We start from the raw sequence: 288,358 nt of genomic DNA, 5'->3' as shown, positions 1-288,358 counted from the left end.
ACTTGTAGATTTAGAAAAAGATATTTCACTGTGTAAATCATGACATCCTCCTAGATAAACGGAGGTTTTACGGTATTTAAGGTACAGTAAACCAGAGGATAATGTTATATCTAACCAAACAATGCACAAAGTTTTACTTAACTGTTCAGCCATTGTAGTCAGGAGAGATGCATTTGACTGGACAGGAATCGCTTATGGGATGCCACGAAGTTTTATCTTACGTCCAGTATTGTTGTTCACACACGTAACGAACATTCATCTAATACAAAACAAGTAGAATCAGTCATTTTTGCAGATAACACTGTATTGCAATTAATCCAGATACAAGCACTGCAACAGAAGAAATGGTAAATAATGTTCTTAAAAGTGTAATTGAGTAAAGGGAAGTACAGCATGAGTGAATGGGAGACAGCGAAGGGCAGGTTCCCCAGCCTAATTGGAAAGGTTTTTCCTATCCATCAGCCCCACAGGCGTCTTTACTTCGCTAAGTAGGAGAGCTATGTGCTTAAGTGTAGGTGACTGTAATGGATGTGTGTGGGATGTAGTGTCATGCTCGTGCTGGACATGATGAGAGAATGGAGAAGGTGAAACCCAGTGCCAGCATGTAGCCTACTCCACTCGAAGAGTACCAAGGGGCTCGCCGAGCATAACGTTTCCATCCGAAGGACGGATGACCATCAACAGTATCAAATGCGTCATGAGACACTGGGAGAGACTGGATTTAATCCTGGGAATCGGTGCAAAGACTGGTGAGTAGGGACTTCACGTCAACACCCCTCCTGTTTCCTCCGCCATAAAGGTGAAAGTAAAATATGAACAGTATGCGGTGAACCCGGACGGTCACCCATCTAAGTAGTAGCCAGGTCTGAGTTGTTTTCAATAATTTTCTGCAACTGTGAATTCATGTTGGTAGGTACTCAGAGAGCGCACAGGATAAAGTTACGATTGTGGATGGGGCCGTAAACAGTTACTGTGAGTTGCACAATCAAATACACAACCTTATTTTTTTAAGAACCACTCATTTTCACATTGCTTTAAAAGATCACTATTAAACAATACGGCTGAAGGCCTAGTTAACGAACGTGAGATGCTTTCTGAGCTGAAGGACCAAAACCCCACCAAAAACAGGAACGGCTGAAGGCCTCTCTTAGAAATCAAAAGCAATTAAAAATAGAAGGTAAAATTTTTTCTTTAAAAAACATGCAACTGAAAACAATTAGCGGCTGAAGGCCTACACTACACGTCTGAAGGACAACTATAATTAAAAGACATTAATTTTTCCAACCAAGAAATTTCCCTCCATCCGACCAATGATGGAAAATATCGGCTGAGGATGAGGATATGAACAGCACTACATCTTCAGAAATTTGCGTTTAAAAACAGCAAAGGGAACAATAACCACTCTAAGCAAATATGAACCAAACTACTTAAAAGGCTGCCGAACTACACACCGTACCGGACAGCATCAACACGACGAGGAAAGGCACGCTGCCGGAAAAGTAAGACCATGGCAGGTAACTGGGGCGTTAACGGCCATAGGGCAGAAAATACCGCTGGTAAGTAACAGCCAATTTAATAATTAATCACAATATAGGAAGATGGCTGCAAGATTTCACCGTCCCCAACACGTCATACATTGCTGCAAGCCCAAACGGCCCAGGGAGCAACAACTCACAAATGAACAAAGGGATGTCACAACAGTTGAGGCTCCATAGCAGGTTAACTGATCACTAAATTTCAGCGTCCGGGTTCGGTGGGCAACGAACTTTGTCGCTCTCGCAGCTACCACCTCACGATCTGACAGTGCATGCACTCCGCCAGCAGTCCCGGCCTGGCCTCGCGCCGTGGAGAGTTTCTCGCTGCTCCATCCCAACCGACCGACTACCACACACACCGCTACCACCACCCGGAAATACTAGCGGTCACACCAAAGACAGTACAACAGTACTAGTATCGATAAGCGCTGCTGCTGCCACTCAGGGAGGCAAGCCTGCAACTTCATTACACCGGTAAGTAAGGAAGAAACAAGACGCCACTCGATGTGACAAAATGCCATAGAACGAGCTGCATGAACGCAAGCCGCACACGGCTCAAACTAGATTCCCTCTCTTTCCTTTTAAGTACGGGCAACTTACTAATTCCTGAAGATCTAAATATACTGTACCAAAGACAAATGGTGAGGAAACAAGAACTGGGGTACAGACTTTAAAAATTTTGGGCGTTCCTATGGCTGAGAATTTTAACTGAAAAGAAAAACACATTCTGAACTCTTAAAACAACACCGGTCAGCTTCACTAACACGGAAGACAAACATGCATACTGGTCATTTGAAATGCTAAGGTCCATGCCTACAACACGTAGTGTCTGGCCTTGGCTTTTGTTAACATAGAATGTCAAGGAACAGTGGACATGGAAAGCAAAATAATAAGGAATAAGCGATACTTTGGCTATGAAATCTCGCTCACCAACGACACTCCCGTCAAAATTTCCGCTTCTATGACGTTACGTTGAAGAGCCAGTGATTTTATGCGTCTGTGAGTGAAGGGTTCTGAGGAAAGAGATAATTCGCGATGCTCTCGATCTGAAATACGTTCCAACTTGCTTTTGGAAGGAGTTTCCAAAGAGCGAGTTAAGGCCTCATATTCACGATCTGCAGCAAGTCTCGCCTCACGATCTTCATTGGATTCTTGCTACTGCATAGTCGTCAGTCTTTTAGCTGGTATGCTCAGAAAGACTCAACTATTTTCTAGGCATTTTTATTCATAAACAAAACGAAATCAAAATGAAATGAGTAGACACCCAAATCACAGAGCAAACGTAATAAATTCATTTTTCTAGCAAATAATATAAAGTAAACCTATGGAAAGAAGCAAAGCAATGTCCTTAAGTCTTTAATACACAAAGCGAAATCAGTACGGCTGCACAACCCAGACAAGTAAATTCATGTCCGAAGGAACATAGGAACGTCCTTCTTTAACAACACAGGCACTGTAATATTGCATTTATCTGGCAGTACCAGGCTGCGACTTCCAATCAAAATTTCCCCCCTCTATGGAAATTACATAGTGTGTACGAGGCCAGGTTGTGACGCATGAACAACGACCAGCGGAAGTTTGAGTCATGCCGTGCGTGCGTCGACCATTCACATAAAGTGCAAAGTCTGGATTCTAGTCCCAGTCCGGCAGATATTTTCATCTTCATCATTCCATTATACAACTGATGGTTGTCAGTATTCACATCTGCGAATACATTTCATCTATAAAGTGTATCTTAGAAATACGTTAACTGACAGGCTATTTCAGAGAATCATAGGCAACACCACTAATGACAGGAAGACCCTCAACAATGTATATTGCAAATTTGCCAGCTACTCAGTTCACCAAATTTGGTTATGCTGGTGACTGGGTGACAGCAAGACAGTAAAAACAAATGGATGCCACCGAAGATATATTAACAGAAGACCTAAGTACAATGCGAGGATACTTTCGCAAATGGAGGACTTCAACCGAACCCAAATGAAACTGAATCCACTTGCTTTCATCTGAGTAACCGAGAATTGGACATATTTTGCGAGGATAATCACCTGGCCAGTAACAAAATCCACGGTAGCTCCTGGTTGTACTTGACAGATCACCGTCACTTAAACAGAATCTAATAAATACTGCAGCTAAAATACGGTCAAGAAAGAATATTCTTCGAAAATTATGTGGTACAATGTGCGGTTCTGAAGCCTCGACCTTACGATCATCTGCACTTGGCCTTTCTATTCAGTGGCAGATTACTGCAGCCCTATATGGATCATCTGCGCTTGGCCTTTCTATTCAGTGGGAGATTACTGCAGCCCTATATGGATGAAAAATAGCCAGCCAAAGCTGTTCGAGATGCAACCAAATCAAACCTTGCTCCTCGTTACTGGCACATCAAGTCCACTCCAATGCTCTGGCTACCTGCCTCGAACTGCATTCCACAGCCTAACCTGAGAAGAAAGGCCGGCCGGAGTGGCCGAGCGGTTCTAGGCGCTTCAGTCTGGAACCGCGCGACCGCTACGGTCGCAGGTTCGAATCCTGCCTCGGGCATGGATGTGTGTGATGTCCTTAGGTTAGTTAGGTTTAAGTAGTTCTAAATTCTAGAGGACTGATGACCTCAGCTGCTAAGTCCCATAGTGCTCACAGCCATTTGAACCTGAGAAGAAAGGTTCATCTTCTGAAGGAACAACTAGCAGCTGCCAATATCTGCTACCCGAATCAAGACGCTCCACTCTACAAATCCCCCACTAAAATCAGCTAGCAAGCTGGTGGACCATGACTGCAGTCTCCAAGAAGCTTGGGCGTAACACTCCACCATAGCTCCACATTTCTCCAAGCTAACAACAAATCATGCCCTGGAGTGCATGAAGTACACTCAACAGAGTCGAAACCATCTGTGGGAGGCGCAATGACTTACAGTAAAGTTGGGGGGGGGGGGGGGGGAGGGGGAAGGCAACCACTGTGACGTGCAACTGTGCCTCTCCCTGACAGACTGTGAAACTCATTGTTAAAGCTTGCCCTCAAAATTCATATCCTGGAAACCCGTGAGACACCTTCGACACTACTGCACATGTGATAAATTATATAAATAATGTGTCTATAAATGTATGAATTATTTACATATTTTATTTGTATTTCTAAAGTGATGAGTAATTGCCATAGAGTTAAAAATCATAATTACCAGCAAACAGAAGCATCGTTTTCCAATACTTATTTACAATGATCACATACTGCATTGAATTTTTACAGAACTCAGATTGTATGTAATACTCACATCATTTGATATTGTTAGTATCATATACAATATGTAATCAAAAGTATCCGGGCACCCCCAAAAACATACGTTTTTCATATTAGGTGCATTGTGCTGCCACCTACTGCCAGGTACACCATATCAGCGACCTTAGTAGTCATTAGACATCGTGAGGGAGCAGAATGGGGCGCTCCGCGGAACTTACGGACTTCGAACGTGGTCAGGTGATTGGGTGACACTTTTGTCATACGTCTGTAAGCGAGATTTTTCACACTCCTAAATATCCCTAGGTCCACTGTTTCCGAAGCTGTACGTGTCGCTTCACGTTTGTATTTCACTGCCACATCGGAAACAGTGGACCTAGGGATATTTAGGAGTATGGAAATCTCATAAGCCGACCGTTCAGAATGGTTCAAGCACGATGAGACTTAACATTTGAGGTCATCAGTCCCCTAGACTTCGAACTACTTAAACCTAACTAACTTAAGGACATCACACACATCCATGCCCGAGGAAGGATCCGAACTTGCGACCGTTGCAGCAGCGTGGTTCCGGACTGAAGCGCCTAGAACCGCTAGGCCACAGCGGCCGGCCCGCCGACAGTTGAAGGGGGTCGTAATGTGTAATTGGAGGACATCTATCCAGATCATCACACAGGAATTCAAAATTGCATCAGCATCCACTGCAAGTTCTGCGACAGTTAGGCGGGAGGTGAGGAAACTTGGATTTCATGGTCGAGCGATGCTCATAAACCACACATCAAGGCTGTATATGCCAAACGACGCCTCGCTTGGTGTAAGGAGCATAAACATTGGACGACTGAACAGTGGTAAAACGTTGTGTGGAGTGACGAATTACGGTACACAATGTGGCGATGGGATGGTAGGGTGCGGGTATGGTTCAAATGGTTGAAATGGCTCTGAGCACTATGGGACTTAACATCTTAGGTCATCAGTCCCCTAGAACTTAGAACTACTTAAACCTAACTGACCTATGGACATCACACACATCCATGCCCGAGGCAGGATTCGAACCTGCGACCGTAGCAGTCCCGCGGTTCCGGACTGCAGCGCCTAGAACCGCACGCCCACCGCGGCCGGCTGTGGGTATGGCGAATGCCCGGTGAACGTCATCTACCAGCGTGTGTAGTGCAAACAGCAAAATTCGGAGGCGGTGGTGTCGTGGTGTGGTCACGTTTTACGTGGAGGGGGCTTGCATCCCTTGTTGTTTTGCGTGGCACTATCACAGCAGGGGCCTACAATGATGTTTTAAGCACCTTCTTGCTTCCCATTGTTGAAATGCAATTTGGGGATGTCGATTGCATCTTTCAACACGAAAGACTTCCTGTTCATAACGCACTGCCCGTGGCAGAGTGGTTATACGGCAATAACGTCCCTGTAATGGACTGGCCTACACAGTCTTGACTTGAATGCTATAGAACGCCTTTGGGTTGTTTTGAAACACTGACTTCGTGCCAAGCCTCAGTGACCGCCTTCGATACTTCTCCTCAGTGTAGCACTCCGTGAAGAATGGGCTGCCATTCCCCAAGAAACCTTCCAGTACCTGACTGAACGTACGCCTGCGACAGTGGAAGCTGTCATCAACGCCAAGGGTGGACCAACACCACATTGAATTCCAGCATTACGATGGAGGGTGAGACGAACTTGTAAATCATTTTGAGCCAGGTATCCGGATACTTTTGATCACTTAGCGTATATGCACACCATGTGTGTGTGTGCTGTCTTAAAAAGTAAAAAAAAGAGCTTGCTTCTACTAAGAAATTCATCAAGGTAGTAGAAAAAATTGGCCACCCATAAATCCTTTACACTTCTCTTATACTGAACGCTATTAGTAAACGTTTCATGGCTGCTGGTAAGTTATTGAAAGTATGTGTTACTGAATAATGGACATCTACCTGGATAAAAGTAAGTGACTGTGAAGATAATTCTTGTTCTTAGAATTTATTCCATGAATCGAGCTTTAAAAAGGGATATATTTTTAATGACAATGTCCATTAATGAATAAATATATCGTGAAAAACTAGTTAATATCGGTAATTCCCTAAATAGGTCTATGCAGGATGTTCTTCAGCTCGCACCACAAATAATTCTTACTACACGTTTTTCGACTTAGCTTCACTTGATGAGTAAACCTAACAAATAATCCCGTATGAAATTATGGAATAAAAGTAAGCGTAGTACACCAGCTTTTTTTGTATGAACTATTTCTGACATCATTCACATTACAAATAAGTTTTGTTTAAACACTTCAGCAGTTCTGTGGAATGTTCCTCTAAGTAGAATTTATTATCAAGCTGTAATGCCAAGAATTTAACACTTCTTTTATCTGCTTACTGTCATATTTTAGGCACTACTGGCAGGAAAAATATTACAAGCTCTACACTGATATACTGTGTTTTCGCAAAATTCAGTGACAAAGAATTTCGTGTCCATGAAAATTTCATTAACCACTCTTTCTTAGACTATACTTGATTTGCTTTTTGTTTCAAAGTCTGTATCACGTGCAAACAAAACAAACTTGGCGTCTGGTAGTGTTACAGATGAAAGGTCATTGAAATACACTAGAATAAGTAAAGGTTCTAAGATGGAATCAGATGGAAAGCTACATGCAGTAAGTTCCCTACAGATGGTTTCTGACAGCTTAGTACACATCTCTTTCCCATTGATACCCTTTGTTTCTTGTGAGAGATACATGATTTGAGCCATCGTGCAGCATATCCTGTTACACCGCAACATTCTAATTTGTTTAAAAGACTGCTGTGATTTATGCAGTCAGATGCCTTTGACAGATCACAAAGTATAATAGTTGCCTGCAATTTATTGTCAAATGAAATAATTACATTCTCACTGTGTGTTAGACAGCCTTCTCAATTGGGAACCCTCTAGGAATCCGAATTGTGACTTTGACAACATATTATTTGTTGACATAGTTTTAAAAAGCGAAGTGTATAAAGCGTTTCTAAAATTTTCGAGGATGATGGCAAGACTGAAATTAGCCTAAAAATTTAAATGTTTTGAAACAAAGGCTTGACTTGAGCATATTTCAATCAGTCATTAACTGTTCCACTTATAAATCACTGATTACGCAAATAGCTTAATATGTTACTAAGCTAAGAAGCACATTCTTTGCTTAACTTTGTTGATCTTTTATCATAACCACTAGAATTTCTTTTTAATTTCAAATATTTTATGGTGCACATTACTGACACGTGTAGTGAGGAAGGTTCATATTGCTGAACATATTTGTAATGATTGATCTGAGATATTTCATGGAAGGATGTACTGAGCCTCGCAACCACATCTTTTTAATGAAAGTATGATAGTGAACAAGCTTTGCGACACTGTGCACGTCTGTTATCAATACATGATTTACTCTTAATGCTGTCTGCTCTTCATGTCTGGCTTTATCAGTCTCCTCCTTCACCATACCCCACATTATCTTTGCTTTGTTATCTGACGTGATTGCCGGCCGATGTGGCCGAGCGGTTCTAGGCGCTTCAGTCTGGAACCGCGCGACCGCTACGGTCGCAGGCTCGAATCCTGCCTCGGGCATGGATATGTGTGATGTCCTTAGGTTAGTTAGGTTTAAGTAGTTCTAAGTTCTAGGGGACTGATGACCTCAGCAGTTAAGTCCCATAGTGCTCAGAGGCATTTGAACCATCTGACGTGATTATCTTTTTCTCATAATAGATTTGCTTTGATGTCAGTATTACTATGTTTAATATTTTGCGGTATGTCCTGAAATGAGCTGTATCATCAACATCAGAACTATTTCTGACTGATCAATACAGTTTCCTTCTCATTTTACAAGATACGTTTATTCCTTGAGTATTCCATGACTTCTTTCTAGACTTTGGTCTAATATGGGTTAGTTTTGGGGGAAAACAGTATTCAAATAAGGTAAGGACTTCATTATTAAAAGTGCTGTAGTTTTCACTCATGCCATCCGCACTGCATACGTACATCAGTCCAGTTCATTTCTTTGAGGAGTACTCGACTCTGTGTAAAGTTAATTACTCAATGGTATCTTCACACATCTTCCACTAATCTGTTCCTTCTTCTGGTAAGTATTTTTTCGTGGGCATCTTTCCTCAGTTTATTTTTCTTTCTTTTAAGACGTCTTATTTCGCACTGTACTCACCGATTGTCTAACACCCTTCGGTATTTCAGACGCTTCCAAATTGTTCTTTACGTTTTACTTCAATGCAGTACCGATCTACAGATTTACAGACTTTTTTCTCAATTCCAGGCCAATGTTTAATACCAGTAGATTCATGTTCTTGGAGAAGAGTGCTCCTCCAGTCTCAATATGACCCCAAAGTTTTTATTCTGCTGGTGAAATTGGATATTCTCATGTCTCAGATGTCAGGTTTCTTCCACTTCTTTGAATTTATTTTTCTATTTACCGAGTATTCTTTCTGTCTTTTGAAACTTCTGCTATCATTCCGTTTATCTGCAGTTTTATCCTAAGTAGCCGGAATTCCGTTTAATAAGTCTCTAGCCTTTCTTCCCTTCTGCTAGGACTATGCCAACTTTCTCGTGTTCTCAAATTTTTAGTTAATTCATTTATTTCTTCTTCGACACACAAATTAAACACTAGTGAACATAAGCAACAGTTTTGGCGTGCATGTTCAAACAGCTTATGGAAGTGCTGTGGGGTGACGTCTTCGACGTGACCACCGCGTCATTTTCGAGACACAATGCGACGAGACAGCGCTGTGCAAGTTCGGCAGGCGGGGCTTTATTTATAAGGTCATTTGCCAATTTAAACTCAACTGCTTCCTAATAACAATATTTTTGTCTTACACAGGAAGCATTTCCGACAGGATTTGTCATATTCTGCGGAAACACGGCGTGAAGTGTGTTTTTCGATCACCATCTAGGAATAAGGCACTTTTGGGGTCTGTAAAAGATATTCAGGGAAAATCAGGAATACACAAGTACAAGTCACCTAGGAATGATAAACACAGGAAGTTCAGGGAAGCTAAGCCGAAATGGTTGCATGAAAAAAGTGAAGAAATGGAAAAAGAAATGACTGTCGGAAAGACTGGGTCACCATATAGAAAAGTCAAAACAACCTTCGGTGAAATTAGAAGCGAGGGTGATAACATTAGCAGTGCGATGGGAATTCTACTGTTAAATGGAGAGGAGAGAGCGGATAGGGGAAAGAATACATTGAAGGCTTATATGCGGATGCCGACTTGTCTGATGACGTGACGGAAGATGAAACAGAAAGAAGAGGTTGGGAAAGAGATAGGAGATCCAGCATCAGAATCAGAATTTAAAAGAGTTTTGAATAAAGATTAAATAAGGCAGAAAGGGACACATGACATTCCCTCGGAATTTCTAAAATCATTGGGCGAAGTGGCAACAAAACGACTACTCACGTTGCTGCGTAGAATGTCGGAAACTGGCAATGTAACATCAGGCTTTCTGGAGTACATCTACATAATTCCGAAGATAGTAAGGGTCGACTACTGCGAGAATTATGGCTCAACCAGTTTAACAGCTCATGCATCCAACTTGCTGACAAGAACAACACACACAAGAATGGAAAAGAAAATTGAGGATCTGTTACTAGATGAAGACCAGTTTGGGTTTCGGAGAGGTAAAAGCACAAGAGAGACTGTTGTGACGTTGCGGTTGATAACGGGAGCAAAACTGAAAAAAAAATCAAGATACGTTCATAGGATTTGTCTATCTGAAAACAGTTTTCGACAGTGTAAAATGGTGCAAGATGTTCGAAATTCTGAGCAAGGATGGGATTAGGTACGGGGAAAGGCGGGTAATAAACAATATGTACCAGAGTCAAGAGAGAACAATAACTCTGGAAGACCAAGAACGAAGTACTCGCATTAAGAAGGGCGTAAGTCAGGGATGTAGGCTTTCGCTCCTGTTGATCAGTCTATACATTGAAAGAGCAATGACAGAAATAAAAGAACAGTTCAAGAGCGGGATTAAAAATCAAGGTGAAAGGATACCTATGATAAGATACACTGATGACAATGCTATCCTTAGTGGAGAAAATTACAGGGTGTGCTGAGTGGAATGAACAGTCTAAAGGGAACAGAGTACGGAGTGACAGTAAATCTAAAAATACTAGAGCAATTGAAATATCAGAATTGAGAACAGCAAGAAATTTAACATCAGAATTAGTGATCACAAAGCAGATGAAGTTAAGGAATTCTCCTGTCTAGGTAGCAAAATAGCCCATGATGGACGAAGCAAGTAGCAAACTAGCACTGGCAAAAAGGGCATTCCTGATCAAGAGAAGTCTACCAATATGTGACATAGGCCTTAATTTGAGGTAGAAATTTCTGAGAATGTGTGCTTGGAGCACGGCATTATACAGTAGTGGCACCTGGACAGCGGGAAAACCGGACCAGAAGAGCATCGAAGCGTTTAACATCTGGTGCCACAAATGATTCTTGAAAATTAGGTGGGCTGGTAAGATAAGGAATGAGGAGGTGCTCCGCAGAATTGGCGAGGAAAGGAATATGTGGAAAACACCGACAAGAAGAAGGGACAGGATGACAGGACATCTGTTAAGACATCAGGGAACTGTAGAAGTAGACAGACTGGAATACATCGAGCAAATAATTGAGAACGTAGGTTGCAAGTGCCATTCTGAGATGAAAAGTTTGACACAGGAGAGGAAATCGTGGTGGGTCGTATGAAACCCGTCACAATACTGATGATACAAAGAAAAAAAATAAAGAAAAGGAAAAGAATAAACTTGGTTTGCATTAGGGGTATGTCTACCGCTTCACCTGAAATTTTGTCACGTCGTACATGCGTCTAATAACCAGGGCCGAGGAGATCCTGTGTGCAGAGCACAAGCGTCACACACGTTTACAACAGACGAGCAAATCTGCTACTACAGAACGCTCCTTTGGTACAGGCCATCCAATGGAATATCCGACACAGAGATTGCGGCGTGCACTTCCAGCTATTCAGATACTGTGGTTTGCAAGCAGTTCAGATTCAAATAGCAAGTACGCTTAGGAATAAAGACAGACAGAGTTTTGCTTAAATTCTGCTTTCAGTCCTGCTCCCTACTTGGTCATGCAACAGAGTGACAGAGTTAATGCTATTCACTATCGATAACTTCTGACTCTGGTTATCTTCGGTTGCTGCATTCCCGTAAATTGTTCGAACACTTTATTCGCCGGGAGAAACTCGAGAGTGTCTTACTCGCTTTTAACACTAGGATTTTAATTTTCGATATTATTCATCTCATTTTGTTGATGTGAATATTGTAGATAGATCGTCAGTCATATCTATTCATCTCAGTACAATGAACATAAACTTGTTTTGATAAAAGTTTTCTCTGGATCCACGAATGGTATGAAATTATAATCTTCCTCCCATCATAAAGCTTCGAATCAAAATTGTTCTTTGACTCTTCAATCTTTTATAACGTAATACGACTTTCGTTCACCCCCTCTTTGACCATTCATTCTTTTTTTATTTGTTAAATTTGCGAATGATTTATAAATGTTAGACTTCAGGGAGATAGTACAAACGACCTTACGTTGGTGTACTGATGCCTTCTTCGGTAATATCACGAAGCATTTTTGGATATTTGATATTTCGTTCCTGTATTACAGATCAGTCGACATCAAATCATATAAGATATTTTCTATAGTTTTCTTTCATCGACCTTTGCTACCTTTTTTTAAGTTCGGACCATTAACTGCTTCGACAGCGAAAATTCATGCCGGTCCGGGACTCGACCTCGGATTTGCCTCTTTACGCGAGTCGTCGCTTTAGCCGCCTTGACTATTCTGCACGACTCGTGGGTCGACTCAAACTTCCATGTCTCGCCTTTCCTGCGTCACAATCTGTACTCGTACACGCGTTATCTAATTCCCTTACAGGAGAGGACATTTTAACTGAAAATCGCTGCCCGGTATCGGCTGATAAATACAGTATTGCAGTGCCTGCATTGTTAAGAAGAACCATGCAATGTTTCTTCGGACATGCAAATCTCGGTTATGAGAGTAGACTTTTCCTCGTTCCAGTCCCTCCACGAAGCCTCAAAAATGTTCCCTGGTGGCGAAAGGTCGCCAGGGCGATGGGTCCGCCATCCTCCCCTGCAAGTGCCCCAACGAAGGCCTTCGCTCTACCTGCATTTGGCCAGAAGCTTGGTAACTTTACATTATTTGCTACAGAATTCCAACAGAGGTATGTGCTGTTAAGTAAAAGAAAGGGAAGATCAGTGGTGATAGTGAAACATCACCGAAACATAAATGGGTCAAGAAACAAGACATTTCGTTTCGCTCAAAGCATAATCCGCCTAATATACGAGGGCAGTTCAATAAGTAATGCAACACATTTTTTTTCTGAAACAGGGGTTGTTTTATTCAGCATTGAAATACACCAGGTTATTCCCCAATCTTTTAGCTACACAACACTATTTTTCAACGTAATCTCCATTCAATGCTACGGCCTTACGCCACCTTGAAATGAGGGCCTGTATGCCTGCACGGTTCCATTCCACTGGTCGATGTCGGAGCCAACGTCGTACTGCATCAATAACTTCTTCATCATCCACGTAGTGCCTCCCACGGATTGCGTCCTTCATTGGGCCAAACATATGGAAATCCGACGGTGCGAGTTCTACATCTACATTGCATCTACATTGATACTCCGCAAGCCACCCAACGGTGTGTGGCGGAGGGCACTTTACGTGCCACTGTCATTACCTCCCTTTCCTGTTCCAGTCGCGTATGGTTCGCGGGAAGAACGACTGTCTGAAAGCCTCCGTGCGCGCTCTAATCTCTCTAATTTTACATTCGTGATCTCCTCGGGAGGTATAAGTAGGGGGAAGCAATATATTCGATACCTCATCCAGAAACGCACCCTCTCGAAACCTGGCGAGCAAGCTACACCGCGATGCAGAGCGCCTCTCTTGCAGAGTCTGCCACTTGAGTTTATTAAACATCTCCGTAACGCTATCACGGTTACCAAATCACCCTGTGACGAAACGCGCCGCTCTTCTTTGGATCTTCTCTATCTCCTCCGTCAGACCGATCTGGTACGGATCCCACACTGATGAGCAATACTCAAGTATAGGTAGAACGAGTGTTTTGTAAGCCACCTCCTTTGTTGATGGACTACATTTTCTAAGCACTCTCCCAATGAATCTCAACCTGGTTCCCCCCTTACCAACAATTAATTTTATATGATCATTCCACTTCAAATCGTTCCGCACGCATACTCCCAGATATTTTACAGAAGTAACTGCTACCAGTGTTTGTTCCGCTATCATAAAATCATACAATAAAGGATCCTTCTTTCTATGTATTCGCAATACATTACATTTGTCTATGTTAAGGGTCAGTTGCCACTCCCTGCACCAAGTGCCTATCCGCTGCAGATCTTCCTGCATTTCGCTACAATTTTCTAATGCTGCAACTTCTCTGTATACTACAGCATCATCCGCGAAAAGCCGCATGGAACTTCCGACACTATCTACTAAGTCATTTATATATATTGTGAAAAGCAATGGTCCCATAACACTCCCCTGTGGCACGCCAGAGGTTAATTTAACGTCTGTAGACGTCTCTCCATTGATAACAACATGCTGTGTTCTGTTTGCTAAAAACTCTTCAATCCAGCCACACAGCTGGTCTGATATTCCGTAGGCTCTTACTTTGTTTATCAGGCGACAGTGCGGAACTGTATCGAACGCCTTCCGGAAGTCAAGAAAAATAGCATCTACCTGGGAGCCTGTATCTAATATTTTCTGGGTCTCATGAACAAATAAGGCGAGTTGGGTCTCACACGATCGCTGTTTCCGGAATCCATGTTGATTCCTACATAGTAGATTCTGGGTTTCCAGAAATGACATGATACGCGAGCAAAAAACATGTTCTAAAATTCTACAAGAGATCGACGTAAGAGATATAGGTCTATAGTTTTGCGCATCTGCTCGACGACCCTTCTTGAAGACTGGGACTATCTGTGCTCTTTTCCAATCATTTGGTACCCTCCGTTCCTCTAGAGACTTGCGGTACACGGCTGTTAGAAGGGGGGCAAGTTCTTTCGCGTACTCTGTGTAGAATCGAATTGGTATCCCGTCAGGTCCAGTGGACTTTCCTCTATTGAGTGATTCCAGTTGCTTTTCTATTCCTTGGACACTTATTTCGATGTCAGCCATTTTTTCGTTTGTGCGAGGATTTAGAGAAGGAACTGCAGTGCGGTCTTCCTCTGTGAAACAGCTTTGCAAAAAGGTGTTTAGTATTTCAGCTTTACGCGTGTCATCCTCTGTTTCAATGCCATCATCATCCCGTAGTGTCTGGATATGCTGTTTCGAGCCACTTACTGATTTAACGTAAGACCAGAACTTCCTAGGATTTTCTGTCAAGTCGGTACATAGAATTTCACTTTCGAATTCAATGAACGCTTCACGCATAGCCCTCCTTACGCTAACTTTGACATCGTTTAGCTTCTGTTTGTCTGAAAGGTTTTGGCTGCGTTTAAACTTGGAGTGGAGCTCTCTTTGCTTTCGCAGTAGTTTCCTAACTTTGTTGTTGTACCACGGTGGGTTTTTCCCGTCCCTCACAGTTTTACTCGGCACGTACCTGTCTAAAACGCATTTTACGATTGCCTTGAACTTTTTCCATAAACACTCAACATTGTCAGTGGCGGAACAGAAATTTTCGTTTTGATCTGTTAGGTAGTCTGAAATCTGCCTTCTATTACTCTTGCTAAACAGATAAACCTTCCTCCCTTTTTTTATATTCCTATTAACTTCCATATTCAGGGATGCTGCAACGGCCTTATGATCACTGATTCCCTGTTCTGTATATACAGAGTCGAAAAGTTCGGGTCTGTTTGTTATCAGTAGGTCCAAGATGTTATCTCCACGAGTCGGTTCTCTGTTTAATTTCTCGAGGTAATTTTCGGATAGTGCACTCAGTATAATGTCACTCGATGCTCTGTCCCTACCACCCGTCCTAAACATCTGAGTGTCCCAGTCTATATCTGGTAAATTGAAATCTCCACCTAAGACTATAACATGCTGAGAAAATTTATGTGAAATGTATTCCAAATTTTCTCTCAGTTGTTCTGCCACTAATGCTGCTGAGTCGGGAGGTCGGTAAAAGGAGCCAATTATTAACCTAGTTCGGTTGTTTAGTGTAACCTCCACCCATAATAATTCACAGGAACTGTCCACTTCTACTTCACTACAGGATAAACTACTACTAACAGCGACGAACACTCCACCACCGGTTGCATGCAATCTATCCTTTCTAAACACCGTCTGTACCTTTGTAAAAATTTCGGCAGAATTTATCTCTGGCTTAAGCCAGCTTTCTGTACCTATAACGATTTCAGCTTCGGTGCTTTCTATCAGCGCTTGAAGTTCCGGTACTTTACCAACGCAGCTTCGACAGTTGACAATTACAATACCGATTGCTGCTTGGTCCCCGCATGTCCTGACTTTGCCCCGCACCCGTTGAGGCTGTTGCCCTTTCTGTACTTGCCCAAGGCCATCTAACCTAAAAAACCGCCCAGCCCACGCCACACAACCCCTGCTACCCGTGTAGCCGCATGTTGCGTGTAGTGGACTCCTGACCTATCCAGCGGAACCCGAAACCCCACCACCCTATGGCGCAAGTCGAGGAATCTGCAGCCCACACGGTCGCAGAACCGTCTCAGCCTCTGATTCAGACCCTCCACTCGGCTCTGTACCAAAGGTCCGCAGTCAGTCCTGTCGACGATGCTGCAGATGGTGAGCTCTGCTTTCATCCCTCTAGCGAGACTGGCAGTCTTCACCAAATCAGATAGCCGCCGGAAGCCAGAGAGGATTTCCTCCGATCCATAGCGACACACATCATTGGTGCTGACATGAGCGACCACCTGCAGATGGGTGCACCCTGTACCCTTCATGGCATCCGGAGGGACCCTTTCCACATCTGGAATGACTCCCCCCGGTATGCACACGGAGTGCACATTGGTTTTCTTACCCTCTCTTGCTGCCATTTCCCTAAGGGGCCCCATTACGCGCCTGACGTTGGAGCTCCCAACTACCAGTAAGCCCACCCTCTGAAACTGCCCGGATCTTGCAGACTGAGGGGCAACCTCTGGAACAGGACAAGCAGCCATGTCAGGCCGAAGATCAGTATCAGCCTGAGACAGAGCCTGAAACCGGTTCGTCAGACAAACTGGAGAGGCTTTCCGTTCAGCCCTCCGGAATGTCTTTCGCCCCCTGCCACACCTTTAAACGACCTCCCACTCTACCACAGGTGAGGGATCAGCCTCAATGCGGGCAGTATCCCGGGCAACCACAGTCGTAGTCCGATCAGGGGATGCGTGGGACGAGCTGGCCATCCCCGACAAACCCCCATCCGGACCCCCACAGTGATGCCCATTGGCAACAGCCTCAAGCTGTGTGACCGAAGCCAACACTGCCTGAAGCTGGGAGCGAAGGGATGCCAACTCAGCCTGCATCCGAACACAGCAGTTGCAGTCCCTATCCATGCTAAAAACTGTTTTGCAAAGAACGTCTGAACTAATCTACAGAGAGCGCAAACAAATCGACAAAATTTAAACGGTTATTAAAATACAAGATTGCCTAGTAAATGCAGTAATGCTGCTACTTGCGCACTGCTGACACTGCTCGGCGGCGGAAGGAGACTAAGCGAAATTACACTATTCAGGTACTAAAACGCGATGCTACACTCTCAAATACTATAATACGCCCGAAATTTATGAATTAAACAATGCAAGTACCAAAAACACGCAAAGAAATTAAGAATTAAACTATGTAACAAATGAGTGAGCTAGGAGTATACGACTTGCTGCTCAGCTGCTTATCCAACGACGGCAGGGAGCACACTCGGGGCTGTAGGGTGCATGAGGAAGAACAGTCCACTGAAGTTTTGTGAGCTCGTCTCAGGTACGAAGACTTGTGTGAGCTCTTGCGTTGTCATGAAGAAGGAGAAGTTGGTTCAGATTTTTGTGCCTACGATCACGCTGAAGTCGTTTCTTCAATTTCTGAAGAGTAGCACAATACACTTCAGAGTTGATCGTTTGACCATGGGGAAGGACATCGAACAGAATAACCCCTTCAGCGTCCCAGAAGACTGTAACCATGACTTTACTGGCTGAGGGTATGGCTTTAAACTTTTTCTTGGTAGGGGAGTGGGTGTGGCGCCACTCCATTGATTGCCATTTTGTTTCAGGTTCGAAGTGATGAACCCATGTTTCATCGCCTGTAACAATCTTTGGCAAAAAATTGTCACCCTCAGCCACATGACGAGCAAGCAATTCCGCACAGATGGTTCTCCTTTGCTCTTTATGGTGTTCGGTTAGACAACGAGGGACCCAGCGGGAACAAACCTTTGAATATCCCAACTGGTGAACAATTGTGACAGCACTACCAACAGAGATGTCAAGTTGAGCACTGAGTTGTTTGATGGTGATCCGTCGATCATCTCGAAAGAGTGTGTTCGCACGCTCCGCCATTGCAGGAGTCACAGCTGTTCACGGCCAGCCCGCACGCGGGAGATCAGACAGTCTTGCTTGACCTTGCGGCGATGATGACACACGCTTTGCCCAACGACTCACCGTGCTTTTGTCCACTGCCAGATCACCGTAGACATTCTGCAAGCGCCTATGAATATCTGAGGTGCCCTGGTTTTCCGCCAAAAGAAACTCGATCACTGCCCGTTGTTTGCAACGCACATCCGTTACAGACGCCATTTTAACAGTTCCGTACAGCGCTGCCACCTGTTGGAAGTCAATGAAACTATACGAGACGAAGCGGGAATGTTTGAAAATATTCCACAAGAAATTTCCGGTTTTTTCAACCAAAATTGGCCGAGAAAAAAAATGTGTTGCATTACTTATTGAACTGCCCTCGTATTTATTACGAGCTCCAGTACGGCGAGCAGTGGGGGACTGACTGAGAAAACTCATCGCAGAGCGGTGCACGGCTGACGAGAAAGGTTCGCCAAAGAAGCCCCAGTTAACAACCGATGTGGCTACTGTAGTTTGGTGTTGTGACGTGTTCTTGTTGCAGTGTTGCTCTTCTTCATTAATCATCGTAGTTTTCATCCATCACTCCATATTTACGTATTCCATGGTGTAACAGCTAACGGTTGCAATGTCATAATGTCGTGTCTACGTATCCTCTCACATTCTTCTATGATGCTTCAGTCCTTGTCGATTGCTTTCCCGTTTATTTGAATTCCAGCTATTTTCGTAACATATATTCCCAAGAACCGCTCAAATGTGATATAATTTCACTTCTTCAGTTCGGATGAATTATTCCGTAAGACTACAAAAAAAAAACTGACCGAGCAAATTGAAGGTAAAGATTTCACTTTTAAAGGTGGAGGGGGGGGGGGGGGGGGGAGAGGAGTTGGGGAAACTGTCACGCCACTGCAGTTTTCCTTCGGAATCAACAAAAGTAAAATGATTTTCACTATTACGATAACAGAAGTTCCACGCATCAAGAATTAAGACCAAAGAAAATGAAGCAAATGCACCAAATATATTCATATCTTAACTTTGACAACATTTTGAACAATCTACACCCTAACTTCCTCACAAGTGACAAGAAGATCTCTTGGTACAATATTGTCAGTGAGAGAATTACACCAAAATAAAAGCTAAACAGAATGCATTTGACGCTCCGTAATCAATATCGAACTTGTAAAGCGGTATATAGCCTGGCACATAAATTTTTAATGTGGACAAAACTTGAAGAACTGCTTTTGCACTTAAAATAAATATCAGTAACGCAAAAATAGATTCTCCCAATTTTCAGACACAGACGGTGTTAAAACCAAAAGACAAGTTTTATCGTAGCAGCTAAAGTGATGAAATAAAGTGACTGAAAGCAAATACTGTGCATTTCGCAACTATAAAAGGCAAATAAATAATCATCAAAGACTTCCCAACCTACATCAAACAGAAACTCAAAAGACTGCGACGGTGAGAAATTACTACATAAAATTCAACAACCATCTGGGTGTTTTTAACCCTATGGGCCTTATTGAAACACCGTGACTGTTGATTAATTGTTACATTCATGCTTACAACGTGAAACAGGACACAAGCATGAAAATGTAACTTTTGCACGTCTCATCTGAATGTTAGAAAGCGCTAGAAAGCTATTTTTTGAAAATGAGCAAATACTTCATAAGAGAGTGGTCACAGTTACCTGTACGTATAGCCTGTAACTAGCCGTTCTTCGTTTTGGAGAACAAAAATAGCAGAGTGAAGGAAAGTGGTAGAATCTCTCCTTTGAATGCATAAGGTCTTGTGCTCATAAGCGAATTGTATAACAAACATAAACTGTCCTCCAACAATTTCCGTATTGGAGTGTGAATGTCTTATTAGGTACACAATTATTTGTAAATTGACTTTTGTTTTTGTTATTGTGACGAAACTGTACAGAACTTGTTAAATGAAATTTTGTGCGTCAGCTGCTTTACGAAATGAACTTGCTATCGCAGCTGCAAGAAAGTTTTGGTTTTCACGTGAGAGTTAACATGTACATTGCAGATATGAGCACAATATTTGGCATCGACGGTTACACTGCACTTGACAGTCATAAGCATGTTCAGTAAGCTGGTTCAAAAAATGGGTTGTTGGTAGCTCTCGGCAAAAAATTACAAGGATGAATATGACCAAAAAGTATAAAGTGCCAGAAACATAGTTGCTTATCACAGTAGGAGCACTTCATGAATGCCTGCATGATGCAGTCTTCCGAGTAACCCTGCATTTGAACAACAAAAATACGTTAGAGCGGTATTCGAAACCTCTCTGGTCTGAAGTTATCATATCCAGCTATAGTCCAGGAGTATCAAAGTCTGCGAAGACTGGAGTACGGGGCTTACGGTGTGGAATACACATTAGCAACAAAATTGAATTCATTGTCGATGGTATGAACCGATAGTAGTTATGGCTACTGTGATCTTCACTCTGCCTCAGCACCGCCTTGAACTGTCGTTATAACAGCACATCAGGCAGCTGAATGTAAGGTATGCACCCAGCAGGGATGATCTTTACTGTATACACAATGTTTTGTTATTGGATAGCATCGATATGAGTCCTGCAATACACCCCGCGTGAATCAACTAGGAAAGGGACTCCTTCGCTGCATAGGGGAAAGTAGATATCTTGCGTCACGGTTTGTTTCGTGATTAGGCCGGATTTCATGGCAACTTGGATCACATTTTTGCGGTTTCAGCATGTGTTTCACAACTCGCACTCCAAACTGACCCCTGCGTTCCTGATAAATTACCAGCATCTTTGGAAACACGTACCCACTTTCCAACGAAACGGATTGGATGGTGTAAAAATGAGTTGTTGCTCTATCACTCCTCACTGAACTTCTTACCGACGTCTCTCCCTTGAAATGCAGAGTTCGCGATGAGTGAAGTTCTTTCCGTATACCACTTTGATCGGTATTATAATTCTGTACACGTTCCAACGTGTTCATTAAGGACATTACCTCCTTGCGAAACTCGTCTCATCTTTCATTCACGTCACCATAGGTATTCCAGATTATAGTGGTTACACATTTTGTTATTGTCCGTGATCCAAGATGGTATCTCCGTTTAAACCTTGTAACCCATCCATAGATAGATCTAGTGAATCGAGTCATTAAGGACATTACCTCCTTGAGAAACTTGTCACATCTTTCATTCACGTCACCATCGGTATTCCAGGTTATAGTGGTTACACATTTTGTTATTGTCCGTGGTCCAATATGGTATCTCCGTTTAAACCTTGTAACCCATCCATAGATAGATCTAGTGAATCGAATCAGTCCTATTTCTCGGGCCTTTTCCGTCTCTGATGTTGTAGATCTAGCTTAAACATAATCTACAAAATCTTGCTCGACTAAACGCTCTGTCCTGTCAGATTAATGTAATCACTTGTCAAAAGCCTGAATAAACAAATTTTACAGCGCGTACCGCTGCAAGATGTGGAGAGAGAGAATCAATGAGATTCCGGAATGCACCAACGGGGATCCAGAGCCATGCTGACTCAAGTGCTGCGGCCATCTTAGCTAGGTATCTCGGTTGAGGATTCAGGCGCATACAGCCCATCGAGGTGGTTCCATTGACTCTAGATTGCGTTTAAATTCAGGCAGTTTGGAGGCTGGTAAGTATGGTTAACTCATCCTTATGCTCTTCGAACCACGCACATACACTGCAAGCTGTGTGACACTTTGCATTGTTCTGCAGGTAGATGCCATCGTGCAGGGGAAAAACAAACTGCATGTATGACTGTACATGGTCCCCAAGAATAGATGTATACTGCCGGTGTGGCCGAGCGGTTCTAGGCACTACAGTCTGGAATCGCGCGACCGCTACGGTCGCAGGTTCGAAGCCTGCCTCGGGCATGGATGTGTGTGATGTCCATAGTTAGGTTTAAGTAGTTCTAAGTTCTAGAGGACTGATGCCCTCAGAAGTTAAGACCCATAGTGCTCAGAGCCATTTGAACCATTTATTCTTGTGTTGACCCATTGTGCCTTCCACAATGACGAGATCACCCAGGGAATGCCATGAAAACATTCCCTAGACCATAACGCTTCCTCTGTGGCGTAACAAGCCCTGTATCATTGCGGGAGAGACAAGTCGAATGAATGTGCCGGGATTTAATCCACTTTATTACTACCAGCGCTACAACATTATAACTCGTCTGTGCTTACCGTACAAAGGATTCCCCGTAATCTAAGAGTGAAATTAAAAAGTAAAATAACTTTTCCAAACTTTGTCAGTGTATGCTTCAGTATATTAATGCTAAAATTGTAAATACTCAGAATGATATAATGAATATGTTTTGGTAAATATATTATTTTAAGAAAAAATAATTCGCGCTAAATAATGAAGCGAGAAAGCTAAAAATTGTTTAGAATGTGTAAATGTATGTCACAATCAAAAGTTACAAGTCTCAACTTGATTGGGCAATAGTTTGGAAGAAGTCGGCATTTTTAAGAATATTTAAAGGGCTTACATATAAGAATCAAAAATCTGAAAATTCGTATGGATCCTCAGTTTCATAAAAACAGTAACTATTTGACTCCATTAAGCTACCTCTGTTAGTTCTCAAGTTGTTTATTAGAAATCAAATTTGGAGCGAAAACGTACTTATTCATAATAGATTAATTATCAGTTATCACTATTATAGAAAGTTCTAATTTCAGCACTTCATTACTTTCATTAAATAATACAGCTGTGACAAGTTTCAAGACTTTATTACAAATAACAATCATTACAAGGAATCTTAAAGAGGGAGTTAAAAAGTCATGTTCTATTATCAGTTCCATTCTGAAAATTCTAGCCCCAAAAGTTTGGATGCTGTCGAGCTAAGGTTTCTTCAGTGACTAAAGCAAACTTAACTCTTTTTACATAAAAAATTAAGAAGATTGTAAATTATTAAATGACAGATATACTAATTAATACGTTTTCGAGAAAGGGGCCATTTAGACGTTGCTACCTGTGCCTAGAGTGTTTGGTAGCAGATATTCCGTTCGATGATCCGCAGCGCCGCCCATATATGAATACAGTCAGTGAGGGAGTGGAAAGAGACACTTCGCACCGAGATATCAATCTGTCCACATCAGTCAAACACCTGTGTGCGCTGTGCCTTGGATGACATCACAGCCAGACAGCCACCAAAAGCGATTTCGGTAAAAGTAGGAAGTGAACTGACTAGGGCAGTACGCCATCCTGGATCGCTTACGTTTCACAGAAGTAACTATGTGCTACCCATTACGTTGACAAAACGGCATAGCAAGTGGCGAGATTATTTTCCACTTTCAAGGCGGCCAGTTGACTTCGGCCATTACAAGTCAGGTTGATAGACAATTTTATCTGACGGCCGGTGTGGCTGAGCGGTTCTAGGCGCTTCGGTCTGGAACCGCGCGACCGCTACGGCCGCAGGTTCGAATCCTGCTTCGGAGATGGATGTGTGTGATGTCCTTAGGTTAGTTAGGTTTAATTAGTTCTAAGTTCTAGGGGACTGATGACCTCAGATGTTAACTCCCATAGTGCTCAGAGCCATTTGAACCATTTGAACCATTTTGAACCATTTGAACAATTTTACCTGGACTTCCCATAGAGGTCGCCTCTGAACTGTTAATACTGCTGTTTCTGATAGGGATATTATCATTATCATTAGAGATATTATCATATATATTTTGTGTGTAGACTTTTACTCAGTCAGTTAAAACTCCAAATTTTTATTTATAGTGATAGCGTCCTGATCCTGCTGAGTAAATAGCAAGTAGGTACAATGTCTTTCCGTGAACACAATAAATAATGTGGACTTGTAGAGTGGAAATAACGCCGCCCGGGGTAGCCGAGTGGTCTTGGGCACCTTGTGACGGTTCGCGCGGCTCCCCCCGTCGGAGGTTCGAGTCCTCTCTCTGGCATGGGTGGTGTGTGTTGTCCTTATGGTAAGTTAGTTTAAGTTAGATTAAGTAGTGCGTAAGCTTAGGGACCGATGACCCCAGCAGTTTGGTCCCAGAAGACATTACCACAAATTTCCAAACTGGAAATTATGGTCAATATATTCACCATCGCTTTCTGACTGACCGCAAAATTTACGCGCCAGCCCACATCTTCTCCTGGCTAGACCCTTCTAACGACTGTTGCACGATGTTTGCTTTCAGACGTTTCATGCTGTACACGCCAACAGACATCTGGTGGAGCATGAAAGGCCGCCTGTCGTCACTCAGCGGATGTCCAGTTACGGTACCGGTGTGCAAATTCCAGCCTTCGTCACCGACGAAGAGCAGTCAGAGTGGGTGGATAAACCAACCAGGAGCCTGCTGCAGAGGACTGTATGCAGTAACATTCACTGGACAGTCTTTGAGAAGACGCTGTTGGTAGCCCCTTGATTCATCTGGGTGGTCAGTTGTTCAACAGTTGCGCATCTTTTCGTGGTCTCGCGGTCGCGTTCTCGCTTCCCGAGCACGGGGTCCCGGGTTCGATTCCCGGCGGGGTCAGGGATTTACACCTGCCTCGAGATGACTGTGTGTTTGTGCTGACCTCATCATTTCATCATCATTCATGCTCATGGCGAGACTGGACTGAGCAAAGGGTGCCAATTTGTACGGGCGCTGATAACCGTGCAGTTGAGCGCCCCACAAATCAAACATCATCATCATATTCCCCCATACACATCTCTGTAGCCGTCGCTCATCGCCGTCATCTCTGGCCAGTGGTGCACCACATTCGCCTTGGCGCCAGTTTCGGATAGCGCACAGAATACTTTGACCACAGTGGCATGGGAAGAGTTTACAAACTTTTCCATTTCGGAAATGCTTTCGCCCTTGACCCAAGAGCTAATAATCATGCCATTTTGAACGTCGGATAAATCACTCGGTTTCCATGTTATGACAATGACTGCACTGTTTTCGTCATCCCCAACTCGCTTTTATAGCCTTCATTGCAAACGATGTCACCTGCCACCTGTGAGTGGTTACTGCAGGTTGACGTCGAACATAGGTGGTGGTCACATTATTGCAACTGGACCTATATTAGCCCCCTTCTAAAAGAGCACTCTGATCGCTTTGGAGCAATGTAGATGGTACAGAACTAGTACATGGCCCTCCACAGAAGAGGCAAATCATGGCAGCGAAGTGAAATGTTTTTATCAGTTAGTGTTATTGTATCAGTGCAGCTAGTTTGCTTGACGAGGAGACGTTATAGAATGGCCAGTAGGCTATTGTGTTCGGGTGTGTCCAGGAGCACACCACGTAAGAAGTTGTCTGATCTGTTAGTGTATTAACACGGAATTCCCAGTATGTCGACATGGAACTGCGTACTATCGGGAGCTGTATAACACAACGTAAAAAAGATCCTAATCAACAGTGAAAGGTGACGTCATGTCTTGTCAATGACCGTCGACTTCACATCCGACAGCATCTACTACTGTCAGTGAACGAGTTTCCAGGCAAACACTGTGAAGAAACGAAATATTATATAAAACAGTCTTGACCCCATAAAAAGAATTTTATTGAAAAGTAGTCACTAGTTACGAGCTGTCCGCCCCCAGTAGCTGAGTGGTCAGCGTGACAGAGTGTCAATCCTCAGGGCCCGGGTTCGATTCCCGGCTTCCCGGCTGGGTTGGAGATTTTCTCCTCTCAGGGACTGGGTGTTGTGTTGTCCTAATCATCATCATTTCATCCCCATCGACGCGCAAGTCGCCGAAGTGGCGTCAAATCGAAAGACTTGCATCCGGCGAACGGTCTACCCGACGGAAGGCCCTAGTGTCACACGAAAAAAAAAAAAAAAAAAAAGAAAAGGAAAAAGACTAGTTGCGAGCTGATGTGGATCATCTTAGAACCATGCTCCGTAATTTAGAGTACAAGAGAATAGAAGGAAACATTTAATATAATAAACACTATTTTAAAAATAAATTATATAGCGCTATACTCAGTGATGACATGTGGAGTTGATGTCACAGAAAAGAAACTGTGCATATAACCCACTGATATTGACTGCTGACTGTGTAGCGGTGTCATAGAGTTAAATAGAAGATTATTACGTGCTTTCCTGTATTCTGTTGTCTCCCATTACGACACAAACAGGTTTGAAAGTTGTATCAACAGCGCCTACAACTTTCCTCTCCAATGGTGGCATGACCCCCTGTGACATCACCCTTGGGCTTGGTGAGGGGGAGGTGGGTCATTGAGATGTCCGTGATAAAATGGCAAACGGTTCCTTTAAGCCCCAGCTCCCCCCACCCCCCTCACAATTCGGCAACACCGCCGATGTCATCCAAGCACCTTTGTGGAGCACTTTAAAATTTTAAAAATTTGGTTCCAACAGCACAAAAAGTGGGCCACCCCTGAATTCAACATGTAGACCACACCTGACTGTATACAACCAACATGGCATAGCTGTGTCATAGGTCCTCTAAACCCTCTGCAGTGCAGTTTGAGCATACACAATGGATACGACAGAAGACTGCTAGAAATGGTTCAAATGGCTGTGAGCACTATGGGACTTAACATCTAAGGTCATCAGTCCCCTAGAACTTAGAACTACTTAAACCTAACTAACCTAAGGACATCACACACATCTATGCCCGAGGCAGGATTCGAACATGCGACCGTAGTGGTCGCGCGGTTCCAGACTGAAGCGCCTAGAACCGCTCGGCCACACTGGCCGGCGACTGCTACAGAAGACCGCTCTTTATGCCAGTCAGTCCAGATGTAAATCAGAACTGTCATACAACAAATATTAGAAAACATGTTACTAAAGATAAGACATTCCTTAATAGTCGTAAATTAAACTTCATTACAATAAGTGACACTTCACAAGTCATATCACTCGTTAGATGACATGACAAGCTGTTGTTTGCAATCCAGTCTGAGCCCACAGTTAACCAAAGAGTATCGTATTACAACTCCCAATGTCCGAAACATAAAATAAATGACGATATGCTTAGCACTGCACCAGGAACCCCATGTAGCTTATATTGCCCCTGAGAAGTAACCACAAAAGGTATGAAACAAAAAGTAATGCTCAGATGTAAAACTCCATGAAGTAAATTTGTGGTAATGAGCAGAGTAGAATCCAATAACTACATGAATTGTTATCTAACCACAATCACATGTCAGATATTAAATATGTTCACCCATAGCGTGGTACTCGAATCCGAAATAACAATACAAATGATTTTTGCCTGGCAGCGATTCTACAAGCTACCATTGGCTATTGTCTTACAGCTACTGATAGAAATGAATTATTTATTGTTTCTTCACCAGTACAGACACGTGCACATGTTCAGCTAGAGGTAACGCAACGAATAGTTCTGTGCTGCCAACCCCGCGCGTATCATCGTTGTTGATCCCACACGAAGAGGTGTAAATTATCAAATTTGCTTTCACTAGTACCTAGGATCGCAGAGAATTGTGGGAGTTCGGCATCATATAGAAGCAACGAAATGATGGGACAGTATCACCTCTAAGTGTTCAAATCCAGAGAAAAATGGAATCGGAGCTCGAATCCAAGTCCAGTGCAAATAGTTTCATAATCTCAACGTAAGGCTCTATGACCTTACATGACGACTGGTTTGTGAACTAAAATAACATTACTAGTGTAAGAATGCTTACTAGAGACAGAGTTTCTCCAAGCATCGACTTTCGCCTCTGACAACATAAACTAATCCAACTCTGTTCCAGTCAGTAGCGAATGGACATGTTTAATATTGATTTGGACCTACGGCACAGCCCTGCGTTCTTTACTTGGCGTTACTGGAGGTGTATAGGTTGTGTCTATGTCTGTTAAAAACTGATACCCCCAGCGGAACTCGAAGTCACATCTTAGTCATCACAAGCTAGCCTCAGTCCAACCAACCATCGAATTTGACATGCGTTAGCATAATGTTTTTTGTGATAATGGGGTATGCGGCACACGGTACGAGAAATGTTGACTTCCAGTTGAGCAGGTGTTGTGAATAACCTATTCATACAGTGCGAACGTGTTGTGAATAACCTATTCATACAGTGCGAAGGCAAAGTCGTGATATCAAACCCATCCTCTTCCCTCTTTTAAGCCATATTCCCGCCGTCTGCTAAGAGCATCAGTCTGACGGGTCAGAGACAGTTTCGTTCATTTTCTAACCAGCCAGTAACTGAAAATTCTTGCGGAAACATGTTTGTGGAAGAGCTCGTAGGTGTCTGTCATGGTAAGACCAATTTCAGCGCCGTCCACCAGTGGCTGCTTGACACAGACCGGCGTCCGCCCAAGTGATCGTGACGCATTGGGCATAGAGCCTATAACCTCCAGCGGACTTTTCTGCGCTCGAATTAACGAGTATTACATGATGTGATGTTGCGTATGGAATAATACTACATTTCAGCGTGTTCCGTGGCGATTTTGCATGGCATGTTGCTATATGCGTATGTAGCTATGGTCTTGTTTTGTTCACGTTTGTGGTGTTACTCGTGCCATGACAATTTCAATATTTCTCATTTTTGACTTTATGAGGCGCGTTGTTTATCTATTAGAAAACGGAGTCTAAAACATAGTAAAGACTAACATTTGTCACACTGTGTTCTGTTTGTGTTTAATAAAAGGGTGAAATCAGTAGAGGCAAATCGAAACACCTGTGCCACGTATGGAATGACTGCTAACGAGAAAGTCAAGGTATATCATTTCAAGTACGATCGTTTTGAGATAAATTAATCACCACATTCAGGAAGATAAACAGGCGAAATAGCGTTGATGAAGCATGTTTCTGTGATTTACTACTATGGTCAATGACAGTATATCTGATAACTGGCAAGTGTGACAAAAGGTTAGCCTTCGTGTGACTCTTGCCTTCAGTATGCTGAGGTTTAAAAAAAAAAAAGGAAGGGCTATGGTACAATGTCCCGTCGAAAACGAGATTAGACGTGGAGCAGAATCTCATACTGGGAAGGATGGGGAAGGAAGTCGTCTGTGCCCTTTCAAAGAATTGATGCTGGCATTTGCCATAATACTTTTAAGGCGGTCACTGTAAAGTATCGTTCAACACTTTCCGGACATTTTCATGCCTCCCCCCCCCCCCCCCTCCCTCCCCGGTTATGGTATCGGACATAGTTTCTGGGCTGTTTGTACGTGTAAAGCCGCTATTTTCCTCTGTTGCTCTGGATCAACGGGAGTCGCATTTTACACGTTCTCAAGTCTCACGGCCGATGAAACCGAATCTGTTTGATCACATCATAGAATATACGAGGGTCGCCCACAAAGTAAGTTCCGTTTCTATTTCTATCCGCAGCAGCGCTACGATCGCGGTTCCGAGCATGCGCGGCAGTTACTCTTACTCAAGGAGAAGACATGTACGCCATTTTCAGATCGCTGCTGCCGACGTGTGCTTTGTAATGCTTCTTTATAATGTCAGCCTCAATTGAAAATGCCACCACGCGTGAAAACAGATCTTTGATTCGTTTTATAAATGCAAAGAAAGTTGAACCAAAAGAAATTCATCGGCAAATCGGCGAGGAGCCGGCCGGAGTGGCCGTGCGGTTCTAGGCGCTACAGTCTGGAACCACGCGACCGCTACGGTCGCAGGTTCAAACCCTGCCTCGGGCACTGATGTGTGTGATGTCCTTAGGTTAGTTAGATTTAATTAGTTCTAAGTTCTAGGCGACTGATGACTTCAGAAGTTAAGTCGCATAGTGCTCAGAGCCAGAGCCAAATCGGCGAGGATTTCGGACAAAATGCTATGAGTGATTCAGTGGTTATAAGATGAGTCAGACTGTTCAATGAAGGACCGTGATCAAGTGCTCGATGAAGAACGAAGTGGACGCCCGTCTGTGGTTACTGATGAACTGATTCACACAGTTGAGCAGAAGATTAAGCACAACTGTAATTTTACACTTAGTGCCCTTGCTATGGAAGTTCCGCAAATCTCACGATCTGTCCTCGGTGGTCAACATTTCAACGATGATGACAAGCTGAAAAAACATGTTACCACATGGTTGAATACACAGGCGGCAACCTTCTATGAAGAAGGCATACAAAAGCTTGTGCCACGCTATGACAAGTGCCCACAAAGTTTCGGAAGCTATATGGAGAAGTAGTTTAACAGTCGTAGATTTTTCTACAATAAATATTTTTTTTGTTTCTCACACGTTTGTTTTATATAACCAAACAGAACTTACTTTGTGGGCGACCCTCGTATATCAGGCACCACATAGTTAAGCAACAAACTGTTGCTAACAACTTACGTTACTATTATGAAATTTACGTCTAAGCAGCAAGACAAACTCTTCGAGCAAATAGAAAGCATATACCGACTGTGCTTGCAGCCATATAACTTAAAAAGGGAGAAACCAGAGCTTTCCAAATAGGCGAAGTCAGTGTCCTAAAATGGCAAGACAAAAAAATTAGCGCTCTGAGCATTATACCAACCTGTAGTCGCTTGTAACTGAAACAAAAACGGTCGAGGAAAAAAGTAAACCTCAAGTAATATTCGAATAAAATGATACAATGCGGGCGTTGGCTGAATTGATCTAGAACTTCTTACTATGAGACCACACGAAAATGGCAAAAGAAATATTACAAGAAAATACTTCGACCTCTTATTGGTCAATGTCCATTCAACGCATTCATTATATTCCAAAAATTCGAACAACACCAAGAAAACACGTTTGGAATTTTGACTGGAAGTAATTGAAGCGATTTTCGAGGAATAAGAACATGCGTTACCTCGACATGTACAAGCATATTCAACTAACACACAACTCACAGAAAATAACACACCTCCGAATCCAATTAAAAAAGGAACCTTGCAGAAATTATGTTGTTCCAGAAGACAGGCTAAAAGGAAAACAATACGGAAAGAAACAAGAGCCTGGTGCGGAAATTGCAACGTGGGTTTGTGTATGGAACCCTACTGAAGGCATTACCGCTTCAAAAACATTTTTAATGCGTTTCTCCGGTACTTACAATGTTGACCGCTGTTTTCTCGTTTACCGTTCATGTTACATTCCTTTAATACTATCCTTACAACTATTGGAATCATCAAAAATATCCGCGATTTTGGACAGAAAAATCGGAAAATCGCCCGAGGTTGGAGGGATAATGTTCTATCAAGGGCGTCGTTAGAGAGGAGAATAAGGTCGCTTTGAGGGAAGACAAAAAGGAAATGAACTCTGTCCTTCAAAGGAGCTATCGTAACATTCGATTTAGGGAAATTCCAGAAAACCCAAATGAGGGTGTCCGGATGGATTCTAACCACCGTCCTTCAGTGTACGAGTCTAATGCCTAATAAGGCGCCAACTCACTTTGCGACTGAGTTTTAAATGGCTACTTCGAGGTTTATGGGAAACACTTACCAGCAGGACAACGCGATTGTTTTAAGCAGCAACGAGCTGGGCTGACGTAAGTAGATAATCTCTTACAGGATATAGATAGTTATATTGTCAAATTGGATAACATCGACGTACTGCAGCTGGACACTGAATGGGCGGGAAGTCGGCGTCCGTTACACGAGTGTTACGTGAGGAGCGGTTAATGCATACATCTGTAATGAAATCCTGTGATTCCAAGTTTTCTACTGTAGGCATCGTATAGAAGGCAGCGGCACACTTGTGTGAAGGACTAATGGCTTCCAGGAAGAAAGTGGGACCACTTGGCAGTGCAGAGGCGGCTCAGCACTCAGCAGCTGGAGCCAAGGCGGCGTGTCGCATTTGAAAGCTGGCCAGCCCTTTTTTCCCCTTTTTACACGCCGCGGGCCAGCCAGCTTGGCCACGGCCCGCGTCCTTGCTGGTTACGGGACCCCCGCCCCGCTCTCGGCTTGCTTCCAGGGATCAAGTGGGGACCACTTGCTGCTGCCACGCCCCTCCGTAACCCGGGGAGCGTCCGTTCTACATATTTACGCCGCAGTCTACTTTATGGTGTGTTGTGGAGGGTACTTTTCGTACCATTGCCTTTTTAATGTTCCAACCGCGAGATGATGAAATCGTGTATTGCAATAATCAAATGGTTCAAATGGCTCTGAGCACTATGGGACTTAATTTCGGATGTCATCAGTCCCCTAGAACTACTTAAGCCTAATTAACCTAAGGACATCACACACATCCATGCCCGAGGCAGGATTCGAACCTGCGACCGTAGCGGTCGCGCGGTTCCAGGCTGTAGCGCCTACACTGTATCCTGAGGCACTCGGGTGGAAGGGTTTGGTTTGACGAAAGCCTCGAGCATGTCTCCTGCCATCATGTGCAGCGTCAAGAGCGAAGTACGGAGGAGGTGGTGTCATAGTATCAAAAATGGTTCAAATGGCTCTGAGCACTATGGGACTCAACTGCTGTGATCATCAGTCCCCTAGAACTTAGAACTACTTAAATCTAACTAACCTAAGGACATCACACACATCCATGCCCGAGGCAGGATTCGAACCTGCGACCGTAGCAGTCACGCGGTTCCAGACTGTAGCGCCTAGAACCGCTCGGCCACTCCGAACGGCGGTGTCATAGTATCGATGTGGTCTTCGTGGTTACGGCGTGGTCCACTTACTGCGTTTAAGAAATCGCTAAATGCGGAAAGATACATTTTACAGAATTCTGTGCTGCGTACAGTGTGAGAAATTTCGGAGACGATGACTGTTTGTCTCAACATGATATGCACCCTGTCATGAAGCATCAGCTGTGGAATAATAGTTTGTGTACAGTTACATTCACGAAATACACTGGCCTGCACGGCGTCCCGACTTGAATCCAGTGGAACACTTCGGTGTGTGCTGGAAACTCGACACCTCTCGAGAACCCAGAGTCCAACTACGCTATTTCCTCTGGTGTCAGCTTTTCGGGAAGAACGGGGTGCCATTCATCATTCTCACTGAATGTGTTCCCAGGAGAGCCGTCATAAGGGCGATGGGTGGATACTCTCCGTACTAGTGCTACTAATAGGTGTCCAGATGCTTTTACTCGCGTAGCATGTGCATTATAGGGAAAAAATCTTTAAAGTAAATTGGAATAAGAGAACAGGAAAGTAACTGTGGAGCGTTAATCGTTGAGAGGCCAAAAGTCGAGGGAAGGCACTGGACGTAATGACGGTAGTCGGCTGATGAAGCCTGCGCGCTACTCGATGTGATCAAAGTATCCGGTCACCCCCAAAAACATACGTTTCTCATACTAGGTGTATTGTGCTACCTCCTACTGCCAGGTATTCCATATCAGCGACCTCAGTAGTCATCAGACATCGTGAGAGAGCAGAATGGGGCGCTCCGCGGAGCTCAAGGTCTTCGAACGTGATCAGGTGATTGGGTGTCACTTCTGTCATACGTCTGTACGCGAGATTTCCACACTCCTAAACATCCCTAGGTCCGATGTGACAGTGAAGTGGAAACGTGAAGGGACACGTACGACACAAAAGCATATAGGTCGACCTCATCTGTTTGGCAGAGAACTCCGACAGTTGAAGAGGTTTGTAATGTGTAATAGGCAGACATCTATCCAGGCCATCACAAAGGAATTCCAAACTGCATCAAATCCACTGCAAGTACTACGACAGTTAGGTGGGAGGTGAGGAAACTTGGATTTCGTGGTCGAGCGGCTGCTCGTAAGCCACACATCACGCCGGTAAATGCCAAACGACGCATCGCTTGATGAGAGAAGTGGACGGTTGAACAGTGGGAAAACGTTGTGTAGAGTGACGAATCACGGTACACAATGTGGTGATCCGATGGTAGGGTGTGAGTAGCGAATGCCCGTTGAACATCATCTGCCGGCGTGTGTAGTGCCGACAGTAAAATTCGGAGGCGGTGGTGTCGAGGTGTGGTCGTGTTTTTCATGGAGGGGGCTTGCACCCCTTGTTGTTTTAGGTGTCACAGGCCTGCACTGATGTTTTAAGCACCTTCTTGCTTCCAATTGTTGAAAAGTAATTCGGAGATATCAATTGCATCTTTCAACACGATCGAGCACCTGTTCATAACGCAGTGTTGTGGTGGAGTGGTTACACGACAATAACATCCCTGTAATGGACTGGCCTACACAGAGTCCTGACCATGGATGTTTTGAAACGCCGACTTCACGCCAGGCCTCACCGACAGATATCGATACCTGTCCTCAGTGCAGCACTCCGTGAAGAATGGGCTGTCATTCCCCAAGAAACCTTTCAGCACCTGATTGAACGTATGCCTGCGAGAGTGGAAGCTCTCATCAAGGCTGGGGTTGAGTCAACACCATACTAAATTCCAGCATTACCGATGGAGGGCACCACGAACTTATAAGTCATTTTAGCCGGATGTCTGGATACTATTGATCACATAGTATATGTTCGTCTCCTTACAGTCCTGATAGAAATGTGTTTTTAGGCCACACATTCAAGTGGCGTTCGTATTAGATAGTCGATCGCTCTGTCCAGGCAGCGTGGCGTCCATTCATCACACACTGAGACAGTCTTGTGTGGCGCCTTAAGCGTGTGGGGTACTGTCTCTGGGATACTGGAGAGCCACAGTAGACACTATCGACCTCGAAAACCGGAATTCTTGTGTAATATACGATACGCTGTTTCCATGCGACTTGCGCTGATGATCATTGTGCTCTCACGTAGGGTAATAGGTGATGTGCTGCATGTTCAGTACCCACCTATATGTAAGAGACATCATAGATATTGTGGCTTAAAGCCCGTGTCTAGCCACAATATTCTTATATCATAAACGGCATGTAACACAATGGATAGCAGGCTAGACTAGCCTTCGACAGGACGATGGTTCAACCCCCACCCAGCCGTACAAATTTAGGTTTTCCCCCTTATTTTCGTAAATTGCTTATGTCAGATTCTGGGATTGTTCCTTGAAAAGGGCACGCCTGAGTTCCTTCCCCATTCTTCCTGAATCTGAACCTGTGCTTTGTATCTCATTAACGTACTGTCAGCGGTAAGTTAAACCATAATGTTCATCCATTGCTTCATAAGGCGTAACCTGTGCTGTGGATTTTGGCCGATCACTTTATAACAGACTGCGTAACAGACCATGTAATCAGAATTTGACAATAGCGCGTCGTGCAGCTCGCCTTTCCAATGTCGGGGTTTAGTCATATTGAACTAAGTGTTACATGTGAGCGCACTGAAGCGAATCTATACTTTGTGATGCCTGTCCAGTAGTGGATGACGATATAGCTGTGTCACATGAACCTCCCGACATCTTTCTCATTCTAACGCTTATTTTTGTATTGAAAAATTTATTTTCTCTGTGTGAGTTTAATTAAATTTTTCGTATTATATTTTTTCCACTATATTTTGAAAATCCAATTCTTCATATTTTCGCCTTTTTCCGTAAGACTTGAATTATGCTTTGTTATCAGCCTTGCTTTCTATACTAGCGATCAGCGGATAAACTTATTCGTGGCAAACACAAAGTATTAAAAATCCATGATAAAAGCTACATTTAAATGTTAACGCACAATTTATATTTTACAAAATGTACTTGCACTAGAATAATATTTTCTACATAACAGTTATTGTAGTTGGACGCTATCGATATCATTAACACACTGCGCACTCTTGAAATGTAATATCTTTGTTTTACTTTGTGTTATTCTGAGGTGTAAGATGAGAGAGAGTCGTATGAAGCCTTGATGGTGCACAGACGTGGGGAGGTAAGTGTGGGTATTGTCTCCGTTACAATTACGTAATATGAAAGTGTAATAAGTCAACGATACATGGAAAGTGTTTATATTCAGTAATGTTTTGATTTTGAGTGTGGTGAAATACAAAAAGTGTGAAGTTTAAAACATGTTTTATTAAAGAATATTATTTACTTATTCAAAAAAATGGCTCTGAGCACTATGGGACTCAACATCTGAGGTCATCAACTTAGAACTACTTAAACCTAACTAACCTAAGGACATCACACACATCCATGCCCGAGGCAGGATTCGAACCTGCGGCCGTAGCGGTCGCGCGGTTCCAGACTGAAGCACCTAGAACAGCTCGGCCACACCGGCCGGCTTACTTATTCAGGCACATTGTTATGAAAGTGAACAGAACACAGTTATCGACTGTATTATGGCATGAAGGCGTTATATCAAATCATCAGTTTCAGAAAAGGATTTGTTTTTTGTGAAACGTGTGACTACCTTGACCTCTTGCAGATAACATATCCCTTTGAGACAACTTCTACGAAATCTATAAAATTAAGAGTACGATTTTTTTTCTTTTATTTCCCACTTCAACAGTCAACAAAGACGTTGCCTATCATGTCATTTTTCTAGACAGAAATGTCGATGAAATAATGTTTTGTTAGTTAGTTATCAGTTTTAATCAGGCTATAGCAGTGGTTCCCAACAGGTGGTCCGCTGACCCCCAGGGGTCCGCGAGCTATGCCAGAGGGGTCCACAAGATGCTATTAGAATAAAAAATGTATTAAATATATTTCGTATTTTTTGTTTTGGCCGCTTCCTGCATGAGCAGAGCTTTAGCGAACGCTAACTTCTGAGTCTAGCGTCTTGCTAGAGCCAGCTGCCGGCCGGAGTGGCCGAGCGGTTCTAGGCGCAACAGTCTGGAGCCGCGCGACCGCTACGGCCGCAGGTTCAAATCTTGCCTCGGGCATAGATGTGTGTGATGTCCTTAGGTTAGTTAGGTTTAAGTAGTTCTAAGTTCTAGGGGACTGATGACCTCAGAAGTTAAGTCCCATAGTGCTCAGAGCCATTTGAACCATTTTTAGAGCCAGCTGACACTAGCACACTCTAGCGCAAAACTAGAATTAGATAGACTCTTAATTTGGCTTTTTTAGGTACTTGATACTGTGATATGACAAGGTACCAATCATGCTCGACGAGGGGGCCTCGAGACAATTTTGTTGGGAACCCCTGGGCTGTAGGATTCACATATTTAGAGTTTGCATTCAGCTTGCAGGGTCAGGAGTCTTCGTGTGGCAAGAATCTCCAACGACAATGGCCATTGCTAAGGAAGTATGCCGTGTCGGCAGTTTTCAGGGCGACCACCTCTGGAGAGTACCCCGGGGCAGAAAGCGTTGACCCCGGCTCTCAGCCTCTGCAATTCGCCCCGTTAGAGCACATCACAAAACACGGCGCCTCCGACTACACAGTGCAGAAATCACCCACGCTACGATGGAATGTTCCGTCTTTCCACCAGCTCCGCATTGGCTTGGAATGCTCCTTTCTTCCGCTTGATCGAAGGCTAGTTGTCACTATCCACGTGCTACAGGCTACGTACGACAAGTTCGAATTCCTATTCGATACAATTACGCCATCGTTGGTAAAGGGAACATTAGTCTGCGGATCCGGATCAAGTTCCTACATTCCGGTACTTGTGGAATGGGTTTCCCAGCTGTAGCAAGTCTCATATTGACTAGCGAGATGAACTGAAGTAGTTACAACTCACCCACCACTAACATCACTTCCGTAATATCCTGTTTCTCAGAAAACCGACCACATTGCAGAAAGGTAAAAGGCGGCTGTCTCCACTTAGCCGTCTATTAGTTTTCACCAGTTTGCCTCGAAACTATGGGAAAACCATCTGTAGAGAGCAGTTAAAGAGCATCTGCACAACAAGCAGACATTTGATGTTTGTCGGAGGGCAAGTAGTCTAAAAATGGTTCAAATGGCTCTGAGCACTATGGGACTCAACATCTTAGGTCATAAGTCCCCTAGAACATAGAACTACTTAAACCTAACTAACCTAAGGACATCACACACACCCAGGCCCGAGGCAGGATTCGAACCTGCGACCGTAGCAGTCCTGCGGTTCCGGACTGCAGCGCCACAACCGCTAGACCACCGCGGCCGGCGGCAAGTAGTCTACTGTAGCCAGTTTCCCCCCACCTCTCTTCTATTCTAAGACAGTTCGCTGGAAGAAATACTGACGACACTTCGCTGTAAGAGCTCTAATCTCTCTAATTATACCATCGCAGTCATTACGCGAGGTATGTATTAGACGCAGTACTGTGCACGACGCCATTCTTATACAGGGTGTGTGACAAGTCACTCCCTATTTTTAAACAGGTATTATTTCTTTATGTATGAAGCAATTTTCTTAGAACTACTTTTGTTAGAAACAGTGCTCCTTGAGGTTCTGTTTGACGTCATTTTAAACGTCCTCATAAACTCATAAATTCTCCGCGACGTTTGTCTTACACGAACAGCCATATGCGATACTGCATGTTAGGTGGAACATAGGGTAACACATCAGTCAATACTTCTACCAGTTCATACAAGTTCCATAGTTTTCTATCGTAAACCTACTCGTTACCCCACCCCACAGAATAAAATGGCAGGGCTGCGGGCAGACCATTCTTGTGCACCACGTCTGCCAATACAACGGCCTGGGAAATGATGATGCACCATTCGCGGACATCACTTGCAAAACGTGCAGTTGGTCCGGCCTGCATGAAGTGAAGTTGTGGTTTGTTCCATTGCGAAATTACTGGACATACGCCGCGATCTTGCAGGATTTTCAGCTATCTTTCACCATTCATCGTGTTCCTCAGAGTCAAAGGACCAACATCTTGGGATGACGTGATACCGCACCATACTATCGCCTCGGACGCCCCTGTGCTTTTTCACCATATTCGTGTGGGTTTTCGGCTGTCCAGTATTGGCAGTTACGCCTATTTTGGACCATTCTTCCACAGTCAACGCAGGCGGCATTTTCCAGCTGAAACAAGGAGAGTTATTTCTAAGAAAGGTAGTACTGACCCTACGACTTATCTTAGAAGAAAGATTAAGGAAAGGCAAACCTACGTTTCTAGCATTTGTAGACTTAGAGAAAGCTTTTGACAATGTTGACTGGAATACTCTCTTTCAAATTCTGAAGGTGGCAGGGGTAAAATACAGGGAACGAAATGCTATTTACAATTTGTAAAGAAAGCAGATGGCAGTTATAAGAGTCGAGGGACATGAAAGGGAAGCAGTGGTTAGGAAGGGAATGAGACAGGGTTGTAGCCTCTCCCCGATGCTATTCAATCTGTATGTTGAGCAAGCAGTAAAGGAAACAAAAGAAAAGTTCGGAGTTGCTATTAAAATCCAAGGAGAAGAAATAAAAAGTTTGAGACTTCCTGGCAGATTAAAGCTGTGTGCCGGACCGAGACTCGAACTCGGGACCTTTGCCTTTCGCGGGCAAGCGCTTCATTCCAGAAAAAGTTTGAGGTTCGCCGATGACATTGTAATTCTGTCAGAGACAGCAAAGGACTTGGAAGAGCAGCTGAATGGAATGGACAGTGTCTTGAAAGGAGGGTACAAGATGAACATCAACAAAAGCAAAACGAGGATAATGGCATGTAGTCGAATTAAGTCGGGTGATGCTGAGGGAATTAGATTAGGAAATGAGACACTTAAAGTAGTAAAGGAGTTTTGCTATTTGGGGAGCAAAATAACTGATGATGGTCGAAGTAGAGAGGATATAAAATGTAGACTGGCAATGGCGAGGAAAGCGTTTCTGAAGAAGAGAAATTTGTTAATATCGAGTATTGAATTAAGTGTCAGGAAGTCGTTTCTGAAAGTATTTGTATGGAGTGTAGCCATGTATGGAAGTGAAACATGGACGATAAATAGTTTAGACAAGAAGAGAATAGAAGGTTTCGAAATGTGGTGCTACAGAACAATGTTGAAGATTAGATGGGTAGATCACATAACTAATGATGAGGTATTGAATAGAATTGGGGAGAAGAGGAGTTTGTGGCACAACTTGACTAGAAGAAGGGATCAGTTGGTAGGACATGTTCTGAGGCATCAAGGGGTCACCAATTTAGTACTGGAGGGCAGCGTGGAGGGTAAAAATCGTAGAGGGAGACCAAGAGGTGAATACACTAAGCAGATTCAGAAGGATGTAGGCTGCAGTAGGTACTGGGAGATGAAGAAGCTTGCACAGGATAGAGTAGCATGGAGAGCTGCATCAAACCAGTCTCAGGACTGAAGACCACAGCAGCAACAACATAACTGCTTAAAAATAAGGAGTGACTTATCAGGCACCATGTAGTCTCCCACTTCAGTTACACTCAACAGTGAGTAAATGAAGCCTTGACGAAGCGTAAAGCTCTTCTTGTAATCTCTATCTTTTCCGACAATTCAACTCAGAAGCTGAATGTGCAACTTTTCTAGTTAGTAATTAAACATTGTTAGGATTCTTACAAAAAATTACTCACTAGATTTACGCAGTAGTGTTATCTTAAATCACTCAAGACAGATACTTGACGGTCTTGACCCATTCTAGCGACTTGTCGACGATGGCGTGACATCAGATCTATTTTACGTGCACTAAATCTTGTTTACGTCGAAGATCAATCTTTGCGCCAGATGTCGATATTCTGCATTTTTTAACAATTTGGCAACTATGTCACCTCGTTGTAGGCAGACGTTATCTGTCCAGACTTTCGTTGTTGTTATGGTCTTTAGTCCGTAGAACAGTCGGACTCAGAGATCCATAGTAGTCTACACCGTCCAAGACGCTCATCTCTGTATAATTACTGCAGCCTACGTCTGCACCAACATCAATATTCCGCAAGCAACCTGACGGTGTGTGGCGGGGACTACTTGTGATACTACTAACTGATTGCACTTCCCCTGTTCCACTCGCGAATGGCGTGGCGGTAATCCTCTGTACTAGCTTCATGTCTCGAATTTTCTCGTCACGGTCATTTCGCGAGATGTACGTGGAAAGAAGTAATATGCATCAGCCTCTTCTCGGAAAGTACCCTCGCGTAATGTCAATAGTAAATATCTCCGTGATGCACAACACGTCTCTTGCCGCTACCTCTGGAGTTTCTTGACCATGTCTGCAATGCCGTAGCGCCGACTAACCGATCCTGTGACGAAAAGCGCCGTTCTTCTTTGGGTATCCACTATCTCTTCTATCACTCTTTAGTGGTGAGCGTCCCAGACTGATGAACAACTAGATAACAGGTCTACCCAACGTCCGGGAAACTATTTCTTTTGTGGGTGTTTGCATTTCCTTAAGATTCTTCCTATGAATCTCAGTCCGCAGTCTGCTTTCCCTACTTTTTGTTTCGTAGAAAATGTGTGTGTAACGACTAGATCGAAAGCAATAAGCGAGTTAGCTCACCACAAACAATGTAAAAACACCACCTACATCAAAAACTATGATAAGTTGTAGATTGCGTAGTATACCTAAAACTGCTAACATAAACATCCACATCCCGTGAGAAGGAAAATAAACAAATAAACCCACTGAAGATAACACAAAAATGCCTGAAACAACATCCGGGTGAAAACAAAACTACGAAGGTGTCTTCCATATAGCGGGATTCGTCTCCGGTTTTCTTCGCAAGAACGGGTTTTGGAAGATCTGCAACATTCACGAGATGATTATATCTGCTAACTATCTTAAACGGGACCGGACGGAAATCTCGTTTGTATACTGCAGCATGACTTATTATGGAATGCTCTAAATTATTTTGACGTCACCAAGAAGAGATTTCGAGAGCAAACTGTACGAAGAGCCACCGCTGCGTAATACTGTCCAGCGTCACATCCACAGCAGTTCAGCTCTTTAGCACTTCGAGGCAATGTAAATAACTTTAGAATTCTAGTAATGCGCGAATCAGTGGTTTTATTGCATTTGTTTAAGAGATCTGGGGACCTAATTTAAATGCATTAGTAGAATAATATTTACCTATGTCACTTTACCTATGTTAGCGTCCTGCTTCTAATCCACGAATATTTCGGAGCGATCACAAAAGTGGAAATAGGTATTTGAACAGTTAATTACATTAATAGGTTAAATTTTCAAATCTTTGACTGAAATTATTCTTTAAATCTGAGTGCTTCTGCAGTATTTAAATTATTCTATGTGTATGAAAGTTAAACCACTGCAGATAGAAATTGGTTTAAATTTGAATACTTTTGCTTAACTACTTGCTGCAAAGTGTACTTTGTGTGCTATACAATTTTGGGTCTGAAAAGTACTTTAAAAATGTGTTGCATGCCATAACAATTTTAGGGTCCCAATTTCCAGACATTGTGTACGTCAGTAATTAACCAGCTTCCATTCAAAAGTATTGTGTGTACAGTTTGCATGATAGTGAGTAGGAAAAGTGCTTATAAAATTATAGTTTGAGCGTCATAATCGTTTTACGGTCCAGACACTCTGCTGCCCAATAGTCAATTAATTCTCGTTTAAAAAAAAAACACTGTATGTACTAAACTAGTCGGCTAGTAAACGTCATTGCGTAGGAAGCTTGTTGCTTTATTCGTTATTGATGACAGACAACTTTATGCAAGCAGTAAATGATTGACATTGCCCAAGCATCTTCTCGTCTGTTTTCATTTTTATTTTGCATTCTGAAAGTTAAAATTATAGATTCCATATCTGAAGTCTGAAAATTATAAATTATTATTCTTAAATTACTTGTCCGATTTGGACTGGCGACCTTTATCATTTACTTTGCTACATACTGTTACCATTACCTGAGGAACCTTGGTTCGAATCCCATTATTGCTTCACTTTTTTAACACAAGGCTGTGTCAGGAACAGAACTTTTCAGTCCGACTGCACTGACGCTTTAGATACGCGATCAATGTTAGTTAAGCATGAAAAATGAATAACACTCACTTATTTTGCGTGTAGTAAACAATAGCAGTATGTTCATACAATGTAGGCTTTCACGGCCGGTGTTGTCTTCAGTTAAAACTTCCGGGCTGAGAGGCCGTGGTCGATGTATAAAATTGGTGCCCTCTATGCGCTCTATAAATGCGAGAGTACCTGGAGCCTCAGTGGCAGTAGCCGGACGACCTCAGAAGATGTCTCCGACAGATGGAGACGAAACGTTAGGTGGAAATTTTATACAGAGCATGTTTTTCGAGATGGGAACCACGAAATTAAATTTAATGAGACAAGCGTTTTAGCACGAACATCCTATTATCATGCGCGCATGTATACAGACGCAATAGGGATTCACAAACACCATAATAATTTTAATAGAAAAGAGGAAGTTTTAAAGTTGGACAAAATATGGATGTCGACGTTGCGCCAGCAGAATGACAAGCGATTACTCTTAATCGAGAATGATGAACCCTTCCAAAGATAGCCATACCGTCGGCATCACGTGACGAATGGTGGTGCCCTCTATGCGGTCTATAAATGCGAGAGTACCTGGAGCCTCAATGGCAGTAGCCGGACGACCTCAGAAGATGTCTCTCGCAGATGGAGACGAAACGTTAGGTGGAAATTTTATACGTCGATCACGGCCTCTCAGCCCGCAAGTTTTAACTGAAGAAAATAGCAGTATGTGATTTACAGATCTCCTGCGTGTTTTGATACAGTAACTAGAGTTACAGTGTTATAAATACAAACTCCTGCGAACCCGAAACCGACCAAATAACGCGCCTCTCACTCCCAATTCTTACTTTCAACTTCTCCTCTCACACTTTGCCTTCCGTCCCATGGCCACAAAATACAACTTCCCTTCCACAAAACGCAACTAATTTCTCTGCTAACAAACTGTCATGTCCTTTCTGTCCATATTTCTTCTTCCGACTCTCGCTGTCTCCCTCCTCGACAAAATTACGGCGGCAGTTTTTAAGCTATCAGGCCATGTCACTTTCTACTATATTGATATTACATAGATTTTACATCTGAATTTACATGGAGCACAAAAATATTATACTAGCAGGTAATGTTTTCTGTTTTAGGATTTGTACATGTAAAAAATAAAATACATCTTAAATTTCAACCTGCATTGAAATCATAAATCATGAATAAAAGATACAAAACGAATTTAAATGGCGAAAAATCTCCGTCAGAGTACATCCTCATTGATTATCAGATCTCCCTGCCTCATCTGCGGTATTCTTTCGTAGCACTGCACTTTAAAACGTTCTATCATCATTGTGTCTGTACTGTTTGTCATTCGCGTTTCACTTCCGTACAAGACTTCACTCCTGACAAACATATTCATAAATAACATCTTAACACTTAAATTTGTATTCGATATTAACAACTTTCTCTTTTTCAGAAGTGCTTCGCTTGCTATTGCCAAGCTGCATTTTAAGTCCTCTCCACCTTGTCAGTTATTTTGCTGCCCAACGGCTAAACTCATGTGCTACTTTCAGCGTCTTATTTCCTCATCTAATTTATTCAGCATCACATGATTTAATTCGACTACATTCCGTTATGTTTGTTTTACTTTTGTTGATGTTCATCTTACAAACTCTTTTCAACACATTCCAATTTCGTTCAACTGCTCTTCCTAGTCTTTAAGTCTCTGACAGAATTGCAATGTCCTCGGCAAACCTCAAAGTTTTTTCTCATTTTCTTTCAACTTTTATTCCTATCCAAATTTCTCCTTGGCTTCCTTGCTGAATGTACAGACTGAATAACTTCGGAGATAGGCAACAAAACTGTCAATCTCCCTTTTCAACATCTGCTTCCCATCCTGCCCTGGGACTGCTAGAACTGCAGTGCGTTCCTGTACAAGTTGTAAATAACCTTTAATTTCCTGTTCTGCATCCTTACTACCTTCAACATTTCAAAGATTGTATTCCACTCAACACTCTCTGAAGTTTTCTCTGTATCTACAAATTCTGTAATTGTAGGTCTGCCTTTCTTAGTTGATATGCAGATATTTTGTGCGCGAAAAGTGGAAAAAACCCACGTTGGACAGCGATGGTCACAATATCTCCATTCATGATTCGTGTTCACCACTTATTAATAAAAGAAACAAACTATTTTAGCGTACTTTGAGGGTAAAAAAAATTCTGCACAATAAAACTGCTAACACACGCTCTACATGAAGAAGAAATCTGGAAACGTTGATACTTCGTGAAAATTATTACAAAATCTGAATGGCCGAGCGGTTCTAGGCGCTACAGTCTGGAACCGCGTGACCGCTACGGTCGCAGATTCGAATCCTGCCTCGGGCTGGATGTGTGTGATGTCCTTAGGTTAGCTAGGTTTAAGTAGTTCTAAGTTCTAGGGGACTGATGACCACAGCAGTTAAGTCCCATAGTGCTCAGAGCCATTTGAACCATTTGAACAAAATCTGAAGAAAATTAATGCAGATCACCTTGTAAGTGATAAGAGACCACTGACTGATCAAAGCAGGTGAGTATATTTAAGTGTATATCTCTAAGAACCAAATTCTACCTTCTAGTATGGCTACCTCATGTCGTGTGTCCAGTCAGTTACATCATTACCACGATGGTATAGCTTAAATCTTAGCGTGGCAGCTTACAAGCAGTTGCGTCATGTCTGGATAAAATCTCAGCGTCGAGTTAACGACTTGTTTTTAGCTGTTTCTCACCTTCGTTTAGATAAATGCCTGGTTGATTCCAAATCTTTACACCGAAAAACACGAAACATCAACAGTTAGAAACAACAACATAAAAAATTTATCGATTCTCGGACAGAAGGCCCGTACGACTTTCCACTCTTAGATAGCTGTCGACAGTGGGCGATTTTGCCACACAAATTTAAAACAAAAACAATTTTCAGGTGATTAACTAGAGTGAACACCGAGACCAGAAGTACAACTTCAGGAAGAAGAGAAAGAATTTCCATTGGCAATATTTTGTGAACTTCAGTGAGGAAACCGCACCTCAGCACGGCTCTCTACCAAACTGTAAGGTTCAAATGGCTCTGAGCACTATGGGACTCAACTGCTGAGGTCATTAGTCCCCTAGAACTTAGAACTAGTTAAACCTAACTAACCTAAGGACATCACACACATCCATGCCCGAGGCAGGATTCGAACCTGCGACCGTAGCGGTCTTGCGGTTCCAGACTGCAGCGCCTTTAACCGCACGGCCACTTCGGCCGGCAAACTGTAAGGCAATTTACACGGAGCCCAACATCCAAGAGCTGGCGCTCAAGGAATCTTTGATAGGGCATTAGCTGCGGATAATTCCACGTGCTTCCCTGGTGTTACTACGGAAGTGAGTCACGGCTGACACCTCCGGCAGCCATCGAGGGCCTTCCAAAAGAGCAGTTGTCCAGCGCATTCTCAACTGTTGCGCGAGTTCGGCAGGTCAGCGGGAAATATGGCGCTGACCTCAGAGGCTCCTCTGCCCGCGGGGGAACGTTGGAGGGGGTCGTTTTGTCAGGCGGCTCATCTGTGGCTGTGTTGAATTGCAAAACACCGCGGAAAACATTAGCGCCAAGAACTGCCAAGCATCTTGAGGCACGTCGAGAATGCTGTTTAAACACAAAGAGACTAATGGAAAGTCAAAGTGGAATGACAGCATTGCGGCATCGTCTTACGTTTCGTTACCGTACGAAACCTAAAGCATGTTACTTTAAATATCCACTCCAGCCTCCGCTGTGTAACATTATTTGTGATGTATGTAGTAAAACCGAACTTCGCGGAAAAACATTCAGCGATACAGTGGTTCACTTTCTCTAACGTGTTCTCAATAGTAGATCTGTTCTTACAGAAGACAGCTAACTCAGAAACAGATTTAGTTTCGGTTTCTTTTTCAATACCCCCTAAACATATTCAAGTGTGAAATGGTAGAGTGTCTGGATATGGAAATGGCAAGATGCTGGGGTGTACCAAATACAAACATTTTGTACCTTTTTTGTCAACTTTCGGTAGATATTAAATGTCACACAAGTTTAAGGCCTTGCCCCAGAGACACTCAGATGACTATTGACAGTAATTCGGAATAATGTTTTAAAATAACCACCATCAGAAACACAGTTAAGGAAGATTCAACATTCCGAATCCAATTAACACAATGTTTTAACAAGCGTAATCGGTAAGAAAATTAATGTTTAAAACGATAATTTACAAAAGAGGTAAAAACAGATGCGCTGTTTAACAGTTTTGAAACAGAATTACGAGGAGCTGAGAATGAAAGCATAAGCCAATGCATCACACAATTGCGTGGTGCTGCTCGGGTTCTAAAACACACAGAATACACATTAAAATTATACAGTAGCAAGAAACTGTTCATTCCTCGGGTTTGATTCGTCTGGATTTGCAATGAATCCACCAACTTCAGTGTGGATGCACAGTTACATCCGACCTCCTGTTGACTCCTAAAAAAGAAAAAAAAGGGCGTATTATACTGGTAATGACACCAGCTGCAAAGGTGTTTGTTAATTTGCCTGTTTTACGTTCAAGATATTTCATGCTTTGCACGCCTGTGTCTCCCATACTAATTTACAATTACTCCAGTAGGGTTTCGCCCTCTTATGACATTTGAATGTAAATTTTCTTGCCCTGACTTAGTAGCTAGTTCTTAGGAAAATTGTTTAATGTACTGTACCATAGGCAGGCATTTGTCCATTTGCAGGACTGTTTCTTGTCACATTTTGTTTACAATTTATGTAGCGCTAAGTAATTTTGAGACACCTTGTCTGTAGCGCTTGCGCATGCGCTTGGCCGCTGGCCGAGACTCGCCGTTGAACTACTCCCGACGCCTAGTTTCCTTGTTGCTTACGTGTGACTCTTATTCCTGGCCCGGCGTAGCTCCGTCTGCGTGTTTCTGATTGTTTTTAGTACTGACAGACATAATCTTATGATTATGCGTCTTTATTCTGCATTAGTTTTATTCCGTAACATGGCCAACGTTTGGCCCTCAAAATAATTTAATTTTTGTTAGTATCACGATTGTCCTTATTATGAAATCAATCGATTGTTGACGTATTTCAATGTTTAATATATGTCCGTATGGGTTAATTTATCGGTTCTGAAGAAGATACCATTATTGGCATCGAAACCTAGGTAAACTGAAAAAATTTTACCTTGCAACTGAAGGCTGAATTTCTTATTGTCTAAACAATTCAAATGTTCAAATCTGTGTGAAATCTTATGGGACTTAACTGCTAAGGTCATCAGTCCCTGAGCTTACACACTACTTAACCTAAATTATCCTAAGGACAAACACACACACCCATGCCCGAGGGAGGACTCGAACCTCCGCCGGGACCAGCCGCACAATCCATGACTGCAGCGCCTTCAGACCGGTCGGCTAATCCCGCACGGCTGTCTGAACAATTCACGGTTACTGAAGCGCTGCATTATGTTAAAGATTTGACAAATGATTTAAAACACTTTTATCGCCTGATCATTCAGAAACAACGCACATACAATTTTAAAGAATCAACAGACGAGTGCTTCAAATAAAAAAGATTTTTATAAAATTTGCCGATTCAGTTGGATATGAATATGCAAACTAGATATTTTTTTAGATATTCCATGCGGTTCATTTTTCGTACCATTAACTAGTTTTCAAGCCACTGCAGGCTCACCATTATTGAAACTTTCAGTGTTTACGTCCTGCGAAGAAATGGAAAACCAAGTGTATGTGTGCGTGTCACCCGAAAACGTACATTGTGGGGACTGATTTGTCACGGTATCAAGAGCCAGTGCACTCACCACGATCACAGCGTCTGGCTGCATATGGGTCAAGGACATAATGTTCCTGTGACACCTCCATACGATGACCCTGCAGTGGCTCGAAAACTAGTCAATGGTAGGAAAATTAATCTTGTCAAAAACTCAAGAAAAGTCTGGTTGCATGTTTATACCTAAATAAATCGCCCATTTAAAATACAGTTACAGTTCGACACCTATAATGGATATACTGATGTTATGGAAGTGTGAACACCGGAGGATTCAAATTAAGACACATACAGTTTTAGAGAATCAACTTCTGTCGTTAATCAGGTGATAACATAACTAGAAGCGGCCAAAATGTATGCCCTTTTACAACTGTCTTAAGAATAGCTAGGACATGTTCCGATTACCAGGGATACTGAGACACATTAAAAACACAGGCCTTAAATAACGCCGACCTGTGAAAACTAGACAAAGCTAAAAGTGAGAGCCGCGCGGGTTAGCCGTGCGGTCTCAGGCGTCTTGCCACAGCTGGCGCGGCTTCCTGCGTCGGAGGTTGGAGTCCTCCCTCGGGCCTGTGTGTGGGTGTTGTCCTTAGCGTAAGTTAGATTAAGTAGGGCGTAAGCTCAGGGACCGATGACTTCAGTAGTTTGTTCCCATAGTCCTTATCACAAATTAAAATTTTATTTAAAGATGAGAATCCAAAGCCGGCCAGGGTGGCCGAGCGGTTCTTGGCGCTACAGTCTGGAACCGCGCGACCACTACGGTCGCAGGTTCGAATCCTGCCTCGGGCACGGATGTGTGTGACACCCGTAGGTTAGCTAGGTTTAAGTAGTTCTCAGCTATAGGGGGCTGATGACCTCAGCAGTTAAGTCCCACAGTGCTCAGAGCCATTTGAACCATTTTTGAGAACCCAAAACAAATTTCAGTGACAAGCGTTCATCAAAAGAGCGCGGGTTTTCGCGAATTACATCCGACAATAATGCACAGAGCAAAGCGCTCACCATTTATTTCTATGCAGGAACTCGATGGACTAAAGGAATGCTGATGGGACCACATCCACCAACGAAGGTTGCAAGAAAGGGGTCTTCGTTAACTCAGAAGAAGCAATCCGTTGGCCATGACGGTAGCGGTTAGCAGTTACTCTTCAAATGGCATAGGCACGCACTCTACGGCAAATGATCGCCAAAAACAACACGGCAACTGGGAGTCCGTGCTCAGCGAGTGACCTGTGTTAGTATCTGGAACAGCCACCGAGACGAGACCCAGCAGGGGGTCGTGCGTACGATTAAATGCCTTCAAAGAGCCGCAGCGCTGCCCCTTGCGGGATATTAGGGAAGGTGTCGCTAAGAAACGAAAACCAGAGAAGTTCTACGAGGAGTCAGAATCGATATCAGCACACACGTGCCTCAAAGTTATTTCTGCTAATGGAAGCCTATATTTCAATAAAATCGATGTTACATTTTACTGAATGGAGCTGTTTCTTCTTCGTCTCCTTGGCCTTATCATGTGCTTCACAAGACCGGCATGCTGATCTGAATTTGTTGGCGATGTTAATGGTAGAAGGTGGCGGCATACGCCTCCCGTCGACAACACGTGTGGTTAACTGTGCGGGTATTCAACGGGGCTAATTAACATATCTTACTCCTGTCACTGATAACTTCTATCAGTCCATCCAGGAAAGCAATCGACAATAATTATTTTAGAAAAAGAAACAGTACCTACGCAGGGTCGTGGAGCTCGTCCTCTCGACGTCTTTCGCCAGCGCGGCATAATATCATCGTCTATTAAAGCAAAGCGTAACCAAATTACACAATCGCTGTGGTTGCGACAGTGCATTAAGTACAGGGTGTTTCAAAAATGACCGGTATATTTGAAACGGCAATAAAAACTAAACGAGCAGCGATAGAAATACATCGTTTGTTGCAATATGCTTGGGACAACAGTACATTTTCAGGCAGACAAACTTTCGAAATTACAGTAGTTACAATTTTCAACAACAGATGGCGCTGCAAGTGATGTGAAAGATACAGAAGACAACGCAGTCTGTGGGTGCGCCATTCTGTACGTCGTCTTTCTGCTGTAAGCGTGTGCTGTTCACAACGTGCAAGTGTGCTGTAGACAACATGGTTTATTCCTTAGAACAGAGGATTTTTCTGGTGTTGGAATTCCACCGCCTAGAACACAGTGTTGTTGCAACAAGACGCAGTTTTCAACGGAGGTTTAATGTAACCAAAGGACCGAAAAGCGATACAATAAAGGATCTGTTTGAAAAACTTCGACGGACTGGGAACGTGACGGATGAACGTGCTGGAAAGGTAGGGCGACCGCGTACGGCAACCACAGAGGGCAACGCGCAGCTAGTGCAACAAGTGATCCAACAGCGGCCTCGGGTTTCCGATCGCCGTGTTGCAGCTGCGGTCCAAATGACGCCAACGTCCACGTATCGTCTCATGCGCCAGAGTTTACACCTCTATCCATACAAAATTCAATCGCGGCAACCCCTCAGCGCCACTACCATTGCTGCACGAGAGACATTCGCTAACGATATAGTGCACAGGATTGATGACGGCGATATGCATGTGGGCAGCATTTGGTTTACTGACGAAGCTTATTTTTACCTGGACGGCTTCGTCAATAAACAGAACTGGCGCATATGGGGAACCGAAAAGCCCCATGTTGCAGTCCCATCGTCCCTGCAGCCTCAAAAAGTACTGGTCTGGGCCGCCATTTTTTCCAAAGGAATCATTGGCCCATTTTTCAGATCCGAAACGATTACTGCATCACGCTATCTGGACATTTTTCGTGAATTTGTGGCGGTACAAACTGCCTTAGACGACACTGCGAACACCTCGTGGTTTATGCAAGATGGTGCCCGGCCACATCGCACGGCCGACGTCTTTAATTTCCTGAATGAATATTTCGATGATCGTGTGATTGCTTTGGGCTATCTGAAACATACAGGAGGCGGCGTGGATTGGCCTCCCTATTCGCCAGACATGAACCCCTGTGACTTCTTTCTGTGGGGACACTTGAAAGACCAGGTGTACCGCCAGAATCCAGAAACAATTGAACAGCTGAAGCAGTACATCTCATCTGCATGTGAGCCATTCCGCCAGACACGTTGTCTAAGGTTTCGGGTAATTTCATTCAGAGACTACGCCATATTATTGCTACGCATGGTGGATATGTGGAAAATATCATACTATAGAGTTTCCCAGACCGCAGCGCCATCTGCTGTTGAAAATTGTAACTACTGTAATTTCGAAAGTTTGTCTGCCTGAAAATGTACTGTTGTCCCAAGCATATTGCAACAAACGGTGTATTTCTATCGCTGCTCGTTTAGTTTTTATTGCCGTTTCAAATATACCGGTCATTTTTGAAACACGCTGTATGAACGCTAGTGTTAACAGTTTTCTCACACTAGAAAGACCGTTCACTGGCATTTTGTATTTTAGTATAAGGGACCTATTGTTTCCTGTACTTCACTACAGAGTACTATACCGAGGTGACAGAAATAATGAGATAGCGATATAAACATATAAAAATGGCCGTAGTATCGCGTGCACAAGGCATAAAGAGTACAGTGCATTGTTAGAGCTGTATTTGCACTCAGGTGATTTATGTGAAAAGGTTTCCGACGTGATTATGGCCGCACGACTGGAAGTAACAGATTTTGAACGCGGAATGGTAGTTCGAGCTAGACGAATCGGACACTCCACTTCGGAAATCATTAGGACATTCAATATTCCGACATTCACACTGTCAAGACTGTCCTGAGAATGTCAGCTTTCAGAGATTATCTCTCACCACGAACAACGCAGTGACTGACGGTTTCACTTAACGACCGAAAGCAGCACCATCTGGATAGAGTTGCCACTGCTAACAGACAAGCAATATTGTATGAAATAACAGCAGAAATCAGTGTGAGGCGTACGACGAACGTATCCGTTAGGACAGTGCGGCGAAATTTGGCGTTAATGGGCTATGGCAGCATACGACAGACGCGAATTCCCTATCTAACAGCTGTAAGTAGGCAGTTTAGGTTTTTATGTTGGTAACGCCATGTAGCGCTCTGTATGAAAATCACTGACTGTGCTGTGTGCAGTCTGTGGCTGGTTTGCATTGTTGGAATATTCGCTTGTGTAGTGTTGGGCGGTTGGATGTGAACAGCGCGTAGCGTTGTGCAATTGGAGGTGAGCCGCCAGGAGTGGTGGATATGGGGAGAGAGATGCCAGAGTTTTGAGCGGACGATCTGGATGAATGTCCGCCAGAAAAAGGAAATGTGTAAAGATCGATGTCATGAGTATATATGATGACTTTTGAACATTATTAAGGTAAATACATTGTTTGTTCTCTATCAAAATCTTTCATTTGCTAACTATGCCTGTCGCTAGTTAGTGCCTTCAGTAGTTAGAATCTTTTATTTAGCTGGAAGTATTGGCGCTCGCTGTATTGTAATAGTTCGAGTAACGAATATTTTTGTGAGGTCAGTGATTCCTTATTGTTAGTCAGTACCATTCCTTTGTAGGGATTATTGAAAGTCAGATTGCGTTGCGCTAAAACATATTGTGTGTCAGTTTAGTGATGATCAGAATACGTAAAGAGAGAACTGAGTACGTTCAGTTTTATTCAGCTGTCTTTGGATAACGTAGAAGTTTACTAGCACAGTCTTTCATAATTTTTCTAAGGGGAAATTTAACAGCGTATCAGCTACAACGACTCTCCTGGCTTCGTGGTCATATCGGTCGGACCCTATACCACTTGAAAACCGTGGCCTGGTCAGACGAGTGCCGATTTCAGTTGTAAGAGCTGATTGTACGGTTTGAGTGTGGCGCAGACCCCCATGAAGTCACGGACCCAAGTTATCAACAAGCCACATGGCAAGCTGATAGTGGCTCCATAATAGTGTGGTCTGTGTTTACACGGAATGGACAGAATCCTCTGGTGGAAATGATTATGTTCGGCTACTAGCAGACGATTTGCAGCAATTTATAGACTTCACGCTCCAAAACAACAAAATTTTTATGGATGACAGTGCACCGTGCCACAATTGCTCGCGATCGGTTTGAAGAACATTCCGGACGATTCGAGAGAATGATCTGGCCACCTAGATCGCCCGACATGAGTCCCATTCAACATTTACGGGATATAATCGAGAGGTCAGTTCGTGCACAAAATCTTGCTCTGGCAACACTTTCGTAATTATAGATGCCTATTGAGGCAGCACGGCTCAACATTTCGGCAAGGGACTTCCAGCGACTGGTTGAGTCCATGCTATATCGAGCTGCTACACTTCGCCGGGAAAATGGACGCCCTACACGATGTTATGAGGTATTCCATGACTTTTGTCACGTCAGAGTACAGTAGTCTCTTAAAACAAAGCACAATTAGATTACATGTTTCCTGTGGTAGTGCCAGTGAATGGAGTATGAACGCTAATGTTAACAATTTTGTGACAGTGCAGAGGTCTTTCATTGGAAATTTTACGAGTACTTTGGTGTAACGGGGCATGTGGTCTCCCTTAGTTCGCTACAGGTTAATAATGTACGAGGATTGGAACTTTAATAGTGGCAACTATTTATTTACAGCTCGTACAAAATAGATACATGTTTCAAGGTTTTACTGACATTCAAAGTAGTCACCGGCATTGTGTATAACTCGTTGCCAGCGATGTGGAAGTCGTAGGATACTCTTAGCAGTGCCAGTTGTGTTGAAAATTCGAGCGGCGCGGTCTATTGCCCGACGAATTTGTAGCAGTTCTGAAGCGATTGCCATGAAGTGTTTCCTTCAGTTTAGAAATCGAGTTGAACTCACGATGGCTTAAGTTAGGGGAGTTCAGTAGGTGGTATAGCACTTAGCAGCCCCATCAGTCAAAGAAATCAGTAACAGCTTGCACTGTACGTGCTTGAGCATTGTCCTGCAAAATGATGGTCAGGTCCTGCAGAAAGTGTCATCACTTCTGTCTCTGAGCTGGTCATAGGTTGTGTTCCAAAAATGCACAGCATAGAGACAGAAGTGATGACACTTTCTGCAGGACCTGACCGTCATTTTGCAGGACAGTGCTCAAGCACGTGAGTTCAACACGATTTCTAAACTGAAGGAAACACTTCACGGCAATTGCTTCAGAACTGCTACAAATTCGTCGGGCAATAGACCGCGCCGCTCGGACTGTCAACACAACCGGCAATGCTAAGAGTATCCTACGACTTCCACGTCGCTGGCACCGGGTTATACAAAATGCTGGTGACTATTTTGAAGATCAGTAAACTTTGAAACATGTATCTATTTTGTACGGGCCTTAAATAAATACACTCCTGGAAATTGAAATAAGAACACCGTGAATTCATTGTCCCAGGAAGGGGAAACTTTATTGACACATTCCTGGGGTCAGATACATCACATGATCACACTGACAGAACCACAGGCACATAGACACAGGCAACAGAGCATGCACAATGTCGGCACTACTACAGTGTATATCCACCTTTCGCAGCAATGCAGGCTGCTATTCTCCCATGGAGACGATCGTAGAGATGCTGGATGTGGTCCGGTGGAACGGGTTGCCATGCCATTTCCACCTGGCGCCTCAGTTGGACCAGCGTTCGTGCTGGACGTGCAGACCGCGTGAGACGACGCTTCATCCAGTCCCAAACATGCTCAATGGGGGACAGATCCGGAGATCTTGCTGGCCAGGGTAGTTGACTTACACCTTCTAGAGCACGTTGGGTGGCACGGGATACATGCGGACGTGCATTGTCCTGTTGGAACAGCAAGTTCCCTTGCCGGTCTAGGAATGGTAGAACGATGGGTCCGATGACGGTTTGGATGTACCGTGCACTATTCAGTGTCCCCTCGACGATCACCAGTGGTGTACGGCCAGTGTAGGAGATCGCTCCCCACACCATGATGCCGGGTGTTGGCCCTGTGTGCCTCGGTCGTATGCAGTCCTGATTGTGGCGCTCACCTGCACGGCGCCAAACACGCATACGACCATCATTGGCACCAAGGCAGAAGCGACTCTCATCGCTGAAGACGACACGTCTCCATTCGTCCCTCCATTCACGCCTGTCGCGACACCACTGGAGGCGGGCTGCACGATGTTGGGGCGTGAGCGGAAGACGGCCTAACGGTGTGCGGGACCGTAGCCCAGCTTCATGGAGACGGTTGCGAATGGTCTTCGCCGATACCCCAGGAGTAACAGTGTCCCTAATTTGCTGGGAAGTGGCGGTGCGGTCCCCTACGGCACTGCGTAGGATCCTACGGTCTTGGCGTGCATCCGTGCGTCGCTGCGGTCCGGTCCCAGGTCGACGGGCACGTGCACCTTCCGCCGACCACTGGCGACAACATCGATGTACTGTGGAGACCTCACGCCCCACGTGTTGAGCAATTCGGCGGTACGTCCACCCGGCCTCTCGCATGCCCACTATACGCCCTCTCTCAAAGTCCGTCAACTGCACATACGGTTCACGTCCACGCTGTCGCGGCATGCTACCAGTGTTAAAGACTGCGATGGAGCTCCGTATGTCACGGCAAACTGGCTGACACTGACGGCGGCGGTGCACAAATGCTGCGCAGCTAGCGCCATTCGACGGCCAACACCGCGGTTACTGGTGTGTCCGCTGTGCCGTGCGTGTGATCATTGCTTGTACAGCCCTCTCGCAGTGTCCGGAGCAAGTATGGTGGGTCTGACACACCGGTGTCAATGTGTTCTTTTTTTCATTTCCAGGAGTGTAGTTTCCACTATTAAACATCCAACCCTAGTATTTATGAGTTAGTCAGTCTGTCATCCCAGTTACCTATGTTCTGAAGGTGTTTCCAGATTAAAAGTGATAAAGCTTGTAATATACATTCAGCCAAATGTACAACATTTTCGGTTTCTCGTAGGCACCAATCTACTGATACCAAGGAACTGTGGTGCGGTTGTCGTCATCGTGCTGCTCTTCCATTGCTGACACTAGTCGCACATCGGGCAACTGCAAACCTACCCATGCTGCTGGGTCCCACTGTTACCTTACAAATTACACTGTGGGAATAACAAACCCAAACGGGAACATAGTAGTATAATGAGTGTAAGTCTGAGGGTGACGAGTAAAGTAGGTATTATAACTGTCAACAAAAAGTACCGTGTCAACTCTCCAATGTCCGTCCTACGTGGTATATTTTACTATTGTTGAGTCAGCCATAGTACCGCTCTGATCAATGCATGGGCAGTTTTTTCACGTGCGCTATAGACTGTATTTGTCACACTTAAGGCACGGATGGTTTTAAAATGGACACAGGTGTCCGATACTAGTCGCCATCAAGGAATAAAAAGAAGATACTTCTCAGTGCAATTTATGACGGAGCTACAACAATTTATTTCAAAGAAAGTACCGTGACCGAATAGAACAAGTTTGTTTCGAAACAAGACACATGGCGCATATAGTCAACGTACATTGACCTAAGAAGTCTAATGAAATGTACGAGGGTCGTTCCGAAAGCAACGCCTCCTATTTTTATTCATAGAAACTACAGGAGATACATAAATGAAAACAGTACAACTAAATAAAGCAATATTTCAGCTACATATTGTCATTTTCCCACGTTCAAAATGTTCAAATGTGAGTGAATTTCTAAGGGACCAGACTGCTGAGGTTATCGGTCTCTAGACTTACACACTACTTAAACTAACTTGTGCTAAGAACAACACACACACCCATGCCCGAGGGAGGACTCGAACCTCTGGTGAGAGGGGCCGCTCAATCTGTGACATGATGCCTAAAACCTCGCGGTCACTCCACGCTGCTTTCCCACATTCGTTATGCACTTTTGCCAACGATGAACCAGAGCCTGCATGCCGCGGTTGTAAAAAATCAGAAACAGCTGAGGCTAATCACTTTCTTACAGCTTTGACAACAGCATCCGAGTCTTAAAAACGTTCGCCACGTAGTCCATCATTCAGAGGCCCAAAGAGATGGAAGTCTGAAGGTCTAAATCGGGACTGTACGGTGGATCAGGTAAAACAGTCCAGCCGAATTTTGCAGTGAGTTGTGTGGTCGCAAAATTTGTGTGAAGGCTGGCGTTATGATGTTGCAGGTAAAAGGTGGTCTTCTTCTCTGGACTTACCCTGGAAATTCGGGCTTTCAGCTTAGTCAGTGTCGTTTTGTAGTGTATTGAACTGACTGTTTCTCCAGGCTCCAGGATATCCAAAAGAATCACATCCTGGCTATTCCAGAAGACTGTACACATCACTTTGCCTGCAGATGGCTGTGTCTTGAATTTCTCCTTCGACGGAGAATTCGCATGTCGGCATTCCATGGACTATCTTTTGGATTCCGGCACGTAGTGGTTACAACAAGTCTCATCTCCGCTGACGATGCTATTCAGAAACTTGTCTCCTTCAGCTTCAAATTGGTCCAGCATGTCCCGACGAATTTGCATTCTACGAGTTTTTTGTTCTTCAGTGAGCATCCGCGGGACACATCTCGCACAGACTTTGCGATAACCAAGATATTCCAAATAGTACAGCCGACATTCAGCTTTTCGTTATCCGCCAATCACCACGGATGAGTTGACCAAGACGCTCTTCATTGCGAGAGATGACAGCTGTGTAGGGTCGACCGGGCCGTAGTTTGTCATGCACGCCCTTTTCACGACGTTGAAAATGCCGTACCCATCGTCTCACATTGCTCACGTCTATTGTATCGTCTCCATACACCTTATTCTGTTTGATAGCCGGCCGAAGTGGCCGTGCGGTTAAAGGCGCTGCAGTCTGGAACCGCAAGACCGCTAGGGTCGCAGGTTCGAATCCTGCCTCGGGCATGGATGTTTGTGATGTCCTTAGGTTAGTTAGGTTTAACTAGTTCTAAGTTCTAGGGGACTAATGACCTCAGCAGTTGAGTCCCATAGTGCTCAGAGCCATTTGAACCATTTTTTTTCTGTTTGATATCCCCTTGCAATGAGCTGCTCTGAAGTGTATTGTTCTATCCTAAGAAAATTCACGAAGAGTTCCTCTTGTGGGGCAGCTGCAACTGTACTAGTCCATTTTGAAAACAAAGAACACTGCAGGTCAGTTGTTTAATCCACAAACTTTTATTAGGTACACGGCATATTTCGAAACAGATGCAGGTCCATCGTCTGGTGTAAAAAATTGAAGAAACGACTTGAACGTGTTCGTCGTCACTAAAATGCAAACGAACTGCTCTTTCTGCATGACAGTGCAAGGCCTCACGTAAGTCTGCGCACCCGAGAGGAGGTCGCAGAATTTCATTTGACTGTCGTTCCTCATCCGCCCTAAAGCCCGGATTCGCATATTCCGACTTCCGTTTATTTGACCCAATGAAGGACGCACTCCGTGGGAGGCAGTGCGTGAATGATGAGGAGTTGATTCATGCAGAAGGAGGTTGGCTTCGACTTGGACCAGTTGAGTGGTACCATCCGGTCACACAGGCCCAACCTGAAAGATGGCGTAAGACCGTCGCATTGAACGGAAATTTTGTTGAAAAATAGAGTTTCATAGCCAAATAATAGTAATATAATGTCTAACATTCTGCGTGGTGTCTGTTGTTCTAAGTCGTGTCTCCCTACCACTTTCGAGCAACGACGCTCTGAGCGTGATTTTTTAGGGAATTCAAAAAATGGTTCAAATGGCTCTGAGCACTATGGGACTCAACTGCTGAGGTCATTAGTCCCCTAGAACTTAGAACTAGTTAAACCTAACTAACCTAAGGACATCACAAACATCCATGCCCGAGGCAGGATTCGAACCTGCGACCGTAGCGGTCTTGCGGTTCCAGACTCCAGCGCCTTTAACCGCACGGCCACTTCGGCCGGCTTTAGGGAATTGACTAGTTTGAACCTGGGACCTGTTGCTGGTAAGGAGACGCCAGACCACACATGACATGTAGAGTTCAGAAGAGTTCAGTGAGATTAGCGATGATATAACCAAATACTTAATGATTTCAGCGTCAGCTCCACTGCACTCCCTGTAAAAGAATCATAATACTAACTAAATTTAGTGGAAGGGGTTCAAGGCTTTCCTATTTTTAGTTAGCTGGTAAAATAACGTCGAAAAAGCAGTTAAGTTTACCATTGGAAATTTTATTCTACTCACAAAACATTGTTTATAAATTGCACTATTGACAAAAGAAAATGTTTTAATACAGGATGATAAAAACCAACTGCGTTCAACAAATAAGTGAACGAATATTCCCTGAATGGGTTTCCAAGTTCTACAATGGATCGAAGGATGACCTATGCCATATCACATCTATAATCTAGGTTTAAATTAAGTTTCACAAAAGAGAAAACTATCAAAATGGTCTACAGTGACCCTCAATTATCTTTAATTACTTATCTAACTTGTCGTAAATTACAGTGGCTGATGTGGCTTCTCAATAATTATATAACAGAAAATCAATGCGTTTCAGATTTTAACTTACGTAGCAAATGTGAATACCATGAGCTTTAATTGACGATCGACACTAGTATTACGCAAAACGGGGGTGTAACAGATGAAACTTCTGCAGTTCTGAGTGAAGCTTTATGCGCTGTTATGCGGCATCGCGTGCGTTCATTACCTTGTCGCTGGTTAGGCAGCTTCAGTGGGGCAGCGGGCGGCGCAGCTCCACATTCGCCGTCTCGGAAGCAACTCTGTCCTAACTTCTCCTTACTACAATTTACCGAAGTTGGTTTGAAAAAAAAAAAACTATCTGGCTGTGTTTTCATCTGACCAATCAGGGTCTCAATGTTAACTTGAAGCTCCGCCTACAAAAATTCTCTCTATCCAATGAGAAACGTTATACTTTTTGTGGTGGAGCAATGTTTTTTAAAGTTTGCAACGTAACAGAGACGCGAAAAAGTCTCACGCTAAAACTTGCGGCTGGTGTGGCCCTTTTAGTGTTATCGTAAGATCTATACTGTTCTTCTGGAGGGCTCTAGCTTTTAACATGGGCTGGGGGGTGGTCCTGTCAGTTAGCTGGCGACGTGGGTGTCCGTCCCTTATCGTAGGGCCTTCTAGCTTAACACGGTTCTCCTCTCGGCTTCTGTTCTCGTTTCTCCCCTCGGAACTGCGTCTGTCTCACGGTGGGAAGGTATGACATGCATTTAGGCATTCTTGCGTTAGTCTGTGGTATTCCATTTGCTCACTCGTTACTCGTATGACTTTCGTTAATTTAATGTCACGATTTATTCTGAGCTATGTGACACACTATAGGATTTGCTTATCATGTCAGGGTTTTCATGGAAGGTGTTGGATTTGCCTGACACCTTACAAATGGGGAATAATTGGTGTACTGGAGTGCTAAATAAAACGAACCTGCTTACAGAAAAAATGTGTTGCATTACTTAATGAACAGCCCTTGTAAGTCACGCCGAGGGAGCACACTGAGGTCTGACGACACTGTGGCAGCTGCTTCCGCTGATCACGTACCTCATTACAGCTCTGGGCTCCATCTTCTGCTACAAGTTCTGCTATATCCCCTAAAAAGTAAACTGAAAGCTGCGCCACCTATCCACTGTGTTATATGATGGTGAATGTTTGCTGTGCACTTCCACCAACTATTGCTGAGTTTTTCTCCTTAAAATTCAGAAAACGAAATATCTCATAATGCTCCACGTCATCTATGGACCGCGGAATTAAGCTTTGGCGTGTCTAGTGTGGCACAGGGATCTCAGTGAGTACCAGGACTGATGGCATGGTCCTGGAAATTAAAAAAAATTAATTGCGTAACTTTTTTTTCGAGGTAACGTCTAAAACTTTTTGACTATCCATCGTAGATGTTTGTTTCATCCATGCAACTACGCAGCGTGGAATGCAAGAAGGATCTTACTCAGAGTCTATCGTCTCGGAGGAAAACCGGGTCTTATTTGGCTAGAGAAGTTTGTCTCTCTGCTGTAACCATTCGCTTCTCCTCTTATATACAGCACGATGCCGTGAAGGTATTTTTGCCGCAGATCTGCGAGCTTCAAGCTTCCGCAAGACACGCGATCCTACTATGTGACGTATTTGTATTGCTGGCGATGTATTTGCATCACAATCACTGAAGGACTAATTAACAGGGAAACCTGTATCAACTTTATATGCTGCTATATTAGTGAAATGGTTTTTGATACAAGTCACCAGTCTCGATATAAGCGGCGTGTCAAGGTTATAGAGTCACAATTATGACTCTATCTGACTGTGGTAACCTGATGCGCTTAAATACATTACTAGATCCGGCCACTGTGCTCGAACCACGCAACTGGTTCTTTCCAGTGTCCTCGGTTATCTTAGCAAAGAAGCATAGTCTTGTAATAACAGCTCAAAGATGCCGAGGTCCCCAAGTCACACTAAGAATGAACAGTCGAGTTTCTTTGCGTTTTATTACAATTTAAGAAATCTTGCCAATTCCGCATCTTCGAGAAAAACCTCCTCCAACTAGTGGCTCCCTGATTTAACACAAAACTGCATTCGAATAATAACACCTGCTTGGGCTAAATCATCGTATATTCGACTTTGAAAGTCACACTAGAGCAAAGACCCCGACTTGACATCACACTCCCCTGCTATAAAATGACTGAATCCGTCTACGGAACTCGGAACTTCCCATAATTCTCAGCGTGCGGGTCCCCCTTTCCTGCCCTCTTCCCTCCACAAACATCCGCGATTGACTGACTCTCAGTTTTCATGAGTACGGAACAACTCTAGAAATTTGTAAAACAGATTTCATAGCCAATGTGCGCTGTACCTGAATGATGCTTGGCTTTCTTCACATCCGTATCATTCACTTTGATTAACCTCGTTCGCTGGAGCTGGCACCAATACCACACTCTTAATCATATCTAGCACACTAAAGACCCGATAATTTTTTCATGAAGAAGGTGTGCAAACTGAAACCGAACTCCACCGGAAAAATTTCGTCGCTTGTTCAGTGATATTTTCTGAACCGTTTTGTGTGGCGGAGCCGTGGTCTCCGGTGGCTCGTTACAGAATAATTTCGAGGGTCGTTGCGAAAGTAACGTCTCATATTCTTTTGTGGTGACTTTGGATGTCCGCGCCGGAGGCCGTTGGTGTAGCGCTAATGGTTGAACTTTCCTCTTTCATTTTCATTTTCAATTGGCACCAGCAGAGAAGTGTTCCAAAGTGGAGTCTGATATGGACGTGCGTTTAAAACAACGATGTGTGACTGAATCCCTCACTGCTGAAGAAATTGTGCCAACTGAAATCCATCGCCATGACTTAATTGGCTTCGGAGGAGAGGAAACCTGGCTGAATTGCCTTTTTTTTTTTTTTTCAAATTCGACGCGATGAACCCATGGTTCACCGCCAATGACGAGGTTCGACAAAAAATTGTCAAGATCAGCCTCGCAGCGCGCAAGCCATTCCGGACGGATGGTCCTTCGTTGTATGTTGTTAGGCGGCGAGGAACCCAGTGAGCCCACACATTTGACCACACCAGCTGGTGATCGAGTGTGTCAGCCCTACCAACAGAGATGTCCAGTTGTGCAGTGAGATGTTTGTGTTCAATCGATCACCTCGAATGACAGTGTCAGCACGTTCAACAGAGCCGGAATCACAGCTGTGTGGAGCAGTCTGCCACATGGGAGATCGGACAGGTTTCTGTGAGCTTGTTGCGATGATGACAGACAGGCCCAACGACTCACGGTGCCTTTTTTTTCACTGCCAAGTCTCCGTAGATCTTCTGTAAGCTCCTAGGAATATCTGAGGCGGTCTGGTTCTTTTGCCGAAAGAAACCCAATGACAGGTCTCTGCTTGGAACGCACTTTCCGCTACAGACGCCGTTTCGAAGCTACGCACAGTGCCACCACCTACCGGAACTTCCAGAAACTATTGGAAGTGAAGTAGGAATATTCCAAGATGTCCCACAGCAAATTACATATCTTTTCAACCGAAATCGGCCGAGAAAAAAAATATTTCACTACTTATTGAACGCACCTCGTACAACGGCAGGCAGTAACGCGAAGTGAGAGGGAAGCAGCAGCATTTGAGCCTTCCCGAACCAGGCCGTCTGGTAGCTGCGGCCAGCCTGCATCAAGCCGCAGCCTTGATCAAAGTTATCAGGACATCTGGCTGAAAACGACTTGCAAGTTCGTGGTGCCCTCCATCAAATGGTTCAAATGCCTCTGAGCTCTATGGGACTTAACATCTGTGGTCATCAGTCCCCTAGAACTTAGAACTACTTAAACCTAACTAACCTAAGGACATCACACATCCATGCCCGAGGCAGGATTCGAACCTGCGACCGTAGCGGTCACGCGGTTTCAGACTGAAGCGCCTAGAACCGCCCGGCCACTGACCTCCATCGGTTATGCTGGAACTCAGTATGGTGTTGGCCAACCCTTAGCCTTGATGACAGCTTCCACTCTCGCACGCATACTTTCAATCAGGTGCTGGAAGGTTTCTTGGGGAGTGGCAGCCCATTCTTCACGGAGTGCTGCACTGAGGAGGGATATCGATGTCGGTCGGTGAGACCTAGCACGAAGTCGGCGTTCCAAAACATCCCAAAATTGTTCTCTAGGATTCAGGTCAGGACTCTGTGCAGGCCAGTCCATTAAAGGTATATTATTGTTGTTGTGGCGTAGCAAGACAGCCACGCCACGGAAGTAGCCGGAAGGCACGCGCTTAGCTCACGCAGGCAAGAGATAGGTCTGTAACAGGATACGTAATGAATGCTATAAAGAAAAGTACGTAGCTGCTGGAATACTTAACTTTAATCCATCCTTGTGGTACATCGCTCTTGATGAGACAAGTGAGACTCTTTAGATACACGCTATGTATGGCTACTGGCGCCTTGCTAGGTCGTAGCCATTGACTTATCTGAAGGTTATTCTAACTATCTGCTCTGCAAATGAGCGAGGCTTCGTCAGTGTGCATCGCTAGCTACGTCGTCCGTACAACTGGGGCGAGTGCTAGTACGTATCTCGAGACCTGCCTTGTGGTGGCGCTCGGTCTGCAATCACACAGTGGCGACACGCGGGTCCGACATGTACTAATGGACCGCGGCCTATTTAAAACTACCCCCTAGCAAGTGTGGTGTCTGGCGGTGACACCACAATTGTCGTGTAACCACTCCGCCACGTGCATTATGAACAGGTTCTTGATCGTGTTGAAAGATGCAATCGCCATCCCCGAATTGCTCTTCAGATGTGGGAAGCAAGAAGGTGCTTCAAACATCAATGTAGGCCTGTGATGTGATAGTGCCACGCAAAACAATAAGGGGTACAAGCCCCCTCCATGAAAAACACGACTACACCATAAATCCACCGCCTCTGAATTTCACTGTTGGCACTACACACGCTGGCAGATGACGTTTACCGGGCATTCGCCATACTCACACCTTGCCACATTGTGAACCGTGATTCGTCACTCCACACAACGTTTTTCCACTGTTCAATCGTCCAATGTTTACGCTCCTTGCACCAAGCGAGGCGTCGTTTGGCATTTACCAGCGTGATGTGTGGCTTATGAGCAGCCGCTCGAACATGATATTCAAGTTTTCTCACCTCCCGCCTAACTGTCATAGTAGTTGCAGTGGAAAAAAATGGTTCAAATGGCTCTGAGCACTATGGGACGTAACATCTGTGGTCATCAGTCCCCTAGAACTTAGAACTACTTAAACCTAACTAACCTAAGGACATCACACACATCCATGCCCGAGGCAGGATTTGAACCTGCGACCGTAGCAGTCGCGCGGTTCCGGACTGAGCGCCTAGAACCGCATGGCCACCGCGGCCGGCAGTTGCAGTGGATTCTGATGCAGTTTGGAATTCTTGTGTAGTCTGGAAGGATGTCTGCCTATTACACATTACGATCCTCATCAACTGTCGGCGGTGTGTGTCAGTCAACAGACGAGGTCGGCCTTTACGCTTTTGGACTCTACCTGTCCCTTCAGTTTTCCAGTTCACTATCACATCGGAAACAGTGGACCTAGGGGTATTAGTGTGGAAATGTCGCGAACAGACGTATGACACAAGTGACACCCAATCACCTGACCACGTTCAAAGTCTGTGAGTTCCGCGGAACACCCCATTCTGCTCTTTCAAGATGTACACTCCTGGAAATTGAAATAAGAACACCGTGAATTCATTGTCCCAGGAAGGGGAAACTTTATTGACACATTCCTGGGGTCAGATACATCACATGATCACACTGACAGAACCACAGGCACATAGACACAGGCAACAGAGCATGCACAATGTCGGCACTAGTACAGTGTATATCCACCTTTCGCAGCAATGCAGGCTGCTATTCTCCCATGGAGACGATCGTAGAGATGCTGGATGTAGTCCTGTGGAACGGTTTGCCATGCCATTTCCACCTGGCGCCTCAGTTGGACCAGCGTTCGTGCTGGACGTGCAGACCGCGTGAGACGACGCTTCATCCAGTCCCAAACATGCTCAATGGGGGACAGATCCGGAGATCTTGCTGGCCAGGGTAGTTGACTTACACCTTCTAGAGCACGTTGGGTGGCACGGGATACATGCGGACGTGCATTGTCCTGTTGGAACAGCAAGTTCCCTTGCCGGTCTAGGAATGGTAGAACGATGGGTTCGATGACGGTTTGGATGTACCGTGCACTATTCAGTGTCCCCTCGACGATCACCAGTGGTGTACGGCCAGTGTAGGAGATCGCTCCCCACACCATGATGCCGGGTGTTGGCCCTGTGTGCCTCGGTCGTATGCAGTCCTGATTGTGGCGCTCACCTGCACGGCGCCAAACACGCATACGACCATCATTGGCACCAAGGCAGAAGCGACTCTCATCGCTGAAGACGACACGTCTCCATTCGTCGCTCCATTCACGCCTGTCGCGACACCATGGAGGCGGGCTGCACGATGTTGGGGCGTGAGCGGAAGACGGCCTAACGGTGTGCAGGACCGTAGCCCAGCTCCATGGAGACGGTTGCGAATGGTCCTCGCCGATACCCCAGGAGCAACAGTGTCCCTAATTTGCTGGGAAGTGGCGGTGCGGTCCCCTACGGCACTGCGTAGGATCCTACGGTCTTGGCGTGCATCCGTGCGTCGCTGCGGTCCGGTCCCAGGTCGACGGGCACGTGCACCTTCCGCCGACCACTGGCGACAACATCGATGTACTGTGGAGACCTCACGCCCCACGTGTTGAGCAATTCGGCGGTACGTCCACCCGGCCTCCCGCATGCCCACTATACGCCCTCGCTCAAAGTCCGTCAACTGCACATACGGTTCACGTCCACGCTGTCGCGGCATGCTACCAGTGTTAAAGACTGCGATGGAGCTCCGTATGCCACGGCAAACTGGCTGACACTGACGGCGGCGGTGCACAAATACTGCGCAGCTAGCGCCATTCGACGGCCAACACCGCGGTTCCTGGTGTGTCCGCTGTGCCGTGCGTGTGATCATTGCTTGTACAGCCCTCTCGCAGTGTCCGGAGCAAGTATGGTGGGTCTGACACACCGGTGTCAGTGTGTTCCTTTTTCCATTTCCAGGAGTGTATAATGACTACTGAGGTCGCTGATATGGAGTACCTGGCAGTAAGTGGCAGCACAATGCACCTAATATGAAAGACTTATGTTTTTGGGGGTGTCCGGGTACTTTTGATCACATAGTGTATGTCGCCGCTGGGCAGCGATCTACGGGCCTGTGACCGACTGGCCATTCCCTGGTAGCCAGCACTCTGTCCACGCCTCTGCCAGACCACTCGCCAACGACGTAGTCCGCTACCCGGCCGGTCCCGCTCTTCAGCCGTCGGTTCAGAGTTCGATTATGGGCAGCGCCGCGATCTGCCGCAATGGAGAAGACACTGCTGGCCGGCCCGTGTCCGTAGCGAGGCCGCGTGCTGCCATGGCCACTGCTGTCGTCCCGGCTCGCCGTGGCTTCGACGGCAACTAAGCTTGCTGAAGAGATGGGAGAAACCAACTGGTTAAAATCGATACCGGTATTTTAGTTCTGAATAACCAGTATTTTTCGAGATTTGTTCCGTCTCGGTTATAACAGGTTTTCTTCATTCTTTACTAATAACTGGGTAAAAAACTGGCATGTCAGTTTTCCGCGGTTGTAGTGCTAACTTTTTTGTTTCTAAATAAAACTTCTTTTAAAAACGAGTAATATTTATTCGTAGAATTTCCATTGCTTTCAAATATTGGGTTATTATAGAATTGGGAAAAGCGATCGGCACTATTTTTATACAATCGCCTACAGTCAGAAACTAGCAGCAAAGACATGACATAAGAATCGGTTCAGCATTGTAGAGACAACAATGTACCTGTTGCCGCGTGGCGTCGTCTATTGGACGGTACGCCTGCACCTCCGTTGTAAGACTTGCCCCCACCCGGTCTGTATGGTAGTTTCTTGCTGTCGTCTTCAGACACCGGCTGCGTTGCAGGACGGCACCGTCCCTAGTATTGTACGGAGCGGGATAGCAACGAAGTAAAACCCTCCATTTGCTTTAAAAGATAAAAAAACGGGAGGAGGCACAACAAATTTGCGATATCATATAATGAGCTAGCATCCACAGTGTTCCTTGGAAGAGAAGGTAAATTTGACTGATATTCCTATAATTTTATTGACGTGCCATAAGCTTGACATAATAGCTGAACCCTTAATTTTGTGGTTGCTTCAGTGTGGGAAAATTGATATCATCCAAAAAGTGATGCAGGTAAGTCACCAACTTCTGACCTTTGGCTCACGCCGTCGACCGCACGCGTCTCCTTCACCTTCACCATCTTCGCTGGAGACTATGTGACCGATTTCTGCCACAGCCTCAGTCCCATATCGATCGTCGTGTCCTGGTGCTTCACCTTCAAGGGAATTTTTCAATCTCCGTTCGATGTCTACGATTATTAGCAATAAAAAAATCGAAAATCGGTTATTTCGGAAACCGATTGTTTCGGACGGTTTTAACTGTCAGGTTAAACTGCATACGAAAAGAACCGGTGTAACGCCGAAAACCAGTTGTTTCGGCGATAGCCGCTATCCCTGGTGCGCTCCCTACAGAGCCGCACGTGGCCATCTCACGTTCTGAGCTGCCTCGCCCGCCACTACAAGTTGTAATTTCACGAGCCGACGCTAATCCACCTCAAAGATGAGGATGCATCGTTTTTTAGTGTCCAAGCTAAATAAATTAATAAAGAACAGTTTTAAGTTCAACGCTTGTTTTTCTGCAGCTTCCCCACATCATACCTGTCTCCTAAAGCATCTACAAACTCCACAACAGCCAAGGAAGACTAGGGCACGTCCTGAGAAGCAAGAATTGTTTGTGTTTCATTCTTTTTTCTCGCCATCTACTTGGGCGCGCTACATTTTAGTACCCAATGTGGGGCATTTGCTGCTGCACCGTTACAACTCAGAAAGTGTGAGTCATGAAGGACGGAGTGACAGAACATCTCAGTACGAGGAACCGGAGATTGGAATAGAAGAGGCGGCCGGGATATTACGCTGCAGACGATAGTGGAAAAAACGAGAAATACTCATGAATCAAATTAAACAATATGGTTCCAGAGATCTTTTCAAGTCCCACCCATCTACGACGTATATATGCAATACAGTTGCAGAGCCTCTAGTCGGCCGGAGTGACCGAGCGGTTCTAGGCGCTTCAGTCTGGAACCGCGCGACCGCTACGGTCGCAGGTTCGGACCCTGCCTCGGGCAGCGAATATATATCACCCCTGGAACAGTTTCTAACATTAGTTTCTAATATTTTGTGCGATATTTTGAACCCGCTGGTTTCCGCCACTTCTCCCTCCCATTCAAAAAACTTGCCTGACTGAGGCAGCAGCGGAAATGTTGCAGTAGTGTCAGGCGAATTCACATGACTTATTTAGCCGCCTAATCACCAGTGCTCGTTATGAAATCGCCGCCGAAAAAGGCATCATCGAGCACGGTGATGTGTTGTTTTGGAACAGCCGTGATGCAAGGCTGATATACACTGATAAGGCAAAACATTATGACCATTGCCCACCGCGATCTTGGATGCCACATGGTGGCGTTGCGGGTTCGTGACGCAGAAACAAAACTATTTAAGCGGAGCAGACACGGACGGAGGATCACCTTAGCGAAAATATGGGATGCAAATGGGGAAATCCATTTAGAAAAGCGACTTTGACAAAGGACATATTATTATCACGCAGAACCTATGAACGAGTATCTCGTAAACGGCGAAGCTGGTCGAAGAAGTACTACTGCCGCTAGGATCTACGGATAGAGATAGGACAGTGAAACTGCCACTAGGCACTAAATGTTTGGACGTCCGCGACTCTTCACATAACGTGGGATTCGGAGGCTTGTCTGCTCTGTAAAGTATGATAGATGGTAATCTGTGGCATGTCTACCAAAAGAGCATAATGCTAGTGCGCGCACAAGTGTTTCGAGGCACACCATTCATCATACATTGTTGAACACGGAGCTCCGCAGTAGACCACCCCTACGTGTTCACTTGTTGACCCAACGATATCGCCATTTACGACTGCAGTGGGCACGGGACCATCGGGATTTGACCTTCGATCAAAGGAAACGTGTCGATCCTTCGGGTGAATCACACTTTTGGTACACTATATCGATGGTCGTCTCCACAAACGCCATCATCGAGGTGAACGGCGGCTCGAAACGTGCAGCGCGCCACAAATGCAGACTGGTGGGAGCAGTATATTATGGTATGGGAGGCTTTCTGCTGCGCTTCTGCATCTACATCTACATTTATACTCCGCAAGCTACCCAACGGTGTGTGGCGGAGGGCACTTTACGTGCCACTGTCATTACCTCCCTTTCCTGTTCCAGTCGCGTATGGTCGCGGGAAGAACGACTGCCGGAAAGCCTCCGTGCGCTCTCGAATCTCTCTAATTTTACATTCGTGATCTCCTCGGGAGATATAAGTAGGGGAAAGCTATATGTTCGATACCTCATTCAGAAACGCACCCCCTCTCGATACCTGGACAGCAAGCTACACCGCGATGCAGAGCGCCTCTCTTGCAGAGTCTGCCACTTGAGTTTGGTAAACATCTCCGTAAGACTATCACGGTTACCAAATAGCTCTGTGACTAAACGCGCCGCTCTTCTTTGGATCTTCTCTATCTCCTCCGTCAACAAAATAACCATGAGACTTGTGGTAGTAATCGCAGACACGCTGACAGCTGTGAACAACCTACATCTCTTTATGCTTGATGTCTTTCCCGACAGCGATGTCACCTTTCAGCACTATGGTTGTCCGTGACTTGGAGCCAGAATCGTGTTACACTCGTTTGAGAAGCATTACAGTGAACTCATGTTAATGTCTCGGCGACCAAATTCGCCTGATGTAAATGCTATGGAAACCATGTGCGTCGCTATCGGGCCCCATCACTGCGTACGCACATCAGCGGTCCGTTATTTACGCGACTTACACGACCTGTGCGTAGACATCTAATGCCACATGCCGTCACAAACGTACCAACAAACTGTCGGATTCCTGATACGCAGAACCAGTGACGTATTTCTTTCCAAAAACGCCCAAACAATATATTAGCAGGTGGTCATAATGTTTTGGCTTATCAGTGTATTATGCCTTGAAGGAGCAAACAGCCACTGGTGAAAACTACCGACATTTTTAAAGAGTTAAGGCGGACTGTCAATACGAATCAAAGCGTGAAAGTCGTTTGTTTTTTTTTGGTCCACGACGACACTCCACCTCATTCTGCACATAACACAGTAAACATTGTACTTGTATTCTCGTGACGCCGTAGTCTTTCCGCAGATGAAGGAGCCGTTTCGTGGAAGGTATTTCCACAACGACGACGCGGTGATTTCTAGGTAGATCTTTTCCTTAACAAACGAATATACACTTTTACACCCAAGAACTACGCCAAGTAATACATCGTTAGGGGAGGGGAACAGTTAACACAAAGTTTCATGGTGGCAGCTTCATTTTTTTAGGTGAAAATTCGATCTTCATGACTTCTCGTAGTAATGTAACAAACGACATCTATACACATCGTAGTATGTAAATTGCATTTTTTCACATAATTCATACGTCACAGACTCTAAAAGTTGTGGCTACGATGTTGTGGAGCGATGTTTACTTAAAACTCGCAACAGTCGTCGGAAGATTCCAGGCAGGAAGAATGTTCAAAATGTTAAAATGTGTGTGAAATCTTATGGGACTTAACTGCTAAGGTCATCATCCGTAGGCTTACACACTACTTAACCTAAATTATCCTAAGGACAAACATACACATCCATGCCCGAGGGAGGACTCGAACCTCCGCCGGGACCAGCCGCACAGTGCATGACTGCAGCGCCCTAGATCGCTCGGCTAATCCCGCGCGGCCCGCGCAGGAAGAGGGAGCTTTATTGTGTGGCGAATGTTTTCGTGGTGTCCCCTTGCACATCTCGTCATGTTGGAAGGCACAACAAGTTGGCACGAATATGCATCTATCCTTGGGGACCATATCCAGTCCTACATACAGTTTGCTTTTCTTTGGCATGATGGCATCTACCGGCAGGACAATACAACGTGTCACACAGCTCACAGTGTATGTGGGTGGTTCGAAGAGCATCAGGATGACTTGCCGTACTCCTCTGGTCACCAGACTCCCCGGTTTCAAACCCAATCGAGAATCTGTGGAACCACCTCGACCTGGCTCTTCGCGTAATGGATCCTCAACCGAGAAACCTGGGGTAGATGGCCGAGGGGACTGGAGTTGGCACGGCTTCACATCCCTGTCGGTCCCTTCCAGAACCTCATTTGAAACTCTTCCTGTAAGGTAGTCGCATTAACGTCATTGGACAGTGTAACGAGGCCCACGAGAAAGACAGGCCGCGGTGCGTACGTCACGAAGGTAGGCCGAGCTCGCTCAACCCAGCAGCCAAACTGCGCTTCTACACCTGTTAACCCGTAACTAGAAGTGTCTGTACAAACGAGAACTGCATCATTCTACTGGAAGCCACTCTCATGGAGTCTTACTGTTATTAGTCCTACAATGATAGGAAGTCCACAAAGCTACTGATAACTTATTACGGCTGTACTGGGGTATAATAAAATTAAAATCATGCCAAAATGATTATCTGTTGCATAAGGTGCCACATCTTATATGACATGAGGACTGTTAGCCAGAAGAGACTAAATGCTATAAACAAGCAATTTTACCATTTATGTCGAAAATTGACCTTAAATTTTGTTATACGACTAGTAATCAGTAAGATCTCATAATAGCAGACTCCAGTAGAAGATATAGTTCTCGTTAGAGCGTACACACCCAGTTGCGAGTTAACAGGTTTAAATACGCATTTTGTCTGCTGAGATGAGCGAGCGAACGAGCGAGCTCAGGTCTACCTTCGTGACGTAAGCGCCGCAGCCTGTCTTTCTCGTGGGCATCGCAGTGTAAATAAGTTGCTTTCTCATACTTCATACGCCACAGACATTCAAAGATACTACAAACTGTAGCTACGTTGTACTGTCAGCTATGTTTACGTGAAGTCTGCAATATTCATGACAGCTGACATGCCGTAGTAAATGGAGAAGAGCTGCTAGTAGAACAAGAGCAGAAATAAAGCGTGCGACTGCTATTTATGACATGAGCTGTCTTTTCACTGCGCTAGTAAACCGTTTGGAGCCTTTTCGAGACTTCAACAAACGACCTTCAATATAGCGCTAAAGACGAACAGGAATGGAGATACAGTTAGAAAGAAGACTTGGTACACTTCTGTGCTCTCTATAGCGGGGCGCTGTCAGGTGAGGCGTCCCTACTCTTCCTTACGACGACGCAGCCAGCGGCCGCTCCCGTAACGTGTGTGCTGGCCTACGCTCTTCCGGCCTCGCCAGCACAGCTCTGGATGCTCGCCAATCTAGATTCGCTTCTCTGCCTCTCCGAGAAACTTTTAAGAGACCTTGAATTCCACAGGCGCTTGCTGCCAAGTCCTGGCAGGAGAGGGAACCGCGTATCAACTTCAAAACGTTCCGTCCTGTTACCTGTCCTTAATTTAAGATAATCACCAGAATTGCCTGCGCAAGTATAGGGTATCTGTAAATTAGTTTTACAGGTTTGGACTTTAATAACTTTAAAACCATACTAGATAAAAACAACTGGTTTTCAACATGTGACAAGATAACTCATATATACACACATCAAAAAAGGTTTTGAATCACATCGGTTCCGAGAGTTTCGGAACCTGTACAGAAAATTGGAATAGAGATCAACTTAAACATCATATCTGCCCTTTTTATTGTTCATGAAAACCACACATTGCATGTTGTACCACCATACACCGACACCTTCTGTGGTGGTGGTCCAAACTGCTGTACACACTGGTACCTCTAAAACCCAGTAGCACTTCCTCTTGCACTGATGCATGGCTGTATTCGTCGTGGCATACTGTCCACAAGTTCATCAAGGCGCTGTTGGTCCAGATTGTCCCACTCCTCAACGGCGATTCGTCGTAGATTCCTCAGAGTGGTTGGTGAGTCACGTCTTCCATAAACACCCCTTTTCAATCTATCCCAGGCATGTACGATAGGGTTCATGCCTCGAAAACATGCTGGCCACTCTAGTCGAGCGATTTCCTTATCCTGAAGGAAGTCATTCACAAGATGTGTACGATGGGGGCGTGAATTGTCGTCCATGAAGACGAGTGCCTCGGCAATATGCTGCCGATATAGTTGCACTATTGGTCGGAGGATGGGATTCACGTACCGTACACCCATTACGGTGCCTTCCACGGCCAACAGCGGCGTACGTCGGCCTCACATAATGCCACCCCAAAACAGCAGGGAACCTCCACCTTGCTGCAGACACTGGACAGTGTGTTTAAGGAGTTCAGCTTGACTGGGTTGCCTCCAAACACGTCTCTGACGATCGTCTGATTGAAGGCATATGCGACACTCATCGGTGAAAAGAACGTAGTGCCAATCCTGAGCTGTCCATTTGGCATGTTGTTGGGCCCATCTCTACCGCTCTGCATGGTATTGTGATTGCAAAGATGGACCTCACCATGGACGTGGTGAGTGAAGTTGCGCATGATGCAGCCTAGCCGGCAGTTGTGGCCGAGCGGTTTTAGGCGCTTCAGTCCGAAACCGCGCTGCTGCTATGGTCTCAGGTTCGAATCCAGCCTCGGGCATGGATGTGTGTGATGTCCTTAGATTAGTGAGGTTTAAGTAGTTCTAAGTCTAGGGGACTGATGACCTCAGATGTTAAATCCCATAGTGCTCAGAGCCATTTGAACCATTTTTTTTTTATGCAGCCTATTGCGCATAGTTTTTGTCGTAACAAGACGTCCTGTGGCTGCACGAAAAGCATTATTCAACACGGTGGCGTTGCTGTCAGGGATCCTCCTAGCCATAATCCGTAGGTAGCGGAAATCTGCAGTAGTAGCCCCTGGGCGGCCTAAGCGAGGCATGTCATCGACAGTTCCGGTCTCTCTCTATCTCCTCCATGTCCGAACAACATCGCTTTGGTTCACTCCGAGACGCGTGGACACTTCCCTTGTTGAGGGCGCTTCCTGGCACAAAGTAACAATGTGGACGCGATCGAAGCGCAGTATTGACTGTCTATGCAAGGTTGAACTACAGACAACACAAGCCCTGTTCCTCCTTCCTGGTGGAATGACTGGAACTGATCGGCTGTCGTACCCCCTCCAATAGGCGCTGCTCATGCATGGTTGTTTACATTTTCGGGCGGCTTTCATAAAATGGTTCAATTAACTCTGAGCACTATAGGAGTTAACATCTGAGGTAATCAGTGCCCTAGAACTTAGAACTACTTAAACCTAACTAACCTAAGGACATCACACAAAACCATGCCCGAGGCAGGATTCCAACCTGAGATCGTAGCGGTCGCGCGGTTCCAGACTGAAGCGCCTAGAACCGCTCGGCCACACCGGCCGCTCGGGCGGCTTTAGTGACATCTCTGAACAGTCAAAGGGCCTGTGTCTGTAACGCAATACCCACAGGCAACGTGTATCTCCAGAAGTTCTGGGAACTGGGGTGATGCAAAACTTTTTTTAATGTCTGTATATATGTCTGATTTTCCAGGAGCCGCGGGAAACATAGACGTCACAGAAGGAATGTCGTTGATTACCGTGGTCCATAGTAGCGAAATTTATACCTGAGAGCAACGAAACTTTCGAGCACAGTATGGCAGGGAACAACTGTCGCTAGCATCTATTCGAGCTCAACACATGTCATTTATGGAAACAGGTAGTGTCCTCCATAAAAAGGGGGCGGGTCACCCATCTGGCAAAGATAACGTATGGCTGGCGGCTGCAAGATATGCGACCAGATTAGTGCGTACGACAAAGAGAGAATTGACATGGCCACGATCAACAGTGCACGAAGTTTCGAACAAGAAGTTACGCCTTTACGCCTGGAAGGTGCACCTGCGTCAGACTAAAGTCAGCGGAGAAACCTCAGCGCTAAGAGTTTGCAGGAGATATACTAGCCAAGACTAAAATTTTTAAAAGATTTGTTTTTTTTTTCGATGAGTCAGCTTTTCATTACGTTCATAAACTTCGTGTGTTGCGATCAGGGTGTCCTCATGTTAAACGTGGAATGCAGAGGTATGGTGTGGACTTAGGCACAGTTGCATCATAGATCCATTCCCTTTTAACGAGTGTACGATCAACAGTGTACATGTTACACGAGTTTGCTGTGCCGCAGTTGCAACAAGTGCACACTGTCGTCTTATTACAGTGATTAGATCCCCAAATGTCTATCAATTCCTGTACGAAAAATTTCTGGGAGATGTATTAAACGAGATGGTCCGATTCTGTGGGCTCCACAATCACTTGGTTTCACTTGTGTTCCTCTTGTGGCGGTTTGTAAAGGAAAGCAAAGTTACAAACCTACAGGCTTTGAAGACACTCATTCTCAATGTTTCTAAAGATGTCGTGACGTTGCTGTAACGCGCATGGAGGGAAAATGAATACCGACTTGACGTCTTTCGTGCCACTAAGGGGTGAACACATTGATGTGTATGAATGAAGAAACAACATATTACGAGTTTTCAAAATCATTTGTTAGTTATTATCTAATATAGTTTTATTAAAGTCGAAAAGTATATAGAAAATTTATGAATGTCCTGTGTATTTGTAGAAATCTGCGCTGAGAGAAGTCACGTAGTTAAATGAAATGTGTTATTTATTTTCCCATAATTCACACGTATCCTACTCACAGCTATACTACTGTGACGTGTTAATAGACGTCTCATCTTGATCTGTGATGTTGACGGAGAGCAGACATTACATGTATACCAGAAACCTCAAAGCAAAATGAATGGATTTAGTTAATAATTTGTGGTTGTGTTTGTTTAGTAACAACTTTTACTGTCTTGTGCTACATGTTCCAGGAGCTAGTCATCATCAGGTACTCTTACAGAGGATTATAGTTTATCGTCCCAACGACGAAGTCATTAGAACCGCAGTACGGGCTCGAATTTGGAAGGATGGGGAAATAAATTGTCCCCACCCTTTTCGAAGGAAAACATCTCAGCATTCTCCTTAAGCAATTCAGGTAAAAATTACGAAATATCTAGCTGTGGACACTCGGATTTGTGCCCGAATGGAAATGAAATGAGCATTTGGCGTTATTGGCTGGGAGGCCCCTTGCAGGGCAGGTCCGGCCGCCTTGGTGCAGGTCTTATTACATTCGACGCCACATTGGGCGACCTGCGCGCCGGATGAGGGTGGAACGAAGATGAAGGCAGATCAACACCCAGTCCCTGAGCGGAGAAAATCCCCGACCCAGCCAGGAATCGTACCTGGGCCCGTAGGACGGCAATCCGTCACGCTGACCACTCAGCTATCTCTTTTTTTATCTCATTTTGTTCGTTTTCGTTCGTTTTATCTACTCGGTGCGGACGTCACAAGACACCCGTTTCAGTTCGTCGTTAATTGATTAACTCAGTTTTTTTTTATTACAGAGGGCAGCGAACCCTCTCAGCGAACACCCTGAGTTACCGTGCCGGCTTTCATTTTGTTCGCTTTCCTTCGGTGCATCTGCTCGGGGCGGACGTCGTAAGACACCCGTTTAAGTTCGTCGTTGATCAAGTAACTCAGTTTTTTTTTTGTTACAAAGGGCATCTAACCCTCTGACCAAACATCTATCGGGGCGAACTGTGCCCGAATGCTAGTCCAGTGTTGAATAGTTCCACGTTCCATCGGTTCGCCACACGATACAGCGTGACTGATCACTGCAAACCACTGTGCCCCAGTCATCCACTGGCCGGCGACTTCTTCCTTTACACCACTTCAAATGTCGCTTAGCACTGAGTACAGAAATTTGTGGCTCGTGAGGAACTGATCGACCTCTCTACCCCATCCTTTTAATCTCTGCACACAGTTATTAAGCTACCTGGACTGCTAGTAACACTCTGGAACTCGCAATTTATTGCTTCCACTGAATTTACACGATTTTTAGGACCACCCCCCGCAGTGCTCGACGGTCCCCGTCTGCCAGAACGCGAGGTCTTCCTGCCCTCGGTATGGCCGTGGTTGTTCCTTCAAGTTTCCTCTTCACAATTACATTGCCAGCTGTCGACTTGGGAAACTATCGAAGGGCTGAAATACAATACTGGCCATTAAAATTTCTACACCAAGAAGAAATGCAGATGATAAACGGGTATTCATTGGACGAATATATTATACTAGAACTGGGATGTGATTACATTTTCATGCAAGTTGGGTGTACAGATCCTGAGAAATCAGTACCAAGAACAACCACCTCTGGCCGTAATATCGGCCTTGATACGCCTGTCCTTGAGTCAAACAGAGCTTGGATGGCGTGTACAGGCAGAGCTGCCCATGCACCTTCAACACGATACCACAGTTCATCAAGAGTAGTGACTGGCTTATTGTGACGAGCCAGCTGCTCGGCCACCATTGACCAGACGTTTTCAGTTGGAGAGAGATCTGGAGAATGTGCTGGCCAGGGCAGCAGTCGAACATTTTCTGTATCCAGAAAGGCCCGTACAGGACCTGCAACATGCGGTCGTGCATTATCCTGCTGAAATGTAGGGTTTCGCAGGGATCGAACACATCTGCAATGCAACGTCCACTGTTCACAGTGCCGTCAATGCGAACAAGATGTGACCGAGACGTGTAACCAATGGCACCCCATACCATCACGCCGGGTGATACGCCAGTATGGCGATGAAGAATACACGCTTCCAATGTGCGTTCATGGCGATGTCGTCAAAGACGGATGCGACCATCATGATGCTGTCAACAGAAGCTGGATTCATCCGAAAAAATGACGTTTTTCCATTCGTGCACCCAGGTTCGTCGTTGAGTACACCATCGCATCATGTCTGTGATGCAGCGTCAAGGGAACCGCAGCCAGGGTCTCCGCGCTGATAGTCCATGCTGCTGCAAACGTCGTCGAACTGTTCGTGCAGGTGGTTGTCGTCTTGCAAACGTCCCCATCTGTTGACTCAGGGATCGAGACGTAGCTGCACGATCCGTTACAGCCATGCGGATAAGATGCCTGTCATCTCGACTGCTAGTGATACGAGGCCGTTGGGATCCAGCACGGCGTTCCGTATTACCCTCCTCAGCCCACCGATTCCATATTCTGGTAATAGTCATTGGATGTCGACCAACGCGAGCAGCAATGTCGCGATACGATAATCCGCAATCGCGATAGGGTACAATCCTATTTTTATCAATGTCGGAAACGTGATGGTACGCATTTCTCCTCCTGACACGAGGCATCACAACAACGTTTCACCAGGCAACGCCGGTCAACTGCTGTTTGTGTATGAGAAATCGATTGGAAACTTTCCTCATGTCAGCACGTTGCAGGTGTCGCCACCGGCGTCAACCTTGTGTGAATGCTCTGAAAAGGTATTCATTTGCAGATTGCAGCATCTTCTTCCTGTCGGTTAAATTTCGCGTCTGTAGCACGTCGTCTTCATGTTGTAGCAATTTTAATGGTCAGTAGTGTATTTCTGGTGGATTTGTTACTCAGATAACATCCAATAACAAGTCCGCGTTTGAAGTCGCTGAGCTCTCCCGAGCGACCCATTCTGCTGTTATCGCTTCTCTGCAGACAACGCAGTACTCCCGCCTCGTTTTTATAAACGGGTTCGCATCCCGTGACATCTAACGTTCAGTAACATGTAGCGTCGTTCTCTACGGTGTATGTAAAGTTTTAGTACCTAACGTTCCTCTGTTAGAACATGTATGCTTGCTGCCAAAATATACACCGAAGAGCCGACGAAACTGGCACACCTGCCTAATATCGTGTACTATCCCCGCGAGCGTGCGGAAATACCGCAACACGACGTGGCATACCCTGACTAATGTCTGAAGTAGTGCTGGAGGGAATCGACACCATGAATACTGCAGGGCTGTCCATAAATCCGTAAGAGAAAGAGCAAGTGGAGATATCTTTTGAATAGCACGTTGCAAGGCATTCCAGATATGCTCAATAATGTTCATGTGCAGGGTGACCCGTGGTCTAGGAGCGAGTGCGGCTCTCGCAGCCGAGCGAAGCAGACGTGCGGTGTGTGCTCTCCGCTGTCAGAGAGAGCCCGCGCGCCTTGTTTACTTTCTTCGGCCGACTCTAACGTGACGCCGTAGCGCTACAAGACCATGGCAAACCAATACAGAAGATCAACCTTGAAATTCACATTTCGGAACGACTTTACCCGACCAAAGGCGCTCGAAGTCGAACTCTTTTTAAAAGAGGAAGCCAAGATCCCGGCTGCCGACATTGTCGGCATTCACTTTTCGATCGTCAGTAGCACGGTCTATGTAAAGCTCATAAACGAAACTACATGCGACAAGGTGCTTCGTGAGATGAAACAAGAACTCCGCTTCTGCCACGCAGATGGCAATGTTGGCAACGTCGAGGTTGGCCATGCCGCAATGGGACTGCGGACTATCCGCATATTCGAACTTCCATTTGAACTCCCGGCGGCAGAAGTTGTAGCGGCGCTCCGCCCCTACGGCACGGTACACGAACACGTGGCTGAAAAATGGACACAGTTTAAGACGTATCCCGTACTCAATGGAGTACGCCAAGTGCGCATCGATCTCCAACGACACGTGCCATCCTATCTACAGATAGGAGGATGCCGGGCCATAGTTATTTATGACGGCCAGCCGAAGACGTGTTCCGGATGCGGCAAAGAAGGACACCTTCGTTCCGAGTGCCTCCAGCGTCGGATCACACAACTCCCACCGAAGGACGTTGCAACACCAGCGGCGAAGACTGTTCTACCCGTGACTTACGCGGCGGCGCTCACGACGTTCTCCACACAACAGACACGGCCGACCGCTTCAGCGGTACAAGAATCACTTTCCACGGACAAAAACCTGGATGATCCGCCGACCTGACCAGTGGTGGAAAATAGTACTACGACTCTGGAGCTACCGAACGCGACAGACATTGACGCCGGCAAGATGGCAATTGATTCCCTTATTGTACCGACCGAAGCGTTTGTTCCGGCAGAGCGTGAGTCAGTGCCGTCTTCTGACAATGAAGGCCATGTACGGAAACAGCGATCACCGAAACGCCGAAAGCGCCGTCGTCGGACCGTGTCGGAACACAGCGGTTCGCATTCGGCCGGGGAAGAACAACTGACCCCTCAAGAAGCCAGCCGCGAAGCTGGGGCTGTTTCCACTGACTTCAACCTTGCAGAACAGACAGAAAAACATGCAGCTTTCGAACATCAGCCCATTGACAGAAACAGTGAGCAGCGGGAAGGTACCAGTGCAGGCAGCGAAGTCGCCCGGTCCCTTACTACCAAACATTCCGAGGCTATGGAACATGAACAGACATCCGCGCCCGCTTCGTGGGCCGAGGACGTCGAGACACAAGATCCCGACCCGCGGCCAGCTGAGGCGCCGCCGGATCATGCAGCATAAGCAGCACAGGGAGGACCGCGTTTGGCGGGGAGTGACATTACTTCCGATGTTCGCTTCTCTCCAACTTCACCATGGATAACCTCGCCCAAACAACGCGTTGCCAGGCTTACCGCCTGGCGACAATGAATATCAACATGATCAGTTCTCCTGTCAAGATCCAACTTTTGAAAGAAACCATACGAGCCATGGGAGTTGACTTTGCTTTCCTACAAGAAGTGAAAACGACTGCACTCCCGCACTTTTACGGTTACGCCACACATGTGACGCCCGGTAGCCCTGCAGACACCGGAGTGGAGATATTAGTGCGTGAAGGTATTGAAGTTACCGACGTCACGTTTCTTCCCTCCGCGCGAGGAATAGCATTTACGGCACTCAACACCCGATTCATTAATGTTTACGCGCCGTCGGGTACCACAAGACGTCACGACCGCGCCAGATACTACTCCACAGATGTCGCTCCCCTTTTCCTTGGACGATACGACCACAGCGTCTTCGCCGGCGATTTTAATTGCGTACTTCACCCCAAGGACCAAATCCCACATTACATGCCTTGTCCGGAACTGGGTGCGATGATCCAAGAACTTCACTTGTGCGACACGTGGGAAAAAGTCCACGGTAACCGCTCTGGCCACACTCATCTTACCAGTCATTCGGCCAGGCGACTTGACCGCATATATGTGTCACAAGATCTCACACAAGGTGTGGTGGACGCCGAATTATGGCCTCAAGCCTATTCCGATCACAGTGCCTATATCTGCACTATACACCTACGCCCCCAACAAGTCTGGCGCAGCAATGGCTTTTGGGAGCTCAACATAACTCATCTCCAGGACCTGGATTGCCGTCGGCAAGTTGCAGCAACGTGGACTGACTGTGAACGCCGCCACCCACGATACACCTCGACCCTGGAGTGGTGGCTCCTCTGTGCCAAACCAGCAATCCGTAGGACACTTATGCGATATGGCAAGGACGTGACTGCGTGGCATCGACAGACCCTCGATTTTTACTACGCGGCACTCAGGGACCTCGACGCCTTACCCCCTTCCCCGGAGAGACAACATGACCAAATCAGAATCAAGGCTCACATACTATCATTGACGAAGCGACGACTAGAAGGTGCAGTAGTCCGCTCGCGACGGCACGACCGAACGGTTGCAGAGGAACCCACTATGCACCACGTTGTGGCGGATAAGCGCCGACAACGTCAACATTTAATCACACAACTCAGGACACACGACGGTCGCTTATGTACGACCCAAGCAACCATAGTAAAGGCGGTGGAGGATCATTTTCGTCATCTTTACAAGGAAAGAACCGTCATTGACGAGGCCACTACTGAAGTGTTACAGCAGATAACACGTACTATCGACGAGGCTACCGTGAATGCACTAACAGAGGAAATCTCACTCGAAGAAGTCGAAGACGCCGTGGACAAAGGTGCGGCCAATAAATCTCCTGGACCTGATGGATTGCCCATCGAATTCTACCGGACTTTCCGTGACACATGATGCCTCGCTGGGTTATAATGTTCCGCGAACTTATGTCTCCAGACTGTGTTGTGCCGCCAGCGTTTGTAGAAGGTCTCCTCATACCAGTACACAAGCCAGGTGGAGGGCTATCGATTAACGACTATCGGCCGCTTACAATGTTGAACGCCGATTACAAGATTTTCACCAGGATTATGGCGAGCCGTATTAAGACGACTTGGCCGATGATCCTCGCTCCAGAACAGACGTCGCAGGGGGGAGAAGCCAACATACACATGGCCACCGGTGACTGCAGGGACTTAATAGCGATCGCTTCTGCGTGCCGTCTGAGAGCGGCGATCGTCTCCGTCGATTTCAACCGCGCCTTTGATAGAGTGCACCAAAACTTCCTCCTACGAGTGATGGACTGTATGGGATTCCCCCCGGGCCTCATCGACACCCTACGGCGTCTTTGGGCCGCAGCCAGCTCACACGTCCAGGTCAATGGAAGGACGGTAGGACCAGTACCCATTAAGAGGTCTCTACGACAGGGTTGTCCCCTTTCTACCTACCTTTATGCAATCGCACTCGAGCCACTCCTAGGGGGCCTTAACCACCGCCTATCTGGTATCACGCTGCGGGACGTCACCTTTCGCTATAGGACATACGCTGACGACCTGCTACTGCTGGTTCGTTCCAATGACGAAGTTCAAAGCGTACTAACCTGGATTGAGCGATACGGACAGGCCGCAGGCAGTCTTCTGAACATCAACAAGTCGGCGGCGTTGGACATTGGGCGTGGTCTCGGACCGGAAGCCCTCGCTCCCCTCCCACCAGTTTCTGATCTGCGATATTTGGGCATCACGTTCAAGAAAGATGTACGTAAAACAGCTGCAGCAAACTACCGACGGTTATTACAGATCATACGCGCAATGGTGCGACAGAACCTGCTCCGGGACTTGAATCAGCTACACCGTGTTGAATACTTGAACCTCCACGTAGCATCCAAACTCAACCACGTGGCACAGGTCCTCCCGCTACCGCTGCAGATAGGTCGCCGGCTTCAGGCGGCCTTCAGTTACTACGTTTCCGCAGGTCATATCTTTAAAGTCCGATACGACACTCTTACCCTCCCAGTGCACAAAGGAGGGCTGGGATTGGTCAACGTCAGGACGAGAGCAGCTGCCCTTTACATGAGCAACATGAGGAAACAATGGAAAAGTCAACACACCTCTCTCACGGGTCGTTTACTACAGGTTCTGATGCCAGCCTCTAACGTCCCGCCGGTGTCGGTTGCGCACGTCGCACCACAGCTCTCCCATGTGTCGACCTTCATTCTTGATTACAGCTATGTCAGCTTGAACCTCTCCGCCACACGTCCACCGAAGGAGAAAGATTTTTATACCAACCTTCTGCGGGCTGTTCACCATAACGTGGTGGAAAACAAGTACCCTACGGTTCACTGGCCAAGAGTGTGGAAAACGATACACCACCACTTTCTGTCATCCACGGTGCGTTCGAAGTGGTATCAGATCGCCAACAAAAAATATGCCACACGCCAGCGACTTCACACTATTGGACTGGCAGACTCCCCTTATTGCCCAGGTTGTCACCTTTTGGATACCGATGAACATCGTTTTACTTGCGCATCATCGTCAGGAGTTTGGCGACTAACACAGAAGATACTGGCTTGTTACCTCCGGGTCACACCTGATATGATTGACCCGCAGACCCTACTCTGTCCCGATGAAACTTACTTTCCGGCTGCAAAATATCATGCGCTTACATGGTTCAAGGGACTTACCGTCGCCTACATCTTTAGCGACGGAGAGAAAGAGCAGCTTGATTACTGGTGGTTCCTACAAAATGCTCACAATGCCCTCGAACGCACACCGAAATACCGTACGCTCTTCGAAAATTATTTACGCAGCGTTTTCGTTAACCCCCCACTCAGCTGGGGAGTGCCAGGCTGTGGTTAATGTGCTGTGCTGCATCACACTAACGGCTCAACGTTCTGCCTTGTCAGCCATGACCAAAGGAAGAGACAAGCTGCTGCAAGGACACTGTTTTCCTTGAGGCACTAGCGAAGCAGAATGCCGCCGTTGCAGATGCCCTTCAAAGGCGCTATTGGAGATTTCAGATAACGATGGCAAGGCTCCAAGTGGAACCAGTTACATTATTGAAGAACCTTTTAGTTAGAATTACATTAGTGGTTTATATTTTTATTTTTTTGATTACTGTTTTATGCCACCTTTGTTGTTGTAACACTTACTTGTAACACTTAGTTACTAGAATTCTCATTTGTACACGCTCCCTAAATGTAATCATATAAAAAAATAAGAAAAAGTGGCAAGGAATAGCCCTAACCTTGATTCCCATACTTCCCCTGGTCTATAGGCAGCTCTCTGGGGTGGGTTTACTCAGGAGCCAACGCCTGAAGTGGATCAGATTTTTTTTGTTATAGGATGACAAGTGGCGGTGGCACTTAGGTTTTTTTTTCTTTTTATTTATTTATTTTTTTAGTTCCATTTTCCTAAGGGGCTTTTTAAGGGAAAAAGTGGTCCAAAATGGGGGTAGCGTCTAAAAAAAACAAAAAAAAACAAAAAAAAAAGAAAAAAAGAAAAAATATTATAGTAAGAAAAAAAACGAAGAAAGAAACGTAAAAAACAAAAAAAAGGAGTAGCGTCTTTGATTCATAATCAAAACGTCTTCCGTCCTGGGTTCGATCCCCGCCACTGCCTAAATTTTGATAAATAATCAGCATTGGCGGCCGAAGACTTCCGGCATAAGAAGTCAGCCTCATTCTGTCAACGGCCTTGTCAAAGAGGGCGGAGGAGCGGATAGAGGTTCAGAGCACTCTCTTGTCCCAGGGGTGGGAAAATTGCCCCTAAAGGCCGAAGAATCAGCAATTATCAACGACATGAGGATGCAGAAGGCAATGGAAACCACTGCATTAAAGACACGTAACGTGTATCCACAGGACATGTGGCCTGTAATTGAAGTGTCATGATGATCTCTCCATTGGCAAAAGATTCCCGAATAGTTCCCCATTCGGATCTCCGGGAGGGGACTGCCAAGGGGGAGGTTACCATGAGAAAAAGATTGAATACTCTACGAAAGGATGACGTTCTACGAGTCGGGGCGTGGAATGTCAGAAGCTTGGACGTGGTAGGGAAACTAGAAAATCTGAAAAGGGAAATGCAAAGGCTCAATCTAGATACAGTAGGGGTCAGTGCAGTGAAGTGAAGTGGAAGGAAGACAAGGATTTCTGGTCAGATGAGTATCGGGTAATATCAAAAGCAGCAGAAAATGGTATAATAGGTGTAGGATTCGTTATGAATAGGAAGGTAGGGCAGAGGGTGTGTTACTGTGAACCGTTCAGTGACCGGGTTGTTCTTATCAGAATCGACAGCAGACCAACACCGACAACGATAGTTCAGGTATACATGCCGACGTCGCAAGCTGAAGATGAACAGATAGAGAAAGTGTATCAGCATATTGAAAGGATAATGCAGTATGTAAAGGGGGACGAAAATCTAATAGTCATGGGCGACTGGAATGCAGTTGTAGGGGAAGGAGTAGAAGAAAAGGTTACAGGAGAATATGGGCTTGGGACAAGGAATGAAAGAGGAGAGACTAATTGAGTTCTGTAACAAGTTTCAGCTAGTAATAGCGAATACCCTGTTCAAGAATCACAAGAGGAGGAGGTATACTTGGAAAAGGCCGGAAGATACGGGAAGATTTCAATTAGATTACATCATGATCAGACAGAGATTCCGAAATCAGATACTGGATTGTAAGGCGTACCCAGGAGCAGATATAGACTCAGATCACAATATAGTAGTGATGAAGAGTAGGCTGAAGTTCAAGACATTAGTCAGGAAGAATCAATACGCAAAGAAGTGGGATACGGAAGTACTAAGGAATGACGAGATACGTTTGAAGTTCTCTAACGCTATAGATACAGCAATAAGGAATAGCGCAGTAGGCAGTACAGTTGAAGAGGGATGGGCATCTCTAAAAAGGGCCATCACAGAAGTTGGGAAGGAAAACATAGGTACAAAGAACGTAGCTGCAAGGAAATCATGGGTAACAGAAGAAATACTTCAGTTGATTGATGAAAGGAGGAAGTACAAACATGTTCCGAGAAAATCAGGAATACAGAAATACAAGTCGCTGAGGAATGAAATAAATAGGAAGTGCAGGGAAGCTAAGACGAAATGGCTGCAGGAAAAATGTGAAGACATCGAAAAAGATATGATTGTCGGAAGTACAGACTCAGCATACAGGAAAGTCAAAACAATCTTTGGTGACATCAAAAGCAACGGTGGTAACATTAAGAGTGCAACGGGAATTCCACTGTTAAATGCAGAGGAGAGAGCAGATAGGTGGAAAGAATACATTGAAAGCCTTTATGAGGGTGAAGATTTGTCTGATGTGATAGAGAAAGGAGTCGATTTAGAAGAGATAGGGGATCCAGTATTAGAATCGGAATTTAAAAGAGCTTTGGAGGTCTTACGGTCAAATAAGGCAGAAGGGATAGATAACATTCCATCAGAATTTCTAAAATCATTGGGGGAAGTGGCAACAAAACGACTATTCACGTTGGTGTGTAGGATATATGAGTCTGGCGATATACCATCTGACTTTCGGAAAAGCATCATCCACACAATTCCGAAGACGGCAAGAGCTGAAAAGTGCGAGAATTATCGCACAATCAGCTTAACAGCTCATGCATCGAAGCTGCTTACAAGAATCATATACAGAAGAATGGAAAAGAAAATTGAGAATGCGCTAGGTGACGATCAGTTTGGGTTTAGGAAAAGTAAAGGGACGAGAGAGGCAATTCTGACGTTACGGCTAATAAAGGAAGCAAGGCTAAAGAAAAATCAAGACACTTTCATAGGATTTGTCCACCTAGAAAAAGCGTTTGACAATATAAAATGGTGCAAGCTGTTCGAGATTCTGAAAAAAGTGGGGGTAAGCTATAGGGAGAGACGGGTCATATACAATATGTACGACAACCAAGAGGGAATAATAAGAGTGGACGATCAAGAACGAAGTGCTCGTATTAAGAAGGGTGTAAGACAAGGCTGCAGCCTTTCGCCCCTACTCTTCAATCTGTACATCGGGGAACAATGATGGAAATAAAAGAAAGGTTCTGGAGTGGAATTAAAACACAAGGTGAAAGGATATCAATGATACGATTCGCTGATGACATTGCTATCCTGAGAGAAGGTGAAGAAGAATTAAATGATCTGCTGAACGGAATGAACAGTCTAATGAGTACACAGTATGGTTTGAGAGTAAATCGGAGAAAGACGAAGGTAATGGGAAGTAGTAGAAATGAGAACAGCGAGAAACTTAACATCAGGATTGATGGTCGCGAAGTCAATGAAGTTAAGGAATTCTGCTACCTAGGCAGTAAAATAACCAATGACGGACGGAGCAAGGAGGACATCAAAAGCAGGCTCGCTATGGCAAAAAAGGCATTGCTGGCCAAGAGAAGTCTACTAATATCAAATACCGGCCTTAATTTGAGGAAGAAATTTCTGAGGATGTACGTCTGGAGTACAGCATTGTATGGTAGTGAAACATGGACTGTGGGAAAACCGGAACAGAAGAAAATCGAAGCAGTTGAGATGTGGTGCTATAGACGAATGTTGAAAATTAGGTGGACTGATAAGGTAAGGAATGAGGAGGTTCTACGCAGAATCGGAGAGGAAAGGAATATGTAGAAAACACTGATAAGGAGAAGGGACAGGATGATAGGACATCTGCTAAGACATGAGGGAATGACTTCCATGGTACTAGAGGGAGCTGTAGAGGGCAAAAACTGTAGAGGAAGACAGAGATTGGAATACGTCAAGCAAATAACTGAGGACGTAGGTTGCAAGTGCTACTCAGAGATGAAGAGATTAGCACAGGAAAAGAATTCGTGGGGGGCCGCATCAAACCAGTCAGTAGACTGATGACCGAAAAAAAAAGGGGAGGACCGTGGGTAGCGGAAGTATTTAAACTCAGAACAGTGTTCCCGAAGCCACTCTGTAGCAATTTTGGTCGTGTGGGGTGTCGCATTGTCCTGCTGGAGTTGGCCAAATCCGTCGAAATGCACAATGGAAATGAATGGATGCAGATGATCAGACAGGATGCTTACGTACGCGTCATCTGTCAGCGTCGTATCTAGACATATCGGGATCCCATATCACTCCAACTGCACCCACTCCCCTCCACCATTACAGAGCCTCGATCAACTTGAACAGTCCCCTGTCGACCTGTCGACACGTAGGGTCCATGGATTCATGAGGTAGTCTCCATACCAGTACACATTTATCGGCTGGATACAATTTGAAACGAACTCGTCCCACCAGGGAACATGTTTCTAGTCATCAACAGACCAATGTCGGTGTTGACGGGCCCAGGAGAGGCGTAAAGCTTTGTGTCGCGCAGTCATCAAGGGTACACGAGTGGGTCTTCGACTCCGAAAGTCCTTGTCGATGATGTTTCGTTGAATGGCTCGCACGCTGACACTTGTTGAGGGTCCAGCATCGAAATCTGCAGCATTTTGGGGAAGGGTTGCACTTCTTTCACGTTGAATGATTCTCTTCAGTCGTCGTTGGTCCCGTTCTTGCAGGATCTTTCGCCGGCCGCAGCGATGTCGGAGATTTGATGTTTTACGTCATTCCTGATATTTACAGTACACTGGTGAAACGGTCGTACGGGAGAATCCCCATTTCGTCACTACCTTGGAGATGCTGTGTCTCGTCGCTCGTGCGCCGACTATAACACCACCTTCAAACTCCCTTAAATCTTGATAACCTGACATTATAGCAGCAGTAACCGATCTAACAACTGCACCAGACACTTGTCTTTCGTAGGCGCTGCCGACCGCAGCATCGTATTCTGCCTGTTCACATACCTCTGTATTTGAATTCGCATGCGTATACCAGTTTCTTTGGCGCTTATAACCTGACCGCTATCGCACGAATGTTTTGTTACTGCGTACAGCAATGACCGAAATGCAGAAAATGGTAATAAATTGAAGTTTCACTGCAGATAATTGTAATTTTGAATGCCACAATTTAGATTGCAGAATGAGATGGTTGCCAGCTCCGAAATGACCAAAAATTTAGATTTAGTAGTTGACTGTAATGGCTTTGAAACCACACGAATATCGAGTGACAAAGACAAAGCACAACTTGACAAAATGCGCACTTTCTAGCTTGCATGTAAAAGTCACGTGTACAATGAACACAAAAGCCGTTAATCTGCAATGCAATGATGTTAGTTACCATAATGATCATTAATAATAAGCAATGACTAGTAACACTTCATGGAAACTGTTCTGTATTGCGTAACTCATGCTAATGATATCTGTTTGCAAATCTGCTTAATAGTGACAAAAACGGATTATTACCTTTTACTTATTACTCTGCAACTGATTGTTTTTCAAATACGAGCAGTAAAAACTTTCGTTCATTGTAACAGTTATTTTTCGGGACTAATGTCAGATGAAAGCCAGTACGCTTTTGTCATAGAACATTAATTTCACATTAAATCATTTTTAATTTGAACTGATTGTCTGCAGCAGTATTGTAATACTATGAGAGCATCTAAAGTTACTACTGCCTTTTATTGCAATAATCATGCAATGGGAAATGAACTGTAAATTTAGTTAGACTTGTCTTATTTTGACCATTTCTTTCACTTGTGACTTCCTCGGAATCGATGATGAAAGGATAGGACCCTGCTGATGGTTAACTACTCGAGTCAATGAATTCTCTTCTTTGACTAAGTACGCTGTAATGTTTAAAAATTTAGTAAGACACTCACATGCCTATTCCAAAGCTAAAAAAAAAAAAAATACTGGCCGTATCTTACTTTGCAAGGCGTTGCTTGTGGTGTAAAGAAGTTCTTGTTATGAGATCCGTTATTGGCAAGACGCCCATCTTGATTAGCGAGCGGTTTGCAAACATTTGGGCCACACAGTATTCATCATTACTTCCTAAATCTTTTTGCGGCGATATAATGTACCCACATACTGGTTCGCTCATTTATACGAAGGCTGTTCGGAAAGTAAGATCCGATCGCTTGCGAAATTAAAACTACTGTGGCAACCAAAAATGTTTTATATGCAAGAGTTAGCTACATATTCCACCTACTTCTCTACATAGTTGCCGCTCCGACTTAAACATATGTCGTAGCGTTGAACAAACTTTCCAAATCCACGTCTCAGAAGGCAGCAGCCTGAGCTTTCCCCCAATTCTCTACGCTGGTCTACAGCTCCTTGAATGAGATTTTCACTCTGCAGCGGAGTGTGCGGTGATATGAAACTTCCTGGCAGATTAAAACTGTGTGCCGGACCGAGACTCGAGCTCGGGACCTTTGCCTTTCACGGGCAAGCGCTCTACCAACTGAGCTACCCAAGCACGACTCACGGCCCGTCCTCACAGCTTCACTTCTGCCAGTACTTCGTCTCCTACCTTCCAAACTTTACAGAAGCTCTCCTGCGAACCTTGCAGAATTTCATATCAGCGCACACTCCGCTGCAGAGTGAAAATCTCATTCTGGAAACATCCCCCAGGCTGTGGCTAAGCCATGTCTCCGCAATATCCTTTCTTTCAGGAGTGCTAGTTCTGCAAGGTTCGCAGGAGAGCTTCTGTAAAGTTTGGAAGGTAAGAGTCGAGGTACTGGCAGAAGTGAAGCTGTGAGGACAGGGCGTGAGTCGTGCTTGGGTAGCTCAGTTGGTACAGCACTTGCCCGCGAAAGGCAAAGGTCCCGAGTTCGAGTCTCGGTCCGGCACACAGTTTTAATCTACAGCTCCTTGTCTGTGCCAAAATATTGCCTTCATAGCGGTTCATGTGAGTAGAGATGAAACTCGGGGAGAGCCAATTACGGGCCGTATTGTGGGTGATCAAACACTTCCCATCGAAAAAGTTTCAGGAGCGCCTTTTTTGCCCCTGTAGAATGTGGCCGCGAAATGTCATGAAGAAGGAAATGCAAACAGTTATGTTACATGGGCTGCATGGCATCAGGCAGAATCTCTCACTAGGCCCTCATTCTTGGCGGGAGACACTATTTTTATGCATCTTTACCTTCTCACTGTGCGCTCAGAACTGAAATGGGCGACGTGACGCGATCGACGGGAATACTAGAGACACTATCCAACGCATCTACGCAAAGCTTCATCGGATTTTCACTGTGGTTTGCATTTCTTGCCCTATCGGACCACACTCCGTATGTTGTTGTTGTTGTGGTCTCCAGTCCTGAGACTGGTTTGATGCAGCTCTCCACGCTACTCTATCCTGTACAAGCTTCTTCATCTCCCAGTACCTACTGCAACCTATATCCTTCTGAATCTGCTTAGTGTATTGCATGGGGGCTTAATTAAATATAATGCAAATAATTTTAATTTCTAGATTTAGTAGCTGTCTGTTCGGTTACGCTGTCTCGTAACCGGTTGGCCCTGACTAGTAAAAGTACGCAATCTGACTGCATAGAATAACAACAAAGAATGAAAGGGAATTTCCGTTACCACAATTAATTAATTAAGTCCCCAGCAACTATAAAAGCTACGAAACAAAAACTACGAACAACAAAGCACAAGTGTAATTGTTCTGTGTGTGGAAGTGTGATTCAACGTACACATCTGGCACGGTTCTTCCTCAATAAGACAAGATATTTTAAATACCATTTACACTGAATTAATTAAATAAAACTGAAATACTATAACTGCACATAGAAACCCGAATTACAGTCTAATACATGAACACAAGCCAGATGCTTTGTTGACTGAACCTGTGACCAAGAGGCATTGTTAGTTAGCAAATTTAAAAAAAAATTAAAAAAATGTTTTTACCTTCATATATATTGACTAAAAATACACTCCGATCATTACAACATCTCCATTCCAACAAAATCTGCTGTCTAGCTCATCAAAACAACTGCACACGACATGGCCTCAAATAGTACAGCTATCAACATCCTCTCAGCAAAGCACTAACCACCACAACTTCTGAACAAGCACTGCCAGTGGAGGCGGCGGAATAAAACTCTTTGGCGCAATCTCTGGCGCTGTGACTCAGTGTAGCCACCTTTCAGTATTCATCTCACGGTCTCCTTCTACGATTTTTACCCGCCACGTTGCCTTCTAATACTAAATTGGTGAGCCCTTGATGCCTCAGAACATGGCCTACCAACCGAGCCCTTCTTGTTGTCATGTCGTGCCACAAACTGCTCTTCTCCCCATTCCTATTCAATACCTCCTCATTAGTTATGTGATCTACCAATCAGCATTCTTCTGTAACACCACATTTCCAAAGTTTCTATTCTCTTCTTGTCCAAACTATTTATTGTCCACGTTTCACTTCCTTACATGGCTACGCTCCATACAAATACTTTCAGAAACGACATCCTGACACTTAAATCTATACTCGATGTTAACAAATTTCTCTTCTTCAGAAACGCTTTCCTTGCCATTGCCGGTCTACGTTTTATATCCTCTCTGCTTCGACCATCATCAGTTATTTTGCTCCCCAAATAGCAAAACTCCTTTACTACTTTAAGTGTCTCATTTCCTAATCTAATTCCCTCAGCATCACCCGACTTAATTCGACTACATTCCATTATCCTTGTTTTGCTTTTGTTGATGTTCATCTTATATCCTCCTTTCAGGACCCTGTCCATTCCGTTCAGCTGCTCTTTCAAGTCCTTTGCCGTCTCTGACAGAATTACAATGACATCGGCCAACCTCAAAGTTTTTATTTCTTCTCCATGGATTTTAATACCTACTTCGAATTTTTCTTTTGTTTCCTTTACTGCTTGCTCAATACACAGATTGAATAACATCGGGGAGAGGCTACAACCCTGTCTCACTCCCTTCCCAACCACTGCTTCCCTTTCATGTCCCTCGACTCTTATAACTGCCATCTGGTTTATGTACAATTTGTAAATAGCCTTTCGCTCCCTGTATTTTATCCCTGACACCTTCAGAATTTGAAGAAGGGTATTCCAGTCAACATTGTCAAAAGCTTTCCCTAAGTCTACAAATGCTAGAAATGTAGGTTTGCCTTTCCTTGGAAAGAGTTCGTGTTAGTATTTTGCAGCTGTGACTTATTAAACTGATAGTTCGGTAATTTTCACATCTGTCAACACCTACTTTCTTTGGGATTGGAATTATAATATTCTTCTTCAAGTCTGAGGGTATTTCGCCTGTCTCATACATCTTGTTCACCATATGGTAGAGTTTTCTCAGGGCTGGCTCTCCCAAGGCTGTCAGTAGTTAGCCGGAAGGAGTGGCCGTGCGGTTCTAGGCGCTACAGTCCGGAGCCGAGCGGCCGCTACGGTCGCAGGTTCGAAGCCTGCCTCGGGCATGGATGTGTGTGATGTCCTTAGCTTAGTTAGGTTTAATTAGTTCTAAGTTCTAGGCGACTGATGACCTCAGAAGTTAAGTCGCATAGTGCTCAGAGCCATTTGAACCATTTTTGTCAGTAGTTGTAATGGAATGTTGTCTACTCCCGGGGCCTTGTTTCGACTCAGGTCTTTCAGTACTCTGTCAAACTCTTCACGCAGTATCATATCTCCCATTTCATCTTCGTCTACATCCTCTTCACTGTCCATAATATTGTCCTCAAGTACATCGCCCTTGTATAGACAATCTATATACTTCTTCCACATTTCTGCTTTCCCTTCTTTGCTTAGAACTGGGTTTCCATCTGAGCTCTTGATATTCATACAACTGGTTCTCTTTTCTGTATAATTTTCCTGTACGCAGTATCTATCTCACCCCTAGTGAGATAAGCCGCATAAGCCTTTCCGTATAGCCCTCGTAATTTGGCTGGCCACATACCATAAAACATTTTCGCGGCAAAACACTCTGACTCTTGAGCGCCAACTCTAACGTCTGTCCCACACCACGGATGCTTCGCAACTACTTCCCTACCTGCACATCGAGGACTTGACGCACGCGCGCCAGCGATGTTACTGTTATACGAAAGATATTCTCTGTGCTTTATATAGTGAAGACTTTCCTAACGTGACAACGTATTGGCTACGATTTCACATAAATGAGTGTTATTTACCCTATCAATATACATTACGTTTTCATAAACACTAATTATTGACGAAGTTCATTAATAGAAATGTTTACAAAAAATGAATACAAATTGAGAAATCAAATGAGGCAATGGGTTGTAGCATTATAAATTACGCACTGCGTGGTTGGGTCTGGGTGCTTTCACCTATTGTCTGGGACTGTGCAGCAACTCGATATGGCATGGTCTCAACAAGTTGATGGAAGACCCCTGCAGAAATACTAAACCATTTTGTCTTATGTTGTTGTTGTGGTCTTCAGTCCAGAGACTGCTTTGATGCAGCTCTCCCTGCAACTTTATCCTGTGCAAGCTTCTTCATCTCCCACTAGCTACTGCAACCTACATCCTTCTGAATCTGCTTAGTGTATTCATCTCTTGGTCCCCCTTCAAGATTTTTACCCTCCGCGCTTCCCTCCAATACTAAATTGGTGATCCCTTGATGCCTCAGAATATGTTATACCAACCGATCCCTTGTTCTAGTCAAGTAGTGCCACAAATTTCTCTACTCCCCAATTCTATTCAATACCTCATCATTAGTTATGTGATCTACCCACCTAATCTTCATCATTCTTCTGTAGCACCACATTTCGAAAGCTTCTATTCTCTTCTTGTCTAAACTATTTATCGTCCACGTTTCACTTCCATACATGGCTACACTACATACAATACTTTTAGAAAATACTTCCTGACACTTAAATATATACTCGATGTTAACAAATTTCTCTTCTTCAGAAACGCTTTCCTTGCCATTGACAGTCTACATTTTATATCCTCTCTACTTCGACCATCATTAGTTATTTTACTCCCCAAATAGCAAAACTCATTTACTACTTTAAGCGTCTCATTTCCTAATCTAATACCCTCAGCATCACCAGGTTTAATTCTGCTACATTCCCTTATCCTCGTTTTGCTTTTGTTGATGTTCCTCTTATATCCTCCTTTCAAGACACTGTCCATTCCGTTCAGCTGCTCTTCCAGGTTCTTTGCTCTCTCTAACAGAATTACAATGTCATCGGCGAACCTCAAAGTTTTTATTTCTTCTCCATCGGTTTTAATTCCTGCTCCGAATGTTTCTTTTGTTTCTTTTACTGCTTGCTCAATATAGAGATTGAATAACATCGAGGATAGGCTGCAACCCTGTCTCACTCCCTTCCCAACCACTGCTTCCCTTTCATGTCCTCGACTCTTATAACTGCCATCTGGTTTCTGTACAAATTGTAGATAGCATTTCGCTCCCTGTATATATCCCCTGCCACCTTCTAATTTGAAAGAGACTATTCCAATCAATATTGTCAAAAGTGAGGCAATACTGACCCTACGACTTATCTTAGAAAATTGGTTAAGGATAGGTAAACCTACGAGTGAGGCAATACTGACCCTACGACTTATCTTAGAAAATAGGTTAAGGATAGGTAAACCTACGTTTCTTGCATTTGTATACTTAGAGAAGGCTTTTGCCTAATAGCTGTCCATAATTGCGAAATTGTTGCCGGTGCAGGATTTTGTGCACAAACTGATCTCTCGATTATGTACCTTAAATGTTCGATGGCGTACATGTCGGGCGATCTAAGTAGTCATGTCTTTCGCCCGAACTGCCCAGAATCTCCTTGAAACTAGTTGAGGCCTGCCGGCGTGGCGCGTTGTCATCTACAAAAACTTCGCCCTTGAATGGCTCCAAATAGTCTCCAAATAGATGAACATAACCATTTCCAACCAATGACAGGTTCAGTTCGACTATAGCGCATCCCACATCATTATGGAACCACCACCAGCTTGCACAGTGCCTCGTTGACAACTTGGGTCCATAGTTTCGGGGGGTCTGCACCGCACACGCACCCTACCATCAGCTCTTGGCAACTGAAGCCGGGACTCATATGCCCAGGTCACGGTTCTCCAGTCGTCTACGGTCCATCCAACATGGTCAAGAGCCCAAGAGAGGCGTAGCCGATGTCGTGTTGTTAGCAAATGCACTCGCGTCGATCGTCAGCTGCCGTGCTATTAACGCCAAATTTCGCCCCACTGTCCTAGCGGACACGTTCGTCGTACGTCCCACAGAAATTGCTGCTGTTATTTTACGCAGTGTTCCTCGCCTGTTAGCGCTGACAACTCTACGCAGACACCTCTGCTCTCGGTCGTTAAGTGAGGGCTGTCGGCCTGTGCGTTGCCCGAGGTGAGAGGCAATGCCTGAAATGTGGTATTCTCGGCACACTCTTGACAGTGCGGATCTTGAAATATTGAATTCCCTAACGATTTTCGAAATGCAGTATCCTATGCGTTTAGCTCCAACTACCACTCCGCCTTCAAAGTCTGTTAAATCCCTTCGTGCTTCCACAGTCACAGCGGAAATCTTTTCACAGAAGTCACATGAGTACATATAACAGCTCCGAAAATGCGCTGCCATTTTATATCTACATCTATGTAGATGATCTGCAGTCCACCTTACGGCGTGTTGCAGAAGGTACTCCGTACAACTGCAAGTAATTTCTTTTCCTTCCACTCGCAAACAGAGTGAGGGAAAAACGATAGTCTATATTCCTCCGTGCGAGCCCTAATTTGTCGCATCTTATCTTCGTGGTCCTTAGGCGAAGCGTATATTGCAGGCAGTAAAACAGTTCTACCGTCGGCCTCAAATGGCCGTTCTGTAAATTTTCTCGATAGTGTTCCTCGAAAAGAATGTCGAATTCACTCCTGTGATTCAAGTTTGTGTTTTCGAAGAATGTCCCTAACACCTCAGTATCGCTCGAACCAACCAATAACAAATCTAGCAGCCCGCTTCCGAATTGCTTCGCTGTCTTCCTTTAATCCAACCGGTACGGATACCAAACACTCGAGAAGTACTCAAGAATACGCGTTAGAATCCTACACTGCAGCGCCAAAGAAACTGGTGTCGGCATGCATATTCAAATACAGTGGTATATAAACAGGCAGTATACTGAGCTCCGGTCGGCAACGCCCATATAACACAGGTGTCTGGCGCAGTTGTTAGATCGATCACTCTGCTACAATAGCAGGTTGTCAAGATACTAGTGAGTTTGAACGTAGTGTTATAGTCGGCGCACGAGCGATGGGACACAGCATCTCCGAGGTAGCGATGCAGTGGGGATTTTCCTGCATGACCATTTCATGAGTGGCTACAGGGCAATGTTCAACGTTACTGTGTTATAAATAGCGTATATGCACCGATAAGTGGTGTGAAAACGGTCGCAGATTTAATAAAAATCATTCATACAGCCAGTGCGGAATTTTCTTTGGCCGGCCGGAGTGGCCGAGCGGTTCTAGGCGCTACAGTCTGGAACCGCACGACCGCTACGGTCGCAGGTTCGAATGCTGCTTCGGGCATAGATCTTTGTGATGTCCTTAGGTTAATTAGGTTTAAGTAGTTCTAAGTCTAGGGGACTGATGACCACAGCAGTTAAGTCCCATAGTGTCAAAAACAAAAACAAAAATTTCTTTGAAAAAATGTCGAAGTTTGGCTGTGGTTGCCCGCCCTACAAAACAGTATTTCATGAGCGTACCGTGAATATGAGGAATACATTGAAACATCATATCTCCGACATCGCTGCGTCCGGAAAAAGATGCAACCCTTCCGCAGACTGCCGCAGATTTGAATGCTGGGCAGTCAACGAAGCATCACTGATATGGGCTTTCGGAGCCAAAGGCCCAGTTATGTATCTGTGATGACTGGGCGACACAAAGCTTTATACTTGTATCGAGCGGATGAACGTATACGGACATGGAGACAACCTCATTAATCCATGAACCCTGCATGTCAGCAGGGGTTCAAATGGCTCCGAACTCTATGGGACTTAACATCTGAGGTCATCAGTCCAAAAGAATGGTTCAAATGACTCTGAGCACGATGGGACTTAACATCTTAGGTCACCAGTCCCCTAGAACTTAGAACTACTTAAACCTAACAAACCTAAGGACATCACGGACACATCCATGCCTGAGGCAGGATTCGAACCTGCGACCGTAGCGGTCGCGCGGTTCCAGACTGACGCGCCTAGAACCACTCGGCCACACCAGCAGGGGACTGTTCAAGCTGGTGGAGCCTCTGTAATGGTTTGGAGCGTGCGCAGTTGGACTAATATGGAACCCCAGATACGTCTAGATATGACTCTGACAGATGTACGTGAGCATCCAGTCTAATCACCCGCATACATTCAACTCCATTGTGCATTCCGGGTAATTCAAGAAGGACAATGCGCCATCTCACACGTCCAGAACTACTACAAAGTGGCTCCAGGAACACTCTTCTGAGTTTAGACACTTCCGCTGGCCACCAGACTCCCCGGAAATAAACATTATTGAACATATCTGGGATGCCTTGCAACGTGCTGTTCAGAAGAGATCTCCACTCCTCTCGTACTCTTACGGATTTATGGACAGCTCTGCACGATAAATGGTGTGAATTCCGTCCAGCAATACTTCAGAGGCCGGCCGCTGTGGCCGAGCGTTTCTAGGCGCTTCAGTCCGGGATCGCGCGACAGCTGCGGTCGCAGGTTCGAATCCTGTCTCGGGCATGGATGTGTGCGATGTCCTTAGGTTGGTTAGGTTTAAGTAGTTCTAAGTTCTAGGGGAGTGATGACCTCAGATGTTAAGTCCCACAGTGAACAGCGCCATTTTGAACTACTTCAGACATTAATTGAGTCTATGACACGTCGTGTTGCAGCATTTCTGCGTGCTCGCGGGGGCCCTGCACGATATTAGGCAGGTGTAACAGTTTGTTTGGCTATTTAGTGTATATGAGATCTCCTTTACAGATGAACCACACTGTCCTAGATTTCTCCCAATAAACCGAAGTCGATCACTCGCATTCCCTGCCAGAACCCGGAAAGCGTTTGACTCGGTGCCCCACTACAGACTGCTAACTAAGGTACGACCATATGGGATTGGTTCCCAAGTATGTGAGAGGCTCGAAGACTTCTTAAGTAATAGAACCTAGTACGTTATCCTCGTTGGTGAGTGTTCATCGGAGGTGAGGGTATCATCTGGAGTGCCCTAGGGAAGTGTGGTAGGTCCGCTGTTGTTTTCTATCTACATAAATGATCTTTTGGATAGGGTGGATAGCAATGTGCGACTGTTTGCTGATGATGCTGTGGTGTACGGGAAGGTGTCGTTGTTTAGTGACTGTTGGAGGATACGAGATGAGTTGGACAGGATTTGTGATTGGTGTAAGGAAATGCAGACAACTCTAAATACAAATAAATGTAAATTGATGCAGATGAATAGGAAAAAGAATCCCGTAATGTCTGAATACTCCATTAGTAGTGTAGCGCTTGACACAGTCACGTCGATTAAAAATTTGGGCGTAGCATCGCAGAGTGATATGAAGTGGGACAAGCATGTAATGGCAGTTGTGGGGAAGGCGGATAGTCGTCTTTGGTTCGCTGGTAGAATTTTTGGAAGATGTGGTTCATCTGTAAAGGAGACCGCTTATAAAACACTAATACGACCTATTCTTGAGTACTGCTCGAGCGTTTGTGATCCCTATCAGGTCTGATTGAGGGAGGAAATAGAAGCAATTCAGAGGCGGGCTGCCAGATTTGTTACTGGTAGTTTTGATCATCACACAAGTGTTACGGAAATGCTTCAGGAAATCGGGTGGGAGTCTCTAGAGGAAAGGAGGCGTTCTTTTCGTGAATCGCTACCGAGGAAGTTTAGAGAACCAGCGTTTGAGGCTGACTGCAGTACAATTTTACTGCCGCCAACTTTCATTTCGCGGAAAGACCACAAAGATAACATAAGAGAGACTAGGGCTCGTACAAAGGCATATAGGCAGTCATTTTTCCCTCGTTCTGTTTGGGAGTGGAACAGAGAGAGAAGGTGCTAGTTGTGGTACGAGGTACCCTCCGCCACGCACCGTATGATGGATTGCGGAGTATGTATGTAGATATACAGGGTGTTACAAAAAGGTACGGCCAAACTTTCAGGAAACATTCCTCACACACAAAGAAAGAAAATACGTTATGTGGACATGTGTCCAGAAACGCTTACTTTCCATGTTCGAGCTCATTTTATTACTTCTCTTCAAATCACATTAGTCATGGAATGGAAACACACAGCAACAGAACGTACCAGCGTGACTTCAAACATTTTGTTACAGGAAATGTGCAAAATGTCCTCCGTTAGTGAGGATACATGCATCCACCCTCCGTCGCATGGAATCCCTGATGCGCTGATGCAGCCCTGGAGAATGGCGTATTGTATCACAGCCGTCCACAATACGAGCACGAAGAGTCTCTACATTTGGTACCGGTGTTGCGTAGACAAGAGCTTTCAAATGCCCCCATAAATGAAAGTCAAGAGGGTTGAGGTCAGGAGAGCGCGGAGGCCATGGAATTGGTCCGCCTCTACCAATCCATTGGTCACCGAATCTGTTGTTGAGAAGCGAACGAACACTTCGACTGAAATTTGCAGGAGCTCCATCGTGCATGAACCACATGTTGTGTCGAACTTGTAAAGGCACATGTTCTAGTAGCACAGGTAGAGTATCCCGTATGAAATCATGATAACGTGCTCCATTGAGCGTAGGTGGAAGAACATGGGGCCCAATCAAGACATTACCAACAATGCCTGCCCAAACGTTCACAGAAAATCTGTGTTGACGACGTGATTGCACAATTGCGTGCGGATTCTCGTCAGCCCACACATGTTGATTGTGAAAATTTACAATTTGATCACGTTGGAATGAAGCCTCATGCGTAAAGAGAACATTTGCACTGAAATGAGGATTGACACATTGTTGGATGAACCATTCGCAGAAGTGTACCCGTGGAGGCCAATCAGCTGCTAATAGTGCCTGCACGCGCAGTACGTGGTAGGGAAACAACTGGTTCTCCCGTAGCACTCTCCATACAGTGACGTGGTCAACGTTACCTTGTACAGCAGCAACTTCTCTGACGCTGACATTAGGGTTATCGTCAACTGCACGAAGAATTGTCTCGTCCTTTACAGGTGTCCTCGTCGTTCTAGGTCTTCCCCAGTCGCGAGTCATAGGCTGGAATGTTCCGTGCTCACTAAGACGCCGATCAATTGCTTCGAACGTCTTCCTGTCGAGACACCTTCGTTCTGGAAATCTGTCTCGATACAAACGTACCGCGCCACGGCTATTGCCCCGTGCTAATCCATACACCAAATGGGTATCTGCCAACTCTGCATTTGTAAACATTGCACTGACTGCAAAACAACGTTCGTGATGAACACTAACCTGTTGATGCTACGTACTGATGTGCTTGATGCTAGTACTGTAGAGCAATGAGTCGCTTGTCAACACAAGCACCGAAGACAACATTACGTTCCTTCAATTGGGCCAACTGGCGGTGAATCGAGGAAGTACGGTACATACTGACGAAACTAAAATGAGCTCTAACATGGCAATTAAGCATTTCCGGACACATGACCACATAACGTCTTTTCTTTATTTGTGTGTGAGGAATGTTTCCTGAAAGTTTGGCCGTACCTGTTTGTAACACCCTGTAGATGTAGATGTAGAACCCTTGTGTACGCGATACTACTGCTGTATGTGTATGTGCATATCGCTGTCCCGTGACTTTTGTCACGTCAGTGTACGAATCAGTATGTGGTCTACTCAGCTGTTGCGGACGTGTTGTGCTGGTTATTATTTCTCGCTACTTGTTTCTGCGGGTGTGAAGACGGTCGATTGTGCGTCGTTCCCAGGCGACAGACCACTCCCCAGCCATTGCTGCAGGGCCGGGCGGTGGGCGTGGCTGACCTTGCGGCGCGGGGGCGGCGGCGACGGCTGCCCCTCAAGGCGGGCCGCGTTGAGGCCGCCTCCCGGGCCTGGGCCACGCCAGGCCGATCTGCGCCACGAGTCTGCCGGCTACTGACCCCCGGCCGCGCGCCGCGTCCGGCCTACCTCGTCCTGCCCTGCCCTGCCCTGGCCAGGCCGGTGCTTCTCATGTCGCCGCCGCCGTGTCGCCAACCAGCGCTTGGGGAACGGAGAGGCACACCACACCTCACTGGCCCACTCACGGGCGTCTCTATGCTGCAAAGCAGCAGCAGTCTTCGTCACTCCCCTGTACTCGTCTAGCCTGAAGGGGGAAACCAGATGGCGCTATGGTTGGCCCGCTAGATGGCGCTGCCATAGGTCAAACGGATATCAACTGCCTTTTTTTAAATAGGAACCCCCATTTTTTATTACAAATGGCTCTGAGCACTATGGGACTCAACTGCTGAGGTCATAAGTCCCCTAGAACTTAGAAGTACTTAAACCTAACTAACCCAAGGACAACACACACATCCATGCCCGAGGCAGGATTCGAACCTGCGACCGTAGCGGTAGCGCGGTTCCCGACTGTAGCGCGAGGACCGCTCGGCCACCAGCGGCCGGCTTTTATTACATATTCGCGTAGAACGTAAAGAAACATGAATGTTTTAGTTGGACCACTCTTTTCGCTTTGTGATAGATGGCGCTGTAATAGTCACAAACGTATAAGTACGTAACATTTCGCCAGTGCGGACGGTATTCGCTTCGTGACACATTAACCATGTTAAAAAGGATCCTTTACCAATTGCGGAAATGCTCGATATCGTGTTGATGTAAGGCTATTGTGATCAAAATGCCCAACGGGCGTGTGCTATGTATGCTGCTCGGTATCCTGGACGACATCATCCAAGTATCCGGACCGTTCGCCAGATAGTTACGTTATTTAAGGAAACAGAAAGTGTTCAGCCAAATGTGAAACGTCAACCAGGACCTGCAACAAATGATGATGCCCAAGTAGGTGTTTTAGCTGCTGTCGCGGCTAATCTGCACATCAGTAGCAGACAAATTGCACGAGAATCGGGAATCTCAAAAATGTCGGTGCTGAGAATGCTAGATCAACATCGATTGCACCCGTACCATATTTCTATGCACCAGGAATTGCAAAAAAATGGTTCAAATGGCTCTGAGCACTATGGGACTCAACTTCTGAGGTCATCAGTCCCCTAGAACTTAGAACTACTTAAACCTAACTAACCTAAGGACATCACACACATCCATGCCCGAGGCAGGATTCGAACCTGCGACCGTAGCGGTATCGCGGTTCCAGACTGTAGCGCCTAGAACCGCACGGCCACTCCGGCCGGCAGGAATTGCATGGCGACGACTTTGAACGTCGTGTACAGTTCTGCCACTGGACACAAGAGAAATTACGGGAAGATGACAGATTTTTTACACGCTTTCTACTTAGCGACGAAGCGTTATTCACCAACAGCGGTAACGTAAACCGGCAAAATATGCACTACTGGGCAACGGAAAATCCACGATGGCTGCAACAATTGGAACATCAGCGACCTTGGCGTATTAATGTATGGTGCGGCATTATGGGAGGAAGGATAATTGGCCGCCATTTTATCGATGGCAATCTAAATGGTGCTATGTATGCTGATTTCCTACGTAACGTTCTACCGATGTTACTACAAGATGTTTCACTGCATGACAGAATGGCGATGTACTTACAACATGATGGATGTCCGGCACATAGCTCGCGGAAATAAGTCCACAAAGGTACATGTATCACATTGGAACAACCGAAATAAAATGTTCAAACGTACCTATGTTCTGTATTTTAATTTATAAAACTCACATGTTACCAACTGTTCGTCTAAAATTGTGAGCCATATATTTATGACTATTACAGCGCCATCTATCACAAAGCGGATGAAGTGGTCCAGCTAAAACAGTCATGTTTCTTTACGTAATAGATGAATTTGTAATTAAAAAATAGGGGTTCCTATTTAAAAAAGCGCAGTTGATATCGGTTTGACCTATGGCAGCGCCATCTAGCGGGCCAATCATAGCGCCATCTGGTTTCCCCCTTCAAGTTAGACAGGTTTCGTTCTTTGTAGTTTTTTCGTTTGACGCTTATTTCGTGAGATATTTGGCCCGATCACGGTCAATGGACCACCCTGTACAGTTAAAGTACTTCTTTTCACACATTTGCCCTCAAGTGACTTGCCAAATACCACTCCACAACACTTCCTCCTAACAAAATTTCGTAAATCGTTCTATGAACTGTCTTTGTCTTCTCTCGTGTTTAAGGGGGAAGGACAAGCTGACGGACCAAAATATTTCTCAAATTCAGGAATTTTTTCTCCGTTCTGGAATGTGGTGGACGAATGGGGTATACTGTAATGAATAAAGTGTCAATTGAAGTTTTCATTGGTATTTTTTATTGAAAAATATTAATATCTCAAACGCGTAACTGGGATTTTCCCGAGGCAGCTCTGGAAGGAAGTAGATCGACGGTTGTCGCTGTAAATCCAGTTGTGGTTCAAGACACTTAAAATACCGCTACAGTTGTAAGGTTCCTTTATTCAGTACACGACCAGTTTCGGGCTCTCATACGCCCATCATCAGGTGTTATAAGTTCGTGCTGTGACTCCGAGCGCCGCGGTGGACGAATTCAGGACGCGGTGTATTACCGGTGAGCGCAGACCACGAAGCTCATTTTTGTCCTCAAAGTCCTTTTCGTCACTGGGCGTATCGCCACTGGCGCCTCTGTCTTCACAGAATAGGCGCATTTCATCGCCGATTTTGATTTGAAGGTCATTTGCGACGTGCATTAATGCAGTGTGGCCTACATCGAATAGACATACGGCAATATTTGAAGTAATGTTGGCAATTTAGCCTCGGCTGTATGTTAGTTTTGGAGCGTATCTATAAATGAGACTATTTAAACTTTCGTTCACATTTTGTTTAAAACCGCCAAAACAACGCTCCAGAAAATCAGATCTACTCAAATCAGTAAATTTGGAGAGGATATGGAGGCCAACAGGAACAGGAAACAACTCTTGGATTTCTGTGCCAGTATGGGCTTAGTAATCACAAACTCCTTTTTTAAACATAAGAACATTCACCGGTATACTTGGGAAGGCAGGGGAACCAGATCTGTCATTGACTATATAATAACAGATCAGGAATTCAGGAAGGCTGTGAGGGACACACGTGTATTCAGGGGATTGTTTGATGACACTGCTCATTATTTAATCTGCAGTGAAATTGGGATTGCGAGGCCGAAAGTGCAGGAGGTCAGGTCCATATGTAGGCGGATAAGAGTGGAGAAACTTCAGGATAAGGAAATCAGGCACAAGTACATAACAGTGATCTCAGGAAGGTACCAGTTAGTTGAATGTAGTCAATTACAGTCATTGGAAAAGGAATGGACAAGGTACAGGGATACAGTACTAGAAGTGGCTAAAGAATGTCTTGGAACAGTAATGTGTAAAAGTAGGATGAAGCAAACAGCTTGGTGGAATGACACAGTCAAGGCAGCCTGTAAAAGGAAAAAGAAGGCGTATCAAAAATGGCTACATACTAGAACTCAGGTAGACAGATAAAGTTATGTTGAAGAAAGAAACAAAGCCAAACAGATAATTGCAGCATCCAAGAAGAAATCTTGGGAAGACTTTGGAAACAGGTTGGAGACTTTGGGTCAAGCTGCTGGAAAACCATTCTGGAGTGTAATTAGCAGTCTTCGAAAGGGAGGTAAGAAGGAAATGACAAGTATTTTGGACAGGTCAGGAAAACTGCTGGTGAATCCTGTGGATTCCTTGGGCAGATGGAGGGAATATTTTGAAGAGTTGCTCAATCTAGGTGAAAATACGATCAGTAATGTTTCAGATTTCGAAGTACAATGGGATAGGAATGACGATGGAAATAGGATCACATTTGAGGAAGTGGAGAAAATAGTCAAGAGATTGCAGTGCAATAAAGCAGCTGGGCTGGATGACATTAAGTCGGAACTCATCAAATATAGTGGAATGTCAGGTCTTAAATGGCTATGCAGGATAATTGAAATGGACTGGGAGTCGGGACAGGTTCCATCAGACTGCAGAAAAGCAGTAATCACACCAATCTTTAAACATGGAAACAGAAAAGATTGTAACAACGACAGAGGTATCTCTTTAATCAGCGTTGTGTGTAAAATCTACTCAGGTATTGTTGAAAGGAAAGTGCGAGTATTAGTTGAGGACCAATTGGATGAAAATCAGTGTGGGTTTAGGCCTCTTAGAGGTTGTCGGGACTAGATCTTTAGCTTTCGGCAAATGATGGGGAGGTGTTATGAGTGGAACAGGGAATAGTATCTATGCATTATAGATCTAGAAAAACGCATATGACCGGGTTCCTAGGAGGAAGTTATTGTCTGTTCTACGAGATTATGGAATAGGAGGCAAACTTTTGCATGCAATTAAAGGTCTTTACATGGATAGTCAGGCAGCAGTTAGAGTTGACGGTAAATTGAGTTCATGGTTTAGAGTAGTTTCAGGGGTAAGACAAGGCTGCAACCTGTCTCCACAATTGTTCATATTATTTATGGATCATATGTTGAAAACAACAGACTGGCTGGGTGAGATTAAGATATGTGAACACAAAATAAGCAGTTTTCCATATGCGGATGACTTAGTTGTGATGGCAGATTCGATTGAAAGTTTGCAAAGTAATATTTCAGCGCTAGATCAGAAATGTAAGGACTATGGTATGAAGATTAGCATCTCCAAAACGAAAGTAATGTTGAAAGGTCTCTGTTGGATTCCTTTCATGTTAATTTCTTAAATCTGTTGTCATTTATGGCATAAATTCCTCTTCTAAATTTACTGTGGCGTTTCTGACTATCTGGGAGGAGACTGAGTAGTGGAACGTGTTACTTTCACACATAAACAAGAACGATCTGTCACACTACTACACTTTAAAACACAGTTTATATGTAATTCATGTCACACAGTCTCATACGGAACCTACATCCGCTTTCTTTTATATACTGTATATGATAAGATACTGTCAACCCCCTTCCCTTCTGTGTGAGAGGATGAATGAGCAAATGTATTTCTAGTTGCATGCTTGAGGGTAGCAGAGAAGCCTGTCTGCTAGAGAACAGTAGGACCAACGTCGGGGCAGGTAGCCACGGTTTCTAAAAGCAAAGGGGTTTCTATCCTGAGTATGGTCCTGTCCGTCTCTTGTCATGTTGGTATAGGAAGCTGCCCCTCTGGCCCCTTCCGTTTGTATTCGTGAGCCACCCTCAGAAAGGGACCAGGGCAGTCTGTCCGTGGCGAGCGTCTGAAGTGGTAAGATCTCCGGCTAAGCGCATGTCTGCTAAGTTCTTAAGTTCAGCCTAACTGAAAATTTAATCACCTTTATTTCAGGTTTAGCTCTAAAATATCTAATGTTATCTTAAATTGCAGCGCAGTGTAATTCTCGTGTGAAGTTCAGAATATATTCTGGTAGTTGCTGTGTCACTACTTTGTGAGTGAAGTGGAACCACGTGTTGATCAGTAACTCTAACTAAGTTCATCAATCTTAAATGCGAATGTGCGTGAGATTATAACGTCTCGTCTTGACAGTATTTTTCAATATAGCAACTTTTCTTGATGTTCAACCCACGTGGGGTGTACTTTGTGAGACCACTATCACGTGCTTATACACTCCTGGAAATTGAAATAAGAACACCGTGAATTCATTGTCCCAGGAAGGGGAAACTTTATTGACACATTCCTGGGGTCAGATACATCACATGATCACACTGACAGAACCACAGGCACATAGACACAGGCAACAGAGCATGCACAATGTCGGCACTAGTACAGTGAATATCCGCCTTTCGCAGCAATGCAGGCTGCTATTCTCCCATGGAGACGATCGTAGAGATGCTGGATGTAGTCCTGTGGAACGGTTTGCCATGCCATTTCCACCTGGCACCTCAGTTGGACCAGCGTTCGTGCTGGAAGTGCAGACCGCGTGAGACGACGCTTCATCCAGTCCCAAACATGCTCAATGGGGGACAGATCCGGAGATCTTGCTGGCCAGGGTAGTTGACTTACACCTTCTAGAGCACGTTGGGTGGCACGGGATACATGCGGACGTGCATTGTCCTGTTGGAACAGCAAGTTCCCTTGCCGGTCTAGGAATGGTAGAACGATGGGTTCGATGACGGTATGGATGTACCGTGCACTATTCAATGTCCCCTCAACGATCACCAGTGGTGTACGGCCAGTGGAGGAGATCGCTCCCCACACCATGATGCCGGGTGTTGGCCCTGTGTGCCTCGGTCGTATGCAGTCTTGATTGTGGTGCTCACCTGCACGGCGCCAAACACGCATACGACCATCATTGGCACCAAGTCAGAAGCGACTCTCATCGCTGAAGACGACACGTCTCCATTCGTCCCTCCATTCACGCCTGTCGCGACTCCACTGGAGGCGGGCTGCACGATGTTGGGGCGTGAGCGGAAGACGGCCTAACGGTGTGCGGGACCGTAGCCCAGCTTCATGGAGACGGTTGCGAATGGTCCTCGCCGATACCCCAGGAGCAACAGTGTCCCTAATTTGCTGGGAAGTGGCGGTGCGGTCCCCTACGGCACTGCGTAGGATCCTACGGTCTTGGCGTGCATCCATGCGTCGCTGCGGTCCGGTCCCAGGTCGACGGGCACGTGCACCTTCCGCCGACCACTGGTGACAACATCGATGTACTGTGGAGACCTCACGCCCCACGTGTTGAGCAATTTGGCGGTACGTCCACCCGGCCTCCCGCATGCCCACTATACGCCCTCGCTCAAAGTCCGTCAACTGCACATACGGTTCACGTCCACGCTGTCGCGGCATGCTACCAGTGTTAAAGACTGCGATGGAGCTCCGTATGCCACGGCAAACTGGCTGACACTGACGGCGGCGGTGCACAAATGCTGCGCAGCTAGCGCCATTCGACGGCCAACACCACGGTTCCTGGTGTGTCCGCTGTGCCGTGCGTGTGATCATTGCTTGTACAGCCCTCTCGCAGTGTCCAGAGCAAGTATGGTGGGTCTGGCACACCGGTGTCAATGTGTTCTGTTTTCCATTTCCAGGAGTGTATAATTGTTTCACCCATCAGGTTAAGTGTAAGACGATAGTAACCAGTTCGAGGTTTTTCTTTTGTAAATTGCTTTTCGATCTAATTTATTTTAGTTATCAAAATTATTGTGGAGTTACACTCTTTGTGTAAACCAAGTTGACCACGTGAAGCATGTGGTGTAATCATCAAAGTAGCCCTCAGCTATTCTTTTCGCGAAGATTTCACAAAGAGTTAATATGAATTTAGTATACCAGTGTGTGGTAATTACATGACGGACAGGATTGTGCTTCGAACTTAACTTCTTTGGGTGAAAATTGAATCGGTTGGTAGTGGTTAACTTTCTCTTGCATATGTTTCAACGTTCTTCGTGTGTTATTATATGAATGCAGTGTTGTATGCAGTCTCCCAATTTTGGCTCCATATTTGATGTGTTCCGTAAGATTACAATCTCACATTTTCACAATCCTAAATAAGGCACCAGTTTAGTTAGGAATCAAGTTTAATGTGCTGAAATTTCAATGATCAATGTTAAAATAAATTTCCAAATATAAACTGATTTATTTCATTTTTTTTAAATTCTCTTTTATATATATATATATCACTGGTTGTCGTATGACTATTAAAAGATTATAATTAATGTTAGTCTGGTTAGCAATTTGGTAAGCTACATTGGATACCTGGTGAAACAGTTGCTCAATAATGCAAGGTTAACTTCCCCAGACAGCTCACAGCTTTTAACCCGCTTTTATTGTCAATCAGCACCGCTTTCATAGCAAATTAAAGTAACAACCTTACACATAGCGACCCTGTTTTGTGATCCCGTTAGACTCTGGAATCTCTGAAACGTTAGATTGCAAGCGTTGTATAACCTTAATTTTTTTTCCCTACAGCGCTCAAACAACTTCTGCGTTGTTTCTGAGGAGACTTTCAAAAGATTCACTGCGTTGTTGAGCGGCGTTGTGTTGTTTGTCTTGTTTTGTTTTCTATATTTGTGTGTTTTATATGTGTGTGTGTGTTCTTTTTCTCGCTTGTAAATTACACTGCTTCGATCAAAGTTAAAAATTTTTTTTGGTGTGAAAAAGTGCATACTAGGTTGTGTACATTTCGTGTAACTGTCGTAATTTTTGGGGGATACATTTATTGTGATTAGTGTGTTGTGTACCGGGTATAAATTGAACTAATGCAGACACGTAACCAAGCTAAAAGTAGGAGGTCCAACAACTTAAGCAACATGGACCAAGGGGGTAATTTGATTTCGAATATTAACGCGACAGACGGTTCCGAATTTGCATTGGGGAATACTTCAGAGGAAATGCAAAACAGGACGAATGGGCTCACATCAGAGCCAGAAATTAATTTGCCTCCAACTAACCAAATTGATTTGGCAGAACTCATGAAAGCCTTATTGCAACAAAATAAAGAAAACGCAGAGAAATCAGAAAAATCGTTCCGAGAACAAAAAGAATCATCCGAAAAATCGATCCGAGAGCTAGGCGAACAAATGATGCAGAAATCTGAAACATCGATCCGCGAGCTAGGCGAACAAATGACGCAGAAATCAGAAAAATCGATCCGAGAGTTAGACGAACAAATAGACGAAAAACTAATCCAGCAGACAAATAAAGTTGACAAGTCGATGCAGAGAGTGTCCGATGATATCTCACAAAGAATAAACAATCTGACAAGTGAAATAAAAAGTGATATTATGAAAGAATTACGTCGTACATTTGAACAAGTCGATGATCGTCTGCAAGCCTTAGAACAGGGCAAGCGGAGTCGCGATGTGGAATCGAAAGAGCGCAAAGAACAGTTACTTAGGAATTTCCAAGCGCTAAGAGAAGAATGCCAAAGGGAACGCCAGCAGGTACTCTCGAGGGTCCAAGAGGCGAAACGCATTGTCCCAAGTCCGTTAGCAACACAGTAGCGGACAACAGTCTAACGATTCACGTGCTGGAACAACAAGTAGAACAATTGAAGCAGACTGGGGCGGAGGACAACAGGCAAATACATGATAAGATTGCGGCATTAGCGGACATCGTAGGCACGATGAAGGTGACGGAAATCGAGAACAATAGTACACCGGTAGCGGCCGCAGGGACCAAAGAAGTGCGTTTGCTTCTTAGATTTCAGAAGGGACAGTTCGAAGTGAACAGGCGGCAAAAAGCTGCAACAGGCAAATTACAAGAACGCGTGGCGCATCTGGAAAACCGCATGGCGTGTGATTACGAACTCGCCAATAGCACTAAAAATAGCTGTACGAACAGTGCAGAGAGGGACTCTGGCCACGAGGGAGATTTTGACGACAATTTCAAACAGAAAAAAGCACACGATCTTTGACACCTATTTAAAAGATAGTGTAGACCTAATTCGGTCAGCAAGTAAAAACAATGGTTCCTGTGTCATTAATATGAAAACAATTTCTGCTTGTTACCCTTATGGAGTTCACCAGTATTTGCTCATTGCAAGAGCCAACTGATCACAGGAAAATTTGTGACTGTTTATTAACAAGCAAAATATATGAAAATAGCAAAGGTGCCATGGCAATTAAAAAAAGAACATGAAATAACATCAGTATTATAAAGCAGAATATTACAATGCATAATCCGCAAAAGCAAATAAATGATAAGAGAAAAAACATGTTTTACAAAGTGGTTATCGCAAAAAATTCTATATCTTATAAAACTAATAATTTGTAGAATTAAAATAACTTTGTGGCACTAATTTAATCACTCTACTATATTTCAGTTAGTTAGCAAACAATGACCACTGTGTCATTATACTGAAACTACAATTAATTAAGTGATTGTTACCCTTATGGGGTTCCTCACTATAAATATGCTCCATGCAAAAGCTAATCGATCACAGTCCAATGAGAATGAATAGCTATCTGATAAATGATGCAATGCCACAGGAATGAATTTATGAAACAAAATATCACAAATCTAATACATCACACAAGAACGAACATTGATCAATAAAACAGCTCTGAAAGTACAATAGTCAACATCTAAAAAAAACACCAATAAATAAAACACCTGCAAAATACAAGTCAAAGTCTTAAAAAAACAATAAATAGAACACCTGCAAAATACAAGAGTCAGTCAATAAACACCAATAAATCGAACCTCTGCAAAACACATGAGTCAAAGTTTCTGTGACAGAAACACACGTATATGCACTGGACTAAGAACCGTATAATCACTGTTCACTGACACACTCAGTACTTCCACTGTTTCGAGGCACAATGTAAGGGGGGGGGGGGGTTTCGTTGCCGCAGCTGTCAGTAGGGAATTTTGTCCATCTGTTGCGTGCAATCCCACCGTCTCTGCCCTCTCATGACGTTTCTCTTGGTGGCCCGTCTCACGTACACTCGATTTGGTTCCATGTTTGTGTTGTCAAATTCGTGCGGTATCCTCGTTTGACACGCCAGGTTGATATTCCTGGGCAAGGATGACACTTAATGGCTCTTCTTTGTGCCACCGTTAGCGACCAGAGAACATCGAACCATGATTTACTGTCGCTTGACAGTGGGCATCCGTCAGGAAATGTTGATAGGTGTCGTTGAAGTCTGCCAATTTCTTTGGACAGTATGTATCAAAAAGGCTCCACGCCCCTTTCTCCCCTGTCTTCTGTCGTTTCACCGCGGCCGTCTCGTCACGGTCGCGTGCGTGTGGTGCGTTGCCAGCAGATGGATTTCCGCTCGGTGGACCGCTCGCCCATCTCAGGTCATCGCCTCCAGGAAGGGTCGCATGGGGCAGCCGCCCATTAGCTCCAGGTGCGAGGGAAAGTGTTTGCCGCGTACCATTCTTTTGTTGTCGGCCGCGCTCCCGAAGTGGCCCGGTTGACAGCGTGTCCTGCTGGGAAACCCGCTAGTTTACAACTAGCCCTCCTCCTCGCTGCTCCCGCTGTCTCGTAAGAGTTTAGCCGGTTCGCTTTCACGTTCTCAACTGCATTCACAGAAATTGATCATCATACTTACACTCCTGGAAATGGAAAAAAGGACACATTGACAACGGTGTGTCAGACCCACCATACTTGCTCCGGACACTGCGAGAGCAAGCAATGATCACACGCACGGCACAGCGGACACACCAGGAACTGCGGTGTTGGCCGTCGAATGGCGCTAGCTGCGCAGCATTTGTGCACCGCCGCCGTCAGTGTCAGCCAGTTTGCCGTGGCATACGGAGCTCCATCGCAGTCTTTAACACTGGTAGCATGCCGCGACAGCGTGGACGTGAACCGTATGTGCAGTTGACGGACTTTGAGCGAGGGCGTATAGTGGGCATGCGGGAGGCCGGGTGGACGTACCGCCGAATTGCTCAACACGTGGGGCGTGAGGTCTCCACAGTACATCGATGTTGTCGCCAGTGGTCGGCAGAAGGTGCACGTGCCCGTCGACCTGGGACCGGACCGCAGCGACGCACGGATGCACGCCAAGACCGTAGGATCCTACGCAGTGCCGTAGGGGACCGCACCGCCACTTCCCAGCAAATTAGGGACACTGTTGCTCCTGGGGTATCGGCGAGGACCATTCGCAACCGTCTCCATGAAGCTGGGCTACGGTCCCGCACACCGTTAGGCCGTCTTCCGCTCACGCCCCAACATCGTGCAGCCCGCCTCCAGTGGTGTCGCGACAGGCGTGAATGGAGGGACGAATGGAGACGTGTCGTCTTCAGCGATGAGAGTCGTTTCTGCCTTGGTGCCAATGATGGTCGTATGCGTGTTTGGTGCCGTGCAGGTGAGCGCCACAATCAGGACTGCATACGACCGAGGCACACAGGGCCAACACCCGGCATCATGGTGTGGGGAGCGATCTCCTACACTGGCCGTACACCACTGGTGATCGTCGAGGGGACACTGAATAGCGCACGGTACATCCAAACCGTCATCAAACCCATCGTTCTACCATTCCTAGACCGGCAAGGGAACTTGCTGTTCCAACAGGACAATGCACGTCCGCATGTATCCCGTGCCACCCAACGTGCTCTAGAAGGTGTAAGTCAACTACCCTGGCCAGCAAGATCTCCGGATCTATCCCCCATTGAGCATGTTTGGGACTGGATGAAGCGTCGTCTCACGCGGTCTGCACGTCCAGCACGAACGCTGGTCCAACTGAGGCGCCAGGTGGAAATGGCATGGCAAGCCGTTCCACAGGACTACATCCAGCATCTCTACGATCGTCTCCATGGGAGAATAGCAGCCTGCATTGCTGCGAAAGGTGGATATACACTGTACTAGTGCCGACATTGTGCATGCTCTGTTGCCTGTGTCTATGTGCCTGTGGTTCTGTCAGTGTGATCATGTGATGTATCTGACCCCAGGAATGTGTCAATATAGTTTCCCCTTCCTGGGACAATGAATTCACGGTGTTCTTATTTCAATTTCCAGGAGTGTATGTCATTACCAAATGTCATACATAATACCGCTTAGTATTGTCTTTCACAATTTTTTAAGAACAAAAGTGAGACTTATTCTTTTTATAAAAAAAATAAAAAAATTACATGAATCGACAATATAAAAAATAAAAGTTAAATGACTTGACAATATTAAAAAATAAAAGTAAAATGACTTGACAGTATAAAAATTAAATTTAAATGAACTGACATATAATATTTAAATCCACATCACTAATGTGGTTCACTTACGTTTTAATAAATCAAATGCTACTTATTAATTCACTAAAATGAATAGGATTATGCCTTGTCCAAGTATAGGTCAGGACAGCATCGGGTTCACATGTTATTTACAGACACACACACATGCACACCTGTTGTCTGTTCTACAAACTAACTACCCATAAACATGCATTACTCAAAATTTTACTTCAATCCACTACTAGTTAAGCCAACAAGCTACTTCAATGCTATTTCAACACCGTGTATATACCACTACAACATTGTTCTAATTCGTCCTCTTCTTGACGCTTGCGGCATACGTCTTGTCACATGATAAACATGGAGAAACGTTCCTTAAACATACATAGTAGAAAGAACAATGGTTATTTGCAAATCAAAACATTTATACCAGTTCACACAACTGATAAGAGACTCGCAGTTATACATTAATCATACTCATTTGTTTATACATACAACAGTAAGACAATTTCATCTAAAATTACGTTATCACAAGAATTAATCACGCAGATGACTCTGAGAAGGGTAAAAAAAAATTTTTTATCCTACAGGTTAGATTACATTTTCTTACCCATTTCGTTCCTTCTTTAAGTTACCTTTCGCTTCCAAATCAGTTATTTCGCCTGTGGTGGTTATTCTGGATTCATTTCTCATGAATGGCAAAATTGTGGTCTCCTCTACTCTGTAAAACAGTTTCATCTTAACATATTGAACTTACAACAGACACAAAAGATCCGAATCCTCCTGTAGTTTAAATGACAAATGTTTTGCTTCATCCTTATTACCTTAAACCAAGCTTTCCTTCGGTCCCATAATCAAAATTATTTAATCTTCCTCTACATTCAAGAGGGAAATTTCCTCAGTACAAATCATATAGGCTGCAGTGTATCCCGCACCAGCGAAAACAGTAAGCTGTAATGCTCACAGCATCAGCAAAACACATAAACGTCGCTTTTCTAGGACAAGTATTAACGCAGAATAATTTTTTTTTTTTTTAGGCTTTGTCTCAACATCAAGACTATAAAAAGGATCCATATTTCTGTTCCATTCTCCATTTGCTGAAAAACTGCTCGTATTTGACTACCACAATAATATTTCAGGGCCACGTAAATTGCACAAACCACAATTCTTCTTTCACCGTGAAGGGAATCAATATACTGACGAAAATCCACAGACAGCACTTTACATACTCAGCTATAAAGAACAAAAAAGACATATATCATCAATATCAACATATCATCGCATATTGGGAAGCCATTGGTTAAACAATCGTATTATCGCATCCTGTTTTCAAGATTCCAAACTTACTCATTCCTTTCTCAGAGTTCTCCTGTCTTAAAATATTCATACAGCACGCATACTATAGTAAGAGATCCTCATTTATACTGACAGATATAGAATAGTACTAGATAGATAGCAGCACTGAAAGCAGAAAATCGGAAACAAGGCTACTAACAGCTGCGGACCTGGGTTTGCCAGACCCATAATACCCACAGATCGGATATTCCCCAGAGTTTTGCATTAGTTCAACACAGATCTTGCTTCTCTCAGGAGCGACTCGTTTCAATTTACACAAAAAAAACGTAAACAGCATTTCACTCGTTCACAAAGAAACCTTTTATCTTCACATTTGAACCAACCTAAATCCTAATTGCACAAGCAAAGAAAAAAATTTAAAAACATCACTTCAATCAATCACATAGAAAAATCTTTATCATTATTTTTACCAACATATTATTCAAAATGCATACGTCACAAATTTAAACTAATCAATTCTTTCTCCTCACCGTCCTCTCTACTTCTCACTGTCCTTTCTACTCATTTGCCATGTCGCTCATTTGTTTCGATTGGGCGCCTTCTGTGCTGATCGTTTGTCATTGCCGGTTTTGTTCATTTCCATTTGCTGGATTATGTCTAGGGTTAGCCGGCCGAATTTCAACATCATGATGTGCTCCACCTACAGTCCTATTCCCACCATATTCATCGTAGTATCGATTCTGGTTGCCGTACCTGTAGCGTTCACGATCTTGTCCACGTCCTCGATAATTTCTGTTGTTCCACCTGTGTTCGCGACTGTCACCCCAGTTTCTATACGGCCGGTCCCGATTATTGTTCCGTTCGCTTCGCGACGACCAGTCACGCCGTTGATTAGTAATACGGCCACGACTGTGGTCGCGCTGCTGTGCCCCGTAATAACTTTGTGCCTGATTAGGCGGGCATTCTCCTGTATTGTATTCCAACTCTTGGAGAAGTGTCTTAAACGTTTCCACGTCCTCTTTGCATCGTCCCGCAAGAATGACGTGGCGCAAGTGCATCGGCAATTTGGTGATGCGTATCCTAATTAGTTCCGCAGGCCCGTATGGATCGTATAAAAAATGATTTGCCTGCAGCATGTGGTCGAATAGGCATGCTGGGCTGCCGAAACCAGACTGGTTCAAATTTGGCAGCATAATTATGCCATGTTTGACCCTATCTTGTGCCACTTCCGACCAATAGGCGGACAGAAAGGCTTGTCAAAACTCCCGAGTGGAGTTGCAGTGACGCGCTGCCGACCTCATGCGAATCGCCGGTTCGCCTTCCAAATAGCCACACATATATTCTATCTTACGTAAACTTGCCCAGTCGGGGGGAAGACAAAACTCAAATTGCTCGAGCCATGCTCGTGGATGTATTCCTTTTTGCGAATTTCGAAATATCTCAAACATTCTCACCGTAAGGAAATGTTTGAAATCAAATCCCCGCATTTCCTTCCAACGAGGCCCTTGTATGTTTCTATTCGTCTCATGTCTGCCCCTCAAAATACATTCTTCCCTGTCGTCAAAATCTCCCCCGTGGCCAGAGTCCCCCTCTACACTGTTCGTACAGCTATTTTTAGTGCTAATGGCGAGTTCGTAATCACACGCCATGTGGTTTTCCAGATGCGCCATGCGTTCTTGTAATTTGCCTGTTACAGCTTTGTGCCGCCTGTTCACTTCAAACTGTCCCTTCTGAAATCTAAGAAGCAAACGCACTTCTTCGGTCTCTGCGGCCGCTACCAGTGTACTATTGCTCTCGCTTTCCGTCACCTTCATCGTGCCTACGATGTCCGCTAATGCCGCAATCTTATCATGTATTTGTCTGTTGTCCTCCGCCCCAGTCTGCTTCAATTGTTCTACTTGCTGTTCCAGCGCGTGAATCGCTAGACTGTTGTCTGCTACTGTGTTGCTAACGGACTTGGGACAATGCGTTTCGCCTCTTGGACCCTCGAGAATACCTGCTGGCGTTCCCTTTGGCATTCTTCTCTCAGCACTGGGAAATTCCTAAGTAGCTGTTCTTCGCGCTCTTTTGATTCCGCATTGCGACTCCGCTTGCCCTGTTCTAAGGCTTGCAGACGATCATCGATTTGTTCAAATGTACGACCTAATTCTTTCATAATATCACTTTTTATTTCACTTGTCAGATTGTTTATTCTTTGTGAGATATCATCGGACACTCTCTGCATCGACTTGTCAACTTTATTTGTCTGCTGGATTAGTTTTTCGTCTATTTGTTCGCCTAGCTCTCGGATCGATTTTTCAGATTTCTGTGTTATTTTTTCGCCTAGCTCTCGGATCGATTTTTCGGATGATTCTTTTTGTTCTCGGAACGATTTTTTTTGATTTCTCTGCGTTTTCTTTATTTTGTTGCAATAAGGCTTTCATGAGTTCTGCCAAATCAATTTGGTTAGTTGGAGGCAAATTAATTTCTGGCTCTGATGTGAGCCCATTCGTCCTGTTTTGCATTTCCTCTGAAGTATTCCCCAATGCAATTTCGGAACTGACTGACGCGTTAATATTCGAAATCAAATTACCCCCTTGGTCCATGTTGCTTAAGTTGTTGGACCTCCTACTTTTAGCTTGGTTACGTGTCTGCATTAGTTCAATTTATACCCGGTACGCAACACACTAATCACAATAAATGTATCCCCCAAAAATTACGACAGTTACACGAAATGTACCCAACCCAGTACGCACTTTTTCACACGGAAAACAAATTTTTAACTTTGATCGAAGCAGTGCAATTTACAAGCGAGAAAAAGAACACACACACATATTATACACACAAATATAGAAAACAAAACAAAACAAACAACACAACGCCGCTCAACAACGCAGTGAATCTTTTGAAAGTGTCCTCAGAAACAACGCAGAAGTTGTTTGAGCGCTGTAGGGAAAAAAAATTAAGATTATACAACGCTTGCAATCTAACGTTTCAGAGATTCCAGAGTCTAGCGGGACCACAGAACAGGGTCGCCATGTGTAAGGTTGTTACTTTAATTTGCTATGTAATTTGCTAAGTACACCCCACGTGGGTTGAACATCAAGAAAAGTTGCTATATTGAAAAATACTGTCAAGACGAGACGTTATAATCTCACGCACATTCGCATTTAAGATTGATGAACTTAGTTAGAGTTACTGATCAACACGTGGTTCCACTTTACTCACAAAGTAGTGACAAAGCAAATACCGGAATATATTCTGAACTTCACACGAGAATTACACTGCGCTGCAATTTAAGATAACATTAGATATTTTAGAGCTAAACCTGAAATAAAGGTGATTAAATTTTCAGTTAGGCTGAACTTAAGAAATCCATTGTCCTGCGGACTTAGCAGACACGCGCTTAGCCGGAGATCTTACCACTTCAGACGCTCGCCACGGGCAGACTGCCCCGGTCCCTTTCTGAGGGTGGCTCACGAATACAAACGGAAGCGGCCAGAGGGGGAGCTTCCTATACCAACATGACAAGAGACGGACAGGACCATACTAAGGATAGAAACCTCTTTGCTTTTAGAAAGCGTAGCTACCTGTTCCGACGTTGGTCCTATTGTTCTCTAGCAGACAGGCTTCTCTGCTACCCTCAAGCATGCAACTAGAAATACATTTGCTCATTCATCCTCTCACACAGAAGGGAAGGGGGTTGACAGTATCTTATCATATACAGTATATAAAAGAAAGCGGATGTAGGTTCCGTATGAGACTGTGTGGCATGAATTACATATAAACTGTGTTTTAAAGTGTAGTAGTGTGACAGATCGTTCTTGTTTATGTGTGAAAGTAACACGTTCCATTACTCAGTCTCCTCCCAGGTAGTCAGAAACGCCACAGTAAATTTAGAAGAGGAATTTATGCCGTAAATGACAACAGATTTAAGAGATTAACATGAAAGGAATCCAACAGAGACCTTTCAACATTACTTTCGTTTTGGAGATGCTAATCTTCATACCATAGTCCTTACATTTCTGGTATCTCTGAAATATTACTTTGCAAACTTTCAATCGAATCTGCCATCACAACTAAGTCATCCGCATATGGAAAACTGCTTATTTTGTGTTCACATATCTTAATCTCACCCAGCCAGTCTATTGTTTTCAACATATGATCCATAAATAATATGATCAATAGTGGAGACAGGTTGCAGCCTTGTCTTACCCCTGAAACTACTCTAAACCATGAACTCAATTTACCGTCAACTCTAACTGCTGCCTGACTATCCATGTAAAGACCTTTAATTGCTTGCAAAAGTTTGCCTCCTATTCCATAATCTCGTAGAACAGACAATAACTTCCTCCTAGGAACCCGGTCATATGCGTTTTTCTAAATCTATAAAGCATAGATACAATTCCCTGTTCCACTCATAACACTTCTCCATCATTTGCCGTAAGCTAAAGATTTGGTCCCGACAACCTCTAAGAGGCCGAAACCCACACTGATTTTCATCCAATTGGTCCTCAACTAATACTCGCACTTTCCTTTCAACAATACCTGAGAAGATTTTACTCACAACGCTGATTAAAGAGATACCTCTGTAGTTGTTACAATCTTTTCTGTTTCCATGTTTAAAGATTGGTGGATTACTGCTTTTCTGCAGTCTGATGGAACCTGTCCCGACTCCCAGTCCATTTCAATTATCCTGCGTAGCCATTTAAGACCTGACATTACACTGTATTTGATGAGTTCCGACTTAATATCATCCACCCCAGCTGCTTTATTGCACTGCAATCTATTGACCATTTTCTCCACTTCCTCAAATGTGATCCTATTTCCATCGTCATTCCTATCCCATTGTACTTCGAAATCTGAAACATTACTGATCGTATTTTCACCTAGATTGAGCAACTCTTCAAAATATTCCCTCCATCTGCCCAAGGAATCCACAGGATTCACCAGCAGTTTTCCTGACCTGTCCAAAATACTTGTCATTTCCTTCTTACCTCCCTTTCGAAGACTGCTAATTACACTCCAGAATGGTTTTCCAGCAGCTTGACCCAAAGTCTCCAACCTGTTTCCAAAGTCTTCCCAAGATTTCTTCTTGGATGCTGCAATTATCTGTTTGGCTTTGTTTCTTTCTTCAACATAACTTTATCTGTCTACCTGAGTTCTAGTATGTAGCCATTTTTGATACGCCTTCTTTTTCCTTTTACAGGCTGCCTTGACTGTGTCATTCCACCAATCTGTTTGCTTCATCCTACTTTTACACATTACTGTTCCAAGACATTCTTTAGCCACTTCTAGTACTGTGTCCCTGTACCTTGTCCATTCCTTTTCCAATGACTGTAATTGACTACATTCAACTAACTGGTACCTTCCTGAGATCACTGTTATGTACTTGTGCCTGATTTCCTTATCCTGAAGTTTCTCCACTCTTATCCGCCTACATATGGACCTGACCTCCTGCATCACTGCAGATTAAATAATGAGCAGTGTCATCAAACAATCCCCTGAATACACGTGTGTCCCTCACAGCCTTCCTGAATTCCTGATCTGTTATTATATAGTCAATGACAGATCTGGTTCCCCTGCCTTCCCAAGTATACCGGTGAATGTTCTTATGTTTAAAAAAGGAGTTTGTGATTACTAAGCCCATACTGGCACAGAAATCCAAGAGTTGTTTCCTGTTCCTGTTGGCCTCCATATCCTCTCCAAATTTACTGATTTGAGTAAACCTGATTTTCTGGAGCGTTGTTTTGGCGGTTTTAATCAAAATGTGGACGAAAGCTTATATAGTCTCATTTATAGATACGCTCCAAAACTAACATACAGCCGAGGCTAAATTGCCAACATTACTTCAAATATTGCCGTATGTCTATTCGATGTAGGCCACACTGCATTAATGCACGTCGCAAATGACCTTCAAATCAAAATCGGCGATGAAATGCGCCTATTCTGTGAAGACAGAGGCGCCAGTGGCGATACGCCCAGCGACGAAAAGGACTTTGAGGACAAAAATGAGCTTCGTGGTCTGCGCTCACCGGTAATACACCGCGTCCTGAATTCGTCCACCGCGGCGCTCGGAGTCACAGCACGAACTTATAACACCTGATGATGGGCGTATGAGAGCCCGAAACTGGTCGTGTACTGAATAAAGGAACCTTACAACTGTAGCGGTATTTTAAGTGTCTTGAACCACAACTGGATTTACAGCGACAACCGTCGATCTACTTCCTTCCAGAGCTGCCTCGGGAAAATCCCAGTTACGCGTTTGAGATATTAATATTTTTCAATAAAAAATACCAATGAAAACTTCAATTGACACTTTATTCATTACAGTATACCCCATTCGTCCACCACATTCCAGAACGGAGAAAAAATTCCTGAATTTGAGAAATATTTTGGTCCGTCAGCTTGTCCTTCCCCCTTAAACACGAGAGAAGACAAAGACAGTTCATAGAACGATTTACGAAATTTTGTTAGGAGGAAGTGTTGTGGAGTGGTATTTGGGAAGTCACTTGAGGGCAAATGTGTGAAAAGAAGTACTTTAACTGTACAGGGTGGTCCATTGACCGTGATCGGGCCAAATATCTCACGAAATAAGCGTCAAACGAAAAAACTACAAAGAACGAAACCTGTCTAACTTGAAGGGGGAAACCAGATGGCGCTATGATTGGCCCGCTAGATGGCGCTGCCATAGGTCAAACCGATATCAACTGCGCTTTTTTAAATAGGAACCCCTATTTTTCAATTACATATTCATGTATTACGTAAAGAGACATAACTGTTTTAGCTGGACCACTTTATCCGCTTTGTGATAGATGGCGCTGTAATAGTCATAAATATATGGCTCACAATTTTAGACGAACAGTTGGTAATAGGTGTGTTTTATAAATTAAAATACAGAACATAGGTACGTATGAACGTTTTATTTCGGTTGTTCCAATGTGACACATGTACCTTTGTGGACTTATTTCCGCGAACGCATGCTGTTACAGGGTGATTACCTGTAAATACCACATTAATGCAATAAATGCTCAAAATTATGTCCATCAACCTCAATGCATTTGGCATTACGTGTAACGACATTCCTCTCAACAGCGAGTAGTTCGCCTTCCGTAATATTCGCACATGCATTGACAATGCGCTGACGCATGTTGTCAGGCGTTGTCGGTGGATCACGATAGCAAATATCCTTCAACTTTCCCCACAGAAAGAAATCCTGGTACGTCAGATCCGGTGAACGTGGGTCCATGGTATGGTGCTTCGACGACCAATCCACCAGTCATGAAATATGCTATTCAATACCGCTTCAACCGCACGCGAGCTATGTGCCGGACATCCATCATGTTGTAAGTACATCGCCATTCTGTCATGCAGTGAAACATCTTGTAGTAACATCGGTAGAACGTTACGTAGGAAATCAGCATACATTGCACCATTTAGATTGCCATCGATAAAATGGCGGCCAATTATCCTTCCTCCCATAATGCCGCACCATACATTAATACGCCAATGTCGCTGATGTTCCAATTGTTGCAGCCATCGTGGATTTTCCGTTGCCCAGTAGTGCATATTTTGCCGGTTTACGTTACCGCTGTTGGTGAATAACGCTTCGTCGCTAAGTAGAAAGCGTGTAAAAAATCTGTCATCTTCCCGTAATTTCTCTTGTGTCCAGTGGCAGAACTGTACACGACGTTCAAAGTCGTCGCCATGCAATTCCTGCCGGCCGGAGTGGCCGTGCGGTTCTAGGCGCTACAGTCTGGAACCGCGATACCGCTACGGTCGCAGGTTCGAATCCTGCCTCGGGCATGGATGTGTGTGATGTCCTTAGGTTAGTTAGGTTTAAGTAGTTCTAAGTTCTAGGGGACTGATGACCTCAGAAGTTGAGTCCCATTGTGCTCAGAGCCATTTGAACCATTTTTTTGCAATTCCTGGTGCATAGAAATATGGTACGGGTGCAATCGATGTTGATCTAGCATTCTCAGCACCGACGTTTTTGAGATTCCCGATTCTCGTGCAATTTGTCTGCTACTGATGTGCGGATTAGCCGTGACAGCAGCTAAAACACCTACTTGGGCATCATCGTTTGTTGCAGGTCCTGGTTGACGTTTCACATTTGGCTGAACACTTTCTGTTTCCTTAAATAACGTAACTATCCAGCGAACGGTCCGGATACTTGGATGATGTCGTCCAGGATACATAGCACACGCCCGTTGGGCGTTTTGATCACAATAGCCATACATCAACACGATATCGAGCTTTTCAGCAATTGGTAAACAATCCTTTTTAACATGGTTAATGTATCACGAAGCGAATACCGTCCGCACTGGCGGAATGTTACGTACTTATACGTTTGTGAGTATTACAGCGCCATCTATCACAAAGCGAAAAAAGTGGTCCAACTAAAACATTCATGTTTCTTTACATACTACACGAATATGTAGTAAAAAATGGGGGTTCCTATTTAAAAAAAGGCAGTTGATATCCGTTTGACCTATGGCAGTGCCATCTACCGGGCCAACCATAGCGCCATCTGGTTTCCCCTTCAAGCTAGACGAGTGACGAAGACCGCTGCTGCTTTGCGGCGTAGAGACGCCTGTGAGTGGGCCAGTGAGGTGTGGTGTGCCTCTCCGTTCCCCAAGCGCTGGTTGGCGACACGGCGGCGGCGAGATGAGAAGCGCCGGCCTGGCCAGGGCAGGGCAGGGCAGGGCAGGACGAGGTAGGCCGGACGCGGCGCGCGGCCAGGGGTCAGTAGCCCGCAGCTCGTGGCGCAGGCCCGGGAGGCGGCCTCAACGCGGGCCGCCCTGAGGGGCAGCCGCCGCCGCCGCCCCCGCGCCCCATGGCCAGCCACGCCCACCGCCCGGCCCTGCAGCAAGGGCCGGGTAGTGGTCTGTCGCCTGGGAACGACGCACAATCGTCCGTCTTCACACCCGCAGAAACAAGTAGCGAGAAATAATAACCGGCACAACACGTCCACAACAGCTGAGTAGACCACATACTGATTCGTACACTGACGTGACAAAAGTCACGGGACAGCGATATGCACATACACATACAGCGGTAGTATCGCGTACACAAGGGTTCTACATCTACATCTACAGGGTGTTACAAAAAGGTACTGCCAAACTTTCAGGAAACATTCCTCACACACAAATAAAGAAAAGATGTTATGTGGACATGTGTCCGGAAACGCTTAATTGCCATGTTAGAGCTCATTTTAGTTTCGTCAGTATGTACTGTACTTTCTCGATTCACCGCCAGTTGGCCCAATTGAAGGAAGGTAATGTTCACTTCGGTGCTTGTGTTGACATGCGACTCATTGCTCTACAGTACTAGTATCAAGCACATCAGTACGTAGCATCAACAGGTTAGTGTTCACCACGAACGTTGTTTTGCAGTCAGTGCAATGTTTACAAATGCGGAGTTGGCAGATGCCCATTTGATGTATGGATTAGCACGGGGCAATAGCCGTGGCGCGGTACGTTTGTATCGAGACAGATTTCCAGAACGAAGGTGTCTCGACAGGAAGACGTTCGAAGCAATTGATCAGCGTCTTAGGGAGCACGGAACATTCCAGCCTATGACTCGCGACTGGGGAAGACCTAGAACGACGAGGACACCTGCAATGGACGAGGTAATTCTTCGTGCAGTTGACGATAACCCTAATGTCAGCGTCAGAGAAGTTGCTGCTGTACAAGGTAACGTTGACCACGTCACTGTATGGAGAGTGCTACGGGAGAACCAGTTGTTTCCCTACCACCCACAGCGCGTGCAGGCACTATCAGCAGCTGATTGGCCTCCACAGGTACACTTCTGCGAATGGTTCATCCAACAATGTGTCAATCCTCATTTCAGTGCAAATGTTCTCTTTACGGATGAGGCTTCATTCCGAAGTGATCAAATTGTAAATTTTCACAATCAACATGTGTGGGCTGACGAGAATCCGCACGCAATTGTGCAATCACGTCATCAACACAGATTTTCTGTGAACGTTTGGGCAGGCATTGTTGGTAATGTCTTGATTGGGCCCCATGTTCTTCCACCTACGCTCAATGGAGCACGTTATCATGGTTTCATACGGGATACTCTACCTGTGCTACTAGAACATGTGCCTTTACAAGTTCGACACGACATATGGTTCGTGCACGATGGAGCTCCTGCACATTTCAGTCGAAGTGTTCGTACGCGTCTCAACAACAGATTCGGTGACCAATGTATTGGTAGAGGCGGACCAATTCCATGGCCTCCACGCTCTCCTGACCTCAACCCTCTTGACTTTCATTTATGGGGGCATTTGAAAGCTCTTGTCTACGCAACCCCGGTACCAAATGTAGAGACTCTTCGTGCTCGTATTGTGGACGGCTGAGATACAATACGCCATTCTCCAGGGCAGCATTAGCGCATCAGGGATTCCATGCGACGGAGGGTGGATGCATGTATCCTCGATACCGGAGGTCATTTTGAACATTTCCTGTAACAAAATGTTTGAAGTCACGCTGGTACGTTCTGTTGTTGGGTGTTTCCATTCCATGATTAATGTGATTTGTAGAGAAGTAATAAAATGAGCTCTAACATGGAAAGTAAGCGTTTCCGGACACATGTCCACATAACATATTTTCTTTCTTTGTGTGTGAGGAATGCTTACTGAAAGTTTGGCCGTACCTTTTTGTAACACCCTGTATATCTACATACATACTCCGCAATCCATCATACGGTGCGTGGCGGAGGGTACCTCGTACCACAACTAGCATCTTCTCTCCCTGTTCCACTCCCAAATTGAACGAGGGAAAAATGACTGCCTATATGCCTCTGTACGAGCCCTAGTCTCTCTTATGTTATCTTTGTGGTCTTTCCGCGAAATGAAAGTTGGCGGCAGTAAAATTGTACTGCAGTCAGCCTCAAACGCTGGTTCTCTAAACTTCCTCGGTAGCGATTCACGAAAAGAACGCCTCCTTTCCTCTAGAGACTCCCACCCGATTTCCTGAACCATTTCCATAACACTCGCGGGATGATCAAACCTACCAGTAACAAATCTAGCAGCCCGCCTCTGAATTGCTTCTATATCCTCCCTCAATCCGACCTGATAGGGATCACAAACGGTCGAGCAGTACTCAAGAATAGGTCGTATTAGTGTTTTATAAGCGGTCTCCTTTACAGATGAACCACATCTTCCAAAAATTCTACCAATGAACCAAAGACGACTATCCGCCTTCCCCGCAACTGCCATTACATGCTTGTCCCACTTCATATCGCTCTGCAATGCTACGCCCAAATATTTAATCGACGTGACTGTGTCAAGCGCTACACTACTAATGGAGTATTCAGACATTACGGGATTCTTTTTCCTATTCATCTGCATCAATTTACATTTATCTGAATTTAGAGTTATCTGCATTTCCTTACACCAAATCCTGTCCAACTCACCTTGTATCCTCCCACAGTCACTCAACGACGACACATTCCCGTACACCACAGCATCATCAGCAAACAGTCGCACATTGCTTTCCATCCTATCCAAAAGATCATTTATGTAGATAGAAAACAACAGCGGACCTACCACACTTCCCTAGGGCACTCCAGATGATACCCTCACCTCCGATGAACGCTCACCATCGAGGACAACGTACTAGGTTCTATTACTTAAGAAGTCTTCGAGCCTCTCACATACTTGGGAACCAATCCCATATGGTCGTACCTTAGTTAGCAGTCTGTAGTGGGGCACCGAGTCAAACGCTTTCCGGGTTCTGGCAGGGAATGCGAGTGATCGACTTCGGTTTATTGGGAGAAATCTAGGACAGTGTGGTTCATCTGTAAAGGAGATCGCATATACACTAAAGAGCCAAACAAACTGTTACACCTGCCTAATATCGTGCAGGGCCCCCGCGAGCACGCAGAAATGCTGCAACACGACGTGTCATAGACTCAATTAATGTCTGAAGTAGTTCAAAATGGCTCTGTTCAGTATGAGTCTTAACATCTGAGGTCATCACTCCCCTAGAACTCAGAACTACTTAAACCTAACCAACCTGGACGGAATTCACACCATTAATCGTGCAGAGCTGTCCATAAATCCGTAAGAGTACGAGAGGAGTGGAGATCTCTTCTGAACAGCACGTTGCAAGCCATCCCAGATATGTTCAATAATGTTTATTTCCGGGGAGTCTGGTGGACAGCGGAAGTGTCTAAACTCAGAAGAGTGTTCCTGGAGCCACTTTGTAGTTGTTCTGGACGTGTGGGGTGGCGCATTGTCCTTCTTGAATTACCCGGAATGCACAATGAATGTATGCGGGTGATTAGACTGGATGCTCACGTACATCTGTCAGAGTCATATCTAGACGTATCTGGGGTTCCATATTAGTCCAACTGCGCACGCACCAAAGCATTACAGAGGCTCCAGCAGCTTGAACAGTCCCCTGCTGGTGTGGCCGAGTGGTTCTAGGCGCGTCAGTCTGGAACTGCGCGACCGCTACGGTCGCAGGTTCGAATCCTGCCTCAGGCATGGATGTGTCTGTGATGTCCTTAGGTTAGTTAGGCTTAAGTATTTCTAAGTTCTAGGTGACTGATGACCGCCGGTCGCGTTGGCCGTGCGGTTCTAGGCGCTGCAGTCCGGAACCGCGGGACTGCTACGGTCGCAAGTTTGAATCCTGCCTCGGGCATGGATGTGTGTGATGTCCTTAGGTTAGTTAGGTTTAAGTAGTTCTAAGTTCTAGGGGACTGATGACCTAAGATGTTAAGTCCCATAGTGCTCAGAGCCATTTGAACCATTCTTTTGGACTGATGACCTCAGATGTTAAGTCCCAGATAGTTCGGAGCCATTTGAACCCCTACTGACATGCAGGGTTCATAGATTAATGAGGTTGTCTCCATGTCCGTATACGTTCATCCGCTCGATACAATTTGAAACGAGACCCGTTCGACCGGGCAACACGTTTCCGGTCATCAAGGGTCCGATGTCGGTGGCGACGGGCCAAGGCGAAGTATAAAGCTTTGTGTCGCCCACTCATCAGGGGTACATAACTGGGCCTTTGGGTTCGAAAGCCCATATCAGTGATGCTTCGTTGACGGGTGCGTACGGTGACAGCTGTTCACTGCCCAGCATTCAAATCTGCGGCAGTCTGTTGAAGGGTTGCATCTTTTTCCGGACGCAGCGATGTCGGAGATTTGATGTTTTAATGGATTCCTCATATTCACGGTACACTCATGAAATACTGTTTTGTAGGGCGGGCAACCACAGCCAAACTTCGACATTTTTTCAAAGAAATTTTTGTTTTTGTTTTTGACACTATGGGACTTAACTGCTGTGGTCATCAGCCCCCTAGACTTAGAACTACTTAAACCTAATTAACCTAAGGACATCACAAACATCTATGCCCGAAGCAGCATTCAAACCTGCGACCGTAGCGGTCGCGCGGTTCCAGACTGTAGCGCCTAGAACCGCTCAGCCACTCAGGCCGGCCAAAGAAAATTCCGCACTGGCTGTATGAATGACTTTTATTAAATCTGCGACCGTTTTCACACCACTTATCGGTGCATATACGCTATTTATAACACAGTAACGTTGAACATTGCCCTGTAGCCACTCATGAAATGGTCATGCGGGAAAATCCCCACTGCATCGCTACCTCGGAGATGCTGTGTTCCATCGCTCGTGCGCCGACCATAACACTACGTTCAAACTCACTAGTATCTTGACAACCTGCTATTGTAGCAGAGTGATCGATCTAACAACTGCGCCAGACACCTGTGTTATATGGGCGTTGCCGACCGGAGCTCAGTATACTGCCTGTTTATATACCACTGTATTTGAATATGCATGCCGACACCAGTTTCTTTGGCGCTGCAGTGTAGGATTCTAACGCGTATTCTTGAGTACTTCTCGAGTGTTTGGTATCCGTACCGGTTGGATTAAAGGAAGACAGCGAAGCAATTCGGAAGCGGGCTGCTAGATTTGTTATTGGTTGGTTCGAGCGATACTGAGGTGTTAGGGACATTCTTCGAAAACACAAACTTGAATCACAGGAGTGAATTCGACATTCTTTTCGAGGAACACTATCGAGAAAATTTACAGAACGGCCATTTGAGGCCGACGGTAGAACTGTTTTACTGCCTGCAACATACGCTTCGCCTAAGGACCACGAAGATAAGATGCGACAAATTAGGGCTCGTACGGAGGAATATAGACTATCGTTTTTCCCTCACTCTGATTGCGAGTGGAAGGAAAAAAAATTACTTGCAGTTGTACGGAGTACCTTCTGCAACACGCCGTAAGGTGAACTGCAGATCATCTACATAGATGTAAATATAAAATGGCAGCGCATTTTCGGAGCTGTTATATGTACTCATGTGACTTCTGTGAAAAGATTTCCGCTGTGACTGTGGAAGCACGAAGGGATTTAACAGACTTTGAAGGCGGAGTGGTAGTTGGAGCTAAACGCATAGGATACTGCATTTCGAAAATCGTTAGGGAATTCAGTATTTCGAGATCCGCACTGTCAAGAGTGTGCCGAGAATACCACATTTCAGGCATTGCCTCTCACCTCGGGCAACGCACAGGCCGACAGCCCTCACTTAACGACCGAGAGCAGAGGTGTCTGCGTAGAGTTGTCAGCGCTAACAGGCGAGGAACACTGCATAAAATAACAGCAGCAATTTCTGTGGGACGTACGACGAACGTGTCCGTTAGGACAGTGGGGCGAAATTTGGCGTTAATAGCACGGCAGCTGACGATCGACGCGAGTGCATTTGCTAACAACACGACATCGGCTGCGCCTCTCTTGGGCTCTTGACCAAGTTGGATGGACCGTAGACGACTGGAGAACCGTGACCTGGGCATAAGGGTCCCGGCTTCAGTTGCCAAGAGCTGATGGTAGGGTTCGTGTGCGGTGCAGACCCCCCGAAACTATGGACCCAAGTTGTCAACAAGGCACTGTGTAAGCTGGTGGTGGTTCCATAATGATGTGGGATGCTCTATAGTCGAACTGAACCCGTCATTGATTGGAAATGGTTATGTTAATCTATTTGGAGACTATTTGGAGCCATTCAAGGGAGAAATTTTTGTAGATGACAACGCGCCATGCCGGCAGGCCTCAACTAGTTTCAAGGAGACTCTGGGCAGTTCGGGCGAAAGACATGACTACTCAGATCGCCCGACATGTACGCCATCGAACATTTAAGGTACATAATCGAGAGGTCAGTTTGTGCACAAAATCCTGCACCGGCAACAATTTCGCAATTATGGACAGCTATTAGGCAAAAGCCTTCTCTAAGTCTACAAATGCTAGAAACGTAGGTTTACCTATCCTTAACCTATTTTCTAAGATAAGTCGTAGGGTCAGTATTGCCTCACTTTTGACAATATTGATTGGAATAGTCTCTTTCAAATTAGAAGGTGGCAGGGGAAATATACAGGGAGCGAAATGCTATCTACAATTTGTACAGAAACCAGATGGCAGTTATAAGAGTCGAGGACATGAAAGGGAAGCAGTGGTTGGGAAGGCAGTGAGACAGGGTTGCAGCCTATCCTCGATGTTATTCAATCTCTATATTGAGCAAGCAGTAAAAGAAACAAAAGAAACATTCGGAGCAGGAATTAAAACCGATGGAGAAGAAATAAAAACTTTGAGGTTCGCCGATGACATTGTAATTCTGTTAGAGAGAGCAAAGAACGTGGAAGAGCAGCTGAACGGAATGGACAGTGTCTTGAAAGGAGAATATAAGAGGAACATCAACAAAAGCAAAACGAGGATAAGGGAATGTAGCAGACTTAAATCTGGTGATGCTGAGGGTATTAGATTAGGAAATGAGACGCTTAAAGTAGTAAATGAGTTTTGCTAATCGGGGAGTAAAATAACTAATGATGGTCGAAGTAGAGAGGATATAAAATGTAGACTGACAATGGCAAGGAAAGCGTTTCTGAAGAAGAGAAATTTGTTAACATCGAGTATAGATTTAAGTGTCAGGAAGTATTTTCCAAAAGTATTGTTTGTAGTGTAGCCATGTATGGAAGTGAAACGTGGACGATAAATATTTTAGACAAGAAGAGAATAGAAGCTTTCGAAATGTGGTGCTACAGAAGAATGATGAAGATTAGGTGGGTAGATCACATAACTAATGATGAGATATTGAATAGAATTGGGGAGTAGAGAAATTTGTGGCACTACTTGACTAGAACAAGGGATCGGTTGGTATAACATATTCTGAGGCATCAAGGGATCACCAGTTTAGTATTGGAGGGAAGCGCGGAGGGTAAAAATCGTAAAGGGGGACCAAGAGATGAATACACTAAGCAGATTCAGAAGGATGTAGGTTGCAGTAGCTACTGGGAGATGAAGAAGCTTGCACAGGATAGAGTTGCATGGAGAGCTGCATCAAAGCAGTCTCTGGACTGAAGACCACAACAACAACATAAGACAAAATGGTTTAGTATTTCTGCAGGGGTATTCCATCAACTTGTTGAGACCATGCCATATCGAGTTGCTGCACAGTGCCAGACAATAGGATGTCAGGTGAACAAGATTCAAATAAAACTGAAATCAGCGTATAGAGAATTAATAAAAAATAACGTTTATATTCAAGTGATTCACGGTCACATATAGTCATAAAAATCGATTTTTAGTATAACTGTTGAGGAAATCTGTTGTACAATTGGTTGGGCCTTCTGTTAGCGTCAAATAATTTACGAAGATGTATATAAATTTACGCTACTGAATTTCAAAAACACATCAATCAAAAACATTCGCCAACTTACCTAAACGTTTCCTGTGTTGCCTGAAAAAAAAAAAATGGAGCGAACTCTTGCGTTTGGAATGGAATATTTGGCAATGAACACAAGTTTTCAAGTGGGGAAAAATGAAAATCAATGTATCAGTCAGAGAATAATAAAATGTGCTACTACACTGAGTATCTTAAGTTTACTAAGGGGCATATAGGGCCAAGACGCGCATGTTCACGGGAAAAAAAGATCCACGTTGAAGGGGAAGCGCTACGTTAATTCACAGCCCTCTTATAAATACATTTAAGTGGGGATTCTAAACCACACTAGCATAGCCATTTTTTATATGTCTGCTATACTCACTCCTTCCGTTTAATGGGTTAATATTGGTTCTATTGAATGTATAAGGCAAAAGAGAGAAATGGCAATTACAGTGCTGAGATGAAGGACGAAAATCGGCGAAGCCTGTGTTGTAGGCCCGTCTGTAACATGATGGTGCGAGACCGTGGAAAGATGATAATCAGTTTTGTGCATCAGAATTGGCTTTGCCATAAAATGACGCTCATACATCGGCATCGGACTTCAGTATCATGCAGTTGAATGAAGACGGGTTCGTTTTCTGGAATGTACTTTAAGCACTTCAAACTGCGACAATATTTACTGAAGAATATTAAAAATTATCAGATGACGACAAGGAGTAAATTAAATAATACAGATGAATAACGTAAATATTCACGCTAGTGTAATTCAGCTTATTTAAAATAACACCATAAGACCACATTTTATTCCATCCGTTTACTAAGACGGCTACGGCGGAAGAGAGTGTAAGATAGTATTGAGACAGTGCCATTTGTCCTAAAAACAAATTCGGAACGAAAAAAAGGTCGCAGGACATATCTCAGAGATGCTGAAGGATGATTCCATGTTTATGTGAAACGAGTTAAAACAAAGTAGCAGAAGTACAACAATCTACGTCAACCAAAACTGTATTGTGGATGGTGTCATATGCGTAACACATTCAGAAAGAATAGTGAGTGGATTCAGAAAGAATAGTGAGTAGTATCTCCAGCCTTGAAGGCGAGGACTCAGAGGAGTACAGGGTGTTCGGAAATTCCCATTACAAACTTCTAGGACTTGCACAGGGGAGTGAGTACACAATATTTTGAATAGCAACCCATGTCAGGAAACGTATCGTTTCCGTTCTGCGATGGTTTCAATTTCTACGATGGTTTCAATTCAGATGTTTTAGTCATCAATTTCTGCTTGAGGAATTGAATTAGGTGTGACAATCATCAGGTAAAAAATCGAAAGGATACATATCGAAACATCTATTTATCACTTATTCACATTTGTTTGCCTTAACACTTGAACACTAGGTGTTTACATTATTCCTAAATAACAAAGGACCCAGCATACTGCACATGCAGAACAGTACTGATGCATTACAACTGTGACTCGATATGGCGACCACCAACGTTGTTACAGACGTTGTACCTATGAAACAAGCTCTGGTACACACATCCTATCCCATCTGCTGGCTCTTCAACTGTTATTGGAGCGGCCAGAACTCGTGCCAGCAGGTTTCCTCTGTCTCTACATGAGTCTCGTAAATTAGACTTTACACACGATCTCACAAATGGTTCAAATGGCTCTGAGCACTATGGGACTTAACATCTGTGGTCATCAGTCCCCTAGAACTTAGAACTACTTAAACCTAACTAACCTAAGGACATCACACACATCCATGCCCGAGGCAGGATTCGAACCTGCGACCGTAGCAGTCGCGCGGTTCCGGACTGAGCGCCTAGAACCGCTAGACCACCGCGGCCGGCACACGATCTCACAAGAAGTACCCCACAGGAGCTAATTTAGGCGATCACGGCAGCCACACGGTTGGACCACATCGGCCCATATCGTCAGTTGAGGTGTCTCCAAACTGTACGTGTGAAGTGAGATGTTGCATCGACATGCTGAAACCACATTTCCTGATGGACGTTCAGCACACGTCATCCTGTCTACCCTACTGCATGCCAAGACAAGCAGCTCTGGGACTTTTCTCCTTCCCTCAGCAGGCGTGGACGCGTTACACATCTGAACTGAAACCGTCGTCAGGACATGGGCTCCTGTTCAGAATATTTTGTAATCACTCATCTCTAGAAGTCGTCGAATTTTGTAGCGGGAATTTCCAAACACCTTGTATATCAACACATTTGTATTTTGTACTGTAATATGTTTGTTTTTATTGATGATGAGGTCCCATACTCCGAGGAGCGCAGGGGACGATGCGGGAGACCCGCACCGCTGTACTAGGCAGTGGAGCTGATTTCCCATTGCCTTCCTCCGACCGTAATGGGGATGAATGATGATGATGAAGACGGCACAACAACACCCAGTCATCTCGAGGCAGGAAATATCCCGGACCCCGCCGGGAATCGAACCCGGGACCCCGTGCGAGGGAAGCGAGAACGCTACCACAAGACCACGAGCTGCGGATTTGTTTTTATTGACTCAGCCTAATATTTATAACTATTAATATCATTTATAAGTTACTGCCTTAGTTACAATAATAAACCTTTTCGAAAGTTGTAATTTTTTACCAGTAGACTATTTTAATACCAGTAGGTTCACCAAATCCTCCCTTCTGCATCCCTGATACAAAAAAAAAGCTTACATGTTCTAGGGTTATGACTGTGGGTTTGCACTTGTTCGCTGCAGCAGTTGCCCTGGAGGACTGGACTTTCTGTTGCTGCTGACATTGTGTGGGGTGATTTACTTATGCATGCGTCCGGTGGTAGCCACATCCGGACCCCCACCCTTGCCACACTATTAGAATCATTCCATACTTCATTTCCAAGCGGCGTCTGCTGGCTGCATCCCTCAGATGCAAATCAGGCGCTACGATGATAAATTGTGGGGTTGCACTGTTGCTTCTAAAGGGCTCACCAAAATGTAAGTACTGTTTAGTATACTGTCGTAAAAGACATCAGAAGCGTAAAAACAGGAACACTCTCATGTTTTTCATTTGATTCTTTCTCTACAAAGGGAAAACTGCGCAAAAACTCGCGTCGACGTTTTTTAAACGAATTTAAACAAACTTTCGGTGTGTGAACGTCGTTTTAGATCTATAAACATGCTGCACAGAGTGTAATTACTTCACCAGCAAAGAAACTGGGCTAACAGCACTAAATGAAGTTGTAGTCCAGACTGATTTGTTCAACACAATCATTTCGCCAAAAATTCAATTTCAGTTCTACGAGCACTTCAAGCAAGAAACACTGCTTTGTGGTTAACAAATAATTACAATGTATTAGAAGGGGACCAACCGGGCATGGACTTTCGAATAATGTCAAGCATTGTGATAAGGTTGTACAATGACTGATATTGTAATGTTTTTGTCGAAGGGCACCAGAAAGAGAGCTAGACTATTTCATTAAACTACTGCCTACAATATGAAGGGAGAGAAGCAAACATAGTAGGTGAATATGGATTGGGGTTAAGAAACTAAAGAGGAAGCCGCCTGGTGAAATTTTGACAAACCACAATCTAATCATAGCTAACACTTGGTTCAAGAATCATAAAAGAAGATTGTATACATGGATGAATCCTGGAGATACTAGAGGGTATCAGATAGATAATATAATGGTAAGACAGAGATTTAAGAACCAGGTTTTAAATTGTAAGACATTTCCAGGAGCAGACATGGACTCTGACCACAAGTTATTGGTTATGAACTGTAGATTGAAACTGAAGAAACTGCAAAAAGGTGGGAATTTAAGCAGATGGGACCTGGATAAGCTGACTAAACCAGAGGTTGTACAGAGTTTCAGGGAGAGCATAAGGGAACAATTGGCAAGAATGGGGGAAAGAAATACAGTAGAAGAAGAATGGGTAGCTTTGAGGGATGAAGTGGTGAAGGCAGCAGAGGATCAAGTAGGTAAAAAGACGAGGGCTAGTAGAAATCCTTGGGTAACGGAAGAAATATTCAATTTAATTGATGAAAGGAGAAAATATAAAAATGCAGTAAATGAAGCAGGCAAAGAGGAATACAAACGTCTCAAAAATGAGATCGACAGGAAGTACAAAATGGCTAAGCGGGGATGGCTAGAGGACAAATGTAAGGATGTAGAGACTTCTCTCACTAGGGGTAAGATAGATACTGCCTACAGGAAAATTAAAGAGACCTTTGGAGAAAAGAGAACAACTTGTATGAATATCAAGAACTCAGATGGAAACCCAGTTCTAAGCAAAGAAGGGAAAGCAGAAAGGTGGAAGGAGTATATAGAGGGTCTATACAAGGGCGATGTACTTGAGGGCAATATTATGGAAATGGAAGAGGATGTAGATGAAGATGAAATGGGAGATATGATACTGCGTGATGAGTTTGACAGAACACTGAAAGACCTGAGTCGCAACAAAGCTCCGGGAGTAGGCAACATTCCATTAGAACTACTGACAGCCTTGGGAGAGCCAGTCCTGACGAAACTCTTCCATCTGGTGAGCAAGATGTATGAGACAGGCGAAATACCCTCAGACTTCAAGAAGAATATAATAATTCCAATCCCAAAGAAAGCAGGTGTTGACAGATGTGAAAATTACTGAACTATCAGTTTAATAAGTCACGGCTGCAAAATACTAACACGAATTCTTTACAGACGAATGGAAAAACTGGTACAAGCCGACCTCGGGGAAGATCAGTTTGGATTCCGTAGAAGTATCGGAACACGTGAGGCAATACTGACCCTACGACTTATCTTAGAAGCCAGATTATGGAAAGGCAAACCTACGTTCCTAGCATTTGTAGACTTAGAGAAAGCTTTTGACAATGTTGACTGGAATACTCTCTTTCAAATTCTGAAAGTGGCAGGCGTAAAATACAGGGAGCGAAAGGCTATTTACAATTTGTACAGAAAACAGATGGCAGTTATAAAGAGTCGAGGGACATGAAAGGGAAGCAGTGGTTGGGAAGGGAGTGAGACAGTTGTAGCCTCTCCCCGATGTTATCCAATCTTTATATTGAGCAAGCAGTGAAGGAAACAAAAGAAAAATTCGGAGTAGGGATTAAAATCCATGGAGAAGAAATAAAAACTTTGAGTTTCGCCGATGACATTGTAATTCTGTCAGAGACAGCAAAGGACTTGGAAGAGCAGTTGAACGGAATGGATAGTGTCTTGAAAGGAGGATATAAGGTGAACATCAACAAAAGCAAAACCAGGATAATGGAATGTAGTCGAATTAAGTCGGGTGATGCTGAGGGAATTAGATTAGGAGACGAGACACTTAAAGTAGTAAAGGAGTTTTGCTATTTGGGGAGCAAAATAACTGATGATGGTCGAAGTAGAGAGATATAAAATGTAGACTGGCAATGGCAAGGAAAACATTTCTGAAGAAGAGAAATTTGTTAACATCGAGTATAGGTTTAAGTGTCAGGAAGTCGTTTCTAAAAGTATTTGTATGGAGTGTAGCCACGTATGGAAGTGAAACATGGACGATAATTAGTTTGGACAAGAAGAGAATAGAAGCTTTCGAAATGTAGTGCTACTGAAGAATGCTAAAGATTAGATGGGTAGATCACATAACTAATGAGGATGTATTGAATAGAATTGGGGAGAAGAAGAGTTTGTGGCACAACTTAACTAGAAGAAGGGATCGGTTGGTAGGACATGTTCTGAGGCATCAAGGGATCACCAGTTTAGTATTAGAGGGCAGCGAGGATGGTAAAAATCGTAGAGGGAGGCCAAGAGATGAATACACTAAACAGATTCAGAAGGATGTAGGTTGCAGTAGGTACCGGGAGATGAAGAAGCTTGCACAGGATAGAGTAGCATGGAGAGCTGCATCAAACCAGTCTCAGGACTGAAGACCACAACAACAACAACAACAATATTAAGGAGTATGATCGTCCATTAGTAGATAAATAATGATCAGACAATGTAAAAAAAAATAGCTTCTGCAACGCACACGAAACAAAGAGAGATACGTTCCGTTGAAAATGTAATTTTAATTGTGATTTGCTTAAATAAACAGAGACTGTTTGAAACTTAAAAGAATGTGCACAATTTTGTGTCCATGTCTTCCCATATCATTACAAACTCGTTTTGATAGGAGTATGAAGGTTATGAAGACATGTGGTCGTTATCGCTCAGTCAGTAAGTAATTATTTTTAAGCAAATATATTGGTACAGGTTTACTAAAAACAAGCTATCCCCACTACTATCCCGCAAACTGACTAAGGCGTAATAACCGCACATTTTGTTTTATCTAACAATAAAGTGAAGTTTGAAGCAAAATATGAGACAGTTCTTGAATTAATAGCCTGGGATTTTGCCTATAGTGCCACACATATTGGTCCTTGGGTGCAGATGGCGTCTGATTGTAGTCGCTTCGATAGACATATTGAAAATATATGCAAAATTTTGTCTCCTGGACTGGATGCGCATCATAGAAGTCATACGTGCGAGAAATTTCATTAAAAATAATTAAATGTTAAAAAGTTGTTAGTTGTGTCTTTTTTCTCTTTGTGTATTGAGAGCCTATATCATAGGTATTATCTTAGTTTTTTGGTTAGTTTTCCTTACTCCTGTTCAGTTAAACTATTTAACGATTTTTATTATTATTTCACACACATGTCTGCTAATATTTTTTAACCTTATTTAATATGCTTAAATACTGTTGTTTCGTTATTACATTGTGACACTATTGGAGAGAAAAAGAAAATAAAAATGAGTACATTTATTTGATTTCATACAAATGCTTGATCATCATCGTGTTAGTACAAGTATTTTGTGCATATTATAACATTTAAAAAGAGTATGACAAGCGTACCACTACCCTCTGCTATTTACGGTCTGTATTTAATATTCCTTATATGTACATATAATAAGATGTAATTTGCAGTGGCAAAGACACAGTGTGTAGACCTTGCATTTGGTTCATTTAGGTAATAAATCGCTGTATATCAAGTGTACTTAAAGTATCGAAATTGTATTTAAAGTTGAGAGCATAACAACATCTATCTCCGTTTGCAAGATATTCATATATGTGTGTTGCATAAGGGTGGTAAGCAATGACCCAATTCCTTCCGTGCACTTCATGAACTACTCGCTACAACACTTGTGTTTCATAAGTGATTGAAGATATAAAAACAAGATTGTTTTAAAACGATGGCACGCAAAGAGGTACATATTTCGTCAAATGAGTAAAATTTACAGCCTTTTTATCTGTTAAGATATGAAAGTAATTTAGTTTTCTTATGTACTTTTTAAGAGCATTTAATAGGTCATGAAAGAAGAAGTACTATGATGTGGAACTCATCAATAATTTTACGATAATCTGTATACACGTTCTCAGCTTAAACTGAAACCAGTTTCAGATATTTCACCCGACGTAACTGCTAAGTAACTACAAGTTTTATTTAGTTCAGTATGTATTGAGACCTTTTGTTTATTTTGTGGCTACACACAATAACACCAGCTTCCTAATTAATATTTCCAGCATTACCATTGAAATAGGCTTTATAGGCAGAACGTACAGCCTCTCATAGGTTCAGTTTCTTTTACTGAAAGACTGTGCATCCGCGAAATCATTCCCGTATAAAACAAGTTGCCGCCAAGACCACATATCTTCTACGTCGTCTTCAGTATCCATAGTCTTTGGACGACATTACAGCACATTCAATGAGTGTCTTCACAAATTGCAGCCTTTCAAGTAGTTATGTATGGCCACAGGTGACGTAATAATTAACTTCATCGTTTGCAATTCAACTCTAATCATACAACGGTAGATTCCTCAAAATACCGAATTTATTTATCGATTAACCTACGATACGCAAAGCAGTAATACTTATATATGTTGAAGTGCTCTGGTTCCAAGTGTAAGTGCGAATAATCCTATATTATCATTTTACTTTACAGTCACTGCATATTTCTGTGGTTGTTGTCTGGTTTTTGTTTCGGCATACGGCGTGTCATCTGCAAAAAAATGAACAATCTCTTTTTACCCTCTACAAGTACCTCTAGTAACATGAAGGCTATTCCCTGATGTCTTAACAGATGTCGTGCGGTTTTCCCACATTCCATGTCTCACTACCAAACAATGCTGTGCTCCAAACGTACATTCTCAGAAATTTCTTCCTCTAGTTAAGAGCTATATTTGACACTAGCAGACCTCTCTTAGCCAGCGATGCCTTTTTGGCCTGTGACAGTCAGCTTTTTATGTCCTCTTTGCTCCGTCCACCATGAGTTATTTAGCTGCCTAGGCAGCAGGATTTGTTAACTTCGTCCACTTCGTGATCGCAGTTCTGAACTCAAGTTTCTCGTTTTCCTTATTTCTGATACTTCTCATTACATTCGTCTTTCTTCGATTTAGTCTCAAACTATGTTCTGTGCTCATTAGACTCTTCACTTCATTCAACAAGTCGTGTAATTCTTCTTCACTTTCACTCAGGATAGCAATGTCATCATCGAATGTTAACACTGAAATCCTTAAATTTTAATCCCACTCTTGAACCATTCTTTTATTTCCGTTTTTTGCTTCTTCGACATACAAATTGGGCAACAGGAACGAAAGACTACATCCCCGTCTTATGCCATTTTAATCCGCGCTCTTCGTTCTTAGACATCCAGTCTTATTGTTCTCCGTTCATTCTTGTTCATATTGTATATTATCCGTCTCATGACTTACCCCAAATTTCCTCAGAATTTCGAATATCTTACACCATTTTACTTAACGCTTTTTCTAGGTCGACAGTTCCTTTGAAATTGTCTCGATTTTTCTTCAGTCTTGCATCCATTATCACCGCAACGTCACAGCTGCCCCTCCGCTGCCTTTGCCTTTTTTCAGTCTTCTGTATGTTGTTCCTGTCAGCAACTTTGATGGATGAGCTATTAAGCAAAATTGTCCGTCAGTTCATGCACTTATCAGTACTTTCAGTCTTAGGAATTGTGTGAATGATATTTTTCTGAAAGTCTGAAATGTATACCGAGAACCTCAAACATTCTAGACACCAACGTAAATAATCGTTACGTTGTCATTTCCTTCACTGATTTTGGAAATTCCGATGGAATGTTATCTGTTCCCTCTGGCTTATTTGATCTTAAGTTTAGCTCATCTAAATTCTGATAGTGGATCTCTTATGTCTTCCCTATCGGCTCCTGTTCCTTCTTCTATCAGACAAGGCCTCTCCCTCAAAGAGGTCCTCAACGTACTCTTTCCACCTACCCTTGTATCCTCTGCATTTAAAAATGGAATTCCCATTGCACTTTTAATGTTACTGCCTTGCCCTTATCTCCACCCATGGTTACTTTGACTTTTCTATATGCTGAGTCAATCCTTACGACGATGATTTGTTTCTTGGTTTGTTCACATTTTTCATTTAGCCATTTCGCCTTAGCGTCCCTGCACTTCCTATTTCTTTAATTCCTAAGTGACTTGTATTCCTATACTTCCAACTTTCATCGATCGGGCTGACGTATTTCATCTGTTAGCCATGGTAAAAATCATGAAAACATGAACTTAAAAACATCTGTGGTATGTAAATGAAGTTTTCGGCTATATTGTGAGACAGTTTTTGTACGCAATAGGTTTTGACGGGGACTCGCGTCAGCTGGTCAATTTACATCGCACTGAAAGTCACGGAATAAAGCACAACTCTCACTTTGACAGTAGTTCAAATATTATGCCATCTTGCTTTTGACATGTTTCGCAAGACGTAATGCATATTGCGAGAATTTCGAAAGCTGCAGCAAGAATTCTGACGAGTCTTGCTCATTAGATAATGGTCACTGGACGAGTGGGTGAGAGGGGGGAGGGGGAGACAGGACCGATGGTACGTCTGTTCCATGTCATGTGTCAATTCATTTAGAGAGTGTTATTCCAAAATGTTGTTTGTTTATTTATTACGGCTTTTATTTTTTTCATTCCACTTGTGGTGCAGGGGACTTTGGAAACGGAAAGTCACTGGGTGTCAGCTCCGATATTATTCTAGACTGGAAGTGGGAAACATTCTAAATGCCAGATATCACATTTGTCAGGAGGATGAAGAAACAACGTAGGTGTCTTGTGTTGTACGTAGCCTATTTGTATCCAAAAGATTGGAAAGGCATTCTGATACCACAAAATTACAGTGCCCACTTATTCAAGGCAAAACATGACGTAAACCAGAAAATAAATAATTTATTAACAATGTTCTAGGTACCCTACCAGGAAACCAAGTGGTTTTAAGTGCCAATAAGACAGTTTTTAATCCAAATACTGTAACTACAGAGGTATTACTTTTTATTTGTGATAATACAAGTATAGAAATATAGCAGAACTATTTTAACTAGTGAAATTGCAGCTAACGAAAATCATTTTACATTTCTTTCACCTTTTTTTGACAACAACAAAATTATGTTCATGCAGCAAATCTGTCAATATTGACATCTATGTCTTAAGGAAGTCTATTCTTAGCAGCAGAGGTTGCGAAGTTGACTGTAAAACTCTCTGTGCAGTTGAGGATGAATGGCAACATCGTCAACAGGTCTTAACGTTTCGCAACTTATAGTCATAGTTGGCTTTCATCTGTCATGATCTTTCCTCTCTTGAATACATTGACATGTGTCCATAGTTTTTTTCCAGAGTAAGAATTTTTAATAGTTATTTGGGCTAGACGAGTGTGAGACACTTTCAGTATACTGCGTTAGCAACAATGTTTCAACAGCATCGTTAAAATCAAAAAACTCAGTTGTGTGTATCGGAATTGCGCATCGAACTCCATTGGGAAGGTTTACTTGGCACAAAGATCAGGCACGTTCTAGTAATGGATGTTTGCACCAGTTTCTGCGTGATTTGACACTTGGATCAAGTCTTGGAACCTGCAACAGACTACTGGGAACACAAGAGCACTGAAAACATCTTTTTGAACAAAATAGCACTTATAATGTTTCCATTTGCACTAAATTTATTTATAACATTAACGACGTCACGTACTTGGGATGTCTCTGGACAATCTGTATAGAGGTAACTATGGAGGGGGATGGCATGACAATAGGCTATTACCCATGCTACTCTGGTCGATGAGTGGAAGGCAACTGTAGTAGGTATTGGGAGGAAATAAGTTTTTTTTTTTTTTTTTTTTTTTTTTTTGGTCATCAGTCTTCTAACTGGTTTGATGCGGCCCGTCACAAATTCCTCTTCTGTGTCTACCTCTCCATCTCAGAGTAGCACTTCCAACCTTCGTCCTCAATTATTTGCATGATGTATTCCAATCTCTGTCTTCCTCTACAATTTTGCCCTCTACAACTCCCTCTAATACTATGGAAGTCATTCCCTCGTGTCTTAACAGATATCCTATCACCCTGTCCCTTCTCCTTGTCAGTGTTTTCTACATATTCCTTTCCTCTCTGATTCTGCACAGAACATCCTCATTCCTTACCTTATCAATCCACCTAATTTTCAACATTCGTCTGTAGCACCACATCTCAAATTCTTCGATTCTCTTCTGTTGCGGCATTTCGGCAGTCCATGTTTCACCACCATTCAATCCTGTGTTCCAAACGTACTTTCTCAGAAATTTCTTCCTCAAATTAAGGCCTATGTTTGATACTATCTGACTTATCTTGGCTAATAATGCTTTTTTTGCCAGTGCTAGTCTGCTTTTGATGTCCTCCTTGCTCCGTCCGTCATCTTTTATTTTCCTGCCTAGTTAGCAGAATTTCTTTACTTCGTCTGCTTCGTGACCATCAATCTTGATGTTACGTTTCTTGCTATTCTCATTTATTCTACTTCTCATTACTTTCGTGTTTCTTCTATTTACTCTCAAACGATATTCTGTACTCATTACACTATGCATTCCATTCAGCAGATCACGTAATTTTTCTTCACTTTCACTGAGGAGAGCTATGTCATCAGTGAATCGTATCATTGATATCCTTTTACCTTGAATTTTAATTCCACTCCTGAACCTTTCTTTTATTTCCATCCTTGCTTCTTCGATGTACAGATTCAACAGTAGAGCGAACGGCTACATCCCTGTCTTACACCCTTTTTTATCCGTTCTTGGTCGTCTTCTCTTATAATTACCTCTTGGCTCTTGTACGTACTGTATGTTACCCGTCTCTCTCCCTAAAGATTACCCCTATTTTTCTCAGAATTTCGAACATCTTGCACCATTTTTCTTTATCGAACGCTTTTTCAAGGTCGATAATTCCTATGAAAAGGTCTTGATTTTTCTTTAGTCTTGCTTCCGTTATCAACCGCAACGTCAGTATTGCTTCTCTGGTGCCTTTACCTTACCCAAAGCCTGACTGATCATCATCTAACACATCCTCAGTATTCTTTTCTATTCTTCTGTATGTTATTCTTGTCAGCATCTTGGATGCAGGTGCTTTTAAGCTCGCACTTGTCAGCTCTTGCAGTTTTCGGAATTGTGTGGATGATATTTTTCCGAAAGTCTGACGGTATGTCGCCAGACTCACACACTCTACACACCAAAGTGAATAGTTGTTTTGTTGCCACTTCCCGCAATGATTTGAGAAATTCTGATGGAATGTTATCAATCCCTCCTGCTTTATTTGATCTTAAGTCCTTCAAAGCTCTCTTAAATTCTGATTGTAATACTGGATCCCCTATTTCTTCTAAATCGACTCCTGTTTCTTCTTCTTCACATCAGACAAATCTTCTGCTTCTTAGAGGCCGTCAGTGTACTTTTTCCATCTATCCGATCTCTCCTCTGCATTAAACAGTGGAATTCCCGTTGCACTCTTAATGTTACGAACCTTGCTTTTAATTTGACCGAAGGTTGTTTTGATTTTCCTATGTGGTGAGTCAGTCCTTCCGACAATCATTTCTTTTTCGATTTCTTCAGATCTTTCATGCAGCCATTTCGTCTTCGCTTCCCTGCGCTTCCTGTTTATTTCATTCCTCAGCGACTTGTATTTCTGTATTCCTGAATTTCCCTGAACATTTTTGTACTTCCTTCTCTCATCGATCAACTGAAGTATTTCTTCTGTGACCCATGGCTCTTTCTCAGTTACCTTCTTTGTACTTATGTTTTTGTTTACAACTTCCGTGATTGCCCTTTTCAGAGATTTCCATTCCTCTTCAACCGAACTGCCTACTGAGCTATTCCTTACTGCTCCATCTATAGCCTTACAGAACTTTAAGCGTATCTCGTCATTCCGTAACACTTCCGAACCTCCTTCTTTGCGTACTGATTCTTCCTGGCCAATTTCTTAAACTTCAGCCTGTTCTTCATCGCTACCTTATTGTGATGTGAGTCTATATCTGTTCCTGGGTACGCCTTATTATCCAATATCTGATTTCGGAATCTCTATGTGACCATGATGTATTCTAACGCCGGCCGGAGTGGCCGTGCGGTTCTAGGCGCTACAGTCTGGAACCGAGGGACCGCAACGGTCGCAGGTTCGAATCCTGCCTCGAGTATGGATGTGTGGGATGTCCTTAGGTTAGTTAGGTTTAAGTAGTTCTAAGTTCTAGGCGACTGATGACCTCAGAAGTTAAGTCGCATAGTGCTCAGAGCCACTTTTGTAATCTAACTAAAATCTTCCCGTATTACTCGGCCTTTTCCAAGTTTACCGCCTCTTCTTGTGATTCTTGAAGAGAGTATTCGCTATTATTAGCTGAAATTTATTAAAGAACTCAATTAGTCTTTCTCCTGTCACATTCCTTAAATCTTGTAGAATTATCTTATTGCCGGCCGCGGTGGTCTAGCGGTTCTAGGCGCGCAGTCCGGAACCGCGCGACTGCTACGGTCGCAGGTTCGAATCCTGCCTCGGGCATGGATGTGTGTGATGTCCTTAGGTTAGTTGGTTTAAGTAGTTCTAAGTTCTAGGGGACTGATGACCTCAGATGTTAAGTCCCATAGTGCTCAGAGCCATTTGAACCAATTAGCTTATTGACAGTCCATTGCTTGTGCCACTCTAATAAGTGATTGGTCGGCAAGTGTCGTTGGTGATTAGTAGCCAACAGCAAATCGGCAGCTTGTACCCAGGGGTAGTGTTTCGCTGCAGCGAAGGGTTAAGGGCGCACAGCAGTCTGTCGTATACATGAATATTTGGGGTGAAAGGAATGGATGGGAAACGGGATGGGAAAGAGATAGAAAGGAAATAATGATTTGCAGCGCACTGCGGCAATGCCAAGGCAAGAGTTGAACATTTGCGCCGGACGGAGGCTCGAACTCGGATACGCCGCTCCTCTAGGACGATTACCTTTACCGCTTCGGCCATCCGGACACGCTTTCTGTCAGCTCCAAATTCCTAAATTCCCGATCACCGCAATGCAACGATCCCCGTCTATTAACCTCCTAATCGAAGATTTCTGATTCCTGTAGAAGTTGGTACGTTGGTTGTGCATACGCACTGAAACTTTTTCATAGAAAAATTCTAGACAAAGACGAGCGGTGTCTACTCTATCGGACATGACCCATATCTATAGTCCTCTCGTGGCCGCTGTTTATGTTGTTAAACACGGATCAAGTGGGATTCTGCATAGAGCACACACGTGGTCTGCCAGGCAGGAATTGCTGGCAGTCAGGCCGTAGGTAACTTGCAGCCATCCTCGCTGTTCGTGCTGTTAGGGTGTTTGATTATTTCAATGGCCTGTGTTATTTTTCGCTGCTGCACCCACGGCTGCCGAGCAAGCGAGCGAAGTTCCAGAAAACTGATGGAACGGCCACATTCCTGGTGGTGTTCAGCTATAGTTTTCCTGTTCGGTCCCAGTGTTTTATAATGACGAGGCCTATTACCCAAAATACTTTTATTCATTCTGGAGAATGTCTTGAACTCTTGATTTAGAACTGCTACTACAGTACGAGCCGGCCGTTGTGGCCGAGCGGTTCTAGGCGCTTCAGTCTGGAACCGTGCGACCGCTACGATCGCAGGTTCGAATCCTGCCTCGGGCATGGATGTGTGTGATGTCCTTAGGTTAGTTAGGTTTAAGTAGTTCTAAGTTAGGGGACTGATGAGCTCAGATGTAAGTCCCATAGTGCTCAGAGCCATATGAACCTTTTGTTTGTTACAGTACGGTTTGTGACACAACAGCGTTGCCACTATTATGTTCGCACGTCCACTGTATAACACTATCTGCTCACAGCGGACTGGTGGGTTGCACGTGTGTTGTTTACATTTGTTAGCTCAAGCTACCACCGCAGTTACTGCACTGACGTCGCTTCTATGCCAGGAATAAAGTCAGTCCTAGCATTGTTTGCATGATCAGCGTTACAAAGTGACCAGTGTGTTCTTTTAAAAGGATAACCGACAATTACATAGGTGAGTTTACTTAGCTGCGATGGGTAGTGATTACCGCCATTGATAACAAGAAAAATGTGTCCAATCGACTTAAGAAGTCATTGTTTGTCAAGATATTTCGACGACAGAAGCAGCTAGGGTTATCTTCCGCAGGGCGTAATGAGAACTATGAGATCAGTCACCGAAAGTTTTTTTTTATTTCAATTTATTGTCTTACAGTTCGTTGTCGTTGATTCACCTCGGTAATGGAAAGACGATACGACAGTGTATTGGAGATGATTTTCTTGTAAGTCACGACGATACAACACCGAGGCACCGATACTTAAGGATTTAGCGACGGTTACGGTGCTTTTTTGTGTTACTGCAATGATAGTGATTTGAAACTTATAACGGTGAAACGCATAGCATTAGCTCAGACTGAAAGCAGGAAAACATTTGCTTCCTCTCTTTGACTCATAGCTTCGGGGAGATGCGCCAGCCCCGAATAGAATCCGGACTGCGTATTAACCAGCCTCGCTGTGGTTTTTAGGCGGTTTCCCATATCCGACTAGGAGAGTAGCGGGATGGTATCCACGTCCCACCCAGTACATGTTTCGCAAACATTTCGAAAATGTTCACAAGGTTTCACACGGGATACCACTGCATGCGAACTAACACTGACAAATTCTGATGAACTGATTCAGTGCGAATCAAAGCACCCCAAGTCTCGTGTGGTGCAGAAAGGTGCTGGCATAACACGTTACCTTTGCGACGGACGACCTGTGTAAGTCCCGATGTGCATAGTGCAATGAACTTAACAATGGACAGCTCCCGTAGCGTTTCTCGGACAATAGCGTAGCAGTGCAATACCGTTGATCAGCACAAAGAACTATCACTGGGAATATTTGGAATGCGGTCGCGAAGTCTCTTAGCGGCTCCGGTGAACACCGAGGCTTTGCCAGACGGAGATGAAACAAAGTAGCCCGAGGCGTTTTTCGGCGCCGTTTGCGGGCCAGCCGTCTGGTAATTTGTCGTATCGGGACAATGGCCTTTCCCTAGCCGTGGCAAATCAGCCGCTCTCAACTTTTACTTCCTCCTCGCCAGGCAATCTCGGTAGTGGCATGACTCTCTGAAGGAAAAAAAAAACGCCCGAGGCGCTCATGTTCAATAGAGCATTTCGCCCGTTTCTTCCACTGCTTTCGGTTTGCTTTATTTTGTGATTTCTTCGAACGCCCAGCTTAGATTCCAAAGGTCCGTTCGAGGCCACTGTTCGATGCAGCAGCTTTCCCGTCGACTCATCGACTCGGAGTCGGCCCCCTAGCTGACTATATCGCTCGCGACAGAACGGCCGCGCTCGCTGCGATAGCCGCTTCCTGTCTCAGGGGTGAGCGAACTGCCGTTTCCAAACTTAACGTATCGAAGTCACGTCACCCATATATTTTCACGGCAGAAACTTGCAAAGTATTGTGAAAGGAGGCGTTCTGCCCAAAGGCACTTGCATTCTCCTACAGTTGCCGTAGCGCTCGTACTGACCGGGGTAGCCTCTACAAGGAAGTGCTGCTAGCCTCTCAAGTAGCTGATGCCACAGAGGCAGAGCTAGGAGGACTCAATCTAAAACCTGCCGACGTCACGGCGCCTGCTTCCACGGAGTTCCCGCCCACGTATCAAGCATTACTCAACAATTCCCTGCGTTCAGATCGCGCCACGCTTGTCGCTGTTAAAGGACAGTGTTACGCAACTACTAAGAATGTAACCAAGGTACAGCTTTTCAAGACCGAGTTTTTTAAATTCCCTCGTAACAGACCAATCTTTAAACATGGAAACAGAAAAGATTGTAACAACTACAGAGGTATCTCTTTAATCAGCGTTGTGGGTAAAATCTTCTCAGGTATTGTTGAAAGGAAAGTGCGAGTATTAGTTGAGGACAAACTGGATGAAAATCAGTGTGGGTTTAGGCCTCTTAGGGGTTGTCAGGACCAGATCTTCAGCTTAAGGCAAATAATGGAGAAGTTTTATGAGTGGAACAGGGAATTGTATCTATGCTTTATAGATCTAGAAAAGGCATATGACCGGGTTCCTAGGAGGAAGTTATTGTCTGTTTTACGAGATTATGGAATAGGAGGCAAACTTTTGCATGCAATTAAAGGTCTTTATATGGATAGTCAGGCAGCAGTTAGAGTTGACGGTAAATTGAGTTCATGGTTCAGAGCAGTTTCAGGGGTAAGACAAGGCTGCAACATGTCTCCACTGTTGTTCATATTATTTATGGATCATATGTTGAAAACAATAGACTGGCTGGGTGAGATCAAGATACGTGAACACAAAATAAGCAGTCTTGCATAAGCGGATGACTTAGTTGTGATGGCAGATTCGATTGAAAGTTTGCAAAGTAATATTTCAGAGCTAGATCAGAAATGTAAGGACTATGGTATGAAGATTAGCATCTCCAAAACGAAAGTAATGTCAGTGGGAAAGAAATATAAACGGATTGAGTGCCAAATAGGAGGAACAAAGTTAGAACAGGTGGACAGTTTCAAGTACAATGCATATTCTCACAGGATGGCAACATAGTGAAAGAACTGGAAGCGAGGTGTAGCAAAGCTAATGCAGTGAGCGCTCAGCTACGATCTACTCTCTTCTGCAAGAAGAAAGTCAGTACCAAGACTAAGTTATCTGTGCACCGTTCAATCTTTCGACCAACTTTGTTGTATGGGAGCGAAAGCTGGGTGGATTCAGGTTACCTTACCAACAAGGTTGAGGTTACGGATATGAAAGTAGCTAGGATGATTGCAGGTACTAGTAGATGGAAACAATGGCAGGAGGGTGTCCACAATGAGGAAATCAAAGAAAAACTGGGAATGAACTCTATAGATGCAGCAGTCAGGGCGAACAGGCTTAGATGGTGGGGTCATGTTACACGCATGGGAGAAGCAAGGTTACCCAAGAGACTCATAGGTTCAGCAGTAGAGGGTAGGAGGAGTCGGGGCAGACCAAGGAGAAGGTACCTGGATTCGGTTAAGAATGATTTTGAAGTAATAGGTTTAACATCAGAAGAGGCACCAATGTTAGCACTGAATAGGGGATCATGGAGGAATTTTATAAGGGGGCTATGCTCCAGACTGAACGCTGAAAGGCATAATCAGTCTTAAATGATGATGATGTAACAGACAAAGAAATTCCCCAAGATGATACCATTTCGGCACCTTTTCCCCAAATATCTTGAACCTACCCATTCCTTTAAATTTATTTGTTATCAGAGTTTGCTGCTTGAAGAGGAGAAATTACGTGTTCAGGGCCGGAAACTAACGTATATATAAAAAAAAAAAATCTTGTACATGGCTGTACACGGTTCAGAGACCGTGAATAGTTACAATTGAAAGAAAATCACCCTCGGTCACTATTTTTAACAAATTAATCTGGTTTCGACACTGTTAGGAGTGTCTTCTTCAGAATTTAAAACAAAGAATGGTCAATATTCTATAACATAGTCACAGAATAACGACTAAAAACGTATGATAGAGTATAAGTACGGAATCATCGTAAAAGCTTTGCAGTACTTATATGTCATTTATAAAATAATAAATATGCCAAAAGGGCATTAGTCACAAAGATATTTAAGATAAGGAAAATTGTGATGGCGAGCCACTTAGTGGCTTTGTGACTAATGCCCTTTTGGCATATTTATTATTTTATAAGTGACATATAAGTACTGCCAGTCTTTCACGACGATTCCGTACGTGTACTCTATCATACGTTCTTAGTCATAATTCTGTGACCATGTTATAGAATATAGACCATTCTTTGTTTTAAATTCTGAAGAAGACACTCCTAGCAGTGTCAAAACCAGGTTAATTTGTTAAAAATAGTGACCGAGGGCGATTTTCTTTCAATTGTAACGTATATATGAAAAATTATAGCACATAAACTAAATTTTTTAACTTGTAAATAAAAACAACAGTCTAAAAGAAAAAGAAAAAACCTGCTCCAGGGAAGCAGCATTTGCTTTCTTCACGCGCTTCTCATTGTTCTATTGATTTATTATTAGGGCACCAACTACATCTCACTTCGCGGCTCGACACATTTACCCACTACGCTACGGCGAGCACTTAAAATCGATGCCTGTGGTTTTTACTTACTCCTCGTGGTGGGTCTTAACCGCCTATCTGTCATTACTTTACAGTGAGTTGTAACCAATAATACCAAAACAGCCGTCGGTGTGGCCGAGCGGTTATAGGCGCTTCAATCTGGAACGGCGCGACTGCGACGGTCGCTAGTTCGAATCCTGCCTCGGGCATGGATGTGTGTGATGGCCATAGGTTGGTTACGTTTACGTAGTTCGAAGTTCTAGGGGACTGATAACCTCAGATGTTAAGTGCTGTAGTGCTCAGAGCCATTTGAACCAATACCAAAACGGAGGCGTTTCCGAGGGATCCTGAACGATAGAGACAATATAATTATCTTTATAGGACATATGTTATAGCATAAAACCCTTCAAATAAAGCTTCAAGTAAAACGATGTCATCCAATATGGCGTCTCCTCAGAACTCGATATGACCACGAAAGTGGATAGACATCCCAAATGGTCGAAACTGGGCACGTACACGTCACAGTGACGTCACAGAGAGGTACCACCCTGGTGAGCCTAGCGTGTCCTACGAAAGGAAAAGTGTATCAAAAGATGGCTCTGAGCACTATGGGGCTCAAGATCTGAGGTCATCGGTCCCCGAGAACTTAGAACTACTTAAACATGACTAACCCAAGGACATCACACACATCCATGCCCGAGGCAGGATTCGAAGCTGCGACCGTAGCGGCCGCGCGGTTCCAGACTGTAGCGCCTAGAACTGCCTACGTAGAGGACGACGCAGTAAACAATCGTCGCAACACTGTTCAAACTTTGGTCGGATCACATTTTATGATGAAAGTTTTTCGTGTACTTGGTATTCAGCACAATGTGATACTCCTTGAGACTAGTTTTTCTCCAATTCAAGTATTCCATTTTTGCTTCTTTTGTATATGTTACGCAACTGAAAATGTGAGAACACGAAGGAAAGACTGAATGAATGGAGCCGAAACGCTAAGCAACAAAAGAGGGGAAAATAAACTTAATCTTACACTGAACACCTGCCTAATAGCTGTATGTCCACCTTTGGCACGGATAACAACGGCATGGAAGCAAAGAGGCCTTGGTGGGTCGCTGGAGGGAGCTAGCATACCTGCAGACACAAGTCACCTAATTCCCGTAAATTACAAGGAGGGCGATGAGCTCTGACTCCAATCACATCGCAGATGACTTCGATCGCGTTCATATCTGGCGAGTTGGGCCACCAGCACATCAACTGGAACCCGCCACTGTGTTCCTCAAACCACTCCATAACATTTCTGACCTTGTGACATGGCGCATTATCTTGTTGAAAAGTGCCACTGCCATCGGGAAACATGATCGTCATGAAGGGGTGTACGCGGCCTGTAAAAAGTGTACGATACTCCTTGGCCATCATGGCCCTTGCACGAGCTCAGCTGGAGCCACGGGCGCACAGGTGAGTGTTCCCCAGAGCTTAATGGAGCCGTTGCCAGCTTGTGTCCGTCCCGCAGTTCATATGTCAAAGAGCTGTTCCCCTGTTGAACGACGGATTCGCGCCCTGCCATTGGCGTGATAAAGAAGATATCGAGATTCATCAGACCATGTCACGCTCCGCCACAGTGCCAACGTCCGGTGCCAATGGTCACGTGCCCATTTCAGTCGTAGTTGTCGATGTCGTGGCGTTAATATCGGCACGTGCATTGGTCGTCGACTGTGGAGGCTCATCATTAGGAGTGTTCTGTGCGCTGTGTGTTCAGACGTATTTGTACTCTGCCCAGCATTTAAGTCTGATGTTAGTTTGAGAGGTGGCATGAGCCCCCTCTCATATTTCTATCTTACGATTTTCCTCTCTAATTGCATGCAGTGAAAAGTCGCTATTCCTTCACACGCGGACTTCCCACGCAGCGTCTCTCGTCACCCGGGTGGTCCGGTGACAGGCGGGCTCTGCTGATCTGGAAAGGGTTAAGCCGACGGGTGTGAGGAAGTCGAGTGAATGCTTTGCAGACGCCGACATTGTCAAAAGACACGCCCGGAGGGGTCTGAAGTAGCGGCTGGGCTAGAGGTTCCGTTACTTTGCAGAAACTTAGCGAAAACACTTTCTGGCGGGGGTACCAGCGAGGCGTGGGAATGACTTATGTACCCAGGCAGTTGTGGCGGGAAAATTCCCGCGCTTTCTGCAAAATAGTAACTGTGATTGGCTTGCTCAGGGCGTAGCTCAGTGACGTAGCAAAATCAGCGCAGAAATTGGCGCCAAGAATCTCCATTGGTGGAATGGTAGTGCTGCGGAAATAGAGTGGAATTTTCCGCCAGTTTTCGAGTTGCTGATTGGAACGTTTAACCACGGCCACTGTCGTGGGGGCGGGAATGTTGTGTGTTCGGCCTGTACGGGTGCTCTAGAGAGTCGGCTCTCGCCTTTCGGTCGAGGACGTCGAAGCAACCAGCCATCGCCTCCGGTACGCCAAATCGTGTTCTGGCAGTTAAGAAGACAGTTTGGTAATGTATGTCCGCAGCACCGGCAGACAGGGATTTTCCTAGGTGATAATCAGAGCTCAGCAGAGCACGCCTGTTCGTCTTTTTCTAACTTTGTTCTGTCTTGTGCAGCAGCAATTAATGTTCGGTTGGCTATGTGTTTTCTCTTAAGATTTGAGTTGCAAGGAATTGGCTCCACATACCACTTCGTCATAATCCTCACAATCTAGTTTAGGGACAACTTCACATTCACAGCGTTTGTTTGAGTATCCAATTTGAGCCAATTTGATGTATTGTAAATGTTTCATGTGTTTTAGTTTATTATTTTGTGTTTAGTCTTAATAAATCATATTGTTATTTTGGACCGAACTTTCATTCTGTTAATCGGAGAGCAACCCTATCATTCCTCACTATGTTAATGAAACCTTCGTTTATTTAACTTATTTATCAAATTAAATTATTGCAGGTGCCAAACTCTCTTCTACTCCACTGGCAGGGTTGATTAGAGTCAGTTCGCGTATTTTTTTTTTTTTTAAATCCTTGTGCAACAGCAAAAGTCGGAGTTAGAATAGGGGGGGCCTTAGAGCATCATTTACATATGTAGATTCTAGAAGAATTTAGTGTTAAATACACTGTTAGCCCCGGCACCTCGCAAGTTCCGCCACAGTTCTCAGTCTGTCCTGCTTTACCAGTCTGCCCAGCCTACGACGTCCGCCATTTGAAACGACGGGTGGCCGCCCAAATCCACTAATATGGATCTGGTTTCACCTTGGCTTAGCTATGTGCTGAAAACACTCACCACAGCAGTCCTCGGACACGCGGCCTGCCGTGCAGTTTCCGAGATGCCTCAGGACCATCACAATCTGCCCTCGGTCAAACTCAGACAGACCGGGCGTCTTCCCCATTCGACACATGGACAGCACGCTCACTGATACTACATGTACCGTACGTGTGTCTGACTAGCCGTCAGTCCTTGCTAGCGACGCTGCTGTCGCGTGGACGGGTTTACATCGGCAGTAGATGGGTCGTCATAAGTTTTTTGGGAGGTCAGTGGATACTGAACTGGACGTTTATAGGAAACTCATTACGATTCAGATGACGCACTACGCTTCATATTTCATAAATGCAAAGAATAGATGACCCTAAATGTACTGCAGTTAAAGTCCCACTCTACATCTTTTTTAAAAATATAATTACGTAATTTTTCCCACGACCTTCAAAACAGCCCAGCTATTTAGTCAAACTACAGTTTTATTTAATATGGTTACAAATTACATAATGATGTGATATGTTTACTGTGAGTTTCCCTTACGTAGATTCTTTGCTCTTAATTACGTATTGTCATTCCAAATAACACAAACACATAAACTTTCGTATTTTTTTTTTTTCTTTAACAGGGGCTATGACAATCTTTCTGAGAATGTTGACTGTCCATTGTATAGCAATCATAGTGAGTTTTATAGGGCTCATTACTAGATACAAGTAAATAACAGAGACTAGGGATTAACACTGTGAACCAACAAGAAACTGATTAATAACGGATACAGACTGTTCTTTCTCCTGGCACCAGCTGACCGGTCTGCAACTGCGGAGGCAATCAAGTAACGCCATTACTATGGGTCGGTGTCTTCCTATCTTACAATAAAGATGAATGTCCATTTCTTCAATATATAATGTTATGTGGACACAGGTTTTCGGCTATATTGTTCACATGGCAGTGGCGTAATTACAGTGATTCCTCTGCGCGTCCGTGGGATTCGGTAAATACAGGGTGTTTCAAAAATGACCGGTATAATTGAAACGGCAATAAAAACTAAACGAGCAGCGATAGAAATACACCGTTTGTTGCAATATGCTTGGGACAACAGTACATTTTCAGACAGACAAACTTGCGAAATTACAGTAGTTACAATTTTCAACAACAGATGGCGCTGCAAGTGATGTGAAAGATATAGAAGACAACGCAGTCTGTGGGTGCGCCATTCTGTACGTCGTCTTTCTGCTGTAAGCGTGTGCTGTTCACAACGTGCAAGTGTGCTGTAGACAACATGGTTTATTCCTTAGAACAGAGGATTTTTCTGGTGTTGGAATTCCACCACCTAGAACACAGTGTTGTTGCAACAAGACGAAGTTTTCAACGGAGGTTTAATGTAACCAAAGGACCGAAAAGCGATACAATAAAGGATCTGTTTGAAAAATTTCAACGGACTGGGAACGTGACGGATGAACGTGCTGGAAAGGTAGGGCGACCACGTACGGCAACCACAGAGGGCAACGCGCAGCTAGTGCAGCAGGTGATCCAACAGCGGCCTCGGGTTTCTGTTCGCCGTGTTGCAGCTGCGGTCCAAATGACGCCAACGTCCACGTATCGTCTCATGCGCCAGAGTTTACACCTCTATCCATACAAAATTCAAACGCGGCAACCCCTCAGCGCCGCTACCATTGCTGCACGAGACACATTCGCTAACGATATAGTGCACAGGATTGATGACGGCGATATGCATGTGGGCAGCATTTGGTTTACTGACGAAGCTTATTTTTACCTGGACGGCTTCGTCAATAAACAGAACTGGCGCATATGGGGAACCGAAAAGCCCCATGTTGCAGTCCCATCGTGCCTGCATCCTCAAAAAGTACTGGTCTGGGCCGCCATTTCTTCCAAAGGAATCATTGGCCCATTTTTCAGATCCGAAACGATTACTGCATCACGCTATCTGGACATTCTTCGTGAATTTGTGGCGGTACAAACTGCCTTAGACGACACTGCGGACACCTCGTGGTTTATGCAAGATGGTGCTCGGCCACATCGCACGGCCGACGTCTTTGATTTCCTGAATGAATATTTCGATGATCGTGTGATTGCTTTGGGCTATCCGAAACATACAGGAGGCGGCGTGGATTGGCCTCCCTATTCGCCAGACATGAACCCCTGTGACTTCTTTCTGTGGGGACACTTGAAAGACCAGGTGTACCGCCAGAATCCAGAAACAATTGAACAGCTGAAGCAGTACATCTCATCTGCATGTGAAGCCATTCCGCCAGACACGTTGTCAAAGGTTTCGGGTAATTTCATTCAGAGACTACGCCATATTATTGCTACGCATGGTGGATATGTGGAAAATATCGTACTATAGAGTTTCCCAGACCGCAGCGCCATCTGTTGTTGAAAATTGTAACTACTGTAATTTCGAAAGTTTGTCTGCCTGAAAATGTACTGTTGTCCCAAGCATATTGCAACAAACGGTGTATTTCTATCGCTGCTCGTTTAGTTTTTATTGCCGTTTCAAATATACCGGTCATTTTTGAAGCACACTGTACAACTGACACTAGAAGCGATATGAATATGACGATTACACGTTACATGTATCATTGTATATCTGCCCTTGCATACAACTACAAAAATCAAGAGAAGTAAGACAATGAAATCCGAAGCCTGAACATGCAGAATCAAGGGAGCCACAGACCTGAAAGACTTGACATCAATATCATCCTTTGAGAGAGATTTTGAATGTAATGCACTACATCGCCATCGTACCCACATGAGTTCAGTATATAACGGCGAAAATTTTTTATGAATAATTCCATGATCCAGTTTCTCATGGTGCAGCTTGCTGTTGTCTCTTGAATGTTATTTCTTTGTTTACTTAATGCTCTCATTTTCCCGGGTTTTCCTGAGCAGTATTCCAGCCTAAGTTGTTTTATAGTGTTGTAATTTTTCACAAGTTATCAAATGACGCATGTTCATAATAGTGTTTTTTTTATGACATGTTACACGTTTCGATAACGAGTACAGACTACTTCGATGCAAGGATTCAGCTGTCGCTCTTTCCTACCGAAAATATACTGCAATGACTTACCGGTTATGTAACAAGTCCTTCCACTTCTTATTTTCCTTCTGCAGCGTTAACACATTCGCTACAATCTTTCCGAAAATTTTCATTATAGAGCAGTATGACACTGCTGATGGTTTTTTTTTGTACTATACTGAAGTATCTTTGAGACTAGTTTGTCTGTCGCCTAAATGCGAGGAATTTCAACATCGGACAATAGTCATTAAAAATTACTTCTTTTCCGTCTTTCGTTAATAGTTATGAAGTAGATATAATTTTGGCGACGCCCAGCGGATTTAGGTGATAGCAAGAAGACATAGCTTGAGAAGCTGACAGTAAATCACTCAGTATCATTAATTTCTGAAACGCGTTTCTCCAAACACGAAGTTGGTGTAGGGGAACATTTATGACCTAAGCGTCATCAAAGTTGCTGTAATAACTTTCAAAATATAGTAAGGGTGAAAGAGTTGGCTGCCTACTCCTGTACCTGCAGTTCCGCCTGCCGTTACAGATCCTTTTGTGCGTAGAAAGTCTGTCATCTGACGGGTATCAGGTTGTAATTGTGTATATGGAGAAGGCTGTTAACATATTCATATTGACATCATCTTTCCTTGTGGGTGTTTCCGTTCAGTTTAAAGTTTTTCTTTGCTTCGGTTGCATAACTTATTTTTCGTACAAACTGAGAACAGCCAATGCAGTTTAACTCATTAACTTAGGAGAAACATCAGTACTTTTACACCAGTACTCGTTAATACCACGTGATGTGGTGCCCATTCAAAAGGGTATAGTCCTGTTGGAGAGTGACCCCGTTCAAGTCCAGGTTCGGTCACCCAAATACAGAAGTCCGTCACTAAAATCAGTCATTGCAGAGATTGCTAATTTGATTTCTTTAGTAAGGGCACGTTCACTTAGTCACCTTCTCCATCTGTAACGCCCACGATTTCGAAAGCACGTTTTTGATGCACTTGGCCTGCATTGGTGGGGGTTTGGGTTTCTAATGAACATCCGACCATCTGTACTGAAGTTTTTGTAATTTTCGCAAATTATTTTGAGCTGATTACGAATAGTTTTTTTAAAAAAGGCGACTGTCGACTTCTACCATACCTTGTCCAATCAACAATCCTTTTCCGTCTCTAATGATATACGGAACGTGAAACCCTAATGTTACACCGAGCGAGGTGGCGCAGTGGCTAGCACACTGGACTCGCATTCGGGAGGACGACGGTTCAATCCCGCGTCCGGCCATCCTGATTTAGGTTTTCCGTGATTTCCCTAAATCGCTCCAGGCAAATGCCGGGATTGTTCCTTTCAAAGGGCACGGCCGACTTCCTTCCCCATCCTTCCCTAATCCGATGAGACCGATGCCCTCGCTGTCTGGTCTCCTTCCCAAAAACAACCAACCAACCTAATGTTACTTCCGCTTATTTTCTGAAATTACGCGTATGCCTTGCAACATTAAAAAATCTTTCGCAACAATTTTATTTTATTTTTTTAACTCTTATTCGAGGTGCAATTGTCAGCTTCGAAACATTGTCCTTATATGACGACAGTCTTGTGCCCCCCTTGGTAACATAACAGACCTACGTTAATCAACCATTCTCATGATTATAAGTAGATATTGTCTAAATTCCTTTTTAATTTTGATATCAACACTCAAATGACATTTCGTCTGTATTTCCTGCCAACGTGTGTCCTCACATCCACAGCTGCGACGCCAGAGGCGAACCAGTACCTCAGGTTATCGAGTACGGTCTGAAAGAACCATCCCAATATTCGAATCACTAATTTCTCGAAATCACGGGAAACTGTGGCGTAAATTGCGAAACTACTTAATAATTTATTAGGTGCCATGTACAGACCACCGCTCTTCTATTTGGCACTCCATGGTAGCAAATCTTTCGTATCATATGTCACCATCGACCTCTTGTGTACATCACCACTTCATACTGAATGTCCCTAACTTACCACAGATTTCCGGTCTCCGTATACTTCTTGTATTTAGTAGACCTACTCAGAATGCACTTACACCTCTAAAATTGGGTGGTTGACCTAGGATATGGAGTACTTCAGCTGCGCATCAAGAAAAAACTTGTAGTTTCTACGCAACCAATTAGTTCATGTCAGCGAAAAAAACGTTGTTTTACCTGAGCGTTCTTTTCTATGGAAGAATGACACTGATCTACGTTAGATTAATAACGTGCCACGAACAACATCTTTGCAATCCGTGAACAATGACATAATGGCTTTTAGAGACAAACCTCAAACGTCATCGGTCCCCTAGACTTAGAACTACTTAAACCTAACTAACCTAAGGACATCATACACATCCATGCCCGAGGCAGGATTCTAACCTGCGACCACAGTAGCAGCACGGTTCCGGACTCAAGCGCCTAGAACCGCTCGGCCACAGCGGCCGACTTTTAAGTTTTGGCGCTACCATTATTCGCTGTGTTGATCGCTAACCAGTACCATATGATTGTCGGTTTTGGCTAGATATAGCCGTATTCAGATCTGTATTTCTGTAAGTTACAAAAGTAACGTGTCACTGACTGCGAAAACTAGGCACAAACTTAGCTGGCACATTTTTATAAACTTGAATAGGTGTGTAGTTCTTAAGGCAATCTTCGAAGTTCTAACCCGGGAATACGATGGCACTAATTTTCCTTTTAAATATTCTTAATAGATGGCAGCACTTTGTGATTTGAGCGTTCAGCTTGTGTTTGAGGAGGTAGAGACCTACCCAGTAGAAGGTACAAGAGATTGTGTTTTACAATATCAGCATTGTTGCGACACCACCTGCGACAGTATAATGTTGTTGGTTGGTTGGTTGGTTTGGGGAAGGAGACCAGACAGCGAGGTCATCGGTCTCATCGGATTAGGGAAGGATGGGGAAGGAAGTCGGCCGTGCCCTTTCAGAGGAACCATCCCGGCATTTGCCTGGAGCGATTTAGGGAAATCACGGAAAACCTAAAACAGGATGGCCGGACGCGGGATTGAACCGTCGTCCTCCCGAATGCGAGTCCAGTGTCTAACCACTGCGCCACCTCGCTCGGTGTTATATAATGTTACTAGATTTCTTTCCACATTTCCGTTTTTATGAAGTTTTATAGAAATATAAAACCGTGCTCGAGTCCCTATAATAATAATAACAATAATAACAGTATACTAAATTTAGAGGGCTTAGAAGCAGAAAAAATAAGAAATGGAGAACAACATGGGCAGAAGAAAATAAAAAATAACGGGGAGAAAATGGGGGACCACTGGTAAAGCAGAAAACAACAACAAAGAAAGCAGAAGAACTGAGGTTATTACGTGATCCCAGTTGCTCAGTACGAAAATAAAAAAAATGTCACTAATAATAGGTCTAATAATTATAAATTATACATGTCTAAAAGGTGAGTAATAGGTTCTCTGTATTTTATCGAACTAATTTGTTGACATGGAACCATTTATTTCAATAATAAAACAAGTTGTGGGTCTATTTTCCACCTGGAGTGTGCTACGAGATCGTAAATTTGTTGAAAATCACAAGGAAAAATTATGAGACAAGGAGAATCTCAGACTACGTTACTTTGAAGATGAAAGTGATAATTAAGGAGGAGAGGAATGTGGACACAATAGAGAAAATGAAGACGTGTGCCTTGATGATAATCATGTTGAAAAGGATGTAATAGTTGATAAAAACAACCTCAAGTTACAACCCAGACAAGCCATCCAAAATGAAAGTACTGTTAGTGCAGGACGCTTTTTTGTTAGTCTGAGGAAGAACTACAGGAAGACAACAGTGAAGTGTGAAAAACGTAACAGATTCAAGTGCAGTGCATGTGAAGTGTCTTTATGCCCTAACTGTACGTGAATCCTGTGAAAACTTATTTCACTATTCGTTGGATTGTCAACAATAATTTCATAGCAATAAAACATGAATTTCGACCATTGGAGTAAGGATTTTAATTATTTTGACAATTGGAGTATACAGCTCCCCAGTATAGTTTTCACAGGTAGTGCGCGTAGGCGTAGTATTTCAGGGTTAATATATAGAACTTACTGCATTGTAGGTCTGAAGAGGCTTGTATCTAGTTGAAACATGTTATGTAACTACGTACTGCGATCTGCACGTGTAACAAAATAACGAGGAAAGAAAAGTTTATGGTGAGAATGAGGTTTTCGACATCTTGATGTCTGCATTCACACTGTGATTCTAAGGTGTGTGGGTATCGACTGTTTTTACAGGAGCACACTGTCGCCGTAGTGCACGGCGACAATTCCTTCCGCCGGCCCGGGTCGGCGATGTGGGTCTGCAGCAGATGCGTGACCGCGATGCGCGGCCCCGGCCGCGAGGCGCGGCGCTGGCGCTGCGGCGCGGCCTGCGCCTGCAGAGGCGAGCGCCGCTGCTCGCCTCGGCTCGCCGGGGTCGACGGCCGCCCGGTTCAATGGCAAATCTTGACCCACATCGGCTGCGGCCGCGGGGTCAACGTCCGCTGACGTCAGCGGGCCGCAGCTGCGGTGACCCAGTTCCAAAGGACGCGAGCGCGCCGGGGTCGACGACCCCGACTGGCTTCTCCCCTCCGCCCCCGCCGAGAGCGTGGCGTATCCCCACCAGCGGGCGGCGTGCGACGTCACGCGCATGCGCAGAGCGCCGCGGATGCCGGTCCCGAGCCGCCGGCAGCTGGCGCGCGCTTCGACTGTTGTCGGGCAGCCGGCGCAGTAGGCGGCGGGTCGCTTCCGACTGCCGCGCGTAACCTCCCGTAACATGACGCTATGCATACCAGAGCGCATCCACAGGATTAGTAATCACCGCTCACCGACGAAAGCAAATTGAGCTTCACCATAATTTACTGATGACAATTTTCCTGAGTTGTAGCTGTCAAGAGTCCATGTTCCCTCTGTAAAAATGTGGAAATGCCCCTTCAACGACGTATTTTTTCAGGATGCAGGATCTTACTGGCCAACATTTGTGATTTCAAGAGGCAAAGGTGAACTTAACTCATTTACAAAGTTGAAATCTAGAGCCCATTCAAAGTGTTCAGAACGTAATATTTTTTGTTTGTTATGGAAAAAAAGAACAATTTTTACAGGTATCGCCAGACTTCTCAGTCCGTTAATGTACTTCGCCTGTAATGATCCTGTCGCCACTGAACAAGTCCTCTGGGCATTTTATGCATTTTAATGACTTTGTATCGTTTTTAAATGGAAAAATTTGCTATTAATTCAATAATAGTTAATCAAGTTTTAAAGTAAAAATTTTGAATCCCGATTTTATACTTTTTACAATTACAGTAAATAAGGGATCAATTTAAGGAAAGAGACGTCCAGACGTCCTTTACGGAACCTTTCAGCAACGTCTCATTCTGCGCCTGTGCTCTTTTTTTGCGTTTAAATTTGTGTGTGTGTGTTTCCAGTTGAGCTGATAAACAATTCGGCCCTCAGCGAGGTATCCGGGCGATGATTGTTAATCCGGCGTCTGGATGTCTACACGTTCGGGCGCTATGGGCAGGTTCCTAAGCCCTCTAGTTTTATTATTAGTGGATAATGTCGCGCGTGGCCTCGAGCACGGCGAGAAGTGAGAAGGTCGCGCTGTAACTAAGAGACGCATTCTCTCTAATTCTTAAAATTATTATCGTGGTTGGACGTACCGAGGACACGATTATTATTCGAACTGTTAGTGTTATCATTACTCAAGGGCACACTCATTTTTACCCGGTACTGGTGTAACGATAACGGCCTAAGCAGCAAGTTTTCGCTAAGTTAACTACGTTCCCAGAGAACCCGACCAACTGATTTTCAGGCGTTCAACACACCTGCCTTCTGTAGTTGTCAACGGGGAGAAGGCTATCTTAGGTCCTGAAGCCTCGTTGATCTTGTAACACTGTCAGAAATCCCCCATTTTCTGCATTCATACTTGCGTGCGTCGATCTGTTCTTCGATGCTTGCGAGTCGCCATAATCCAGGCTGAAATCGTTCGCATATTTCGATTTCAGTTCTTTTATAATCCGCCCTATTATCGTACTGTCAACTATTTTGTCTGAGACTTGTGGACCCTTGCAGATCTGCCTCCCAGCGAGAGTGGTATGTAATTAATGTCTACGGCTACTATCCCTTCAGAGAGTAATCCTTTGCTGTTGGGAAAATTCCACTTCAGATTAAATAGTTGATTTTCGTGCCGGTGCTCAATATCTGCTAGCCCACTGACTCAATTTTCAAGTTGCAATCTATGTTTCAACAACTGATTTAGGATGAGGAATACCAGGTCTGTACTTGTCGGTCATTGAGACCAAAAGTGTAAGTCGGCATTGCACTCGGATATGTGTTAATGGCGCTGAAGTCCTTTTTTAGCCATTCGGTTTCGATTTCAAAACTGAGGAAATTGTGTTGACGTACGCGCTCGTGGTGCGTTGTTTTATGGCTTTAAGTCAGTCGTCTTCTCAGGATGAGCCCTAAATACGTGTAGAAGAAAAAGATAGACTGGTGAATACCGGGAAGATCTAAAAGGAATTCGTACGGGAGTTAAATGGCGGCAAAATTTTGGGTGGGGAGAGGTATACGAAGAGTAGATAACCTTGCAGAGGACATCGGTTGTAGTATATTTCTTACTTATATATTTATTTAATATTCTCCATGTCACTGCATTACGTGTGCGAATGCTAACTCAAAATGCAATCCGTAGAATTTTAGATTAACGAAGATAATAGGACTGATACGTTTACATCAGATATAAAATGGTTCAAATGGCTCTGAGCACTATGGGACTTAACTGCTGAGGTCATCAGTTCCCTAGAACTTAGAACTACTTAAACCTAACTAGCCTAAGGACATCACACACATCCATGCCCGAGGCAGGATTCGAACCTGCGACCGTAGCGGTCGCGCGGTTCCAGACTGCAGCGCCTAGAACCGCTCGGCCACACTGGTCGGCTTACATCAGATATAATTCTTTGCCAATATTAAATAATAATGTACCAAGACTTAAGAATTTACCGAAATGTCACGTTCATATTTACATGTACATACCTTTGTCTTGAGTTATGATTACAAATATATTGGCCTTCTAGCATACACCTAGGTTTTTCGGGGTGTGTGGAACTATAATTGATACCAAAAATTTGTAATAAAACTTTGAAACTTATTGAGTTATGAAAGTTGTAAAAATCTGTTGTAAATTTATGAACTAAGATTTATTGATGAGCTAACGTCCTTTTTCAATCATTTCCTTTCTGAGAAAACCCCCTTCCTTAACTTACTGCAGGCTCAAAGCAAGTGGTCAGTTGTTTAATCTCCTATATTACATGTCCACAGGGCGTCTTCAGTAGTTTTGACCCTTTTATATTGGGCTTTCGGTTTTCCATGGCCTGTTAAGGTGGCTGTAAAGTTGGTGATAGTGATAGCTTCAACGTTGAGTGCTGGCGGATCGCAGGAAAATTCGGTTTAGTATTTCCCTCGTTTTTATTTCGTTACCATTCACTCTCCTGCCTTACTGTTTTCCGTAAGGTGATCTCTTATCTAAGTTATCAGCAAGTTCACTGCTGTACACCCTTGTGTGAGCTTTAAGCCATCCAAAATCTACCTGCCAGTTTTGCTTCGTCTTTCTTCAATCAGTAGTTTATGATTCTTCGGATTTTTTGCTCTTGTCACTGACGATTGCTGCAACTCTGTCAACATTCGTTAGATTGTTCATTGAATCAAGCGCATTTAGAATGGCAAATGGTTCTATTTAGCTATTTGAGCATTTTTTATGCAATATGAACTGTAATTGATGAGCAAGCTTCTTTTTGATTGTTAATGCTAATCGAGTACCCATCCTGTAGCCTGATTTGTTTCCGTGTGTGTGTACTTCAGTACAGTGGTTCTTATTTTCATCCTTCTCAGTTGTTCTTGAAAAGTCTGCTGCGTGTGACTCCAGGGCGGTATCTACCGTCTGTCTGAAGTTTTTAAATTTGAGTGTAGCCACTTCATGTGCCTTAGTAGTAGTGGATGTGAGGCTCATTAAAACACATAGCCCTTCATTTGATGTCCTACTGTAAGCTTTCACAGTCTTTAAATTGCTTAACGTTGTACACTGTTAATTTTAGTGCGGTTGTATCGTCGTTCCAGTGGTTCTTCCAAACCGGTGAGGCTTATGATAATAAAGAAGATACTACTCACTTATAAATAGTTCGTAGTGCGTCAGTGCGCACACCGCAGACGAGTCTTGCTGATCTCGAGAGAGCTTCAATTAAAGCCGTACATTTACCTGTCGTGTGTTGATGCGTTTGTTTAATGTTAACTTACTGTCGATTATGACACCCAGAGACATTTTAGATTATCTGTCTGTTCCTAACAAGGGAACCTCCCCATCGCACCCCCCTCAGATTTAGTTATAATTTGGCATAGTGGATAGGCCTTGAAAAACTGAACACTGATCAATTGAGAAAACAGGAAGAAGTTGTGTGGAACTATGAAAAAAATAAGCAAAATATACAGCCGAGTAGTCCACATGCGCAAAATAGGGAACATCAAGGTGATATGAGCTCAGGAACGCCGTGGTCCCGTGGTTAGCGTGAGTAGCGGCGGAACGAGAGATCCTTGGTTCAAGTCTTCCCTCGAGTGAAAAACTTAATTTTTTATTTTCAGGCAATTATTATCTGTCCGTCCGTCCGATGCGAGATAACTGCGCCGTAGTATGGGGACGCTCCACCTAAACAAACATCGAAAAACAGTTTTTTGGGAGTGATTATCACATCCACAAGAAACCCTAAATCGGGCAAGATATAAGAATCGTTTTACCCATTCGCCAAGTGTACAAGTTAAGTGGGTCGACAACATATTCCTGTCATGTGACGCACATGTCGTCGCCAGTGTCGTATAGAATATATCAGACGTGTTTTCCTGTGGAGGAATCGGTTGACCTATGACATTGCGATCAAATGTTTTCGGTTCCCATTGGAGAGGCACGTCCTTCCGTCTACTAATCGCACGGTTTTGCGGTGCGGTCGCAAAACGCTCACACTAAACTTATTACAATGAACAGAGACGTCAATGAAGGAACGGACAGATCATAACTTTGCGAAAATAAAGTAAGTAAACTTTCCGCTCGAGGGAAGTCTTGAACCAAGGTCCTCTCGTGCCGCAGCCGCTCACGCTAACCATGCGACCACGGCGCTCCTGAGTTCACACTATCCTTGATTTTCCCTATCTGCGCATGGACTACTCAGTTTGTATGTTTTGCTTACTTTTTCATAGTTCCACACAACTTCTTCCTGTTTTCTCGACTGACTTGTGTTCAGTTTTTCAAGGCCTATCCACTGTCCAACTTATAACTAAATCTGAGGGGGGTGCGGTGGGGAGGTTCCCTTGTAAGGTAAATGCTAATTCTTGATGAGTAGTATGGCCTGTTCCTTGTCATGGGCGTAACTTTTTTATTTCTGTTGAATTTGAGTTTGTTCTTAGCGTCCCTAGTCGCGATGCATTTCTTTCTATTTTGCAGATGTTCTCAGTTTCAAGAGTGTTTTTTCCCTTTAGTTAGAAGAATTAAATCGTCCGCAAAAGCAGTTACGAGAGAATTCCCTGAGTAAGGTAAGTTAAGTAATGACTTATATAACATATTCCACAAACCGGGACCGCAACAAGATCGCTGTGAACATTCTTTGGTTGCTATTCTCCATTTTAGAAGGTGGTTGACGTTTAACGTTGTGGTTCTGTAGCTAAAATAGCTGCGTACTAAGTCGTATATATTTCCAGATTTGCAATTTTTTTAAAATACTGAACCACGAAGTTGCGTCGAGGTTCCTTGTACATCGAAACTCACCGTGGTTACACATATTTTGGTTGTGAGACTGCTATCTGCAAATTTTTTGACTGGCAGTAACGTATCAGTCGTTCAGGTTTGTGTGGCGAAATGGCATTGATTTGTATGTACTAAATCTCTGGAGTAGATGAAATGCATTATTCGATTTATTAAACTTTTTTGCAGTACCTTCGCTTGTATGTATTACAGACTTGCTGGGCGGAACTTGGTGATTTCTGTGCTGTACAGTATTCTTTTCCAGGCTCAACTGTGGATACGTAAAATTTAGGATATGGGATTGGGAGGATGACAGAAACAAAAGAAAGAAATTGTGCCGTACTTTAGGTGAATTTGAAAATGTAGTGAGCTTTCTTGTCTTATTGTCAAAAACACAGTCAAAAGAATGTTTCCGCCTCGATGACTGTAACTCGCAAATAACAAACAAATAAATATCTCAAAATGTGTAGTAAATAACAGACTAACAGCGAATAATCAACAATCCATCCGAATTTATAGCCAACAGGTGTCAGTTTCACAACACTACTTTTCTCACCTCCTCTTAGAGAGATAATTCTCTCTTTGTTGGCGATCACTATGAAAACCTATGTAACGACCACCAGTCACTCTTCTTTACCCAGTGGTATCTACAGTTAGCTAAAAATAATCGTGTTAATTACGACCTAACTGCTCTCTTACTGCACAAGGGACAGGTCTTCATCAGTGGGAGACGTGGTTTAGCCGTTAAGCTTCCGAATTGACCGCGAAGTGTTCTGGTACATCCCTGTAACTGCTTATTGTGGTCTGCAGGTGCGCTCACAGGCAGCCATTAAAGGCAGGACCACGTAACAAGCTAGGCCTGATGGCGCGAGGCGGACGGGCTAAAAGCCAACCCAAGTCATAAACTAAACTCAGGCCCTCTGTACGCGACCGTATGGTTTTTGTCCAACGCGTAATTATAGGCCTACTGTACTGCTCCTGTTCCCGAATTTTCAGGACCTGCGGTTGCGGGAAGGTGTCCTATCGCAACGCAACTTTACAGTGGCAGTTATGTGACGAGGCCCATTCAGTGGGAACGAAAGAAAATAAATTAGCGAAAACAGAAGCAGTGCATTAATAAATAAAACTAAAAATGTAAGCTGCATGCTACTGGTTTGCGCGTGGATAACCTCCATTAACAACAAAAAAAGGTATAAAATGCAGGGTACTTTTGCCGACACGTATCTGTATAAATAACCTGCAAAGCCATTATGAAGTGCACAACAGACGGTACTTAACAGTGTTTGTGGGTGTGTAAATTATTTATTATTTCCGTTGTTTTTTAAATGTTTATAACTCTCTCTCAGTTACTTTACATCTACCCCATAAACGCGCGAGGTATTCTGCCTAACTAACAACAAGGCCACAGGAAGAATCGGCAAAACACGTGCATTAAAACTTGTTCAAGCTGCGGATAGTAACGCAATGCTGTAATTGCACATGAAGTTTATGATCAATAGCTGATATATTCTTATAGTAAAACAAGCCAATAGAAATCTACGAAAATCCTAACATCCCACCTGCTGAAGAAAGAAAACTAGTAAAATTTTATAAAATATTTGTTCGACTTAAAACACCAGCGACAATGAACTGCCCGGAATGCGTTAGTGCTGCCATGCGGTTTTTATAGCACGGATCGGAATGCGTACGAAAATTGAGTACAGTGCTTAAGTTCTAGGTGCCGAAACGCACCACTCCAAATACACAACCCCCCTCCGCCCCCCCCCTTTCTCCAGCCATAAATATCACAAGATTAATTTTTGACAACTTGGGATAAGACTTGCAATGATAAGTCTTCTTTTTTACAAAATATTGCTCTGAAATTCAATTTTTTTATACATAATTTCTTACAATAAAAACAAGAAAACCACAAGAGCTAATACAAAAAATAGGAGCTAATCTCTGTCCCGGGGTGTACGTGTTACTTTTGCTCCGTGATTCTGCTCGATACATACACAAGTCGGTAGCTTTCGTGACGTCATTTCTTCAGCTGTTATCAACCGCAACGTTGAAACAGTTGCACTGTAGCTGCACGGTGAAGCAGACGTTTCGGGTTGTATACTTGTATTCCTAGGTTTTTGGAAAGCTCACCATGAATTTTCTGGAAATTTAAATTTTCTGACTGGAATTTTATTCTACTTAAAAAGTACGTCGCTCCATACCCCTGCCCACTGCGTCACGCTGTTCGCACCTTGGCACGTTCACAGATGCCGGCGCAGCGGCAAATCAGTGTAGTCATGTCACGATTGAATAAAAGTGTACTATTTTAAATCTCCTACGCCGACTTGTTTCCCTAAGTATCGAAGTCCAGCACACTCGTGAAAGTATAGTTTGCCAGTAAAGTACACACAAAAATGTTACTGAATGTCTACACCAATCGTCCGCTCACCACCAGTGGTCCGTAGGAGTTAAAATATGGTCCGCGGAAGATTTGAAATTTCAACGTTTTATCCGATTTAAATTCGTAATCCATTGTTAACGAGACCAGTGCTCCACTGCTCACCCGGTAAATTACCAACGAGCTGTGGTGCAGTTACAGTACCTTATCCTCTATTCCTGTTTATCCCCCCCCCCCTCCTTCCCTCGTGCCCCACGTGTCCTACTCCTCACACATTTTTTTACCCCCTATTCAGTACTCCCCCCCGCCTCCCTCCTCTAATACCTGCCGGCCGGTGTGGCCGTGCGGTTCTAGGCGCTAAAGTCTGGAACCGCGTGACCGCTACGGTCGCAGGTTCGAATCCTGCCTCAGGCATGGATGTGTGTGATGTCCTTATGTTAGTTAGGTTTAAGTAGTTCTAAGTTCTAGGGGACTGATGACCTCAGAAGTTAAGTCCCATAGTGCTCAGAGCCATTTGAACCTCTAATACCTGCTTCTAATATTACGTTTCCTAGCCCTCTAATTCACTATAATTCTTACATCCACAACCCAAACATGCAACAGGTTTTACATAAATAGTCTCTAAGTCAAGTCAAGCTTTACTGAACATGCTGGAAACCCTGTCTCCTCTGGTGCTTAGTTAACATCCTTGTAATAAATAAGATCTGTATCTATTGTGATAAGCTGAGTTCTACACATACACTAATCTATTTATGATGTGTAACACCAAAGCGACTTTCACTAGTGCTTTTTCCTACTGAGGGGCAACTACTATATTTTATACAAGTATACCACATTTTCACATTTCCAGAAGCATATTATGATTACTATATATCTTCCTACTTTTACTATATTTCATAAATGTTTGATTGTGACTGCAGTCTCATTTTTTCTATCCACCTTGGACCCCCGCTCATCCCACACCCTTATCCCTCCATAATTCCCCTCCCCCCACTCCGGGTTTCTGGTCTTTTTCCCATTCTCTCATCCCCTGTTCTCCTCCCTGCCAGCATTACTATACCAACCTAATCTAACGGATCACTATCCTTCCCCTTCTAGCAGCCCCCCCTCCCCCATGTTCCTCAATTCTTTGTTTGTCTTTATATATCACAGTCTCTCGTCACCATCCCCCCATCCCTCCCCTCACCACCCAACTTTGAGCCTTCAGCCACTCGTCTATGGGTAGGTCTGTTGAAGTTTTCTGCTCCCCTACCCCCCTACCCCTACCCAGCATCCCAACTTTCTTCTAATGCTGCTTTTCCCACTTCTCCATTTCACTGTTGTCCTTTGAAATTGCCGCCTCCCCCCTCCCTCTATTTGAGTCCAAACCCATCTCTCTCTCTTTATTACACCGTTAACCGTCTTAATTATCTTAATTTCATAAGTCTTGGCTTAACAATGTATATTCCTGTATCTCTCCCTTCCTTCAGCCAGCATGCATTTATCCCTCCACCCAGATGTTTTCAACTGCTATTGTCAACTTTCGTATTTTGTATTATCAATGGCACTTACTATATTCTTATATGTGATTCTCTGTCTTTGAATTTAATTTGGTTTTGTTCCTTTTAGACTTTAGTTCCTCATGCAACTTAATGGTTCAAATGGCTCTGAATACTATGGGACTTAACATCTATGGTCATCAGTCCCCTAGAACTTAGAACTACTTAAACCTAACTAACCTAAGGACAGCACACAACACCCAGCCATCACGAGGCAGAGAAAATCCCTGACCCCGCCGGGAATCGAACCCGGGAACCCGGGCGTGGGAAGCGAGAACGCTACCGCACGACCACGAGATGCGGGCTGCAACTTAATGTAGGTTCACTTGTAGTTGTTGACGATCTGACGTATACATGTTTCTTGCAGAGATGATGGTGCACAGTGCCGCCCCAAAGATAATTATATATAGTCCGAAGACATTTAACATTAACAGTCATATATGTATGACACTTCGTGATTTTAATATTCAGCTGTTCTATTACTCATACTCTTTGATTTCATTATCATTACGTTTTAAGAGCATATGTTCATCTTTCGTTTACCAACACAAGCCTGTTTTTACTAAATAAGTGTTCCCACGATTGTTTACTGATGGTGATCTACGTCTGGCATTTCGTGGGCAGCCAACTTTCAGCTTGACAACATGTTAAGTGTTCTGCAATATACGTTAAAGACATAAAATGTAAGTACATATTTCGTAATTATATAACAATTTTCATTTATTATTTGAGGCATTTTACATCTTTTAAAACTTTACCTGGTCTTACTGTACGGAACTTTTGCTTTTACCAAATGCTTGAAAAAGGCATAAAAGGCCGAAATCTATGTTATAAACAATAAAATAGTCAAATGGCGGTGTGTTTCTTAAAAATAAATTAGAAGACTTTATAAATATACACTAAAGAGCCAAAGAAACTGATAGATCTGCCTACTATCGTTAGGGGCCCCGCGAGCACGTAGAAGCGCCGCAGCACGACGTGGCATGGACTCGACTGTTGTCCGAAGTAGTGCTGGAGGGAACTGACACCACGAGTCCCGTAGGGCTGTCCATAAATCCGTAAGAGTAAGAGGTGGTGGAGATCTCTTCTGAACAGCACACTGCAAGGCATCACGGATATGCCCAACAATGTTCATGTCTGGGGAGTTTAGTGACCAGCGGAAGTGTTTAAACTTAGAAGACCGTTCCTGGAGCCACTCTGTGGCAATTCTGGACGTGTGGGGTGTTGCATTGTCCTGCTTGATTTGCCCTAGTCCGACGGAATGCACAATGGACATGAATTGATGCAGGTTATCAGACACGATGCTTACGTACGTGTCACCCGTCAGAGTCGTATCTCAACATATCAGGGGTCCCATATCACTCCAACTGCACACGCCCCATACCATTACAGAACAGCCACCAGCTTGAACAGTCCCCTGCTGGCACTTCCAACCGCTCGATACAATTCGAAACGAGACTAGTCCGACCAGGCAACATGTTTCCAGTCATCAACAGTCCAATGTCGGTGTCGATGGGCCCAGGCGAGGTGTAAAACTTTGTGTCGTGCAGTCTTCAAGGATCACGAGTAGGTCTTCGGTTCCGAAAGTCCTTATCGATGATGTTTCGTTGAATGGTTCGCACGCTAACACTTGTTGATGGCCCAGCATTGAAATCAGCGGAAATTTGTGGAAGGGTTGCACTTCTGCCACGTTTGAACGATTCTCTTCAGTCGTCGTTGGTCCCGTTCTCACCGGTATCTTTTTCCGGCCGCAGCGATGTCGCAGTATTGATGTTTTACCGGATTCCTGATAGTCACGGTATACTCGTGAAATGGTCGTACGGGAAAATCCCCATTTCATCGCTACCTTGGAGATGCTGTGTGGCATCGGTCGTGCGCCAAGTATAACACCACGTTCAAATTCACTTAAATCTTGATAACCTGCCATTGTAGCAGCATTAATCAATCTAACAACTGCGTCAGACACTTGTTCTCTTATATAGGCGTTGCCGACGGCAGCGCCGTGTTCTGCCTGTTTACTTATCTCTGTATTTGAGTACGCATGCTTATATAAGTTTCTTTGGCGCTTCAGTGTATTCGCCTTACTACCTTCAACAATAGTTAGGGAAAATTGGCGAAAACAATTATTCCGCTTTGGCAACGTTAAAAGCAAAAAAATGGCTCTGAGCACTATGGGACTTAACTTCTGAGGTCCTCAGTCCCCTGGAACTTAGAACTACTTAAACCTAACTAACCAAAGGACATCCATGCCCGATGCAGGATTCGAACCTGCGACCGTAGCGGTCGCGCGGTACCAGACTATAGCGCCTAGAACCGCTCGGCCACCCCGGCCGGCCGTTAAAAGCACTCACAGATGATACAAATATGACACTATTAGGGCAAACATACATGAAAATAGCAACAGTCATCTGCGAATGTTCGCTGCATGAATTTAATCATCCTTCCAGGATAAAGCAAAACAGAATCTGAAATTTACCAGACATTGATTCACAACCCATTTAGCACTACTGCTGGAGAAGTTGTACAAGAAATCCAGAAAGAGGTCATTGAATTCCTATAGGACATGAACCGTAAGGACGCATTTGAATCTGATTCTCTCGACCTGTTTTGGTATAAAAAAACCAATTTCATATATTAAATTCGAGCAACCGCCTTGCGCTATCTTGTTCTTCTCCATGACTTATTTAAGTGAGCAAGGATGTTCTGCTTTTCTGATAATTTAAAGCAAATCTAAGAATCGATTGATAGTGAATGGTGATATGTGTGCAGCTTTGAGCAATAATATTGGCCTCAGGACGATGTATGATCGTATTGATGCAACCAGAATTTATTTTTGTACTAATATTTTTATGTTTTATATTACAATAGTACTGTTAATGGACGTTACTTTTGACATCAAGAGTTTTGATTAAAGTTTGTTTTCAGATTGACAGTTTATTTTTCTTGAACATTGCGGTCCATGCTAACAACAAAGAAACCAATGTGTCCCTGGTAAAAAAAAGAAGAAGAAGAAGAAGAAGAAGAAGAAGGACTTTAGGAACCACTGGACTACACAATGGGGTTATGAGGATGACAGAAAGGGAGATACTGAAGCTCGGTACCGATCCATAGTATACGCCAGTCTTGCAGGGCCCGTGGTACTTTAAAAGTCGCCATCCGAAGTACAAGTCACGAGCAACAGTGTCACGTGCTCTCACACTACGATATACTGCAGAGAATTTTGTAATTAGGACAGAAACTTCGCACAAGACGGGATGACAGGAAAGTTTATGGCCTCACTTCCGCTGGGTTAATAAGTAGGGATACAGTTACTTCCTTCTCCAAGAATCAAACCGGCCAACCACGTGCCATATCTTTAGATTGCAATATCGTCATTAGACATCGTGAGAGAGCAGAATGGGGCGCTCCGCGGAACTCACGGACTTCGAACGTAGTCAGGTGATGGGTGTCACTTGTGTCATACGTCTGTACGCGAGATTTCCACACTCCTAAACATCCCTAGGTCCACTGTTTCCGATGTGGTAGTGAAGTGGAAACGTGAAGGGACACGTACAGCACAAAAGCGTACAGGCCGACCTCGTTTGATGGCTAAGAGAAAATTCTGACAGTTGAAGAGGGTCGTAATGTGTACTACGCAGTCATCTATCCAGACCATCACACAGGAATTCCAAACTGCATCAGGATCCACTGCAAGTACTATGACAATCAGGTGGGAGGTGAGAAAACTTAGATTTCATGGTCGGGCGGCTGCTCATAAGCCACACATCACACCGGTAAATGCCAAACGACGCCTCGCTTGGTGTAAGGAGAGTAAACATTGGACGATTGAAAAATGGAAAAACGTTGTATGGAGTGACAAATCACGATACACAATGTGGCGATCCGATGGCAGGGTGTGGGTATGGCGAATACCCGGTGAACGTCATCTGCCACCCTGTGTAGTACGAACAGTAAAATTCGGAGGCGGTGGTCGTGTTTTTCGTGGAGGGGGCTTGTACCCATTGTGGCACTATCACAGAACAGGCCTACATTGATGTTTTAAGCACCTTCGTGCTTCCCAGTGTTGATGGCGATTGCATCTCTCAACATGATCGAATACCTGTTCATAATGCACGGTCTGTGGTGGAGAGGTTACATGACTGTAACATCCCTGCAATGGTCAGCCCTGCACGGAGTCATGACCTGAATCCTATAGAACACCTTTGGGATGTTTTGGAACGCCCACTTCACGCCAGGCCTCACCGACCGACGTCGATACCTCTCCTCAGGGCAGCACTCCGTGAAGAATGGGTTGCCATTCCTCAAGAAACCTTCCAGAACCTAACTGAACGTATGCATGCTCGAGTGGAAGCTGTCATCAAGGCTAAGGGTGGGCCAACACCATATTGGATTCCAGCATTACAGATGGAGGGTGCCACGAACTTGTAAGTCATTTTCAGCCAGGTGTCCGGATACTTTTGATCACATAGTGTAGGTAGTCGCTGAAATGTCAGTAAAAATCGGCTTTTTCTTCTATTTGCATATAACACTGAGAGACGTCAGACCGTCTTCGGCATGACACACCTCAGTTTTATTATGCTTCGACCGATCTTTTTAATTTTGATACTAAATACAGTAATGATATCAGGGATTGTAAGAGTGAAGCCATAGTTTCCTATTTATAAATCTTACCTGTTCTGAATGGGACACTGTGCAATTTTTGTGAGCTGCGGTCTAGATAGCCAACAGTTACACTCCCTAGGCACACAGGGCAGAGTTGTGAGACCGCTGCGACAAGGTGATTGGGGAGGGGGGCAATGGTTTGAGCCGTCCATTCTAGCTAAGCTGCATTTGCTAATTATTTTGTTCGATGCCCGTCTGAAGGCCGCACTGCAAACGTTTCCCATGAGATGTAGGAATTATGAAGATACTCTTCCATTGAAAATAAATGGCCTCTTTTACGCTAGCGTTTGGAACGCATATTGTGTTCGAACATTATGAGTACCTCGAAGAAAACGATTTACTGAAAAATAGCCAGCATGGATTCAGAAAGTATCATTCTTGTGAAACACAACTAGCTCTTTATTCTCGCGAAACAATGAGTGCTATCCACAGGGGATTCAAATTGATTCCATATTTTTAGATTTCCAGAAGTCTTTCGGCATCGTTCCTCACAAGCGTCTTCTAATCAAAATGCGTGCCTATGGAGTGTCGCTTGATTTGTGCGACAAGATTCGCGATTTCTTGTCGGAAAGGTAATAGCTTGCAGCAACTGGCGGATAGTCATCTAGCAAAACAAAAGCAATATCTGGTTCTCCGCAAGGAAGTGTTGTAGATACTCTGCAGTTCCTCATCTAGATAAATTATTTAGGAGACAATCTGAGGTGTCGTCTTAGATTGTTTGCCAATTATGCTCTCATTTACTGTCGTATCAAGTCATTGAGTGTCGGATGATTTAGACAACATATCTGTGAAAAGTGGAAATTGACTATAAATAATCAAAAGTGTGAAGTCATCCACATTAATATCGAAAGGAATGCGCTAAATTTCGATTACAAAATAAATCACACGAATCTACTTACTTATGATTTACAGTTATGAAAAACTTAAATTGCATCGACCCTGCAGTTAATCTTGTGAGGAAAGCAATTCGAAGACTGCGATTAATTTGCAGAACACTCAGAAATGCAAGACTGCTCGCACCATGCTTCTCCGCCCTCTTGAGTGTGTGGGACCTGCATCAGATAGGACTGACGGAGGAGTTCAAAGAACAGCAGCTTGTTTCGTACTATCGCGAAACAGGGGAGAGAGTACCACGGATATGACAAGCGAACTAAGGTGGCAATCATTAAAACAAAGGTGTTTCTCGTTTCATCTGATGGAATTTTAGTCACCTACTTTCTCCTCAGAGCGTGAAAATATTTTGTTGGCACCCACCTACATAAGGATAAATGGTCATCATAATGAAATAAGAGAAATCAGAGCTGGCACGGAAAGATTTAAGTGACATTTTCTTTCATGCACATTGATTGTAATTGCGCCGGTTACTTTTACCGCAGTGAATTTATTTCTGTAATTTGACTTTGGATTTCTTATCAGTACAACTCGAAAAGCACTCCTGTTGGAACCCGCGAGAAGGAAATATTGCAAACCGTTCATACGTAGTAAAATATGTTCACGGCATTTTCGGGACGAGGACATACACACATCCAAAAAAAAAAGTTTTGTATCACCCCGGTTCCTGAAGAAAGACGTTCACTGTGGATATTGCATCACAGACATAGTACCTTCGACTGTTCAGAGATGTCACTAAACACTCCCAAAGATGTAAACAACCATGCATGAGCAGCGCCTATTAGACGGCCCTAGTCCGACAGCCGATCAGTTCCAGTCATTCGACCAGGAAGGAGGTATAGGGATCGTGTTGTCTGTAGTTCAACCATGCCTAGACGGTCAATGCCGGGATCGATCGCGTCCGAGTTGTTACTTTGTGCCAGGAAGGGCTCTCGACAAGGCAAGTGTCCAGACGTCTCGGAGTGAAGCAAAGCAATGTTGTTCGGACGTGGAAGACAGACAGACAGACAGGAACAGAACATGCCTCTCCGAGGCCGCCCAAGGGCTACTAGTGCAGTGAATGACCGCTACCTAAAGATTATAGGTCGAAGGAATCCCGACAGCATCGCCATCGTGTTGAATAATGCTTTTCGTGCAGCCACAGGACGTCGTCTTACGTTTCAAACTGTGCGCAGTGGATTGCGTGATGCGCAACTTCACTCCGACGTCCACGGCGAGGTCCATGTTTGCAACCACGACACCACGCAGCGCGGTGCAGATGGGCCCAACAACATGCCAGGCGCTCAGAATTGGCACCAAGTTCTCTTCCCGACGTCGCACATCAACCAGAGAATTGTCGGAGACGTGTTTGGAGGCAACCCGGTCAGGCTGAACGCCTTAGACACACTGTCCAGCGAGTGCAACAAGGTGGATATTCCCTGATGTTTTGGGGTTTCAGTATGTGAGGCCGACGTACGCCGCTGGTGGTCATGGAAGGCGCCGTAACGGCTGTACGATACGTGAATGCCATCCTCCGACCGATAGTGCAACCATATCGGCACCATATTGGCGAGGCATTCGTCTTCATGGACGACAATTCGCGCCCCCGTCGTGCAAATCTTGTGAATGTCTTCCCTCAGGATAACGACATCGCTCGACTAGTGTGGCCAGCATGTTCTCCAGACATGAACCCTATCGAACATGCCTGGGATAGATTGAAAAAGGGCTGTTTAGTGACGACGTGACCCACCAACCACTCTGAGAGATCTACACCGAGTCGCCGTTGAGGAGTGGGACACTGGACTGACAGTGCCTTGATGAACTTGTGGATAGTATGCCACGGCGAACACAGGCAAGCATCAATGCAAGAGGACGTTCTACTGGCTATTAGAGGTACCGATGTGTACAGCTGTCTGGACAACCACCTCTGAAGGTGTCGGTGTATGGTGGTACAACATGCAATGTGTGGTTTCTATTAGCAGTAGAAAGGGCGGTAATGATGTTTATGTTTATCTCTATTCCAATTTTCTGTACAGGTTCCGGAACTCTCGAAACCGATGTGAAGCAAAACTTTTTTGGATGTGTGTTGATGGAACATCAATTTAGTCATTCTGTAGTGAGGAAAATGCTGGATTACGGAAGCAGCCTTTTCACATCACATTTTTCGCTTCTTGACTGCTCGAATCGTGTAAGAAAAAGGAAGTTACATTAGCGATGCCAGATGCGTCTTATTACTGAATCAAATAAGCCTGTAAGACCAGAAAGTCCGAAAATGCCTTCCTGACACTGTGTTATTCAGGAAGACGCTGTAATATTTGCTATTTTAAAGAACTGGTGTTTGGACACGACAGAAGTTAAGAACAAGAAGCAATTGTAAACAGTAGTCTGCTAATGCTTATGGGCTATTAACAAGCCTCGCCGGCTCAAAGCCACGTACGGTCCGAAGTCCGTAGCGCCACCTTCCCTTATAATACCTTTCCATGACCAAAGCGGTTAGAAAAAGATGATGGCTCTGACGGCAGCTTCAGATAACCACCATATAACTCTTCCAACAGCAATCAATAATCTTACAACTGACCGCACATTGTGCAGAAGCGACGAGAAATTACGAAGAAACGTCACATGTAATTCACATGAAGACAGCCCAGGATCCCACACTAGTAGCCGAAAACGGGGAGAGTTATAGTACAATAACAGTTCCATTGCTGCCCTGCGTAAAGCCCTAACAGAGGTAGCCTTCGTATGGATCGTAAAGAAGGTGCACTACTACACTTTCCCATTCCCCAAGAGACCAAACGCAGGTGGTAAGGAAATCTGCTATTTGGCCAGAAGAATATTTGATGTCGCCCGAAGTAGTCAAGCTATAACATGTAGACTGGTAATAACAAAAAAAGGCTTCTTAAAAGGAGAAATACATTAACGTCTATACATATTACGAAGTCCCTGTTCCTCTCTCTATATGTGAAGGCTAATCACGAGAACTAAGATTTTGGTACAGTTCTCACTAACAGACTGATATGGAAGGTTTGTGTATATAATTAATTCCCGCTACGCCACACAAGTCATTCGACCGCAGATAATTAATGTTGCCCTTGTAAATCCGGGGCGGTTCGCTAGTTAAACATTAATTTAAGTGATAGGAAGTTTTTCTGAATGTATTTCGAGTATAGCCTCGTAGAGAAGTAAAGGGCGCACGATAAACAATTCAGACAAGAAGGGAAGGCTCTTAGATAACAAAATTCATGGGTAGCTCCTGATTCCTTGTCGCTTGTCGGACCTCCTTTGCCAGGCGTACGCAGCAACGCGACTTGGCATGGATTCAACAAGTCCTTGGAAGCCACTTCAGATATATTGAGCCATGTAGCCCCTATTGCCATCCATAACTGCGAAAGTGTTGCCGGTGCAGGATCTGGTGCACGAACTGTCCTTTCGATTATGTCCCATAAATGTTAGACGGAATTCATGTCGGGCGACCTGAGTGGCTAAATCATTTGCTCGAATCGTCCGGAATGTTCTTCAAACCTGTCGCGAACAGTTATGGCCCAATGAGATGGTGCATTGTCATCCATAAAAATGCCATCGCTGTTTGCGAACACGAAGTCCACGAATGGCTGCAAATCGCCTCCAACTAGCCGAACATAACCATTCTGAGTCAATGATCTGTTCAGTTGGACCAGACACCGCTATGCAGCCACCACGAGCTTGCACAGTGCCTGGTTGACAACCTGCGTTTATGGCTTCATTGCGTTTGCACCACACTCGAACCCTACTGTCAGCTCCTACCAAATGAAATCGTGACTTATCTGACCAGGTCGGGGTCTTTCATTCATCTAGGATCTAACCGACATGGTCACGACCCGAGATAGGCGCTGTAGGCGATGTCGTGCTATTAAAAAGGCACTAGCAGCGGTCGTCTGCTGCCATAGCCCATTACCGCCAGATTTCACCGCACTGTCCTAAACGATGCGTCATCTACGTCCCACATTGATTTCTGCGGTTATTTTACGCAGTGTTGTTTATCAATTAACACTGACAACTCTACGCAAACCCGTTGCTCTCGATCATTAAGTGAAGGCTGTCAGCCACTTCGCTGTCCATGGTTAGAACTAATACATTAAATATGGTATTCTTGGCACACTCTTGACACCATGGTTAGTCGCGCGGGGTAGCCGCGCGGTTTGGGGCGCCTTGTCACGATCCGCGCGGCTCCCCCCGTCGGAGGTTCGAGTCCTCCCTCGGGCATGGTTGTGAGTGTCGTCCTTAGCGTAGTTTAAGAAAGAGTAAGTAGTGCGTAAGCTTAGGGACCGATGACCTCAGCAGTTTGGCCACATAACACGTTATCAAAAATTTCCAAATTCCTCTATGGTTATGGGAATATTGAATTCACTAACGACTCCCGAAATGGAGAGTCCCATGCGTCCAGCACGAACTACCACTCGGCGTTCAAAGTCTGTTAATTTCCGTCTTGCCGCCATAATCATGTTCGAAAACCTGAGTACAAATGGCCTGCGCCAATGCACTGCCCTTTTATACCTTGAGTACGCGATATTACTGCCATTTGTATAAGTGCATATCGCTATCCCTTGACTTTCGTTCCGTAAAAAAAAAAAAAAAAAGGCTCAGAGCACTATGGGACTTAACATCTAAGGTCATCAGTCCCCTATAACTTAGAACTACTTAAACCTAACTAACCGAAGGACATCACACACATCCAAGCCCGAGGCAGGATTCGAACCTGCGACCGTTGTGGTCGCGCGGTTCCAGACTGAAGCGCCTAGAACCGCTCGGCCACACCGGCCGGCTTCGTTCCCTCAGTGTATAAGCTTTTGATATGTGGTGCTACAGAACATTGATGAGGATTAGATGGATAATCGGATAACTAATGATGAGCTACTGGGTCGAGCAGTGGAGAAACAAATTACGGCATAACATGAATAAAAAAGAGATCGGTTGATAGAAGACACCCTAAGACCAAGTGTCAGTGTGATAATGGGAGGAAATGGGGGGAGAAAAACTGTAGAGTGTGAGTAAGGCTTGAATATAGTAATCAGGCTCAAATAGATGTAGGTTGCAGTATTTATGCAGTGATGAAATGGCTTGCATAGGATAGAGTACCGTAAAGAGCTACATGAGACCAATCTTTGGACTGAATAACAGACAACAACAATAGGAATGCTTTTCTGAAGTAGCCAGCAAAACTTGTGATTGATAGAATGTAACAATACGTAGAATATTTAATAGGCCGCATTTTACGTTATGAAGAGATACCCGGTAAATTAGAAACTCGCACGAAAACAAATCTCAAGTTAGTAGAGTTGCGTCCCTGCAGTACGTTTGGACGACGGGCCAATGAAATTCCTTACGAGAAGCGCGCCCGGTCGCTGCTGAGAGTATGCGCCGTTATCACTTCCGTGTGTGCCCCGCGTCGCTCCCAATAGAGATGGACACGCTCCGCCGATAATCAGGTCCCAGCGGCGGCCACGCTGGCGGTCGGCCCGCCTTCCGAGCTGTGTTTACAAAACGGGAACCAGTTTAGCCTTACCGTAACAAAGCACGCGAGCGCAGCCTGGAATCCCAACTCCGCCCAGGCTGCCGTTCCACGCCGCACCTCTTCCAAACTCTACGTGGAGCCGACAAGTGTCAGGCAAACGGCGCATTTGCCTTATCGTATTCAGCTGACTGGTGATGGTACCCGAACAGTGCAGTAATGTAGTTAATTACCTCGTTAAATAAATTAGGCGGGACAGTCAAAACTGGAAGTCTTTTGGGGCCTCCTGTCCAGTCGCATTAATGTGAGCACCTGTCAGAAGCCTGGATAACCTCCTTTTGCTTGACCGCTGCGAGATGTGCAGCAGGAGAGTCAGTGATGTTCTGGAAGGTACCGAAAGGGAAGTGGAGCCTTGCTCACTCTAGCGCCATGGGCAGTTTCTCAGTTAAGGACCCATGGCGCGAACACCCTGATCGAGGTGGTTCTACAGATTCTCGATTGAGTTTTAATCTGGGGAGTTCGGTGGCTAGGAGAGTACGGTAAACTCATCCACATGCTCTTCAAACCAAGCACATATACTGTGAGCTGTGTGACACGTTGCTTTCTCTTGCTGGCAGATGCCATCTGCCGAGGAAAAGCAAAATGCGTGTAGGACTGGATATGGTCCACAAAGATCGATGCACACGTGTGTCGACTCATTGTGCCTTCCATTACCACTAGATCATCAAGGGAATGCCGCAAAAACATTCCTATAATGCTTCCTCCTACGGCCTGAGTCCTTGCGGCGATTGTTGCAGGGCGTTTGCTTTCTGACGTTTCACACCGTCACCGTCAATGGCCATCTGTCCGATGGAGCATAAAACATGACTCATCTGGAAAGGCCACCTGTCACCTCTCGGTGGACGTCCAGTTTTGGTACTGGCGTGCAAATTCCAGCCTTCGTCGTTGATGAATAGCAGTCAGCACGGGAGCATAATCCGGGCACCTGCCGTTCGCTAAACGGTCGTTGGGGAGACACTGTTGGTAGCCTCTTGGTCCATCTAGGCGGTTATTTGCGTAACAGTTGCATGTCTATTCGCCTGTGCACATCTCCGCAGCCGTCTTCCACTCCTGCTGTCCATGGCCCATGGTGCAACACAACTGCATCGGCGATGGTTTTGGATAACGCCATTTTGCAACAGACAGTTTACTTTGACCACGGGTGCACGCGAATAGATTACAAACTTAGCTTCCACCCTTGGCCGGATAGCCATTGTCATGTCATTTTAGACGCCAGATAAATTTTCGCATTACGACTGCATTGTTCTTCGCGTCCCCCCGAGGCGCCTTCTTCACCCTGCACTGCCAGTGCTGCCACCAACCGTCTGTGATTGGTTTTTCCACGTTGACGTCGAACTCAGACGGTGGTCACATTAAAATGAATGTATTATGTGTTATATACTGCAACACATGAGGCAATACCGATCCTACGACTTATCTTTGAAACTTCACGATAAAGGATGACAGCCAAAAACAGTTGCAGGATAAAAATTTATTAAAATTCTTGACCAAGGTTTCGGTACATATAAATATACCTTCATCAGAAGTAAAAAATCTAAAATTACATCATGCAATGGAGATTAATAAAACAATTGTGCCAAAGGCGTCGTCAATAATTAAGACATCTTCTCCATTTGTACAACATGACTATAGGCACAGGGTCAAAGCGAACAGTTTAGCACCATTAAATTTTTATCCTGCAACTGTTTTTGGCTGTCGTCCTTTATCGTGAAGAATTTCAACAGTTGCTGTTGCAGCCATGTTTAATATCTTGAAATTATCTTAGAAAATATATTAAGGAAAGGCAAACCTACGTTTATAGCATTTGTAGATTTACAGAAAGCTTTTGACAATGTTGACTGAAATACTCTCTTTCAAATTCTGAAGGTGGCAGGGGTAAAATACAGGGAGCGAAAGCCTATTTACAATTTGTACAGAAACCAGATGACAGTTATAAGAGTCGAGGGGCATGAAAGGGAAACAGCGGTTGGGAAGAGAGTGAGACAGGGTTGTAGCCTATCACCGATGCTATTCAATCTGTATATTGAGCAAGCAATTTAAAAAAATAAATTCGGAATAGGAATTAAAATCCATGCATGGAGAAGAAACAAAAATTTTGAGGTTCGCCGATGACATTGTAATTCTCTCAGAGACAGCAAAGGACCTGGAAGAGCAGCTGAACGGAATGGACAGTGTCTTGAAAGGAGGATATAAGATGAACATCATCAAAAGCAAAACGAGGATAATGGAATGTAGTCGAATTAAATCGGGTGATGCTGAGGGAATTAGGTAAGGAAATGAGACGCTTAAAGTAGTAAATGAGTTTTGCTGTTTGGGGGGAAAAATAACTTATGATGGTCGAAGTAGAGAGGATATAAAATGTAGACGGGCAATGGCAAGTAAAGCGTTTCTGAAGAAAAATTTGTTAACATCGAGTGTAGATTTAAGTGTCAGGAAGTCGTTTCTGAAAGTATTTGTATGGAGTGTAGCCATGTATGGAAGTGAAACGTGGACAATAAATAGTTTAGACAAGAAGAGGATAGAATCTTTCGAAATGTGGTACTATAGAAGAATGCTGAAGATTAGAGGAGGTATTGAATAGAATTGAGGAGGAGAGAAATTTGTGGCACAACTTGACTAGAATAAGGGATCGGTTGGTAGGACATATTCTGAGGCATCAAGAGATCACCAATTTAGTATTGGAGGGCAGCGTGGAGGGTAAAAATCGTAGAGGGATACCAAGAGATGAATACACTAAACAGATTCAAAAAAATGGTTCAAATGGCTCTGAGCACTATGGGACTCAACTGCTGAGGTCATTAGTCCCCTAGAACTTAGAACTAGTTAAACCTAACTAACCTAAGGACATCACAAACATCCATGCCCGAGGCAGGATTCGAACCTGCGACCGTAGCGGTCTTGCCGTTCCAGACTGCAGCGCCTTTAACCGCACGGCCACTTCGGCCGGCAAACAGATTCAGAAGGATGTAGGTTGCAGTGGGTACTGGGAGATGAAGAAGCTTGCACAGGATAGAGTAGTATGGAGAGCTGCATCAAACCAGTCTCTGGACTGAAGACCACAACAAGAACAACTGCTGGCCATCGAAAATGCAACACCAAGAAGTACCGGAGATATCACAGCCGAACTGATTAGGGAGATAACACGTTGTATAAAGATCACAGGACTGAAAATACAGCCCCTTGTGAAATGAGGAAGACGATGAAATCAATAGTGAATGTTTCCGCCATAGCTGGGTATAACGGCTACTAGACACCTCGTAATTGAATCAAAGAGGTTCTGGATGCGTTGCTGGGTTGCAGCAGTCCATGCTGCTTCCACGTATTGCCAAAGTTGATCGGTTGTATCAGCGAGTGTGTATCCTGGGCCAGTCGTTCCGTAATCATCGACCGGACGTTTCCGACATGCGAGAGATTGGCAGAACAGGGAGGCGAAGGCAGCAATGCAATTCGATGGGCGACGAAGAAGTCTTGGATATTGCGTGCCACGTGCGGACGCGCATTATCGCGTTGCAATGTGGCCGTCAGAAGGCTCCGAAGATACGAGAGGACAACAGGCTTCAACACTTCAGAAATGTGACGCTGGCTGGTTAGTATACCGACAACGCGTACTAGTGGGGATGCAGAAAGGGAATCCAACACTACCCCAAATCATAATACCAGGTGCAGGACCACTATGGCGATGTATGAGGCAACAGTTCAAAAGTCTCTCAACACGGTGTCCGCAGATCGTAACCCGATCATCGTCGCGGTGCATGAGGAATCGGGATTCGTCGGTAAAAACAATTTCGTTCCATTTGCTTGTCCATGTCCGTCGTTCATCACACCATTGCCGGCGCGAACGCCTATGGCGCTGACTCGGCGGTAAGAACAACGGACGTCTTGCAGACGGTCTACTCTTCCGGTAAGCGCGGACACTACTTGTTGAGCAACAGGCCGAATTTGTTGTGATATGGGTTGTGATTCGGCAGAGCGATCCATTACTGCCATGCGCACAATATGCCCATCGTCACTTGTGGTGATACAACGAGGTAGTGCAGTCGGTGCCGTTGGTCATCTTTCCCTCCTGCATCCAGCGATTAAAGATCCGCATAACAGTTGCTTGATGCCGTCCGACACGATCACCAGTTTTCTCCGAAGGAAATTCCGCAATCCCTATAGGCAACCACTCTTCCTCGGTCTAACTCTGAAACGTGCTCGAAAGACGCTCGCTAGCTTCTACGAGGCATACTGAAGCTGCTCACGGGAAACAACCGCACGAAAGAACAATTCAAGTACGCCCACACGGCCTCCGTTCCTCCTTCATAGAGCGCTTGTAAATGGCGCTGTTGGCGCCCGTATGTGTGCCTACGCTGAAATGCTAATCAGACGCATCTCTCGTCGCAGCAAATGCATGCTGAAAATTGTACCTGATTTGGATGTCTCCTCCAGGGTGTCGCATTTTGGGCGGCCAGCAGTGTATAACTTAGTACGAGGTGCATTCAAGTTCTAAGGCCTCCGATTTTTTTTCTCCGGACTGGAAAGAGATAGAAACATGTGCATTGTTTTACATAAAATGAGGCCGCGTTCATTGTCAATACGTCCCAGAGATGGCAGCACCGTACGGCAGATGGAATTTTACCGCCAGCGGCGAGAATGAGAATTGTTTTAAATACTTAAAATGGCGACGTTTTCCTTACTTGAACAGCGTGCAATCATTCGTTTTCTGAATTTGTGTGGTGTGAAACCAATTGAAATTCATCAACAGTTGAAGGAGACATGTGGTGATTGAGATATGGATGTGTCGAAAGTGCGTTCGTGGGTGCGACAGTTTAATGAAGGCAGAACATCGTGTGACAACAAACCGAAACAACCTCGGGCTCGCACAAGCCGGTCTGACGACATGATCGAGAAAGTGGAGAGAATTGTTTTGGGGGATCGCCGAATGACTGTTGAACAGATCGCCTCCAGAGCTGGCATTTCTGTGGGTTCTGTGCACACAATACTGCATGACGACCTGAAAATGCGAGAAGTGTCATCCAGGTGGGTGCCACAAATGCTGACAGACGACCACATCGCTGCCCGAGTGGCATGTTGCCAAGCAATGTTGACGCGCAACGACAGCATGAATGGGATTTTCTTTTCGTCGGTTGTGACAATGGTTGAGACGTGGATGCCATTTTTCAATCCAGAAACAAAGCGCCAGTCAGCTCAATGGAAGCACACAGATTTACCGCCACCAAAAAAATTTCGGGTAACCGCCAGTGCTGTAAAAATGATGGTGTCCATGTTCTGGGACAGCAAGGGTGTAATCCTATCCCATTGCGTTCCAAAGGGCACTCATCCTACGAAAATGTTTTAAAGAGCAAATTCCTTACTGCACTGCAACAAAAACGCCCGGGAAGGGCTGCGCGTGTGCTGTTTCACCAAGACAACGCACCCGCACATCGAGCTAACGTTACGCAACAGTTTCTTCGTGATAACAACTTTGAAGTTATTCCTCATGTTCCCTACTCACCTGACCTGGCTCCTAGTGACTTTGGCTTTTTCCAACAATGAAAGACACTCTCTGTGGCCGCACATTCACCAGCTGTGCTGCTATTGCCTCAGCGATTTTCCAGTGGTTAAAACAGACTCCTAAAGAAGCCTTCGCCGCTGCCATGGAATCAATGTTGTGAAAAACGTGTACGCCTGCAGGGCGATCACGTCGAGAAGTAACGCCAGTTTCATCGATTTCGGGTGAGTAGTTAATTAGAAAAAAAAATCGCAGGCCTTAGAACTTGAATGCACCTCGTAGTTATGGAGTCCATGTTAAGTTGTAGGTCCTCTTGTAACTGGCCACGTTGAAAACCAGTTCAGAAAGCGAAACTTGGGGGAACGCAGCAGCGTAGCACCTCCAACTGGACATTGCCTAATAAGGCACCGTGGTGTTCAAACCTACATTCGAGTTGTAGCAGTCAATAAAATTCTTCTGGGTAAGCGACCTCACTGACAATATGTAAATTCTCCACTGTTGCAAATAACCTTCGTCGCGGTGTCTTTGCTAACTGCTGAATGACAGAAACTTTCGTTCTTATGCCGAGTGAATCACCTAAAACTTGCACCGCAATTGATGCAGAAATGAAAGTACTATTGATGTGCATTTTTTACAGAATAGACTGGTAGTTTGGGACTCGTACTGTTACCCAATAAACAGACTGTAATAATACTTAGAAAGTATATTTTCTGTGCAGGCATCCACTTTTTTAAATGGAACAATACCTATTGACATTAACAAACGAAAAGTATGGCAAATTAGAAAGTCAGTGGTGCGTTGCTGAATTCTAGTGCGAGTCGTTTACGAGCTACCGTATTCTGAAAAGTTTCCACATCGCCACTTGTACAGTACCTGTGGTAACATAAACTAGATAACACTAGTTATGTGGATTCTGACCGTTAACGAGTCGGTTGACCATCACAGGTTGTGTTCAAATTAACCACCGGCAACGGCAATACACGCTTCAAGCCTGGTATGGAACGATTGCTACACGCGTACTAGCATTTCAACGGAGATATCCACACATCTGCTGTAATACGTTGTTGAATATCAATGGGTGTACTTCGTATGTCCTTGAAGACAGTGTCTTTCAGCTTTACCCACAGAAAAAATTCTACAGGGGTCAAATCCGGGGAAAGCGTTCGGACAAGGTACAGGTCCTCTGCGTTCAGTGTTACGATTTGCAAACAATTCGTGAAGACATGCACCATGGAGTAGACAGCGATCATACGAGGTGTGGCTAGAAAAAAACCGGACTAGTACTGGTGAAACAATAAAACGAATGCAATAAGGCTGAAAGTCGCGTGGCCTGTCACGTGACTCTCGCTCCGCCTACTGCTCGAGTTTCATCTGCCTCCTGCACTCAGTCTGCCCGTGGCGTCTGTTTTAAGTAGTTGACGTTTTGTCTGTGCGTCGGAAAATGTTGAGTGTACAGAAAGAACAGCGTGTTAACATCAAATTTTGTTTCAAACTAGGAAAATCTGCAAGTGAAACGTTTGTAATGTTACAACAAGTGTACGGCGATGATTGTTTATCGCGAACACAAGTGTTTGAGTGGTTTAAACGATTTAAAGATGGCCGCGAAGACACCAGTGATGACACTCGCACTGGCAGACCATTGTCAGCAAAAACTGATGCAAACATTGAAAAAATCGGTGAACTTGTTCGACAAGATCGCCGTTTAACAATCAGAGCAGTGTCTGAGTTAACAGGAGTTGACAAGGAAAGTGTTAGGCAGATTCCTCATGAAAGTTTCAACATGAACAAAGTGTGTTCAAAAATGGTTCCAAAGTGTCTCACAATTGAACAGAAGGAATGCCGAAGAATGATTTGTTCTGACATCCTGGAAAACATTGAAAGTGATCCCACCTTCTTACAAAATGTTATTACTTGCGATGAATCGTGGTTTTTTACTTACGATCCCGAAACTAAACGCCAATCGATGCATTGGAAGACTCCTGGTTCTCCACGACAAAAAAAGCACGAATGTCAAAATCGAAATTGAAGGCAATGATGATTTTTTTTTTTTTTTTTTTTTTTTTGACATCAAAGGGATTGTGCACATTGATTGGGTACCAGAGGGACAAACAGTGAATCAGCATTACTACATCAGCGTCCTGGCTACCCTACGTGAGCGAGTACGGAGAAAACGGAACGATTTGTGGAGAAAAAAGTCATGGATCCTTCACCAAGACAATGCCCCAGCTCACAGTGCGTTGTCAGTGAAGACGTTTTTGGCAAAACACAACATTCCCATCTTAGATCATCCACCCTACTCAACTGATTTGGCCCCCGGTGACTTTTTTCTTTTCCCTAAAGTCAAGTCAGCTTTGAAAGGAACTAGATTTGAGACTGTTGAAGCAGTAAAAGAAAAAGCGACGGAAGTAATGTATGGACTTACCGAAAATGATCTGCAGCATTGCTATGAACAGTGGAAAATTCGTATGGAGCGGTGTAGAGACCGAGGAGGAGAGTACATTGAAGGAGATAACATGAAATTGTAAATAATTGTAAATAAATGTTTTTTCCAGCATCAGTCCGGTTTTTTTCTAGCCGCACCTCGTATAGGTACCACAGGTTCCTCTTAGACTGAAAAGGAATTTCTTGTAGTTTCCGTGGATGATGGTCTGTTAGGAGGTTGCGCCACTTGTGCGCGGCCGGCTTCTGGTGACCGAGCGGTTCTAGGCGCTTCAGTCTGGAACCGCGCGACCGCTACGGTCGCAGGTTCGAATCCTGCCTCGGGCATGGATGTGTGTGATGTCCTTAGGTCAGTTAGGTTTAAGTAGTTCTAAATTCTAGGGGACTGATGACCTCAGAAGTTGAGTCCCATAGTGCTCCGAGCCATTTTTGAACTTTTGCGCGTTCAGTGTTCCTTCTATGAAAAATGGGCCTATGAACTGATGGTTCGCTATCCCACACCAAACTTTTACACTCCTTGAACGCTGACGTTCCACCCGATGAAGCCGAAAGGCCGGCCGCGGTGGTCTCGCGGTTCTAGGCGCGCAGTCCGGGACCGTACGACTGCTACGGTCGCAGGTTCGAATCCTGCCTCGGGCATGGATGTGTGTGATGTCCTTAGGTTAGTTAGGTTTAAGTAGTTCTAAGTTCTAGGGGACTGATGACCAAAGCAGTTGAGTCCCATAGTGCTCAGAGCCATTTGAACCATTTTTTTTGAAGCCGAAGGGGATCGTCAACAGACCAACAGTTGTATGTTTCGGCTGCTTATCTGGCCGTGATTGGAAAATGTGGCTTCATTACTAAACAAGATACATGATACAGCTGCAGCATCCTGTCTTAATGCCCATGTACAGAAGTTAACACGATTCCCATAATCGTTTCCACGTAGCTGTTGATGGAAAGAGATATGATAAGGATGGAACCTATATCGATCGAGAATGCGTGGGACGCTTGGCTGACTCATGCCACTTCCTTTTGCTATTGCGTGGGCGCTCACGTGCGGATGAACTGCAACAGTTGCAATAACATTGTTTTCCTCCTCTTCTGGCCGGCCGAAGTGGCCGTGCGGTTAAAGGCGCTGCAGTCTGGAACCGCAAGACCGCTACGGTCGCAGGTTCGAATCCTGCCTCGGGCATGGATGTCTGTGATGTCCTTAGGTTAGCTAGGTTTAACTAGTTCTAAGTTCTAGGGGACTAATGACCTCAGCAGTTGAGTTCCATAGTGCTCAGAGCCATTTTTGAACCTCCTCTTCTGTAGACACTTGTTTCCTTCTGTTACGTTGTCTAGGTGGTACACCACCACTTTCAGGCAACTGGTTGAAGACGATAAACAATTGCCGATATGGTTGACGTCTATTGGGATATCTTGCCACATACGTCGTACAAGAACGAACTGCGTCCGTCCTACACTCTCCCTGCACCATGAGCATGTCGGCTTTTTCTGAACTGGTAAAATCCCTCGTTTACTCACGACCTACTGCTTGGACTGTCACTCACCAACTGACTAGCAAGTCGCAATGCACTCAAGGAACGCACAATCACACTGTAAGCAAACACAACAACATCGTATCTAACAACTACGCAGGTTGATTGGCGTAAACGACTGCCGATGTGAAAACGTTTCAAAATGCCATATCTCGTAAACGACTCGCACTAGAATAATGCAACAAACGTCACTGACATTCTAATTTACCATAGTTCTAATTTGTGAATGTCAATAGGCATTGCTCTGTTTAAAAAAGGGAAGTGTACATTTGCACAAAAAATACACCTTCCAAGTATTATCACAATCTGTCTATTGGCTAACAGTACGAGCCTCTGACTACCAAACCATTCTGTGAAAACCGCACATCCGCAGCACTACCCATTTCCACAATGTCTGCGGTGCAAGTTTTAGGTGATTCACCCTATGCACTGGAGGAAGAGGCTGTTGTTGTGATCTGATAGGGTATTGACGAGGGGTGCTAGACGTCCTTTGTTGCTGTTTGTATTATTTCTTTTCATTGGTGGAAACAGACGTTTTTGATTGGTGTTTTCTTAATTACTTGCCACTGGAGGAAATATGTGGATGAGAAACGTGCGGCAGTTGCGACGTAGCTCTGGTTACTTGCTGCCTAGTGTCGGCTGAGGCGTGCCGGTGCTCTGTGTACGTGCGGCCGCTGTGGTCTTCCGAGTGCCTGTGTGTCTTGCATTTTACGAGTTTCAGTTTAGTAGTGGTGTTACTGCTGGCAGCCAAGACGCCAGAAGTGTGTACCTGTCCTCTCTGTTCATGTTGGCGGGCCGCCTGGCTATTTCTATCGCGTCTCTAATCTTCCTCCTGAAGGTAAAAGGCTGTTCCGCCAGTACGCTGACTTCTCGTGTTCTGCCACCGCTGACTCGGTGTGTTGTCTTAGTCAGATATACCTTCCATGTTCAGATAGCCGTGTGCTGACCGGTCGCACCATCTCGTCAACACACACACTAGACCACAAAAGCACCCGATTTCGTAGTCTCCGGCAACATGTAGCTTGTCAACTGTATCTTTCGTTGAGCCAAGAGCATCTTTTATTCTACAGCTGCTTCGAAAAATAGGCTTGACACCTGTCCGTGTTGTTGGGTGTTCTACGTATGCAGGCAAGTTCACCATCAGGCTGGAAGTTTACGAAAGTGTGACGATGGTTAACAACATCTACATCTACATATATACTCCGCTAACCACCAAGCGGTGTGTGGCGGAGGGCACAATTCGCGCCAAAGTCATATTTCCCGCCCCTCTGTTCCACTCGCCGATTGCGCGAGGGAAAAACGACTGTCTGAACGCCTCAGTACGAGCTCTTATTTCCCTTATCTTTGAATGATGATCATTACGCGATTTGAAAGTTGGTGGTAATAATGTATGCTCTACATCCTCGGCGAAGATTGGATTTCGGAATTTAATGAGCAGCCCCTTCTGTTTAGCGCATCGTATATCTGCAAGTGTGTCCCACTTCAAACTTTCTATGAGATTTGTAACGCTCTCGCGATGGCTAAATGTACCAGTCACGAATCTTGTCGCTCTTCTTTGGACCTTCTCAATCTCTTGAATCAGATCCAACTGGTAAGGGTCCCATACAGACGAACAATACTCTAAGACTGGACGAACTAACGTATTGTAAGCTATTTCCTTTGTTCAAGGACTGCATCGCTTCAGGATTCCACCAATAAACCGAAATCTACAGTTCGCCTTACCCGTTACTTGTGTAATCTGATCATTCTATTTGAGATCATTTCGAATAGTCACACCCAGATACTTGATTGCTGTTGCCGCTTCCAAAGACTGGTCATTTATTTTGTACTCATATATTAATGGGGATTTTCGTCTTGTTATACGCAGTAGGTAACACTAATATTGAGAGATAACTGCCAGTCATTACACCACGCATTTATTTTCTGCAAATCCTTGTTGATTTGTTCACAACTTTCGTGTGATACTACTTTCCTGTAGACTACAGCATCATCGGCAAACAGTCTAAGGCCGCTGTCAATACCATCAACCAGATCGTAAAAAGCAGAGGACCTATTACGCTGCCCTGGGGCACACCTGAAAAGTTGAAGTTACCCCGTTCAGGACGACACACTGCTCCCTGTCTGTTAAACAGAAACAGTAGTAATGATAAAGAACATAAATACAGCTGCATGTCATGAATTTTGTAAAACACTTCACATCTGTTGGCAGTCGCCTTAAAACTATTTCATTGATTCATTATTCTCTCGTAAATATAAGGTTCCTGGATATACAGAGACACGAAATATTTGTCCAATTAATTTAACAGAAAGATCAGTAGCTTCCATCCTCTGATCTTACTTGTAGCTATTTTTGAAATACAAAAGAATCCAGTTATATGTTACCGCTGATGTTGATTGAGGATAGTGCAAGAAAAATTTATTTCTGTTACTTCTACAGATAGGACAGTGGAAGACTCGAGTGAACCAAGAATGGCTGAGTAGCTGCCAAGTGGTCCTGTTTTCTTGTAAACGCACACGGAACAGCAGAACTACAAGCGACGTGTTGGCGCCATCAGTCGGTGGGAAGGCTAGGATAGACGCTGGGGAGCGGCGTGGATCGCCGCGGCGCGCGTGTCTGGCATCACGCAACGCGGCCACCGCCAACCCACGTGCTCGGCCGCTGTTGGAGGCGAAGGGGGCGTGGCGGGGAAGGAGTGGCGGGGCAAGGCGCTGCGCAATCCGTTCGCGGGAAGATGCGTGAGTCACCGACCGGCAAAAAGCAGGCAGTCTGGGCCAGTAGCCGCTCTGCGGCAGCGCCCGCGTCCATCTGCTGACACCTGGGGTCTTCCGACGTCCCATTCAGACACGCACTACAGAACTACCCTGAGGAGACTAAAGTCATGGGAGAGCGATATGCACATATACACTACCGGCCATTAAAATTGCTACACCAAGAAGAATTGCAGATGATAAACGGGTATTCATTGGACAAATATATTATACTAGACTTGACATGTGATTACATTTTCACGCAATTTGGGTGCATAGATCCTGAGAAATCAGTACCCAGAACAACTACCTGTGGCCGGAATAACGGCCTTGATACGCCTGGGCATTGAGTCAAACAGAGCTTGGATGGCGTGTACAGGAACAGCTGCCCATGCAGCTTCAACACGATACCATAATTCATCAAGGGTAGTGACTGGCGTATTGTGACGAGACAGAATGCACTTCCTTGACTCTTGTGCAGAAAGGAGTGCAGTATTCTGCTGCATCCATTTTCAATAAGCTACCACAAGAACTCAAAAATCTTAGCAGTAGCCCAAACTCTTTTAAGTCTAAACTGAAGAGTTTCCTCATGGCTCACTCCTTCTATTCTGTCGAGGAGCTCCTGGAAGAGCTAAAAAATTAAGCAAATTCCAGTGTTACATTGTTGATTTTCTTCATTTAAACTTACGACTTGTCACCTGAATATGTTTTTTTATATTTCATTTTATCTGTTTCTAATATCGTGTTGTAATTTCATGTACTGACTCGTTCCATGACCATGGAGACTTCTCCTTAATTTGGTCCCACGGAACAATAAATAAATAAACAAATAAAAATGACGTTTTGCCATTCGTGCACCCAGGTTCGTCATTGAGTACACCATCGCAGGCGCTCCTGTTTGTGATGCAGCGTCAAGGGTAACCGCAACCATGGTCTCCGAGCTGATAGTCCATGCTACTGCAAGCGTCGTCGAACTATTCGTGCAGATGGTTGTTGTCTTGCAAACGTCCCCATCCATTGACTCAGGGATCGAGACCTGGCTGCACGATCCGTTACAGCCATGCGGATAAGACGCCTGTCATCTCGACTGCTAGTGATACGAGGCCGTTGAGATCCAGCACGGCGTTCCGTATTACCCTCCTGAACCCACCGATTCCATATTCTGCTCACAATCATTGGATATCGACCAACACGAGCAGCAATGTCGCGATACGATAAACTGCAATCGCGATAGGCTACAATCCGACCTTTATCAAAGTCGGAAACGTGATGGTACGCATTTCTTCTCCTTACACGAGGCATCACAACAACGTTTCACCAGGCAACGCCGGTCAACTGCTGTTTGTGTATGAGAATTCGGTTGGAAATTTTGCTCATGTCAGCACGTTGTAGGTGCCGCCACCGGCGCCTACCTTGTGTGAATGCTCTGAAAAGCTAATCATTTGCATATCACAGCATCTTCTTCCTGTCGGTTAAATTTAGCGTCTGTAGCACGTGATCTTAGTGGTGCAGCGGATAGGCACTTGTTGCAGGGAGTGGCAACTGTCCCTTAACATAGACAAATGTAATGTATTGCGAATACATAGAAAGAAGGATCCTTTATTGTATGATTATATGACAGCGGAACAAACACTGGTAGCAGTCACTTCTGTAAAATATCTGGGAGTATGCGTGCGGAACGATTTGAAGTGGAATGATCATATAAAATTAATTGTTGGTAAGGCGGGTACCAGGTTGAGATTCATTGGGAGAGTGCTTAGAAAATGTAGTCCATCAACAAAGGAGGTGGCTTAGAAAACACTCGTTCGACCTATACTTGAGTATTGCTCATCAGTGTGGGATCCGTACCAGATCGGTCTGACGGAGGAGATAGAGAAGATCCAAAGAAGAGCGGCGCGTTTCGTCACAGGGTGATTTGGTAACCGTGATAGCGTTACGGAGATGTTTAATAAACTCAAGTGGCAGACTCTGCAAGAGAGGCCCTCTGCATCGCGGTGTAGATTGCTCGCCAGGTTTCGAGAGGGTGCGTTTCCGGATGAGGTATCGAATATATTGCTTCCCCCTACTTATACCTCCCGAGGAGATCACGAATGTAAAATTAGAGAGATTCGAGCGCACACGGAGGCTTTCAGACAGTCGCTCTTCCCGCGAACCATACGCGACTGGAACAGGAAAGGGAGGTAATGACAGTGGCACGTAAAGTGCCCTCCGCCACACACCGTTGGGTAGCTTGCGGAGTATAAATGTAGATGTAGATGTAGATATAACAATTTTAATGGCCAGTAGTGTACAAATGACGGTAGTGTCGCTTACACAAAATATAAGAGGGAACTCCACTGTTGGAGCTGTCATTTGTACCCAGGTCACTCATATAAAAAGATTTCCGACGTGTTTACGGGCGCACGATGTGAATTAACAAAGTTTGCAGACGGAATACTAGTTGGAGCTAGACGCTTGAGATATTCTATTTCGGAAATTGTCTGCCAATTCAATTTTCCGGTATCTTTAGCATCACCTCTCACCGCGACGACGGATGACGGACTTCACTTACGACCGAGAGCAGCGGCGTTTGCGTAGAGTTCTCAGTGCTAACTGCATAAAATACCCGCAGAAATCATTGTGGGACGTACGACGATCGTATCCCTTTGCACGATGCGGCGAAATTTGGCCTTAATGGGCCATGGCACGGACGACCGAAGCGAGTGCCTTTGCTAACGGGACGACATCGCCTGCAGCGCCTCTCCTGGGCTCGTGGGCATACCGATTAGACCCTAGATGGCTGGAAAACCGGGGCCCGGTCAGATGACTATCAATTTCACTTTCTAAGAGCTAATGGTACGGTTCGAGGTGGCGAACCCATGGACACAAGCTATCGACAACATACTGTGTAAGCGACATTCCATTAGAACTAGTGATAGCCTTGGGAGAGCCAGCCCTGACAAAACTCTACCACCTGGTGTGCAAGATGTATGAGACAGGCGAAATACCTTCAGACTTCAAGAACAATATAATAATTCCAATCCCAAAGAAAGCAGGTGTTGCAAATGTGAAGATTACAGACCTATCAGTTTAATAAGTCTCGGCTGCAAAATACTAACGCGAATTCTTTACAGATGAATGGAAAAACTGGTAGAAGCCGATCTCGGGGAAGGTCAATTTGGATTCCGTAGAAATATTGGTACACGTGAGGCAAAACTGACCCTACGACTTATCTTAGAAAATAGATTAAGGAAAGGCAAACCTATGTTTCTAGCATTTGTAGACTTAGAGAAAGCTTTTGACAATGTTGACTGGAATAGTCTCTTTCAAATTCTGAAGGTGGTAGGGGTCAAATATAGGGAGCGAAAGGCTCTTTTCAATTTGAACAGAAACCAGATGGCAGTCATAAGAGTCGAGGATCATGAAAGGGAAGGGAGTGAGACAGGGTTGTAGCATCTCCCCGATGTTATTCAATCTGTATATTGAGCAAGCAGTAAAGGAAACAAAAGAAAAATTCGGAGTAGGTATTAAAATCCATGGAGAAGAAATAAAAACTTTGAGGTTCGCCGATGACATTGTAATTCTGTCAGAGACAGCAAAGGACCTGGAAGAGCAGCTGCATCGGAATGGACAGTGTCTTGGAAGGAGGATATAAGTTGAACATCAACAAAAGCAAAACGACGATAATGGAATGTGGTCGAATTAAGTCGGGTGATGCTGAGGGTATTAGATTAGGAAATGAGACGCTTAAAGTAGTAAATGAGTTTCTCTATTTGGGGAACAAAATAACTGATGATTGTCGAAGTAGAGAGGATATAAAATGTAGACTGGCAATGGCAAGGAAAACGTTTCTGAAAAAGAGAAATTTGTTAACAGCGAGTATAGATTTAAGTGCCAGGAAGTCGTTTCTGAAAGTATTTGTATGGACTGTAGCCATGTATGGAAGTGAAACATGGACGATAAATAGTTTTGACAGGAAGAGAATCGAAGCTTTCGAAATGTGGTGCTACAGAAGAATGCTGAAGATTTGATGGGTAGATCACATAACTAATGAGGAGGTATTGAATAGAATTGGGGAGAAGAGAAATTAATGGCACACCTTGACTAGAAGAAGGGATCGGTTGGTAGGACATGTTCTGAGGCATCAAGGGATCACCATTTTAGTATTGGAGTGCAGCGTGGAGGGTAAGAATCGTAGAGTGAGATCAAGAGATGAATACACTAACCAGATTCAGAAGGATGTAGGTTGCAGTAGGTACTGGGAGATGAAGAACTTTGCACAGGATAGCGTAGCATGGAGAGCCGCATCAAACCAGTCTCTGGACTGAAGACCACAACAGCAGCAACTGTGAAAGCTGGTGGTAGGTCCATAATTGTGTGGGCTACGTGTACATGAAATGCGCTGGGTCCTCTGCTCCAACTGGACCGATTATTGACTGGAAATGGTTATGTTTGGATACGTGGACACCTTTTGCAGCCATTGATGGACTTCATGTTCCCAAACAACGACGGAATTTTTTTGGATGACAGTGTGCCATGTCACAGGGCCACAATTGTCCTCGACTGGTTTTGTGGTATCAAAGTACGATACCACACTTGTTAAGGGTTGCAGATATCGACCGCGGTCCGTAATAGATATCGTTGGATCTGCGAGTCGCGATTACCGCCGCTAGCGCCGCTCCGCGGCTTGTAGCAAGTATCTAGCAAGCTCTCGTCCACTTTTGCTCGGGACGTCAACTAGGAATGTAGCATAGCCTTCAGCTAATAGGAAGCAACCTCTAACAAGGCGCTTAGTCAAGTATGGCGTAAGTGGTGCCTCTCTAGATACCAGTTTGTATTTATGTGTATGCAGCATATGAAGAAGCCCGTAACACAAGTTAAGTACAATATATATTATTTTTTACCAACGACTACTAATTATTTCAGTAGTTGCAGATACCGACTGTGCAGCCAGCTCCTTACCGACTTCACTGCCAAACCTGCCATATGTGTTTCTATTTAGCATTGGCCACCTGTCTCCATAATAACTGACGACCAGAATCATAACAGGTTTGAAGAACATTCTGGACTGTTCGAGCGAATGATTTGACCACCCAGGTCACCCGACATGAGTCCCGTCGAACATTTATGGAATATAATCGAGAGGTCAGTTCGTGCATGAAATCCTGCGTTGGCAATGCCTTCGCAGTTATGGATGGCTATAAAGGCAACGTGGCTTAATATTTCTGCACGGAATTCCAACAACTTGCTGTGTCCAAGCCGCGTCGAGTTGCTTCACAACGCCTAGCAAAAGGACGTCCGACACGATGTTAGGAGGTATCCCATGACTTTTGTCGCTTCAGCGCATTTTAAACAGTCCGCCAGAATACTGTACATTAAATCCTTTGGTTCAACAACAGTAGTTTATTATATTGACTAGACGTGCCAATTAACTTACATAAAGGACAAAAAATTGGCCACTAGTATGGAAAATCACTTTAATACCGTAAAACACAGCCTAGAGTCTCGATGATTCGGGGAGAAATTCAACGAGTTTCTTCAGGTGTGTCATACCCAACTGAAGCCACTCAGTGACGATATATCCCGTACAGGTACGAGATAGCGCAGTACTTTTCATCGGCTGTTCCAGAATGTTCCAGACATTTTCCGTGGGATTTAGACACCGAGTGATTTAACGTACCGGCTAAGGTCAGACAGGGTGCCCCGGGTGTTAATTTAGCGAGAAAGGCATGCGTGGAACCCCGTGAACAAGGAGCTTAACGTCTTGGAAGATGGGAGTGTCCACAGCATACTCACCATGGAAATGTAGAAGAGACGCTTGGTCAGCCACAATGTTGAAACAATTACACTGTAAGGTCACATTTACACTAACGGCCATCAAAATTGCTACACCAAAAAGATGACGTGCTACAGACGCGAAATTTAACCGACAGGAAGAAAATGCTGTGATATGCAAATGATTAGCTTTTCAGAGCATTCACACAAGGTTGGCGCCGGTGGCGACACCTACAACGTGCTGACATGAGGAAAGATTCCAACCGATTTCTCATACACAAACAGCAGTTGATCGGCGTTGCCTGGTGAAACGTTGTTGTGATGCCTCGTGTAAGGAGAAGAAATGCGTACCATCACGTTTCCGACTTTGATAAAGGTCGGATTGTAGCCTATCGCGATTGCGGTTTATCGTATCGCGACATTCCTGCTCGCGTTGGTCGACATCCAATGACTATTACCAGAATATGGAATCGGTGGGTTCAGCAGGGTAATACGGAACGCCGTGCTGGATCCCAACGACCTCGTATCACTAGCAGTCGCGATGACAGGCATCTTATCCGCATGGCTGTAACGGATCGTGCAGCCACATCTCGATCCCTGAGTCAACAGATGGGGACCTTTGCAATACAACATCCATCTGCACGAACAGATCGACGACGTTTGCAGTAGCATGGACTATCAGCTCGGAGACCGTGGCTGCGGTTACCGTTGACGCTGCATCACAGACAGGAGCGCCTGCGATGGTGTACTCAACGACAAACCTAGGTGCACGAATGGCAAAACATCATTTTTCGGATGAATCCAGGTTCTGTTTACAGAATCATGATGGTCGCATCCGTGTTTGGCGACATCGCCATGAACGCACATTGGAAGCGTGTATTCTTCATCGCCATACTGGCGTATCACCCGGCGTGATGGTATGGGGTGCTATTGGTTACACGTCTCGGTCACCTCTTGTTCGCACTGAAGGCACTTTGAGCAGTGGACGTTACATTTCATATGTGTTACGACCCGTGGCTCTACCCTTCATTCAATTCCTGCGAAATCCTACATTTCAGCAGGATAATGCACGACCGCATGTTTCAGGTCCTGTATAGGCCTTTTTGGATACAGAAAATGTTCGACTGCTGCCCTGGCCAGCACATTCTTCAGATCTCTCACCAACTGAAAACGTCTGGTCAATGATGGCCGTGCAAGTGGCTCGTCACAATACGCTTGTCACTACTCTTGATGAACTGTGGTATCGTGTTGATGCTGCATGGGCAGCTGTATCTGTACACGGCATCCAAGCTCTATTTGACTCAATGTCCAGGCGTATCAAGGCCATTATTACGGCCAGAGGTGGTTGTTGTGGTTACTGATTTCTCAGGATCTATGCACCCAAATTGCGTGAAAATGTAATCACATGTCAGATCTAGTATAATATATTTGTCCAGTAAACACTCGTTTATCATCTGCATTTCTTCTTGGTGTAGCAATTTTAATGGCCAAATGTGTATTTCGTCCATATACATTAAATGAAAGTTAAACAGTCAAAGAGAAAATCAACAGTTACATTTATATCTAGATGCTGCCTTTGCCTAACTTACGAAAGATATGCCTCAGCACAGCCCTTACAATGTCATGAATATACTGTGTTATCATTTAGAGCATACACTTCCAAAAGAACGTGTTCGAGTCGTGAGCGCGGTCTGTCATTCTTCTCTTTAATCGTGCACATAATCCTTTACTCGTATGTTACAAAGAGACAGTGTGTTTAAGAAACGGGCAATAATTCTATCAGAGCGATGTAATATACATAGAAACGCATTATCCAGAAATCAGCTGTTCCCAACATTGATTTTAAATATACTGCTTCAGGACACGCGACTTGCCTCGTACACCCCGGAGAGTTTCCAACGAACTCCTCAGTTTCCAGCTCTCCTTGATTCCTAATTCCTGAAAGTCTCAAGTAATTCAGCCCATTTAGTCTCTGGAAAAGACTTCTGGCATTATCGTTTGTCATTTCCTGCTCCCATTAATACGCTACTTCTTGCCATGACTTTTCACAAGTGTATTTGAATAGGTGCTGGAAAATATTTGCTTAGGCTCCGATCATTAACCACTTTAGACATATTAGGAAAAGACACCCATCAGCTCCAGGTTGACCAGTCTATTTTCACAGCAGCCAAGAGGACGACCACACGGCGAGTCCGAGTATATGTTTTACAAAATTTCTCTTGTTTTACCTAAACATCTAAAGGCAAATGCGGGATGATTCATTTGAAAAAGACACGATTGGTTTCCTTCCCCTAATTACTTCATCTAGACAGAACATTAACGCCTAATCTTGCTTCCTCATTCTTTACTGTCACCTTTCCTTGTTTCCGTACTCCCTTACATCCATCCTTCCTTACTTCCTCCTTCCTTACTTCCGTCCTTCTTTATATGCCCATGAGCCATCCTGTTCAAAATAGGTGCACTTTCTGAACTAACTCTGTCATTGCCCCATACAGCGCTGCGGTCGGACACAAATGGTCTGACACATCCTGAGACACTCTGTCAAAATTTAGCACACACTCGAACCAGAAACTTCAGATAGTCCAGGATTTAATTTACTTGGCCCCTTTCCGCCAAGTTTTTCTTCTAAGGTCCTCCTTAAAAGAAGCAGTAGTGAAATGTTGCAAAATAGTTAACTATTCTACCTCAGATACGTGTTAGAACAGCAAAGCTTGGCATTAACCATGAATTTATTTAATTCCCAAATGATTTCTGGTGCTCTAAGTAGTAGGTGGGCAGGTTGACTGAGCACACTGAAGGCCTCTACGAGGGGGAGAAGTAATAGTAGTCGATGTGGAACATGTGGGAGATTCAGAATTACAGTGTTTAACGGAACTTTGGAAAGCTTGCGAACAAAGAAGGCAGAAGGGCTACACAACATTCCTTCGGATTTTCTAAAGTTTTTGGAAAAGGTGGAAGCCAAACGACTATTTTGAGTTGAATCTATGATAATGGACACACACTATCAGACTTCCGGAGAAAAGCATCCGCACAGTACTGAAGGTCGCAACGGGAGGTCAGTACTGTCGCACAGTCGGCTTAGTAGCTCGCTCATCAACGTTGTTAGTAAGGAAAGAATACAGAAGAAAGTGAAAGATAATTGAGGGTCAGTTAAATGACGATTGATTTGGCTAGGGGAAAGGTAACGGCACCAGAGGGGCAGTTCTGATGTTGCGACTCACAATGGAAGCAATACTTTAAAAAAATTAGTATTGGTTCATAACAGCATTCGTTCCTAACAGCATTCGACTGTGTAAAATGATATACGATGTTTCAAATTCTGAGAAAAACAGGACTAAGTTATAGAGAAAGAGGGGTAATATACAATATGTACCAGAACGAACAGGGAACACTAGGAACGGAAGACCAAGAACGGATTACTGGGATTAAAAAGGGTGTAAGACAGGCGTATAGTCTTTAACCCCCTTCTGTTCGAACCATACATCGAAGAAGAAACGACGGAAATGAAAGGAAAACTCAACCGTGGGATTAAAATTAAGGGTGAAATGATATCAATGATAAAATTTGCTGAAGACATTGCTATCCATAGTGCAAGTGGACAAGAATGGAATGATAAGTTTAGTGATCACATATTATGGTTTTAGTGTAAACCGAAGAAAGACAGAAATAACGAGTATAGCATAGCCTCCGGAAAAAAGACTACAAATTAAATTATGGATACTCAACAATGGAAGCGCTATATGCACTCTCAGAATAGTAATTTGTAGTATCTTTGTCATTTGCTACAAAAGGGGTGAACTTTTCTGTTTCCTTGTCTTCTTGGTTCTGATGTTCTAGCTAACGGACCCTTATTGTTCACGGTCTGTAACTAATACAATCATCTGTAGTAGTACTAGTAATATTTTGAATATATATGAAACTACTGCTTATAAAAATTGTGTTTTTGTCAGTAGCAAGTACCTTTCCTGCCGATGATTTAGTTACGTAATTTGTATAGGCTCATTGTCGTAGCGCCGCCATTAATGATAAAAATAATGCAAGCTATTTTAATAGTCATTTAATGCTAAAGGTATTAAAATTAATAATCTCAATAAATACAAAATGGCGTCTTGTAATATTTTCCAATTCATTTTTGGCCAGAGGTACAATTTTATTAAGAGTAATTTCTATAAATGTGTACGCTGCCATTGCGCATAGGCAGCTATCCTGGAGCATCAAGCCTCACAGAAAAAATAATTAACCATTGTGTTTAATTGGCTTAGCGCGTAATATTAAAGATAGATTTTTTTAATCTATCGTGAGTAAGACGATTGTCTTCACGTTGGAACACGTACGATATTTCTGGCGATAGCGCCCTGAGAAAATTTAGCCGTGGCTTAAAACAAACATAAAAGAGAATTTTTAACAAAACATTTCAATGAATTATCAGAATATTCTGTTTAAAAAAAAAAAGTAAATAAATAAAGGATACGCGATACGAGAACAGCAGAAATGAGGAGGTTAGCGATAAGCGTAATATCAAAATTAGTGAACACAAGGTAGGAAGTGTTACTTTGGCAGTAAAATAGCACATGACGGACTAAGCAAGGAGGACGAAAGCAGACTAGCCCAGGCAAAGAGGGCATCCGTGACCAAAATAAGTCTGCTATTATCTAACATATACCTTAATCTGAGGAAGAAATTTCTGAGAATATGTGTTTGGAGTGCCGCATTATACGTAGGAATCATGGACTGTTGGAAAACCGAAAAAGAAGAGACTCGGAGTGCTTAAGATGTAGAACGAGGAGGCTGCCCGCAGAATTGGCAAACAAAGGAACATCTGGGAAACAGCCAAAAGAATAAGACGCAGGATGGTAGGACACGTATCAAGACATCAGGAAATAACTTCCTTGTTGCTAGAGAAAACTGTAGAGGGTAGACGACAGAGGAAGGAACACATCAAACAAATAATTGAGGATATCGGGTTCAGGTGCTATTCTAATACAAAGAAACGGGCACAGAAGGGGAAGCCGTGGCAGGCTGCATCCAACGATGCCTCAGAACAAAAAATTCCACTGCTGCGGTCAACTGCTCTTCTGGGTTTACACTGTTCAGAAGAATTATGTGAACATAACTTTGGGCGTCTGCCATATTCCACTGAGCAATAATTGAAGACTGTGTACGTTGCCAAATTTTCACAAATTAAGTACACAATAAAACATCATTACATCCTCGAGCGTTTGCGTAAGAAGGACGTAAATGTCCGACAAGTGTCGAAATGGAAACAACCTTTCATCCCGTCATCATGGGTGCTTTCCACTGGTCTCTGAGAGCTTCAATAACGTGTATGTCCTCCGTGAGCGTTTATCAGTGCCTGACACCCACGCGCAGTCTTCGTAAAAGTCTACGGAGGTCTCCCTGTGGTGTCCGTTCCTATTCTTCCATGAAAGCGCATAGGAGTTTTTGGAGAGTCTGTGGCGGAACAGGATGACCACGAACATGTCTGTTAAGCATGTACCATAAACGCATGATGGGATTTAGTCGGGACTCACTGCTGGTCTTTTCATTACTTCAATCTCCAGTCTTCGCAAGAAATCTCTACCGACGCTAACCACATAGGCCTTGGCATTAGAAGGAATTCAGGGCCACCACCGCATGCAGCAGCCACCACATGGTCCATCAGGGTCTGTTCGATGTCTTGACTAGCGGTAAGACGACTGTGGACAACGACAACATCCATATAGCTGTCAACACTGAAGCCTCCCCAGAACGTCACAGAACCTCAGGAATCTGTCGATTTTGTGGACAACATTTGGCAGGTACGCTCACCACTGGTTTTCGGATATGAACACGGCCATCAACTTGCGTCAGACGATATATGGACTCGTTTGTGAACAACACGTTACGCCAGTGACAAAGTTGCCAGTTGACATGGGAACGGCACAACTGAAGACGAGTTGCAAGATGCTGCGGCGTCAAGGCGGGTACTCGAACCTGTTCATTGTGTTCCGATCGGACATAGCGGCCCCAGTGGCCCTTCTGAGATTTTCTATCGGTGCTCTGGTGGTATCCGTATGACGCCGAAACGCAGAGAGGCCCATATATCGGTCTTCACATTGGGTTGTAATGCGTCGTCGACCTTGTTCAACTCCCCTTGAGTAGTGACCTGCCTCCTTATAGCCCGTCCACAACCGACGGATGACACATGGAGAATCATTGGCATCTGCAGCAACACGACTAAAACTCAATCCTTCTTTGATCAAACAAATCATCCTTGCAACCTGCACTGTATTAAGATGTCGCATTGCATGTGCTTGGTTGAATACAACGCCCACAAATGACATCTGCCATTTGTCTATCTCACTAGAAAAACTTGGACTTTAGTAATCACTTCCTTCTGGAGGGTCACCTGACACTGTAATGCACAACACAGCTAATATGTGGCAAATGATTTCAGTTGTTACATACACTGAAAGCGAAGATCTCAAGCCAAGTAATAAGACCAGAGGTACCGCCTCTATCAAAATAGATTTAATGTACTGGACAGTAATACACGTGTTCCCCCAAATCTTTTGAACAGTGGCGACCTTCGTAATGTACCGGCATGTATAAAATTTTCTTACCTACGTTGTAACATTGATTGCAAATGAGACAGATAGAAATGAAAATTATTAGGCTATATAGTGCCATTTCAATATTTATAAAACTTTGTGGAGATGTTCATCACATAGCAATCATTAAATTATTTAACTTTCTTTACACTGGGAACTGATATCCATCGCCAACACCAGTGTGAGATATGACTCTCAAAGGCTCGAATAAACTTGTATTCGGTAAGGAGTGGAAGCAGACTGCTTCCCAGTATCATCAAGAGAAATTTTTGGACATGCCTGAAATCGCACTCCGTCAGTTCATACAGATCTTAAAGGTTTCTGGCTGGACGATGGTATAAAATGATATGTCTACCCATCGCATCCTAGACATGCTCTTTGGGCTACGAATCAGGGGACTGAGAAGGTCAGTCAGGGATCCGTACATTCCTCAAGGCGGTAGCGATGTGACGTGCAGTGTAGGGCGTTGCATTATCTTGTTAGAATATCTCAAATGGTGCTCTGAAAGAAATGGCAATAGTGTTACCATTGTTCCCATATACTGGCGGGTGTTTAACCTCTCTTCAGCTGCCAAATCAGTCCTGTTGCCACATCTAGAATCTCAACAGCTCTCCACAGGCATTGGAGAGATATGAGGCTGGATGTTAGGTGCTCTCTGTGAGCGTTCACCAGATCATCTACGCTGTGTGAACACGTCGGTGAAGATTTGATCGCCACAAATGTAAACCAGTCTCTTCGCTGGACACCACAGAATGCCACTCTATGTCCCAAATATCTCTGGCTCCACCCCATATGTAACATGGGATCAGCGGTAAACTCGATTTTCCTGCGAGATTCAGTAACGTTTTTCCGATAGTTTGAGCCTGTAAGATCTGCTCGGATTTCGGCTGTTGTCATCCGTCTATCCGTCTGAGCCAATCGCACAATCTTAGGATCATCTAGTGGTGTGGCCCTTCTAGAATCATCCGACGATCTCTTCTCGCCATATTCTTGTCACGGTCGATTCCCTTCCCTGGTACTCCGTCTCTAGTGATCTCGCTGTCGACGTTCAACTCTAATCTTCCTTATTCTTCCTTTTTCTTGCCACACTATTGTCTTGAGTCCATCTCGGGACCATTTGTCTCTAGTCATTGCGTTACAGGGAACTATTAGTGTGATTTGTTAGTGCGATGCTCCATGTCACTCATGTAAACGGTTCAATCTTTCTTAAAATACCAGAGATGGCGATAAGTTGCACGTGCATGACATGTTCCGATCTCCTCCCGAAAACTTCCAGTGGCCTTAGACACACCCAATAGCCATATGAGTTCACACCATTCTTCACATGTAGCAAGGGCTTCTTTTCGTATTGAAAATAAACTTTCATAGCCACGAATATATTCGAGTATCAATTTCGTAGCATTCGGCCAAGATGTCCATTTCCGTCGTTTTGTTAAGCATCTTAACTTACTGGCTGATTTATGGAACCTGCCAGTAATTTTGCTTGATCATTTGTAAGCTGCAAGCCGGCCGGTTGGCCGAGCGGTTCTAGGAGCTACAGTCTGGATCCGCGCGACCGCTACGGTAGCAGGTTCGAATCCTGCCTCGGGCATGGATGTGTGTGATGTCCTTAGGTTAGTTAGGTTTAAGTAGTTCTAAGTTCTAGGGGACTGATGACCTCAGATGTTGAGTCCCATAGTGCTCAGAGCCATTTGAACCATTTTTGTAAGCTGCAAGCTTAGAGAAACATACGGAGAGGTGACATAAGTCGTGGGATAGCGATATACGGATATGCGGATGGCGGTGGTATCGCGCACACAAAGTGTAAAAGGGTAATGCACTGGAGCATCTGTCATTTGTACTCAGGTGACTCACGTAAAAAGGTTTTTCAATGTGATTATGACCGCACGACGTGAATTACCAGACTTTGAACGCGGTATGGTAGTTGGAGCTAGACTCATTGGACAGTCCATTTCGGAAATCGTTAGTGAATTCAATATTCTGAGATCCACGGTGTTGATAGTTTGCCGAGAATACCAAATTTCATGTATTACCTCTCACCACGGTTAACGCAATGGCCGACGGCCTTCACTTAAAGACTGAGAGCAGCGGCGTATGCTTAGAGTTCTCAATGCTAACAGACAAGCAACACTGCTTGAAATAACGACAGAAATCAATGTAAGACGTACGATGAACGTATCAGTTAGAATAGTGCGGCGAAATTTGGCTTTAATGGGCTCTGGCAATAGATAACCGACGTGAGTGCCTCTGCTAACAGCACGACATCGCCTACAGTGCCTCCCCTCGGCTCATGACCATATGGGCTGTGTCCCTTACTGGGTGAACTGGTCAGATGAATCCCGACTTCAGTTGGTAAGGCCTGATGGCAGGCCCATGTGTGCTGCAGACTCCACAAAGCCATACACCCGAGATGTCAACAAGGCACTGTGCAAACTGATGATGGCTGATAATGCTGTGGGCTGTGTTTGTATGGAATGGACTGGGTCCTCTGCTCCAACTGAATCGATCATTAACCGAAAATGACTACTTGGAGACCATTTGCAGCCATTCATGGAACTTCACGTTCCCAAACAACGAAAATTTTCAGTTAGAGGTGAAGCCCCTCCACGCTCACACCGGCATGATGGCAAACTCAGAAGGTCTACTGCCATCTCTGCAAAAGGGTTAGTTTTCACTAAAGTGAGGTTTCGCAGGATGTGGGTACTGCATTGTCTGCGTATGTCTGGTTAAGGTTAACCATTTATACGCTCTCATCTGGAGATAGATTGGGTCGAAAGTCGATTGAAGGGTAGTGGTTTGAAGGGCACAGGGACAAAAGTGCCAAGACAAGCGCCAAGGGGAAAAAACCTCTATAAGTTCGGGTAGTAAGAGCAGTTGCGGATGTCTTGCTGACTGCGACAGTTCATGCAAGGGTAGGTCCTTCTTGGCGCAGGTCGTCATCAAGTCACTGTCCACCCGCCTCTGCACTTGACGTAAAAAAGGGGTCACAGGCTGCGACTCATCTTCGCGGGTCTTCCTTGCTTGGTCGGTAGTTTGTCGTACAGCCGAATGCCCCCATGTGGCAGCTGGTATCTCCTGCGAGTTCTACTGTGGGGCGCAGAACGCGACAATTTGCTGGCGTTGTGAAAACAACACACGACAATTTGATTCTCGCGGCACACACAGCACAGAAGTTGTTCTAGCTCTCCTCGGCCGAGAAAGCGTAGCGCGAGGCGGCAGCGATGCGCGCACCTCGCAGGTTCAGGCCGAGCTCTGGACCCAAACAACGATGTCACCGGGCCGCAGTTGTTCGCTATTGGTTTAATGATCATTCTGGACAATGCGAGCAAATGATTTCGCCACCCATGCAACAGTTATGGACATAATCGAGAGGTCAGTTCGTGCAGGAAACCCTGCACCGGAAACTCTTTCGCAATTATGGACCACTGTAGTGGCAGCATGGCTGAATATTTCTGCAGGGAACTTCCAACGGTTTGTTGAGTCCATGGCACGTCAAGTTGCTGCACTGCACCGGGCGAAAAGAGGTCCGACATAATATTTCGAGATCTCCCACGACTCCTGTAACCTCGGTGTAGTAGCCCAGTGTCAGCTTGGAAATTACAACATGAGAAGTGTGTATATGACTCGTGTGGTGTCACCGACAGACACCACACTTGCTAGGTGGAAGCCTTTAAATCGGCCGCGGTCCGTTAGTATACGTCGGACCCGCGTGTCGCCACTATCAGTGATTGCAGACCGAGCGCCGCCACACGGCAGGTCTAGTCTAGAGAGACTTCCTAGCACTCGCCCAGTGGTACAGCCGACTTTGCTAGCGATGGTTCACTGTCTACATACGCTCTCATTTGCAGAGACGACAGTTTAGCATAGCCTTCAGGTACGTCATTTGCTACGACCTACCAAGGCGCCATATTCAGTTACTATAATTACTATCTTCAAGAATGTATTCTGAACAGATAATATTATGAATCATGTACCGTCAAGAGTGACGTTCATCATTAATGGATTAAAGTTAAGTATCAAACTAATTACGTCCGCATTTTGAATTCTCATTCCTTGTCATGTTCCAGACCTCACGTCAGTATAGTTCTTCCCTCCTCACGCCAGCCTGCCTGAGCTAGAACGCGTACATTTCGGCCTCCACTCGTAACACGGTGTTGGCTCTTCTGCCAACACAAAAACTCGCAGGCAGAAATCTAGCTGGCGGCGTGACGGTCCATGGTCTCGCCACTAAGCAGCCGTACCTCGGGGTCGGTGGACAGGCGGGAACACCCAACACTTTCCGTCTCGGCGGGGAGTCGCCCGTTGACCCCCTGAGTTAGCAGCGAAGCGAAACTGAGTCACGGCGAGGCGCCACGCCGGCTGTAGGCAGATGAGAGCAAAAACGGTGCGGCGTGGCGAGGGGAGGGAGGCAGGGGCAGGCTGGCGTTACGCAACACACGTGAGCGTGAGTCTGCACTTGCGACTCGGCGTGTTTGTGTCCGCAGGCCGCTGACCCGCCTCGCTCTCTCCTCTGGCCGCCTAGTGTGCCTGCCCTCCGCACCGCCACAAATATAGCGCGAGGCGACATTGTAACCTCCCCACAGTAAAATAATATTCACATTTAGTGTAACCTCCCAAAAAAATTGCGGAACCTATCAATAAAAAAATGTGACTAATTTGTCAATAAAAAATTGTTGCTCACTTATAACCTTTCAAGAATTGATTGTGAATTTAAACTGGTAAATTTTGGACGTCAGCAGTGCTGCGTCATGGCCCTGAAAGATCATTCCGAATAAATAGAAATTTCTTACCTCAATAAGGTCGCCGGATAACGCGTATATACGAGGGCAGTTCAATAAGTAATGCAACACATTTTTTTCTGAAACAGGGGTTGTTTTATTCAGCATTGAAATACACCAGGTTATTCCCCAATCTTTTAGCTACACAACACTATTTTTCAACGTAATCTTCATTCAATGCTACGGCCTTACGCCACCTTGAAATGAGGGCCTGTACGTCTGCACGGTACCATTCCACTGGTCGATGTCGGAGCCAACGTCGTACTGCATCAATAACTTCTTCATCATCCGCGTAGTGCCTCCCACGGATTGCGTCCTTCATTGGGCCAAACATATGGAAATCCGACGGTGCGAGATCGGGGCTGTAGGGTGCATGAGGAAGAACAGTCCACTGAAGTTTTGTGAGCTCATCTCGGGTGCGAAGACTTGTGTGAGGTCTTGCGTTGTCATGAAGAAGGAGAAGTTCGTTCAGATTTTTGTGCCTACGAACACGCTGAAGTCGTTTCTTCAATTTCTGAAGAGTGGCACAATACACTTCAGAGTTGATCGTCTGACCATGGGGAAGGACATCGAACAGAATAACCCCTTCAGCGTCCCAGAAGACTGTAACCATGACTTTACCGGCTGAGGGTATGGCTTTAAACTTTTTCTTGGTAGGGGAGTGGGTGTGGCGCCACTCCATTGATTGCCGTTTTGTTTCAGGTTCGAAGTGATGAACCCATGTTTCATCGCCTGTAACAATCTTTGACAAGAAATTGTCACCCTCAGCCACTTGACGAGCAAGCAATTCCGCACAGATGGTTCTCCTTTGCTCTTTATGGTGTTCGGTTAGACAACGAGGGACCCAGCGGGAACAAACCTTTGAATATCCCAACTGGTGACAATTGTGACAGCACTACCAACAGAGATGTCAAGTTGAGCACTGAGTTGTTTGATGGTGATCCGTCGATCATCTCGAACGAGTGTGTTCGCACGCTCCGCCATTGCAGGAGTCACAGCTGTGCACGGCCGGCCCGCACGCGGGAGATCAGACAGTCTTGCTCGACCTTTCGGCGATGATGACACACGCTTTGCCCAACGACTCACCGTGCTTTTGTCCACTGCCGGATCACCGTAGACATTCTGCAAGCGCCTATGAATATCTGAGATGCCCTGGTTTTCCGCCAAAAGAAACTCGATCACTGCCCGTTGTTTGCAACGCACATCCGTTACAGACGCCATTTTAACAGCTCCGTACAGCGCTGCCACTTGTCGGAAGTCAATGAAACTATACGAGACGAAGCGGGAATGTTTGAAAATATTCCACAAGAAATTTCCGGTTTTTTCAACCAAAATTGGCCGAGAAAAAAAATGTGTTGCATTACTTATTGAACTGCCCTCGTATTTGCTCCTATAAGAAATTTTTCTGGCACAGCTCAGTGCAATGCTGGCCGATAGATTTGTCATGTATAAAAAGAAACAACTGATTTTTCTTTACAATAATCAGGATGAACAGAGATTGGAGAAATTAGTGAATTCTTTAAATTGAGATGAATTATTGTCAAAAGTTACTTTTTATGAGAAAGGTTATTATTAACAGATTTTTTAAAACATTTACATGGGACTTGATATAACAATACTACATAAGCGCGAGGCTGCTTTTACCTTGTACCACAACGCTCAGGCTCCGCCATCGCTCCACCACGACCGGCCCAGCCAACTCCACACACACGACTGCTAGCTACTACTTACTGCTACTAACACACAGTTCCTACTGCATACAACAGTGCTCTTTGGTCTGAGATTCTCTTATAGCTTACATATCGCAGGCAGCGCATGAGCAATCCATCGAAATTACATCTGCTCGAGTGCACTAGAAACAAATTCCTTAATCATGGACCTCTTACAACATCTCGGAAGAAGAACGAGGGGCGTTCAATAAGTAATGCAACACAATTTTTTCCTCGGCGAATTTCTGTTGAGGTATTTGTTGGGGGACACAGTGGGGTATTGCCGCTTCAGCCCCTATAGTTTCATGAAGTTCCGTTAGGCGACGGCGATATACGTAGCCTTCAAAATGGAGTCTGTAAAGGAAGTGCGCACCCAAGTCGACAGCTGTCATTGAGTTTCTTTGGCGGAAAACCACAGCATCGCAGATATTCGTAGGCGTTTGCACAATGTCTACAGAGATCTGAGGAAAAGCACCGTGAGTCGTTGGGCGAGACGTCTGTCATCATCGCAACAACTTCGCACAAACCATCCCAATCTTCCGCTCAAGGCTGGCCGCACACAGCGTGACTCGTGCAATGTTGAAACGTGCAGACACTCTTATTCGAGGTGATCGACACATTACAATCAAACACGTCGCTGCTCAACTGGACGTCTACATCTGCATCTACATCTACATCCATACTCCGCAAGCCATCTGACGGTGTGTGGCGGAGAGTACCTTGAGTACCTCTACGGTTCTCCCTTCTATTCCAGTCTCGTATTGTTCGCGGAAAGAAAGATTGTCGGTATGCCTCAGTGTGGGCTCTAATCTCTCTGATTTTACCCTCATGGTCTCTTAGCGAGATATACGTAGGAGGGAGCAATATACTGCTTGACTCTTCGGTGAAGGTATGTTCTCGAAACTTCAACAAAAGCCCGTACCGCGCTACTGAGCGTCTCTCCTGCAGAGTCTTCCACTGGAGTTTATCTATCATCTCCGTAACGCTATCGCGATTACTAAATGATCCTGTAACGAAGCGCGCTGCTCTCCGTTGGATCTTCTCTATCTCTTCTATCAACCCTATCTGGTACGGATCCCACACCGGTGAGCAGTATTCAAGCAGTGGGCGAACAAGTGTACTGTAATCTACTTCCTTTGTTTTCGGATTGCATTTCCTTAGGATTCTTCCAATGAATCTCGGTCTGGCATCTCCTTTACCGACGATTAATTTTATATGGTCATTCCATTTTAAATCACTCCTAATGCGTGCTCCCAAATAATTTATGGAATTAACTGCTTCTAGTTGCTGACCTGCTATATTGCAGCTAAATGATAAAGGATCTATCTTTCTATGTATTCGCAGCACTTTACACTTGTCTACATTAAGATTCAGTTGCCATTCCCTGCACCATGCGTGAATTCTTTGCAGATTCTCCTGCATTTCAGTACAATTTTCCATTGTTACAACCTCTCGATATACTACAGCATCACCCGCAAAAAGTCTCAGTGAACTTCCCATGTTATGCACAAGGTCATTTATGTATATTGTGAATTGCAACGGTCCTATGACACTCCTCTGCGACACACCTGAAATCACTCTTACTTCGGAAGACTTCTTCCATTGAGAATGACATGCTGCGTTCTGTTATCTATGAACTCTTCAATTCAATCATACAATTGGTCTGATAGTCCATATGCTCTTGTTCATTAAACGACTGTGGGGAACCGTGTCAAACGCCTTGCGGAAGCCAAGAAACACGGCATCTACCTGGGAACCCGTGTCTATGGCCCTCTGAGTCTCGTTGACGAATAGCGCGAACTGGGTTTCACACGATTGTCTTTTTTGAAACCCCTGCTGATTCCTACAGAGTAGATTTCTAGTCTCCAGGAAAGTCATTATACTGGAACATAATACGTGTTCCAAAATTCTACAACTGATCGACGTTAGAGATGTAGGTCCATAGTTCTGCACATCTGTTCGACGTCCCTTCTTGAAAACGGGGATGACCCGTGCCCTTTTCCAATCTTTTGGAACGCTACGCTCTTCTAGAGACCTACGGTACACCGCTGCAAGAAGGGGGGCACGTTCCTTCTCTGTTGGTAGTGCTGACGCACTTGTCCACCAATTGGGGTACTCAAAGGTGCGTGCCCGCTCGGCCTCTCGCCGCCTAACACAAGGCCACAAAGAACAACGAACGACCGTCTGTGCGGAATTGCTAGCGCGTTCAGCTGATCGTGACAATTTTTTGCCGAATGTCGTCACATGCGACGAAACATAGGTTCGTCACTTCGAACTGGAAACAGAACGGCAATCCATGCTGTGGTGTCACACCACCTGTCCTCCGAAAGTTCAAAGCAACTGCCTCAACCGGTGAAGTCGTGGAGGCGGTCTTCTGGCACTCTGAAGGGGTTATTCAGTGTGATGTCCTTCCTCGTAGTGCAACGATCAAATCTGAAGTTTATTGAGCTACTCTCAGTAAATTGAAGAAACGACTTCAATGTGTTCGTTGCCACAAAAATGCCAATGAACTTCTCCTCCTCCATGCCTCAACCAAGTCTGTACACCCGAGAGGAGCTCGCGAAATTTCACTGGACTGTTCTTCCTCATCCACCCTACAGCCCAAATCTCTCACCTTCCGACTTCCATCTGTTCGGCCCAATGAAGGGTGCACTCCACGGGAAGCATTACATGGATGATGAAGAGGTTATTGATGCAGCAAAACTTTGGCTCCTACGTCACCCTATAGAGTGGTACCACGTGGGCATCAGGCCCTCCCAGTAAGGTGGTGTAAGGCCGTCGCATTGAACGAAGACTATGTTGAAAAACGGGGTTTTTTAGCCTGAAGAGTGGAGAATAATACGGTGTAATAGAATCCTGAACAAAAGGAATCAGCTTTCAGAAAAAAAGTATTGCATTCCCTATTGAACGCTCCTCGTAGTGCAACGTGACAACTAATCGTGGAGACATATTGTGGACTTCTCCTTTAAGTGTGGGTGGTACAACTGGACCTGTTAGGAGGGTAGTTGTCGTTTCTTTTCCGTCCTACAGCTCCTATTAACTACGGTCCGTAGTAAATGGATTCTCAAGTTCGTGTGGTCCACGAAATTACTGGCCCCTTAAATTTGTTGCCGGGTATTAATAATTTCTAGTGGAAGGTTTTGACAAACCAGTAAAAATTAGCACGCAACAGATAACGCAATATTTATTTTTTTGAACGACTACAGAAGTACCTGTACAGGGCTTACTAGGCAATACATATAGCTTTCATTTTCTTAATTTCGTGACCCAGGATTCGACAGAGGTACTGATTTTGAGCTATTCCCTACGATGAGGGAGCAAATAAATAGCAAAGGACATGGCTTAAAAGATATTTATTTAGCATCAATGACGTTTAAACTACTGAACTTATTTCTGTTGCAATGAACATGATCACAACTGGTCTCGCTAATTAACATCGTTCAGTTCCGCCGTAATTATGGAATGGGAGACTGGAGCGCAGACCTGGCTTCAACGCAATTTCCTAAAAACACACAATTACACCGAAACCCATGCTTATTGTATTAAATTGCTATTGGCCACGCAGAACAAGTCGGCGTCAACAAAATATTTTCGCATTCGAAGGAGAAAGTTGGTGATTGGAATTTCGTGAGAAGATTCCGTCGCAACGAAAAACGCCTTTCTTTTAACGATTTCCAGCCCCAATCCTGTATCATTTCTGTGACACTCTCTTCCATATTTCGCGATAATACAAAACGTGCTGCCTTTCTTTGAACTTTTTCGATGTACTCAGTCAGTCCTATCTGGTAAGGATCCCACAGCGCAGCAGTATTGTAAAAGAGGACGGAGAAGCGTAGTGCAGGCAGTCTCCTTAGTAGATCTGTTACATTTTCTAAGTGTCCTGCCAATAAAACGCAGTCTTTGGTTAACTTTCCCCACAACTTTTTCTATGTGTTCCTTCCAATTTAAGTTGTTCATGGGTATCTCAATCACACAAACCAGGTCGCATAAAGGAATGACAACAAGGAAATGTGGCACACATAAAATGAATGAATGACTGAATAAATAAATAAATAAACACTTCTGTATGTTACCCTAGTAATTACTTCTGCTGAATAAAAAAAGCACTCGCAATAGTTCTCATGTGCCAGGATTTATTCAAGAAAATATGGAACGGGACAACAAGTTCCGTTTCAGTAGTAGCGCCCCTCCACGCCCCTAGTTGCATTGTAACCATCTCGAAAAGTATCTACTACTGCCTCTGCGGCAGGGTTAGTTCGATGTCGAGGATTCGCAGTAGGCGGATCGGTGATGTTGATCGTAAGTCTGCGTGCGATCGCCCATTAAGAAGGGCGGATTTGAGAGATACTAGTGTGACATGCTCTTTCATTAAGGGTATTTCCAGTAACGTATCAGCTTTACAGATATCAGCCACTGTATGTAAAGCTGAAGGTAGCCGTCCTCGCTTTGACAAATTATGAAATTTCCTACTTAGCTAGTTTGGACTGGCTTCGTCGTCTTCTTCACGGTATGACTGCTGGCACAGGCTTTGTCGGTTCGAAGAAATTACCTTGAAAGTTTGATTTAGATTATTAACGTAGGTCCTGTTCTTAAATAGTAAGAATTCGCAGAAATTTTTGTCTTCTGTAAAATATCATAGCAAACAAGCAAACTGTTTCACAATGATAAGCCAATTTTCACAGAGCTACAACTCCTTACGACTGCACAAACTTTTTTTCTCTTGCAACAGGCTCCATACGAGTCACTAATAATACTGCAATTATAAGCAAATGGTCTAAGTTCTCAATTAGCTGATGACGACAGTATCTAGATATACGTTTTGTAAATAAACAACGCCATTTATTGCTGAATGTAGTTTATTACATCCAGACTTGTTTTCACTTTAAGACATCTGTAGTGGAATCTAGAACGATAGTTTTGTTTTGATATGCGATATTGGCACATCCTATTTTTTACGTGAATAAGAGGTTACTTACAGTTATTCGAGTTTTTGGCTGGCTTGCTCTCAACAGGTCACCTGCTGGAGATAGCACTATAATTTCACTTATGAAACAGAGACACGTTTACATGTTACGAATCTCTTTCTTCTTAATTTTCCTACCATTTGCGCTAACTGCTGTGGAGCACCATTTGTCTCTGTCACTAGTCGTAGATATTTTACAGAAAATAGTAATTTAAGATCGTAACTACTGTGTGTTCATTTCTCTTTCGGTTTGGTTTGCTCGCGGACATGTTGCCAACCTAACGATGTATATGCTGAAATGTAACGCATGTACATTTTCGTTCTCTTTATATATATATATATATATATATATATATATATATATATATATATATATATATATGTGTGTGTGTGTGTTGTGTGTGTGTGTGTGTGTGTGTAAGAGAGAGAGAAATAATATGTATATGGATGTACGTATGGATTATTATTTGTGTGTGTGAATGTGTGCGTATGCAAGAGAGAGAGAGAGAGAAAAAGAATGTGTGTACTATTTTGTGTATATTTGGATGCAAGAGAGAGTGAGAGAGAGATGGAGGGAGAGAGATGGAGAGAGAGAGAGAGAGAGAGAGAGAGACAGTATATGTACGTCTTTTGTGTGGGGGGGAGGGGGGGGTGAGTGGGTGGTTGGGTGTCTCGGTAGTTATTCATGGTGAGTTACAGAAAGTTAAATATGAATTTAATAGCGGTCAGAGGGCGACTGAAAATTTTGGTGCTCAGCTGATTCGAGTTTTGCTTGAAATATTTTGTGGAGGGGTCCATGGACGAGTTAGTGAAAAGGGGTTGGATCTTATTATTTTTATGGTAATAACCCTCTGTTGGCATGCTATCTATCATTTATCTATTAATGAAACAGTGGGTTGTTTGTCATGTACACTTAATTATTCAACAGAGTTTTCTTTTCTACATTGGTTTTTTGGAGGGTTAGGATGTGTAGTTTATTGTTGATTCTAATTATTTTCATGTTTTCTTCTCTAGAGATTGGTTTTTGATTGCGTTCTCTTCGGTATTCTGCAAATGTGGAATGGTTTGTCCCATACTTCTAGGACCTCATGTGTTCTTTGTATGTGACATCATATATTCTGCCTGTTTCTCCTGAGTATCTTCCATCGCAAATGTTATATTACAATTGATATATACCTGCTTTCTGATATATGTCTAGGTCTTTTGTCAGTTTTGGAGTGTGTTTTTGGATAGAACTGTCTGTTGTGTATGCTATGTTTATGCCCAGTCTTTTGAAAATGTTGGTGATTTTATGTGTTATCTTGTGTTTGTATGTCATCGTGTACCACTTAGTGTTTTCTCTTATATTTTCCTGATTATTCTGTGAAGCTGCTATGATACTGAGTAGTTGTGATTCTGTTTGATTCCGTTGTGTTGTTGTCTGTGATTTAGTGTTTTCTGTTTAAGTTTTATTTTTAATATTCTTTTTTAGCTTTGTGATTATTTTACTAATGTAAGCGTAGTTTTTCGCTATTTGCATTATTATGTCAAGTTCTTTTTGGTAGTTTTCTTTGTTGAGTGGCTATGTGTTATGGCTATGGAGCATGTGTCTAAGAGCTGCTTGCTTTTGCGAGTGTGGATGGTTTGAGGATTGGAGAGTGATAATATCAGTCGCAGTGGATTAATGGTAAATTTCAAACATATGCTCATTTTTTGTTTTTCGATTGTTACATCCAGAAAGTTAATTTAGTTATTCTGTTCTCTTTCGAGTTCTAATTTTATATTTCTATGTACCTTGTCGATATTTTGGATAATTTCATTAATCTGAGAGTTGGCTGTGTGTTTTCAGGTTATTATCTATGATATCTATTCTGGTACTGTAATGTTGGACTACGTGCTTTCTGTATCAAATGTCAGGAGTGTTGCTGTGTCTGGGATTTTTGTATCTCATTCGTTGCATTAGCTATGTTTTTAATGGTATTGTCTCCTTGGACTTTGAAATTTTCAGACAGTAGCGAAAGAATACAACATATTATGTTGGTTCAGGCATATGGATGACATCCGCTACTGAATAGACGAACCACAAATGAACATTGGAAAACTGCATACTCACATCAACAAGGTACATAAAAATATAAAATTCACAATTGATAGAGAACAGAATAATCAAACTATCTTAGCTGATGTAATAATAATGATAATAATAATAATAAAACAGGACAATAAGTATACTTCTGAAATTTATCGCAAACCCGCACCAACTGACACTATTATTCCCCAATCCTCTAACCACCTACACTCACAATAGCAAGCAGCACTTCGGCACGTTCTCCATAGACTCAACACTGTGCCACTCAACAAAGAAAACTACCAAAAAGAACTCGACACAATAAGGCTGATAGCCAAAAAAATGGCTACGACAGAAATATAGTCGCAAAACTAAACAACAAAATTAAAAGTAAAATAAAAGCAGAAAACCCAAAACCATAGGCAACAACACAACTGAAACAAACACAATCACAAACAGTATCATAGCAGCTACACAGAATACTCAGGAAAAAATTAGAGAAAACACAAGATGGTACACCATCACGTACAAACACAAACTCACACATAAAATCGCCAACTGGGCGTAAACATAGCATACACAACAGACATTTCTATCCAAAAATACACCCCAAAACTGATAAAAGACATAGACATATAACAGAAACGAGGTATATATCAATGACAGTGTGACATTTGTGATGGAAGGTACATAGAAGAAACAGGCAGAATATTCTATGTCGCATACAAAGAACACATGAGGTCCTGGAAGTTTTTGCAGGACACCCAAGAGAAGACAATCACAAACCAGTCCCAACAAAATAAATAGAATCAACAGTAAAATACATGTCCTAACCCGGCAATAAAATTACCACATACAAAAACCGATGCAGAATAGGAAACCCTGTTGAATGATCAAGTACACATGACAAACGACTCACTGTTTACATTAACAGAAAAAGTAACAGAGTGACACTCCGACAGAGGATTATTATCATAATAATAAAACGACCCAAATGCTTTCCACTCACTCGTCCATGAACTTCTCCACAAAACATTTAAACCAAAACTCAAAATCAGTTGAGCACCAAAACTTTCAGCCACTCTCTGACAGCTATCACATTCATATTGAGCTTTCTATAACCCTCCCTGAATAACAAGCAACACACACACACACACACACACATACACACACACACAAATAATGACATACATATACTCTCTCTCTCTCTCGCACACACACACACACACACACACACACACACACACAAAGACACACAAAATAAGAATGCATACATATACATACTCTTTTCTCTCTCTCTCTGTCACGGGCACACATACAAACACACACACACACACACACACACACACACACACACACTCACACACACACACCCATACACATACACACACACACACACACACACACACACACACACACACACACACACACAAACGGATATAAAGAGAACAGAAATGTATAGACGTTACTTTCAGCATATACTTCGTCAGATTGGCAACATGTACGTAAATAACCCAAACAGGAAGAGGCGTAAAGTGAACACACAGTAGTCACGACCTTAAACCACTGGTTTCGGCAAAAGATCTACAACTAGTGACAGGGACTAATAGTGCTCCACAGCAATTAGCACTAAACAATGTGAAAACTGAGAATAAAAAAGTTCGTAACGTGAAAACGTGCTTATGTTTCGTAAGTGAAGTTATAGTGCGATCTCCAGCATGTGGCCTGATGAGAGGAAACGCAGATGCCAGCCAAAAACTGTAAGTAATCACTTATTTACGTAAAAAACAAGACGTGAACTGTTTTACAATCTGCAAATATCGCATATCAAAACAAAACTATACCTTCTAGAGACCACTGAAAATACCTTAAAGTAGAAGCCGATACGATATGGAACAAATAAAATACATTGCAGCAAGAAAACACGTTTTTTATTTACAAAACGAATATTTCTGTGCTTGCTGCTGTTGGTGGCCACCCAAAGAAATTTGTTCCAAGTAGCTATGTTTACACTGGGTTCAAAGATGATTATATTGGTAAGGTACTGAAGAAAAACACAGCTATTATTATACTTAAATTCCACTAACACAACTACTGGCACAGAATGTATGTTTTCTTACACAAATCACTGAAACTCTTAAATACATTTAATTTTACAATTCCACATGAACCATCTTCAGATCTGACTTATCGGTTAGCCTCCCAGACCACCAGCAATCATCCTATAGGGCAACATGTAAATTTTGCTGATGAGCTGGACAGGTTGTTCTTGTATCCGATGCAGTGATAATTCTACATCTGTATCTTCATGAATACTCTGCAACTCACACTGAAGTGCCTGGCAAAGAAGTCATCGAACCACCTCCACAATAATTCTCTATTATTCCACTCTCGAACAGCGCGCGGAAAAAACGAACAGCTACATTCTTCCGTGCACATTCAGATTTCCCTTACTTTACTATTATGATGATGATCGTTTCTCCCTGTGTAACTCGGCTTTAACAAAGAATTTTCGCATTCGGAGGAGAAAGTTGGGTATTGAAATTCCGTGAGAAGATCCAGCCGCAGTGAGAAATGACTTTGTTTTAGTGATGCCCACCCTAAATCCTGTATCATGTCCGTGACACTCACACCACTATTTCTCAATAGTGCAAAACGTGATGCTCGTCTTTGAACTTTCTCGGTGTAGTTCGTTAATCCTATCTGGTATGGATTCCATATCGCATAGCAGTACTCCAAAAGAGGACAGACAAGCGTAGTGTAGGCAGTCTATTTAGTAGAACTCTTATATCTTCTAAGTGTTCTGCCAAAGAAATGTAGTCTTTGGTTCGTCTTCCACACAACATCTCTATGAGTTCTTTCTAATTGAAGTTCATTGTAATTGTAATTTCTAGGTGCGGTGCGCGTACTGTAAGACCTTCGATACACACACCATCAGATTATTTGACTTGTCGCTCTAACGAAGTAGGCGAGTGTCAGCAATATGTCTCATGGTCTTATCGTGGCGTGTTTATCTTCTGCCATTAGGTCAGACGATACAAATGCCACTTGCACACTTAGAGTAGCAGATTGACGGTGACCAACTTTAAACAGAACTTGATTAAGTTTCACACACATTTATTAAAATAATAACAAGCATAAACATTACGTAACTTGATTCTGGATGCTATTTACAATTGACAATCTGAAGTTCTTTGGTCTTGGTACGTTAACCTTATTCTCACATATCTCTGATGCTTGACAAAGTGTCTATACATTTATCTTCATGGCTATGTACAGGAATATGATAATCTTCTTAGGTGCAGAATGAAACTTGACTATAGACTAGTACAGACTAATGCAGACTGGTACATACTGGTGCAGACAAATGCAGACTCACTAATCGGTGGTCTGTACACTCGTTATAATACCTCGCGCGTTAAGGTATCACTACGCGAATGTGATCCGCGAGGAGAAAAGGTTCTACGTTAGCAGCAATCTCATTGGTTGCGATACATGTTAATACGCGGATCGGCGGAAGCAGAATTTGGTCCGTCTCTAAGGCAGCGCCATCTCTTAGTGCGGAGACGAACGAGCGCTGCTCCTATGCTGTTGTGCTTAGCGGGGCGCGCTCTAGTGGGAAAGTTGTGTACGTGCTCACTACGTGGAACTATGTACACAACACTAAGTATTTAGTGGAATTTACAGCCTTTAGATTTGAATGATTAGCGCGTAAACGAAGTTTAATGAATTCCTTTTAGCAAACATGTGGATGACCTTACGCTTTTCATTCTTTAGCGTCAACTGCCAATTTTCGCACCATACTGATATCCTTTCTAAATCGTTTCTCAATTTGTTTTGATCTGTGATGACTTTATTAGGCGGTAAACGAAAGCATCAATTGCAAACAACGTGAGACTCATAACACTACCTTTGGGAACACCAGAAATCACCACTGTTTTACTCGATGACATTCTGTCAATTACTACAAGCTGTCACCTCTCTGACAGGAAATCATGAAATGGCTCTGAGCACTATGGGACTTAACTTCTAAGGTCATCAGTCCCCTAGAACTTAGAACTACTTAAACCTAACTAACCTAAGGACATCACACACATCCATGCACGAGGCAGGATTCGAACCTGCGACCGTAGCGGTCGCGCGGTTCCAGACTGTAGCGCCTAAAACCGCTCGGCCACTCCGGCCGGCAGGAAATCATGAATCCAGTCGCATAATTGAGACGATATTCCATAAGCAGGCAATCTGATTACAAGCCACTTGTGAGGCACGGTGTCGAAAGCGTTCTGGAAATTTAGAAATCCGGAATCAATTTGAAATCCCTTATCGATAGCACTCTATACTTAGTGTGAGCAAAGAGCTAGAATGATATTTTCTAGATCTGTGTTGACTGTGTGTCATTCTCTTCGGAATAATTCACAATGTTGGAACACAGTACGTGTTGCAACATCATACTGCGTATCGACGTTAATGATATGGGCCTATTGATTAATGGTTTACTGCTGTTGCCTTTCTTGAATACTAGTGTGATCTCTGCAACTTTCTTTCCCATCCTTGGGTACTTACCTTTCGTCGAGCAAACGGTTGTATAAGATTTTGAGGTATGGAGCTATTTAGCATACTCTGAAAAGAATCTAACTGGTGTACAGTCTGGACCAGAATTACACTGCTTCATCACTCCGAGGATATCTACTTCTAAGTTACTCAAGTTGGCAGCTCTTCCTGATTCGAATTCTGGAATATTTACTTCGTCTTCTTTGGTGAAGGAATTACGGTAGGCTGTGTTTTGTAGCCCTACTTTGGCAGAAGGGAAGTCGATAGTACGAGTATTTCCTGTGCTAACGTGCGAAGACGGCATTTATTGTGTCGCGCCGTTAGCACATTTTACATACGACTAGAATCTCCTAGGATTTGCTGCCAGGTTTTCAGGGAAGATTTGGCTGTGAAAACTATTATAAGCATCTCGCATTGAAGCCCGCAATAAATTTCGAGCCTCGGTAAAAGATCGCAACTCTCGGGGATTTTGCGTTCGTTTAAATTGACATGGTTTTTCGATTGTTTCTGCAACAGTATTCTGACCTGTTTTGTGTACCGTGGGGGGATCAGCTCATTTGTTAATTTATTTGGTATAAATCTCTCCATTGCTGCCGATACTATTTCTTTGAACTTAGGCCACATCTGGTCCAGAATTACATTGTTGATTTGGAAGGCATGTCTCTCAGGAAGGTATCAAGTGAAACTTTATTTACTCTTCTGAATGGATATATTTTTCGTTTATTTTTGGAGGATTTGGGAGTTACGGTATTGAGTCTCGCTACGACAACCCTGTGTTCACTAATCCATGTATCGATTTCGGTACTCGCTATTAGTTCAGGATTATTTGTTGCTAAGAGTTCAAGTGTGTTTTCACAACCGTTTACTATTCGATTGCGCTCATGAACTAATTGCGCGACATAATTTTCAGAGAATGCGTTTAGCACAATTTCGGATGATGTTTTATGCGTACCTCCGAAATTAAACATGTATTTTCGCCAAGATATCGAGGGTAAATTAAAGTCACCACCAACTATAATTGTATCAGTCGGGTACGTGTTTGAAACAGAACTCAAGATTTCTTTAAACTTTTCAGAAACTGTATCATCTGCATTGGAAAGTCGGTAAAATGATCCAATTATTATTTTATTCCTGTTGTCAAGAATGACCCCTGCCCATACCAACTCACAGGAAATATCTACTTCAATTTCGCTACAAAATGAACTACTTCTAACAGCAGCAAACACGCCACCACCAACTCTATTTAGCCTATCATTTCTGAACACTGTTAGGTCCTTCGCAAAAGTTTCGCATGAAATTACCTGCGGCCTTAGCCTGCTTTCAGCGTCGATTTGAGCATTAGTGCGTTCAAATGTTCAAATGTGTGTGAATTCCTATGGGAGCAAACTGCTAAGGTCATCGGTCCCTAGACTTGTTGTTGTTGTCTTCAGTCCTGAGACTGGTTTGATGCAGCTCTCCATGCTACTCTATCTTGTGCAAGCTTCTTTATCTCCCAGTACTTACTGCAACCTACAGCCATCTGAATCTGCTTAGTGTATTCGTCTCTTGATCTCCCTCTACGATTTTTACCCTCCACGCTGCCCTCCAATGCTAAATTTGTGATCCTTTGATGCCTCAGAACATGTCCTACCAAACCAGTCTCTGCTTCTTGTCAAGTTGTGCCACAAACTCCTCTTCTCCCCAATTCTATTCAATACCTCCTCATTATTTATGTGATCTAGCCATCTAATCTTCAGCATTCTTCTGTAGCACCACATTTCGAAAGCTTCTCTTCTCTTCTTGTCCAAACTATTTATCGTACATGTTTCACTTCCATACATGGCTACACTCCATACAAATACTTTCACAAACGACTTCCTGACATTTAAATCTATACTCGATGTTAACAAATTTCTCTTCTTCAGAAACGCTTTCCTTGCCATTGCCAGTCTACATTTTATATCGTCTCTACTTCGACCATCATCAGTTATTTTACTCCCCAAATAGCAAAACTCCTTTACTACTTTAAGTGTCTCATTTCCTAATCTAATTCCCTCAGCATCACCCGACTTAATTCGACTAAATTCCATTATCCTCGTTTTTCTTTTGTTGATGTTCATCTTGTATCCTCCTTTCAAGACACTGTCCATTCCGTTCAACTGCTCTTCCAAGTCCTTTGCTGTCTCTGACAGAATTACAATGTCATCGGCGAACCTCAACGTTTTTATTTCTTCTCCATGGACTTTAATACCTACTCCGAATTTTTCTTTTGTTTCCTTTACTGCTTGCTCAATATACAGATTGAATAACATCGGGGAGAGGCTACAACCCTGTCTCACTCCCTTCCCAACCGCTGCTTCCCTTTCATGCCCCTCGACTCTTATAACTGCCATCTGGTTTCTGTACAAATTGTAAATAGCCTTTCGCTCCCTATATTTTACCCCTGCCACCTTTAGAATTTGAAAGAGAGTATTCCAGTCAACATTGTCAAAAGCTTTCTCTAAGTCTACAAATGCTAGAAATGTAGGTTTGCCTTTCCTTAATGTATTTTCTACGATAAGTCGTAGGGTCAGTATTGCCTCACGTGTTCCAATATTTCTGCGGAATCCAAACTGATCTTCGCCGAGGTCGGCTTCTACCAGTTTTTCCATTCGTCTGTAAAGAATTCGCGTTAGTATTTTGCAACCGTGACTTATTAAACTGATAGTTCGGTAATTTTCGCATCTGTCAACACCTGCTTTCTTTGGGATTGGAATTATTATATTCTTCTTGAAGTCTGAGGGTATTTCGCCTGTCTCATACATCTTGCTCACCAGATGGTAGAGTTTTGTCAGGACTGGCTCTCCCAAGGCCGTCAGTAGTTCCAATGGAATGTTGTCTAGTCCCGGGGCCCTAGACTTACAAGCTACTTAAACAAACTTATGCTAAGAACTGCACACACACCCATGCCCAAGGGAGGAGGACTCGAACCTCCGGCGGGAGGGGCCTCGCAATCATGACATGGCGTTCTATTAGCGCTTGGAGCTCTGATACTTTCCCAGCACAGATACCAAAATTTACAACTCTTACACCGATGGTTCCTAGATCTACGTTCTTCCTGCGTTCGACCTGCACCCTATGAGATAGAAGCCCTTTTTCTGTTTCCCCAAAGCCCTCAACCTGAAAAGAACCGCCCTGTCCACACACACAGGCCCCACTACCCATGTAGTCGCCTCCTGCGTGTAACGTAATCTATCCAGCAGGACCCGAAACCCCATCACCCTACGGTGCAAGTGAAGAACTCTGCAGCCTGCATGGTCGCAGAATCGTCTGAACCTCTGGCTGAGACCCTCTACTCAGCTCTGTAGCCGATGTCCGCAGTCGGTGCTGTTGACTTTGCTGCAAATGGTGAACTCTGCGTTCGTCTTGCAAGCAGGAGTGGCAGCTCTTACCACTTCTGACAGCAGCTAAAAACCAGAGAGAATGTCTTCCGATCCAAAGCAACACACATCATTGGCACCTACGTGAACCACCCACTGCAGTTGGCATCTGGAAGGAACCTTTCCACGTCTGGAATGACTCCACCTGATATCCAAGCGGAGTGCGCGCTGGCTTTACTCCCCTCCTAAGAGAGCCCATAACGCGTCTTACATGAAACTCCCAACTACCAATAATTCCACCCTATGTGACTGGCCAGATCTTGCAGGCTCAGAGGTTTCCTCTACAACAGCACAAGCGACTGCATGTGGCTGAGGCGCAATGTCGGCCACAGACATCACCTGCAAGCTGTTTGTCAGACTAACCGGGAGGCCTTACTTCTGGCCGCCATGGAGGTCTTTCGCCGCATGCCACGCCCCGAGGCGAACTCCCACTCGGCCACAGGTGAGGGGTCTGCCTCAATGCGATCAGTAACTGTGCTGGCCACAGGTGCGGACCGATCGGCTGACTAGAGAGCTATGCTGGACGTCCGTTGTGACCCCACTACCGGTTCATAGCAGTGCAGCGTCAAACTGCGTAACCGAAGCCAACACAGCCTTGAGCTGAGAGTCAAGCGTCACCGACAGGGCTGTCCGCCCCGATAGCTGAATGGTCAGCGTGACCGATTGCCGTCCTGTGGGCCTGGGTTCGATTCCCGGCTAGGTCGGGAATTTTCTCCGCTCACGGACTGGGTGTTGTGCTGCCTTCATCATTATTTCATCCCTATCCGGCGCGCAGGTCGCCCAATGTGGCGTCGAATATAATAAGGCCTGCACCAAGGCGGCCGGACCTGCCCCGCCAGGGGCCTCCCGGTAAATGACGCCAAACGCTCATTTCCATTTTACCGACTCGGCTCGCATCCACACACAGCAACACAGTCCGTACCCTTACTAAACCCCGTGGAAAAGTACACTACACAGACAAGCAAACGACTATCGACATGCGCTATGAAACTCTACTATAGACAGTGACAAAAACACATGAACTGCATGTAATAAATTAGATTAACACCAGAAATTCAAAAACTAAACTACCAAAGCAAACAGGAGGTACTAAATAATTCGCTGCTGGTTAGGAACTTGTAAAGTGTCACAAAATCTATTTAACTGCTGACACAAACGGAAACGTGAGAAATGTGTCAAGTAAATATAACATTAAAATGCAAAAACTAAATTACGAAAGCCCACAGATGAAACTATATATAATCCGCTCCTGCTTAGGAACTCATAAAGTGCCACAAAATCGGTTATTGGTGGACGACTTCTGCCTCACTGAGTGAATTAATTGTTGTTAAAAGAAGACTCAGGAATTATAAAAGTGTCTATGTTGATAGCGGAACAGGCAGCCAAATGTGGAAAAGTTTTTGAAAAAATTCACATTATTACAATTTTAAACATGGCTGAGAGCAGTAACCGTAAGTAAACTTTCAATAAATGATGTATACAGCCAATCGATTGTCAAAAGTTTATTGTAATAAGCCTTTACCAAGTTTCAGTAGCACTAGAGGTATATTCTTCGGAAGGTATAAAGTCATCTATAATGTTTTAAGCATAATACAAAACAAACCTAAAATAATCAAGACATTACCACAGTGAAGTGAAGTACATGGAATAAAAGAGGTACTTGTGTAACTTACATTACGTTAAAAACACAAGTATACTACTCGAGCTAAAATACTCAATTCCAATAGCAGTAATCGTTGATTAAGTTCTCCATGAAAAAGAGCAAGAGTTATTCTTCTTTCCTTTATTGTTATTTCATCCCCCTCACCACATATGCGTGGAGGATGGGCTGTCAGCATTACAACATTCTACTCTTCAGTCAAATAATATTAAAAAATTATAATGACAACTGGAAACAAAATATGGGGCTGTTTTACTATTTTCAATTAAAAATCAGAGACGGACATTTAAAAAAGGAAAATATATACATTTTAAGAACATCGCAGGAAGGTGAAATTCTTCTGATAATAAAAAAAAAGCATAGAAGCACTACACTCCCACTTAAAATCTGAAGGACTTGCAGACGTTGAGAAGTATTATCCATAGGGTGAACGAGAATGGGTAAAAATATAGGGGTCTGTTAGGTAGAAAAATTAGGGAGATAACAGATAGTAGTTGAAATGGACAGTGGAACAAGAGTTGTTCCACAAGTGGAGCTTTTTATAAGAACACACACTGAACGAAGTGTGCGGCAAATAGTTAAGATATCAAGTAAAAGTAGGGCACAGCGCACCACCTACTCGGCGATGTCAGCATGATAAACGCCAACCGAACGAAAAAAATTCAGTGAATGATGTATTACTGCCCCAATGGCGTATTTCATACCGCTGAGCGGTTATTACGCTACTAGAGCCCAGCAGATGGCGCTCTCTACGCTACTTTTACTTGGCGTCGTAACTAGTTGCCGCACATTTAGTTCAGTGTCCGTTCTTATAAAACCTGCGCCCGTGGAGTAATTCTTGCTGTTTTTCATAGAGAATTTAATCTATGATTTCTGCTATTTGACTTGAGCAATTTAGTTCATAATTTGTGGTTAATATTTTTAACGTACTGTAAGTTTTGTGAGTTATCATTTTCTTCCAAGTATTTCAATTCACTTTTGTAATGTATTGGTTGTTTTACATGTTTATTTAGTAATATGTACAAAACATTAAAGGTTACTTTATTCCTTTTGAGAAAGGTACCCCCAGAGGCACTGAAACCTGATCAAAGCTTATTACGATAAACTATATGCAACCGACTGAGTGCATACATCATGTAAACTTCTCATTCTTGGATAGTAACGTATTGTAAATTTCTCAATAGAACTTAGCCACCTAATGTCACTGGCACCCACAAAAATAGGCACCGTAGCTGTGGGAAATGTAATCATACAAAAAAGGACACAATTAATAGGCGGTGCCTGATTATGGCAGCATGCTGCTGAAATGGGCCGTGCTGCAGTAAATATTACGATTAAATGTCACTGAAGTAACAAACTATGTTGTTTTTAAAGTTACGTGTCTTAGTGCATGCTCCAGACACGAACGTGAGGAGAAAAGGGTCTGAAATCAGGAGGCAACACAGGCTACGCTTACAACCCTTCGAGGGTTTTCAACTGCACAGCAGGTACCGACGGAGGACGGCCTGCCCCTATGGTTTTCTGAATGGAGTGAACAACCCCGCTGACAGGGCCGAAGCGGTCAATAACCTCGCGCTACAAACGTGACCCATTTCTTTGCTTTGTTACGTACAAAGGGTCTACCGGAAGGGATTTTGAAATAACGGAATGTTAACCAACCTAAGTGGAAATGCTTCGACTAACACCAGTCCGTGCGCATAAAATGAGACATAATTCCTAACACCGGTAACGGCATGTTATTCATATGCGTGTCTGAGAGCTCCTGCCAGATAATGCCGATCAATTGTATTGCAACGGAACATCCAAATACTGTTATGTAAACGCAAACGCCTAATACAAGGCAAGCATAATTGGTAAAGGCAGAATGATACCAAAACATATTGGGCGAAATTAAGTAGCAGAGTAATACAAGTAGCGAATAGTGTTTAGATTTTAGCTTACGTTTCTATTATCTACGATGGAGTGCTGCAAAGTAATACTTCCGAATTTTTTATTCTGTTTTCAATATCAGTTGAGATATTACATGTCATGCTTATTACTTGGTCGACTTCCCGCTTAACTGACGCTCAGAAATGTCATATCTGTCTCCTGACAAAAAGAATTCCCCAATAATTATTACTTTAGGAATGCTGGAGGATTTTGAACCGGCCGGAGTGGCCGAGCGGTTCTAGGCGCTACAGTTTGGAACCGCGCGACTTTTAAGGTCGCAGGTTCGAACCCTGCCTCGGGCATGGATGTGTGTGATGTCCTTAGGTTAGTCAGGTTTAAGTAGTTCTAAGTTCTAGGGGAGTGATGACCTCAGAAGCCCCATAGTGCTCAGAGCCATTTGAATCATTTTGAAGATTTGGATGTAATGTTTCGTGAACGATGAGGTCATTGGGGACGCAGCACACAGGTGGGAAAAGATATTGATTGCCTCCTTTTCGAAGGAACCATCCCGTCTTAAGTAGAACAGGGATATGGGCATCGCTTCTCCCGAAGACCAGTGTAGTATGCTAGATAATCAGGCAGACAACTAAATTTTCTTCACCCAGAGCACTCCACATTTTGTCTCCAAAGTGTCCGTTTATTTCTATGCTCGAGGTGGCGTAGGAGAGTTCGAAAAAAAGATTTTAGTTTGAGTTGGAAACGCATATCGGCCACGGCTGCGTACTAGCTAAACTGCATCACGCGTCTACATCTGCGTCACAACTCTGACATCCAAGTGATTGGCAGAGGCTTCAGTGACCCGCCTTCACACCATTTCTCTCAATTACCACGTGGTAAAAATGAACATCTAAATCTTTCCGTGCGAGCTCTGATTTCTCTTCTTTTACAACGAAGGTTGTTTCTTCCTAAGTAGGTGAGAGTCAATAAAATATTTTCCCATTCGAAGGAGAAAGACGGTGATGGAAATTTTGTGGAAATATATCACCGCAACGAAAAATACCTTTGTTTTACGAGGCCACCCTGGCTCTCATATCAGTAGACTCTCTCCCCTTTTCGACCGAGCGAGGTGGCGCAGTGGTTAGACACTGGACTCGCATTCGGGAGGACGGCGGTTCAATCCCGCGTCCGGCCATCCTGATTTAGGTTTTCCGTGATTTCCCTAAATCACTCCAGGCAAATGCCGGGATGGTTCCTCTGAGAGGGCACGGCCGACTTCCTTCCCCATCCTTCCATAATCCGATGAGACCGATGACCACGCTGTCTGGTCTCCTTCCCCAAACCAACCAACCAACCATCCCCTATTTCGCGTCGCTGATAACCTCGGGTTGAGCGCCTTCTCATTCCCCTACTTCGAGGTCCTCCGTCAGTACTATCTGTTAGGATGCCTTACTGCACAGTAATACTCTCACAGTGGACGGACAACCACAGTGTAGCCAGTGTCTTTAGTGAATTACTTACGTCTTCCAAATGTTCTGCCAATAAAACGCAGCATTTGGTTCGCCTACCGTAGGGAAAGTCATCGCGTTTACTCTTTTATAGTACAAATGAGTCACATATCTTCATTTTTTATTTTATTTATTCATTTTTTATTTATTTTCATTTATTTTTTATTTGGACCTATTGTTCCAGAAACTAATTAAAGGTAGCACCAATACCCTGGTCCCGACAAAGATTTTCGGGTAATGTAGCCATATTCCAAGGCAAACTCTGTCTCAGAAATGAAAATATGGGTTTCAATCGTAACAAGCAAATTATGTGTAATCTTGGTTGGTTCTGATGTTTTGGATGGCAACATTGAGTTGATGGCTATTCAGCAATACAAAGCAATAAATTTGGTTGTAATTTTTAAAGAAAGATTGTACTTTTGCACGTATGCGTTAATCACTTATTTGCTGATTAACTGTTCCAAAGCCGGCAAGCATAAATGATATAAAGTGATATACTCATCTCGTTTAGTTGCAGTCTTGTAGTTCATCACGAAATCTCTTCTTCTTGGTTTCGGGAGAAGATAGTAACTGCAAGTAATCGGGTTGCCATTATCGTGTCCAAAATAGAATTTCCAATTGTATACGGCTTCCATCTGTTACAGTCTTCCACTTCGCTGTCCTTCATTTAGAGACATTTGATCACAATAGCTCGTATACTGTCATCTCTCAACGAGCTCTGCCTAAGAACTGCCCGCTAAGAGATGCCAATAATCACACCTCTCTCTGAGAACTACTACTTTGTAGACTTGTGCAGGGAATGTTTACACCAGTCTTTCCTGATAGCCATAGCTACAGCGGCTCCAAGGAGGAACTCGCCTCGACTCCGGGGCACACTGTTGGTGCTATGTACTCTTTAATTACTCTCTTTTATGTATCTGACAAGCCAATATGGTTTATAGATGGCGAGTGCTCTCGTCATGATTGTTTTATTCGTACACGGACTATTATTTCCAGAAGGTATAAAAATATTTTCATCTGGTTATTATATTGCTGTTTCAGCTTGTATATTGGTGTAGGGCTATGCAGATTGTCATAATTACCTTGTCCGCCCCCGGTAGCTGAGCGGTAGCGCGACAGGATGTCACTCCTAATGGACCGGGTTCGATTCCTCGATTTCCTCCGCTCAGGGACTGGGTGTTGTGTTGTCCTAATCGTCATCATTTCATGCCCATCGACGCGCAAGTCGCCGATGTGGCGTCGAATCGAAAGACTTCACCCGGCGAACGGGCTACACGACATTCACATTTATAGTTATGTTTTCTCCTGGTGTACTGTCGATCCGAAGATGACAGCTAGACCTGTCGAAACTGATCATTGAGGAAATAGAAATATTTCAACATGCGATCTAAGATGCTAAAATTTTTATTTATCACTAAAGGTCGCACCTAGTAACAATGTGCAACTTTTGTTTTAAAACAATTTTCAGTTCATTGATTTACAATAAGTATGTACACTAAGATAATTAGTATGCGTCACCTATTGTCCCAAATTTCGATTAATAATAATTGAATTTCGAAATAATTTTTGTTGTTACAAAGTAAATTAGTCCATTCCTATTGATTAACAAATAGCAAAATTAATAATATTTCTCAATCTGATTTATTTACAGCACTTTATTTCATTTACGAAACAAGTATTTGGGATTTTCATAAATGTTAATTTCATTAAACTCTGTTAGACATACGGTGGAGGGCCTGTCTTAAATATAAGTTACATTTCCGCCGAGTATAGTAAATCTCCCGTATAAGTCGTCAGAACATCAGTAGCGTTTGGTTGTTTATATAATACCCTACCAACTCCGCTGTACCGGTCCCAAGCCCGGGGCCTCATTATGCAAGTGATGAGGAAGGAGGAGGGGGAGGAGTAACAACCTCGTTTAAAAAACCAGAGTTCACCTGGCCCGGGTGATAGTACTCTGTCAGGGCCCCTTTGCTAGGGTTACAGCGAAGACATCAACGGTAGTGAAGGCGGAGAGAACGAATCTCGGTACGGTGGAACTAGCGGAAGAGGCACATAATACAATAAATCCACCTTGCGTCTGACTTGTAACAAGCGGCACTGTGGTCGGCGTCTGTTCACCAGAGGTGCGGCCGTAATACAAATTCTGGAACTAACCACTCCAGTCTTAACCACTGAGCTTTTCTGAGCTCAACCCTTTGATTCTAAGTACTATTATGGAGCGTTTTAGTAATTACAAAATTACCCCAGGTGGTAACAAATCCTCCGCCATCAGTGGCGCAACTAGTCTATCGGATTCTGGGGAGACTAGGCTGAAACGCTATATCCCAAACCAGAGGAAATCGAAGTCTTTTGACCGACTCATGCCCAAGGTCGAAACATTTTTTGGAACTATCAATATTAACTCTCTCTTGACACCAGGAAAACTCTATAAATTAGGAGACACACTAAAAGAACAAAATATCAAAATTTTAGCCCTGCAAGAAACAAGGTTGCCTGATGAGAATACCATGGATTTTGGAAACTACCGATTGTTTAAAAGTAAGACAGACAAAAGAATTCTTAAAAACACTCCGCATCTGGGTGTTGCATTCGCAATTTCGCAAGACATTCTTGGCTCCGTAATCGAAGTAAATCCAGTAAACAACAGACTAATGACAATTTCCATGAAATGTGCAAATAAAATGTACTGTTTAATTAACGCACACATGCCTATCAACCAGGAGAATAAAACAAATCCAGAAAAAGTAAATAAGCCATGGGAAGTGTTAGAGAATACAGTCTCCAAAATTCCTCAAAATTATGTAAAGATTTTAATGGGTGATTTTAATCCACAGTTAGGGAAAGAGAGAAAATTTAGAAAAACGGTCGGTGAATTCCCTGCACATAAATGGACCAATCAAAATGGAAAGAGGCTGGTAGAATTTTGCAGAAATTTCAATCTCAAAATTATGTCAAGTCATTTTAAGAAAAAACCTTCAAAACAAAACACATGGCGATCACCTAACAAGGACATAGGTGAATTCCAAATTGACCATATTGCAATCTCGTATCCATGTCACAAAGAAATTTTAAATGTTCAAGTTCGTAAAGGCGCCAATATTGACTCAGACCATTACTTAACCCGTGTGAAACTAAAGCCGAAAACCCCAAAATTTCAACAAAAGGACACCATTAATCCCCAAATTTGACACCAGTAAAATCCAACCATCATTATTAGCAGACGAATTTGACAAAACAAGTGCACAAAATTGGGAACAACTCAAACACAAGATTATCAGAACAGCTCAAGATCAAATTCCTTTACGAAAACACAAGAAACATGCTTGGTGGAATGAAAACTGTGATCATGCAATCAAAGCCAGACAAGAGACATTTAAAGCATGGAATAGCAACAAGACAGAAGACACATATGATACATTCCTGACAACTAGAAAAGACACTTCAAAACTAATTAGACAAACAAAAAGACAATATGAGAATAGTCAACTCTTAGAAATTGAAGAAGATTTTCAGAAATACAATACCAGAAATTTTTATAAAACTTTTAAAACCAAAATAAAGGGGTACCAACCCCAGAATCTTTGCTTCAAGAAGGAAAATGGACAGTTGGCTCTTAACAACCAAGAAAATTGCAAAGAACTTTCTAAATATTTTAAGAATCTTCTAAATTGCCCCGAGCCCACAGAAAGATTTCCACCAAAAATTCCCCAACAATGCAATCCAGTTTCACTTGCACCAAATGAAGAGGAAATCATTAAAGAAATTCATAGGTTGAAAAACAACAAAGCATCTGGTGAAGATGGAATTGTTGCAGAACTTTTAAAGGCAGCTGGTCCAAAAACCGTTAAAGAAATTACTTCAATCATGCAAAATATTTGGCAAACTGAAAAAATTCCTGGTGAATGGAAAACCGCCTTGATTCACCCACTTCATAAGAAGGGAGACAAAACTGATGTTAATAATTACAGAGGAATTTCTCTTCTTCCAGTCACATACAAAATCCTCTCTCAATGTCTTCTGAACCGAGCACAACAACAACTTGAATGGAAAATTGGCGAATATCAAGCAGGTTTCAGGCCAAATAGATCTTGCCCAGAACAGATTTTAGTCCTCAAACTAATTCTCAGACATCAAAAAATTTACAATAAAAAACTAGTTTGTACCTCTGTAGATTTTAGAAAGGCTTATGACTCAGTGGCTCGTGAATCTCTTTTCCAAATTGTGAAAGAACAAGGCCTGGATCCTAAAACCACGGCAATTATCAGAGACACGCTAACTGGTACAAAATCAAAAGTAAAGTTCAGAGGAGAAATTTCAGAATCCTTTGAAATAAAAACAGGCGTGAGGTAAGGTGATGGACTCTCTCCGTTGCTATTTAACTGCGTTCTAGAAAAAGTAATACAAGAGTGGCGCGAACGAAAATTGGAGTTCAAAAGTGACCAACCAGTGAAATTAGGACGAACAAATATTCGAATAGACTGTTTGGCCTTTGCAGACGACTTGGTTATTCTAACGCAGGACATCCAAATTGCTCAGAAACAAATAGAAATTCTTAAAGAAACAGCAGAAAGAGTAGGTCTCCAAATCTCATTTGAAAAAACACAGTATATGACTAGCAACAAACTGGCACCCAAACTTTTGGAAACTAAGTATGGAAAAATCAAAAGAGTTTCGCAATTCAAATATTTAGGTGAAACAATCTCAGAGACTGGTCTAGAAAAAATTGGAAATGAAATTCGTTGTCAAAAGATGGAGACAGCTTTTAGACTTACAAAAGACATCTACAACAAAAAATGTCTCTCGAGGTACTCTAAATTGAGACATTACAACACGGTCATAAAACCAGAGTGCCTTTATGGGGCTGAAACGCTAATTTTAAACAGAAAAAAGGACATTCAAGAAATCCAAAAAAGAGAAAGAAAAGTAATCAGAAAAATTCTAGGTCCAAAATATACTGAAGAAGGAACATACAGGCTAAGAGCAAATAGTGAAATTCAACAATACACCAGCATATATTCGGATATGAAAAAACGCAGATTAAAATTTTATGGGCATATTAAAAGAATGGATACTACCAGACTAACTAAACAAGTAGTGGAATTCTACGAAAATCGAAGTAAAGCTAAATTTGAGACAATAAAATGGATTGCTGCTATAAAAGAGGACATGAAAGAGGCAGATATAAAACAAGATGAAATTCAAGACAGAAAATTATTTGGGCAAAAAATTCATGACTGGGTAGTTGGTCAAGCTGAAAAACCAAAGAAAACTGGAACCACATGGTCTGATGAAAGCAAAAGAGCTCATTCCGAGAGAATGAAAACAATTTGGGCAGAGAGAAAGTCTAAAAGAAAATAACTGAATGCCCCGTGATTGTACTTCGCGTGGTCCAGTAGGGCCCAAACGTGAATAATAATAATAATACCCTACGTCTCAACAACGTTATGGTTCCCTTCATCATTTGGTTTCGTATCTCTATCAGCAGCCGCGCCTGCAGACTAAACTGTGGCTTTTCTTGCCTATTATGCAAAAAACCTAATCACTTTATACTCAAATATGTTTCAAAGCATCTGCGTTGTCATCAGTGGTGACTTTTATTTGGATCTGTAAAATCTGAAACATTTTGAATAATGATTCTAGGAAATGAAAATAAGATCGAAAAAGATTTTATGTCTATTTTGAATACTCCTTAGTCTTTAAAAAGATTCTTTAAGGTGTTTTTTACGTTATTATATAACTTGCCATCTGTGACGAAATGATTTACTTTGGAGCTGAAGAATTAACACATTACTTTATCGGTGAACGTAATTTCATTGTGCGAGAGTATTCGCGGCTGTATTTTACGATTACTTACAGTTATTTTTGTGACACTTGATGTCATCGGCACGTCCAGCTGTTGCAAGAATACGCGCAGAAGCCCGGTAAATGAAGTTCGAAGACGTAACGTGCAAACATGGTTCGCCACAAACATCCGGTTTTCTGTCTGTATTCTTAAAAGAGACGAGCATTATTATAATGACCGTTGCCAGGACAGACGGCAGCGTGTACAGGGTGTTTCACATAGGTACAAACGAAAAGGGTGAGTAGACAATGAAACAAGCAAATAATCCCAGTAAACATAGGTGCGGAGACCAATGGTTTCGCCGAACAGACACATTTTCTCAAAAAAATGTTCAAATGTGTGTGAAATCTTATGGGACTTATCTGCTAAGGTCATCAGCCCCTAAGCTTACGCACTATTTAACCGATATCAGCCTAAGGACAAACACACACATCCGTGCCCGAGGGAGGACTCGAACCTCCGCCGGGACCAGCCGCACAGTCTATGACTGCAGCGCCTAAGACCGCTCGGCTAATCCCGCGCTGCCACATTTTCTCCCTGGGCGGCTTATTGGTCGTGTGTACCTTCATCTCCCACGACAAAAGCTAACGGTGAAAGGGTGCGTATGTGGTGCATGCATGATGATGCAAGGCACACCTTTATGTTGTTCGACAATACGTAGTGCGAATCTTCGTCAATGAGTTTGTCGGTGGGTTTGTTCACAAATAGCTTCTCTGCTACCACTCACGATTTTCTTTTATTCGTATTTTACACTACGTGTTTCGCGAAAGGATTCCCATTTTAAAATGTGCTTTCTTTTTGTACTACGTGTTTTTTATGTAATATTTTCGATGCGTGAGGTTCTGCTTTGTTTTGTTGACTATACTGCAACATAAAAAATTGGGCAATTTTTAGTTACTTATCGATTTTTATTTGTAGTTAGTGGCAAAATTTGAAAGAACTTGTACTTAAAGTCGTGTAAAATATGAATAAAAATAAATCGTGACTGGTATCAGACAAGTTATTTATGAACAAAGCCATTGTTTTCACAGTCACAGGCTTTCACAGAATGATTTACAGTGGACAAAATCAGAAGTGTGTCGGTCGTGGCTCAGTAATACCATGACCTGTCAGGTTACCAACTTGGATTTTTTTAGTGTAGGGATGTTTACAAGCATTGGTGTATTTCAGCGCTGTTGGTGATGTTGATGGACTCCTGGAACGCGTTGTTTAATGGTTGTCACTGCGTTCGGAACACACCTGAGATTTTTGAACGTCTACGACGAGGAGGCATTGTCTTCTCAAGAACGGTGGCCACCTGGAACGCTTGTAACGTGTTTGTCTTCATATCTGCAGTTTGTACTTTCTGAGAGTGTTATAAGGTTTTCATGTACTCAGTCATAATAGCTGGTGAAACCACTCGTTTGCAGACCTGTGTTTATGAGTGCTGTTTGCGTTTTACGTTGTCGTCTTTCGTTCGTATGTACAGCAGTCAAACGCCTAGTATAATGAACTATACAATACCTTTAATGAAATTACTACGTATAAATTTTGCTGTGAAGCATTCATTGTCGGAGCGAACGAAACAGCCGATGTAAGTGATATCGCAACAGGTGCTCGCTGCTTGAAAGCAGACCGACATGGGCGGAGCTAGCGTGCCGTCTCTGCCCCGCGCCAGTGCCGGACGCTGAGCGGCAGTGATCACGTGCCGGCCGCCCCGGGGTAACGTATCTCGCCCCAGGGCCCGTTACGACTTCGTGTTTGTTTCCTGCGCTTTTTCTGCCCGCCGTGCGGTTACCGTTATGGGAATCTGACCCGCCAGTGGGAGCGAGGGTTCGCGGCCCTGGCGGTTTCCGAAAGCTGTTCAACACCGTGCCACATCGGCAATTACTATAACCAAGATACTATCGGGGAGAGTTGTTGTGGTCTTCGGTCAGAAGACTGGTTTGATGAGCTCTCCATAGCAGTCTATCTCTGCATAAAATACACTCATTTGAACCTATTTGAACTTAATTAAGAATTGATTCCCTCTCCGCTCCTCCCCCTATCCTCGCCTCCCCCCCCCCCCAACATCCACCCACACACGCGCTTCATTCCATTACCGAATTAACTGCCCCTTGATGTCTCAGAACTTGTCGTATTTGCCCTACCAACCGACCACTTCTTTCACTTAGCTGAGGTTTTGAGACAAAATTTTCTCCCCAATTCGACTCATTACCTCCTGACTAGTTATCTGATCTGCCCGACTAATCTTCAGCATTCTTCAGCAGCACTACAGTTGAAAAGTTTCTATTTTCTTGTTGCCTGAATTTGAAGCCTGATTACTCAAGGGACGGCAGGATTCGGTTACGATTATGGACGGGGCCGTAATCAGTTACTGTTGGTTGCCTTTTACACTTACACACAATTTATTTTAAACCAGTAATTCCAGATTCAACAATAAATAAAAAATACCACACGTTATTAATGAAGGAATAAACAACTGTGTAAATTATAGTGTTTTCAGTGCGTTACAATTTAGCAAATCACCATAAAATACAGATACAAATAATGTTAAAAAAAAGTAAGCCACTGTGATCACGGTTGAAGGCCTTACACGCCAAGAATGGCAATAAATTAAGAATGCTTAAGAACTCGCTGCAATTTGCCACTTGCAGGTACTGAAATATTAAAATGTAAGTGGCCACAAACACAGCAGAAGGTATCAGACCCCAGAAGTGGCAGTAAATAAGGTTTTAAGGCTTAGTGCTAAAATACAAATACCAAATTATTTTTTCAGAGCAAATCACCACAATCACGGCTGATGGCCTTACACGCCAGAAAAGGCAATTATATAAAAAATTTAGAAACCTGCTGTAAAACAGCAAATACAAGGAACGTTAATTAAAAGAAACAAGCAACTGATCACCAAACGTGTGAAATAAGATGATGGTAAATCTTGTAACAGAACCATTACACTGCTAGATTTGTTCCAGAAGACGACCAGAACTATTAACTGGACATACATAACCTTTAATATAGGCATTACAAGGTATGGTAAAGATTAATACAATAGTAAAACACAAGGATCAGTCACAGACGGTACTCCAGGAATCGACCTCTGAGAACGTCCAGCAACAAAGACTTTCGCGAGTGATGAGATAGCAGCCAATAGTTGCATTCACTTCACAAGATGGTAACTCCGACTACTGGCAGTCTAACGAATGACTAATGATAATCTTGCTGAATCTACCTGACGTCCTATAAACCAAATGCAACGATGGAACATTACACCAAAGCCGGAACCGGTGCCTGCACTACATCCACAGAATACTGTATTTAGAGCGCCCAGAACGAGAGAAGAACCACTACCACCAGAGTAGAAGAATCACCAACCGGCCTTCAGTCAAGAAAACTGTCAAAACTACACTCCTTACCAGGCAGCAGTGGCAAGGCGAGGACACGTATACTGCCGTTACAAACACTAACCCCCAGGGCAGGTAACTGGGGCGTTAGCAGTTACCAGCCTAGAAAAATTAGGCTGGTTGAACTTAACAAATTGTAACAAGTTGAACGCAGTAAATAGTAATAAGAAGTCGAGGAAAGCTAATCAGATCCGCCTTCCCCAAGCACTCCACTCACTGCTCTTCTTCTCGGCGACACTACGAGCAGCAACATGAACCCAAGTCACTGGAGAATCGCGAGATATCGTGGAGGTTTCTCTACTTGGATCGAAATGCACTCATCTTAAGGCTTGCTGGATCCGGTTTACGACGAGATCATGCACTCTCGTGACCCAGCCACTTCATCCGGCAGTCCATGCGTGCCGCCAGTGGTCCTGGCGTGTTCTCGCACTGTGAGGACCTGGCTCCTCCTGAGTCCCCAGCCGAACTGGCACGCTCACACGACCAGGAAAAACAATGACGTCACCCCAAAGATAGGGCATCAGTTACTACATATCGATAACCGCCGCTGCTGCCACTAACGGACAGGCAACGCTTGCAAAACCGAATGGCGCCAGTCAACACGAGAAGAAGACAAACAACCCCAACCATGCCAACTAAACGGTACCGTCTGGCCTGCAACAGAGGGTGGAAACCTACAAACAGCACCAACATGAGCTGCAACATGGCTCAGAATTGTTTATGATTCATGATTCACTTCCTCCAAATCCACACTCCAGATAACATGTCATCAAACACAGCAACCTAACATTTGGTTTTACACTACTGTCCAAACTTAAACGACAAAAGTGGGTTTCGTATGATGTGTCAGTGCCAAATATTACAGATCGATGAAAACTGGGCCATACATAGGAACAAATGTTAGACTGGAAGAAATATGCACTAACACGAATAGAAATGATACATTTATACAAAGATAGTAATCGCACTGACGTCACCGCAATTCAAGAGGTCCCTGGACATTACAAAGGACAGGACATTGTCCTTAATAGTGAGCGTGATCACCGTGGATAGCACTGCATGTTCTGCAATGTGCTTCCATGTTTGCCACAAGTTTGGTAAGGGGTCTTATGGCAGGGCGTTCCTCTTCTGCACCAGCACGGTTGGCAGCTACTGAATGGTCCTTGGTGCATGAAGGCATGCTGCAATACACCTCCACAATACATCCTATACGAACTCGATAGGATTTAAGTCGGCAGGACAGGCAGGCCATTCCATTCGCTGAATATCCGCTTGTTCCAAGAGCTGCTCCATCTGTGCAGATCGATACAGTTGCGGTCTGTCGTCCTTAAAAATGAAGCCAGAGGTTGTAAGGTGGCGTGGTCTGCTGACCTATATATTCCATTCTCACAATCGTATTCTACACATCAAGACGCTTCATTCGAACCCAAACTCGATAAGGTAGAGTCAATTTTGTATGAATTCATGTAAGCGATATGCAAATCTAATAAGTAAATCGCAAGTGCGCACCGGAGTCGAAAAAGTCGAGGCTGGCGTACACAACATGACGGCCACAGGAATTCTCGCTCTAAAGAGGAAACCAGCCCGCTGGGAAGACTGTCCCTTCAGAGGGCTGGGTCAACAACATACCTACTTCGGCCGAAGCGACCGCCCAGAGAGAAGACAGCTTTTGCCAAAGCGAAGGGATAACGACCTCCGTGTTCGACTTAAAAGTAAATTCCGCTATATTGTGTGGGAGCACCCAGAAGACGCATTTTTCCACCGACCGACTGCGTAGTTACGGGGTTCTCACAGGAGTACAGTATATGCCTAACGGAAATGCTACAGATTTCCGCATTGGTCGAATTAAGCGAAACGTCATTCTCCCGTTTAAAAAAGCAACGCTGATTGGCGGAATATTTCTGTCGCAAGGAGTCAGAGGAGTGAGTGAATACACCGAATGATATATGTTTGCAACTCTTCCAGAAAAAGGGGCCATTCCGTTGTCGCTCTTGGAGCGGAAACACATAACGAGAGCGAGTGCACTCATATGTGTACGCAAAGAGCGAGGAACAAAGTCTCTCCTCAGTACTTCACTGGGAGAGCACCTCTGTCGTTAGTGAATCGGAGTAACACTCTATACTGAGTCGCTCGCGATTAAGCGTTGTTCACTGTGTTGGCCGCCACACAGTGTGAACACGGACAGAGTACTAGTTAAATGCCTGCGAGCAAGTATTGAGTGGCATCGTGGTGGACTGGTTATCTGAGCGGTATACCGCGCCAATAGTTAGACTAGGGGCAGACTGGAGTCCTTGACTTCATTAAGAAGTAGGGAGAGTTTGACCGGCGAAGGTCAATCCAGATAGAAAGAGATAGTTGCGTTGTTTGTCAGCAGCGAGCGACGCAGGCAGCAGTCGTCGCAGCTCACAATATTGTGCGCTACAGCGTATGCGAGCCCCATCTGTTCTCCCTAACAGTACACTCCACTACATTTCTCGCATGACAGCCTTGACCATACCTAGAAAAGTTATTCAACTGGGGAAGCGCCGAATAAATAACATTCTTAAAGAAAAGGGAGAAAAGAACCTTTCCAATTTTGTAAAATAATAGCATTCCTATCCATAAGAGGCAGTCTCCTGTTCCGAAAAGAGCCCGGAAATTTATTATTTTTTTATATGTATATAAGAAAGAGTTTCACTTGATTTCTCAGATTTTTTTTTTTGCAGTAAATTATATTTTTCATTCGTTTAATGTTTTTCTTACAGTAACTAGCAACACTCCCGTACCCAAGCATTCCACCAGTTACGTAAGGATATATAAAATATTTTTGTGTCTTTTCCTTACAGCGGACAACTCCAGAAGATATTTGTTGCTGAATGTTTTTCAAGCAGTTCTTGTTGACACATTAGGAGCGTCTGTCTGACTTCTGTAGTAGTGTAAGGTGGAAATTGTTTCTCACAGGAGCCAAAGGGTACTTGTTGGATCAATCCATTGCGCAACTTTACCAAATAAAACTCACACACTCACAACGTGAATGCGCCCTTGAAAAGACGAACATGAGAAAGGTGACCAGTGTCACAATAAGATCACTGGTGGATGTGCGCTGTTCAAAGATCTGGAGGTCAGTACGCCCATTCAACATTATGCCTCCCCAAACCATAACTTCTGGACCACCGAAACCCACACGCTCGACACCCATTGTTGGACATGATCGTTTTGGTGGTTCAGGTGTTATGCTGTGGGGAAGCATATGATGCATGGACATACCGATTTCCAGATCTTTGACCACGGTACACTCTCCAGTCAAAATCATTGTGACACTACACTCTTTCCCCATATGCATCTCTTCATGGGTGCTTTCTTCCCTGTCTTCACTTTTATGGATGACAGTGCGCGATCGCATCAAACAGCGCACGTGGCAGACCACTTGGAACGAGAGGATATTCAGCGAATGGACTGGCCCACCCGTTCATCTGACTTAAATCCCATCAAGCATGTATGTGATGCGTTGTGGAGACATATTTCAGCAGGCCCTCATGCACCAATGACTCTCCAGTAGACTCCTTACCAACCTTGTGACCAGCATGGCAGCATGTTGCAGAGCACACATTGCCGTCCGTTGTGATCACACGCAAAATTGAGAATCATGTCCTACCTTTGCAATGTCCAGGGGATCACCATGAATGTCGCTGACTTCAGTGTAATTATTATCTTTGTACAAAAGCATCACTTATGTCCGTTTCAGTGTGTATTTCTTTCAGTTACCTTCTGTACTGTACCGTACTGTACTGTACTGTGGCAGTTCTTTCTATGTATGGTCCACTTTTTATCGAGCTATGTTGGTTGGTAGTGTCTCATTACGCGAATGGACTTTCATCCTTTCTGTTTTGCACACCAGTGTTTATTCACTGTTAACAGATCACCCTTTTTCAGACACACTTATCTGCTATTGTTAGTCTGAATTTTTTATTCTCTACTTCAGACACTGTCATTTATATTTGCTACCGAGAAACTATCCCTTCCACTAATTTAAGTACATCATTTTCTGAACTGCCACGTTATCGCCTGATGTAGTATGGCTATATCCCATCACCTTTGTGTTACTGTTGCTGATTTTTATCTTTTAACCTCTTTCCAAGACACTATTCAACTGCACCTGCCAAATTAGCAAACTTTCTCCCTAAACTTCAGTTCACTTGTCAAACTTCTTCTTGGTTTTCTTCACATCTAGTTTAATGTACAGAAAGTACAACAGTCCTTCGGCTCTTGTAACCACAGTCTTTCACTTCCTATGTTTTGTTCTACTTCATTCACAATAACAAAGAATATATTCCAGTCAGAATCTACAAAAGACACAACTCTAATTTGCCGTCCTTCTAAAATAAGTCGTAGGGCCAGTATTTCTTCCTACGTTTCTTCGGAGCTCAAACTGATCTGCCCGAGATCGTTTTCTGCCAGTTTTTTCACTCTTCCGTAAATAATTCGAGTCAGTATTTTGGAACAAAGACATATTACATCGGTTCCGTAATATTCCGTTACGCTCTACAATTCGTGAAAAATAGTGCCAAATTGGCACTAAAGACAGCGGTATTAAACGAAATAAAACTTTTCGTCCGTATGTCCCCTTGGTACACAATGAAGATGCATTGAGAAAGGAAAGTACGGATGAAGGGCTTCAAGAGCCGAACCTACGGCGAAGCTATATTTCACTTTCTCCTTCGCCGTCAATAGACCAACGAGATGACGTATACGAGGTGCATTCAAGTTCTAAGGCCTCCGATTTTTTTTTCTAATTAACTACTCACCCGAAATCGATGAAACTGGCGTTACTTCTCGACGTAATCGCCCTGCAGACGTACACATTTTTAACAACACTGACACCATGATTCCATGGCAGCGGCGAAGGCTTCTTTAGGAGTTTGTTTTGACCACTGGAAAATCGCTGAGGCAATAGCAGCACGGCTGGTGAATGTGCGGCCACAGAGAGTGTCTTTCATTGTTGGAAAAAGCCAAAAGTCACTAGGAGCCAGCTCAGGTGAGTAGGGAGCATGAGGAATCACTTCAAAGTTGTTATCACGAAGAAACTGTTGTGTAACGTTAGCTCGATGTGCGGGTGCATTGTCTTGGTGAAACAGCACACGTGCAGCCCTTCCCGGACGTTTTTGTTGCAGTGCAGGAAGGAATCTGTTCTTCAAAACATTTTCGTAGGATGCACCTGTTACCGCAGTGCCCTTTGGAACGCAATGGGTAAGGATTAAGCCCTCGCTGTCCCAGAACATGGACACCATCATTTTTTCAGCACTGGCGGTTACCCGAAATTTTATTTGGTGGCGGTGAATCTGTGTGCTTCCATTGAGCTGACTGGCGCTTGGTTTCTGGATTGAAAAATGGCATCCACGTCTCATCCATTGTCACAACCAACGAAAAGATAGTCCCATTCATGCTGTCGTTGCACGTCAACATTGCTTGGCAACATGCCACACGGGCAGCCATGTGGTAGTCCGTCAGCAATCGTGGCACCCACCTGGATGACACTTTTCGCATTTTCAGGTCGTCATGCAGGATTGCGTTCACAGAACCCACAGAAACGCCAACTCTGGAGGGGATCTGTTCAACAGTCATTCGGCGATCCCCCAAAACAATTCTCTCCACTTTCTCGATCATGTCGTCAGACCGGCTTGTGCGAGCCTGAGGTTGTTTCGGTTTGTTGTCACATGATGTTCTGCCTTCATTAAACTGTCGCACCCACGAACGCACTTTCGACACATCCATAACTCCATCACCACATGTCTCCTTCAACTGTCGATGAATTTCAATTGGTTTCACACCATGCAAATTCAGAAAACGAATGATTGCACGCTGTTCAAGTAAGGAAAACGTCGCCATTTTAAGTATTTAAAACAGTTCTCATTCTCGCCGCTGGTGGTAAAATTCCATCTGCCGTACGGTGCTGCCATCTCTGGGACGTATTGACAATGAACGCGGCCTCATTTTAAAACAATGCGCATGTTTCTATCTCTTTCCAGTCCGGAGAAAAAAAATCGGAGGCCTTAGAACTTGAATGCACCTCGTATTTTCGCAACTACCCTCGGACAAATCGAGCAAATTTTTGTAGAGTACGTTGTCTGCTTACAAATAACGCCACCTGTGGAAACCGTTGTTGCTAGCTGCACGTCTTTCATAAACACTGGAACAGGCGTGTGTGCTTCTGTTTAGATGGTTGATTAAATTTGATTGTTTACGATTTTCAATATCGTATTTCATTCGTAAGTAATCATAAACATTAAAATTCGTTTATTGTGTTATTTACGCACTCTGATGTCTCTCCTTCGGCCAACGTTTAACGGCAGGCACATGGAGTGCTTTCATCGGTTTCCAGCAATCTCGCTTGCAGACTGTCTGTGTTGAATTTTACAGCAGTTGTCTGCGAACGTCTAGTACGACTGGCTCTAGGGGGGTTAAGTGGGGAACTCTGCTACCGCCCAAGCAGGCACGCTTTTGAGGACGGCAAAGTCTTAAATTTTAGTATGACTCTAAATGGATAAAAATTAAACAAGACAAAGACAGTTTTGCATAAGTGAGTAAGTGTGAGAATAAGTTGGAAATAAGTTATAAACAATCCATAACATGTAGTGCCTTACTGGAAGTTATCCTCGCAATTCTGAAACAGATCACAAATGTAGCGCTGGATTTTGTTACCTTAGATGCGTCTTTCATATGGCAAAGTTTGTTAGTGGCAATGTTGCCAACTCAATTTCTACCATACGCGTACACAATACTTGAAATGTACATTCGTCAGCTTGAAATCACTTATAGAAGCGAAAACTATATAATAATGAAATAAAGATAAGTGTCAACATACGCCGGCCGAAGTGGCCGCGCGGTTCTGGCGCTGCAGTCTGGAACCGCGAGACCGCTACGGTCGCAGGTTCGAATCCTGCCTCGGGCATGGATGTGTGTGACGTCCTTAGGTTAGTTAGGTTTAACTAGTTCTAAGTTCTAGGGGACTGATGACCTCAGCAGTTGAGTCCCATAGTGCTCAGAGCCATTTGAACCATTTATTTTGTCAACATACGATGGCCTAACAGTACCTGCACAACTGTTTTTTAGAAAAACAGTTTGTAGTAAATAAAAAAAACAATAAGGAAAATATGCACCGTAAAGTTTCACTTCTCTTTCTCAGATTGACGCCCTATATTTTGCTCTGATCTTACAGACTTATTCAAGTCAAAAATACGTACGAATAAGTGTGCTATATGAAAATACGTCATGGATGAATGACACTGAAAAATGTTGACTATGTCTGAGAAACATACAGAGGAGCGTACTGTGACACAAAATCTCTATAGCCGCCCCTGAATAGTATGTACCGACTATGTGGTGGTAATGACAGGAAGAACATCTGGACTGTACATTAAAGCTAAAGCTGTAAACAATGGACCCACTACTTTTACTCGTTGCATGGTCAACCGAAAAGATTTAGTACCAAATAAAATACTGCAGATCTAAAGGCTATATTACAAAAAATGGCTCTGAGCACTATGGTACTCAACTGCTGAGGTCATTAGTCCCCTAGAACTTAGAACTAGTTAAACCTAACTAACCTAAGGACATCACAAACATCCATGCCCAAGGCAGGATTCGAACCTGCGACCGTAGCGGTCTTGCGGTTCCAGACTGCAGCGCCTTTAACCGCACGGCCACTTCGGCCGGCTGGCTATATTACAGACAACAGTTAAGATTATTACAGTGATTAGTAGTTTTCCACTGAACAATCGTCGCATTGAAAACATACATGTAAGACTGGAATAGAATTTCATAACACTTTTACTGCATACGAAAGCGCTATAGTAGACAAGGGGACGATCTCTGAACCGGCTCTTACAATTAAAAGATTAAGTAGTACCATTTTTGTCTCAAAATAATTTTGAATATACTAGTTGCTTCCATAGAGCAAATTGCCTACTCTAATTAGGATGAAACCAGAGCAGATAATAGAGGCAGTGTTATAACGAAGCGTAGGTGACAGATTACTGGGAGGTGGGTCGAGATGTCGAGGTGATATGGCATACTGTGGTATTCAGCGATCAGCCTCGATTTTGTTTGTGGCGGTCATATCGATGGAAGCGTGTCCACAGTCGACCAGATGTAACATCAAAGTAGCGATTCCCAAGACCTATAACTCTCCAACTGCTGGAATCATTGTGCGGGAAGCATGTAGCAATAATTGTAAACCTTGTTTCTATATCCATCATGACCAGGATCCCAAATTCCAAATTCCAGGAGGATAATGCTATGCTCCACACTGTAGTTGATACTACAAATACCTTCAAATACCTTGAGGAATGTACGGTACCTTGTCGCGCTTACCCTCTGTTTTGTCACCCATACACCATGTCTGGGGTACGACGGGAATACGTATACTTTCCTGTCAGCCAAAATTCTTCATGAGCTGACGCAGCATTTGTTTCAAGCAAGTCAATAAATTCTATAAGACGACATTCGTAGGTTGTTTGTTTCCGTACCATGACGAATACCTCAAATATATTCATGCCGATAAGGGTCACTCATCATTCTGATGTGAACACCAGTTCCGAAGGGAATGAAAGTTTAATCACATAGCACTCGTTGTGTGACAAGCTTCTGCACAATGTTGGCAAATACCAGACGGATGCTTCTAGATGTAACAGTTTCCATTTGCGTCAGTGCGTATTAAACGATCTAGGCGGCTTTATTCGCAAGAAAATGACAAATGTTAATACAAAGTTTTGAAACTGAGACAGCCACGTTTCACAACCTCTGCAATGGATTCTACTAGTCATTCATCGTCTGCAGAGCATATTACACTAAGCAGCATGGTACATACAGAAGCCACCCACTTGACGTCTGATCGTAATTGTGTCAGTCAAATAAATTCTACAAAAAGTACCAGGGAACGTTTTTGGAGGCTTTCGTGTTGCTCCGAATCACAGGAAATGCAGCGAATCATCCGGCAGCAAGGACTCATCCAAACCTCCGTATAAATCTTTCCCAGTTACAGGAAACAGTGGCATGGAATTTTTTTTTATTGTCTCGTAGAAAGGATTCACGTCGGTGCAGAGTATAAGTAGCTGTTTGGGGTAACCAATTGTACTTTTAACTATTTTGTTGTTACGAAAGTGATCATTTAGCTTTTTTTCGCTTTCAGAACTTCTTAATCACACCTTTTGGACATTTCAATACGCGAAAAGTCTTGTAGTGCCTTACTGTGTTATTCAATCTTTCTGGCATTTTCGTAGAGGAAATGTGCTCTTACTTCTTGATTTTCTATTCGTTTTTTAACATTACTTTGTGCCATCCTGCAGTATACGCAGTACGATCCTTTGTCCACATTTCTCTTGTTCAATACATACAAAGAGCATGCTCGAATTTTCGCGTTAACCAGTAGGGCGTACCTTTAGCTTAGTTGGAGAATGGCTTCCACCTTCCATTTGAAGTACATGAGCCTCCTTAATCGACCAAGAATGAGAATTCCAAGATGCAAATGGAACCTTGTTAAAAAGTGGTATCATGTTGGGGATGAAAGATGTGGTTGCAGAACTGTCACCTACTAATTTCCTATTGTGCCACGACTGACATACAAGCTGTACCAGCCGTGCCACCGAATTCTTTACGCGAAAACTTTCAAAGCCTTTTAAATAAGACAGACATTATTAACATTCTACAGCTTCTCTCTTCATGTCTACATATTTGTTTCTGAACATAGTACCCTGGCGACGAACACGTTTCTCCTAACGAGAGACCAGTTTGTTGATACCGTCACGATAGAATGTTTGACTTTGCACCGCTTCATCACTATCAAGGTGAGGTCCTCGAACGTGTTCTTCAAGTTTTGGTAACAGATGAAAATGGAATTGGCCCAAGTCGGGACTGTATGGAAGATGAAGGATGGCAGTGAACCCAAGACGTCGGATTGTTGCAGATGTCACAGCCCTCGTGTGTGGTCTGGCATTGTTATGCTGCAGGAGAAGGTGCTCCACGTGTCGACGAACTTCTCGAATTCCAAATTCGATATCAGCAGGCTGTTTCTCACGTACCGATATAGTTTGTAGCATTTTTTCGCTGGTTCTCTTCTTTTCTTTGCTGCAGCATAGCATGTACGTCACACGAAAAGCAATGTAATGGTCAGCAATATTTAAATAGTTTAAAATTTAGATAGTTTGCTTATGTGAAACTGAAATAACGAAAAATTTATACTTCAGACCGGATTGTAAGTGCAAGAAAATTTTGCATATGCTTCCGTACTACAACATAGTGTTCCCGGATGGTAACGGACAGACTTTCCAGCGTATTTCTCAGTACTGCGTCAGTTTATAAACTACCTTTTCTTCTAACATCTGATTTTACGTGCGCATTTCATGTGTACAATTTCGGTAACTTAGAACCTTTTTATTTCGAAAACGGATAAAGATATGAAGAAAATTTTCAAGATTGTTCGAGATCGGGATCTTAGGAGTGCACCGTAAAAATTACAGCTATTTGACGTACATAGCCGTCTCTGAATCCGTGGCTGGCTTTTGGTACCCAAAAAAACAAGGTTTTAAGTTGTTTCTCCATAAGGGATGAAGATTTTTGAAAACTGGGATGTGGTTCTTCTACATAAACGCCTATAGAACACACCGCGAAAATTTGAGCAATTTTCTGCGGTTATTTATTATTTAGATTTCGCTTCATGCCGGATTTTACGTGTAGAAGTAGGGTAAACTTGAACCTCTTTATTGTGGAAACAGATAAAGATAACAAGAAAATTTTCAAGTCTATCCGAAATCGGGATCGTAGGAATATATCGTAAAAATTTCAGCCGTTTGCTGTGCATAACCGTCTTCGGATCAAAAAATGGCTCTGAGCACTATGGGACTTAACTTCTGAGGTCATCAGTCCCCCAGAACTTAGAACTACTTAAACCTAACCAACCTAAGGACAACACACACGTCCATGCGCGAGGCAGGATTCGAACCTGCGACCGTAGCGGCAGCGCGGTTCCCTACTGTAGCGCCTAGAACCGCTCGGCCAGTCCGGCCGGCGTCTTGGGATTCTCGACTGTGTTTTGGTCCGTTGGCGACGGCGAAAATATAGTAAAAATCCCTTTTTGTGGCGTTTTCCAAAGAAACGCCCATGAAATAATGGTAACTCAAGCCCATCGTTGACCACATGAAATGCTAAAAAAACCATCCGATTTGCTGCTTTTGTCTAAGCAGGAGAAAGCGCGAAGTATTCTTATTTTGATCCTTTACTATAGGATATCGACTCTATGATGATCATCTCTGTTGGGTATACAAATTGTCCCTAGCCCAAGGCCATCCAGAACACTTCGCCCTACCTTTTTACTTATCAAAAATAGAACCCGAGGTATGAACACCGGAAAATTGCGTTTTTTTGCGTACGAGTAGCAAACTCGGTAGCATTAATGGCCAGAGTATAGGATGCATGAGTTCCTTGCGTCGCAGCGCCACCGTCCAGTTCCAACTATGCCCATCAGGTGCTGTGATCAGTCATTGTGATTCAGAGTCTCACAAATCTGATCAGACGCAGTGCACTTATTGACGTGTTAACATGAGCTTCTACAAAAGGAGCAGGGCGTTATTGATGAAGCTCTATGATCGATGCAACGGTAATGCCGCAGCTGCACTTCGGGAATACCGCCGGCTGAAAGGATTACGGAAGGGTCGTATTTCTCCACCTGCTGTGCGAAACATTATGAAGAAGTTCGATTGAACTGGAGAACTGGGCGTAGCTTCGGGAAGAGGCCGACGACCCGTTGCACCACAGGCGGTTGATGAGATCGCTGTTGCTGTGGAAGACAACGCTGCGAGCAGTTTACGATCGTCAGGCAGTGCGCGTGCTGCAACACGACAGTTGAACATCCCGTGGTCCACCGTACAGAAGGTGCTTCGAACCATTCTGAAATGCTATTCGAACAACACTCATATCGTACAGCAGCTTGCACCACAGAACGGACGACGACGTGTTGACTTCGCCCTTCACTTTCCCACAAGGACCATCCTCTGGACAGGCGAAGCTCATTTTTCTCTGACGATTGAGTTGAACACACAGAACTGCAGAGTGTGAGAATATTCACCTCCAGTCACTGTGCATTAAGTTCCTCTGTAAAGTGAACGTGTCACCGTATGGTGTAGCTTCATTGCTACGTTCATCATTGGCCCATTCTTTTTTGAAAAGGTTGGCACTCAAGGACCAAAGACGTGCAGTGTGACTGGCCAGCTTTACTGCGATATGCTTCGCCAGCATGACATACCCTCCCTACGGGAGAGAGACACATTGAACTCAACAGTTTTCATGCAAGATGGGGCCCCACCGGACATCGCTCGTGAAGTTCACTTGCTTCTCTGAGCCGCGCGAAGTGGCCGTGGGGTTAGAGTCTCCATGTCACGGACTGCGCGGCCCTCTCGCCGAGGTTCAAATGTGTGTGAAATCTTATGGGACTTAATTGCTAAGGTCATCAGTCCCTAAGCTTACACACTACTTAACCTAAATTATCCTAAGGACAAACACACACACCCATGCCCGAGGGAGGACTCCAACCTCCGCCGTAATTAGCCGCACAGTCTATAACTGCAGCGCGTAGACCGCTCGGCTAATCCCGCGTGGCCGCCGAGGTTCGAGTGCTCCCTCGGGCATGGGTGTGTGGGTTGTGTTATGTTTGAGGCGGAACTATGGGCCTCATGAAAAAAAAAGGGTGATCCGGCTGAGTCACGCAATTTGACTCTTAGTTTGATCATGAGGTGTGGTCATTAATTGCACGCGTTGATCACGCAAGCTGACGTGAGGATCAATGAACTATACTTGACGGGATGTATCTGGAACATCTTAGCTGATTAGAAAGTTAGTAGACAGGAATACAATTAAATACTTAGCTTAAATTCAGCATCAGCGGTGAACGTCGATCTTGACTTTGCACAATAATATTTACAAGTGCAGTTATAGACTGAACTGCGAATACTTCTTTACACTTCTGATTGCTTCAGACATATAGATCAATTGTCAATGCATAAACAGTTTTGGCGCGTGGCGCGGTCGTAGCTACTGACTTAGCTGAAAGCTATGCTAACTAGCGTCTCTGCAAATGAGATCTCTGAAGCTATAACAACTGAACCATTCCTATTAAAGTCAGCTGTATAAGTGGCCAGTGCGCTAGCTTGTCTCGTTAAGACCAGCCGAGTGGCGGCGCTCGGTATGCTAGCGTGGAAAGTGGCGACTCGTAGGTCCGATGTGTACTCCGGACCGCGGCCGATTTGAAGCCAACAACCTAGCAAGTGTAGTGCCTTGCGGTGACACCACAGGTTGTTCTTAGCATAAGTTAGTTTAAATTAGATTAAGTAGTGTGTAAGTCTAGAGACCGATGACCTCAGCAGTTTGGTCCCATAGGAACTCACACACATTTGAACGTTCTTTTCCTTCTCCGAAACACATTTGCAAAAGATAGAATTATCAGCCGATCGTTTCCAAATGATTTGCCGGTACGATCACTTGATCTCACTCCCTGGGATTTCTGGTTGTAGGGCTAAATGAAGAACAGGTTTTACCAGGGCAACATTCACACATGTGCTGATATGCAGCGCATCATGTAAAGAGACGAGGCCAGAATATCTACGGACATGTTTTGTTCTGCTGTGCAGAATGCAATCCTGCGCTTTCAGACTCCTCTGGACAGTTATGGGCGCCATATTGAGCTCGTTTCGTAGCAGTAATGGTACCGGATATAATGGTATGATGTACCGTAGCAGCACATTAAAACTGTTTCCGCTGAATTGATTTTGCATTATTTCTCTTCCCCATGTCTTCGTCATTAATGCTACCAAATTTGGTCCTCGTACGGTAATTAGTTTTCGTATTATAATTTGTTAAATAGGGAAAGATTAGTCATAACCACCCGGTACTTGCTACACTACAGGCAATTAAAGTTGCTACACCAAGAAGAAATGCAGATGATAAACGGGTATTCATTGGATAGATATATTATACTAGAACTGAAATGTGATTACATTTTCACGCAATTTGGGTGCACAGATCCTGAGAAATCAGTACCCAGAACAACCACCTCTGGCCGTAATAACGGCCTTGATACGCCTGGGCGTTGAGTCAAAGAGAGCTTGGATGGCGTGTACAGGTACAGCTGCCCATGCAGCTTCAACACGATACCACAGTTCATCAAGAGTAGTGATTGGCGTATTGTGACGAGCCAGTTGCCCGGCCACCATTGACCAGACGTTTTCAATTGGTGAGAGATCTGGAGAATGTGCTGGCCAGGGCAGCAGTCGAACATTTCCTGTATCCAGAAAGGCCCGTACAGGACCTGCAACATGCGGTCGTGTATTATCCTGCTGAAATGTAGGGTTTCACAAGGATCGAATGAAGGGTAGAGCCACGGGTCGTAACACATCTCAAATGTAACGCCCACTGTTCAAAGTGCCGTCAATGCGAACAAGAGGTGACCGAGACGTGTAACCAATGGCGCCCCATCCTTACACGAGGCATCACAACAACGTTTCACCAGGCAACGCCGGTTAACTGCTGTTTGTGTATGACAAATCGGTTGGAAACTTTCCTCGTGTGCCGGCCGCGGTGGTCATGCGGTTCTAGGCGCTCCAGTCCGGAGCCGCGCTGCTGCTACGGTCGCAGGTTCGAATCCTGCCTCAGGCGTGGATGTTTGTGATGTCCTTAGGTTAGTTAGGTTTAATTAGTTCTAAGTTCTAGGGGACTGATGACCACAGTAGTTGAGTCCCATGGTGCTCGGAGCCATTTTTTTTCCTCGTGTCAGCACGTTGTAGGTGACGCCACCGGCGCCAACCTTGCGTTAATGCTCTGAGTAGCTAATCATTTGCATATCACAGCATCTTCTTCCTGCCGGTTAAATTTCGCGTCTGTAGGACGTCATCTTCGTGGTGTAGCAATTTTAATGGCCAGTAGTGTAAAAAATATTCGGCAGCCTAGATCGCTAAGTCTGGCGAAACCGGTTGTCTTGAACAAAGGAATAATTTATGCGATGTAGTCTGTTGAAAGTTTGTTAGAAAGTAAAACATATCGCGCCTTCAGTACTCTCAAAATGAGAAAATTCAGTCAACTTCTTTGTGTTTCCTTTCATTCTTTCCGTAGGTACAAGTTAACAGCAATAGTCACGGGCTTCATTTGTGTCTTCCAGTTCTTTAGCCTCGCCATGCTGGCAGAAAGTCCCCGTGTTAAACCTTCATTGCTGGAGGAGAGAACGGGGACAATTCCCACGGTGAGGGATAGCCACGAGCGTAGGTCTTTCGATAGCTGCTCGTCGTGTCAAGGGTCATAACGGTGATGCCCAGCGGTGCAGGGCACGGCGGAGCGGCGCTCCAGCCGCCGGCGGGCCCTTCTCGGGTGAGGAGGCCACGGCCCAGCACTGGAGGGGTCCCGTTGTCCAGCCGCGGCCGTGTCCAGGCGACGGGGATCCGCACCGCGCCGCGCCAGCCGCAGCAGCCGACCCACATCCCCGCGGTGGCGGTCCCGTTCCGGCGCCCCGCGAACGAGACCAGGAGGATACGGGAGGAGAGCAAGCAGGGCAGAGGAAAAAACCACAGCTCGGAGGCTGCCACTACTTGTCTTCCGGGCTGCGAGTCACGTTTCTACTTTGTTTTGGTAAAGTAGTTACGGTTACTGCTTTCTAGAGATGGGTAGTCGCGAACGAACGGGTGCTAAGGAACGGTTCACCAAGATGAACGAAAGGACCGAGTAACGAATTCCAAGGAACGATCGGTTCATAGTTCACTTCGGTTGCGGCGGTCTACTTATAGTTCCCGGGAACGAGGAACGATATCGGTTCATAGTTCACTTCGTTCGTGGGGGTCTACTTGTAGTTCCCGGGAACGAGGAACGATCGGTTCATAGTTCACTTCGGTCGCGGCGGTCACTTCGGCACTTCTCGTTCCATCGTCGGTCGCGTGCTCGTCTCAGCCTCGGGCTCCCTCGGCCGCACTCGTCGTTCTTCGCATGACCACCTGTCAGTTCCACTGCCGACTGCTCCTAGTTGTTCAGTATCCAGTGGTTCGTTTCGTTCACTGCGCTCGCCCATTTTACGTGTGTTCCAAACTGTTCTTGCACTTGGTTCTGGCTATTCGGCGTCCAAGGACGGTAATCAAAAAGTATTTTATAGTTACGTAAATAACATAAAAATTACGTTGTATCTAATAGGTACGTCTTTTCAGGTAACAAAAGGGCATATCAGCTCACTTCATTATATCGATGAACAGCAGAAGACATAACTAGGCAAGTTTTTTTTTTCATATATTTTTTTGTTTCATCGACTTGATTCAGCAACTAACTTTCAATAATTTGCTTAATTTTTAGTGTAAGAAAATTCACATAAAACGATTTTCGTGTATCTTTCATATACAAAACATTACATTTAGGAAGGCTCTAATTATTTTTAAATTTGGTTGTTTCCAATTTGCATTACCTGCTAGTTAGGTTTCTTTGAAAAAAAAAAAGTGGGTTGTGGGTCATTTTGGCTCAGCAGGAAAAGCGGTGCCTCTCTATTTGAAAAGACACAGATTGCCATAAAATCGTATTTACTTATTATCTCAAAAACATTTGTTCAGAAGGAGCTTCCAAACCAAAAACTTTATTACTGCGGACTTCATTATTATTATTATTATTATTATTATTGCATTAACTTTAATAATGCAACATAAAAACCTAATTTTCACTAACCGTGTGACGCAAGTATGATGAGAAAACCACATTTTATTTTATGCTTCCGTAAAGTCTCTACTTCGCCTACGAACCCAGAGACAACGTGAAGTATATATAGGGTGCAAACGATTATTGTTTACAACGTAGCATAGCTATGTAGTGGAAGTCGAAACGAAGAATTTTATACAAGACATTTGTGGTCTATTAAGTTGGGAAACAGCCACCAACAGGTTTACAAGACTACATGAGCTATAGCCCATGCGCGTCGCGCCAGATTTTCATGTTCTCTTCTCCAGCTCTCTACACATCGTCATCGATTGTTTCGCAATTGTTGCTTGCATTAGCTTGTTCTTTCTTCACTGCCTAATTGTTACATGTTTGTCTGTTTGTTGTGTCTGCTCGTAACGGGCAACACATCGTCCGTAACTGGCGAGCAGTCTGTACTCGGGGCCGGTTTTCCGTGCGCCACCCTATATTATTTCCCTGCGATCAGCCACACAACGCTACAGTTGGCTAAACGAGAGGTTCTGCAGAATAATAAAAATTACTTCTAAAAGTGTGTAATGATTAAAAACTCTATACTCCTTCAGTCACCTACACGACTAGTTTTCAGTTTTTCATAAGAACCATATACCAAGAATAAATGAACGGTGAACGAGTAAAAAAGAACGGTTCCCAAAAAAGAACGATCAGCAGTGAACTAGTTCCCAAGGATGAACGAGTTTGCCCATCTCTACTGCTTTCCTCGAAACAGTGACTTCTAGGTGCTTGGTGCAGAAACGGGTATTTCTAGGTCATTAGTCTGCTGTGTATATGACTTACATCCCACAAGCCACCATCACCATCTGCGTCTACTTCTGTACTCCGCAAGCCACCTCATGGTGTGTGGCGTAGGGTACTTTGTGACCAGTGTCACTTCCGCTTTTTCCTGTTCCAGCGATGCACAGTTCGCGTGAAGTGCAGTTGCTGTTAAGCCTCCGTGTGGGCTCAGGTCTCTCTGACTTTATCTTCATGGTCTTTTCGCGATATATACGTCATCATCATCAGTGTTCTGCCAAAAGGCAGCTTTTCACATGGTAGTTCTCCAGGCTGTCCGGTCTTCTGCCATCCTCTTCAGGTCTGCACAATTTCCTCTTCCCTTCGTTTATCATCTTGTATCTCCTTCTTTCTTTCAGTCTTCTCCCACAAACCAATCCTTCCAAAAGCATCTGCTAGCAAGCACTCCCTTCTCAATGAATGTCCCAACCAGTTCTTTTTCCTTTCTCTTACAACCTTCAGCAGACATCATCTCTCACCAATCCTTTCCAGTACTCTTTCATTACTCATTCTATCCATCCAGCTTATTCTCTCCATTCTCCTCCACATCCACATCTCAAATACTTCTAACCTTTTTTCATCCTCTTGTCTCAGCGTCCATGTTTCTGCCCCATATAGTGTCACAATCCAGACAAAACATTTGCCAAGCCTTTTCCTTAGTCCTTTATCTAATTTGCCACATAAGAGTCTCCTCTTTCTGTTGAATTCCTGTTTCGCTGGTGACATCTCAAGTCTTCAGTTATTGTGCCTCCAAGGTATTTAATTGCACTTACTTGGCTGATGGTAGATTGTCCTATTTTAATATTCGACAGTCTACGTCTTGTACCGATGACCATACTCTTTGTTTTTGCTGTGTTTATTTCCATCCCATATTCCACACAAGCTTCATTCAGATCTTTCAGCATGTTATTCACTGTCCGCTCACTTTCGGCCACTAATAACATGTCATCAGCAAATCTTATACATTCTGTTCTCTTTCCACCAATACATATTCCTCTTTTCCCATCTAAGCTTTTCGCAATAATCTCTTGAAGGTATACGTTAAACAACAGCGGGGAAAGGCAACAATCTTGTCTAACACCTCGTCCAATGCTGCTTCCTTCTGACATTTCATTTCCAATCCTTATCTTTACTTTCTGGTGTAAATATAGATTCTGTATCAGTCGTCTCTCTTTCCAATCTACTCCTTTCTTCTTCAAGATATCCATCAGCTTGTTCCACTGAACTCTGTCAAAAGCCTTTACTAAATCTATAAAACCAGCAAAGATTACCTTTTTTCATATATCTTTCCCCTATAGTTCGTAACAGGCCAATAGCATCTCTTGTTTCTTTTCCTCTTCTAAATCCGAACTGCTCCTCTGCAATCCCTCTATCCAGCTTGCCATACAGCCTTCTATGCAACACTCTCAGCAAGACTTTAGCTGCTTGAGAAATTAGACTGATGGTCCGGTGCTCTTCACATTTTTTAGTGTTTCTCTTTTTCTCTATTGGTACCATTACTGTTGCAAGGAAGTGCTCAGGCCATTCCCCTTTGTCATATATCTCGCCACAGAGAAACGTCGTCAACTTTTATAGTCCTGTCTTGCTTAGTTGCGTGTAATATTGCGGTATACTGATAATTTTTACTTTTGGACCGTTTAACTACAACTCAACGAAACACAATTTTTGTACCATACGCGTTTCGCCTTTGTTCTCTGCGAGGCATCTTCAGTGGCCTGGAAGATGTACATATTTTTACTATTTAGTTTACATTTTGGGGACAATGTATCTATAGGCTATAAACAGTTCTGGTGGTCAGTTTTCTATGACGTAGTAATATTTTAAATTCTACATGCAGGTCGGGTGGACGATTTGCCTCATGCTATGTTTAAGTTCCATTTTTTGCGCTGGCAATTATAAGACGAAGAACAGCGCAACAAATGGAATATAAACATAACATGTAGAAAATCGTCCACGTAACCTGTAAGTAGTATTTAAAATATTACTACATCATAGAAAACTGACCACCAGAACTGTTTATAGCCTATAGATACATTGCCCCAAAATGTAAACTAAATAGTAAAAATATGTACAGTTTCAGGGCCACTGAAGATTCCTCGCAGAGAACAAAGGCGAAACGCCTATGGCACAAAAATTGTGGTTCACTCAGTTGTAGCTAGACCGTCCAGAAGTAAGAATTATGAAAATACCGTAAGAAGTATTATACTGGTTGACTCTTCTAGGAATGTACGTCCTCGCCACTACAGCAGTAGATCATATAGTGATTCAGAACGCCTCTCTTGCAGTGCGTGCCACTGGAGTTGGAGAGCATCTCCGTCAGGCTTTCGTGCTTACAAAATGAACCTGTAACAAAATGTAGTGCTCTTCCTCGCACCTTCTCTATTGCCACCACCAGTACTATCTGACACGGATCTCGTATTATACTGACAAGCAATATTCAAGAACTTGCCGAAGGAGAGTTTTGTAAGCTACTTTCTTTGTTAATGGACTAAATTTCGCCGGCTTCTGTGACCGAGCGGTTCTAGGCGCTTCAGTCCGGAACCGCGCGGGTGCTGCGGTTGCAGGTTCGAATCCTGCCTCGGGCATGGATGTGTGTGATGTCCTTACGTTAGTTAGGTTTAAGTAGTTCTAAGTCTAGGGGATTGATGACCTCAGATGTTAAGTCCCACAGTACTTAAAGCCATTTGAACTATTTACTACATTTCCTGAGAAATATCCCAACGAATCCCAGTCTGGCGTCTAAGACACTCGTGATTAACTTTACGTGTTTATTTGAAATGGAGAATAGACAGAAAAAGGGAAGGGGTGGGTGGGCATTCGTGACTTTCAGCAGTGCAGGGCAGTGTGCAAAGCAATGGCGAAAGCTGAAAATTTGTGGCGGCCCGGGACTAGAACTCGGATTTACGGCGTCTCATGAGCGTAATGCTGCAATACAACGTCCCACGTACATTGAACCCCTGTTCGCAAATTATTGATTCCCGTAGGAGTTCGGACGATATTAGTGCATGTCCATTGAATCAAACGTCAAGGAGCCGTCGCACTCTTACAGAAATGTTTATATTTGAGTGGTGTCTGATCTGTCGGTCATTTCTAACAGAAAAGACGCCACTCAAATATGTAATTTTCTGTGATCGTTGCACTTCAAATCAGTCCTTAAGTATACGCCTACATATCTTATAGAAGTAACTGCTTCCAGTGTTTGTCCTGAAATTTTGTAATCCTACAGTAAAGGGTCTTTCTGGTTGTGTATTCGCAATATGTTAAATTTGTTTATGTTGACAGTCAACTGCCAATCCCTGCACCAACGTCGATCCTCTTCAGGTCTTCCTGCATTCCCCTGCAGTTTTCTAACGTCGGGAGTCGAAAACCCTAAGGGAATTTCCGACGTTATCCACTAGGTCAATTGTATATATTGTGAAAAATAATGGCCGAAAACACTCTCCTGCGGCAAATCGATGTTACTTTTACGTCTGAAGATTTCTCTCCATTGAGAATGACTTGCTGTGTTCTGTTTCCTAAAAACTTTTCGTTACAGTTATGCAGCTGGTCTAATCCTCCGCACGCTCGTATTTTGTTCATCTGGCGACAGTGCGGAACTGTATCGAATGTCTTCCGGAACTCAAGCAATACCGCATCTACCTTGGCGCTTGTATCTACTGCTTTCTGGGTTTCGTGGAAGAACAGAGCTAGCTGGGTTTCACATAATCGTTGTTTTCGAATCCCATGTTGATTCCTATAGAGGATATTATGCCTCCAGCAATGTGATAATACGTGAGCATAAAATATGTTCCCAAACTCTACAAGGCGACGTCAGGGATGCAGCCCACGGTTTTGTGCGTCTGTTTGGTGACCCATCTTGAAAACGGGAATGAGCTCTGCCTCTTTCTAATCATTAGGATCGCTTCGCTGCCTTAGAGAGCTAGCGTATACAATTTCTAGAAGAGGGGCAAGTTATTTCGCGCACTTTGTGTAGAATCGAAATGATATTCCCTCAGGTCCAGTGGCCTTTCCGCTTTGAGCGATTTCAGTGTTTTCCTATAGCCTTGCTCACTTATTTCGATATCTGTAATTTTGTCGTTCGTGCAACAAAAATGGTCCAAATGGCTCTGAGCACTATGGGACTTAACTTCTGAGGTCATCAGTCCCCTATAACTTAGAACTACTTAAACCAAACTAACCTAAGGACATCACACACATCCATTCCTGAGGCAGGATTGGAACTTGCGACCTTAGCGGTAGCGCGGTTCCAAACTGTAGGACCGCTCTGCCACTCTGGCCGGCTCGTTCGTGCGACAATTTAAAGGAGGAAATACAGTTCGATTTTCTTCTGTGAATCAGTTTAGGAAAACGATGTTCATTATTTCGGCCTTTTCTATTAGATTCTCTGTTTCACTGTCGTTATGGTCACGGAGAGTCGGTACAGATGGTTTCGATCCGTTTACTTATTTAAAATAAGACCAGAACTTCTTAGGATTTTCTGTCAAGTTGGTAGATAGAGTTTCACTTTCGTGTTCTCTGAACGCTTCACTCATAGCCCTTCATACGCTAATTTTGGCTTCGTTAAATTTTTGTTTGTCTGCGAGGCTTTAGCTACGTTTAAATTTGCATGTGAAGCTGTCTCTGCTTTCGTAGCAGCTTCCTAACACGTGATGTATGTAGTGGAGGATACTTCAAGTCCAATAATCCTACACCCTTCTTCCTGATCCATTCACGGGGGGAGAATGACTTTTCCAAAAGACGGTATTACACTTTCGTCGAGACACAACTGTGGTTTGTGTATATTAACTGTCCAACACAATCTAGATCGCAGTATTGATTATATCTTCGATAACTGGTTTTTGCCAGTACAGGCCATCTTCACGTCTAAAAATGAATGTTACAACATTAAAATTTGTTACATGTTACACACAATAAACTTATTGGCCTATAAAAAAAGTAAATACTGCTGTACAACACAACAGTAATTAAGTGTTGGGACGAAATTTTGTTAGAGCCGGGTGGGACGATTTTAAGTGGAACACGTTCTCCTGGTATGCAACAGTAGTGTAACCAACGTCAACAATCGGAAGAAATGAAGTATAAACAGACAGGGAGCTTATTCCCTCATATCGTGCGAAAGAGAACGTCAGGACCACCTGATTCAGCACTTACAGAACAGTGCAGAGCGGAGGAAATGTTCTTCTGTAACGGGGCTACATGTAGTTCCTTCATCTAGGAATGACACAAGATCGCCTTTCAGACTGTAAACTTTGGACAAAGAAATTCTCTCAAGCCAAGACTGCTGATAGGCTCAGTAAACGGGAGCGCATTCAGTATGGGGAAATCACGTCATCGACTGATACACAACACTCGCCTTCGTTCCGCTCACTCTCAGAGTTAGGCCACTCCATGTGCATCATTGATGCCGATTGAAGGTCAGCTCTGCTGTAGTCCGATCCACGAGCGATGGCAGTTCGCGCACCTCGAAGCACGGTCGGGGACTGCATTGTTGCTGATTCCAAGCGAGGTTGCGATAAGCGCATACATATGCTCCGGTCTTGAAGAAAGCGTATGTACTGCAAATAATGTAGCAGTTGCTTGCGCAGAATTTGTCGCTTACCACCACAAGCCGTGACAACACGCAACAAATGAAGTAAAAAATTCACTGAATAACTGGCTACGATCACGTTTAATACTCGCATTGGCTACGTCGTTCACAGCAGAGCGCTCAGAACACTATTGAACGCTTATTGGTTGTCGGAGTATGCGTGACGTAGATGAGCGCAACAAGCCTAAACTCGACCGCCATCGTTCGTGACTCCAGCTGTAGTTGTAGGATGCCCTGGAGAATACAACGAAGTGTCTACAGCCGCTACAGACTTGGAGCCTGTAACAGCAACGACAAGTAATTCTTTTCATCTGATTTTACGATAAACTTGTGTAATTGATGTTCTGATTTCATTTCTTTTTGTTTCATGCCATTATGTTAAGAAAACTGTAAATAAGTTTCAATGTGAATATTAATGTTTATGTCAAATGTCATGTAATATTGTAATAGAATTGAAATGTAACAAATGTTGAAACTGTTGTAAGATGCTTAAAATTGTAACTGTGCGTCTGGTCCATACGTAGGCAATGTGTTAGGATATGTAGAATGCAAAACCTCGGGTGAATACCCGGTCTGTCAGGGAGCGGTAAAAGGTGGAAGGCAGGCGAGCGCGGGAAAATGCACGCGGGCACTGCACGGCACAACGGGCACAGTGGTAGTTGGAGTTTGGCACTGGTTTGAGCAACACCTTCCGGAGCGAGGAGGCTCTCCTGGAAGACATAGCTTCACTGAGCCTCGGGCATGCCGTTCCAACGCCCATACAGCATGGCAAAATTACGTAGGTACTAAATGGAAAAGTATTGCGACGCTAAGAAGAATTAAAGTGCCGATACGTCAAGAACCATAGCTGTGGTTGTACGTGTGCTCTGTGCCTCGCCGTCTTGCCGCTCGCCAACCGCCGCATCGATACTAGCAGGTTGAAACTTTTACTACTGTATTCGTATGGATCAGAGAGCGAACTGTGTTTGGTGCAATAATAACCTAAATTTTACCAGAACTTTTCCATCATTTAATTATCCTCACAACTAACCTAGACAGGGTCCTTTCCAAACGTTGTGCAATCCGAGTGTCCCGAAATGAAAATTAAAATTTGTGTTAATAATAATTATTTGCAGAACTAGCTATATCAGAATGATGTTTAAAGAAATGTTTTGTTAATGAACCAGTAAATGAATAGCGAAGGTCTAACGAAGTCGAAAGATAACTTTAGTATTGATATAGTAATGAAGTTTATTATTTCGAGACACATTTAAAGGCATTTAAATGAGCAGTAAATAAGATGAAAAGAGTAGTAACTTATATATTGGAAATTTTGAATGAATAATAAATTCAGTAATCATTTTTTTAAAAACAGCGATCATAACAGTTTCAGGGTCCCCCCCTCATTCATTTGAATTCTGAAGTGTTCTAAATTGGTTTGACTAGCAAAAGTTAAAGTCAATATAAAAGTCAAAATTTATCATGTTTTATCTTTATTAAAATGACACTTTGTGTGTGACACGAAAGTACAATTTCTAGGGTAACCAATGCCCGATTTTAATTAGATTAATAGACAGTATAAAGTTTTGTAGTAAACATTATAGTGTAGTGTTATGTATTGATGATTTTCCATATCAGTACAGAATGTGAAACTATCAGTTCAATAGATTTTCTGGTTCTAAAATTCTACTGTATTATGCAGTGTTACAACTTGTTGTTTTGCATGAATATATACCAACTTGTACAGGGAAGAAACTCAGTTAATGCCTAATTAGGCTGGCGACCGTATTATTATCACATTAGTAGCATCTTCTGGGTTGTTTTTGATCCATCCTGACGTGTAATTGCATTTCGAACTTACTTGACGGGTCATTGTTATTACAGAGTGGATGTATGATATGCCACCATTCAGGTACACACGGTCGATATCTATGCGAAAATCCTTTCTCATAAGGTGAATCCCGCTCACTTACCATAGCACAGGCTTTAACGAGTATACTGTGTCACGGGGGTTACAAGCTCACTGCTATAATTTCGCAGCTGTCTAGCTGCGGAGGAAACTTTAATTCTGCGAGCTGCACTCCTGCTGGTCACAACTGTGATTGACTTAAGGTGAGGGTCGGTCTGATCTTCCGTGAATGAAGAGCCGATCTGCCCGTATACGAGTTGTCCAACTTGGGAGCAGGAATCCTCTGCCACCACACCTGGACAGTACAAGTACCGCCTTACCGACTGTACTCTGAGACCGCCTCCCGGCCTGTCCTCCCTGCCGCTGTTGAGTCTTCCACCTACACGTCGTCTCGACAACCAACAACAAGGGCGTGCAGATTTCTGGGGCCGACCCTAAAACGCAGCTACACTCAACGAGAACACTGAGGTTCCAACAGACGTCCACGGTCATGCCATGGGCGCCAGACCTTCCTACTTCTGTAAATTCCTCAACGGGCGCTGACGCGTTACCCGCGCCTTTGAGCAACTCGGGTTCAGGAAGACCGCTGCTATGCAGCACTGAGAAGAAGACTAAGTGATCGTAAAATTCTCGGAAATAAATGTCTGCCGCTTGAATGATGTTTCAATAGCGCCTCGGCGCTCGACAGGACTCCACCAATGCACCGCCGCTCGACTATTAGCTCACACGTAACAGGCTCATCTGGCGGGGTCCTACATTACAGTACATTATAAGTGAACCTACACTACTGGCCATTAAAACTGCTACACTATATAGATGGCGTGCTACAGACGCGAAATTTAAACGACAGGAAGAAGATGCTGTGATATGCAAATTATTAGCATTTCAGAGCATTCACCCAAGGTTGGCGCCGGTGGCGATACCTACAACGTGTTGACATGTAGAAAGTTTCCAACCGATTTCTCATACACAAACAGCAGTTGACCGGCGTTGCCTGGTGAAACGTTGTTGTGATGCCTCGTGTAAGGAGGAGAAATGTGTACCATCACGTTTCCGACTTTGACAAAGGTCGGATTGTAGCCTATCGCGATTGCGGATTATCGTATGGCGACATTACTGCTCACGTTGGTCGAGATCCAATGACTGTTAGCGGAATATGGAATCGGTGGTTTCAGGAGGATAATACGGAACGCCGTGCTGCATCCCAACGGCCTGGTATCACCAGCAGTCGAGATGACAGGCATCTTATCCGCATGGCTGTAACGGATCGTGCAGCCACGTCTCGATCCCTGAGGTCCTGTACGGGCCTTTCTGGATACAGAAAATGTTCGACTGCTGCCCTGGCTAGCACATTCTCCAGATCTCTCACCAATTGAAAACGTCTGGTCAATGGTGGCCGAGCAACTGGCTCGTCACAATACCCCAGTCACTACTCTTGATGAACTGTGGTATCGTGTTGAAGCTGCATGGACAGCTGTACCTGTAAAAGCCATCCAAGCTCTGTTTGACTCAATGCCCAGGCGTATCAAGGCCGTTATTACGGCCAGAGGTGGTTGTTCTGGATACTGATTTCTCAGGACCTATACACTCAAATTGCGTGAAAATGTAATCACATATCAGTTCTAGTATAATATATCTGTCCAATGAATACCCGTTTATCATCTGCATTTCTTCTTGGTGTAGCAAATTTAATGGCTAGTAGTGTACATAGTTGCGTAAAAACTCACCGCTGCAACTTTGGTGCTTGGTCAAGTGAACAATTGGCAGTAATTGATTGACTACAAAAATTTGAAAATGCCGCAGAGTTGATCTTGCTTAGCTAGAAACGTGAAATGAGAATCTAAGACTATAAAATATAATTCTTTTGTCCAAGATACACTCATTTCTATGTGGGAAATAAGACAAATATACACTCCTGGAAATGGAAAAAAGAACACATTGACACCGGTGTGTCAGACCCACCATACTTGCTCCGGACACTGCGAGAGGGCTGTACAAGCAATGATCACACGCACGGCACAGCGGACACACCAGGAACCGCGGTGTTGGCCGTCGAATGGCGCTAGCTGCGCAGCATTTGTGCACCGCCGCCGTCAGTGTCAGCCAGTTTGCCGTGGCATACGGAGCTCCATCGCAGTCTTTAACACTGCTAGCATGCCGCGACAGCGTGGACGTGAACCGTATGTGCAGTTGACGGACTTTGAGCGAGGGCATATAGTGAGCATGCGGGAGGCCGGGTGGACGTACCGCCGAATTGCTCAACACGTGGGGCGTGAGGTCTCCACAGTACATCGATGTTGTCGCCAGTGGTCGGCGGAAGGTGCACGTGCCCGTCGACCTGGGACCGGACCGCAGCGACGATTCTAACTACACGCCAAGACCGTAGGATCCTACGCAGTGCCGTAGGGGACCGCACCGCCACTTCCCAGCAAATTAGGGACACTGTTGCTCCTGGGGTATCGGCGAGGACCATTCGCAACCGTCTCCATGAAGCTGGGCTACGGTCCCGCACACCGTTAGGCCGTCTTCCGCTCACGCCCCAACATCGTGCAGCCCGCCTCCAGTGGTGTCGCGACAGGCGTGAATGGAGGGACGAATGGAGACGTGTCGTCTTCAGCGATGAGAGTCGCTTCTGCCTTGGTGCCGATGATGGTCGTATGCGTGTTTGGCGCCGTGCAGGTGAGCGCCACAATCAGGACTGCATACGACCGAGGCACACAGGGCCAACACCCGGCATCATGGTGTGCGGAGCGATCTCCTACACTGGCCGTACACCACTGGTGATCGTCGAGGGGACACTGAATAGTGCACGGTACATCCAAACCGTCATCGAACCCATCGTTCTACCATTCCTAGACCGGCAAGGGAACTTGCTGTTCCAACAGGACATGCACGTCCGCATGTATCCCGTGCCACCCAACGTGCTCTAGAAGGTGTACGTCAACTACCCTGGCCAGCAAGATCTCCGGATCTGTCCCCCATTGAGCATGTTTGGGACTGGATGAAGCGTCGTCTCACGCGGTCCGCACGTCCAGCACGAACGCTGGTCCAATTGAGGCGCCAGGTGGAAATGGCATGGCAAGCCGCTCCACAGGACTACATCCAGCATCTCTACGATCGTCTCCATGGGAGAATAGCAGCCTGCATTGCTGCGAAAGGTGGATATACACTGTACTAGCGCCGAGATTGTGCATGCTCTGTTGCCTGTGTCTATGTGCCTGTGGTTCTGTCAGTGTGATCATGTGATGTATCTGATCCCAGGAATGTGTCAATAAAGTTTCCCCTTCCTGGGACAATGAATTCACGGTGTTCTTATTTCAATTTCCAGGAGTGTAGTTTAAAATGTTAAAATTTTTATACATGCAAAAGAAGTTACCATTCTTTTATTACGGGTAGTACGTATTAAAAGCTCAATTGCAGGAAATACTATAAAAATTGTGATCTGAACTTATGTTATTCAGGGAAGATACCGAGTTTCTCATATTTCACGTCATGATCATTTCGAGAGATGTACTGTACATCGGAGGACATTTTCAGGAGTTGATGTGGACTCTGAGCATCATTTATTAGTTATGAACTGTAGATTAAAACTCGCGAATTTGCAAGAAGGTAGTAAATTAAAGAGATGGGACCTGGATAAGTTGAAAGAATCAGAGGGTGTTGGTAGTTTCATTAGGCAACGATTGACTGAAACAATGGAAAGGAATGCAGTAGAAGAGGAAAGGGTAAGTTCGAGAGATGAAGTAGTGAAGGCAGCTGAAGATCAAATAGGTAAAACGAAAAGGTCTGGTGCAAATTCTTGAATAACACAGGGCATACTGAATTTGATTGATGAAAGGAGAACATATAAAAATGCATAAAATAAAGTTGGCAAAAAGGAATCCAAACGTCTAGAAAATAATATTGATAGGAAGTGTAAAATGCGTAACCAGGAAAATACAAGGCTATAAAAACATGTTTGACGAGGTGAAAAATAGATAACGCCTATAGGAAAGTTAAAAAGACGTGGAGAAAGAAGAAGCAGCTGTATGAACGTAAAAAGCTCAGAAGGAAAACCAGTATTAAGCAAAGAAGAGAAAGCTGAAAAGTGGAAGCAATACGTAGAGAGGCTACAAAAGGGAAATGAAGAAAATATTATGGAAACGGAAGAGGAAGTGGATGAAAACGAGATGGGAGACACAATAGAGTACAAGATGAATTTGACAGAGCACTGAAAGATCTGGGTAGAAACAAGGATCATGGAGTAGACAACATTGCCCCAGAATTTAATTTTTGAGATTCTCGGGAGAGACAGTAATGATAAAACTGTTCCATCTGGTGTGAAAGATGTATGGGACTGGCGAAATACCCTCAGAATGTAATAAGTCCAATTACAAAGAAGCCACGTACTGGCAAGTGTGAATACTACACAACCATTAGTTCCGATTTCCAAATACTGACACGAATTATTTACAGAAGAATGGAAAAAGTAGTAGAAGCCGATCTCGGAGAAGCTCAGTTTTGGTTCCGAAGAAATGTGGGAACAAGTGAGGCAAACGTACTTTAATAGCGTTTGTAAATTTAGAGAACGCTTTTGACACTGTTGACTGGACTGCACTCTTCCAAATTCTCAACATATGGGGAATTAAATACAGGGAGCAAAAGCTTATTCGTAACTTGTACAAAAACCGACTGCAGTCACATGAGTCAAAGGCATGAAAGGCAAGTAGTAGTTCAGGGGCTTGTAGCTTATTACCGATGTTATTCAACCTGTGCACTGAGCAAGCAATACAGGAAACCAAGGAGAAATAGCAAAAACTTGAAGTTTGCTGGTAGGTCAGAGACGGAAAGGGTCCTTGAACGGAATGAAGAAAGCCATGAAAAGAGATTATAAGATGAACGCCAACAAGAGGAAAACAAGAGTAATATAATGTAATTGAATTAAATCAGGTGATGCTGAGGAAATTAGATTAGAAAAGAGATACTTAAAGCAGTAGAAGAGTTTAGGTATTTGCGCATCAAAATAACATGATAGCCTAAGTAGAGACGATGTAAAATGCAAACTGGCTGTATCATGGAAAGAACTTATAAAAAAAGGAATTTGTGAACATCTAATACAAATTTCCGTGTCACTAGGTACTTTCTGAAGGCATTTGTATGAAGTTTAGCCTTGTACAGAAGTGAAACGTGAAATCTTTTCAGTGGCGTTGCCTGGGCAGAGTCATTGACTTTGTACAAATGACATCATCAAGCCATGCCCACTCTCCCCCACTCCTCCTCCCCTCCAACTCTCCACGCCTTGCTGCCCCCCCCCCTCCCCTCCACCCTATCTTCCACTAATCACACCACGGTATTAAAAACGGAACAACCAAAAAATCCAAGATAATCCATTTGGTTATTGGGAAAAATTTAAAAACCTCTCCCCCCTGTCTCCGACCAACCACATAGTGCAGTACTCCTTATCTCCAGCCAGTAACAGTGCAATATAAAAAATCCAAATTGTTGAAAACAGACCAATTGTGTGCTATACCCAACATCCCCTCCTCTTTTCAACCAGCCACGGAGTAGTATTAAAAATAGCATCAAATATGCATTAAAAATTATGTAAACCTCAGATGAAAGCCAAATGTATTCACTATTTCCGGAAGACATTTACGTCTGCCTAAAAGTACTGAAAAATTTATGTGATTTATGTACATATACATATTTCTCTGACGTAATATTTAAATGTCTGCAAGGTCAAAGATACATATTATGTATATGGCACACATACACTGCATAGTGTTCCACCTCCTTCTCTTTCCTACTGTCAGAGAATAGTATTGCTATTACAATGTAGCCCCAGCTGTGCTGTATAACAGTACTTTGCGGGCAGGCGTGTCAAGTAGCATCATATTAATCAAAATCGGGGATAAATAGACTTTATTTTGGAAGAATTAAAAAGGGGAAAGTAATACGAAACTTTAATAACTGCACAGTATTACTACGAAGCTATACAATGAAAAGTAATAAAAAGTAAAGTAACAAAGACCAAGCGGGACAGAAAGATATAGGGGCGCGTCTGTTTTTTAATACATATAAAATAACATGTAACACATTATTGAGCTCTCTACCTTCAGTTATCCCGATCGGGCTAGTCGATGAAAAAGTGGTACGCGACTGCGAAATTCGTTAAGGAGATTATATGAAGACTCTTCAAGCACGTTTAAAATACATTACGTGTGACGAAGTGAAATGGTTCAAATGGCTCTGAGCACTATGGGACTTAACATCTCAGGTCATCAGTCCCCTAGAACTTAGAAGTACTTAAACCTAACTAACCTAAGGGCATCACACAGAACCTGCGACCGTAGCGGTCGCACAGTTCCAGACTGAAGCTCCTAGAACCGCTCGGCCACCAGCGGCCGGCGTGACTAAGTGATCAGAGACGTTAATTGTCGGGTGAAGTGAAAATGATTCCGACAACATAATTCGAGCTTTGTGTTAGCTGGAAAAAATACTCTTGGGAAACTATTATGGTTGTGGAACCCACGAAAGCTGTACGCAACGGAAAGCTATAGTTTACGTAATTCTGCATTTTATAAAATTGCGAAACGCGTGTGCGCGGAACATTAAGAGAATCTTATCCTTGGACGGTTGCGCGGGTAACTGATACAAACAACGCGCCAGCATAAAAATAGTTCGCTTATTAACTACCAGATATTAATTAACGGGGACCTAAAATACTAAAAACAGTGCATACACCGTTAAACTGAACCCTGCGTGTGAAAGACAATCACATCGAACATTTCGAGAGCGAAGAATAGACATTTAAGTGCCGAATTGAGAGCCTGGGTCGTGTCGATATTTGGACATTATATGACACGCGTTATTCAGAACACGATAGCGAACACGATACTGAAAAGAAGGATAGGATCATCACCTCCAATCGCGATTCATATTTCATATTTAGTTAGTTAAAAGAAATGTGTTAATAAACAAACTACATTTCAATTTATCCACAGTGTTGGCTTCATTACGTAGTCTTGACTACATGATAAACAATATCTGTGGAAGTTGGATACAACGTATCGTCATAATATTTAGCCAAAAATGTAAATGCATGAAATTTTTCTTACAGCGGATGTATAATGTGTGAGTGCGACGAACTATATTGAGAAACTGAACATCCATTACGTACTTGCATGTTTATCTGCGAAAATGGTCCTTGTCGGAACATCAGCATACAGTTCGAATAGAATCGCTGGAACATTGCAAACCATTCAGATTAATCGAACATCTAAATATGCATAATGCTGGTATCACCAGGATGTGTTCTTTCTCCTCACCCCTGTGGCAGTAATTGAATTAAGAGTCAGCCGGATATAACATTTAAATCAATTGACGACCATTGAGCTAGCGTCACGAATTTTCAAACGTCCACTGCCATGTATGAAGGCGAGTGACACCACGAGTGCTAACGTCAATCGAGGGGTGTCGTCGTGATCGTATTGAATGACATTAAGCGGTCACAGCTGCACTCAAAACAATCCAAAATTATTCATCAAAAATATGCTAAATTATCTGAATTGTCTAATATACCGTAAATGACGTCAACTAAGTTTGCATTGCTGACTTCCAAAAAATTGTGTAGGGACTGGCTTACCAGTCACATCAGTAAATTTCATTCGAAGCTATATATAATTCACTATGAAAAATTGGCACTAGTATACACCACATCCTCCACAAATAATTACAACCCAACATTTGCTTATAAAATATAAATAGTTAATTAGGAATATGTAGTTGTCCAATAAGTGTTTTACCTTAAATACTATTCCGTAAACCGTAGAAAGGTGAAATAAAATCAGCTGCTGTTTGACATTCTGGTTGCTTATTGTCACCGACACCTCCACTGTTACAAAAAATGGTTCAAATGGCTCTGAGCACTATGGGACTTAACATCTGTGGTCATCAGTCCCATAGAACTTAGAACTACTGAAACCTAAAGACATCACACACATCCATGACCGAGGCAGGATTCGAACCTGCTATAAAGACTCCATTCTTGCTAGGCTAATTACTGTTTAGCTCTACAGGGCCTTTATACTGAAATGTTTCCCCACACCACCTAGTATTGTCTTTCTATGTGTGTGAGTAACTGTATGTTCACTGTTGTGGGTAAATACATACAGCGTACACAGGGCGGTGTGTGAAACTGATAGCGATTACACGCTTCCGCTGTTGTAGAAACCTGCTCCAGATGCTGCAGATACCGTGTTGAGCTGAAAGTGGTAACCAAAGTACGGAGAAATATTCTTCGGGGCTCTGTTGCATAGCAATCAGATTGCTTTCAGTTCTGAGAAATGTCCAGTTACTATTGTGGATTTGAATGATCCATGAAGTGACTTCTTTTCCGAAGAAAACATCGAACTATTTCACTAGAACTGAACGCTCCCGTCGGAACTGTTCTCAAGCTGGTGTTTATTAGTAAATCACAATAGCAGTATATCGCTGGGTGTATAATAAGACGTACCTTCTTGAAATGAACAATATTTTATTGTTCTATTGACTGATTTCCTTCCATATACACTTATACACTCCTGGAAATTGAAATAAGAACACCGTGAATTCATTGTCCCAGGAAGGGGAAACTTTATTGACACATTCCTGGGGTCAGATACATCACATGATCACACTGACAGAACCACAGGCACATAGACACAGGCAACAGAGCATGCACAATGTCGGCACTAGTACAGTGTATATCCACCTTTCGCAGCAATGCAGGCTGCTATTCTCCCATGGAGACGATCGTAGAGATGCTGGATGTAGTCCTGTGGAACGGCTTGCCATGCCATTTCCACCTGGCGCCTCAGTTGGACCAGCGTTCGTGCTGGACGTGCAGACCGCGTGAGACGACGCTTCATCCAGTCCCAAACATGCTCGATGGGGGACAGATCCGGAGATCTTGCTGGCCAGGGTAGTTGACTTACACCTTCTAGAGCACGTTGGGTGGCACGGGATACATGCGGACGTGCATTGTCCTGTTGGAACAGCAAGTTCCCTTGCCGGTCTAGGAATGGTAGAACGATGGGTTCGATGACGGTTTGGATGTACCGTGCACTATTCAGTGTCCCCTCGACGATCACCAGTGGTGTACGGCCAGTGTAGGAGATCGCTCCCCACACCATGATGCCGGGTGTTGGCCCTGTGTGCCTCGGTCGTACGCAGTCCTGATTGTGGCGCTCACCTGCACGGCGCCAAACACGCATACGACCATCATTGGCACCAAGGCAGAAGCGACTCTCATCGCTGAAGACGACACGTCTCCATTCGTCCCTCCATTCACGCCTGTCGCGACACCACTGGAGGCGGGCTGCACGATGTTGGGGCGTGAGCGGAAGACGGCCTAACGGTGTGCGGGACCGTAGCCCAGCTTCATGGAGACGGTTGCGAATGGTCCTCGCCGATACCCCAGGAGCAACAGTGTCCCTAATTTGCTGGGAAGTGGCGGTGCGGTCCCCTACGGCACTGCGTAGGATCCTACGGTCTTGGCGTGCATCCGTGCGTCGCTGCGGTCCGGTCCCAGGTCGACGGGCACGTGCACCTTCCGCCGACCACTGGCGACAACATCGATGTACTGTGGAGACCTCACGCCCCACGTGTTGAGCAATTCGGCGGTACGTCCACCCGGCCTCCCGCATGCCCACTATACGCCCTCGCTCAAAGTCCGTCAACTGCACATACGGTTCACGTCCACGCTGTCGCGGCATGCTACCAGTGTTAAAGACTGCGATGGAGCTCCGTATGCCACGGAAAACTGGCTGACACTGACGGCGGCGGTGCACAAATGCTGCGCAGCTAGCGCCATTCGACGGCCAACACCGCGGTTCCTGGAGTGTCCGCTGTGCCGTGCGTGTGATCATTGCTTGTACAGCCCTCTCGCAGTGTCCGGAGCAAGTATGGTGGGTCTGACACACCGGTGTCAATGTGTTCTTTTTTCCATTTCCAGGAGTGTATATGCTACAAATACATCCCAAATAAACCTTATGCATCTACCACATTTAACAAGAACGATAAAATTAGGATTGTCGCCCAACAACAAGACACTTTAACCTGCCCATTCAAGAGTTTCATATATCTTGATTGCTCATTTGCGAAAAGGGACGGTACTGGTACACTGGCATCGAACCTTATACGCTATGCCATCAAAAGTATGTGGACACCTGGCTGAAAATGACTTACAAGTTCGTGGCGCCCTCTATCGGTAATGCTGGAATTCAGTATGGTGTTGGCCCACCCTTAGCCTTGGTGACAACTTCCACTCTCGCAGGATACATTCAATCAGGTGCTGGAAGGTATCTTCGGGAATGGCAGCCCATTCTTTACGGATTGCAGCACGAGGAGAGGTATCGATGTCGGTCGGTGAGGCCTGGCACGAAGTCAGCGTTTCAAAACAACCCAGGTCAGGACTCTGTGCAGGCCAGTCCATTACAGGTATGTTATTGTTGTGTAACCACACCGTCATAGGCCTTCCATTATGAACAGGTGCTCGATCGTGTTGAAAGATGCAATCGCCATCCCCGAATTGCTCTACAACCATCGGAAGGAAGAAGGTACTTAAAACATCAGTGTAGGCCTGTGCTGTGATAGTGCCACGCAAAACAACAGGAGTGCAAGCCCCCTCCATGAAAAACATGACCACACCATAACACCAGCGCCTCCGAATTTTGCTATTGGCTCTACATACGCTGGCAGATAAGACGTTCACCGGGCATTCACCATACCCACGCCCTACCATCGGATCGCCACATTGTGTACCGTGACTCTTCACTCCAGACAACGTTTCTCCACTGCTCAATCGTCCAATGTTTACACTCCTTACACCCAGCGAGGAGTCGTTTGGCATTTACCGGCGTGATATGTGGCTTATGAGCAGCTGCTTGACCATGAAATCCAAGTTTTCTCACCTCCCGCCTAACTGTCATAGTACTTGCAGTGGTTCCTGATGCAGTATAGAATTCCTGTGTGATGGTCTGAATACATGTCTGGCTATTACGCATTACGACCCTCTTCAACTGTCGGCGTTCTGTATCAGTCAACAGACGAGGTCGGCCTGTCCGCTTTTGTGCAGTGCGTGTCCGTTCACGTTTCCACTTATCTATCACTCAGAAACAGTGGACCCAGGAATGTTTATGAGTGTGGAAATCTCACGTACAGATATCTGACAAAAGTGGCGCCCAATCACCTGACCACGTTCGAAGTCTGCGAGTTTCGCAGAGCGCCCCATTCTGCTCTCTCACGATGTCTAATGACTACTGAGGTCGCTGATATGGAGCACCCGGTAGTAGGTGGCAGCACAATGTACCTAATGTGAAAAACGTATGTTTTTGGGGTGTCCGGATACTTTTGATCACATAGTGTACGTAATCACATAATGCTTCAGTATTCCTCTTTCATGATATACAATATGAACATAATTGGGTCGAGACTCCATACACACAATATAGGCACAACATCAACTCTTGAAGAAGATGTCGTCCTACAGACGCGAAATTTAACCGACAGGAAGAAGATGCTGTGATATGCAAATGATTGGCTTTTCAGAGCATTCACACAAGGTTGGCACCGGTGGCGACACCTACAACGTGCTGACAAGAGGAAAGTTTCCAACTGATTACTCATACACAAACAGCACAGTTGACCGTCATTGCCTAGTGATGGTGAAACGTTGTTGTGATGCATCGTGTAAGGAAGAGAAATGCGTACCATCACGTTTCCGACTTTGATAAAGGTCGGATTGTAGCCTATCGCGATTGCGGTTTATCGTATCGCGAGATTGCTGCTCGCGTTGGTCGAGATCCAATGACTGTTAGCAGAATACGGAATCGGTGAGTTCAGGAGGGTAATACGGAACGCCGTGCTGGATCCTAACGGCCTCGTGTCACTAGCAGTCGAGATGACAGGCATCTTATCCGCATGGTTGTAACGGATCGTGCACCCACGTCTCGATCCCTGAGTCAACAAATGGGGACATCTGCAAGACAACAACCACGTGCACGAACAGTTAGACGACGTTTGCAGCAGCATGGACTATCAGCTCGGAGACCATGGCTGCGGTTACCCTTGCCGCTACATCATAGACAGGAGCGCCTGCGATGGTGTACTCAACGACGAACCTGGGTGCACGAATGGCAAAACATCATTTTTTCGGATGAATCCAGGTTCTGTTTACAGCATCATGATGGTCGCATCCGTGTTTGGCGACATCGCGGTGAACGCACATTGGAAGCGTGTATTCGTATCACCTGACGTGATGGTATGGGGTGCCATTGGTTACACGTCTCGGTCACCACTTGTTCGCATTGACGGCAATTTGAACAGTGGACGTTACATTTCAGATGTGTTACGACCCGTGGCCCTACCCTTCATTTTGATCCCTGCGAAACCCTACATTTCAGCAGAATAATGCACGACCGAATGTTGCAGGTCCTGTACGGGCCTTTCTGGATACAGAAAATGTTCGACTGCTGCCCTGGCCAGCACATTCTCCAGATATCTCACCAATTGAAAACGTCTGGTCAATGGTGGCCGAACAACTGGCTCGTCACAATACGCCAGTCACTACTCTTTATGAACTGTGGTATCGTGTTGAAGCTGCATGGACAGCTGTACCTGTACACGTCATCCAAGCTCTGTTTGACTCAATGCCCAGGCGTATCAAGGCCGTTATTACGGCCAGAGGTGGTTGTTCCGGGTACTGATTTCTCAGGATCTATGCACCCATATTGCGTGAAAATGGAATCACATTTCAGTTCTAGTATAATATATTTGCCCCGTTTATCATCTGTATTTCTTCTTGGTGTAACAATTTTAATGGCCAGTAGTGTAATATGTAAAATACCATACGTCGCAGTCGGATGAGTCAGAATTTCTGAATGCTAGTGTACTTTTAGCGATATCTTTCCATTCATGGGAGGTTTTTGAGTACCCAGTGCTACTGACAGCAAAAAGACGAACGTGGTCCAATAAAACCTCCGCACAACTGGAGATGGCCATTTTCATCATACTTGCGTTGCAGACCATTAGAAGAGGTAATGTAGCAAAAGAAAACCACTGAAATTGATAACTAAAGGTTAACTAATGGCATGGTCTACCTGAACTCTGAATTCTACGCATATGATAATTTACACCTGCATTAGGATGAAAATGTATGCAGTCTAGCATACGACGGGCGCTGTTAACATCGTTGTTGTGCGCCCTAAAACACTAATCATCATCAACATCATCTGGCATACGACATGTACACAGGGTTCTGTGCTTCATACTAGGAAGAGGAAGGATATCTATTCAGCCTACAGAAATACAAGGAGATGGAGCCAATCATCGTAATACTTTGCCTAAAGCAGAACGAGATAATTAAGTCTGTACCCATAGATGTACAAATTGAATTTGAATCTTCAGCAAACTTCCCAGAACCCCCTCCAGCGTATGCTCTAGTTCTACAAGATCGTGTGAGTAACTACTGCACCTTCACAGATGTTGTGCAACGAGCTGTATAAGGACAGGTACTAAACCATACCCAGAGCACTCCACAGTGGCATCTCAAGGTGTGGACATAATTGCAGACGCTCAGGTTTTCTGTGATGATGAGCATAGACAGTTCATATTTGGAAAGACATTGCATTCACAGCCTGCGCAGAAGATGCTTGAATGATAGAGACATTCTTAGAAAACGTAGTTTTTCTGAGGTCTTTCAAGAATTTGAAGTGTGCTAAAACATGAAGGAGTGCAAAGTGGTAAACATGTTTCTACCATGGAGTTCACTGGGGTGATCCTGGTATACCCCATAAAGGTATGCTGACGTCGCTTCGCTTATTCGACCACACGGATACCATCATCTACGTGAAAGGGAAGGAAAAGTTGGCATGCATATGTCGAATCTTCAAGTTTGCTCAAGACGAAGAAGAAGATGTGTGAAAATATTGTTGCCACGTCTGCTTATGAAAATGTAAAATTACTTTTAAGTTGAATGAAAAATAAATGATTTCTTTTGCTACCTCACAATCTGTGTATGATTTCTCTTCACCGTCTTCCCACTTTGACAGTGTACAGTTTTATCCAAATACTATGTCTATGGTTTTCTCCAAGCACCAGTGACAAAATTTTACACATGCTTGCTATATGTCTTTGGAAGTGGGCATGATCATGTGCCACCTGCTCCCATAACCCAGTACATGCACTATGATAGGCATAATCCCATGCAACCATTCTATACATTACGTTATTTTCCATGTCAATCTTCACCTTCGTGTTCGAAACTAATGTTTTTTTGTTTTCTGCACGTCCTTTATGTACACAATGCAATAGGGAATAGGTACATTGTAAATAACAACAACATAGATATATAGTAACAATTTTTTCATTTGTTCCATTAACACACATACAATTTGACTTTTCAGATATAATTAAGTTGCTGAAATACAATTCAGTTCTTGAGGTAAAGTTCAGTTCTTGGGGTAAAATATAGTTCTTGATATTACAATTTAGTTCTTGAGGTACAGTTCGGTTCTTGAGATACAATTTGACTGATATTTCAGTGCAGAGATACTTTTAACTTACACACTCCTACTAATAACTAAAAAAAGAACCTGCCAACAGAAGCAATGATTGAGAATATTTTTACAATTTTTCCAGTAGCACTGAATGAGAATATTTTACAATTTTTATAAAACTACGCTAAAAGCTAATGCAGAAATACTTTTTACCCCAATAAATCCCACAGTCCCAATACCATACGCTTTACAGTAATTCTGATGGACTGTGAACTATATACACTTAAAAACTAATCAGTCTTGGAAAACTAGGGACAGGTGAAACTTAAATGGTATTCTATTTACATGATGTACATGCTGTATAGATATATTCTCATGTGTGTACACAGTACACATAGCTGTGTATAATACACAAATATTTTGATCACACATTTGTTTATGCTTTTTTACATTTTTAAAGCTTATATATGTTGTAACTTAAATAGTGGCAACTATTCATTCACAACTGATAAAAAAGAGTTACATGTTTGGACCTGTTACTGTCTTTCAAAGTAGCCACCAGCGTTGTGTAGAACCCGTTGCCAGCGATGTGGAAGGCGTTGTATACCGTTAGCAGAGCTTGTTCTGTTGATGGTGCGAATGGAGCGGTCTACTGCCTATCGAATATCTGGAACAGTCCTGAAGCGAATGCCACTAAGTGGTTCCTTCATCTTCGAAATCAAATCAAAGCCACAAGGACTTACGTCCGGGGAGTATGGTGGATGGTACAGTACTTCCCAGTCCCATCGACCGAACAGAGCAGCCACAGCTTGCGCCGTATGCTGTACCATTGTGCCCGCGCATTGTCGTGCAAAATGATGGGTGGGTTGCGCAGAAAGTGTCGCCGCTTCTTTCGCAAAGCTGGTCGCAGGTGATGCTCTAAAAACGAACAGTAATACAGTGCATTGACGATCTGCCATGGAGGAACGTAATGCGTAAGGACAATATCATCACCATAACTTTAGACCGCTCCATTCGCACTACCAACAGAACAGGCTCTGCTAACGGTATACTACGCCTTCCTCATCGCTGGCAATAGTTTCTACACAACGCTGGTGACTACTTTGAACGAGAGTAACAGGTGCAAACATGTAACTCTTTTGTATCGGTTGTGAATAAATAGTTGCCACTTTTTAAGTTCCAACCTAGTCTTCACATACATAAATAAATATTTACATCACACACACACACACACACACACTCACACACACATACGCATTCTCTGTCTCTCACTCAATCAGAGCCACCCTCCCTCTCTCTCAAAAGTGAGTAGTGTGAGTACAGGCGAGTTTCAATCACAAATTGCCCTTTCATCGCGTTTAGACTGCAGTAAAGTGTACACCTCGTGTTTTCTCCATCGAATACCAGTTTGCCACACCATAGGTGGCCGCTGCGGTGCAGCACTGCGAACACCGCTGTACAGACACTGCAAATACTCTTCAGCTGTGAGTGTCCTCGACGTCATACGGTGCACGGCCTTAGCCTGCCTCTGGGTGGTATCTTCGAATGGGTGATATGCTTGCATTTTTGATCGCAGACCTACCAACTCTGAGATCGGCAATCCACTCGCCTCATATTTCATAAGACCAACAACCTTCTCATGCCGTGAACCAATATCATAAGGATTATCTGCCACGTCTCCAGAAAGGTCAAATTCGTTACCATGGTACATCATTACTCCATATGGATCGCAGTTCTTCACCCAGTAGATAAAGCTACCTGTATCCATATAAAATAATTTAGGATCTGCAAAATGAGTTTTCACAAACTCATAATGAAAGCGCTAAATTTGGAGTTTGGATAAGTCTAGAATGCACATCTCAGCATAAATAGTTTCGTGAACTCTACTGCAGCTTTCGCCATTTCCACAGCAACAAAGTTCTCGTTCAATACTGTGACCCGTTTAAAATTTGGTCTGGCGATGCATTTTCTTATCCCCCATTGTCCTTCCCATTCGGTTCTAATCAAAATTTCCCTCAAATTCTCCGTTGTTTTGTCGAAAATTGAATTATTCATTTATTTATGAAAATCTTTCTTGAATTCACACGTCACGGAAGTGCTCTGTCTTGTATTCAAATCAGTATACCTCTTCAACCAGAGCGACTGCTTGAAGGGGATAGCTCAGGTGATTCTAACCAGCTTCATCCCCAAGCTGATGCTTTGCTGGAGATTACGATAATGAATAATGTATCTCCGCTTATTCCCCAGCGTTGTCATCAGTTTTGGGATGAAGCCTTCTCGCATAATTAGTTGCTCCAGACCCAGCGGCAAATTGCCGTGCACATCATCTGTCTCCTCCACGTGATCCACATCAGAATCAGCCGCCATACCCTTGATTTTTCTATCTAATCCCTTACATTCGTCTTCGGGCACTCATCAAAACTCCCCCATAGCTAGTGATTGTTGCACGGCGTGCCCGTATAAGTTATTCACATTCAGGTACATGCTGTCACTAGAATCAAGGGATGCGCTGAACCTGGCGCTCATCCGTGGATTGTTCACTTTGGTGTGCCTATGTATACCTTGGAGAAGTCCCACAGGGCCCCCTCGCTCAAAGAAAAGAATCGGTAAATGACTCGATGCTGCACTTCGTTTTCTTGTGCATTGCATTCTAAGACAACCCAGGTGCCGTATGATAAAAGGCGGGATGCAGAGAATATGCGCTCAAGCATAGACTCCGGAACTTATCGAAAACATGCGCAAACATGTTTATGTCCATGTAAAGCTGTGCGTATTCTCCTACAGTGGAGATACTAAATTTCCGCCAGACACTCATAGCATGCCCATACTCTGCACCCGTAATGGCATCGCCTGAAAGGTCGCTGGAGAATGGAGTATGTTGGGTAGTCTTGTTTCGTGAGTTTCGCCATACTATGCACATAATCGCATGTAGAAATTCCCTTCCTAGTCACAAGCTGGAACTTTTTCTCGTCGGGAAATGCAACTCGAGTGATGTGGGTCTGCAGCCGAGGTAGATTTCCAACGAGTTTCTGGAGTGGTATCTGCATAAAATGTTACGAGTCAAGCACGTGGAGCATAATTCTTGGCGTCATTCGTTTGGAGAATGAAATGTATTTCTCGACACGTTCAGGCAAGACACTGACCTGATCTTTCTTCGTGCTGAAATTAACCAAGTGCTCAACAAGAATGTAACACACCCATTAAATTATGGAAGAAAACGGATACGTGCTTTGGTAACTGGAATTTCTATTCGAGCATACTGTGAGCTGCGCCTTGGTACTCCCCCATAGAATGACAGTGGCCCCAACGAGATTTCTGATTTTCTAATAGCAGCCGTCAAATTTGACATTCGACCAAGTCATTGTACAAATCTTCAGTCTCCTTCGATTCGGTAATGGGAACGTTGTCGCTGAAAAGCTTATCAACTTCCCATGAAAGTTTTTCAAGCTCAGTGAGAAGTCAAACCGCAGGATTATCCACGACATAAGATTTATTACAGTTAGTTTGGACGATACAGTTTGGAATGCAGCTTCACAGGATACGTGTTTTTCTTTGGAGGTAGTATGTGAGGTCATAGGGTCTCCTTTACAAGCGGGTCACAGACGCAAGGAGGCGTTCAAAGTTGGTGTACACTACAAACAGGCATCGCTCCTGATGGTGAGCAGTTTTAAACTTTATGAGTTTGTTTTCCTCAGTAGGCATAATAAAATGTACTATTTCCTTGCAAGCAAAATCTGTTAGATGCTTTGCTAGTAGCTTATCTGAGCGAAAAGGAATTGAAACATCTGAGACAAATATGCTTTTTATGTCCATGTTCAGTCACTTGGGAGAATAGGAGTCGGGACATTTCTGATCCAAACATAATAACTGCCTTTCTCATTTTTCTCATCGGAGAATAAGAGTATGTTCACATGCATCTTACTTTCACCGGCATATTTTGAGAAATGGAGGGGTCCAATGACCACATGCTTGTTCTGGTCAACTGACTTGCATTTCTCTGAACCATAGACACGAACCGATATTCCGGTTTTCTGAGCCACAAATTTAGGTATATCTTGAAGTTTAATGTCAAAAATAAAACCGACCAGGCTTGTTTTACGTGGTCAATCCTGGTTTGTGAAAGAAATAACGAGAAAAATCTGTACCGCACTGCATGGTGTCGTGGTTGCAAAGATGGACTTCGCCATGGACGTCGGGAGTGAAGTTGCGCATCACGCACCCTATTGCGCACAGTTTGAGTCGTAACACGACGTCCTGTGGCAGCATGAAAAGCATTATTCAACATGGTGGCATTGCTGTCAGGTTCCTCCCAGTCATAATCCGTGAGTAGCGGTCATCCACTGCAGTAGTAGCACTTGGGCAGCCTGTGCGAGGCATGTCATCTTCACTTCCTGTCTCTTTGTATCTCCTCCATGTCCGAACAACATCGCTTTGGTTCACTCCGATACGCCACGACACTTTCCTTGTTGACAGCCCTTCCTGGCACGAAGTAACAATACGGACGCGACAGAACCGCGGTATTGGCCGTTGAACTACAGACAACACGAGTCGTGTACCATCTTCTTGGTGGAATGACTGGAACTGATCAGCTATCGGACCCCCTCCGTCTAATAGGCACTGCTCATGCATGGTTGTTTACATCTTTGGACGGGTTTAGTGACATCTCTGAACAGTCAAAAGGACCGTGTCTGTGATACAATATCCACAGTCAACGTCTGTCTTCAGGAGTTCTGGGAACCAGGGTGATGCAAAAGTTTTTTTGATGTGTCTATGAACACATAGTGATTTGATACTACAAAACATTTTTTTAAGAGAACATACTGCGAAATCTGAACACACAGTGATCTGATACTGCAAAACATTTTTACGAAAACATGCTCTACGAAATCCGATCTCATGCTACAAAATTAAATATGTGCTTACGTGGTATTTTCCATTCCTGTGACAGTCTGGGGC

Source organism: Schistocerca americana, chromosome 3 (genome assembly GCF_021461395.2).
Source record: "Schistocerca americana isolate TAMUIC-IGC-003095 chromosome 3, iqSchAmer2.1, whole genome shotgun sequence".
NCBI lineage: Eukaryota > Metazoa > Arthropoda > Insecta > Orthoptera > Acrididae > Schistocerca > Schistocerca americana.
The sequence above is the reverse complement of the archived record's forward strand: the minus strand, read 5'-3'. Positions refer to the sequence as shown.